We start from the raw sequence: 288,358 nt of genomic DNA on the forward strand, positions 1-288,358 counted from the left end.
GGAACTATATTTGTTTGAATTCTTTATCTTATACTCTTTGTACAAAAAAGAAGTTAGATTATCCAGATAGAAAAGTAATGGTTCTTGAGCAAGTTTGGATTTTGCTGAGAAATGTTGTTTTTTGCATATTTGTCAATTTGACTTCAATTCATCCTATCAGTTACAAAACAGGCAAAATAATTCAGTGAAAGATATTACCCAGATAAATTCCAGACAGAATCCGAAGCAAGAAGAAGTTACTGCTCCATAGAGCTGGCTGACAAAAATCCACACATAACTTTTTGTAACTGGTAAGAGCATATTTGTTGAAACTGAAATATTTAATGGTAATACTTTCATGGTTTTAACAGTTTTTTTTGACAGAATCCATAGGGTTTTTTCCCTCCACAATATCATGATAAAGTAAAAAAAAATTTTTATTTTCCTAGAGCTTTTATTTGATAGGTATTTACTATATGTATTGTTAGGTTATGTGATAAAAAGCACATCTCCACCCACACACAGGAGAATCAGAGAAACCCCATCAGAGAAAGGGAGCCCCTGCCCTCTCTCCTCCCAGAGCTGTCCCAAGAGGGCCATCAACCCCATGGGCTGGGGATGATACCCATCACCATGAGTCGATGTACAGGTTCTCCAGGGCACATTTCAGGCTGAGAGGGGTTACTGCGTAGGGCTACACATCTTACAGGATTGTACTGGTTTTGACTGGGACAAAGTTGAATTTCTTCGTAGTAGCTAGTATGGGGTTATGTTTTGGATTTGTGCTGGGAACAGTGTTGATAATACAGGGACGTTTTAGTTACTGCTGAGCAGTGTACACAACTCTTACACAGAGTCAAGGCCTTTTCTGCTTCTCAGCCCACTCCACCAGTGAGCAGGCTGGGGGGGGGGGGGGGGGGCCACAAGAAGTTGGGAGGGGACACAGCCGGGACAGCTGACCCCAACTGACCACTGGGATATTCCATACCATATGATGTCATGCTCAACATGTACAGCTGGGCTGGAAGAAGAAGGAAACGGGGGACATTTGGAGTGATGGCGTTTGTCTTCCCAAGTTACTGTGACGGGTGATGGAGCCCTGCTTTCCTGGGGATGGCTGAACACCTGCCTGCTGATGGGAAGTGGTGAATGAATTCCTTATTTTACTTTTCTTGTGTGTGTAACTTTCGCTTTACCTAATAACCTGTCTTATCTCAGCCCATGAGTTTTTTCACTTTTACCCTTCCAATTCTCTTCCCCATCCCACTGGGAGGGGGGGGGGGGGGGGGGGGTGGAGGAGCAGCAAACAAACAGCTGTGTGGGGCTCAGCTGCCTCCCAGGGTTAACCCACAACAGGGATATAGAGAACAGCGTTTGGGGATGTTTTAAGACTTATTGAAGGATGTTCAGGGGAGAAACCAAAGGTGGGGAAAGCAAGGGATCAAGGTGGTTTGGGGAGGAACAAGTGTGGGAAATAGAGGGCTGAGGGGGTAAAAAGGATGGTGACATGTAAACATGTTGCTGCTCAGCACACCTCTGGCTGTGCCCTGGGCCTGGTCACCACAGTCTGTCCTGTCTTCTCACTAAAATCCATTTCTAAGCCATTTCCTGGGTGAGGGACTCTCTACTCTGCATGCACTTGTGGGCATGGGTGTCTGAGTGCCAGCAACAGGAGCAGGGACCATGCGTCACAGGGGCCCATCCACCCATGGTGCCAGTTGACTGGCATGAGTGCAGGTGTGTGAGCAAGTACGTGAGCACTAGCAAAGATCACGCTGGACAAGGTGGCAAGCAGGGGTGGCATGGGAGCTGGGGCTGCGTGGGTCTCTGAGTGAGCCCACAGAAGGGGCTGGCTACTGGAGGGATCATGGGTCCAGACCAGACTGTGGGGGCTGGGGTCAACTGAGAGACCTGTTTGCATCCGTATGTGTGTGTGTCTGTGTGAGGCAACTGGAGACAAGACGATCCAGGTGACGCTTACTGGGGGATCCATACTGTCCTTATGCCTTTGAGAGGGGCTGCAGGCACTGGGAGCTTGTGTGCACTGGTGCTAGCAACTGTGGAAACTGAGGATCCAGGACCAGTTAGTGAGGGTCTGTCCTGGTTTCAGCCTGGATAGAGCTAACTGTCTTCCTAGTAGCTGGTACAGTGCTATGTTTCGAGTTCAGTATGTGAAGAATGTTGATAACACTGATGTTTTCAGTTGTTGCTCAGTAGTGTTTAGACTATAGTCAAGGATTTTTCAGCTTCTCATGCCCAGCCAGTGAGAAAGCTGGAGGGGCACAAGAAGCTGGCACAGGACACAGCCAGGGCAGCTGACCCAAACTGGCCAACGGTGTATTCCATACCGTGTGATGTCCCATCTAGTTTAGGAACTGGGAAGTGGGGGAGGGCAGGGAATCACCGCTCGGGGACTGGTGGGGTGTTGGTTGGCAGGTGGTGAGCTATTGCCCTGTGCATCATTTGTACATTCCAATCCTTTTATTACTACTGTTGTCATTTTATTAGTGTTATCATTATCATTATAGTTTCTTCTTTTCTGTTCTATTAAACCGTTCTTATTTCAACCCAGAAGCTTTGCCTTTTTTTTTCCCGATTTCCTCCCCCATCCCACTGGATGGGGGAAGTGAGTGAGCGGCTGCGTGGTACTTAGTTGCTGGCTGGAGTTAAACCACGACAGGGTCTCAGTCAGTTACTGGAGCAACCTGTATTTTTTTTATATGTATAGAAATGTTTCCCACCAACAGACCTTCATCCTGATGAGCCAGAGAAGGGAACAAGATGAGGCCATTGGTGTGGCTTGTGTTTGTGTGAATGGTGCGTTTTCTGTCTGTGTTCATCAGTGTGGCCAGCTATATGTATACATATACGTATATGTGTTTTGTATACGTGTATCTCTGTGTGTGCCTATTGGGACTATATGCTCAGCCTCACTCCTGTTTGGACCTGGGAGTGTGGAGCTGTGATGGCTTCACCTCTGTTGGACTACCAGATGTGTCCTCTCTGTTACGAGGTTTTGACATTGTATGAACGTTGTTTTCATCTCATTGCAACCAGAGTTTTTAATTTGTTTATAATAATAAAATCTTACCTCAGTCTGAAAATGCTTTGACTAGGATAGAGTTTTACTTCTTTTCCTGATTTTTCTCCCCCATCCCACTGGGGCAGGGGGGGAGTGAGTGAGCAACTGTGTGGTGCTTAGTTGCTGGCTGGGCTTAAACCACGACAGCTCCTTATTCCAATTCAGAAGAAAAAGAATCCCAAGTATGGAATTTTTAATGGGGAAAAATAATTCTTCATCACTTATATCTCTGAGAGGCTCTGGCAGTTCCAGAAAGGGTAAACAGTTTACTAGAAATTTTGCATTTGTATATGCTTGTTAGGCTATACTTGAAATCAAAAAGAATTGCAGTAGATTGAACTGCGCAAACAACCCCACAGTACAGTTATGAAGTACTGGCATCCACATATCTGATCATTTCAAAAGGCTCAGGATGACCTGAGGAGAATAGCCTCATTTTACCTCAATCAGTTATGCTGCAGTTGAAATGTTGTTGTCCTAGTTCCACTGCAATTAAGACTTTGCTCATTAGTCCCAGCAAAAATTTCTCCTCTTACAACACGCCTTGTGGTCTATAATGAATGAGGAGCAGGCTGCTTTGATACTGTGTTTCTGTTGAATGGGGACCGATACATAGTGGGATGCGCAATATCCTCCTGCTTCTGCTGGAGCTGGAGGATCAGGACACCATGAATGCAGGAAGCAGTTTAGGACAAGAAGTTTCTAATGTCCTATATGGCTGGAATTGTAGGGCAGAATTTAGGCAGAATTCAGCCATCCAAAATGGTATCAGAGTGGACCAGTAAGAAGAAAACCAGTTATCTTTTTTTCCAGGGAAGATCTGGATACATCTAAAAAGCTTTTGTAAAGATTGCCAAAAACAGTTCAACTGTGCTTCTGCTTGTAGGTTTTAGGTTTTTGCAAGGACATTTTAGGTTTGTGAGATAGTGTACAGATTTTAAAACTAATGCAGGTGTAAAACACAGTAGTTAAAAATTTTAGTTTACCATTTAATACTGTATCTAGAGTTCATCTGAAATTCACAGTGGGTTGTCTAAAGAGACTGATTCAAGAAGATAATCATCATTTTCTTAACTAAAATAATAAAGTGTTTAACAAAACAGATCTCTACCACCTGATAACTGATAAGCTCTGAGATATGCTTAAATTTAACTTGGAAAGTTCAATGTTGACCAAAAGTATTCCTCAAATTCAAAAAATGAAAGGTAAGTGTGCCATGGTTTAACCCCAGCCAGCAACTAAGCACCATGCAGCCACTCACTCACTCCTCCCTTCTCCCAGTGGGACAGGGAGGAAAATTGAAAAACAGAAGTAAAACTCATGGGTTGAGGTAAGAACTGTTTAATAACTAAAGTAAAATACAATATAACAATAATAAAATTATAATTACACTATTATGATGATGATGGTGACTATAAAAAAAAAAGAGAGAGAAATAAAACTAACAAGAAATGCACAGTGCAATTGCTCACCACCCACTGAGCAATGCCAGAGCAGCGATCCACCCCTCCCGGCCAACTCCCTGCAGTTTATATACTAAGCATGACATTCTATGGTATGGAATATCCCTTTCACTAGTTCGGGTCAGCTGTCCTTGCCGTGCTCCCTCCCACATGCTTGCTGGCAGAGCATGGAAAACTGAAAAATCTGTAACTTAGGATAAGCGCTACCTAACAACAATTAAAAACATCAGTGTGTTACCAACATTATTCTTACACTAAATCCAAAATACACTGTACTAGCTACTGAGAAGAATATTAACTCTATCCCCGCCAAAACTGGGACAAAGTATTAACACAAAATACTGTTCTTGCTTAACTCCATGTCCAAACATGATCTTTTAAAGTATATCAATATTATTTTAATTGACATTAATGGGTTGAATTTAATAGTAAAGTTTTCTTTAACACTACAAACTGAGATCTAAACCAAGGCTTTCATATATTTATGTCTAAATCTGACATAATGCCTATGCCTAGTTTTTGTTGATTTCAGTACTTTGCTGATCATTCCTTGAACTCCCAAGAAAGTCCCAGAGCTTCAGGATCCAGCAATGTCTGTAGTGTGATAATGTTACATGAAAGCAAGATACACCCCACCTCCTCAGATTTACTGGTATTTCAGATTACTAGAGCTCATATTTGTGAAGTGATATTCCTTATGTTGAGGGAAAGAACATTACTGGATGGTGGTGTATGTAGACTTAGGCTTTGGAAGAGGGAGGTGCTTTTTTTGGTGTGATGTGAAGTCAGACATTTAGGTGGGTATTCAGACCATGTCATTTTACATACCAAGCTTAAGCACATGAAAAGGAGCTCAAACTTCCCATTGTTAATCCACCTTTCAGAAAATAGTCTCATTAAATTGTGTAAACACAGCCTAGTGCTCTTTTGGGTGGAATTATCTCCTCTCACCTTAAGTGTCTACTGTGTAGAGGTCTATATATACATTACTTTGTATACACTACTCTTACAGTCAGCTGAGAAACCCAGATATTATTCTGCTTTAGGATGAACTGCCCACTTGTCTCCACTGATTGTAACAGGAGCCAGAAGTGATTAGCACAGAAGTGAATGCCTACAAACTGCCCATGGTATTTAAAAATATCACAATTCACTTGCTTCTACATGATTTTCAGAAGCCAATTACTCTAAATGTTATAGAGCAAGAAGAGGTAACGAAAATCCTTCAAGAAAATTGCTTTCCTTTTTAAAAAACAGTAATAATCACAATAGTATGTTGCCATATGACTGTCTTCTTTCTGGAGAGGATCTTTCACAACTCATGTCTCTTCTGGCAGGCCCTTAGGGCACCATCAGTGAAAGAGGTGTTATAGGTGAACAGAACAATGCAGAGGGGAAGAGAGGCAGACATGTTTTTTCCCGTTATTGTAAAATACTCTGAAGAAAAATTACTAAACAAATGTAATTTTCCTCACTAATGTCATTAAAGTCAGCCAGGTACCACCTAGATTAGGAAGGTCTAGGGAACAGGTTGTCATCTACATCAAACAGCTCTTTCCTTGAAACAGGTATCTCAGTGCCATGTAGAGTACCTATTACATCTCAAAATACCTGAACATAAGGCTTAGCAAAAAGTATCTAGATATCTGATAACAATTTCCATAGGCTAGAGGGTTTTGCTATGCTCCTGTGCTTTGAATAAAAGGAAGCATTTGACCTGTCCATCCAAAGGGGGGTTGATACCTAGCAAGAGGTTAGTAAATCGCAGTATACTTAAACCTGACCCTTGCACTAGGCCGGTGTTCCTGGGGTCATCGGAGATCTGGTTTGACGTGGCACTCTTTTGGGTTCTTACTTGGCCCTGTAGAGCCTGAGCCTGAACTTCTGCTACTGTCCATAGCCCCAGGTAACGATGTAATGATGATACCCACTGTAATGATGGAGGGAGGGAGAGAGAAATTAAAAGTGCCACAGAAAGGAGGAAATTACTTTTTTGCATTTCTCCTGCTGACTGGTCCTTTCCATCCCCATCAGGTGCTGTGGCTACAGGCCTGTTCAGCTCATGTTCCTCATTTGGCAGCCTTGTGGCTTCACAGTCTGTGGGTCAGCCATCAAGCAGAAAGCACTGTTCTCCATTTATACCACCAGCTTTACCAGTGTACTTAAGCATGTGTTACACTGTACCTTTCTCTGGGACTGCCTTTCAGTACTGGAGACAACAAGCCAGGCTGTTTGTCGTTTGTCACCCAGGTGATATTTTCTTGGCTAGTCTGAAGAGCAATCACCTTCCACCCCATTCCATTGCCTGGGGACCGGAGGGAGGTCCAGGGAGAGGTCTTGCTTATGTAAGTGCTCAGTTCCCTTAGATAAACTATGTTTGCTTACTGCATACAAGAAAGAGGTAGCTTCAACCTTCATTCTGCTTTTCTCCCTGCCTTCCCCATCTCAGAGCAAGCCAGCCATACATGCCCTGCAAGAGAATTTATGAAGCCAAGAGCACTTGGAGACCTTAACAGCCAGCACCACTCATCACACTCCTCTGCTTGCTCATCCTCTAGGAATCTCTAATGTAGTTCTCTCCCTAACTGGGTCCCTAATTGAGAAGACAGTGTCAGTGGTTGCTAATGAAGAATGGTGGAAGAGGTTACCAATAACAGGCAACACACAACACCACTTGTTAGCTCCCTGAATACGTTGATGTACGTTGAGGTGACTAGTGTCCCCATTTCAGGTTTCTCTAAGGCTGACCTGGACACACTGCCAGCAGAATGCTTGGTCAGGAGAACGACAAGTGCCACATGGGAAGACACGCAGAGCAGGCACAGTCAAAGCGACCATTTTGTCATCTGGGTGCCAGGGCACTGAGGCCACCCAAGCCACTTTCTGCTATTTAACAACTGCTCTGCAGCCAGGCAGCCACTGCAATTTCTCTCTTCTTTATAATAAATGTTTGTGCAACAGTTTGTGTAGATAAACACATATTATGGCTGTATTTATGGAAAGAAATACTTTGTTAAAATCCTAAATCTGTTCCTAACAGGAAACGTATAGTTTCCAGCTTACCTTCACCCAAGACTCCAAACTACATAAAGTTATAATCTCTTGGAATTTGTTAGATAATTTTGCCATTGGTGTGATTAGTACTCTAAAGTTTTAGCTTAGGTTGAACCTGTTGTAGCTGTAATAGGACACTGCTAAGAGAAGAAATGTGCCTATGGATGTTGGGTGGTTCAGCAGTGCAATGCATTGACTATGAGACTGTGCCCCTGGACTCCTCTCTTCTGTGGCTGAAGTTTTCATTTTGTTTTCGTTCCCCCCCACAACATCTCAAATATGTTATCACAGAGGCAATACCACTGTTGCTGATGGCCTTGGCCTTGGCCAGCAGCAGGGCTCTTTTGGAGCCGGCTGGAACTGGCTCTGTTGGATGTAGGGGAAGCTTCTTGGAGCTTCTCACAGAAGCCAGCCCTGTAGCCTCCCTGTTACCAAAACCTTGCCACATAAACCCAATACACTTTGATTTTTCTTTTCTTCGTTACTTTGAGAAAAATCAGCTTTCAGGTAAAGGCTTTAGAGAAAATGTAAAAGTTATTTTAGCTAGGATTGCAGGTTACTAGCCCAAAGGTCTTCAGTTAGCCTTCTGAGGCACCCTGGCATGCCTCTGTGGTAAATACAGAGTGTCCTCAAGTTTTACACTGACAAAACTGCCCTATGCATGCATCACATTTGGTTCACCGTTACATGGGGTGCACTGGAAAAAAACACATGTGGGTGGTTCAATTATTGCTGAAGCATGGGAATACCTTAGCCAAACTACTCTTTGACTATGGGGCATATGTTAACCAAACTGTCGATTTGAATGACAGTTTAGGAAAAAAAGTGCATTCAGCCAACTTAGAAAAGCAAAGCTGTATGATATGTTTCCAGGAGATGGTGCTATTCTCAAGCTGTTTGCAGCGTCTCAGGGAACAGGCTCAGAGGGCAGCCTGCCTTTCCCTGGTAAGTTCCAGATTTGCATCATTTATAATTAAAATAACCACCAATTTGATTGGGTTCCTGAATTGCAAGACTGCGTGTTGAAGAGCCCGCACTGCCGAACTCCCCTGAAGAGATGCCCTGTACCATCAGCCTGCAGAGGTGCCTGGTTAGGGTGGAGGAGACTTCCCACACCCACATGGAGGGAATTACTTCTGTCTCCACCAGAAAGGGACACTTAACGGAATGAGTCTCAGGGGTTTTGTTCTTTGCTTTGCTTCTCCGGAATCAAACCGTTATGCCTTATTCTAAACAAGAAATTTAAGACCAGATCTGTAATGAGAGTGGGACACTCAGTCTCACGGCACCAAAGCTATAAACACTCACCTCTGCAGAGAAATCCTCAGTTCCCAGTTTAGTCCCCCAAAAAATGCCTGTGGGAATTGACAGCTTCTGACTGGAAAGCACAACAGGCAGTGTGCTGGGCAGAAAGCCCCTGAAAATAGCCTGAAAAGGTGATGCCATCCAAAAGAGTGCATCTCAAGACCTTGGCCACACTGAGTGTTCACTGCCTATGCTGTGCTATGGGTCATTCCTGTGGCTCCAACACAGATCCTGGGACAAGGATGCCCTTCCTTTCAATGCCAAATAGCTACTGTTCAGATGAGTTACAGGCTGCAGAAAACTCAGCTCCTATTCTCACTTTTGCATGAGGATACTAGACACACATTTCTCCAAAAACTGTCCTAGACACCTGCCACAGGCTGTTTTTTCAGGAGAGAAGCTGGGTTTGTATTACATTTTAAATCAAGCAGCAGCTGTGACAAAGGCTAAAACTAAATGTTAGGGAAATCAGCTGGAAATTAGAGACTCAGTTATTAAAACTGCAGAGGTAGGCTTTGGAGCATGGATGCTTATTCCCAGAGAGGATCCCAAACTACCTGGCTGTAGTCCTGCTCCTGCTTTCAGCCTACATCACTCTCCATCTTATTTATCTTTTTGCTAGCAGCATGGTTTCAAGTGGGGAGCTAGGTTATTTACCTTAACTTGTGCTTCAAGCCAAAGAACCTGTGACTTAGTGGTTAGAGCAAAGCTGCCAGTCACATGTGGGATCTGAGACCAAACTAAACTTCCTGCCTCAGGCCATGAAGAAGACAAAGGTGTTGCCTCACCTGTTGCTCCAGCAGGAAGAACCTGCATTTTATGTGGAAGCCAATGCAGCAGGTGTCTCTAGGCACATGTGGGAAATGGTCCTTAAAAAGTCTCAGTGGGGAAACAGCAAGTTTGGGAATCCCAACACACTTAGGCTTGAGGTGCAAGCTGATCCATTCAGCAGCAGGACCCAAGAGCATCTAGATATCCTGAGAGAAGCCCTTCAGGTGTCAGAGGATCTTGAATATCAAAATCTCAGGTGCTGGCAGGCTCAGACAGCAGAAAAGGGGGCAGCTAGACTTTGGATGGCACTGTGTAAACCTTCTGATCTCTCTGAGACTTGGTCTTTCAGCTGTAAAAAGGAAAATAATATTTATCTTAGGGTGTTGCAAGACATGCGTGAGTAATGTACCAATACTACCGAAGTCACTGGACTGCTCGAGTAAATGAGGTGGCAGGATCAGATGCAAATTCTGGGTTTGGTGGGGAAGAGAGCCCCAGGACTTTCTTTTGCCGGCAGTATTCAGGCTCTGAAGGATGGACTATGTGTAGTTTCACCTAAAGATGAAAAGTCACAAGCATTAGTTTTGTTTAAAGAAAACTACAATTTTTAACTCCACAACTATCAAACACCAGCAGGTGTTTTTTTTTTTACAAAAGGTCTGAGAAGTTTAATTCATGATTGCCTTTAAAAGAGGTTAAACCATCATTTTTGGCCAAGAAGATTTCACCAGGCCCAAGCGTTAGAATGAACTTTTGCAACACTCACATGTAGTTTATGGATGTTTAGTGCCTCATGGCTGAGCATTTTTGGAGGAGGTAACGAAACAGATGGTCTGGTGTTCTCAGGGTCACTTCTTTGTTATATTCATTACATTTTTTGATGCTGTTTGTTTTGTATGTGTAACAGAGATTCTTGGCTTCTGTTCCCCTAATAAAAAGAACACACTGAGGAGTTAAACATGTTTTAATTTAGGTCCATTGTAATTTGTCTTCTTCAGTTTCTTGGTAGACAAGCCCTTCTGGGTTTTTTTGGCACTAGTTTAGAAAAGCTTCTTTAATTTCAGAGAATATTTAAGCATACACTTCAGTTTTAAGATGTAGTTGAGGCCTGTTGCAGTCGTGGTTAAACACTGCTCTGATTATTTCAGCTAAAGAATTGGGGTCTTCAGCTGCTTTATATTTTACTTACCATGAAAGGTCTTGTCTGCAAAAAACTGCCTTGTCTGCAACAAGAACCTATAAACAGTGAATTAGTGAATCAATGCGATTTTAGACCAGGAAGCTGCTCTGAATTACATTTTTCAGCTTTTGGAAAATTGCATTAAGCTCTGCAAATAAGCCATTGGGGATACAGGAGTGGATCATAAAAATCCATTATGAATATATTAGTTGCATTGGGTTTTAGTGTTGTAAAAATAGTTTCACTGCTTGGTTGAAGACTTACCGAAAAAAAGACTACAGAAGCATCTGTCATTCTGTTCTATTGCTCCTTAAACCATGTGTGGATGTGCAAATAAAATAAGAGATTTGGTTTTGTAATTTGTTCAATATGCTTAAATTCATCCATGTAGTCGCTCCATTGACTTAAAAATAAGGACTGCATTTGGCTCTGTATCAGTAACAAAGCAGTGGATAAATGACTAAAGCTTCTGGGGTTTTTTTTCTGTGCCATTATGGGGAAATTAAAGAAAACAATGAGTTTGTTGTTTATTATTGATGTGGCTAGCAGATGGAAAACATTATAGACACCTTGCATGAAGTTCATTTTTGGTACTAAGAAGTAATAAAGAAAAATTAACTAGTGTCTCTACCAAAGAACCTACTGCAAAAATGGGAACTGTATGAAAAACACATTTGCAACAGACATCTGTTAACTATCATATGTAACATCCATATGCAAGCACTACAGCTCCAGTGTTGCATTACGCAACACGAAAGGAAACAACAGCACCTGCACAAACTTCTTGGGACCCTCTGCACCCAGACAGTGTGGAAATACTGGAAAGACACAGTGCTTGCCTGAATTATGGCCCCATCTCTCCCATTCTGACTGGGCATTTTATGCCAATTTACACCAATTTACAGAATGGTCTAATAACTAAATAGGACTTCCACTAAAATAAAAAGGTCTTCCACTGTTGTGGGAGATCTTGAGACATATCCTCTTACGCCAGGTACTACCCTTTAGGCTAGAACCTCTTTGCAAAACTGGCCCTGTTTTCAGTGAAGCTTCATAGAGATTCAGGTGCAACTTCCACTGAACTTTAATATAATTAAGTTCCTTTGAAATTCTAGGTAAGACTTTTCCACTAATAATGGAAGTAGTTTGATAAGCTGCAGATTTACATACAAGAAAATATAACATTTGTATGACAAACCTATTTGCAAGCTATAAAAAAAAGCTCCATTCAAGAAATCACCACTACTCCCCTAACACTACTGTAATCTGACCACTTGTGCATCTGAATGAAACCAGGGCCAGACCAGCCTTTTAAAAAAAATCTGTATTTTTAATGGTTAATCATTATTGTGTCCTGGCAGCATCCTGCTTATTAGCTCCCTATGTGTGGGCATAAAGACTCAAAGCCAGACCCAGAAATACTGACTAGCTAAATAACAGCAAAATATAATAGAAACAGAAAAATTTCAGTTGGAAGGGACTGCTAACAGTCATCTAGTCCAACCCTGCCCAAAGCATGTCCAAGCAGATCATGATGTGCAAGGCCTTCTTAAGTTTTGAATATCTCCAAGGATGGAGATTAAAATCTCTTTTGGCAACCTGTTACTGTGCTTGACCACCCTTGCAGTGAAAATTTTTTCATTATACCTAATAAGATTTCCCTGTACCTAACTTGTGCCTGTTGCCTCTTGTCCCATCACTGTGCACCTCCAAGAAAAATCTGTCTCTGTCTTCTCCATAGTGTCCCATTGGGTAGCTGAAGAGAAGAAAAAGATGTCCTCTTTGCCTGCTCCTCTTCAGGCTGAGCAGATCTAAATGTCTCACCCTCTCCTTGTACGCCACATGCTCCAGCCCCAGACAAATAGATGAAAACTGCAAAACTGTTTCCATTTTCCATCTTTGCTGTTTGCTCCCTCTACTGCGCTGCCAGCCAGATTCTTCACATGCCTTCACACACCAAACACTTTTCTGCTCTCCCACCTACACATTCTCATTCCCCAAAGCACAGCTTACTCTAATCAAAGCAGTTAAGGAGAAAAACAACCACACCCTCCTCCTTTTGTTCCAAATTTTGGCCACAGGCTAACGTGCCTGATGTAGAGCCACCCTGCCAACCTGTGGGACCAGCGTGAGTCCAGCACTGAGTCCTTTCACAGAATCGAAGGAGCTGCACTCCCAAGGGACTCAAAAGTCCAGTCAGTCTTCCTTGGTACAGGTCAGTCCTTGCCAAGGTGGAGCCACCGCTGCCCCAAATCCTCCGGCTCCATAGGCATGGACACCAGCGGTCTCCTCTGCTGGCCAGCAGTGGAATGCAATGAGATGTCAGGAGGCAAAGGCTTCATGAAAAACACCAAATATTGTCAGGCTTGCATTGAAATGCTGAGGTTTGGCAACACTGACTGTACCTGAATCTTCTCAAAGCAGAATGCATGACAGACCTGTATCACTGGCTCCAAGCTCTGCTCCATAAGCTTAATACAAAAAGCTGCCCTAACAGACCATTTTTCCCATCAGCTCAAGCCCCAACACAGCATATTTCAAGTCATGTGAACTATTCCCTGACTGGAGGAAGTGTAGCAGAGCATTATGGACACTCTCTGGAGGCCAGTATCCCTGCTGTGCATTTGAGGACCCTGAAAGCATGCTTATGCACGGTAGAAGTAACAAAGAAGTCCTTCTAATTAACTGATGGAGATAAAACATGCTGAGACAGGAGGGTCACCCTATGCTTTTCTTTGATTCACTCTATAGAGTCTTATAGAAAGACTTGGTCATTCTATACCAGCGGTTTGAATTGAGTTTTAATGCGTGAACTACATTTCAACAACAATTTCTGTTCTGCAGTCACTTTACAGACTTCACACCTTACCCCCATCTTTAGACTGCTGAAGCCAGAGAGAGCCTTTTGATTGGCACCAGTAACGTGACACAAGATTTTCTCATAAAGCTCCTTTTAATCTCATGTCATGAAATTATTGCAGCCTTCATGCCACACATCAGGCAATGCTGCCATCAGTTCAGCTCTGCTGGTGCAAAAATGGTTTTAAACCAGCAGGTGATGGGGTCTGGGCACACAAGCTCAGTTTGACACCAGGATGCAGAGGAGAGGGAGTTGCTCTGTGCCACTTCTGTCCTCTCAAAACATTGTCTGGTGTATCTCACTCTATCAACAAGTTAAGCGAACTCAGCACAGTGTCAAAACGTCACTAATTGCTTCAGTAAAAATGAAATCTGCTTTCTCTAGCTGTTTCCAGGTTTCATTGCTTTTATCTTTCACTGTAAGCTTGTGTGAAAGGGCACCACACAGTCTCTGGCATGTTCCCGGGAAGGTAAAGCTACGCAGATACAATTGCTGGTTATTTCATCAGGCTTTTATCAGGTCGTCAGCTTTTATGCTGGAAAGTATTTTAACTGAGTTTTTAAAGTTTGTGTATGCTCTTTGGTGTAAATCAAACTGCTAGCCAGTTTATAATTTCTGATAGGATGACAGAAATAGTAATGGATGTACTGAACTGAGAAAATGAACTAGCCACTAGGGGACAGCAGAAATCTTACTATTATGACACATAATAAATAATATTCGGCTATAACGCAGCTAATAGACATCAAAACCAAATATATTGCAATATCTGCCTGGACTAAGATGTCTCTCAGTTTTAACTGGGGAGCAGCCCATCAAATTTAGTTAGTTGGGTGGCATAACTAAGAATTATTTAAGATACTGCAGTAAAAATCCAATAATGAATTTTACAAATCTTTATAAAAATAATTTGTGGTCCTGTGCTTAATTTTACCAGAGAAAAAAATCCTTCCTTCCATACCACCTCAGCAGACAGAAACAAATTAGTCTGGTGTGCAAATCCCTGGACGTGGGAGCTAGAGTTGGATTTGTGGAAAATAAATTACAAGTATCCAGAGAGACTGAAAATTTTGCATAGCTTTAAACAGAATAGTCTGAAGGTGTTTGTGGACAAAAGGGTTTTTAGAAGAATCACTCTTCTAAACCATTCAGTTAAGTCTGATGCTGTTGTTAGTGGAATACACAGGGGATAATGATTTCCTGATAAAAATTTCTGGCAAGTTCAGCTGATTCTGTGTTCAGAAGTGAGATGTATTTTCCTCCACCAGAGCAGAAAACATAGAAAGTCACACAGGTCGACAAACGTAGCTGAAATAGACACGATGCAAGTGCTGTCAGAGGGTGGTGTTACTCTCCAAGCTCTCATTCTCCAGCTAATACAAACCTGCCCACCCTTTGCTGCAAAGATCCCTTCCTCCAGGAAGGAATTGGTCTGGGGCTGTTCAGGGCTCTTTCCAAAGACATGCTTTGAGCAAGGTTTGCATTAATTGGTGAAATATTTAATTGCTCTGTAATGGATGTTTAAACAATGGGGCCATTGCTAATGCATTTTGCAACTGCATACTAAGATCAGTGCCAAGACACTACCACAAACATAGTCTGAAACCATCAGACGATAAATAATCTATTGCTACTCCCATTATCAGATATTGGCTTGCAACCTAATAGCTTTTACGGTTTCCCATTAGACTTGCTAGCCGTTCATTTAGTCCCCAGGGAAGAGGTACTGTGCAAAACGAAAGAACAGGGATGGTCTGCTCTGGAGAGTTTCTATTGTATCAAGGAAGGTTAACAGGTCGGTGTGACCATGGGGCTCTCGATGAATGGCACCGTGGCGGACACCCACCGGGCAGCATTCAACCACATCAGCAAGTCAGAGTGAATAAACACAAAGCACTATTGCTTGCTAAAGGGTTCAAGAGTAAAAACCTGCCTGGGCCCTCCTAGTCGTAAGAAGAATGGCTTAAAAAATTGTGATCTAAAACAAGAACAGGAAGGAATATTTATGCCTACTTTTTGGTCTGGGGGCCTCCAGCCTTTGGCATTGCAAGTTCTCCCCTACAAGCAAGCTGCCAGCTTTACACATCTGGGGCTTTAAGCACAGCACCAAATGCTCACTTTTGCCATCACTTTAACTGTAAATTAATGACAGTGCAAAAATTCTTTGAAAATCCTAAGAAGCCTTTTTGTGCAGAGTGCATGCTGATCTGTAATTTAAATGAAATCTTAAATTTTACATGGAATATGTAAAAAAAATTTACTTTTTCTTATAACTGTATTTGTACAGTATGAGCTTAACCTTATGAGACAGATGCTAATGAGCAGGGAATGTCTCCTGGAAACCCTGTATGACCCTGTGATACTGAGGATGTTTTTGAAGGCAGGGAATTGGCAGGCTGTCATGGTATAACCCCAGCCAGCAACTAAGTACCACAGAGTCACTCACTCACTCCTCCCCCCTCCCAGTGGCATGGGGAGAAGAATCGGGAAAAAAAAAGGTAAAACTTGTGGTTGAGATAAGAACAGTTTAATAACTAAAGTAAAATAAAATAAATTAACAACAATAATAATAAAATATAATAATGATTGTAAGAAAGGAACATAACTAAAAGAGAGAGAAATAAAACCCAAGAAAAGACAAGTGATACACAATGCGATTGCTCACCACCCACTGACTGATGCTGGAGCAGTGATCTGCCCCTCCTGGCCAACTCCCCCCAGTTTATATACTGAACATGATGTTCTATGGTATAGAATATCCGTTTGGCTAGTTTGGGTCAGCTGTCCTAGCCATGCTCCCTCCCACCTTCTTGTACACGTGCTTGCTGGCAGAGCATGGGAAACTGAAAAATCCTTAACTTTTCCTAAGTGCTACTTAGCAACAACTAAAACATCAGTGTGTTATCAACATTATTCTCACACTAAATCCAAAACACACTGTACCAGCTGCTAAGAAGAAAATTAACTCTATCCCTGCCAAAACCAGGACACAGGTGCAAGAAATGAGGCTCAGATACCTTTCCTAGCCACCTCTCTTGCTCCAGCTACAGCAGCTCCACAGCAATTTATTCCCTGTAAATCCCCCACACCAGTCTGAAAGCTGCTGCTGCTGAAAACTCATCATTACATATGATACAAGGTTTATCTCAGTGAAATGTTTGATCTTGAAAATGAAACTTAGATGCTGCAGAAATTGATCTTCGGTGCTTTCACCGAGGCCCCTGAAAACAGGGACAGGGAATGGTCTAGAAATACTGAAAATATTTAGGACCACAGTAGAGAAACTGGTAGGCTCTCCTACTGTAGAAAATTTATATGGCAAAGTGTAAAAGATTGCCTCAATCAGTATTGTTTCTGAATAAAAGAAATTGTACCAGCCAGACTTTTATTGGCCCAACAGCATCCATGCAACTTCCTTTCACTGGAATAAACATGTCTAAATATAAAGTAATCTCCCTAGCCAACATTTCAGTCTGGTAAAGGTCTGGACTTTTTATGTATAGTTCCCCAGAAACAGAGAATGTTCCTGAATTCCCTTGTGCTTTTGAAAACTTCCACTTCATAATGACTGTTTGCCTTGGTCTTCCCTTAACATCCTCTTCTAACTCTATTTTAAACCTATATGCCAATTTCTTCCAAGCTTTAAAAGAAGCATGGTTCTATGAAGTTCTTACACATTTCCCACAAATTAACAGAGTTGAAAAAAACACTGGCCAATCAGACATGTATGTAGGTACTGCCTATTTGTGCAGCAGTTTTCAAACTAGCCAGAGGCAAATCAGAAAGGGACATGATAAGAAAACGAAGGAGTTACAGCAGCATGCAGTGGGAAGAGGGGAAGAAGCTGAAGCTGCTCTGGGAGGAACTGAAGGTGTTAGGGGTGGTGAGAAAGTCTAGGAGCATGGGAAGGACTGAACACTGCCCTGGGGGTAGGGTTCTGGGGATGTGAGGACGGATGGAGAGGAGAGAGGGAAAGAAATCTGGAGGAAACCAGTCCTCTCTAATTCCTCTGCTCATGGAATCACTTTATACAAATACAACCATTTGAAAGTTATTAGGCCATCCTTAGAGAGACTAACTAACTTTCCAGGATTCCCAGAGATGTTTGGACACCTGGAGATACAAATAAGTTAAATTCAACTATACAAAAAGAATGCCTGTACCATTTTAAAGTTATTTCATTCCTACAAAGGCCACAAAATTTACCATTTATGGCACATAGATGGAGATTGATGGAAGTGAATGTTATTTCTTCTTTTTATACTTTTTGTATGTCCTCCCAGTATTTCTATACAGCTGCTACAATGTGCAGCCATATCAGATGCCATGAGAAGAGATCTGAAATGAGCTTCCTGACACTCCAGAAAATAAGCACAGGAAGAAGATTCCCTAGCTCTGAAAATATTTGTCAGCTGTTTCACTGTATTTGGAAGAGACAACGGGAATTCAGATGTGCAGGCTACAAGAAAAGCCCTAACACAACAAGTTCTTCTCTTGTTCCACCCAATCTAACCCTAAAGACAGAGTCAGCAACTGGATATGCTATATATACATGGGAGGGGGATACAAGAATGGTACCAGAAACATCTAAAGGAAATGAGGGGACTATATATGCACTGCGGTATTGGGAGTCAAGGTCTGTATATGGAGAAGGAGGAATGGAGGCAGTGGGATGAAAAGGGGATCAGAAGCATGAGGAAATGCTGGGTGTGCTTCTTCTATAGAACATGAGACTGCAGGCTATCCTAGACTGCCCTGCCAAATTAAGACAATGATGAACTTGTTGGGACTGTGCCAGCATCCTTCATGTTTTTCCTCTAAGACAAGAAGAAAATGCCTAGAAGACAGACCCTAGGCATTATCTCTAATGCTTGACTATCTTTTGGCATCTGAACACTACTGAATTTTGAACTGCTCAGAATTAATTTACCTTCAGGTCTGAACACCATGATCTATAATTAAGATGCCCTAAAAAGTTCCTAGCAACCAGTTTCATTTGAGCAATGAAGCATCATTATTTTGTTATCGTGCTTAAGACTTTACTATATATGTTGTAAGTCAACCATTAAGCCTTGGTCTTAAGGAATCAGTAAGAAAAATGACTTCTATGTGGTAAAAGCCCCAATCCTAAATATACTGATTGTAGAAATAAACTTCATCCTATTTTGAGCTAATGTGAAATCTCAACTTTCTTTCAAGTTAACATTGGGATTACCTATTTCATTTACCAACTATTTCTTTATAGGAAATACAGTATGCACAATACTAGAAAAGTACTTAAAGTATTAGAAAAATACTGAAATTATTAAGTGGAATATCTCAAGAGGTTTTAGCATTAAAGAAGGTGTAAAGCCCAGACATGCTTTCCTTTAGGCTTTGATTTGACTTACACAAAAGGAAATAAACAGACAGAAAATCTCTCCCATGCACTATGGCACAACCTATGAGATAGTCAGCCGTATCTCAATGGTTCGTGCATTCCTAACTCTTCCTATATTTTCTTCTGCATCTGCTTCCAAAATCTAATTCCAAGCTTCTTCCCTTCTCATTTAATGCCTGCAAGCCATCCAAACTCCCAACAGACCAATTCTTTAAACAAATTTGTCTTTGTCTTTTAGCTTCATGGCAAAACTTATGTCAGGTTCAACCATACCAGAGAAAATTTTCTGCAAGACCCAAGAAAAAGGAGACTGCTTTTAATCTCTCCTTTTTAAACTCTTAGCAGAAACTTTGATCAAATTCAGAAATTACTATGATATGATCTCTTCTGCAGTACATGATTCCACAAGTAGCTAGCAAACCAAAAATTCCTCTCTCAATTACAGCATATTTTTTCAAAACGTTTCCCATCTCAGTATGAAGCCCACAAATGGGGATAAAAGTTCCTCTGGGAGAGAAAAAGATTACATTGAATTGTTCAAATAGTTAATTGTTCTCACTGGTAACAGCAAGCCAGCAGCCCTCCCTTCTCCCACTACATCTAGAATTTCTTTGACCCCCACTTTCAGCCCTTGTTATGAGTTGGCTGTTAAACCCTTACCCTGATCTAATTTTTAGACAAACTTGATTATGCCAATTTATTTTCTATCACGTGACTTGTATTACAGGGCTTTACTGCATTTTTTTTTTACTAAACAACAAACAGAAACCTCCTTACAAAAAGAGAGTAGCTCATTTCCCTGGAAACCTGGTGTGGGATCTTTAAAGACTTGAAACTCATCTTCTGTCTCTCTGCAGTTTCAAAATTAATTTTTTAATGTCCTCAAAACACGAGTCATTACTCAACAGAGGTCAGCCTGCCCCAGTACCTAAATAATAGTTCTTGTGAAATAGTGAAAACTGTTCATTTCTAAGGACTGAGACAGAAAGGTCTCTGTTAAATATTTTGCAGTAATTGAGTATTATCTCTATTTCAAATGGTCCTGAAGTTTTATTATGACCTACCTCATTATGAAGCTTATTCATTGAATTGAATTGTGGCCAAAAGGTCATTGTGATCGCACTGGATTTATCCAGGCTCAGGAAGCACAGCTTGTTCTGTCTGTATTCAAGAACCACTTCGGGACATACTTTTGAAGAGAAATTGAATGAATGAAAATAGTTTAGAAAACAAACACAGAGGAAAATGTAGCTCCAAATCAAATAAAAGCTCCATGCAACTTTAAACTGATGGCAGATGGTTTGGGCCAGGCAACTTTTATCTTTGCTGCATCAGACACAATAATTTTGGGTCAGCTGTTGTGATATAAGCTCCTCAACATTGCCAGTGTTTGTGTGTGATTATCTTAGCTGCAATCAGTCAGTCATCTGAGATTGCCAGGAGATAAATTCTAAGCCAAGAAGTTCTATTTCTCCATCCAACAGGATATACAATAGCCACTCTGAGCCCCACTCACAATGTGTGTTGACTTGACCATAGCACACGTACTCACAGGGAAGAGACAGGTAACTTTTCTGTCTCAAGAGAGGCTGACTTTGGGGAATTCACATGTAACAACAAACAAAAAATATGGTCCTTGCCAGTCATGTAACTTCTTGAATAATTAACAGGGTCAGTGGGTCAGCACTGAATGAATTCCTGAGATGGAATCTGCACTAATGCAGCTGCAAAGGCCTCAAAGTGCTCAGAGGTTTCTGCACGCAACCAATTGATGTAGCTTCTCCCTCTCAGTGGCACAGTCACTGACCTTCTGCCACAAATGCCAAGAAGATAATTCCTTTTACCCTGGCCACTTACAGTTTACAGGAGTGAGTTTAAAAGCCAGCTGAAAGATTTAGGGACAGAAGCCCTTACTGACTTCCAGAAGACCTTATGTTCTGATCATAAATCCTCCAGATGCTTCAGAAAGTTTCCCAGAATGCAGTTTCTCTGTGTCTCAAATAGTAAACCAATGCACTTAGTCCAGAATAGTGTTGACATCAGAAAAGGCCAGGTCAACAGTGAGGCCCCAAACATATTTAAGTATGTAATTCCCAGCTCCTGATACCCAGCTCCTTGTCTCTGATTTGTCTTTGGATGCTGGCTGTCTAGCATTTCGTCCCGTCCTGTGGAAGAACACTGAAATACTGGATTCTAAAAATATCTGTCCCCTATTCATTCTGTCTGGCCATCACATCTATGGATGTGGTTTCCAGAAGGGGCATGTCACCTCTGTCAATAGAGGACATTGAACTGAGATATGAATGCACCAGGAGGGAGGGGTGCAGGTGCCCTCCTCTCTCCTCAGGGAGACCACAGAAGAACATAAGACAGGAGGAGACTGTCAGGGCCATCAAGACAGTCCCCCACAAGGTTGGGCAAATTTATGAGGCAATTCATTCAAGAAGGACTACACCTACCAGACATCCACTATACCCATTCCCAGGAAGTCCCAGACACTGCCTAACACTCCTCAAAGATGACCCACAAGGAACAGACGCATAGGAGTGTAAAAGTTGGCAGGGTTTAATCTCACACTGAGATCTTGGTTTAATGCTAATAAAGCTACACAGAAATTATCATCAGCAGTTTTGTACTTCTAGTCTCACAACTCTTCACAAGTGTACCAATATAGTACCTCTGCAAAGTGGGTAATATGTTTATTTTGAAAATAAGTATGTTGAGACACTGACATGCTAAGTCATTTGTGTATGATGGATCGTACCATGATTCACAGAATCACGGCATGGTTGGATTTGGAAGGGACATCTCAAGGTCATCTTGTCCAACCCCCCTCTGCTCAAGCAGGGCCACCTAGAGCCAGTTGCCCAGGACCACATCCAGAGGTCTTTTGAGTATCTTCAAGAATGAAGACTTCACAACCTTTATGGGCAACCTGTGTCAGTGCTCAGTCACCCTCACAGTAAAAATGTGTTTCTTAACATTCAGACAGGAGCTCCTGTGTTTCAGTTTGTGAATAGTCCCTTGGTAAATCCATGCTGACTACTCCTGATAACTTTCCTGTTCTTCATGTGCCTGGAAATGGTTTCCAGGACTATTTGTTCCATGACCTTCCCAGGAATCAAGGGGAGGCTGACCAGCCTGTAGTTTCTATTCCCAGTGATGTGATATCATAGGTCCTCGGTGGCTTCAACAGGCTTTAGTTCAAGTTGCAAAGAAGTTGAGAATAGACCTAGGAACCTTGCCTTTTAGTGTTAGCCACCAAATGCACCTCTTCATGTTATGTGATTGTCTACAGTGGGCCAGTAGTTGCCTTCTGGACACAGGCAAGTAGAGCTCATTGTTTGAACAGCCAAGTAGTGAAGTGCCTTCCAGTATCACTTTTAAGGAAATGAGCAACAAGAAGGATGTACTAAAATAGGCTTACTATGAAAAGGCATAGCATGGCAAGCCTGCCACAGCACACGGTTCAGAGGGATTTCCATAACTCTCTGGCTAGTACTTAAACTGAGATGTTTCTCTCCAAAGTACGAAAACATCCTCTCTGCAGTTTACTGGCTTTACAGGTTTTTTGGTTGGTTTTTTTTTGGTTGGTTTTTTTTTTGGTCTGATTGCACATTATGCCTCACTTGCATTCCATCCTCCTTTTTCATAACCCTGCAGTGAACAGATATGCTCTCCCCCTCACATCCCTTTTCCGGGCCTCCTGGTATTCATCCTCTTCTATTAAAATCTCATCTAACTTCATTATTTTTTAAATATAGAAGGGAAAAATCTATTCCCTTTCCATTGCACTAATTTATTTCTTGACTACATGCATCATTCAAAAATGTAGTCCAATTGTACGAGAGCAAGATGGTAATTCAACTTGCACATCACATCTACAACCCCTTCTGGGTTGTGTGGCAGGGAAGAGATACTAAATATAGAAATTAAATAGCTTCTATAGTTAATCTAGATTAAATTAAAATTTTAATATTGAAATGAAATGTCTAATGTGGCATTTAATCAGTATACTAATGGGATCATGTTTCAAAATATGAAACAGAAAATAGAACGTTCAGTATTTTCCACTCCAGAGTCTGACACTCGGGATCTGTACCAATTTTGCCTAGGTGCCTATAATTCCCTTCATACACCTTACTAGACAAAACAGTTCTAAATTACAGGAAGTCTTGGCCACAGCCCAGCTGAAGATCTACTGCTGAGTCTATTTTGGCATTTGTAACACCCGGCACAGGACCCCACTGGCTGAAAATTGGCTAGGGAGACACTGCAAAAGCAAAACCACTGCCAGGCCAGCAGCAGGTTGCTGCCTGGGGGGAGCTGCTCTGTGCTGATTTAAATCCAAATCTCCCTGGAACAGCTGTACTCTGTTGAGGGGCCTTACTCTTTGCTTGGATCCTGGCGATGACTTGTTCTTCCACAGATGTCTGCTGCAAACAGCAGATTAAATAACAGAAGACCTTATACCACCCCAAGAAGCCCAGTGACTCTCAGCTAGGGAGCTGCCCTTTGTGTCCCCTCCCTTGGATGCTGCTGTGTCTCCTTCCTCACCTTGGACACCTCCGCACTTTGGGAGCGCTCCCTCAACTCATCAGGATCCTGAGGCTCCCAGCTCCCCTTAGCCCTGCCTGCTTTACAGACGGTGACCACACAGCCCCAAGGCAGCTGGGCATGGCAGCAGGCTCTAATGAACTTGTCACTGCCAGGACTGAGGGCTGGAATTAGCAACTCTCTCTCCTAAATATTTCATGGACTCCTCTCCAGCAGCACTCTGCAAGTATTGGCACATGAATCTGGAAACCTCATGTTGTTTCCATACCCCCATTCCTGTATATCCTTCAGGGCTTCTGCTCACTGCAGTTCAGATAATAGACACATTTGGGTTCCCCAAGCAAGCTGTGTTCCTCAGGGTACCAAAGCTCCCAGATTATCTTGTCATAGTATTGCTAATGCCGAAGGCCTACAAAGCTTTCTCTGAAGTATATTCCTGCACCCAGATGCTTTAATAATTTATAAAGCTAGCAAATCATGGTGTTGGCACAGAGATGCTCTAATATTAAGCTGCTGTAAATCTGGACTAGATATTTTCTGCTGAGCCCACTGAAAGGCAAACAGCAATAACATGACAAGACAGCTGAAATATTCAGTACATTTGGAAAGATGCTTGGAAGCCCAAATTTTTAACAATTTGTGCATCACTTCTGCAGATGCTTAAGGAGGATTTGATTTGGCTGAACAAAAATGTAAGCTACTAATAAGGTCAAAAGCATCTATGTATTTACAGTACCTAGCACAGTGTTATATAAGAGAGCAAACTCCTCGAGAGAACCATGTGCATTTCTTTCACAATGTGCTTTATAATTGTAAATAATTCCTCACATCTACTTCTAGTCATGTCAGGCACATGTGAGAAGAAAAAAAAAAAAATCCAGCTGAATAACCTCACATAATCCTCCCCATAGAGGGGAAATGGCAGCCACAAGCAGTTACCTCCGGGGTAGAATGCAGCAGGTTTCAGCAGCACTGAGAAACATTGTGTGTGTGCTTTGGGACGGGGAGTAGACCTGTATAACATTAGAGACACAGAGCAGAAAGCAGTGCCACAACTGTGTGCCTAGTCTCTGTATGTGTATGCTTCATTACCACCAGCAGGAGTAGTTTTCAAGCATGTTAAGTTTTTCTTTGTTTCAGTGGAACGTAGAATATGTGAGTAAAGAAAACACAGAGCTTGTGCATAAATAAAAACAGCATTCTGACAAATGGAAAAATGGTGGGTCCCAGACCAAAAAAGTTAAAGCTAAAGTAATAACAAAAATATCTGGTAATATGAAGCACAGCACACTGCAGAGTTAAGAGTTATTTAAAAATCCCCACAATTAGAAAGTGAGGCAGTTCACAGTTCAAGAATCAGAAGCACTATCTTTGTCTACTTTTCATTTACACTAAAAAGCAGGCATACTGACATCTCCCGTCCACATTTCTAAGATAAGAGCAAAAGGCATTACATGTAAACCACAAAGCTTTATCCATATCTCCTATTATGACTTTGTCCTGGTTTTGGCTGGGATGGAGTTTATTTTCATAATAGTAGCCGGTATAGAGCTGTTGTTTGGATTTAGGATGAGAATAATATTGATAACACACTGATATTTTAGTTGTTGCTGAGCAGTGCTGACACTAAAATAAGGAGTTTTCAGCTTCTCATACTGCCCTGCCAGAGAAGAGGCTGAGAGTGCACAAGAAGCTGGGAAGGGACACAGCAAGGACAACTGACCCAAACTGGCCAAAGGGATATTCCATACCATGTGATGTCATGCTGAACAATAAAACTGGGGGGAGTTGGTCAGGGGGTGGTGGCCCGCTGCTTGGGAACTAATTGGGCATCAGTCAGTGAGTGGTGAGCAATTGCATTGTGCATCACTTGTTTTGTATATTCTTTTGTCGTTGTTATTATCTTCCCCTCCTTTTGTGTCCTAATTGAACTGTCTTCATCTCAACCCATGAGTTTTACCTTTTTTCTGATTCTCTCCCCCATCCCACTGCAGGGGAATGAGCGAATGGCTGAGTGGTGTTTAGCTGCCTGCCAGCTTAAACCACAACAGAATTTGTACCAACCCTTATCCAGTCTCCTTTGCTAGCCCCCTCCTAAAATTAATACTGCCTTGCAGACATTGGCTTCACCTTTCTCACAATCTCTCCCAGACTTTTATCTGGCCACTAGTTTTCCACCAACAAAACTAAATGGTAACTTATCCCTTCTTGGTTTTGGTGGCTTGGCTTTAAAAATAAAGCCAGTTGACTTTGACCTTCTAAAATGTGCACTTGAGGTTTCATATTTGGAATGTGAAATTAAAAATTCCCAGCCTGGAGCTCTGAGAAATGCCAGGTGAATATCAGATGAACTGAAAAAGCAGAAGGGTGTTTCATCTGGACTAGAGAGAATCTTCCAACCAATTGTGATGAGCTGCAGCACCTGAATATAAATATGCCTTTCAAAGAGAAGTACATTTAAGCTCTAATACTCAACTAAGCTGTGCATATTGATAGCACTTAGCAAAGCAGAAGTTTCCACTGGAGCTTAAAGCATGCTTTGACAAAGTCCCAGCCCAACATAAACATCGTTTGTAAAGGTAACATTAACAATACCCTGTTGAAATCAAAGGATCGTTTCTTCACTAGTACTCAGAGGTGACTCCTTATACACAAACAGTAAATATCTATGGCTTTGTCCATCTGTACTCTGCACTGCACCCTACAAGAGGTGAACACAGTGAAGAGTCTCTAAATGTCTGCACGCAGAAGGAATTCCTCCATGGATGCAGTTCTGTCCCTGTCTGCTTCTTCTAAATGTTGATCCCTGAAATGAGGTAGGGGATGGAGAATCTTTGCAGCCAGGTACCTGGAGTGCCTTGCAAGCTTTGGCCGTGGTGCATCTTGCAGTGCCAGTCCCTTGGCTGCCCATGCTGACTGCACGTCAGGGCAAAGCACCCGTGGGTGCTGCCAGTGCTGGAGTGGGACCACTGGCTGGTGCTGCAGAGCACACAGCTGCTCTTCTTTGCCATGGTGGGGCCTCAAAACTTCACAGTCCTGTCATCAAGGAGAAAATATTTCAGAGGAAATTTTTATTTCATCAATTTCATGTATATTTTAAAACTGATTTTAACCACTTTTGTACTCCTGCTTGCTTCTTGCCTTTGTTGTTTAGATCTTGTTTCCATCAAGTTCAGTGAAATACTCATCACTAAACAGGTCCAATTCACAATCCTCACAACCACTACCAAATTTCTGGTTACAAAGTGCGGTATCCTAGCTTTGTATTTGATCTTGTGTCCATGTCTTGCCTGATCTTAGCAGCTACAGCATCCTGCTACTCACAGCTAATGGGTCCCCTTTTTATTTCAGGTGACAGATGTCTACCTTTTCAAGCTGATCTTTTCCCACAAAGCTACTGTGCTTTACTGTAGGCAAGAAGTTAGTTAGAAAAGCAGCGGGGAGCTGTACTTTATAAGAACCATTTTTTTACTTTCTTTTAGCCATAGAGATAGTTAGACTAGAGGCACAAAGAAATCAAGTAACATGCATAAAGTAAAAGTAATTAAAGTTCAAGGTCTGGTTCCCTACCCAGAGACAGGAGATGAAAAGCAGAATTTGCAGAGATACTCATCATTGGGAAAATTCTGTGCCAGTCTCCTGGTGATGAGGGACACAGACACTGGAGAGAAAAAGAAGAGGGCAGATAAAACATGAGTAAAGTCTTGCTGTCTTTTTAGAAGAAGCGAAGATCAATTAATTGTGAACATCTTTGAGTATTCCCCCCTTCAAAAAAAACCTACTGCTGGAAAAGCTTTCATCTACCGAATGAGCTGCTTCTTAACAAACTACAGTGGCTGCTTGCCGGATTAAGCTTGACTCCTGTTTTTTCTTTTAGCAATAGTTAATGAAAATAATTGTCTGATCAGATTGTTGGACCCAGCAGACCAAGACAGTAAGAGACCAAAGACACCAGTCCAGGAGAGTCCCTAGCTTTGCTCTGTTCTGCTGAGATGCCTGGAGTTTATAGATTACAGCAGGGTTAGTGAGCTTTCTTAGTCAGTCCCAAAGCACACCACATAAAACTCACAGGCTTATAGGGCAGCCTGTCCTCCAGGGCTGGGAAAGATCTCGGGGAAGCAGACACGTGAACAACCAACTTCTGAGGAGAGGAAATCTGATGAATTATGAAAATTCCTTCCTTTTTATATTGCTGCCCTCAGGGAGAGATACACACCTGGCTTTCTTCAGAAGGCAAAAACTGAGGGTGAAGGTGGGGGGTTGTTTGATTTGCTTTGGTTTTGCCTGTGTTGCTGCAGAAATGTGAAACTTACTTCCCTAATCAAGTTACATGTTGTTTAATGCTCACACTTGCCTGTAGCCTCAGCAGTAAGGTAGGAAAGCTGTAGGGCATTTTTATGCTTTCCCCCAGCATGTGGCCATATGGTTGACCTGATGCCTAGAAAAACTCTGAGATGCCTCCAGGAAACTATTCTTTGAGGAAGAGTTTAGAGGAGCCCTGCTGCACCTCCTCATGCTCCTCTCCTCACCCTCCTGATGTGAAGGGTACACAATGAAGCAGGTAGCATGGGCAAGCACAAGCTGCCATACCACTCCTGAGCGTTCTTTCACACAACTGGGACTAGCAATTGGCCCTTAAGGCCAGTTTGACTCAGCAGTGCACCCACAAGTGCTCGAAGCAGGCTTGTCCTTGCAGGATCTGTCACCACTTACTTTTTGAGTCCATTGTTTCTTGTTAGCCTCTGTAGCATCTTACACTAGGGTCCTGAGGGCTTAAATCTTTAATCACGTCATCATTTTCAAGGATGGTCATGAAGGCCCAGGTGAACTATGCCCTACACTTGGATTTATTACATCTCTGCTCATTGTTAGAGTTAATCAGGGTCCACTGGAGACTGGTTTATCTGATATTAATATCTGTGCACAGAGGAGCCTGAGCTTCTGGATCAGGTTAGGACATCTGGTGTCTTCTGGTTTTGTCAATGCATCTATGAAGAAATTACAATCTCCTTTTGCAGGTGGAGCACAGAAAGGGTGGCAACAAGTGGTGGAAGCAGCAGGAGAATCACATGGCTTGTAAGGAGCTGGCACAGCTACATTTGCTCATCTACTCCATGGCACCATGCCTCACAAAGTGTGTATGACTAGTTCCCATTTGGCTGAGGTAGAAGCCAGCAGAAGAGCCACACCATTTAATTTTTAGCAACAAACACTGCTGCCTGAGTAAGGAGCATTAGGCTCTCCAGTTAGTCCAAGGAATTCCCTCCAGAAGCAATTCAGTGTTTCATATGGTGTGAAACCTTTTAATGTAATCTAGCTTTGTGGCTTTTGTAGCTAGAGTCACAGAAATATGCTTCCCTAATTACTAAGAAAAAACAACTGCAATTTCTGCCCTGCATGTGTTCAGCTTTTTGTCCCCACCTCTTCTGAACAAATTTGCCCACACCTTGGTTACATAGGTTGTCACTTCAATCAGCAGTGAGCAGGAAATTAAAAAAACACCAAAAAGCAATGAAATATTACCCTAACATAATTCGTCTCACCAGAGTCTGTGTGATAACACTCATAACAGGAGATGCTTCTCTGATCACTGGAGACCACCATATAATGCTATTGCTTCATTGGTATCAGTGCAGAAAATACTGGCCAGGCCAGATGTTTCTATGTCTTGCACTACTCTAAGAAAAGCAGCAATGAAAGAGAAGGGCAAAGCATTGGAGGTGGGGAAATCCTCTCAAGACCTACTGAGTATTAGGGTTAGACATAACAAAACCGGTGCATAATATGATGAGAAGGGACCACAGGTATTTGTAGATCACAAAGCAAGTTGTGATGATATCAGTCCACAATGTGTTGCAGAGCTTGCAATTCTCACCTAAGGGCAAGTAAAATAAGGTTACTTGTAAATTATTTGAGAAGTAACCTAGTTTGCATCCAGGACATTTCTGTCAATTAAAACAAACCATTCCAGACTTCTGTCTCTCCTCATTCTCTTTTGTTGCTGGTTGTTAGCAAGCACCATCTTCATTATGAGTCAGTATAGAAGCTCCGTCAAACACAATTTGATTTAATCTGGCCACTAGCCAGAACAGTCCAACTTTCTGTTGGATCCCAGGGCAGGCTTCACTGTGCTTGACTGAAGCACTTAAATCATACCTTAATTCTAGGTACATAGGAAAGCCATCTTCCTAAAGTGAATGCCTGTGCAGCCTACAGAGAGGGAGACAAGACACTGGGACAGACCAGCCTGCCTGAGACTAGCTGTCTAAACAGGATCCAGTAATCCCAAGTGTTTCGATTTGGCTTATTTGGCCACTGAACAAAATGGGTCCCAATTAGGTGGGTTGGTTTTATTTGTTGTCAGTGGTAGAGCCGATTGCCCTGTTTTGCACCGCAGTGTAATATAGGGTCTCTCTAAACAGTTTGAAAGCAAACATGGCCTTGTTTTCCTGGATGCAGCCATCTCCTTGGCTACAGACTCGCTTTGAGCCTGCAGTGCTAATGCCAGTGGGGTTGGGTTGTAGAAGACATTGCCAGGTGCTTTGGACTCTTCAGCAACACAAAGTATTCATAATAATAGGCAGACTCAGCCTTTCCGATTAACTCAATGGCCTAGGAAAAGTGAAGATGTCTCTGTCTGCCTCTGACCAGCAGTTACACAGATAGAAATCTCAAAATTACTCCATGTTGTGTCCAAGCACAACAGAGCTATGTTTGACAATTTTTTTTTTTTACTTCAGAGAACACAGACTTATCCCAGCCCATGCCTGGGAGAACCAGAGCTGCAGGTGCAGCTGCGCATTTTTGCTGGAGAGCTGCCTCGAGGATTGTCTGGCCACATCAGCAACAAGGGCCAGGGCTGGACCGAGGTCATGCTGCTGTGCACCCACAAAGGGAAAAAGTAGTGGGAAACAGATTGTGGAGAGTTAATCTTAGTGCTCCTTTACCATCAGCTGTGAAAGATTTTGGGAAGAGGTGTGCTGCCACAGGGACGAGCAAGCTGTGCACACCTCAACCCATTAAATTGGCAGAAGCAGCACCCCCAGCCCAACTATCTGGCATGGGCTAAAACAAGGCCATTGCCATTTTGCTGCCCTGAGCTGTTCCTTTCTTTGACTTGACTACAGCTAGCCCCATTTTCTCATATGCCTGGGTCAGTGATGCAGGTCGTGCTATACAGTATAAGGTTCCAGTGTTGCAGTGCTTCTTCATCTGACGGATTTTGTCATTGCGTGTGACCTGACCCACAAGCTAAAGTGTGGGAAATCCTCTCTCCCCTTTCTCTCTGATTTCCATCTGCTGCGTGCTTCCTACAAAACCATGATAAATATGAATCAGGGTGATACTAAACGGAGAGGTCTGCTAGCAAAGGGTCACATCCAGCAGACTCAGTCTGCTCACTTTAATGGCCTCCCACTGAACACAGCCATTGAGTGAGACAGATTTTGTTGTACTTGTTCCTTTCACCAATTATTGTTGGTTTGACAGCTTTCAGGAGAAGTCAGACAGGACCTCAGGGAAGCAGCTAAATGCAGAACTCCTTTGAGCATGGAGCTTGCTGCAACTGCAGCCCTTAATAAAAAACTCAGTATATTCAAGCATTGCAAGTAATTAGTATTTTCCCCATTGAAAACTGCCTGAGAGTAAGTATGATAAAGAACTTTGTTCTTGATAAATAGTCAAAATGTATTTTGGAAGCTTATGAGTATGCAATCAGACAGATACGCAAGTTCTGGAGGCTCAAAATTTATCTATCCTCATTTTCTACTTCCATGCCTTTTTCCAGTACTCTCTTGGGTCTTGCAAACAGCCAGCTTAAACTCTAACATCAAACAATGCACCAAGACTGGAGCTCCAAACCCTTAATATAGCTGGTGATTCTTTTCTGTAGGGATCCAAAAGGACTATGGAAAAATTGTTTCCTATGCAGCATTCACAGACAGCTCTGTGAAACATTTAGCTGGAAAACCATTTGTCTGCCCTGCTTACAGCCGATCGATTGCAACCTGTAGTTACATCTCCACAGACAGAACTGCTCACATTCATACAGAGGCTTAAGCTTCCATGTTCTGTCAAATAGACAACCTGGGCTTTTAATAAAACACGAGCTACAAATGCCTCAGTGATAATCTAATCTATTGATTTCCCCCTTCTACATTTTCTGATATGTACTAGCATTATAATCAGATAGATAGTTTCTTCTTGATTCTGCTTACTTCCTAGTATTACTACTATCTATATACACACACGCATACATTCCAAACAACAAATATATTCAAAGCACTGAAAAGACTGTTTTGTGATCTTTCACCTTCTGGTACACATAAGGAGATGATGAATTTTCGAAGCTATTTCATAGGACTTTATGCATCAATCAACTTACAATCCAATGGCTGCATTTTGTGCTCCTCCAATCCTTTTCTGAAGAATTAACTTTTGGCCAGGTTCTTATCTACAGCACTGTGAAAACAGCAGATCCAAGAGCTACTTGGAAAAGAGCTACTGTAGATTTCTCTGCTATAAAACACAAAAATCTGAATCACCAATTTCTCTTCAGCTAATTCACAGATAAAGCCTGCTCACATCCACAAGACCCACAAGACCTTACATTAAACTATTATTGGATGAGTGGCAGGAACAAACACTGTGGCAGGAAAGTATTTGCTGGGAAAACAGGTTATAGTCAGCAACAAGAGCTTGTAGATGTTGTGCCAGGTAATGATAACCTTTTGAAGGTTCTGGGAGATTTACTTTTATTGTCTGAGGAGATGATCAGGACTTCATGGAAGAAACGTCTTATTTTAAAGACATGAGGAAGGAGGTCTCTGCTATCTGGGACACAGTGAAAGCAGATGTGAAGAAAGAAGGGGAAGAAATAATTGGTTTTGACAAACTAGAGCAGAGCAAAGCAAAAAGGAGCAGAGGCAAGGCACTGTGGTTATGGGTCATGCAGGACCAGCAAAACCACAAAGGAGCAGATTCTGAATGCTGATCTCCCAGCTGCCAGAAAACTGCCCCACATTTTATGCAGCCTGTGTTATTTCCATGCCCTAGCCCTGGCACGGGGATATTTTTGAATCCTGAAAGGAGGCATGGGAGAGCAGCAAAAGTCCTGAGCTTTTCCCAGGCTGTGCTGGACTGGAACAACCCAGAAGGACGTGAAGTGATAATGTTCTGCCTAGTGACTGGGCTAAATACCACTGTTACAGTCAGGGTAATGTGACCGAATTTACAACCCTCTTTCTTCTTTTTTTGACACGTGCTTTCAGAATTCCCAGGGAAAGCTCTGGGAAGAATCAAAGGGAGATCCCAAAGATCAATCTAAGCAATGTCCTAATAAAGTCAGTAGGAATAAGGGAAAAGTGGAAAGGACAAGTTCATTCATATCTGAGCAAAATACCATAAAATGCTCTAAAGGCCATGCCAATAAAATGGGAAGAGGTTGGTTAAAGTCATTAATATGCACTTTGTACTCATGAAAGCATCTGCCTAAGTACAGAGAGCAACAAGACAGGCCTTAAGCAGAGGCCAAACAGAAAGACAAAAATTATACCTGCTGCTTGCCATATTTTGTTTTTGAAAGGTACAGCAGCATAATTACCTGTGAATCAGGAAAGCAAGTACAAAGCCTTTCATTCAGAGTATGTATTTTATGCCTGTATTTGCATAAAAGTGTGTATTTATACATGTACACCTACATAAATACACACTGAAATATATATATGTATTTATGCACGTACACATGCTTGCACAGGGATGCCGCATTTGCTGTCTCTGGCACAGCGAGTGACCAGAGGCAGTCCCACTAAATTCCAACTCCAGTGAGTGACCAAATGCAAAAAGCCCTGCTGCAGAAGCATAACTTGCTTTGAACCCCGTGTTGGCTGGAGCAGAAGCCTGAAGGTCTCCTTACAGCAGTTGGTACAAAGAGCCTCTGATGCCCTGCTCACTGTGCACCGGTGACAGCTTGCCAAGTGGCAGAGCCCACCAAGCCAAAGGGAGCAGCAGAACCTTCTGCTGTGCCAGAAAGTTTGCTCGCTGAAAGGGTTTCCTATTTTCCCCAAAACTGTTAGAGGTCCCTTCCCAGTAGGTTTCCTCACAGAGCATTCTCAGTAACACAGAAGCAATGGTATTTAAAAAAAAACCAACAAAACATCACTGGAAGGAAATAGGAGAGGCACCTGGTCATTGAGGGCAGTCCTTGCAGCCTCCGTCATTTTCTACACCCAGAGTGTATCAGACTTGCTCCACCATTTGAGGGAGACCCTGCAAAAAAAAGCCAGCCTTTGCAAATTTTCTTTTTTTCCCTGGAGGCTGTTAATTCTGAAAGCACAAGTGGGTTTTCCGTTGGGGGATTTCTTTGAAAATATACCTGACATTTATATTAACTCCTCCTCCTCAGGCTGCATCGCAAACTCCTGTCCTTATCTCTTTCCTCAGATTTTAGCCTTTGAGTTTGCGGTATCCCTGGGGCTCATCCAGGGGCTTGAGCAGCCTTCCACTTCTCAATGTGCAGCCTATGACCCTGTCACTCACAGCTTGGGAGCAACCCTGCTGCCTTCACAGCTGAAAGGGTACAGTTTTCAATCATGTTTACCCACCTGAACGTGGCTTCAAAACAAAACATTTTTGCTTGTCAAGACAGCATCTCTTCATCATCCTTGAGTCTCTCTGGTGCTAAGGACACAGCTGAGAGGAGAGAGCACTCCTAGCAACACAGGCTCAGGATTTTCCGAGATTTTGCTGCCCAGCTTCTAAGTTTTTTTATCACCTTCTCATGTGCATAACACTCACACACCTGCAATAAAATTAACTCACCAAGTTCAAATCAAAGCCCTTTTGCTTCCTCTTTTCTATTTTTCTACTGTCTTAAAGAGCATTCTTCACCCTGTAAAACACAGGTTTGTCCCTTGCCCAGTGCTGCTCTGAGCTTCAAGCAAAACCCACACTCATCTGGAAGGACAAACTCTAGCCAGACAATGAAGACTGCATCCTGCAATGCTGCTGCTGATTTGACAGGTGAAGGAGGTATAAAACACACCCCAAAAAAGGAAGTGCTTTGATCACTGACAAAACAAACACATTGAGCTTTTTTTTTTGCCAGAGCCAGTGCTCTGTTCCAGACAATGGTAATGTTTCTGTGACTATTAGAAAAAAACTGCCTTTAAGTTTTACAGTAGGATAATTTGCTACTTTTTCTGTATGATTTTTTCAGCCACCCATCAGAAAGACAGCTTCCTGCCAAACCCTCAAGGATTTTTCTGTACAGAGTTGCCCGTAGAAGTTCTGGTCTCATGATGTTCTCAGGCACCTTGTAAAGCCCAAGCCACTTGCACCAGGGAGCAGCGATTGAGTGCCCGCTGAAACATGCTCTTCTGTTCCACTTCTCAGAAGCAAACACAATAGTCTTCAGTACGAGGGAGGAAACCCTTGCCAGCAAATGACGTTTCTGGGTAGCAGCAAACATGACTCATTGCTGAGGCTTACAAGAGACAAAACCACAGGCTGCTGGACACCAATTTATTTATGAAAATCCAGATTAATTCAACTGTATAGTGGAAAATTGGGATTCCTCAGTTTCTACAGAGGCATCAGTCATTCTCTGACAAGTTCCTTGTGTGCATGCAATCCAGATAGCATTGCCCTTTTCTTCAGCTTTATCCTACCCTTACCCATTTCTGTTACCAGTTTTGCTAACTTTGCTACCTTTGACTGTCTTGGTCCTTCCCGGAACAACTCTGTTCTGAGCTTCCAGTTACTTTCTTGCAGATAGTGGCTTGCTTGAATCTCACTCATCTCTCCCAGCTAGAAATTATTCTTCATATTCCCCTGGTTATCCAGTTAAGCACAGCTTTATTTCCCATCATTTCAGTTGCTTTTAATGGGCTGGTGTTAATGGGTCATGGTTAGCTGACCCAGGCAGCACCTTCCTGGTGTTTTGACTGTCATCAGTGATCACACTTTCTATTTGGTGCATCACAGAGCATGTCACTTACTGTCACTACCAGACAATCACTGGCAACAGGACACCAGATTGCTCTGTGAAAAACGTGAAGCATCATTCATCCTCAACCAGTGAACGGGTTTCTGTGTGGGGAAGGAGGAGGGAAATTATTGCAAATGTACAGAATTAAATTCTCATGTCGTTTGACATAAATCTTCTTAGTGATTATAAATGCGTATGACTAGGTGGCCCATATTAGAGCACCCTGTTCCAATTTTAACATAATTTTTCATGAAATTAATCATATCTTTCTGGTTCATTTGTTAGAAGTCCTAATTACCATGGGTTGGATTATGCAGAATGGGAAAATTTTCCTAGGTCACTAGTTACGTCTGCAAATAAAAGTGTCCTGAAAACACTCTATGCAATATCTTAATAGCTTTTGTATGAAACAAATGGATATTAAAAGCTGGAGCTTAATGTTTGTTTCTGCAACAGCTAATGCAAATGGGATCACAACTTGCTCCCAGCTTCCAGTGCTTGCCTACACAAAATACCCACTATCACAGTGATTTTCCCCCTGACTAAGGCAGACAGCACAAGACTCACTCTCCTGAAACCATTGCACCCTGGACTGTGAGTCTCGTGCTACGTCACTATTGGAACCAAATGTGTCCTAGGAATAACCACATACCACAGCAATAGTGGTTGGGACCTCAGTAGGTTGCACCTCTTTCCCGTGAGATGTTGCACATCTCTCCTACTAAAGAAGAGGCAGCAGAGCTGTTCAGGTGAGAAAATCAAAGACATTAGCACTTGTGCTCATTAAGGAACCCATATCTTTTTCACATGTGATCACATGGTAAGACCTAATGTAAACCCCAGAGACTAGAAAATTAAGAGAGGTTGAACTCAATGCTCTAACTGGTGCAACAGGAGAAAACAAACTTTATATGAAATATAGGTTTGTCCCTGTGGTTATAATTTTTATGCTTTGCTTAGGGGACAGCACATTATTATAGTGGTTGAGGAAATCTGCTGTGGGCTCAGTGGGTTGCTCTGAACTTCTGTAGGTAGCAAAAGTGCAAAGGCTTAAGTCCATGGAGGCAGAGGAGGGAAGAGATTTTTCACCAGAGCCAAGGAGATCTGCCAGGGCAGCCGACTGAGCTCTCCCAGGGCCTGGCCCAGCCAGGGCAAACCCATAGAGAGCCAGACCCTTGGCAGCATGGCACAGGACCTGGCACAAGAAGTTCCTCCAAATTTGAGCAGCCTGGCCAAGTACACCCACCCTTTTCCTCCATTTGACAACACCTGTAAATGCAGCTCTGAGAAGCTGGATGAATGGTGGATATATACATTGATATTTCAGGTGAGCCATAAAGTTTTCCTCAGAGCAGCCCTGATGACCAATCTGAGTGGCTAGGTCATGTACTGGACAAGGAAACCACAGCCCAAATGGCAGAATTTCAATTTTGCTTAAAAAAAAAAAAAAAAAAACACGAAAAGGACAACCCCATATAAATCATCAAGATGACTAACACTCACAGGACCACATTTACCCCTCCTCCTCCCATCTTGCAGGGAAGCTGCTAAAACAAGAACTTTTTTTCCCTCTGCCACAAACTTTGCAGTTACAAACCTTCTTCATGAATTGTTGTGAAAACCACGTGGTCGCTTTCTGCAAGTTGCACACTTGCTGCTCGGAAGCAGTGCCTTGGGTGTCCAATCCCATGGCTTTTCATCCTTTATAAAGCACTGACACTCACAAAAGCAAAGGCAGCAATTTTGTTAAAAGGAAGGCTGTGCTTCTTCTGTCACTGACTGACTCACTGTTTTGAAGGTCACTGTCTGAAGAGATGACTAGATGAGATTTAGGTACCAAAGCTCCTCCCAGAGCTCTCACAAACCATCGACAAAGAATAAAATCATCCCTACAACACAGAGTACATAAGTGACCTTCACTATTTTTCTTCTTTGCAATAAGGCCGAGCCTAAAACAATCTTTCAGCAGCTCTTTCAGGTCATTACCATGCGCTATGGGAAGGCATGGTAAATACCTTTTCCTCAAGTGGTCCTGTACAAAATATGACACATTGTTTTTCAGGGAGTTTTCCTAATAGCTTTTCATATCAGGGCTGTCGAAGATGAAAAGTGAAGTGGAGCATTAGGCTTGGTAAATCAGTAAACTTCTCCGTGATGCATTTGTCCTACTGCTGCTACAGAAGCCAGCAAACCAACTCAATTACACATTTGTTTTTCTTTCCTTATTGCAAATTCCACTGTTTGCAACTTGTGGTTATGCAAACTGCCCTGAATGCCGCTTGTCACAGCTCCCCCCCTCGTGAAATTCGCAGGAGCATTATATACAAAATTCAAGTCAACAATTTTCAGGAATTAAAACTTTCTGATATTTTCTACTTCTCCTTACTGTTTATCTGTATCACTCTGTCTGCATTCAGTGCAGTAATTTTTCCAAGATTTGTTTTCAGCCCAGTTGCACTGCTTCCTGACCCAGTGACCAGTGTCACTGCCTAAACTACATGGCTGCATACTTTGCAGCAGCTAACTTTGCAGCATGACAGACAGCTTGTTACCAGCAAACACAAAACACTTATTTTATTAAGCAGTAAAAAACCCACTTCAATAAGATAGATGTTATATTAACTTGAAAGAGAACACTGTATTCCTGTTCAAGATTTCTAGGCATGTTGTCTCTTACATGATAAAAAGCAGTACTGCCCACAGATATTAGCTGGGAAATCACAAGAGCTCAAGGAACCTACCCCAATCTAGATATAACATGACAAATTGATTCACTACAGGGGTAGGAAATGTATGCAAATGATGGCTATGTTGAAACAGAATTATAAAAGACCAACAAATGTAAAAAGAATGAAACCAGCTCTTTAAAATCAAGAGGAAATATTATAATGAACACTAGGGAAATCCCCTTTCAGGGTGGAAATTTTAACTGAATTTATCTAAGCCTGAACAAGGGTTTGGTTATGTGCAGATACGAACTTTTACATTCAAAGACAAAGGAACACAATCATGGTACCAGAACAGTTATTTATTATCTTAATAATATACTCTATATCAGGTAATAATTACTCTATATCAGGTAACTGTATGTGATCACATCATCTTAGTAAGATAAACATTATGTTTGCTGGGAACCTGTTACTCAAGCTGCTGCTTCCTACCACTTGTGGAAAGCCCAGGCTGAGGTCTATCATTCAGCTCTGACATTTTCTAGTCATCATTTGTTAGCCTAGCATTAAATTAATCTAGACTCCCTGTAAGGTTTATTCATATGTGCTAAACTACCTTGCTGTTCTACCTCTACTGGTTAGCATGTATTAATCTCTATATTGCGTTATGGTAACTACTATGTCTAGGCCTCGTAAAAGGGTTGAATTAAATGATAGTTCTTACCCTGGAGCCCCACCATCATGGTATTCCCAAAACAGGGTGTTCTGACGCTGTTAGCAAATAGGAATATAACTTTTACTGGAAAGGAAGAGATAGCTTTGGTCCAAAGCGATTGCTTTGGCACTGCAGTTCAGGATGGCTCAGAATCCCTTGCTCTGTAAAAAGCTCATTACTTTTTTGCTGCTACGATACCAGCATTGTGTTTCTTCAGGCACTCCTTTTTTCAATGAATTCTAAACCACAGCCTTGTTATTTCTCTGTTATCTATCCTGAAAAGCTCCTTATTGTTCCAATGGACTATAAAGCATCCCTCCCTCCTCTACTCTGGAAAAAAGAGTGCTCCAGCTACAACCACTGTCCATTTCATCCCTTAGGAAACATAATGATGTTCCTGCTCCTCCAAGTGTGTTGGACAAATGCAGAAATTTCATAGGACTCCTCCCTCTTCGTTTCTGTAATACCTCCCTCATCCTTTCTGTAATACATAAGTTTCATTCTTACTACTGGCCCCAGAGGGAAGGAAAGTCTAAAGAAATATAAGACGCCCCTGACTTGCAGGCAGAAGGGTGACAGTCCCCTGTCATTACAACACCTGTCTGCAGGGGAGGTTCCTCAAACAATGAGCATGTCCTTGGGAAGAAGAAAAGTATTTGTACCTTCTAGCCTGTAAAACCATGGAGAATTTTTATAAGAAGTCCATATGAGTAAGCTTAAAGTAAGCTAATATAGAAAGATAATGAACAAATCGCCATTAGGAAATCGCTTTGGCCATAACTTTGTTAGTTCTCTAAAGACAGTCTCTAGGATCTGCCTGTGCAATGCAGTTGTAGCAGGGTTTAATGCATTTGCTCTCTTACTTGCATTTCCCAACAGACCTCATGCTCCCAAGTTTTGTTGACCCCAGACTCTGAAGTATAAAATCATATATATTCTAGCCAAGCTTAGCCTTATTAAAGTCTGTCGCTTAGCTGCTCTGTCCTCAGAAGCAGCACAAGAACTGCTCTGCCGGTTTCTTGGTCATTGTGAGGCAATTACGTAGGCTAGAAAGGAAAGAAGCACAAAATACAAAATAGGCAGGTCAAGTAAGGACATGAAGCCCCTAATCAGTATCTATGACATCACGGTGAAAACATACACGGGTACATACACGCATTCATCTATTTATACCTGTCTATATTAACTGCCAGAATATACTGAGCAGAGGTTTTTTTCTTTAATAGTGTGGAAAGAAGCCAGTATAAATCAATCAGAAAAGAATCCTCAGAGTGACCTTCTGGGCTGATGTATGCTGCAGACATTCCCAAAGCTGATGGAGACAGCATGATTAATTTTCATAAATTATTGAATCAAAACCAACTTTCAGCATCTAGAAATAAACATCACATTGGTAACTGTTGCATTATTCACCATACAAGGGCTGATTGAAAATCTATGTGCCAAGCAGTGAGTCAAATGTTTATTCACGGCAGAGAGGTAACAAGGACATACATACACATACATAGAGCCACAGGGTGTTTGCAGGAGGCTTACTTCCTAATAGAGGTACCATGCTTGTTTATTATTTACTGCTAGCTTGCTTTGCAAGAATCATTTACACTTTGAATACTAAAGATGACATCAAGCCTCAGAATTTCAGAACATATTCTGAACGCTCTGTTTCTGTGCATGCTGGGTGGGTGGCCAAGTCCAAAGTCTTAGTTCCTGTTCTTACTGCTTTCTTGCTTATTTTAGACCACAGGTTTGAAGAATATGACAAGGGGGGTTCCTTTCCCCTGGTCAAAGGCAGTATACATCTTGGTAATTCATTCTTCTTCAGTTTATCAGGAAAAGTGGTATTGCAGACAGGCTGCAGAGTAGAACTTATCCAGCCACAAATACAGAAAAGAGTGCCACATAGGACAAGCCAGAAGGGAAAGATGAGAAAAGGACCCAGAGGAAGGATAAATATATTTTGGAGAGGATTTGAAGACTATATACGTGCCATCAAGTTATTAATATTTGGTCAAACCCTCTCTGAGATTTGTTTGTGTAACTTTTATTAGCACTTCTGTTCTTCAACACATTTTGCAGACAGAAACTACTCACTTCCAATAGCATGCCTATTACAACCTCACAGTGACTAGATGTATTTTCACTGAGAAACTGGGAAAACATTTGACCTGAAAACCTGAGGTTTTAATATTCAAGCAACAACAAAACCAAGGGGAATCTTTAAAACTCAACTTTTTTCAACAAAAAGTCAATATGGTCACAAAAGAAATAACTTAATAAAAAATCCAGTATTCTGCAGAGCAGCAGTTTCAGCAGATATTTTCGGACAAGTTTACTGGTAACTTCCTCAAGCCTCATAGTAATTCAATATCAAGCTCTGAGAGCTTGCTTCAAATCAAAATATAATCAGCATCCAACTGATATCATTTAAATGGCTTTGTCATAGCAAAACCCAAGCAAAACTAACTTCTTTGTAGTTTTAAACTTTTTTTTCCCGAGACATTCTGCACCTCTGATTTCTTGTCTCTTCTTCCTTATAGTGTCACTCATGCTTTGCTCTCACGCCTGGTTGCCTGCAATATCAAACCCACCAAATTCAGGGGTTGCCTGAATTTACATCTTTGTACAGACATGGGAGGGGACAGAGACAAAAGTAATACCACTTGAATGATGGCTTACTGGAGCACAATAAAGCCAGCACACACACATTGGCACTATTTTGGCTCTATTCAGGCTCTCAGAAATTGCTATTTCTTTACATACAGATCCAGGAAGAAGGTAAGGCCCCAGGCATGTGATTAAGGCATTGGCCCGGATCTTAAATTGGAGGTCATCTTAGATAACCCGCATTTTTCAAACCAATAAAAGTAATAATGGAAAAATACTGACAAAGGCTAAAGCAACAAATTACATATTGAAAAAAAAAAAAAAAAAAAGCCTTCAAGCCATCCAGATGTCATATATACTCTGCAAGGAGCTCCCCACTGCCTTTACACAGACAATCCCTTCTCTGCCTCTCCCCAGCCCTCGCTTTTCCCCCATGGCATCAGTGATCCCGCACATCCCTCACAACCCCCAGCTTCCCCAGCTGGCCCCACAGGAATCCCTCCTCTCTCAGCAGTAAGGGAGGGCTGCAGGCATCCCTGCTCCTTCTGCTTGGGCCTGGCAGGGCTGTACCAGGAGGAACATCCCTCCCTGCCTCCCTCCCAAAAAAACCCTGCACCAGCAGGTTCTCCAGCTCTGCCACCAGCCCCAGAAGACGCCATTGTCTTCATAAAGCAGGCCTGCTCCCAGAGCAGTATCTACAAACAGATTATTTTTTTTTAAGCCACTTTAATTATGAAACAAACATTTCATAAATGCATGGTAATGCGGTTTGTCCATGGGGACAAACCAGTTGACCAGTGCAATGCAGCTGCAGGGCCACAGTCCACTTACTAACACTCCTGTTGCCCTAACACATCAAAATCCATTTCCGAGTCATTAAATATTTAAGATATTTGCCAGCAGAAGTGTAAAACCAATTTGCCATAGAGGCCATTCCTGACACTGGAAAACAAGCAAAAAACCCAAGCTGAGTCGCAGCAGGAAGGGATCAGTCCCTCGATGCTGAGAGTACAGGCGCTTGCTCTTGAGATGACAGCCAGAATTACTAGCAGAAATTAAATTTTACTTCCATGGCTAGTTCACGCTTCAAACATTTATCTTTCCTCCTAATATTTAATTAAACTTTAATCTTTTTCTGAGGGGCCCCCCCAGAGTCTGGCACATAGGAATTTAAAACTCTCTTTCAGGAAATGGTAAAAAAGTTTCTGAAACAGGAAAAGTTGCTTTGCAGCTGTCAAGAATTAGGCTTCTCAGAAAGCCTTTCAGTAAGCCCAGTCTATAATTTTTAAAGCAATGTGGTGGCAGGAACGGGATTCCTGTGGAGGCAACAAACAGTGAGGAGAAACACTTTGAAGTCTGAAGTGGGACTGTGCTGGGAGGGAAAGCGGTTACCTTACACCAAGGAGCATTCTAGGTGTGACTGTGCAGCAACAGCACGGCTTCGTTAACTTCAGTTGCAGATGTTGCTTTTCAGTAGTGTATGGCCCACTAAAAACTTCAGCTTGGCTTTTAGACCAAGTTTGCATCGCTGACTGTTAACTTTCCATTAGCTTGTAAACCAAGGCTCTGAGGAGGTGCATTGGTACAGAAGGCTGTAGCATGAAAGCTCATGTACAGCATGCTATTGCTGAAGGACCAGCAATCACAAGAGACAGCCACAGACTTTTCCCACATATCCAAGCCTGGAGCATAGTTAGCTGTGGCTGTCACCTAAGCCCTAATACTTCAAGTCCCAGGGCTCACGGTTACTGGTTTGGATTGCTGGGTCCACACCAGATTTCCTGATCTCGGGTCTTCAGACCTTTATATTGAAGTGTCTGCACCAGTCTAATATCTTTGGTTAAGCTCATGTTACTGATGTAGCTGCTTGTGTATGTGCTTCACTGATGATCTTCCCCTTCACTGCTTATTCTCTTTCCTAACAAGAATAAACTACATAAAGACAAGCAGTGTTAAAGAGGTGTAACTCCTACTAGTATGGCTTCAGCTGTCTCAACAAGAGCAGAAAAATTACAGCTAGCCACTTTTACCTGTAGACCACCACCACCACTGGTGCTAATTAAGGCAAGGGCCCTTTATGTTTGTAATGGTCAATATGAGCAACTCCCACTTGAATTTAGCTGTATTTTTTCCTAAGTTGATTCTATGCTTTTATGTGCACACTTGATCAAATGCAGCCTGCCTTCTGCATAGTACGGACCATGAAAAATCAGAGTAATTCCCACATCAAGCCTTGAAGTTACAGCTAAACTACCAATACCTTCAGATGACACAGGATCAAACACACTTCTTGGCAATTTGTTCCAAAGGCAAATTCCTGTGCTGAAAAAGAGTTATAATTTGAATATTATTGCTAATATCTGGCATCATGTTCCAGCCACTTGACCTCCATTATACTTATGTCTGCTAGATTAAGCAATACCGTAGCAGCTGATTTGTTCATTTTCTGCATTTATGGCCCAAGATCAAGTTGCTTTTTCGCTTGGGGGTAAAAAAAGGCAGGTATCTCCATTTATCAGAAGCACTGACATAACTTCTTTTTGGCTGCTTTCCCTTTGCTCTGGATGTTATTCTACTTTCATCTGGTCAAACCACTCATCCATAACTTGTTTTCCTTTAAACATTCAGCACATGGTTCCTCTGCATCAGCGGGGTCAACTGCAGCAATGAACAATGGCCTGGTTGTGCCTTCCAGGACTCCTCAGCAAGGAGATGCATATGGATTTGCTTTTCTGTACATATCACAAAAATGAAGAACATGATCAAATGGCTAATCACAATAACAGACTCATTCGAAAACAGAAGGATTTTGCAGGAACATTTACGTAGCAGCCAGAGGAAAGGAGAATTAATCCACTCTTAGAAAGACGTCAGGACCAGTTTGTTGTGAAGCAATGTAATCACCAAGGATTGGACTCAGCAGCTACAGAGCCACTCTTCTAACTCACCCCCATCCCAGCCTTGGAGACAAGAGAAGATGCTGGGTGCCTTACCCTGTGAATGATAGCATTGCAGGACTACATCACCTTGTGACTCTGTGCAAAACAAGCCAAACCTTAACTGAACTGTCTGATCCAGCACTTCCCTCATCCCTATGCCTTGTCTGGGTGGACAAACATGACATTCTCACCAGTCTTGCCGGCTAACCCAGCCTCGGACATTCAGCTCAGTTAGCAGCACCCAAAAGAGGACACAGATCCTCTCCCCTCATAGCCAGCAGTCACTATGCTTCCTGAAGCGCAAAGGTTCACTGCCTCATCATGCCTCCATCAGAGGAGAAGGCACCAGCCACCAGGAGATTGGATACTCAGAGCCAACTCTCTCAGACATTATGCAAAGTGCCACTTGTTTAACAGGAAAAGTTCCAGTTTAATTTTTAAACTGTCTGTGAGCAACAACCAAACTTCACACTACCATCAGCTAACCCGGCAATTGTGGAAAGCCTCTAAGGCAGCTGAAATCCTTGTCAAATCAAGTTCACATCACTCTACCCCTCAGCTGGACTTGACTGCCATGGAGAACTCAGCAGTTCAGTTGTTAAGAAATTTAAAGTAGACTTGGAAAAAATCTGCCTAGAAACCCTAACAAACAAAACCAGTAGCATTACATCAGCAGAGAAAACTGTTCTGGTGAAATGGTGGCCAAATACTCTCGGACTAAGTGAGTGAGCTCCTGCTGCAGGCTAAAATAGCTCACAGAGTCTAATACATTTCCTTAACACAACCCAAACCTCCACTTTTCTGCATCTGGTCATCTGAAGGGAACACCTCTGCACGCCTGTCTGTCATGTTTATCTACTCCAACAGCCTTTAAGTGCTGCTAGGTAGGATCACTGCCCAAAGACTTATTTCTAGAGCGGTGGGACAGAGGCCAGCTCTTCTGCCCTCTCCCCAGGTGGCTGCGGTGAGCAGTGCCTCACCGGGAGGGAGGGCGCAGCCTCGGAGGCACCGGGGAAGGTGGCAACAGAGCCACGGTGCCAGCAGCAGCTCTGTGGTGGGCATGTCTGTCCAGCAACTGAAACCAAAGTGTCTCACTTCACGTAGACTGAAACAAAAACTTCCAGGTAAGTCCTCTGGGTAAATTCTTCTTTAATATCTCCACCTCGTGCTATTCCAATTTACAAAATGCCTCAGGTTTCTGAAACTGAGTATAAAACTATCCACTTAACAACCACAGAGGAACAAAACGCTACGGCTACTTAATTTTAGGATGACTCAGTTCTTCATGTCTTTGGCTCTTTATGGCTTTATGGCTTCAGAACCTGATTTGGCCGCATTGGTTTCAAATGAGAATAAGGCATGCGGTACAAGAAGACATGCTGTGTCTGTTCCCAAAATATACGTACAGAGATTTTAAATAAATCTTCATTTAAGAAAGCCATGAGAGAATTCCAAGATTCTTCAGCCAATGAAAACAACACAAGTAATACAATTAGCTGGCTGGTCTTGAAAATTATAATGCTAATGTGCTCTAATAAAATGAAACAGGCAGTGTTTGCTCTGCCAGCTGAGTGGGCTGACTCCTGCTCCAGCCTGGTTTCTGGAGGCAGCTCCATCCTCGGGAGCTGTTATCCGATCACTTGCGTGCCAACACCCAGATGATTTTCTGGTTCTGCCTACCTTATGGGAAGTCTGGAATCTGAGGCCTGGCAAAAAAATTAACTATCTAAACCTGCTCATAGTTTCAGAGGTGTCCTGGGCTCAGCTGGGATAGAGTTAATTTTTACAGGAACCTGGGAGGTGGGGGCATAGCCGGGGCAGCTGACCTGAACTAGCCAAGGATCTATTCCATACCATGGGCCATCCTGCCCAGTATATAAATGGGGAGCGGGCCGGGGGGTGGTCTCTCTTTTCGGTGGGGGAAGTGGCGGAGCATCGGGTCCCGGGTGGTGAGCAGTTGCACTGTGCATCACTCTTTTTGTATACTTTTTCATTAGTACCGTTGTTGTTGTATTTTTTCTTTGTGTTTGTCCCAGTAAACTGCCTTTATCTCAACCCTCGAGGTTCCAGTTGTTTTTTTTTCTTTCTTTTCTCTCCTCCGTCTCCTCCCCATCCCACCGGAGGGGGGCGGAGGAGTGAGCGAGCGGCTGCGTGGTCCTTTGTTACCGGCCGGGCTGAAACCACGACAAGAGGGTACAACTCTGTTCTGAGAGAAGAGGGATGAAGTTTTACCAGTTGCAGGCATTCACATCCCAGTTGAGCAAATGCCTGGAAATAAAAGTGCATTATTAAGAACATTATTAGCAATACAAAAGTCAGAGAAGTGACTCTCCAACTGGCTGCAATAACAGCTGCATGTATTTTATCCCATGTTCAGTCCCAGCATCATCTGTTTTTTCAATTACTTGAAATTACTTTTCTAAACCACCTCCCTCCCCCTCCCCCTTTTTTGGTGATGTATACAATTTTACCCCTTTGGATGTATCTTCTTGGTACAGCTTTTTTATATATAGCCTGTACCAAGCAGAATTCAAGACAAGAGGAAGACGTTAAGTTTGGCATAGGAGCAAAGGATATCTTTGATAATTTTTCCTTGATACACAAGCAGAGTAAAATATGGGTAATCTCCTAGTGATGGAAGTTCATAACTGTTGTACCAGTTCAGGCCCAGGGTAGATGAGCACATGCACATGTCCTGCTAAAGCCAATTAAATTGAAATTCAGCCATGCCACATGCTTAGACCTGCTACAGGAGAGAAAGCAAGTTCTGGACTCCAAAGCACCTTGGAGTAAGTGAGAGGTATGTGATAAAATTTAATCAATATGGGTATCATAAGGCCATAAAGGAGCTGGAACTGCTGTATTAAAAGGTAAGAAACAACTGTAGGAAACAAAAGCAAGCATAATATTTATAGGAGAAAATAAGCTTATGCCTTCAATTCTGCCATTTCAAACCTCTGTAGGAGGACTTCTACTTCTCTGCTAGCTGAAAGGTCTTGCAATTCACCTACAGCTAATTTTTTCATACATCAGATAAAAATGCATATACGACCTATATTTCATCCTACTTCCTATGGCCGCTAGCAATTTAGCGCTGCAATATTTGCATGTAGTTATTTCCAACTGTATGATTTTCAATTCCTATTATGTTTATGAATAAATGGTGACTTGAACCTCTACAGTATAAGATGCAGTTATTCCTATTTCCCAGCTGCTATGCTATGGTGGTAATAATGCCACCTGCAGCATCTCTGTATACTGTCTAATCTTCTCATCACCCCAGGTAAAGCTTAGACTTGCCATCCTTTCCATCTCAGGGAACAAACTCAGGCAGAGAAAAGAGATTCAGTAATAGAAAAGCTGCTGCCTTTAATTAAATCACAATGAAGTCTCTAATTATAGCCAAGGGAAGAGTCTTTTAAATAAACTCATATGTGTTATAGCAAACACTTGAGGTGCAAGGTAGAAGTCAGTCACTAGTTTTTCAGATTAACATGTCTTTAAATTGGTTTCTACAAATAACACAGAAAGCATCATTAAAAACCATTGACCTGCCTTGAGCAAAAAATCCAGAGGCTTCTTCTTCTGCCCTCTCTGATGCAAACAGCACAGTCTCCTGAGACTTTTTGTAACCCCCTAGTCAAGCTGCAGTAGATTTTCAAGATTTTTCAGAGCACCTATTTTTTACACAAGAGAAACTGATACAGGCTCCAGGTATTTTTTCCTAAATTATCTTCATTTTCAAAATATACTAACTCAAGTTTAGCTTACCTCGATCAGAGATGGCAGCAGCAACCATGCTATAGACAAGCATTTCCATTTAAGCAGATCTCTGCTAAGACACATACATATTGTAGCAAGAATATTTATTGTCCCTGTCTCCCTTTACAAGATACCATCTGGCTCCTTCCTGTACTATGGTGGGTTGACACTGGCTGGACACCAGGTGCCCACCAAAGCCACTCTATCGCTCCCCTCCTCAGCTGGACAGGGGAGAGAAAATATAACGAAAGGCTTGTGGATCGAGATAAGGACAGGGAGAGATCACTCACCACTTACCATCATAGGGAAAAAAACCCTCAGCTTGGGGAAACTAGTTTAATTTATTACCAATCAAACCAGAGTAGGATAATGAGAAATAAAACCAAATCTTAAAAACACCTTCCCCCCACCCCTCCCTTCTTACCAGGCTTGACTTCACTCCTGATTTTCTCTACCTCCTCCCCCCAGCAGCACAGGGGGATGGGGAATGGGGGCTGTGGTCAGTTCATCACACCTCGTCTCTGCTGCTCCTTCCTCCACAGGGGGAGAACTCCTCACACTCCTCCCCTGCTCTATGGGAGACAGCCCTTCATGAACTTCTCCAACACGAGTTCTTTCCATGGGCTGCAGTCCTTCAGGCACAGACTGCTCCAGCATGGGTCCTCTGTGGGGTCACAAGTCCTGCCAGAAAACCTGCTCCAGTGTGGGCTCCTCTCTCCACGGGGCCACAGGTCCTGCCAGGAGCCTGCTCCAGTGTGAGCTTCCCACAGTGTCACAGCCTCCTTTGGGCATCCACCTGCTTCGGCGTGGGGTCCTCCACGGGCTGCAGGTGGATATCTGCTCCACCGTGGACCTCCCTGGACTGCAGGGGGACAGCCTGCCTCACCATGGTCTTCCTCACGGGCTGCAGGGGAATCTCTGCTCCGGCGCCTGGAGCATCTCCTCCCCCTCCTTCTTCACTGACCTGGGTGTCTGCAGGGCTGTTTCTCTTACATGTTCTCACTCCTCTCTCCCACCTGCTGTTGCTCAGGTTTTTTGCCCTTCTTAAATACGTGATCCCAGAGGCACTACCACTATCGCTGATGGGCTCGGCCTTGGCCAGAAGAGGGTCCATCTTGAAGCCAGCTGGCATTGGCTCTGTTGGACATGGGGGAAGCTTCTGGCAGCTTCTCACAGAAGCCACCCCCACAGCCTCCCTGCTACCAAATTCTTGCCAAGCAAACACACTGTCTCACTTGAGAAAATGCTTCATCCAAAGTTTCACAGGTTTTGCTTTTCTAAGAAGGAGTGGTACTATAAAGATTAGTATACTTTAGCCATAGAAAAATCAAAGAGCCCAGCAGTTCTGAAAAAAACAGGACCAGGACAGAGCATTCAGCTCAGACTTAATGCATCTTACTAACAGATCATATTGCTCTGAAGTATCATTTCTATATGCATGGAAATCATCAGCACCAAGAATGACACAAGTTCTGTAAAAACACCAAATAGAAACAGATATTATATCTGGACTAAATATCAAGGTCACACTGTAAACAGACATTAGTGTGCCATATATACTCCACATTTGCTGCCCAAATGACGGTTTTCTCATGTTTATACATTTTGATTCAAATGCCACAGTAATGACATAGCAGCCATAGAAATGCTCAACAGGCCAAGTCTGTTTTAATTACAATTACAGATTAGGTGTCTACTTTGTAGTCTTTCCTTTCACATCCTTTTATTCCAACATCAAAGAAGATACATCGTGAGGCCTTTATGTTTGTACATACTATCCTCCTGACTCCATGTCCAGCTTAATAAATTCATTAGCAAGACAAGTTGTACAAATGTTGTCTCTCCATCTCTTTCATTAAAGCTCATTATTTCCTTTTCTTCCTCACTTAACTTTTCCATGTTAGAATGCACTCAGCATTTTTGCTGTTTTCAGCTGCTAACCAAATGGTGGGCTGGGTGGGTACACCAGAGCTGACAGCCAGGAGCAGCACTAGTGCTCTGCCCACGCATCCTTCCTGAAAGGGAAAATCAGGTTAACTGATAGTCCAGATGCTCCATGCAGCCAGCACGGGGCAGGTTGTGTGGAAGAAAGCCAGCATGGGGCTTCTTCAGCAGAACAAAGACAGAGGAAACCATCCAATACGTGCAAATGTATGTGCATTTCAGATTTGTGAAATAACTTACAAGAGGAATCTTTTTCAGAAGGAGTGAGGAATGGGAAGGGAGGGAGAGGAAAGGGATGTCTGAGCTTTACTAAGGCAAAAAAAATCCCTGTGAGAGCAGAATGGCAGATAACTGCCTATAATCTAAGTTCCAGCCCAAATAAACCTTTGTATTTGCTTTGCCATAAACTAAGTTCAGCCATTTTTCTCACAGAGAGAAAGGTGTTTGTGGATCATGCCTCAGGTCCATTTTCAGCAAAGAAAGATCTACCTGTGTAAAGAACGGAGGTGATGAAGTCAAAGGTAAATAACGAAGTTGCTACCCACCCCTGTAGTCTAATCACTTAACTATGCTTCGGGCATCGGTATGGCACCTACATTACTGAATGCAAAGTCAAAAAACAGGGAGAAAATTATTCAAAAGTTAAGGACCTATATTTTGACTGTTCTTTTTCCTGGAAACATTGGAAAATATTGCCCCAGAATGCTGCAGAATCTTTCTTAGATATCTGCAAGGCTCCCAGGAACAAAGCCCAAGAAACCCAGCCCAAATTTAATGTTGATTCTGTTGTGGGCAGGAGGCTGGGCTAGATGATATTCCAACCTTAGTGATCCTATGATTTTTGTGAACTGCCTTTCTACAAGCTTGAATAGCCTTTAAAGTTACCTTCAAAAACCAGAAATACCTGTAATACATTAGAAAATCAACACTTCATAAAATTACAACCATGCCTGTACAACTTGTACGTCACCAGCTAGCGAACGTACCACTGCAATGGGTGATGCTGCCTCACACTGTGCCATCTCCGCATCTACTTCTTCACTACCTAGGAAGCACAAACTGCCTTAGTTCAAACCAGTTAAATTACAGGTATTGTTCAACCCAATTCAGTTAAAGTAGCCCAAAGTTGCATGATGATGAAAATCATTTACTTCAGTTAAGTTTAATGTGCTGGTGGATTATTTTTATAAATTTGAGGTAGAGCAAACCACTCAAACACAAATGGGGATGTGTATGTATATACATACATAAAGCCAGTTTAAGTAAATAAAAAATTTTAAGTATACCATTAAACATCAATTTATATGTACAAAAGGCTGTGGCTTGGCCCTCTGGGATCCTAACATTCTCTTTTATTAACCTTTTTCCATGTGGGAACTTTCTACTTCATATACAAGTACTGATGTATGAATCTGTAAATGCTGCCAATATTTCATTTTCTACAAAGTGTCTATAAATCACATCAAGTCAGGACAGCCGTGGGCAGCATGGCAAGTCACTGAAGTAAGCAACACACACTTTCAAAATAATCCTCATTTATTTCAGAAACAATACATCAAAGAAATACTTGACCTGTGCGTCCACAGACTCCATAAACAGTTTGATAATCAATTAGTGCTGTGCAACCAACCCACAACACCCATAGGTTTTGAAGTGCTTAGCAAGATAATAGAACATCATTGTTCCCATTTTACAGCTGGAACAGCTGAAAGAGAAAACTCAGATGCCTTGTCTGAGGTCTCATAGGAAATCAGTGTCACAAATGAGGAAAAAGACCGGGACTCCTGACTCTCAAACACAATCTTAAGCCACGGATGATTTGACCATGACTAAATTTATAAACAAAAAACTGAGACCAAAAAATGACTTGGTTATTTCAACTCAAATAAGAAACAAAGATTTCTCATGGGTACAAGACACGGTCGTTATTGCAGCAATTTATGGATCGATAAGACCGGATAACCCAAAGTCACTTGTGGGAAGAGGCCCCTTAATAAAAGCCAGATGGGTAGAAAGAGGACAGCAGCACGGAGCAAGCTAGACCCCAGGGTCCACTGGAACCACTGAAACCCAACTTGTGGCAGAGCAACGTTCCAGAGGAATCCCCCAAATGCCAAGGGGCACTTCTGAGTTGCAACAGTTTCTGCAAAGACCCCTGCACTAACAAACACTTCCCTCACGCCGTAGCATGGGGAGCCCGGCTGCGAGGAAGCTCCTGGCAGGGCCATGGGAAGCAAAGGCTGTTGGAGAACAGTTGCTCTACAGCTGAACCAGGGCTTGCTCAGGCACCCGTCAGCCTGGGATCGTGGTGGCACAAGGCCATGAGACTTGTGCAGAAAGACACTTCTCCACAGGGTCTGCATCTCTGCAATACGTTTATTCTTACGATTACCCCTCAACTTTGCATGCGTTGCATTTCAACATAGCACCACATCGCTGAACACCAACTAGAAATAGCACTTGTTATCCACTGTGTGTTAGACATACTGTCTCAAGAGGACTGGCATTTCACAGGAGGATATTTCTATGGGCAGAGATAGAAATGAAGATTGACCTCCTTGGGCATGGATATCTACTCCAACGGGATGCAGAGACTACCATGTACTGCCTTTGAAGAATAACAGCACATAATTCTGTTTCAATCGACCACCACCAATTTCACAGGCACGGCACAGCACCCGAGCACACACTTCACAGAAGGAAAAGCAATGCACAGATGAGCTGGGAGAGGAGAACAATGCTACAGACAATGCAGTATCTAAGGATCTTCTTTCCCTTATATCATCCCGTCATATTCACATTGCAAAGATCTTTGCCAGCTCCCATAGATGGGAAGTTTGGGAATTCAGGTGAGGCCACATGGCTCATTTGGTGTCATGCTGATCTCTTGGTTTTGTCCGTGAGCTGGGCACTTCCAGTTTTCCTGAGGTAGAAGATACAGAGGTCTTTGTTTCATACCTCTAAGAAAAGCAAAAGTGAAGGAAAAGGGGACGGACAGACGGATGTGCTGGTGTTTCTTAGGAAAGACACAAACATCCTTGAAGTAAAACACATTTCTGAAGTATTCCATTGGAACAGACAGCGCCAGAGCCTCCAAAAACAAACTTCACCCCCTCAGAATCATGCTGAAGAACAATTATAGGATTATTGTGGCAAGTTACAAAACAGTTAATCAGAAAGGCATGACTTTTCATAAATAAATGAAAAGGGCTCTCAAGGGCCCTGAACTTTAGGCAGAACGGATGTTTCACTTGCTAACATCCTGCAGCAGGTCAAGACAGAGGAACTGCAGGTGCTGTGCTATAACAGTACACAGTACCAAAAGCAGAGAAGACAGTGCTGCTATAGAGATGCATTCAGAGAATTTATGTGCAGAAAGTATTTATCAGAGGACAAATACACCCACTCTTTCTGTTGTTCTGCCAGTTTTTCTGCCAAGCATTTTACCAAGACAGGGTCTACTTTGGAGTCAAATTTGTTGGCAAACCAGTGCCCATAATTCAGAAGCCATCTTAATTCTGCAGTCCCATAGATGCAGACACTGCGAAGGTGGGTACCAGTGCAGGGAGGATACAAATGGTCTTCAAGATAATTCCATTTCACCAGACGAGTTTTGCTTTGTAGGTCTGTTATGTCCTGGGCTGACCTTGGAACCTCCCCAGGGACCCCAGGAACGCGTACCAGAGTGGCCCAGAAATGTTCATCTGGAGAGTATGTATCCCTTGACCACTCAAAAAAATCTTTTGCAAGAGAGCTTTCAAGGGTATATTGAATAAATGCTCGACTTAAAACAAAATAGGCACTGCCTACAAACATCTCAATATTATGAGGTGGCGGATCCTTGGAAATGTTGGTTTTTACAGGCATCTGCATGTATTCATAAGGCACTTTCATAAGTTCATAATGATAAGTAAATCGTTCTCTTTTGCTACTGCTTGGCTTTATAGTTTCCAGCATGTTTCCTCCATCGAGTTTCTTCAGTTCAGCAACCAACTCAAAATTTGACTTCAAAGGGAAATCTTGGCCACACAAATTAATAACATACTTCCAGGGAACTGAAGAGTCCATCAAATCAGACAAACAATTGAAATCTGCCTGCAGACGTGAAATATGTGCATAGTCCACTGTCTCCAATTTTGATGCAATGAAAATATTGGGGAAACATTTAGCTAGATTGTTCATAGCAGATTTGAAACTTTTTGCTGCTTTTTGGTCATAATGGATGCAGTAAATATTTTGATGACTGTACAGTGAATGTATGAGCCTTTCTACCATTACTGCATCTTTGTGAACAACCAAAGAATAGGCGACTGGAAAACTCTCCTCCTCTGGTGAAACAGGTTTTAGGTGGTATTTCCTAAGTGAACGATATGCATGGCAAGCACTCGTCATTGCTATGACATCTTCATCAGCTAAATCAATTATCTCTTTTCTTCTTATTTCTAAACTCTTGCCAATTTCATGGGGATCTTGTTCATATATAGATGAACAATTAATTTCATACTGGAATTCATTTCTAAGGTAGGAATACCTGTTTCTAACATAAGAAGAAGTGCTCAAGAAGTGCTCAACCAAATAAATACCCTTAGAGGGAAAAAAGTGTCTTTCGACATGAAGGAGCTTCAGCAGTGCAATCAGCCACCCCGTAACACACAGGATCAGGATCTTCCTTCGTGAGGGACATTTGTAGAGACACTTGCGTCTCTTCATTCTGCAAGAAAACAGAGACATGATGGTATTTTAACAGGAACAAAGCATCAGAGACAATTCCAGCTTCTAACAAAAATGTGCAGACCAACCGGTCTGTCTACAGCATAAACACCACCTTAGCAAGACAGGGCACCAGAAATCTGCAGCTGCTTCCTAATCATCATGTTAATTCAGAGAGAGATTTTACCATGTAATAAACAAAGATTTCATTCCCCTGAATTAGCTGACTGAAGGCAACCAACTCAGATTTCAGATGATTTTCAGCTAAATAAGAGTGTTGGAACAAGACTCCCACTGTTTATTTTCCAAACCTTTTTTTTAATTTCTTATGAGTCACAAACTGAAGTACAGCAACCTCTGCATTGGCAGAAACATGACTGTCCTCTAACTTAGTAGGAAGGATTGTTTATTTTCCCGAGTAACTCCAGGACATTCAATGGGAGCAGTAAGGGCATCTCTTCTAAGTCTGCAAAGAATGTGTGCTTAATGGTAAACTTTAGTATTTAAAAAAAATAAAGCATTAAAGTGAAAGCTTTAGAATTCAGTCAGAGCACCCCCATTGTTTCTGGACAGGGGCTGGTCCATGAAGATATCCAAGAGAAAATCAATTTCCTTCCCATCCACTCCCAACAGGGTCTAACAAGCCCAACCAAAGTCCTCCCTGTGTCCAGATTTCTTCTGGAAAACACTGCTAACCTGCCTTGGAGAAAGACACAGATGAAGACACAGCACTTCCATCCACTGATATGAGTATATAATGTAACCTTTTGAAGGCAGGAGGGGTAGTAGTGAGCAATAGCGCATCTACCCTGTTCTCTGCCATGTGACACAACCTCAGATGCGACTGCAAAAACACACAGATGGCCCCTTTTTATACATCAGGGTATTTAATAATATTCCTGTGTAGCAACTTAACAACTGAGGTACTACCACTATAAAGGCTAACTACAGTGATCCTCTTTCCGTATAGCTTTGCTTTACCAGCTGAGTGCAAGCAGCATTGTTGCTATCCCTGAATTAAAATTAGACCAGAGTCCACATCTAGGTGCAGCATTAAAATTAGCTCTACTTAGCTTAGACTAAGCTCTACTTTGTCTCTAAATTGAACAGCTCCCAATATTTTCTTTTGAGAAGAAGCTGTTCCAGAATTCTTCAGAGTGAATAAGATGGTGGGGCTACCAGAAGTGGCTCGGATGTCTGCAGATCCCATGTATGCACATAAAATCAAGTATTGAGGTGTGCATGCAACACTTACTGCAAGACTAACTTAGCATTCCCACCCATGTCAGGTCTTGCAGGCTGTAGCTTCAGTTACAATGCAGCCTGTCAGGGCAGAGCTCCTTCATTAGTCTGTTCTCCCCAATTTTCCCTTTCCCTGTCCATCTTTCTCCTTGATATTTCTCTTCTGGGGGCAACAGAAAGGAGAAGGAAATACCACCTCCTTGTTTCACCTGGAGGTGCCAGCTATAGACCAGAGAAGGGAGCAGGGTAAGCCAAAACCACCTATTTTGTAGAAGCCAGAGCTCAGCAGCTCTCTACAGGTTTTACAGCCTCCAGATACACGAACAAAACAAAGAGAAAAAGCAGATCTATCTCCCCATGAAGCCAAAAATCCCCCCTTCCCCCTTAGCCAGCAGGTGCTTTACTTCACTTCTTCTCCAAACTAATTCCAGCTCAATGTCTAATCCAGGTCTCCGCTTTACCTACTTCATTCCTGGATTTATGTTCCTGGAGAAAAGTTGCTCTCAAAAGCTGCTCCTAACCAAAGCCAGGTTTTCCAGCCACGAGATGCAAGCCCTGCGGAGGGGTACGCAGCTAACCTGCCCCTGTTTTTAATTTGGAGGGAGACGACCTGTGTGATGCAATCTCTCTGTGAAGCCCACCCCGTGCTTCTGCCCAGTGGTCTCCCTGGCTACCAAGGACAACCCCTACCACTCCTGGCCGAACAGGGATCGCCTCGTCCAGGGACCGAATCTTCCCTTCCTCTCCACCTCCTTCAAAAAAGCAAAACAGAGCCTAGACAAAGAAAAAGGCTGGCCAGGGGCCGGGGTGGGGGGGAAGCATATTCTCCACTGCTCCAAAATTCCTCCATCTATGGTAGCCCTGGCCAGCTTCCATCCAGTGCCAAACATTCTGTTTCTAGGCAAACCAACAAAAAAGCCATTGTGCCACACTACCCAGCCTGAAACTACCAATTTAGACCACTGGAGCCCAGTGCAGTCCAGAGTTAGACCAGGATGTGCAAGAAATCACCTGGACAATAATGAGGACTCCCTCCTTGCAGCTGATGAGCAAAGGATCCACACTTGGCTCCCTGAACATTCCTGTGGTTATCGGCACTGCCAACCACAAGATACTATTGTGCCACATAAAGAGGTCACAGAAATCCAGAAGACTTTGGTGGCATGGTTCAAATTTCCTGTGGAGGAAGGAATTAAGGAGCACTGGTGAGAAATCTCAGCTCCTCCAACGAATCCCTTGTTTATGGTGGATCTCCCCCTGATCCTGGCCAGCATCTGGTCAGATGAGAGCATCTGGAGCCAGCAATTACATCCACAGCCCCATCTGTTTGTTTGTTGGGTTTTGGGTTGGTTGTTTTTTTTATTTTTTTTCAACACACACTCAGTTCACCATCACCACAGTGGTCCAAACAGAATCAGGCCATGTGTGAACCCAACCACTCTTAAGCACTCTAACATCTCTCCGGCGGTGCAGTTCACCACTACCAATATCCCACTGTCCTGCTCTATTCTTATTACATTAAATACATACTCTTTTGTTGTTACCTCTGATGTGCTTCACAGCCAGGCTCAGTATTTCAGCATGAGGGCAACAGCTTTGTCCTTTAGGCACAAATCATTTGCCTGTAACTGGGATGAAGTTAGTTTCTGCAAAAGACTGGAATTTCTTGAGGAACAGTGCAAGACCAGGGAATGAAATCCCTCAGGACAGAAGAGCCACCATGAATCTCATCAGGTTTTGATTCAAGTGCAAAACTCCTACTTCTTACCACATGCAGCACTCAAAGCCCCACTCAGCAGACAAAGCAGTGCACTGTACACACAGTCCTCTCTGGAGGAGGAGGGAACGAATGATACACAGCAGATGGGAACAGGCACCCAGGGCTACATGAAGCACATACCTGGGGTAGGACTGACTAGATGCTACCTCTGGTTATCCTGCTCATGAGTATTTTTTTCTCAGGTGCTACCATATTATACACAGGACCAACATTCCATCTTTTGCACAATGATTTTATACTAGGAAGGGAGCGTGGCATTGCCATCTTGCCTTGTTTTGTAAAATATTTGCACTTTCTCTTCCACATGTGAGGAGACTCCTGAGGAAATTAAAGGAGACTGATCTCATCTTGCAACCAACACATATCACACAGCTGGTTTACATACGCACATATACAGCATCTAACCTGGTCAGGGCACTTACTGGTTGGGATGCAAAGTACTGAACAATTCAGAGAAGGTAAATTTATCCTTTGCATCTGTAAAGCAAGGGATGTTCAAAGAAAACAGACATGCAAGAAATAGAAGGGAAACGCATTTGTGTTGTGTAACAAAACCTGTGTTCTTACACAACACATAATTATAGCCTGTCATAAGGTACCTTAAAGACCATGAGCTCAGCAGGATTCAAGAAGGCATTAGGCAATAGGCTGGCTGTTGAGAGTTTCCAGAGTTACCTTTGCCAATACATAAATAAGGATGGAAAGTTAAATTCCCTGGAACCACAACATCAGGCAATTACCAGCTGCCAAGACTTCTGACAGGAAGTTTTTTCCAATAAAAATGTTTCTTGTGCCCATCGCTCTGTTCTCTGAATCTTCTTTTATCTACTGCTGGACCAGAAGAGGGATTGTTATTTAGATCCATGATGGCAATATTTGTATCCCACCCAGAAAACAGCTGGGTTTTTCACTTGGTCTATTTCACTGCTTTTTTTTTTATTATTATTTTCCTTCCTGCAAGAAGCTGTTTGGGGCAGCTTTACACCTCCAAACACATAAAGTCTTTTGCTTTCTGCAACTGCACAAGCTGCATAATGACACAAAAGGAGGAACAAGGTGGTGGGAGAATTTCACACACTCCTGAAAAAGTTCAGCCGCAGATCAAGTCCTTCCACTCACCGAATGCTGTTTTGGCCTTAGTCGGCAGAATAAACCCTCCCAAGAGGCTGAGCCATGCTGCTCTCAAATTGAAACTTTCGGTCCTTGCCCTCAAGGCACTTTCCAGTCAGGCTTAGCTGTCTGTGTCTGCCTAAGGCAATGATGCTGGGCTTGCAGACGGACCAGAAAATACATGACACTCTTCAAGCAGGCAGTGGGGCTCCACTCTTTCCTCCATGCTTCAATCCGGTGCACGCATCTCATTTTTTGGGAGGCTGCAGAAGAATTCTGCAGCTCTCCTGGGGCTCATACAGCACTCATAAAAACCTATAAACCCCATAAAACCAGAGGATAAGCTTTCTCCCCTGTGAACTGAAAGTGTTGAAAGTAGTGAACCAAGCTAAGGCCAGCTAAAGGAAGGGCTGGGAAGGAAGGCCAAGCTGAAGGCAAAAGCATGCTAGAAACTGCACATAAGGACTTGCACTAGAATTAGACCTTGGTTCCTACTGACTTGCAGCAACTGGGGAAGAGAGAGAACATGGAAATAAGAACAGAGGAAATCACACATATTTGCCTATAGAAATTCATATATATATATTTTGGGTAACACAGCAAAGGTTTGGGGACATGAAGCATGGTGTGATCCCAGGGGCATACCTGTAAAGACCTGTTGCCTCAGTTGTCATTTTTAGCTGCTACCAGCCAGATGTGCAGAAGTTTACCTTCCTGAGAAAAATTGTTACTCCTGCTTGCAAACTACTGAATCTTATTCAGGCAACCTGTAAACATAAATTAACAGCCAGTGAAGCTGCAGAGCACTGAAAAGTGTGCAGACCCTGACAGTGGGCACATCGTAAACATGAAAAGCAGTGTTTGCACCTGTACACCAGCCATAGGCAACCTGCTTGGCTAAATCACCGAAGCTCATACTGGACCACTGTCACAGAGGCAAAAAAAGTCCATCTGTAAGGGCCAGAGAAGCAAATTGAAACAGTAGCTATTTCTCTTGGCTTTTACAATACAGAGTACTGTAACAACACAGAAATGCTGAATTTCTACTGAAAGCATGTAATTGCTTGAAACTTTAAATGCTTTCAAGGTGAAACCAAAGGAAAGGCTAATTAAAGATAAATTAAAGCCTGCTTTTAGGATTCTTTTGGGAGGGGGGGGAAAAAGTATTAAACCAATTCTAAATCTAGCTCCGCTGACCCATAACATTTCTACACACCACCAGGTGTTTACCCAGTGGACCTCCCTCAGCATGCCTTGGGGTGTGGCTAGCTCAGATCCGTCATGACCAAAGACTGCAGCACGTCACGCGTGTATCCGACTGGCTGCCTCTCTTTTGGAAGGAAGCAACACCCGCAGCACCCCGCTCCTCCCCCTCTCCCCCTCTGTGGTGCAGTCTGGGCTCCGGGTCTTGAGTGCCAAGAGGGAGACGGGACAGGATTTGGCATGAAAGCACAACCACCAGCCAGTGACTTTCTCCCATGCCTGCCCTTCCCCATCCCATCCCTCCAGGAGTCACCTCAGCTCCTGCAAACAGGAATGGGGGTGAGTTTGCATGGCCAAACACTTGAGGAGGGCAGGAGCCCTGGGTCTTCACCGGGCATAGGACTTCTGTCCAGATCCTCCCCAAGTTATACAGCCCTTTCATGAACCCTGGCTCCCAGCGGAATCCTCCTCTCCTCTTTCTGCACCGCACTTTTGCCAAATGTTGGCCAAGAAGAAACAACCTGCATTTGTATCAGTCTGGTTAATAGACCCATTATCAATTTGCTACATCAAAGTTTAATCCACGGCAATTCATCTGAAGGTTTCCATTGCAGAAATCTGCATTTTCCTTGTCACTAGCACCATAATGCAAGACACACACAAAAAAACTTAAAATATCTGGGAAGGGGCTCTCCCTTCACAACTGCTGCTCGCATTCAGAGAATATGGACGAAGGCAAAGCATCCATGTCCCAAGCACTGACTACAGCTCAGCTTCTCAAAGATCATGCCTTCAGCTGCTAGGATTGCTGTGTTGAAGGTTTGTTTATTCATTAAGCCGCACATACCACTCAGGATTCAATCACAAAAAGAAAGCAGGTGAAGTTGTTGGGAAGAGGAGGAAATCCTCTCCCCAGGCGCTCGGGCTTCAGGTGGGAGTGCAGTGTGGTGGCTGGGGAGCGGTCCACCTAAAAGCTTCCACTGACAAACCACAGGTATTAATTACAACTTTTCTGACTGACTGCAAGGCTCTAGTGTGCCTTCTGCAATATTGAAATTTAAAAGGCAATCTCTGAGAAGGGTTAAGCAAGGGTCAGGTGTGCTGCTAACATCAGATGCAACCCGGTCAGAAAACCCCGAACATAGTGCTCTGTAAGCCATATGAACAATCAGGTGCTTTTGCATTTCACTGGCACTCCCAAAAAACAGGCATGTTGCCTCAAGTCAATATAGTTCTTTCAAACTCAAAAGAAACATTTCCTATCTTATTTAAACTGAACTGAAAAAAGTTCTAAAAGAAGTCCGATTTTGAATGGGAGCAAAGTATCAGAGATGGCAACAATCCATGTTTTGGCTTGTTTTGCAGTTTAGCTTTTTTGTTTCATCAAAAGTAAGCTGGTTTTGAGCAATGTTTGCTTCTTCATCTGCAATTCTCATGATAAAAAAGATTTTTTTTTCTGTAAAAATTTGTAAAAAGTAGCAGTGGCAATCCTGGCCCCCAAGGCAGAGCCCAAGAGGGAGTGATGATCTGCCTGCCTAAAAAGCTCTTCTGCAGTTTCACCCGAATACTATGTAATTTCTGTTGCCCTCCGATCTAAACAACTGGCTAAGGCCACTGTGCACTACTACAGAGGTAGCAAGATCATTGCCAGTGAAGCTTGTAACTCTCCTATATTATTTAATTTTTATTATTTATAGTTCCGTAACATCGAACATCTAAGATGCTGCAGAAACACCAGCAATCAATCCGTGTAAGGTAGATGTAAATTAGCTTTGAGTGTGCCCACCTGAGGTTTCACTTGATTTCCCAAATCACTGCCAAAGCTGACCTTATAAACTGTTGCATCTTCTCAGTGCTATGCAGACAAATAAATTGTCACAGTTCAGCTCATGAACTGCATATCTGGGGTAGCATAGGATACCTCCCACCAGCCCAGCACCTCTTCCCTAGAGGGAAGTAGACCACACTTACACAAAGAAGAGTGGGGAGAAGTTGTGCCCACCTGTAAGCCCATGGCCCTTGAAAGAAAAATAGAAGCTGCTCATGCTGTGTGTTGGAGGCGGAACAGAACAGTCAGATATTAACTGACTGAGTCTGTACAATATGAGATGTGGTGGTCCAAATTTCTGCTCTGAAAAGACTCCTGTGAGCATGCAAATTGATTTATTGGGAAAAACATTTTTACAAGGTGTACCTCCATTCCTTCAGAGTAAAAGCAATTTTAAACCACCACTCCTACTGAGAAACCATGGGAGCAGAACTCAATGTGGTTAAATTACCCAGAGTGCTTCTGGATTTGGCCTTGAAGAAAACCAGCAGAGAACCTGGCCACTGTACCATGCATGTGAGACCCACCTTGCCGAATGTTTGTCAAACTAAGCATCTGAGGTCCCTCCACAGCTGGTGGAAAGATGTAAGGAACTGCAAAGGACCGTCAGTTTGTCCCAGAGCACGGGCTGTGGGACAAGCTGGGTGAGGCGTCCCTAGGAACGTCACTGCCCCAACGTGCGCTGCCAGCTCTGCTTGCAGTGGCGCAGCCTTGGTGCCCCTCCAGCGTGAGGTGTCCTGGGGGTAGCAGCACTGCAGCCGACCCTGATCCTCTGCCAGCAACACCCCAGCAACTCCTCCGCCCTAGAGCAGTGCACAGCAGCAATGGGGAAAAGCCAGCCTGGAAGCTGCTCTGGTCAGCACAAGCCTAAGCTGGCCCAGACAACCAAGCTCTTGCTTTGGCTGACCCCCTACAGCTCATATCCACTGGGGTTACAGCAGGTTCAGCCCTCTTTGAGGCTGCCGTTCTATAAAGTGTTGAGGAGGGATTCGAGCAACCCAGAGAAACAGACAGGTTCCCTTCAGAAGTGCAGAGAAACTGGCAGGCTTTGGGCTTATGCTGCCTCTCTGAAGGCATGTTTCCACTTTACTAAGACCCTAATGATTCACATATGGAGAGCCCCGGTTATTGAGAGTGCCCAGGGCTTTACTGCTGCTCGTCACACTATTACTTCTGCTGTTTCCATAAACCCCATGTACCCGGAGTAACAGCAGCTCCCGGTCTGTGCAACTCGGTGATGCCAACGTCATTCTTGCACAGGAGGAGCCTGAAGCTCCCTTCACTCTGAACAGGAACAAATTACCAGCTCTGCATGGCAAGTCTCACCTGCAGTCCACAAAGTCAAATGCCTCTTGTGTCCCTGTATTGGCAGTGCAAATCAGAAAATATGAAAACTGACCGCCTGGTGGCAAAAAAAAGATAGTGGACCCCCCTGGCACTGAAGAAACAGCCCCAGCCCCTCCAGAAGCCTCTGATCCTATTTCACAAATTACTCATCTATGGCTATTGGAAACAGCCTTCTTGGGAATAAAGCAGTTTCCAAAAAAGCTTTTCCTTTAAAGTAACAGCTGCATTATTCAAGGTAATTTTTCTTTAACTCAGAAGTCAACTCAAATTTTTCTTTAACTCAAAACTCAAATACCTATGGGTATTTACATTTCAACATCTACTCTTGTCTTTCTCCCCATCTAGCAAAAACTCCCATGGGGCACACTCAACCGTAAAAAAAAGTGAAGGTTCAGACAAGCTACTTTTGATAGAGACCATTAGTAACTAAAAAGTACCCAATTAAGGGTTTGCTTTAACCAGTCCAAAAAAGGGCAAATGTGTCATTGGCCTCATCAATACCTGTGGTCTTCTTCCAACCTTTTCTATGCAGTGCAGAGGTGTCCCCAGTTTGTCTGTATTCAGATCACACCGATTTATTAACAGCTCGTCAACCACTTTGTTTGAGACTATAAGGAATTTTGCAGCTCCCCAGCACTTCATTCCCATTCCTTGTTGTGTCTTTTCTGAGCTCCACTAAACACAAGCACTTCAGTGGTTAAAGGCAGAAGCTGCCAGGTGGATCTACAGAGCCCACAAGCTCCCTGGATGCTGCCCACAGGCTGGAGATGACATGAACCCCTCAGGTCCGTCACAGGAACCCCAGAGCCTGGTGGGGCCAAGATGCACCAGAAGCCTCCCCGCAGGCAGAGGGATGAAAATCCTTCTTCAAAGGCTGAGTTTTGTCCAGTGAGGCTGGAGGGATCTCTGCTCAGAGCAGGCTGGCCCCATGGAGAGAGAAAGGTGCACTAGACAATGCTGAAAGCAATGAGTTCAGTGGCAGGACCTGCAGGCAGGGCTACCTGAGGAAGCTCGTAATCCGCCTGTGTGCAACAACCGACACAGTGCCACTTTCCTGAGGAACGCAGCGTGAGTAACAGCCAGTGTCTGCTGGCCACCCTGCTCTGCCCTCTGCCAGTTCTTCCTGAAGGACCTGTTCAATAGGTAAAGCAAGAAGTCCAAGCTCAACCACCAACTACGCTGAGCTACAGAAAAACAAAAGCCATGATCTCCCTTAATGTGTAGCCCTATTGAATTTATACCACTTCTTTTCTGGTTTAGCACTACCCATCAAAGAGGTCTGTGACTCTCTGCAGTTGGCTATAGATGCCACAGCTGATTTTTGGTGTCATGCCAGACGGCCAGCTGGTGCGAGCCATCTCTTTATCTGTTGTCACGTGAGCTTGAGAGTGGTTAACCTGGAGCACGGAGCGGCAAGACACGTTGACTGCTACCAGAATAGGGATTCTCAGAAAATTCAGGCTGTGTGTAGGCAGTGCTCTCTCCTCAGTGGATCTGAAATACATAGTACTTGCTACAAATGTTGTCGTGGGGCAACACGCTTTTGTGCTTGCCACAGAGCAAGAGTTAAGTGAAAAGGTCAACTCTGAATGCAAGTCTGTGGAAGGAGAGGAAACGGAGAGAGCGGATGCAGGGGAGCAGGAGTGCTCCTACCCCACCACGTTGTTCTCCGTCCCATGCAGAAGCCCTTCTGCTGACACACAGCACAAACCAGGCTCCTTGCTTATCACTTAGGTTAAAGAAAACCAAAAAGGGAATGGGTGCTGAGAAGAGTAGGAGCAGCAGAACAGAGGTTGGGAAATGACGAAAGAGGAGACTGTAGAGAGGGATCAATGAGGGTAAGTGCTCTCATGTAGGTGGCATTAATAACAATGAAAAATCAAACAGACCAGCAAAACAGGTGCTTTCTCTGACTTGTTACTCCCCCATCCCTCAAAGGCATCTGAAGCAAAACCAGTGTCTACACCTTTCCTTGGAAACCAGGTCACAGTGTATTTCAGCAACCAACATCATTACCATATAATAGCAGGAACAATTCCCTCTCCCCCAGGCAAAAACACTTTGGGAAAAGTTCTCCCTGATAAAATATCTCTGTTTGCTTAATACACACCCGCTCACACAGCAATGCAAACTTGGTCAAGTTGTTTGCGCGACCAGCTCTGCAGAAAGATGCAGTTATTTCCTTCTGGTTCTCCCTCTACTCTATACAAATCAAGTCACTTGATGGGTCTCTGGGGAAGGTAGAGGGATGATGTTCCTGGGAAGCACGGGAAGGAGAAAAGTAATGATGTGCTTTGCTAAGCGATTTTTTTTTTTTTTTTTTACTGTCTGTCTGAATTAAACTTTTAACTCTACTTGATTATTCAATGCTGCTAGCTGGGAAAGTTAATTTATTCATGTGATAGTGTTTACTGCTGCAAGTTGGTTATTTCCATCGCAAAATTATCTATTGATAGGGATCGCAGAGCTTCTGTAGGAGTACTTTTTATTGGCATTAAATCTAGATCAGTTGATTCTATCGAGTTTGCCTGGTTTTCCATCCACTTTCCCTGCACTGGAGCCTCAGTTTATGCCCCTGTAACATAGCTGTACCCACTACCAGCTTCATTCCACACAGTTCACCCCCTTGTTTTGGCCTGCCTGATGTAATACTCAGATTTCATCTAAATGATGGGCAACTAAAGAGCTAAGTAAGTGCTGCCTTATAGACCTCTAATTGCAAGACGTGGAAAAATACACCGTTACTTTTAGACCCAAGCCTAATTAAGTGATAAGCCTGCCAGTTTTAAGACCCTTAAAACAACACAGTGCCCCAAGGAAAAACAACAACAACAACCTACAGTTTACCACAGCCTGTTTTATGCTTCTGGAAGAGGAAAGACAGCTTCTCACCCCATACATGGGAAACACAGGTTCAGCAAAGATTTGGCAGTTATGGATATCACACACAACTTTGTCCCAGTGGTAAACATGAGGCGCTTTTCATTGCACAGGATACATAGATCTGTTTCCTAACAAAACCTGCTGTGCTAACAGTAAGTGGGTTTGCTTGTTTGTCTGCCACTGAGTCTCAACTCTCTGTATGTGTTTTAGAAAAGGCTGGATGCTCTTTTCTAGCTGTCTCCAGTACACCAGTGATCCCCATAACTGTAGTAAAATATCTAACATTAGTTACTGCATGTTCGTGTCCCAGAGATATGCTGAGGTAAAGAAAGTCTGTGTCTCTGTTCTCTGGCCAGGAAAAGAGGCAAGCGACTTCTGCAGGGTCATGCAAGAAGGCAGCAGCACAAAAGAGAAGTGAACCTGATTCCTCTGCATCCCCAACTGATCTGAACTGCTTTACAATAACTTTTGATGGAAGCTGTTCTGGTGGAGGCCTGAAAAGAAAAATCTCTCAGCAAATCCCTTGGTACACCCCAAACTATTCTGTCCTTCCAGTCTGCAGCCCTGTTAAAGCAAGAAAGTGTTTAGAAAGCCCAGGGGTAGTCAGCCATGGAAATTCTCAAGCCTGATTGCTTATATATATTGAGTATTTAAATTTCCTGACTTTTAAGAGACAGGAGTACTCATGTTTGCCAAGGACTTAATGTGCCATAAAGGCAGGAGTCAAGACTAAAATAAATAAATAAATAAAAATTAATTCTTTTCAAAAAAAACCACAAACCCCAGTAAATAAAGTTTATTCACTTCAAATTTGGGGCAATCTAGAGTTTAAGAGCTGTGTTTTGACTCATGAGAGTTTAAAATAACACACTACTACAGTGGAGAGACGGTTAATATTTACCCCCAAACTACCACATAACATAAAAATTGGGCCCAAAGGGACAGAACTTGTGTACATTGGCAAGGAGTAGCACCGTAAAAGAGGGTGGAAGTTTCCTGTTAGGCAGGGAGGCAGGAGAAACTGCACTGTGCTGCAGAAAAGCTCCCACTAACAGCTCAAAATACTTCTCCATTTCCTTCACGTCCCCACCAAGCTGCTTGCAGACTCTCACCTGCGAGCCCCCACTGTGAATCACCCCCTATGTCAGAGTCTTCACTGCCAAAGTCACAGCTTGTCACGTTAGCAAGATCATTTCAAGTAAAGCTGCAGACCTACCTCCTGGACTTTGCTGTGGTCTCTTCCCTTTGCAGAGCTCTTTAGGATGCTCTGTCCCAGAAGATCGACATGGGCACGGCCAGCTTCGTGGTTGAAAAAAGTCCTGGCATCCGCTGCATTCTGCTGGTGCCTGCAGCCTTCACCTTTATCAATGTTTCAAGCGTGTATGAAGTCGGATGTACAGAAGTAGCAGGGACGACATTATTGCTTGCACAGGTTATGAAAGAAAAGTGTAAAATGTTAGCTGAAAAGTAGTGAGTATGGGGGCTTTGTGTGATAAGCTGTGGAAGCCATTATCTGTATAATAAGCGTATATTTTTGTTTACTCGCAAGGCATTTCCAAGCACCAAGAAAATGAGGGGAAAAAACCACCATAAAAAGAACGGATCACATCAAAGCAACCTAATTTCCTTCTATGGCAGGGTGAAGAGGACTTGGAGAGAGGCAGGAAAGTTCCCAGATGTGATGAGTCTGTCAAAAGCCTCACCAAGTTCAAGACTTGCACGGTACTTCATGTATCAACACTTCAGGTCTCGCAGGTTTTGCTCCCTCCACAGATAAAATAGCTCCGCCACCAAGCAAGGCCAGAAATTTGGGCTTCTGGTATGACCTCCACAGTCTTGGAGATACTTTTTGAAACTGTTCAGACACAATGGTCTGCGTTGCAAGTTCACCTATAGATAAGTAACTTGTATGGTATACAATGTCTCTTATATGGCAAGAAATAAATTTTTGTGCTATTATACCTAAGCTTTGTGTGTGTAATGGTTACAAAGAAATTTTAGGGAACTGTACGTTGTACTATTTGCACGTACCACAAAAAAAATTACAGTATTTTCCCTTGAGGAAAGCACAGCAGCAGTACTCCTAAGGCATATGTAGCATTATTCTCCTCTCCATCCCCATTTTGTCCCAGGTATAGTGCACACCAGCCTCTTCATCATCAGCCTTCCAGCTCATATGGACTTAAAACCTCACAACTCTGTCTTATGGAGCTTGTTATTTTCTCTTTGCTCTCCAGTGTGGCAGGAGCGGGCCGAATCTTGTAAGCTCCGAAGAGAGGTCTGGGTGCCGCAGGGCCACAGAATCCTGCAGTCCTGCCTTACCTCAGTGGGCCTAGCACAGCGAATTCATACAACGACAACAGCTTCTGAATTCCCCACTTAATATTTGGCACTCCCTGCATGCATAAGACACAATGTGGCACGACAGTAGCTCGGTCAACTTTACCTTTTTTCAGTGTGATGCGGAGGTACAGTGGCCAATGGTATCAAATGTTATTAATTGATAAAAAAATTAAGAACATAGAACTATAGAGATAACGGGAATTTCCTGTGAGACAAAAGCTCCCAGCACATGCAAAATCAGAAAAGGTCTGCAGACTGCTGTGCATCTTTTGCATAAGATTTAGGGTGCTGACTTGTCCTTGCCTGAGAAGCAAGCATGCAGAAAGATCCTCCCCATCAAAGAAAAACACACCACAAAAATGCACACAGGGCAACTGCGCTTCACAATGTCAATCCAAAAAGGAAAAGGTCTTTGATTAGCACCAGGGAATCCTGCCCAGGCCAGCAGCTAGCTTGCTGGTGCACCATGCAAACCAGATTACACTTAGACAATGTGACAGAGCACGAGCATGTGTGGGTCTCTGGTGGGCTGGTATCTTCTCCACACATCTGTGTGGTTTCCATTCTCTTACAGCTCAGCAGTTTCCAAAGCCAGGGGTTACAACTTTCTGCTTCTCATGAATTTTCTATTTCTTCCATCCAGTTGCTTTTGAATCCACATGAGTTTTCTGACATCCAAGTAGACTTGGGGGGGTGGGCAGCAAAACACTCTACAGCTGACCTGAGTATTGTGTAAAAACCCACTTTCTCTCACTTGTTTTCAATCTTTTGCCTTCCAGCATCACTCAAGTGTTGTAGTTCTTGGTCTGAAAGAGAGCAAGCAGCTCTTTCCAGTTCACTGCCTCCACTCCAGTCACAAGTATATCTGCCGTATCTACCCCTCAGCTGTTTCTCTCCCAGGCTCTCAAATGCAAAAAGGTTATTATTAAGGAAGTTTGTTTATTTTAAAAGGTTACTATTAGGGAAATTTGCCTAACTCGGAATGAAACAGACTGGTTTAGGGGACTAGATCTTTGGAACAAGTCAGAGGATGTTCAAAGGAGCAGATCCTCAGGTGGGGCACAGTGGATGAGTTAACCTCAAGGGAATTTCCCCTTAAGGTCTCCTTCCACGAGCCTTACTCTGATACCAGTAAGTCTGTTCACCCCATAAAGAAAGAGAAGCTGCTACCACCTCTCCTCGAGGGAAGAAACGTATTTTTTTTCTGACAGATCCTTGCTGTTCTGTTACTTTTTGTTTCCCCACAAGGAAAAAAAGCCTCTTTCCATACTAAAGAAACGAGTTAAGTGCACTTGGCAAACTGGACACAGCTACAGGCTGACACGTACGTTTTTAGCAATTTACTAAGAGACAAAAAAAAAACCAGGAGAGGCTTCAGCCAACGTCACAACAAACCCGGTTCCTGTTCCCAAACCACACGTTAAGTTGGTATAACTGTTGCTCCTCAAGAAAAGCTTATGGGGCTGCAACAGCTGGGCGCACCTTCTGCCAGCCGGGCTGCGGGCAGGTGTGCGCCCGGACTTCAGACGCCTGCAGCCCGTTAACCGCTGCCGCCTCCCGTTCCCGAGACGTAAAATCCCCCTCCCCGTAATTAACTTTAAAGACGCACGGCGCCTTCTTACCGGAGCTCCCCGGCAGCAGGCGCAGGCACCGGCACCGGCACCGACCCTCCTCCTCCTCCTCCAGCCGCCACCAGCGCCGCACCCTACCCGGCCCGGCCCTCCCGCCCGCCCCCGCCGAGCCACGCAGCTGCCGCCCCTTCTTCTTCTTCTTCTTCTTCTTCTTCTTCTTCTTCTTCTTCTTCTTCTTCCTTCTTCTTCCTCCTCCTTCCCCCGCTCCCCAAACTCCGCCGCCGCGGCCGAGCCTCCAAGTTTGCGCCTATGGCGGAGCCGCCGGGAGGAGGCGGGAGCTGCTGCGGCCCCAGCCCACCGCTCCGCGCAAAAAAGTTAGGGCCCTGCCCCGCTCCCCTCCGCCGGCCGGGCCAGGCCGGGCCGGGCTCGGCTCCCCCGCCGTCCCGGGACGTGCCCGCCGGCAGCGCACTCACCGGAGCAGAGCGCGGCCGTCCCGGGCCGGCCGCGCTCCTCTGCTCGGAGGCGCGCCTGTGTGTGCGTGCCTGCCTGTGTATGTAGGACGTGTGTGCACGGACATGTGCGCGACACGGCACCCCATGACGTGGAGGGAAAAGGAGGGGCCGCCGCTCGCCCCGCAACCTGGCGGGCGGCAGGAGGAGAGGAGGAGGCGGCGGCGAGGTCCCCGGCGGCGGAGCGGAGCGCAGCGGGCGCGGCCGCCCCTTCCCGGGAGCCGGCACCTGGGCTCGGGAGGAGCTCGCCGCCGCCGCCGCCGCCCCTCCTGCGAACGCGGCGCGGGCCGGCCCCGCTGCCGCCCCCGAGGAGGCGGGGCGGCCGAGGGGGGAAGCGCAGCTCCGGGCTGCGGGCTTCGCAAACGCTGCGGTGGGAGGGTGCCCGCTCGGAGGGAAGGGGGGGCGACGAGACGGGCCCCGGTGCCGCCGGCCCGGGTGCGGCCGCGGCCGAGGGGCATCCGCCTCCGGCGACGAGCCCCCCCGCGGCCCGGGGGCGGCCCGGGGGCGGCCCGGGCTCCTTCGCTCTCCCCCTCGGAGCGGCGGTGGCGGCGGCGGCCCCTGCGGCCCCTGCTCGGCCTCCCTGGGAAAGGACAGAGGCGCCAAGGGCCGGTCCGCAGCAGCCCCGGGGCGAGCGGCGGGCGGGCGCGGGGGCCGGCGGGGGCTGCCGTTCCGACCCCGAAAGCTGCGGTCTGGCCTTAAGCCTCCGCTAACAGTGACATCACCTGCCCTTGCACTGGAATATTGCCGTTGCCCAAGGACTGGCAGGCGAAGGCCGGTGTTTTAAGGTCAGGCCGAGCTGCTAGGCTCTGCTCTCCGGGGCTCCGCGCGCCTGGTGCGCGGGTTCGGTGGGAAATTTGGGAGACGCCGCCAGAGCGGAGAGCATCCGTCCGCTCCTGTAGCGCAGACCTTGCAGCTGGGCACAGCTGTGACAGCTCGGCTGAAGGTTGCTAATTGCTTAAGCCACTGTAACCGAGTTATATGTAACCGCACGGCCGAGCTCCTTCCGCGGGACCCAGCTGAAACCTAAAGGACGCAGCTGCCGGACAACTCGCGTGCGGGTTACTCTGCTCGAATAATATCGATGTTAGGTGGTAAAACTTTCTCCCGGACATGAAGCCAACGCCTTAGCAAGAACACATGCCCAACAAATAACAACAGTAAAAAAAAAACCAACCCAAAAAAGCCCATATATATATATATATATATATATATATGAAAAACCTAGGAGTTCTTTGAATCCTGTTCCATCTTTGAAATGTTTTACTCCTTTCCTGTGTCATGTCATCTTTTCTTGGTATGGCCAGAAACTTAATAACTCAAATTCCAGATCATCTATATGATTTCCTACCTGACTGGTTACTTGACTGCTAGTGACCTGAAAAAGGGCCTGAAACTCACGTATGCAGTTGTTCATTCGCTTGGTAATTTAAACAGAGTGTTTTTCTCCAGTTAATGTTAAGGTTTCAAAATCAGAAAAAAAGTCTTTGCCTCTGTGTCATAATGACAAAACACTTGCCAGCTGCAACTGCTCCAAGAATTTATCCTAATTCCTATGGCAATGTTATTCTGGTACTGCTTCTGTCTCCCCCCCTCCTTAGTTGCATTTCTACCATCAAAAACTCAAGGTGTATTCACACCTCACTGTACCTTAAACACCTTCCCAAAGCTGGCCTTCATTCTCACGTTTCTCTTCCTTTAACTGCTCTTGCTGGTTACAGTTCAACTTTGCCTGGCAAGAAGGCGCAAATGTTTTGCGCTGATCCTCTGCCTAGAGTGAATTTAGCTCTATCTGCATCTTTATTTCTTCTCCTCTCCCTGTGTTTCCCTTGCTTATACCTTTTCATAACCTCTGGCCTGTGTTACTCAGGAGGTCAGCTTATCACATCGGTCCCTTCTAGCCTTAAAATCTATGACTCTTGTCTGCCTCCCAGCTGCTTATCTTCCTTCTCACTCTTTTGTTTTGTGCCTGGCATTCTTCCTCACTGGTATTAATCTCCCCAGTGATTTTTTTTTTTTTTTTTTTTTTAACTCCATCTCAGCAACAAATAAATAAATCAGTCTCTGGAAATATGAATCTGAATTCATGGCTTTTGTTCACTGTATCATCTCTTTCTCCTCTTACTCCCCATCTGAATATTAACAGCAGGCAGAATGCCAGGGGGTTTGTAGTCTTTGCATTTTATGTCCTTTTCACTTCAGCCTGTACCACACAAAATATGTGCTAACTCACAGCCTAGGAGTGGAGAAGGAGTTTACTAAATGAAAGAACCAAATCATGAAAGGAGCAGGAAGGGCTGGGAGGAATAACCATTGCTGTTTGCCACTTGTGAGCAGAAGCTTTATTACTCTGCTGTAGTTAGGATCACTAATAGCTGCCTATCTTTGACTTGTGATAATAGCTTGTATTTTTATGCAAAAGTACACTTAGAAAGCAAAAATTTAAACAGAGGCAACAAAACACCCTATTCACGATGGTATAACTTTTTGCCATCTCTTAATGGATCTTTAATAAAAAGATTCCAGTAGGGAGAATAGGGAAAATTCAGAGTTGTAAGAACATTTGGGATGCAGAATTCTACATTTGTTAGTCATATTAAAATGTATGTTGTCAAGCTAACACCTTTCTCAAAATGCTTACATACAATGTAAATATTAAGAAAAAAGAACCCTGGTAGCTTACTTTTACATATAGTGTCAGTAAGAGACAGTGATTTTCATGCAATATTTTGCATTTTTACCTCTTTTCCCAGCTTGAATCAATCAGATTTTTTTGTCACTGTATGTTAGGATTGCCTTAGGTCATATAATCATGTTAATATAATGGACTAAAAGTATTACTGTCAAATCCTCCCAGTTTTTACACATTAATTTTATTAGACAGCTTGTAACAAAGAAAAGATGTCAAACAAACGTGTAAGTAATCCAATAGTCATTTTAACAGTCAAAAGTCTTTCACTTTTCAGTGAAAGTGGAAGTGTAGTATTTGAACGAACATTTCCTTTAAACCAATATGCCGTCAGGTTTGTTTTGCTGCTGCAGCTGTGAGGCCGCTCCATTTTCTTTCTGTGTGGCAAGTGACCTTTACAAAATACCTGTCACTCAGTAGCCTGTAACTTTTTTGACTTCCAGGCAGTTTGCATTTCTTTAGCCTTACAGCCCATCAGGCTATGATTGCTCATGCATCCTAAGGCGCAGTATTAGCTCTCTGCACATCAGACCCCTCTCTCTTCCCTAAACCACCTTCTGTTTAAGACACTAATCAAATCTCCACAGAACAGCTCTTCACACTCCAAATAGCTACCTGAGGTGGTTATGTATTGACAGGAGATATTTTTCTCATCCCATTCACTGGAGTTAGGAGTAGCAGGTGCTATTATTTCATCTCTTCTTATAATCCAGAGAACCAAAGAGCAAGAATGCCATTTGAATGCAGATAACTCTCATGACAGTCAAATGTGTTACAAATATGCTACTGAGGCAGATTCACACATTATAAAACTAAAACAAACAGAAATCCTCCAGAGATCGGGGTCAATATCTAAGATGTTGTCAGATGGAAAAATTCATGTTCCACAAACAGGCTAACTGCATTTCCTGCCATATGCCAGCACATTATTTGCTTATCAGAAAGACTTTGCTGGAACATGAATGGGATTTCCCTGAGCGCTTCCAATGGCTAACATTCCTCTTTTAACCTCCCCCAGCACCTGGCTGCTTCTCAAATGTTTGTATATACCCACACCACATAAAGCAAAGCTGCTGGTGATTTTCAAAGCTGCTCACCTTGATTTTTTGCCTAATCTAACAGCCGATGTTATTACACAAACAGTTGCAGCCATTTCTGATAGCACATGCTCAGGCAGAGTGGTTCCAGGTTTAGCTGTAGGAAGTGACTATTGGTGTTGATACCTGTTTGGTTCTGTGCAGCCCCACCAAGCATGGGCAGCCACTGAATCAGTGGAATTTCATACAAAGTTATCAATCTGGAACAGATTTCACAACAAGCACCAGTGTATAACAGTCCTTGTCTACTTCCCCATTTCTTAATCTTACAGCACAAAATTCAGTATTGACAGTTATCCTCACCTGCTACAAAGCACTCCCCTGTTCCTCATTTACCAAAATAATCTTTCAGTCCATTCCAAGTACTGGGCAAATGATTTATCAAAATGACAGTAACAGAGCACTTAGTTCTAAAAGCTCAAATGTTTACTTTTAAGTGGTGACAAAGAAGAAAATGGTAGCACTCAGGAAGTCTTTAGAATCCAAAATCTTCACATTCTTTGTAGAATCTCCAGTACTTTTCCATTACAGGCCATGGTAGAAACTCCTCTTTACATACCATTACTACCTCATGGAATTGAAGAAAATGTGTCAGACTTTCCACTGAGTTGAACTGGACAGAAGAGCCTGTTAAAAATGAATGCAAATGATTACAGGGTGTGTATTAGAATAATGGAAAGCAATCACTGGCACTATTATCTAGAGAGGTGTTAACATCTCATTAGAACCATGTAAATATTAGTGATCCCTGGGAATCTGTAATGTGTCCTAGGAATCTTGTAGTGTAAGACCCCGGCCATCTTACTGGTATCTCTGACTTGTACCCGGACTTCAGTAAGACAACGCTACACTTCATGGTGCTCAGACTGAGAAGTCAGCCATCCCGGCCATTTCCAGTTATATAACAGGAAAATATGGTTGTTCTTCAGCATTGCTTGAATTTCACATATTATGTGCACTAAGAGGTAAGTTTAGTGTACTTCTCCAAAATCAACGAATCTCTCTGACAGGCAATGCCCTTCCTACAGTCCCAAAAGGACTATATAAAAAGGAAGGCATACACCTGTATACAAGAAATTGCAGAACTGACCAATGGGCATTTGCAATATTTAAAGACCTGCTGATCTGAAGCAACCATTCCAATGCATAAACTTAAGGTACTTGTGTCAGCGTAGGAGAAGCTGACCTTTTAGTTTTCACTGTTAAAATCAGTAACAAAGTAGCACTGTAAAGATTCAGCACTAAGAAATGTTACAAGACATTTTCTCTATAACAGCACAGACTCCAAAAGGCACTTGGAACTGTAGTTTCAAGAGTTACTTGCTTTTGTTCCGTCTTTTGTCTGCACTTTCTCCCTTTAGTAGCCTTGCACAAAATATCAGAGCTGCTGATCTGCCACAACCAGCACAGCACAGAAACTGCCTGTGAGGGCAGATGTTATCAAGAGAGGAAGGGCTGTTAGGAAAGTAGGGATGGCCTCTGTTTAAAAAAAAAAACCACAAAACACCACCAAAAAAAAAGTGTTCAGACACCACCCAAGTGTCTCAAGCAAACAGGATATGTATTTCAGGATGATTAGATCAGTCAAGATAAATCCTCATCAAAATGCAGAGAAAATGTGTTTGAAGTGGCACCAGTTGGTCATTTAGCTTGCATGTATTTCTGGGCTACCATGTACCATCCCAAGAGTTTGTCTGTTACCAGAGTTTTCCAGTTGTGTCGCCAATTCCAAAATACAAAATATATTCACTGAACTGACAACATCAGTACGTCCCAATGCTAAAACAATCAGTGAATCATCTTGTAGGTATTAGACCTTTTAAATCCATGTCTCAGTGAGGATTTCCTTGCCACTTCCCGATTTCCGGAAGTTCACCACCCAAAGCAGCAAAGTGGCAAATTGCTATTAGAAGCAAGAGGTCTGTGTTCAGAAACACAAATACAGTGTTACGTGTGAGGATGTATGTTGTGCCACACTCATGACACCCACAGCAAAACTTCTGACTCCAGTGAGAACAGGATTGCATTTGGTATCTTACACCCTCAGTGCATCTTCAGTATACTCGTGCCACCACACACTACATAATGGAACAAAAAGCATGACCTGATGTCTAGGGTGTATTTAAGTACCTTGGACTACAATGACGATGGGCAGGCTGAAAACAAGTCCCACCAGAGAAGTTACATCACAACCTCCTCACACAGTCTTTATCACTTATGAAGCAGCAGGCAGTCACACCAGAAGAAGTCAACTTACCCACTCACCCAGAAGTGATATTTCCAAGGGCATAAACAGGAATGTTTGGATGGGAAGTCACAAAATAGTTTTAAGGACATCTTCAGGTAAAAATGATCTTAAAAAAGATCTGGAAAATATTTTGTAAAATAAACTGGCAGAAACTGAGCTGAAACATTGTCGTTAACGCTGAGTCTACAGTGACATAACAGGCATGACTTCAGCCTGGTTTGATTTGTTGAAAAAAGCTTTTTCATTCTGACATGCCCCCACTTTGTATGTAAGTACAGGAAAAATTTTTGGCAAAGTCTGAAGTTCTTTTAACATCCCATTTTGAGAGATGATAACTGGAGAAAAGACATTCCCTTCTTTGTTTGGAAATGCTCCTGTCAGCACTCTCAGTTCAATTTTCTAGCTTATTTACTAAAAATTCTCAACTCACATTTGAAAGTGTAATCAAGATACAACCAAATAAATCTATTGAAATAACTTTTTTTTCAGCAGTTGACAGCTTGCTTTGTTGATTCCTTTGGGTCAAATTAATGTTTTACCTATTGGATTAAGATTTTTTAGATTAAATATCAGCATTCTACCATAAATACAACTTTACCTGAGTGAATAATTGAAATCTCTACTCTCTCTAATCTCTACTTTTCAGTAATTTTAGGTAATAGTCAACAGTTAGCAAAAGCAAAGTAATTTATACTATATATATAAAGTAATTTATATATCCCAAAGCTGCCCCCCTCAGTTCTGACATCAGTGTTTGATATCAAAGTTTCTATATCCATAGACAATCATTTTTTCCCCAGTAAGGATGGATCAGTATTTGAACATTTAGTCCCTGTGTTTCTTCCTCCATGTTCTGACAGCCAACTAATGTCATTCACATTTCCATTTTTCTTTCTCAATTCTTTTTCCCTTTTGTCTCTCCCTTTGCTTACGATTACTTTTAATCTTTTAACACTCACTCTGACGTTTTCTTTCTCCTTTTGCTGTCTGTTAACTCTCATCCCTTCACAAAAGACCAGCAGCTTACAGGCTGTAAGCAGCAGAGAAAGGCTCCCATACTGCTACCCAAAACTCATGTTAGTGCCTTGGGTACAGAAGAAAGCTTAGTAAGGTAAGATGCACACAGGCAGGGTCTTTCTCTGCTTTCCTACCATTGCTGTCCTGTTGGGCGCTCTCAGTTTTCTGCCATCTTCATAAACTACAAGATAAAGTATCAACCAGTATCAATATTGGAATGAGCTTTTTTCCCCTTAAATCCAGGGGGGAAAAAAGTGTTGCCTCTTGGTACTTCTATCCTGCTTGCTAATAGCTTTTCTGTCTCTGTTGGCATCTATTTTAGCATTACAGTTTTGAAACCATTCTAAATGTGTTTCAACTTGAGTTTCCATTTTTTTACAGATTTACAAGACCTTGTCTCTGCAGCTGCTAAGAACCTGAAAATTGTATTTAAGGAGAATTCCCGTTAGTTGTGCAACTATACAAATGTCAGACCAGAATCTCCACTTGCATAAAGGTTAGTCACCAAAGATTGACACTTGTGTGCAGAGTCACCATTCTCTGATCATTAAATAGCCCCTGAAAGATCAGTTTTTAAAAATGGCTACTCAACCAGTATCATCCTTATTTTTTCCAATCAAGAAAGTGCTGGAACTATTCAGAGATATGGTTAAGCATTTTATAACTATTTTACTTGTGTAAATTACTTGTAAGAGGAATTTAAATGCTCTTGCAGTTTAAGCAACATATTTGAGTCAGTTTACAGGTATCAGTAAATCAAGTTTCAATACTTCAGTAAAACAGGTAGATGAACTGATTTGCACTATCTGTGGCAAAGTCTCAGGAGATGTTATTCTTCTGACTCAAATCAATCTTGTTCAGTGCAGCTAGCTACTCTAGACATGGACTACAGATGTGTATACAAACAGAAGATCTAAGAAAAATACACTTAAAGGTGACAGCATTTGACCTGGAGTGACACAAGGGAGCATTTAGAACAAAAATCTGTCTTAAGAGCTCTCCTGGTTTTGGCTGGGATAGAGTTAATTGTCTTGCTAGTAGCTGGTATAGTGCTATGTTTTGTGTTCAGTATGAGAAGAATGTTGATAACACACTGATGTTTTCAGTTGTTGCTAAGTAATGTTTAGACTAAGTCAAGGATTTTTCAGTTTCTCATGCCCAGCCAGAAAGAAGGCTGGAGGGTACACAGCCAGGACAGTCTGAAAAACTGATCAAACTGATCAAAAAGTCCTACTCCCCACCTGTACAGACCAGGATCTCAGCTATTACGCGTAAGCATTCCTCTGCTCAAGAGAGAGGAGACAGAAGGTATACACACCAGGGTACCCTGTGGTTTTACCTGAATGATCATGGGGAGGACATGAGGAAGTGGGATGGAAAACCTGCCTCAACCCTAGATGCACAGGTATGTGAGTTGCAAGGAAAGACAATCACAAAAAGGGGTTCTTCCAGAAAAAATGCTGCTCCAGTTTCCAGACAAGAGTAGAAGAGCTGATCTTACCTCTGATCTCAATAAAGGGACTTCTTGTTCCTATTTACAAGAAGTGAGTAACGAATACTATGACCAGGATTAGACAGGCCCTGCCTCCAGCCGGGTGGAGGAAATGGACAACTGGGTTTTATTGGACTGGGTGGATTGGATGGCCTGGCTTGTTAGACCCACAGGAGTATAAGGCTCTAGTGGACACCGGGATACAGTGTACTCTAATGCCATCAAGCTATAAAGGGGTAGAAACCATCTGTATTTCTGGAGTGACAGAGGGATCTCAACAGCTAACTACATTGGAGGCCAAAGTGAGCCTAACTGGGAATGAGTGGCAAAAGCACCCCATTGTGACTGGCCCAGAGGCTCTATGCATCATTGGCATAGATGATCTCAGGAGAGGGTATTTTAAGGACCCGAAGGGGTACCGGTGGGCTTTCAGTATAGCTGCCTTGGAGATGGAGGAAATTAAACATCTGTCCACACTGCCTGGTCTCTGAGAGGACCCTTCTGTTGTGGGGTTGCTGAGGGTTGAAGAACAACAAGTGCCAATTGCTACCAAAACACTGCAAAGGTGGCAATATTGCACAAACTGAGACTCCCTGATTCCCATCCATAACTTGATTCATTGACTGGAGACCCAAGGAGTGATCAGCAAATCTTGCTCACCCTTTAATGGTCTTATATGGCCAGTGCAGATATCTGATGGAGACTAACAGTAGACTATCGTGGCCTGAATGAAGTCATGCCACCACTGAGTGCTGCCTTGCTGGACATGCCAGAACTTCAGTACGCACTGGAGTCAAAGGCAGCCAAGTGGTATGCCACAATTGATATCGCTAATGTGTTTTTCTCAATCCCTTTGGCAGCAGAGTACCGGTCACAGTTTGCTTTTACTTGGAGGGGCATCCAGTACACCTGGAATCGACTGCCCCAGGGATGGAAACACAGCCCCACCATTTGCCACAGACTGATCCAGACTGCACTGAACAGGGTGAAGCTCTGAAACACCTGCAATACATTGATGACATCATCATATGGGGCTACACAGCAGAAAAGGTTTTTGAGAAAAAGGAAGAAAATAATCCAAATCCTCCTGAAAGCCAGTTTTGCCATAAAATGAAGTAAGGTCAAGGGACCTGCACAGGAGGTCCAGTTTTTAGGAATAAAATGGCAAGATGGGCATCGTGAGATCCCAATGGATGTGACCAACAAAATAACAGCTATGTCTCCACTGACTAGTAAAAAGGAAACACAAGCTTTCTTTGGTGTTGTGGGTTTTTGGAGAAGCATATTCCAAATTACAGTCCGATTGTAAGCCCTCTCTATCAAGTGACCTGGAAGAAGAATGACTTTAAATGGGGCCCTGAGCAACAACAAGCCTTTGAACAAATTAAACAGGAGATTGTTCATGCTGTAGCCCTTGGGCCAGTCTGGGCAAGATAAAATGTTAAAAAAGCTCTCTACGTTGCCGCTGAGGAGAATGGCTCTACCTGGAGTGTCTGGCAGAAAGCACCCAGGGAGACCCAAGGCTGACCCCTGGGGTTTTGGAGTCGGCGATACAGAGGATCCGAGGCCCGCTATACTCCAACTGAAAAAGAGATACTGGCAGCACAGGAAGGAGTTCGAGCTGCCTCAGAAGTGGTTGGTACTGAAACGCAGCTCCTCTTAACACCCTGACTGCCGGTGCTGGGCTGGATGTCAAAGGGAAGGTCCCACCTACACATCATACAACTGATGCCATGTGGAGTAAGTGGGCTGTGCTGATCACACAATTGGCGTGCATAGGAAACCCCAGTCACCCAGGAATTTTGGAAGTGATCATGGGCTGGCCAGAAGGCAAAGAGTTTGGAATATCCCCAGAGGAGGAGGTGACACATGCTGAAGAGGCCCCACTGTATAATAAACTGTCAGAAAATGAGAGGCAATATGCCCTGATGGGTCCTGTCGCATTGTGGGAAAACATTGGAGGTGGAAGGGTGCTGTATGGTGTCCTATACTACAGATCACAGAAACCACTGAAGGAGAAGGTGAATTGAGCCAGTTTGCAGAGGTGAAAACCATCCAGCTAGCTTTAGATATTGCTGAAAGAGAAAAGTGGCCAGTGCTCTATCTCTATACTGACTCACGGATGGTGGCAAATGTCCTCTGGGGGTGGTTAGAGCAATGGAAGCAGATTAGCTGGCAGCGTAGAGGCAAACCCATTTGGGGTGCTGCACTGTGGCAAGATATTGCATCCCAGTTAGAGAATCTCGCTGTAAAGTACCCAAGAGTCAGGCCACTGAAGAACATCAAAACAACAAGGAGGTAGATCAGGCTGCTAAGACTGAAGTGGCTCAGGTGGATTTGGACTGGCAATATAAGGCTGAATTATTTATAGCTCAGTGGGCCCATGACACCTCAGGCCATCAGGGAAGAAATGCAACATTCAGATGGGCTTGTGATCGACGGGTGGACTTGACCATGGACACTATCACACAAGCTATCCATGAATGTGAAACGTGCTGCAATCAAGCAAGCCAAGCAGTTAAAGCCTCTCTGGTATGGAGTGCAATGGCTGAAACAAAAATTTCTGGCAGGGGAGGCCTGGCAGATTGACTATATCACACTCCCACACACATGCCAAGGCAAGTGACGTGCTTACAATGGTGGGAACAACCAGCAGATGGCTGGAAACATATCCCGTGCCCCATGCCACTGCCCAGAACTCTATCCTGGACCTTGAAAAGCCAACTCTTAGGGTGACATGGGACCCCAGAAAGAACTGAGTCAGACAGCAGGATTCATTTCCAAAACAACCTCATAGACACCTGGGCCAAAGAGCATGGCGTTGAGTGGGTGCATCATATCCCCTATCATACACCAGCCTCTGGGAAAATGAAACGATATAATGGACTGTTAAAGACTACACTGAGAGCCATGGGTGCTGGGACATTCAAACATTGGGTTGCATGTTTAGCAAAAGCCACCTGGTTAATCAACACTAGGGGATCTGCCAATCACGCTGGTCCTGCCCAATCAGAACTTTTACGTAGTGTAGAAGGGGATAAAATCCCTGTAGCGCACATAAAAAGTATGTTGGGGAAGACAGTCTGGGTTACTCCTGCCTTGGGCAAAAGCAAACCCATTCATGGGATTGCTTTTGCTCAAGGAAGGACCTGGGTATGCTTGGTGGGTGATGTGGAAGGATGGGGAAGTCCAATGTACCTCAAGGAGATTTGATTTTAGGTGAGAATAGCCAATGAATTACATTGTATGATGTTAATTGCTATATAAGCCTGCCACTGTATGTCAACATTACTATAATCATTATATGCTATATCAACAGTATTTCAGTAAGAATCACTTAAGATTAATGAAGAACAAACTTTGATAAAACTGAGAAAAGCGCAGTAGTGATGGAACCAGAACTGACTTCAACATGCAGCAATCCAACACTACGCACCATCCTCCTGTTGCACCCAGTGTCACCTGCGCACTGCACTGCACCAAATCCCAATCCTGCTTTGCCAGCTGAGCAGACTTCACAGCGTCTCTCTTGCCCTGAAGCACTGTTGTGACAGATGGAGCCCAAAGTCATGGACTAAATGAATTCACCACACATTTTATGGGGATGGACCATTTTATAGAATGATGGCCCATCATTCCCATATAGGGAATGATATCTGTGTGTATATATGTATCAAAGGACAAGAAAGGTGATGGTGTTTAACTGGGATGTATTGGAATGTGTGGGACCCGAGCATGACATAGACGGTATATAATAAGGGGTGGATACTGTCCTGGTTTTGGCTGGAATAGAGTTAATTTTCTTTCTAGTAGCTGGCATAGTGCTATGTTTGGGATTTAGTATGAGAATAATGTTGATAACACAGTAATGTTTTAGGTGTTGGTAAGTCGAGGATTTTCCGCGACAGCAAGAAGGCTGGAGGTGCACAAGAAGTTGGGAGGGGACACAGCCAGGGCAGCTGACCCAAACTGGCCAAAGGGGTACTCCATACCATGTGACGTCATGCTCAGTATACAAAGCGGGGGGAGTTGGCCAGGGCTGGGGGGGCTGGATCACTACTTGGGAACTAACTGGGCATTGGTCAGCAAGTGGTAAGCAATTGCGTTGTGCATCACTTGTTTTGTATATTCCAATTCTATTAATATTATTATATCATCACCATAATTTCTTCCTTTCTGTATTAAACTGTCTCAACCCACGAGTTTTACTTTGTTTTTTTTTATTCTCTCCCCCATCCCACTAAGTAGGGGGGAGCGAGCAAGTGGCTGTGTGGTGCTTGATTGCTGGCTGGGGTTAAACCACAACAAGAGCTTTCAAGTTTCTTGGGCCTTATCCATGCTCCTTTGAAGAACTCAGAAACAGAGAAGACCAGTCACAATCCAGGAGTCCCAAGAGGCATTGTCCATTCAGACCAAGTAAGGCCTTGGAAATGACAGCCAGCGCCTTGCATAAACATTTTTGGATCTTCTGACTCTTTAAAAGGCTGTTACTAAATGGAGGCACATGAATTCTGCCAATGCTAGTAGTAATTTTGAAACTTTCCTTTTAGCTGATCAAGACCTGTTAGCTTGGGAAAAGAGACATCTGTGGACAGATTGTCATTGTAAGATTAGCCTTTCTCTGACAAAGTATGATGCTTTCCTAGAAATTAATTTTAAATTTTTTTTTTCTCAAAAAGCCTTTGCTTTTCTCCAGGTCTCTCCATGTCTCTCCACAGTTCTTGATTCACTTCATGTGACATGGATCTTAATTCTTTTTTCCTCCTGTGAATCTGAAGTCCAAGGTCTCTGCCTTTACAAACCAATCTGTAAGGAGTGATCTTTTTCTAACAGACATACCATGCCAGTCAGCCACCTGAAGTTAAGGTGTCCATCCCCTAAAAGATACAGGTCATCAGGGATTTTGGCTAATTGCTTTGTGATCCTCTGTGTCCACTCACATCCCAATTTTGAAAGTACTTTTCCCCCCAAGAATTAATTTATCAAGTGATCCTAAATTATGCATGCTGCATTTTTTGCATCAGTAGTTACAACTTCCAAAAAAATTGAAGGTTATTTATAACATGAAGTAAATCAATCACTTCAGTTTGGAATCTACCTAATAAAATATAATGACCAGATACTTCATAGCACAGTTGTAACAGTGCCAGAAGGACTTGAAGCACCTTCTGATAGCCCTTTAGCCTACAGTTCTTTCCTTCACGTATCAGATATGACTCACCATGGATGATCTGTAGGCTCCATTCATCACTAGCCTGTAACCAGAATTTGTATAGCAATAATATGGAACTTAATTCATACTTTCACAATTCATTATTCTATTCTGTTGCTTCTAGATAAAACACTAGAATTGAGAAACTAACATTTCTTCCTCCACTCAATAAAGGATGATATTCCTCAGAAGCTCATTCTTTCTTTTTGTCCTCCAGTGACATTGGCAAAAGCAATGACATAAAGCAGAAAAAAAGATTAGGTATCTAGAATAGTTCTTCTTTGAAAGTATTTCATAACAGTGGCCTTTCTTGTTACACTCTGTATCTGTATGGAAAAAGGACTTGCAGGTATGATTAAAGATCAAGAATTCATGCCTTTTAGTCCAAAGCATCAGTTTCAAGGTTTATGCTGAAATGTCTTTTAATTATTTTGTGTTTCATGTGGCAGAAAGTACTGTTCCCACAACACGGATCCGAAGATATTCTACTTTTTCGAGAGATACAGTTAATAGTAAATCTTTCTGTTTCCAAATGTCTGAAAAATGTACAATATTAATAATACTTTACAGCTTTCTTGCAAGCATTGCCTAGATAAGTGATACAAATACAACACATTATTCCCCATTAAAACTTTTGCCTACATCGTAAACTTACATAGTGACTGTTTTTTCTCTTCTCCTAGATACATTGGGTATATGCCTGTTAGCCAGTAACAAGTACTTTATATCATATGATACATTCTGAATTATTATTCTTCAGGGTCCTTGGATTAGTGTATTAAGATATTGTTAAGTTTTTTATTTAGCAATGTGGGGAACTCAGAACCTTCAATCTATTACAGAAATCCACCAATTTTACAATAACCTACCAGGGGAACAAGAGAACAATTTAAATCTCAGTGTCTCTTACCTTCTTTAGTGTAGCTGTAACATGATCTTTCCCTCAAAAAGTGAGAGAGGTACAATTGATATACACGCAAATACCAATCAGGAAATGTATAGAGCCTCCCATAAAAGAATCTACGTTCAAGATTGAATTTATAAAGAAATAAAATACAATGAAATAAGTACCTTTAAAATAAAACATGATGGCTGATTCCATTTTTCTCACACAAATATTTTTATACAGCTGTCCAGACTGTCTCTGAGTTTCTCCATTAAGTCAATCACTCTATTTAAATATCAAATTACCAAGTTCAACAACAACAAATGCATACACTAGTATCCTTTATTAAAAGGCACCAAGATTGCTTTAAAATGATTCATAATAGACTGTTTCCTGGTATGACTAGCAGGGCACAGGTTCCCACCATACGCTTCTTTCCTTTAAAATTTACTATTTTGAGTTATTATTGTATACTTCATTATATAACCATTCATTTGTGTACTCATTTGGAAGGAAAATACATGGTTCTCTAGAATTATTTTTAACCATTTTAGAAAACCTGAATTTAATGTGCCAAGATAGTGGATAAGAAGCAGTTCCAGGACAAACCTTGGGCAATTAAAACCAGAATGCTTTAAAATTCTTGCAGTTTATAGCATACTGAGATGGAGACTGGAAGACACAGAAGACAAAGTATAAACCAGGTTCCAGCTCAGGTCAGAACAGCTACTTGATAGAAAACTCAATAGCTCATGTTTTTCATGCCCTGGCAAAATGTACAGGAGCTGTGACTCATTCGGTGGGGTTTATGTAAAGCCTCAAAACAACTTCTAGAGCCTTCTCCTAGGCCATTATCATGTGGTGATTTAAAGACTCAATTGTTTTGTTTAGAAGCTTTGTCCCAACTTAATATGTTACAAGTCACTCCTGAAAAAAAAAAAGATAGAAGTGTGATATAATCTGAATGCTCACCAAGGTAAGATTATCAGGTAGTCTCCTAAATGCTTTCATTTGACATTACGAGATTGTGGTGTCAAAAAAGTCTGTCTTACTTTTCAAGCAAAGCAGTAGCTGAAGCCACTGCCACTTGAAGCTTGCTGTTTATCACATTGCCTTTCATTTATTGCTTTCATAAGTAAGATAAGAAAAGATAGATGTGCTCTAGGAAGATTATCTACAACAGTTCTGTTTGTCTTAGTCTTCTCTTAGCCTCCATGGGACCACCAAAGCAGATGAAAATGTCATAGTGCAGCTGATGAGAAGGTGGGTCAGTTATGAAAGGATTTCTTTTACAACTTGTTTAACAAAGTAAAACGGACAGAAAGCCAATGTTTAAAGCTCTTAACTAGGAGTGTGACAGTTTGACAAATTATAGCCAATGTCTCAAACATTCATTAACGAACTTTGGTGGAGAAGACAGCCTCTGTAAAAGTGCTTGAATTGTGTGAACAGGAAAATGTGGCCGGAGGAGAAGGCCCCACAGGGGGTGGGACCACACTTCTCCAAAGCTGCAGTTCCTTATCTTAAGTGACCATGAGAAGAAGCACAATGTATGCGCTGGAAGGAAAGGACAGATAGCGGTCATGCTTGCAGGGAGGGAGAAGCAACTCCCCGATGACCACCCAAGCCCACCGACCCATTTCCAGAGAATCCCAGGAATGGGAACTGTGCATGTCGAGACCACCAACTAATGTCTGGAATGTTTCTGAGCTCACACTGCGCTTCTCAATGACAGCAAATCCCCACCTATGGGGGCAGGGAGGATGAGTTCTCGGTGCACGCCCTCCAGAACTGGATCTCTAGACTGGCTGAACCAATGCTGGACTCAGGACTGATTAAATCCTTTTCTTCTCTCTTTCTCCCCACTCAGCCCCCTCTCCCCCCCCTCCCCCCCGCCCTCTCTCTCTTTTTCCCACAGTCCCTACACCTCATCCTTTTGAACATAAACCACTGGCCAAGTCTTGGACTAGGAGTGGACCTAGCCACTCCTGGGCTCCTCTTTGAGAAGGAGTCTAGAAAGCAAGGGGGTCTGGTCTGAATCTCATGACTCAACGGGAGGTGTCTCCTTATTTTCTTCTCTGAATTGATCCCCAAATAAGTAAGTCTTATGTATGGTTAGCAGGTGTCATACAGTTTACTGACATAGTTTCATGTTCCTTTTTCTATTTCTTTTTCTATACCTCCCTTCTCCTTTCACACGTCAGCTTGACAACATGATGCAAGGTTCATATTGGTAAGTTCACTTGTACTTGGGCAAGGTTAGCTTGGGTGAATGAATGTTGATTGTTGTTTGAACTCCCCTGGTGTCATTTCACCTTAATTCTGACAAAGGAAATCCATGAACCTGAGTCACTCCAACCTTGGGATGTGACAAGGAGTCAGTTTACTTTTAGCCAGGATTCTTAAGAAAACAAGGTTTCTGTACACAACAAAAAGGAGCAATGGCTACAAGTCTTAACAGGCAAGACTATAACTAGATATATGGGGAAAAAAATTCACCATAAGCACACTTAAGCACACAAATATATTGTACAGACATGTCATGGAACGTCCACCCTTGAAGATATTCAGAATTTGACTGGACAAGGCACTGAGCAACCTTATCTAACTTGGAAGCTAGTCCTATGTTGAACAGGAGGCTGGACTATGTACCTCAAAAGGCCCAACCTAACCTACATTAGTCTGTCGTTCTGTGCAATCACACTGCCACCTAGTTACTTTTGAAGTAATTTGCCAGTTTCAGAAAAACCTGACTGACAGATAAGAACTACAGACATTAAATTCTCAGAATTGGCTTCCATGACATGTAGTCCTTGAGAGCTGCTGCTTCTTTTTTTTTTTTTCCTTTTTGGCCACCTAAAAAGTGAATTTTGTTTGGCTCTTGCTGGCCACACAGCTCAATTCTGAGTTATTCCTGCGACATTCTACCTTATACCTTGCTGATAGTAGATAGAAGAGCAGGTATAGGATTTTGTAAAGGAAGAGTGTGCAGATGGAAGAAGCCTATACTTGTCGCGGTATGCAAAGTTACTGGAAAATACAGCTTTGTAAATTATGCTGACAGAACTATATTCATCTTTGTAAAGTATGTAAGTACCAAATCGCTGGAACTTTAAAGTACTGGAAAATACTTTTAAATATTTTGTCTGCAAGACATAAAGACGAGAAAACACTGTAATAGCTGCACCTTGAGATATGTCTCAGATGCAGAAAGATTATGGATAGAAATATTTTTCTACAATCTCACTTTGCTTCCAAAGTACAAAATCCAAATAACATATAGTACATCTCCCTGTCTTTTATAGTGTCATGGTTTAACCCCAGCCAGCAACTAAGCACCACGCAGCTGCTTGCTCACTCCCCGCCACCAGGTGGGATGGGGGAGACAATCAGGAAAAAAAAAAAAAAAAAAGGTAAAACTCGTGGGTTGAGATAAAGACAGTTTAACAGGACAGAAAGGAAGAAAATATTAATGATGATGATGATATAATAATAATTAATAATAATAATAATAATAATAGAATTGGAATATACAAAACAAGTGATGCACAATGCAATTGCTCACCACTCACCGACCAATGCCCAGTTAGTTCCTGAGCAGCGATCCAGGCCACCCAGCCCTGGCCAACTCACCCCAGTTTATATACTGGGCAGGTATTCCACATGGTATGGAACATCCCTTTGGCTAGTTTGGGTGAACTGTTCTGGCTGTGTCCCCTCCCAACTTCTTGTGTCCCTCCAGCCTTCTTGCTGGCTGGGCATGAGAAGCTGGAAAATCCTTGACTTAGGATAAGCACTACTTACCAACAACTAAAACATTACTGTGTTATCAACATTATTCTCATACTACATCCAAAACATAGCACTATACAAGCTACTAGAAAGAAAATTAACTCTACCCCAGCCAAAACCAGGACATAGAGTCACATAAATGGGGACATTGTGTAGTTGATGAATATTCTGCTACAGGTAACAAGGAAAACACATATATTAGATGCTAGGGCTTTGCTTTTGCAGGGTTTGGTGGGGTTCTTTTGTGGTTGGTTTGTTGGTGTTTTTTCAAAACATTTCCAAGTACTTCTCCTCTTCCATATTACTGTCACCATTATTGATGGTAATGATGAACCACTACTTCAATAATACCCAATCCAATTAATTCAGATACACAGAATCAAGCTCCTTTAAGTCATGTCATTTTGTTTAAAATAAATAAATAAATAAAAATTAAACTTGAGGTTCTTAGTTTGCCTCTTGACTTTTCAATCACTAAATAACATTCATTATCTTTTCCAGCGTTCCTCCAAAAACATGGAGGTAAGAATAGTAGAGTTTTCCAGTGAAAGTAATTTCTGACATAATTGCCTGTGCCTAAGCAGAATCCAGGGCTCTGAACTGGAGTACTATGCAGCACAAAATATATTACAAGCTTTCAAGAAGAGGTTACATTTCTTTGCATTATAATTACATGGAGCTTTAAACATATTGCAATATACTACAATGGGCTAGATTTGTTATTTGGACTAATACCAAAGTAATATCTTCAACCAGTTCAAAGATGCATATGAGATCCCTCTTCTGAGGAGTTTACAATTCAAAGGCTAATGGAAGATTCTTGCAAATACGCACATGAGATGTTTACTAGTAGCCCAATTTTACACCTATCTAAAAGGTATTGAAATACTTAATAGCTTGGTTTCATTCTACTGGAACAATTCATTTGCATTTAAAATATTCTCTTGCCAAGTCAGCAGTTTCAGCATCACAACTTTGTACTGGTGCACAAGACAAGAAGTTAAGACTGACTAGCAAAAAACCTGAAATTAATTACTCTTCTATTATTTTCCAGCACTAGCAAAGCCAAGAAAGTAAACCAGTTAAAAGCCAATTTATATAGCTGAGCTTTACACTCAAAATTTATTTAGCATGAAGTAAAGCAGCAATGGCATTGCATATCTGACTGGTTCTTTGGAAACAAATGTAGAGGGCAAACAAACACAGAAAAACCCTCTATGGGCTATGGGGCTTCTCATGGCACTTCCAAAGCTTCATTTAACAGACTGAATGAAATTCTCATCCTGAGTCACTTGTTTTTAAAGGAATTTCCTTCTTAAGTAGGAGTTTGCTTTTCATAGTTTGCTTTCAAAAATATTTTTGGTCAGATAATGAAACCTGAAAAGCTTCTCCTCAGAACTGGATGCAAAAGGTTTGGATTCTATAAGCTAGAGAGGTGGGAACTGGGCTGGTGGTTAAATTTTTTAAAGGTTATACTGAAAGTTAAGCAGTTTCTTCCTTCAATTAACAGGGTAACTGTAGAAGATATGAACAAAAATGTATATATGGAACAACATTTCTGTAAATTTCCAATTTATTGATTTTTATTGTATTATGAATCTTTAATTTTGCATAATCCCCACTGTCTGTTAGCAGTAACCTTTGCTACAAAATGACTCTGCACTCTTGCTAGAACAGTTTCCATGCAGGACTGAGCACTCAGATAATAGGGTGGCAAGGACCATACATGCTACAAGAACATTATCTTGGTAAGCAGAACTATAACTAGTAACTATATTTGAGAAACTATGAATGTGGCTGTTCATCTGCTCAGTGGAGAAACTTAACTCCTATGAGTGAGCCATAATCTATGTAACTTTTCAATTAATATCAAAGGGCAGTTCAACATGTTTTTTTTGATACATAAATGTTAATACAATCTACTACAAAATCCATTTTTTGTAACTTTAAAGTCCACCTCCCTCCAAATATTCTGCCCTGACATTTAAGATACTAAGTCTATTTGCTTCTATTAAAAAAAAAAAAAAAGTTATAACAAAGCACTTTCCGCAGAGGATTCTCAGCTTCTGGGGTTTACTTAATCCTTTGCAGTATAGCTGCAGGGCCTATGTATAGACTTACAGATTGCAGAAGCACAAAGAATTGCTTTACAGTGTGGATAGCTTTCAGTGTGCAATGGCTGACACTGATTAGGCACTTGACCTGATTTGCTTCTTCCTGTCTCCACAGCAGAGCTAACTCAGCACTGTTACCCACTTCAGTGCAAAACGTTACCTGACATTGGGCACAGTGAGGGTTTGAGCTGACCACTCTAACTTTCACTGTGGTCAATTAGGGTCATCCCTCTGCAGTATAATCAAAGGTGGCAGAGGCAAAAATACTAGCTCGAAGTGCAGTAAACACTGTTCAAATTGTACGAATATTACAGATTAGGTTTAATGTGCAATCAACGTAAAAATTTAATACTGAAAACACAAAGTCACAAGCTCAGTCAACTCCACAAAGATCAGAGTATCTCCAGGAACTTTTCCGCTTTCCCCTTTAAATTAGATGACATGAGATTATTCAGCAATGCTTTTGCATCACATTTTCCCATCTAAATCCAGAAGACATTTGTCTACACTATTGTTTTGTGGAGACATTTAACTGAGTATTTACAATTATATGGAGTTATTTTAACTACATCAAAATAACAAAAATTCTAATTTGGACACAGGAGAGCCAAACATACTGAGCTCTGAAAAACTTCCTTACTGGGTCATTTAGATCAATCCAACCCATCAGCAGAGTCATCGTTTTTCACCAGCATTCTTTCCCTCCCATACACAAATCAATTCCATGCCACCTACTTTCTTTTTCCTTATGTATCTCTTGTACAGCCCTTGCACCCACCATTAGGATTTTTAGGCAGTTAAAAAAAAAATCTTACTCTTAAATTCCCTGGTAACAGCTGCTTCTCTTTCAGCACATAGCAATGTTTTCACAACTTCTGTTTGTGGCAAGGATTTGGTTTTTGGCTGCATATTGCTCAGGTCAAAGCTTCCAAGAGGCTGAGCAATGGAGACAGTATCAGGACTCTGATGGTGCTGGTTGTGGTTGCTGAGGTCCTTTGTGATAAAATTCTTTCCTGAGAGCATAAAAAGACGAAGACAACTTTGTTCTAAGAACAAACAGTAACATTTAATGCTGATGGTTTAATGGTTTAATGCACAGAGCAGTTACACTTTTTATTTTTCTTAAAGGTAAGTACTGAAATTTTCACTTGGCCTTACATAACCTAACATATGTAGGGGCAGACTTCCCTTTGCTCCTTTACCAGCCCAGCCATAGCTGCTCTAAGATGACTGAGGCATTCTCTTTTTTTAAAATATATGTCCTCCTTGGCAAAATTACATTAGATGCCATGCAAATGTAACTTGAAAAGTAGCCCACTAAATGTATGTGTGTTTCACTGCTTGTCTCAAGGAAAACAGAAACATATGATATCACATATGATCACAGCAAAACTATTCTCATTTGCTTTCATGCAACCTTATTGCGCTCAGCTACTCATTTTATGCTAAATACCTGTAGCAACACTAACACAGACCTTCTGAAACAGTTCCCATTGTTAAGCCATTAAGAAATCACCTGGATTTCCTTGAAAACACTCTATTCCACACAACTTTGGGGTCTTTATGAACTAAAGGTGAGCAAGGGTTGTTCTAATATTTACAGGTGGCTAATGGTTATTAAAGGCTGTAAGGGATTGCCAGAGCACAAGAATTGCACTGGTCATGCCGTTTTCCAAAGACCATCTTCCTGAAATAGCAACCTGCAAAATGAATGTACATATCACACTTACTATAACAACTGGATATGCTTTTATTTTAAGCCACTTTGCTGGAATTTCATTGTTAAATATCTAACACCAAGGTCTGCTCTGCAACTGACATCTGCCCTTCAGCTGACATCTGCTTCTGAATCCTTGTTATTCTTGATCATTTTTAGCAAATATTATGTCATCATTACATGTATCAGAAAGCACAGAGGAATAAATTCCAAGCTATATAATCACTTTTTCTTCTGTTTTCCTACACACAGATAGTCTAAAAGTACTGTTTATTTTCTTAATGTTTAGTTCTCACTCAGACTTGAATACAGTAATCCCTGCTATCTGCTAGCATGATCCTAGAAGAGACTAAGGGCTCAGACTCAAAGGAGGGACATAAAGAGAAATTTAGTTAGAATTTAGATGACTAATTAAAAAATTGCAATCTTTGAAGCATCTGTTAAATACCTGCATTGGTCTGGGACTGCTTTACTTCATGGGGTCTTCCAAGTTTTTTAGATTAACATTCCTCAAGTACCTAAAAATCTGCTGCTATACAAACCTTGAAGCACCTTAATCTCAACCAAGCTGAAAAGCTGGAACATTTCTTATGCTGGCAGCCACAGAACAGCAACTCCTTCACCTGTCTTGCCCAAGAACCTTGATTTGGTAGAGGTTCTTGGGACATGCTTCCTAAATTTGGCTCGACACAAAGTTCAGTGGTAGCTGCTTCTTTCTGTTAAAAGATGGCTAGATACAACCATTGCCTGGATCATTTTCTTCCTACTTCCCCATCCTCTTCATACAGTGGCTCAATGAACACTGAGCTAAGATATGGGAAGCTGGAAGGAGTGTGTGTGGGGTCTTTTAAATAATAGCATTCTCCTACAAAAATGCTCAAATTATCAGGCCCCAGTCTTCTTTTTTAACAATGCTCTGGGATGCACAGAAAAAAATTCAATTAATTAATACGATAAGAAAAAAAGAAGATGATTGATTCTTTACAAAAGCAGAATAAACTACTGTAAAAAACACACAGGCTCTAAGTATATTAGAAAGACAAAAGAGTGCCTGGGAATGCCCCCAGGCAAGTGGCACAGAATAGCTCACATCCACACCAGCAAACTTTCCTGTGCTTTCAAGGCAAAGTGCTGGTTGGGAACAGCCCTTGGTACAAGCTAACTCCTGAACTGGGCATGGAAACCATTTGGGAGCTGCCCAATGCCTGCAACTGTTCTCACAATACAACAGTGCAGGTTAATCCTCTTCTGGAACAAATTTAAGGCACCCTTTAATTTCCTACTATATATCTGGCCATATAGTATCAGAAACGGAACTGAAATTGAGAACACCCTGGCTTTCCCTCCTTCCATTTCTCACCTGGGGCTAATGGTTAGGCATTACCTTGATCTTAAAATACAAGTGACAAAAAAACCTCCTTTAAATAGTCTTTCACAGATTACCCTGGGCTATTTCTGAAAACACTTACTGATCTTCAGGCTGATTTTTGTCTGTGAAGAGTATTTTTTGAATAAATGGATTTCTCTGCTTTAGAAGTTACAAGTCTTATAAATTTCCCACAAGAGGAATACTTTACAAGAACCAGTGAAATATTCAATAGTCTATTAAAAAGTTAAGAGACTAAATCCATTTTTAAATCACTTACACCTGGTATAAACTTAAGTTACTGAGGCAGGACCAGGTAAATTTATCATCTGGATGCTCTTAGCCTGAAGCAAATACCAGTAGAACATGATAGTCTGAATATCAAATTAGTTATTTTAAATTATTATCTTTTAATTTACTTTTAGTATGTTAACAACAGAGTAAGCCTGGTATCCCAGTTCACATGAGGTGCAGTGTCTCGTCAAACTAACAGAACTAATCACAAAAGCCCAAAAGCTTTTCAGACTCCAAGTGCAACGGGCTGTCAAAGAGACTTGCATTTCCCTGAGAACACATTACTTATCAAAATTAGGCTGTAGTTCTGCCTGGCAGTTCTGGAAAAATTGTTCAGTGTCATTTTGTCATATCAATGCTCTCTGTTTCTTATGAATGTTTATTTTTAGAGAATAAAATATCCCCCTAGTTATTACTGTTGCTTGGGCATCCTGGGATTTCCACCAACACAGATTATTTAATGTAATTTTAAGATGTACATGCATCTAAAAGTTATGCTAGTCTATCTGAATTTCCAACAGAAAAAAAAAGTATTAAATTAGCTTATTAAAAACTTCACTATATATTAAATATTTTAAATGCAAAATGTTACATAAATATTTTTTACATAGCAATCAAGTCATTAGTAGTCATTCTCTTCACAGAACCAATTTATGGAAGAAAAGAAATGTACTTCTTTAGAGATCGCATGTAAGTTCTGGCACTATTTATTTTTCAAGCCCAAGATCTGTGATAAGCATGCAGCCCAGAAAAAAAATCAGAAAGCAATAGAGGAATTTTGGAATTTAAGCCCTTTAGAAATCACTTTCTGCTGCTTTCAGTCACAGTGAATATTAGATTTTAAGTAGTACATACCCAAAGGCTCTCTTTCTTGTGATGGTAATTCCAGGTCACTAGAAACTGACACTTCTTCAGCAAGAAATTTTGACAACTGTGTCCCAAGATATGTAACCTGTACAAACAAATCTAAATGGATAACTGGCCATTTTAATTGGTGTTTTTTTCTGATAGGTGTAAAATTTTCACTTTTCTTATAAAACTGAGTTTATGCACTTAACAGTCTAATCTGTGTCTGTCGAGATCAAAAAGAAATTCTGCTAATTTGAATTCTAAATGAAAAAAAGCATAATACAACCCATCTGCAAAGCCCTCTAAACTCTGCCAGTATTTTTGCAACATTTGTCCCTAACACCCTGACATTTCAATAAGGTTACCCCTTTTTATTCAAAGTACCTTTCAGCTTTTTCTGTCACTCTCTTAATCATCTTTAAAACTACTCTTTCAAAGCACTGATAGCTTACAGAGTGGGCATTCCACATCCTCTCAACACTTGTGACTAGGTCATCACTGTACAGCTACAGCTACGTAGCTCTGTCTTAGCTGCTTATTCATTAAGAGTAAGAAGACTTTTTAAAATTTACACTTGTACCCTCTTTTGCTTTAAGAACAGTAAGGAGACCCAGATTAGTGAAATTTGTTATTGCCATTTGTTATTGCTATTTTGGGGAGTAAAATCAGGCCTACCTTATTCCACACATACTTCCATGTCACAGAAATACCACTTCCTAGTATGTCTTTCACCCACTGCTCTGGATTCTGCAGTATTTGCCTCTTACTGGTTCTGATCTTGCCATTGTTTAAGAGCGTGGCTTTATGACTAAATTCCTGAAAAAGAAAAATTAAATAATTTTCAACTCATAAATTAACAAATCTGAATTAAGATCCTTAAAACATAAAAAACCCCTGAGGAACAATATAGCTGAAAAGTTGCAGCTAATTCTGTTTTTCTCTGAAAAAAGTTAAAGTATTTAATGCCACTATCATAAACTGTAGTATGTAAAATAGGATGATTTATTCCACCAGAATAAGATGTTTTGGCCACACAGACACCGCTGTCAGAGGACAAATCTCCCTATGTGTGTTTATCAAGAACTGTATTTGCATCTTAGTTCCTCTTAGACATAACAAGGCTGTGAATAAATTAACTTGCCACAGTGAAATCAGACACTTGCAGGAGTCAAGTCTGTGCAACAAGAAACTGTTCTCAAATGCAATCTGCCTTATACATGTGGAACAAACGCAAGTCACAGTGAAATTCCATCAATGATTCAAAGATTAAACATATTTGCATAAAAACTTCACTTATGTCAAGGAACATCACTTAAATGTTTTAGGAGGAACCTGACAGCCTTATCTGATGCAAAATTAAGTATAGAAGACTTTATTGTTACTGCCTCTTTGATAATGCTAATACTGCCCAGTTCTGCAACATATATACACCTCCAGAAGCATGGCTTATAGTTTATAGCTCAGTAAATTATGATTTTGTTATACTAGCCTCAGTTAGGCTAACACAGCTAAATAATGCAAAAATTAGCTGTTGATAAACTATGTTACAACTTAGTAAGGTTGCTTAGCATGCGTGAGGTTAAACAATCAGAATAAGAGAATGATCCACCAGCAAACACTGAACCGCCTCCTACCATATCCACTAGCTTGGGGTGTCTATAAGAATCCAAATTAGGATTTTTACCCAAATATTTTGATGAACACTCAATCCAGTTCAGTTTTATAGCTTAGGTCTACAGTGTTTAAAAACTGCATTCTGCCTGCCCAAAGCTAATCTTAAGTAAGGACTATGTACTAGCTGTATGTTGTTATCAAGTACATCTCTATAATGATAAAAAAAGGAAACTTTACTGATCATCTCCTCTTTGCAATGCAACACTGGCTTCTAAACTTCAATCTCTATAGCACTGTCTTCCAAAACATAAATGAGTGTCATTTTCATTCTAGTAAAAAAATCACTGACTTCTCTACACTCCAAACATCAACATTTCAACACAGGGTTATAATTTCTTAAGATTGACATGCATCAACCCAATATCAGAGATAACAGTCTTTAGAAATGAGAGTAAGCATACTGAATTCTTCATCCTTCCATTTAGTCACCCTGAGGTTCAGAGGAATATTACATATTCTTTAAAGAAAAGAAGCACGGGTATATATACCTATGACATGGCCCAACATAGAGACGTGTGACTTACACTGCCTTATGTTACAAAACACAAGACCACGTGAAATGGCCTCTCTCAGCAGAAAAGCATTCCCAAGCAGATTATAGGTGCAGAAGAAGGAGGCTGTTCTACATTAACTATAGCCAGTGAGTTGGCTGAAAAGAACCTTTCATGTTTTAATCAATATGTTGCCCTGGAAATTAACTACCTCGCAGCTGGGAATTCAGTCAATAATTTCATCATTTGCTCAATACCAAGCTAGTCCCCTGGCAGCTGCCTTGCAAATCCACTCTGTATTTGGAGGGATGCACAGGGACATGCTTTTGTATTAAAAAAAAAGGTTTCTTTTTCTTTTTTCTTCTTTTTTTTTTTTTTTTTTTTTGCCAATATGGTTCATACCAGACTGGAAACTATACAATCAGCTGGCATGTAAGCAAGTAATTTTGCGCATATTCATGTCTATAGCAACACTATGAAATCCTTGATGTCACATTTCTTTATTTGAGGGACTTGATAGTTGCTTCCAAGAATCACATTAAGTCATAAAAACCTTAACATTCCCACTCCTTCCAATATGAAAATCAGGTATTACACAATGTAGACCAACCAACAATTCCACTCTGGTTCTAGCAACAGGAAATGTTAACAAACTGATAATGCAAAGTTAAACACAAATTTTACATATGCAATATTCTGGGTGCTAAAATTATGGGCTGACAGAAGATGACATCCATAGCATTTTCCTTTAAAGCTCATAAAAGATTATCTGTAACCAATGAAGAGAAATTTTCAATACTAAGTGCTGAAGATGTAGACTAAACCATGAGAACTGCTGTTTCCCCATTTTAGTGAGGGTTTTTTTCATTATATGCTAATATTAACATTATTATATCTCAACAATTACCTGCAGTTTGAATTCCAAAACGTTTTCTCCTGGCTTAATCCTTCCCAATTCCAGTAGATCTAACAATTGAAGCTTTTTCTTATTTTTTCTTCCATACCTCACTTTTTTTTCTTCACATTCCTGATTACTATAGCTCTGGGAAGACTTCTCACTGAGGTTTATTGGATAATCTGTATTTGAGGTAAGATTTGTAAGCACCAAATTGGCATTAAATGAGTTCTCACTACTCTGAAAGATCATTTGCTGCAGAGTATTAGGGAAGTTTTTTGTAGATGTTGACAAAATTACTTGCTGCTGCTGCTGGAAAGCTTCTTTCTTATTTACATATCTGTGTAGACCCTCATCTATAAGAACCTGCTGGCAGTCACTGCCTGGCTGACAGACATTGTTATTGACAACAGTGCTTTGGGGTTGTACAATATTGAATGCATTGGTCACTGAAGTGGGATTCAAAGACTTGTTTCCTTGTTCTGTAATTGCTACACAATCAATGTCTTTTTGCTGTGAGCACTTTGCTTTAGCAGTGGAAACAGTAGGTTCTGAAGGCAATTGCACCACTTCTACAGCATTTGTCAGCTTTGACATGTTGTCAAAGGGATATTCTCTTTCCCTGTTTTTGGATGCCAAAGCATGATCAGAAGCCTCTTTGCTTCTAATTGCTCCTTTATTTGCTCCTGTCTCATCCAAGCAGATGTGTGGATGTTGGCTGCATTCCTGAGCTGCAAATCTATTTTCTAAAGAGAGATGTGCTTCTACTCTGTTTCCATTAGGCGTGCTGGCACCAAGTCCCACACTAAATGTAACTACATCAGGACACATGATTTCATCAGCGGTTAAACTTTGTCTTTTATCATTTCCATGGGAAATAACTAAGTTTGAGATTTGCTTCTCTGAACATGATGCACTGAACACTTGCTTTGTTCTTCTGTAATTTTGTATTTTCTGGACTAATTCTTCCTGGTTTTGGGCAACAGTCAACAGACTCTTTTGTCTAGAAGCAAGGTTAGCTAATTGTTTCCTCAGTGCTCCTTTTTTAAAAGACTCTACTGAAGCCCTACAGAAAATAAAAAAAATAATAAGGACACCAGAGTTACTGTAAACACAAAATAAAAGCAGTTTAATAGACATAACCCCCTAAGAACATGAATATGTTTCAAAGGACTCTGCCAACACCTAAAATATGAACAATGTTTTTATCATGTATAAAGTTTATAGTTCAAATCTCAGGCTTATGCACAACTAACTGCAGAATCCCATCTAGAAGTAGGATGCAAAGCATCAAAACTTCATTAAAAGCCTTGTCCTCCTATACCACCCTCAATTCAAAGAATCAAAACTGGGTCTGTATTATCACTGGCTGCTCTTTTATTACCACAAATCACAATAGTTCATTGAATTCAATGCTTTTGTGGCTCTAATTTGGAGCCTTAAAAATGAGTTCAGGATGAGCTACTACAGGATGATACTATCAGAAATTTTTTACAGTGTACATAACAAAACATTTTGTGAAGCCACAACTGTAATAATACCACATGACCATTAAGAAAAGTGGACAGAACAGTTTAGGATGTTCTGTGTTAGTTTGGGAATGTCTCTCCCTTCATCAGACACTGCTCCCTAGCTAAGCAGGTCTCCCTGTGAGACTCCTTACCTAGGGGACTTTACCTCCTTCCTGCTGGAAGCGAATTCTTTATTTTCCCCAATTCCTTTGGCACAGAAGCCACCAGCCCAGCGTAATACTCTTTTCACCTAATTCCCCCTCATGAGACTAGTGATTGGACTACCACTCTGGCACCATGCTGGAAAAACAGGGGACTACGACAAGGCATGGGAAAAGGAATAGCAGCATGGTTTGCTTTTAACTCCACTCACAGCAGAGATGCCATGCAAGTAACACCATCCCAGCCTTGGAAGAGAGAGACTGTTGAGGGCATAAGGACAGAGGTACAGCAAGACTAGCTGGTGCAGAACAAGGACAGCCAAACCACAGCATGACGTATTGGTGTCTGTACTGTGATATTGCTTGCTATCACATCTGTTTAGAATCCATGATACAATCAACATATCAGTGTATAGTCAATCACTGATATGCGTAAGCCTGGACAACTATGGACTCCACAGGCCAGTAAGGCTCCACACACTTTTCTAGCAGTGTTTCTTCAGAGAAGTTTTGTTGCTTTATTGCTATACAGATACAGAAGAACGTGCAACTGAAGAGGCAAAACTGGAGCAGTGACACTAAAAGCAGTGTCTGAGTTGCTACTGCTTTTCTCCGTGATGCTGTAAAGTACTCTAATTGCTCAGTACCTCCACTTCCTAATTCCTGCTTAGGTATTTTTCCACACCTTTTGTATGTTCACTGCCTAATTTCATGCTCACTGTGTGCACAATAACTGATTAGTATGCATTAGCTAAACCTTGAAGTTCTTCCTTGATGTAAACTCTTACTGGAGGTAACTGAAGCCAATATGGATCATGCTTCTGCAAAATCTGAATGAAAACCACATAGTTTTACTTTCACGCTACTGAATGATAACCTTCTAACAACCTCTGTGACTACTGCTATAAAGAAGAGCTTCATATAAATACAGTCCTCGTATTCTGCCTACCTGTATTTTTTAGCAAGGGCATCCCTTTCTGTTTTCTGTTTCGCAAGCATTTCATTCAAAGTGTCTTGCATCTGAGACAGCCTTTGGATATACACATCTGTCAAGTATTTCAATATAATCAAAATAATGATGGCAAAAAGCAGCAGAAAATAATTACAGTTATAACATTTTTAATGTAGCAAATACACAGCCAAAGTATGAAAATACTGTTACTGTCATGCATACTGATAGCTCTTTACAATTAGAGTACTTTTAATGGAATTCTTCATAGCAAGAATTAAATGCAAGTTTAACTTAAAAGGAGATAGTCCAAGTACTGGAAAATTTTGAAGTGCAAGTGCATTGTCTCGGAAATTACTAAGAGAACAGGACAGATTAAAGAACTGTCCTTTGGATGGTAAGCACTGAAACTTCTGAAGTTCTCTGTGTTGCAAGGAGCTAGACAGGACAAATATATGATGTTACCTGCAGAAGTTATGCAATCTTAAGAAGGTGGCTAAAACCTTTCTGTTTGAAGTATTATAAAATAGTTTAATGAGCTTAGACTGTTCCAAGTTACATATAATGGTAAAAACATGTATCATCGTTTCACATAGTTTCAAATCCATATTATAAAATTAAATTAATTATAAGTTGTCTGGGTTTGTTATCTAAGTTTTTCTAAAATAAGAAAAGAAATTATATATTCTTCTTTATATACCATATCTCTTAGCTATATAACATAAGGGAGAGCTCAGAAGTCATGACCAGCAGATACCACTGGGATAATATGCTAAACATGTAATCTAATATCTGAAATTCTAAAACAGGAAATACGACCTTTCCATAATCATGAAAAATGGGAAATTACAGGATTAAAAATGGCATTTAAAAAATGTTTCCCCAAACCTGTTTCATAGTAGCTACCAGTATTTACTTACTTATTAAAATAGAAAAACATGAAAATATTGGTTTTATTAAGGCAGCTGAATAGGGAATTTGAATCTACTATTTACAGTAGGCTGTACTGCATGCAAATACCTTGAAGACTTTATTCTACGTTATAATTTTGTCAATGTACTTCTACGTTCTTGTTCAGTCTTGTGCTTTTTCACAAGTAGTAATTATGATTTAGTTTAAGAGATGCTAGATTATTAATGTTTTTGTCAGTAGTGGTAACAGATCACCATGTTCATTTCCCTCATAATCCTAAACAGGAAAAGTCTGACAGTTTTATTTTGCTCATTTATGATATTGCACTGATCTCCATTTATAGGCTTCTGCCTATTGTATCATCTATCTGTGTCAAACATTTTTCAAGAACATGTCGATTTTAATTAACAGTTCATATGCCATAAATTTGATTTGGAAGCTACAAATCTGCATAATTCCATATTTCACATTTATTTTTAAAGGGATAAATTGACTATTTTAAATATAATTTGAAAGTGCCAGCCTATATTAAGGAAAATACATTTTTTAAAAAACCCTTCCTTTCTGCCAGGAAGCAAAATTTTTTCACGGGCATGAGCTGCTACAAAGTAAACAGTCCTGCCTAGATGGCAAGGGCATCTGGGGAGAAAGACTTTGGTCAAAGGCATTCCTGCAGCAAGTTTTGCCACCTGAACAGTCATGGCAGAGACACAATAGACTCAAACTGCTACACAGCACGAGCATTGTCATCTCCTAGAATGCCAGTGTCACTTAGCAAGCCCTTGAGATAATCGGAACTGAGATTTGATAGCCTAAACCAAATTACACCTGCGGGCGCCAGCATTTCTGAAACTGCCCATCATCCACAGTGTCTGCCTTAAAGATTTCTCTTTTTCCCTCATAAATTATTCTAGGCTCCTGAAAGTCCAGCTGCACTAGAATGAAAATGCTGCATCTGTACCTTTACATACAGACATAGCTGTTCTTGATTGTGTAGGGGCTCATGTACTCGTAACGGAATAATGTTGCCAACAGTGTGCATTCTTATCTAATGATGCCTTTTTGTATGATTAGGTTGACTTGAAACATAGGACTCCAAGTGGCATGGTTCTCTTTTTGTCATCATATTCATTCCTATGTAAACTGGAAATACTTCAGGAAGTGCACTTACCTGGGAGCTGTTATTAAAATCTTACTCTCTAAAGCTGTATTTTCCAGAGGAGATATTCAAATACATTATGTGCAATACTATTTTAAAAACAACTATATTACCAAAGATTCCACTCCCCTCTGCCCAAAAAGTGAAACAACTTGAATTTACGTCTACCTGCATCTTTGAAATTTCTCAATTCAAGTAGCAACAGTTCTTTTTGCTTCTCTTCTACATCTTGTATGGCAGCAACAAACCCCTGTTAACAAACACAGAAATGATAGCATGAAGTAAAGCCAAGTGCACCATATAAAACACAGACCATGATGCATAGCCTGCAGGATACATATTGGCAGATTCAAGTAACTCCAGGCATGGAATTACTGTGTAAAGGCAATGGGGCACTGGTAGGATAGACATACATAGTGCCAAGGGTATGCTCTGCAAGGGGCTGTCACAGCCTGGTTTTGCCCAGGCATTCAAACTAGTCCATGCTCAGCGTCCCACCTCTGAGTGCACTGCAGGGATTAGACAGTGAATTTCACCATGACATCATCACCTAGACAATGTAGACATAGCCTACAAATACCAGCAAGAGCTTTCCTAACATGCAACTTGTGCAAAAATCTTCCTTGTTGTTTTAAATTAAAATTAAACAATTTCTAAATACCTTCATTATCATGAAGAAAAATCATTACTCTTTCAAAGAGCCATTTTGGAAATGTGATGAAAAGCCTCAGGATTCCTGACCTTTTTTCCAAGTCATATAGGCAATAAGAAATGTATATAAGTATATATAAGTATTTGAAATAAGCCAATAAGTATTGGCTACTGTTTGCACAATAAATCTAAGTGCACAGGAATCATGGAGAGAGAGAAGTGATAAGATACACACTTATATACTGTATATAAACTTATATACTTATATACCGTATACAAACCACAGTTTATATACTGTAAGCATCTGCATGATGTTGTTTTTCACATACATTCTAAAAGGTTAATTATTTAAATGATATTTTTACGTTATTCAGTCAGTAAGCAACACTATACAATACTACATTATGAAGCAGTTTAACAGAACTCTGTTATCTATACTTACCACACTGTATTTCTCATGTTGTGGCTCCAAAGATGCATCATCATTTTTACAGCAGGCATAACAAGGACGTTTTGATCTTCTTGACCTAGAAGGACATTTCCTCTCTCCACAATTAAGAAAAAATAAATAGAATTTAAAATTAATTTGCAGGAGCATAATAGGTTAGATTAGCTAATATAGGTTACAAAGATGCAATGGCAGATTGCATCATAAAAAAATATCTTGTATATGCAAAGGAGATCAAACTTAGGTAGCATAAAGACGTAAGTATTTAAAGCTACCACTTTCAAAAACACAAGGTTCATGTGAAGGGAAATATGGATAATAACAAAAATCTGAAGAGCCAAATATTCCTTATATGTCATTCTCTCAGAGAAAAAAACTCTGAACTCATATATCCTATTTTCTGAAAATAAATAAATAAAATTCAGTAGTTAATAGAGTTAAAGATATCAGTGCCAGGCAATATGCAGCTCTGCAAATCAGCAGCATTCTGATGTACAGTTTTTCCTTAAGACTACAGGGTAATCCTATGATTTACATTACAAACCCAACATACCTGTAACTTCAACAGTCTCAATAGGAAGTACAGAGTCCATAGCACTGTAAGACTTCAGCAGTTCTTTCATTTCATTATCACAAGCTTCATCCAAAGCACTTTTTCCTGAACCATCCCTCTCATAGGGATTTGCTCCATGCTGTAGTAGAATCCTGACTGCCTATTATATATTATTATTATTTGTATAGTGATCATTCTTGTTGAGGACCTACAATACAACTATATGTGTTGTATCTATCATAAATCACAAATTATAAAGGTACAAGTAAGATACTCTAAAACCTGTTACACTTGCAATCCTAATGAAACAAACAAGTTTAATTGGCTGTTATCAACACAGACTTGTATCTTACACTTCTAATTTTTCCATTAAAATACACAAATAATTCACAACTTGTCATTAAACCTACCATCTTTACGGTATTGTTACAGAGAGCAATTACAAAACTTCATACAACTAAGTTAAAAGGAACTGGTCAATTGTATTAAAACCGAAGTGCAGAAAAAAAGTGGATTTTTTTAAAGCATTTAATAGCGGTTTTGTTTTTCAGTTACATGCACTGATGATTTTTTTTCTAATTCCAAATCACATGCGAGTCTGCTTAAGTGTGATATGTGGAAATTAGATTAGTGTCATCAGTTGAATCATCTACCCCCTAAAATTCATATCATATGAAAGTGTTGATGAGGTCAGAGCTTGGATGGTAAAGAATTTTCACATGTATGATTTCTCATCTCTAGCATTTCTTCTTTTTTCTTACATTGAGTGCTGTTACATATCAGAAAGTATCAGAAGAAGAATATTCTCTAGAAGTTCAGAATCTTCTCCATCAGTTTTCCCCCCACAATACTGAATAATAGCTTACATGTTTTCAAGAACCCTACTGATAGTTTGGCACCAGGCCTGTGAAACCACCCTCTTCATTTTATCTTTACTCACAGGAAAGATAAATGTGATGCAATATCATCTCTTCTGACAGGAATAGAAGTGGTATGTTTGAGCCAACCTGGCATTACCTTTTTACACTCAGTTCCCTGGAACTCAGTGTGCCAAAACAACATTTATTTGTGTGCAGTTCTGGGCCCCACAATTTAAGAAGGACGTTAAGGTCCTTGAATGTGTCCAGAGGATGGCAACAAAGCTGGTGAAAGGGCTGGAAGGCATGTTCTGTGAGGAGCAACTAAGGATTCTGGGTTTGTCTAGTTTGGAGAAAAGGAGGCTGAGGGATGACCTCATTGCTCCCTACGGCTTCCTGAGGAGAGGATGTGAAGAGGAAGGTGCTGATCTCCTCTCCCTGGGATCCCCTGATAGGACGTGTGGGAATGGTTCAAAGCTGCACCAGGGGAGGTTCAGACTGGACATTAGGAAGCATTTCTTTACCAAGAGGGTGGTCAAACACTGGAACAGGCTTCCTGGAGAGGTGGTTGTTGCCCCAGGCCTGTCAGAGTTTAAGAGGCATTTGGACAATGCCCTTAAATAACATGCTTTAACTCTTGGTCAGCGCTGAATTGGTTCAGCAGTTGGACTAGATGGTAATTGTAGGCTCCTTCCAACTGAAATAGTCTATTCTGTTCTATAGAACCATAGAACAGTTTGGGCTGGAAGGGACCAGTTAATGAAAAAAATGGTTGATACATGGGAGAGAACCATGGGGAGCTTCTGAATTTTTCTCATTTGCCCGCTGGATTGAAATAGTCAACTAACTGTACAATTTCAACTTTCACTATTGAAAAATATTTCCTTCTTTAATTTTGATCACTTTAAAGAATATTGGTTTATTTCCTAAATGCAAATCTACACTTAAAATTGTATTAGTAACTTTGACTTTCCTTATTTAAACTAGGATTTTGCTTTGCTGACCTTCTGCTGGAAATCAGGCTCAAGAAACCTAATGTAAAAGAAGAATGTACCTCCAAACAATTGCCAGAAACAGCATCATGTATTGGCAAAATACCATCCAGACTTCTGCTGTTAACATTAGCACCGGCTTTCAGTAATTCTAAGATGACTTCAGTAAATCCCCCACTGGAAGCTTCATGAATTGCTGTCCAACCTAATAAAAGCAAGATGACACATCCAGCATGTATCTGATTTGGAAAGATCCACAGGGATCACTAATAAGTGATTATACATTTTTCTGTGTTTGCTGTACTATAAGCAATGGACTACTCTCTTTAAGATAAATCTTATCCATTTGAAATGACAAGGTAAATTACTTCCTGTGTAATTCAGTTTACTTTAAATAAAAATATATCCAATATTAAGCAGAAAAATATTGTTTACTTTTCTACTACACTACGAAAAATAACTGAAGAAACACAATGAAGTAGAAAGACTCTAAGAACTCAGAAGCATAATATTAATAGTCTGATTTCTAATCCCAGTGGCATTTTATAATAGCAAGTCTGCCAGGCATCCAGAATAGAATATCATCCATTCTGAGACTATAAAACCAGAAATGCATTATACATTTAGGTAGAAAAAAAGAAAAAAATAATCTTGTAATCTGATTTTTGTCCTTATTTCCTACGGAAATAGATTTGTGTGAATGTGCTTCACACATGTATATATTCATGTCATAAGCATTAGTTCTCCCACCAAACTTTCAAGTCCACTTTCTGTACAAATCTCTAAAAATGTGCTCTTCAGCAGAGGAGCAAGACCTGATTAATGCCCCTGCTGGGAAAAAGGCTGCATTAGCTCCATGCTGAGACACAAAATCCAGGGATTCACTGATTGTGCTTGCACTTGTTGAATGACTTCCTTTCCCCCTCACAATTATATCATAAATCAAGAATCCATAATCATATTAAAATTATACAAATTACATAAAACCATATATATATAAATTATATAAAACTATTATAAAACAAGCCCATAAGAGAGTAATGTTCAAACCTGCATAGTCCTGTTCATTGACACAAATTCCAGATGATATTAGAGTTTTCACCAAAGATAAATCTCCTCTTTTAGCGGCAATATGCAGCTGAGTTTCTCCTTTTGCATTTCTCTTCTTTTTCTTCTTTCTCCCAGCTCTTGCTTTATAGGTACCATGTAAAATTACAGTTTCTTTTCTGGTAGATAGGGAGGATTCTAAACATATATTGGGTGTTCATTAGGAACCACAAAAAGCTGTTTCATTATAAACAAATAATTAAGCTTCATAACTCATTTGAATTAATGTAAATGTGTGCAGTGCCGTTGCCTTAATTATTCAGTAACATTAACTGGCATCAAAAGGTTAGAAGGTACTGCGTAAGAGCTAAGATAACAAACAGATCCTATGCAAGAGAATTTACAGTTCAAATCTAGATGACTTAACAAGGGTACAATAAATTAGGGATCAATGAAAAAGGTAACACGATTGAAGTTTGATACTGTATAGAGGTAGGGAGCATGTTACATTTCTCCATGGACTGCTTTCAAGTTACCACGCATGCGTGCTAAATACAGAAAATACACACATAAAGGTATTTATATAAAAGTGAAGACTTGACCATCACCTCTTTTCAGTTCCTAATTCTGTAGCAGGGAAGAGAGAGGTTTCTACATAAGGTATTTTTACATCTGCAGTGTGAAAAAGTCCTTCAGACTGATTACAAATCTTTGATTAATGTCTAGTGACATAGCTGAACTGCCTTTTAATCAAGCCTGTTCAGGATTCGACACATTGTAAACAAACTTAATTCAATCCTTCTCTTACTGGTTCACTAAGTGAACAACATCCACTTTATATTTTATCATGTGATCATCAGACAGGTCCTAATTCTGAGGCTTCAGGTAACAAACATATCAAATTGTAAGACATGCAAAGAAAAAAACCAGATTTAAAAAGTACTGATTCTGGATACATGACAACCCCCACCCCCAAACTCCTACCAAAAAGACAGGGTGTATAAATCCTCAAAAGCTCTAACATGCATGTTAGCTTTCTTTTAACTCCTACTCCTGCTGTTATAATAGTGTGCTATCAGATTTTATAAGTTTACTGTGTTCTCTGATTTCTTAAAATCTGTAATTCATCCAAAAAAAGGAAAGTGTAAGTTTTTAAATAGCATTTTGCAACTCTTATCCATGTTTTTTCAATTATTCCTATAAGCAATTTATTGCTGCATCCAAAGCATTTCCTCTTCTCATCAGACAAGCTGTCTTCTCAAATATTTTCAATTATCAGTATTCATTGCTATCAAACATCTTCCATGATTTGACAGCTGCCTTTCTTCAGGCTCCTTCTGCCTTCTGGAAAATCTGCATTTCCAAGGTTTCCAAGGTAAACTACTGAGCTTATCATCCAAGACTGTTTGGAAGAACTTGAAAGAAATACTGCAACTATATTAAACACAGACATACAGTGAGGATATATCCATACTAATTTTAAACTTGCTTGTTTGGACACTGCTACAGCCAGACTGTGGCAGCATGGAGCTCGCAGTACGCTATTCTAACCTGTCAGAAGGCAGCCTGGCCCACACCCTATTGGCAACCAGAAGAGCTAAACCGTTTCTTTTTAAAATGAAAACTGAGATTCTAGAGCACACAGAGAGGTAGTGTTATTGAAGTACTCCTCCAATCCAAGATCTACTTTTCTGTAAGATAATATATTTTGTCTAAAAGCTTCTGGGTCTGAACTCCCACAGCAATCAATTGCTTTCTGGTTCTTCCTTTTCTTCCCCTTGATTCATGGAAGAATATCCTAGGGACTTTTTAGAGATGTGGGAGAAAAAAAAGGTGCACAACAGCCCATTAAATTAATGACCCTTAGCAATATTGGCTGTAAGTGAACAGAAATAATTGCAAAGTTTTCCAGTTAAGTTGTCATACACAACAGTTTTCTTCATGGTTGTTAGGAAACATTTGCAAAAGCATAACGGGACATTGGTATGTGACTCACAAAATATTGGCTCCCCATGGAATGCATTGCCAAGTGGGTCATGAGCACAAAAGGTCAGGAACTTGGCAAATACAAAATCCAGTCAGCACACATACAAAGGTATGATGGAGAGATTACAGTAACCGGCAATCAGACTAAATTAGGCTGCCATACCTCAACAACTTCAAGGATATCCTCTTTCAAAAAGACATTTGAATACTTCAACATTGGTCTATGAGTAATTCTTTCAACAGATTGACTATAAGAAAAGCAGCAAGCTGTTTGTACCTTCCTTCTTGTCATGGTTTAACCCCAGCCACCAACTAAGCACCATGCAGCCGCTCACTCACTCCCCACCCACCCAGTGGAATGGGGGAGAAAATCGGGAAAAGAAGTAAAACTCATGGGTTGAGATAAGAACGGTTTAATAGAACAGAAAAGAAGAAACTAATAATGATAATGATAGCACTAATAAAATGACAACAGCAATAATAAAAGGATTGGAATGTACAAATGATGTGCAGGGCAATTGCTCACCAACTGCCGACCAATATCCAGCCAGCTTCTTGTGCCCCTCCAGCTTTCTTGATGGCTGGGCATGAGAAGCTGAAAAATCCTTTAGTCTAAACACTACTTAGCAACAACTGAAAACATCAGTGTTATCAACATTCTTCGCATACTGAACTCAAAACATAGCACAAATTAACTCTATGCCAGCTGAAATTAGGACACTTCTGTATAAGCAGAATAGGAATGTTTTAAGCCTAGTAAGTGATTGACTGTAGATGAAAGTGACACAGCGCCATTTAGGAAGAAAATATTTTTACTCAGAATAGAATAATATAAGGAAGACCACTGGGACACAGAAATAATCAGATGAGATATAAAAGCCAGTTAATGAAGAAAAGGCATGAGAGAGCAAAAAATCCAAAAACCCCACAAGTCAGAAAACTTTATCCCATCTTCCGCTTTTTTTCTGCTGTAATCTGAACGTGATTGTCCCGGTCTCCAAAGCTATTAATGCCTCCAACTGTATGAAGGGCTATACTTTCTCGCATCAGCTCTCAAACGGCAACATTCTCCTGGGATGAAGGAAATAATTAAATTTTTGCTGAATAAAATATTACCTGAAGAATCTCCTTTGCTGCAAAATAGTAATCTGTAAAATGCTATTCCAGAGGAGACTAAAATGTAAGACACATGTCTGGAATAAAGTTTTTTTAAAATCCTAGTTGTATATATAGCAGGCAAAAAACATAAAGGAAAAAAATCCAAAAATGTATTAATGCACATAGACCTTATTATAAAGATTGAGCAGGAACATAGGAGCTACAAAAAAGAGCAACTGTAGTCAAAGGAATCATTTCTATGTTCAATGTTTATTCTTCCAATAATTAGCAGTGAATGATGACATGTATCAGATATGCCATGGATTTTTTTCCAGAATGAAATAAAAAGGCATTTCTGCAACAGGAGGAACCAATCTGGAGATAGTAAATCTAAGTACTGACACTGACAAATACTGGAGAGCAGTAAGTAACAAGAGGCACCTACTCCTTTCTTTCTCCCTTCAACTTCCAAAAGAAAACAGGAGCTTTCAGTCCAGAAACTCAAGAGAGCAGGAACTTAAGATGGGTTGAAAACTAGCGACCACATGAGACAGGAAGAGGAAGCAGTATTCTGTACAGCTGAAGACAGAAGAGGACAAGAAGACTGTGACTATCAAAGAGAAAAGGATCAGCAGGAACTTCACACAGTTTCCTGAATGTTTTTTGTTATGTGTTACAGGACATTGCAGAGATTGGCTGATGACTCCTTAATACAACTGATATGACTGGTGAGCATCCAGACAAAGTCCCCAAAGAGAAGGAAGGTACTAAGCAAACAAGAAAAAGAGGTAAACAAATCAGTATGTTGATAGTATGGGTGCAGATGTATTTGTCCATATCGTGTGTGCATGTACAGGTGGGCATGTGTATTTGGTATACATATTATTTTAGGTATACACACTGTTATGTACACTCATTTTAAAAACATTTAATGGATGTAGGAGCATGAATCCCACTGGTTTTCAAAATATATATGATATACTTAATGCTAGCATTCATTTACATCCCACTCAAAGGCAATCAAAGTTTGACCAATAGACGCCAGCAACACATAACTGCAGTCCAAGGAAGAAACTATTTTGCTGCACACACTTGGAAAAAATAAATCAAGTGTTATATCCACACACAAATACACATGCATTCACACATACTTCTATAAACCTATATGTATAAAAAACACCTTTTCCTATGTATGTATATACAAAGCATACATTTACACTGACACAGTAGTTATTTGAAAGGGAAAGTTTCACAGAGTTGGAAATTATTATAAATAAAAAACAGTTTGAAGAAAATATGTCAGCAGAAAAATATGAATAATAGGTAGGAAGTATTTCACAACATATCCCAAACTAAAGACGAAAAGATGCACCGATTCAAAAATTAACCTGGCTTAGGGGGGAAATTAGAGAGCCACAGTAAATGAGAAATCAAAATACGAGAAGTGAATGGTAGCAAATATAAATAGAGTTGTAGAAAGCTGCTGCGGAAAACAAAAAAAATACAAGAAGACAGTCACAGACAGCGAAGGCAGTACTTTAAGATCTATCAAAACCAGAAAAAATAATTCCCAAACTCTTAATTACTAGAGAGAAATGACAGAATTGTCTAAGATAATCAGAAAAGACAAATACTTTATTCTGTATCCAGGCAAAGCTACACAAGAAATCCTAGCATCTAATGACACAGTTCTTTTCATTTCAACACAAGTTAAGGAGAATGCCAGATGATAGGAGGATAAGCATTTTTGAATCAGCAGTCCAGATATATTACATTTAAAAGTTTTAAAAGAGGAGGGATCCTATCTGAACTACAGGTTTTGCTTTCAGTAAGTCTTGAGTGCTATGGTTCTCTGGTTCCAGAAAGAATCAAAGTACACAAGATGACTGCCAGATTTACCAAAAAAACAGTAAGTGAAAAATATTTGGGGGTTATATTGAGTAATCAGTTGGACCAGGGCTCTATTGTGATGGTAAGGTTACAAGATAAATGCAAGTCTTAGACATGGGATGAAATTGCTAAACAAAAAGCTACATGTGCAAGCAGAAGAGAATATAACTACTGGAGGATGCTAGATCCTTATCCTCATATACGTAGATTTGTTTCTATACTACAGCTAAAATCAAATGTACTAGTACCATCAGAGCCTATGCTGATTTGTGCCTGATGAGGATATAGTCTGTAAGTCAATATATGTGTATCCAATATTTGAACCAAGTTTTCTTCTTTGATCTGTGATACATAAAATAGTTAACTGAGGACCAATTTACTGTTTTAAACGATCATCTATGTTACATAGTTAACTAAGGATCAATTTAACGTTATTTTAAGCTCTCAGTTATGATCCTGCATCCCCTAAACCACAATGCTGAAAGACTAATGAATGTAACATAACTAAAACTGCGTTAGTATGTGCATTCTATAAAATGGAGTACAGAAGTTCTGGAAATATTTCAAGTATTTGGAACTCACTAGAGTATTTGCTCAACATGCTATGTATTTTTTTTTCAAACTTTCCCTCATGTATTACAAAAAGCCTTCTTCATGTGCGTCTGGAAAAAAACTCCACTGTTTTTATAAAATATTATTAACTTTTCACCTGATTTCATGGATGTTTGCTGTTCTGATGCTTGACTGAATTGTGATTGATTACATGAAAGCTTGTTTGTGCTGCTACTGGAATATGAGGCTGCCTTCTGGCTTGTCTCCTGAGGGTCTAATCTTACTCTTTTAGTTTGGACTTCTTCTGTTTCAGTAAACTGTGAAAGCACGTTGGTCTTTGCATTTCCTTCTTCTCCAATTTTTTCAGTGACTTCTGTTCCACTTACTCCAGCAAACACCCCTTCATCTGTTGGTTTAACAGAAGAACGTATGTATCCATGGTTTAATACTCAGTAATTGCAAAAATTATAACTGATATTAAAACAAACGTCAAAATGACCACCTAGTCCAGGTTTAAAAATGCCCACAGTAACTCACTCAATTTTTGAAAATACTTTAACATAATAAATCCTTTATCCACTATTCACTGTATGTTAAACTACTGAGATTGAATCCAAAATAATTCAAAAATTATTTTGTGAAAAAATGACCTTTATTGATTCTTAGATATTAAAAAAATTAAGGTACTTAAGTATTTCATTCTAACTATTGTAATGACCATTGCAGTTTCATTTTGGTAAATACAATGGGGACTTGGATATAAAACAACCCCCGAAAATACAAAGCAATAATTACTAACTAGTTAATCTTGTATAATGGACTGTACCACAAAACTTTCCATGTCTCTGCTGTTTATTTATGGCAAAATAAATTCTCTGGAGACCAACGGGTGTTTTTTTCTAATAAAATACACAGAATGCTTACAACAAACTCATAAAATAATTATTTTCTAAGAAAACATGGCACCTGTTTTCTGGGAGGTTTCTTTCTGCATATATTCCACAACCTGAAATGAATAAAGAGACTTGCTGTTTGCATTAACACCAAAATGCAAATCTGCTTTTGAGTTGGTCTCCTGAAAATCCTCTGTCTTTTGCCTAATTTGAAGTGTGTTTTTTTCATGGAGTTGTAAAGCTATAGGCTCGATCTCTAAACTACCAGCATTTTCAGTTTCCATGTGACATCCTTCAACACTTTCTTCTGCACCAGGCAGGATCCTCCCTCCTTTCTCTGGTTGTGGAGCCTTTTGTTTAACGGTGCTTAGTACACCACTGGTAGAATTATAAGGACTTCCAGAAACACTTTCTCTATCAGTAGCTGCTAAAAGCTCATGTGCTAACAATGTTTCTGCGTTTGCTTGAAGTGTCTTTTTAGTGCAGCTGGTTCCACCTTCAGATACATCAGTATAAACGTTTTGCACCTCATTTACAATAATCTGTTGCAAAATGTCCGTGCTGTCTGAATCTGTAAGATTTGCACATGCTGGTTCAGAGTCATCTGTCTGTAAGGAAATCTGTTCAAAGGCAAAGAGAGTTTTAAACTTAGAGGCAATCCATTAATTTTGCTTCCGTCAACATCAGATTTAACTTGATTTGTCAAGTTTTGCAAAAAAAGAATTTGTTCTGAAGGTATTCTCATATCAGTATTTAGATTCCTGTCACTCAAACTACTACTGTTACTCCACTTGAGACTACGTTGATCACTATCGTAACTCTTGACGTCCTGTTGTAACTTTAAAACAAATACATTGTGAGAGGAAGTCAAAGTAAGTGTTGACTGAAAATCGAGTTCTGTTAAATCAGCAGTCTGAGAATACTGAAAGAACACTTTCTCCAAAAACCACTGATGTGGGACAACACCAACTGGTGATCTCCTCCCCTGTTCCAACAGAAGTTGCTGAGTTTCCACCAGTTCTGCCTGTTTCTTCTATAAATTAATTTTCACTGTTACCACTGTTGAATTCATGCTCCTGTTGCAATTCTGTCTGACTTAGCTCAGTTTTCCTACAGCACTAACTGGGATGCAGCAACTGTGATTAGAAACAACAATAGTGTGGCCCATTTCATTAGGTCCAGCATCAGGGAAATACATTTTCTGTAACTTTACTGTTCCTTGGTTTCTAAGTGGACCTAAACATGAGATCCATCTAACATGAGACATTATTTCTGAATAGTTTTATTCTTGGCTGTAGCCTCTGCTATAAGAATAGCAGATCTATTTATCTTTTTTGAACTCGTATTTTTTTTTTCATTTGGTTTTCTGCCTTCAGGATCCTGAAGAACTGTATTTTTTGTGTATTTCACCAAATTTGTTTTTCTGCTTTGCTCATTTTTAGCAAAATTTCCTTTGATGCTTCAGTATTATCATGTTGAACTGTGCCATCTGCATTTAATTCTATCTACAAAACAGGCCATATACTTAATTTCATTTTCTGATAAATTGCTTTATTATATACTGAAAGAAAACTGTGCTATTACAAAATTAATTTCCTTTGCCTGAGCAGCTTGTTAAGACAGCAGGACAAAGAAATTAAGGAACTAAGAAATATGTATATAAAAGTGTAAAAATTAATGGGTGAAATCCAATGATAAATGTTACTGAAGTGCTTTACACTTTTACTCATTTCTGAAAATTGAACTGGTTTCAAATTAATGCTCTGCCTCTAAAGAATTAAAACTACATTGCTTCTGTGGTCGTATACCAGAGCTACAGTTACAGTTTCACATTTCTGGCAAACCTGGCTGCAATGATTCTAGAAAATTATAAAGAAAGAGAAATAACACAGCAAAAACATGCAGAATTAACTCATGGTAATCTCACAACAAAATTGCTCCAAAGGCCAATGACTAACTAGAATTATCCTGTTGATTACTTTGAATCTGGAGATAGAAACAGAACACAAACACTGCAACAACTCACACAGCTATTGAAATCACCAGTTACACAGCCATAGTAATAGGTTTTTCCAGTAAAATGTTTGCACCACCTTCTACTTGGACAATATCCTTCAACAATCAACTAATGTTTTAAAGTGTAATCTAAGACTATACACCATGGATGCCATTATAGCATAATATTTCTAAGGACACCGTAGACTGCACTACTGTGAGTAAAATAAAACTTTAGGAAGCAAGAATAAAGTGTCTGTGCACACAGCATTATATGTTTCAGATATTACCAGTTATCATTATTCAAAGGCAAGAAAACAAGAGGGGGAGAGTACAGCTTTTAATGCTAAAAGCTGTTGTGCTATATGCAAACAAACTACAATCCAAGTGACTGATCATGGTGTCTTGTTTTCATGTGAGACAAGCTCCCGCATCTTAATGAGGTCTGGGCATAACTGTAAAACCCCTGTGCAAAGACAGTGGCTCCCTAACCCTTTCCTATTGAAACCCAACACAACCCACTACACAGAGGCAAGAAGCAGCTATCCTACTGTTACAAGCCAGGCAACATCCTGCAGTTTCAGTCAGGTTTCTGCAAGTACAAAGAGGCACTGATGCTTGTTGTATATTCCCTCTGCAGCACTTGCAAAAAATCAGGAAGAACCACCGTTCATGAGAGGCAGCTGATTGCCTCTGTCTTGCACCTCCATGAGGCTGCAGCTTATCCCAGGTACCAGTAAGGGTCAGCAACTGCTTGCCATTGGCATAACATTGAATATCACTGTTTCAGTCCCTGCTGGGTATGAAGCATCTAGTACATTGTGTGCTGGTTTTGAAACACATTAGTTATCTGCTTTAGTTTACTGAAGACTGCTAGCAAGCCTTTAACAGTTCAACATCAAATTAACACCTTGATTCTTTGTAAAGATGTACCTGGTGCAGGATTGTATCCTCTACACTTTGAGTATTTAACATATTCTTTGAATCATCTCCACCTGAAAAGAAATGGAAAGACAGAAAGAAACCAGAATTGAAAAGAGACCTTAATTCTTTACTTTACATATATACCATCTTGTGTCCACAATCTTGTGTGTAACAGTACTTACCACATTTAGCTATCCAGAAAAATTATCAAGCCATAAGTGTTTCATTAAAATCTAAAATGTATCAATATATAAAAAAATTTAAAATCTTGGGAGTTTGATCTTTGTTGCAGATGGCATCTTGCACAGACCAGGACAGGTGAGAGTAAAGTATGACATTACACTTCCAAATTTTTTTGAACATTAGTAACCTGAGCAATTCTTTTTGAAACTTAAAGGAGCTACTACATTTTCCTAACTTCTGACAAGCTTTCCTGATCTCCAAGAGACTTTTCTGAAGCTAATGATGGTGGAATGATAGCCTAGCTTACGTCTTTCCCTGTATAGCATATTTGGGCAGGGAAAGGGATAGAGGAGCTAAAGCCAAGTCACTAGCGTAAAAATAGGCAGGGATATTGCCCAGCAGCAAGTCACCTCCTCGCTAGTGGTTTGCTTTAGCTTCCCAGCTACCCTCTGTGCTGACAAAATGGCATAAAATGAGTACAGCAGCTACCAAGATCTTACCCTATATATTAATATACTTACCTAATCCATGCAACTCTATGCATTTACTTCTGGCTAGTATGTTATTAAACCTAGATTAGGTACACCATATTGAAAAAATCTAGTTCATCACCCTTTGTTACTTTGTACTGCAACATGAACCACAACTCAAACCCGAAGATTCACCCAACAACCCATGCTGGAACCAGCTTTATATTTAACAGGCATTTCACAGCATGGCAACTCTTTCTCCACTACTTCAGAGAATCTGGCATGCCAGATGTTAACCCTAGCCTTAGGATCACTGTTAGTCCAATGGATCCTGCCAGTCTTAGTCCCAAATTAAGGCCAATGGCCCAGCTATTGAGCACTGATTAAGCCAAACCCTAATCCAAACCATAATTTTGAATATATCTTTAGCCCACCAATCTTTGTAAGGCTCAGAATATCTAGATGACCTTTGGTGGCTGCAGCCCTAACCTCTAATCATGGCATCTCCCAAATACAGCAGTCCCTGTCAGGCTGATCTCTTAAAGTAGCATTAACCCTGGTTTCACTCACATTTGAAGCCAGTAACTCCTGCCTACTCATACTGCTCTGACTCTAAACTTATAGAATCATATAATCATAGAATGGTTTGGGTCGGAAGGGACCTTTAAAGGTCATCTAGTCCAACACACATGCAATGAGCTGGAACATCTTCAGCTAGACCATAGAATCATTAAATCATAGAATTGTTTAGGTTGGAAGGTACCTTTAAGATCATCGAGTCCAACCATCAACCCAACATCACCATGCCCACTAAACCATGTCCTGAAAGGTTGCTCAGGTTGCTCTGAGCCCCGTTCAACCTGACCTTGAATGTTTCCAGGGATGGGGCATCTACCACCTCTCTGGGCAACCTTTCATTCTTGCTCTCTGGGCAATCTTTCTGATAAGCCCCCTTTAAGCACTGAAAGGCCACTATAAGGTCTCCCCAGAGCCTTCTCTTCTCTAGGCTGAACAACCCCAATTCTCTCAGCCTGTCCTCACAGGAGAGGTGTTCCATTCCTCTGACCATCTTTGTGGCCGTCCTCTGGACCTGCTCCAACAGGTCCATGTCTTTCCTGTGCTGAGGACTCCAGAGCTGGACACAGTACTCCAGGTGGGGTCTCACCAGAGCAGAGTAGAGGGGCAGAATCACCTCCCTTGACCTGCTGGCCACACTTCTTTTGATGCAGCCCAGGATACGGTTGGCTTTCTGGGCTGCAAGCACACATTGCTGAGTTATGTTGAGCTCATCAGTCAACACCCCCCAGTCCTCCGCAGGCTGTTCTCAATCCACTCATTGCCCAGCCTGTACTTGTGCTTGGGATTGCCCCGACGCATGTGCAGGACCTTGCACTTGGCCTTGTTGAACCTCATGAAGTTCACATTGGCCCCCTTCTCAAGCTTGTCCAGGTGCTTCTGGATGGCATCCTGTCCCTCAGGCATGTCAACCACACCACTCAGCTTAGTGTTGTGCAAATTTTGTGAGGGTGCACTTGACCCCACTGTTTATGTCACTGATGAAGATATTAAATAGTCCCAACACAGACCCCTGAGGGATACCACTTGTCACTGATCTCCATCTGAACGTTGATCTGTTAACCACTACCCTCCAGATGCAACCACCCAACCAACTCCTCATCCACTGAACAGTCCATCCATCAAATCTGTATCTCTCCAATTTATAGAGAAGGATGTTGTGGGGGACTGTGTCAAAGGCCTTACAGAAGTCCAGATGGATGACATCTGTAGCTCTTTTCTTGTCCACTGATGTGGTCACTCCATCATAGAAGGCCACTAGGTTGGTCAGACAAGACTTGCCCATGGTGAAGCCATGCTTGCTGTCTTGAACCACCTCTCTGTTGTCCATGTGCCTTAGCATAGCTTCTAGGAGGATCTGTTCCATGATCTTCCCAGGCACAGACGGGAGGCTAACAGGCTGGTAGTTCCCAGGGTCCTCCTTTTTACCCTTTTCAAAAATGGGTGCAATATTTCCCTTTTTCCAGTCACAGGGAACTTCACTTGACTCCCATGACTTTTCAAATATTATGTAGAGTGATTTGGCAACTACGTCAGTCAATTCCCTCAGGACTCTTGGATGCATACCCTCAAGTCCCATAGACTTACATATGTTCAGGCTCTTCAGGTAGTCATGAACCTGATCTTCTCTTATGAGTGGGAGGGACTTTGCTGCCCCAGTCCCTGTCTTGCAGTCCATCCACTTGAGAGTTGTGGGAAGAGAAGTTGCCAGCAAAGATTGAGGCAAAAAAGTTTTTCAGTACCTCAACCTTCTCCTCTTCTGTTGTTACCAGTTTGCCAGTCATGAGCATCGAGGGGGGTACACTTTCTTTGACCTTCCTTTTCAGACTGACAGACCTATAGAAGCCCTTTTTATTATTCTTTGCATCCTTTGCCAAGTTCAGCTCCAGCCATGCCTTGGCCTTCTTGATCTCACCCCCACACAACTGGGCAATGTCCCTATACTCTTTCCAGGATACCTGTCCCTGCTTCCACTGCCTGTGCATTTCCTTCTTGCCCTTTAGTTTGACCAGCAGGTCTCAGCCCATATGTGCCCATCTCCTCCTGTCCTTCCCTGATTTCCTACACCTGGGGATTGACAGCTTTTGTGCTCTGTGGAAAGCATCCTTAAAAATCTGCCAGCTCTGTTCTGCTCCCTTGTCCCTCAGGGCAGTTTCCCAGGGGGTTCTATTGACTATCTCCTTGAACAGCTGGAACTTTGCTTTCCTAAAATTCAGGGTCCTGACTTTACCCTTTGCCTGACCCATATTCCTCAGGACTGTGAACTCCATCAGTGCATGATCACTGCAACCCAGGCTGCCCCCAAGTTTGACATCACAAATTAGCTCACTTGCACTGGTGACCGTCCGGTCCAGTATCACATCCCCTCTGGCAGGGCTGTCTATTACCTGACTTGAGAAGTTATCCTCAATGCACTCCAGGAGGCTCCTGGATTGCCTACAGCGTGCCATGCCACTTTTTCAGCAGATGCTGGGGTGGTTGAATTTCCCCAGCAGGATGAAAGCCTGTGAGTGCAATGCCTCCTGTAGTTGGAGTAAGAAGGTTTTGGCAATAGGCTCCCCTTGATTGGGCAGCCTGTAGTAATCACCAACCACAAGGTTCACTTTGTTGCCTTAGTCTCTAATTCTTACCTACAAGTTTTCAGCTTGTTCATGGCTATTCTTCAGAGACAGCTCTTCACAATCTATCCATTTCTTGACGTAGAGGGCAACCCTTCCGCCCCTCCTTCCTCACCTGACCCTTCTGAACAGCCTGTAGCCACTGACAGCCGCACTCCAGTCACGAGATTCATCCCACCCAGTTTCAGTAATGGCAACTAGGTTGTAGCTTTCTAGCAGCACAGTGACTTCCAACTCCTCCTGTTTGCTGCCCATGCTGCATGCATTGGTGCAGAGGCACTTCAGCTAGGCTGTTGGCCACGTCATCTTTTTAGAGGAACACATCTTAATTCCTTTGAGGCATTTCCCTATTGCTTCCTATTACCTCAGGAGCCCCCAGCTTATCTCCATAAGACTTCCAAGTGTACTCCAGCATACCCAGCACATCTCAGAGCAATAGGCTGAGGGCACTCACTAGCACTTCATCCCTCTTACCAGTGTGTCATCCCACAGCTTGTCACAGGCAAGCCTGATACTATCCCACTTCCCCTTCAAGCCTAGTTTAAACCTCTGTCAATGAGCCCTGCCAGCTTGTGAGCAAAGACTCACTTCTCCCTTTGAGAAAGGTGAATCCCATCTGACACCAGAAAGCCTGGTGCCTTGTAGACCACTCCATTATCGAAAAACGCAAAATTGTGGTGGTGACACCAGCCATGGAGCCATGCATTAATAGGCTGGGTCTGTCTGTTTCTTCCAATGTAGCTGCCTGCAACTGGAAGGACAGAGGAAAAAATTACCTGTGTGCCAGATGCCCTTACGAACTGTCCCAAGGCCCTGAAATCTGATTACTCTTGGACTATGCCTTGTGGCTTCATCACCACTCACATGGAAGAGCAATAACAGATAATAGTCCAAGGGCTGGGGACCCCTTTCAGACTTAAACATGCCATAGCCCGCACTGGCCCATTGGTTTCCTTTAGTCCTAATACTAACTCTAACCAAGGCTTATCCTGTGGCACTTCTTTGTAGCTGCCCCTGACCAATCAGCCTCTTCTGAACCTTCTTTTCAACCGAGTTGTTAACACTGTACAAGATCCAACTCTCATCTTAGCCAAGATTTTCAGCTACCAACCCCTTGCAAACTCACAAGCTATTACCTACAGCAATACTACCCCAGTCCTAGTCCGGACACTAGCAGTTATGGATAAGCAGTTAAGGCTTGGCAGCCCCTAAGATCTAGATCTAAACCTAGATCGTCCATTTTTCGTCTTACGGATCCTTCAAAATTCAGTCTCTATCAGGAAGTCCAGCCATGCCCCATCTTACATTTACATAGGCAACAACTATTGTGCTTCACACCTTCATTGCACATTTAATGGTAGCTCCAGCTCAAGAAAAAGCTGGACATCATTATCTTTTATACTTTGCCAATGCGCAACAACTGTGCTGGGCAAGGAGTGCTCACTGGTACTCAGGCATCAGACAGTGAAGCCCATGGAATTACTAACAGTAACTAAGGAAAGATAGTGCAACAGATGCTCTGAATTCCTCCATCTAGTGGTGATGATATGTCAGAATAATTCTCTCCTACCTGATACTGAATCTCTTCTGGATTCTGCTACATAGCTTTTAAGCAGTTTCCTCATAGATGGGTCAGAAGCTTCTTCTAATGCACACTTTCCCATCTCATTTTTTAATAAGGGATCAGCTCCATACCAAAGTAGTAACTCTGCCATCTAGAAAAATAAGTTTTTCAGATTGTTTCTTTTCTGACAGTATTTTCCATACTCATTCCTTATACCAGCTTCTCTCTCTTGTACTTGAGGACATGAGCAACTAAATCCAAATCTAAGGCCTATGATAAACAACCCCTCTCTGTTCTAGTTAGTATACCCCAAGCATTCCCCTACATGCATCATTATTCTGTAGTCTTATTATTTTCATTTTTATAAATTCATTCCAGTTATTAACCTGATGCCATTAAGCCAAGGGGTCCCAAAATATAGGGTAGGACTCAACCTCCCATAGCTCTTAATTGGTGGAAAATAACAGGTGATTTTAGGGTATGAGCTTATCTATTTAGGATACCTACTTTAGGAGAAAATAAATTGTGCTCTAGGTGTGTCTATTGTGACTGCTGTGACTGCAAAGGGCAGCTTTGACAGCTATTTCAGATGTACAACACACATCTGGCCAAATGAAACCCACTTAGATGGTCTTACCAACATTATGATTTCTGTACAAATATAAAGCCTGATTCTGTTGTTATGCAAGAAATTATCACTTTAGCAAAATGTTCCATCTACCTTTGCAGAATACCTTTTTTAAGACATGGGAAATTTACAATCTGATTACTTCCTTTCTGTGGGTAACCCTAAAATCTTATTCCAGCACTACTGTGGTTTTACTTGTACCCGTGCCTTTCTCTCTTCAGCATCTGTTATCATTTCAGACTGATCTTGCCTCACATCCTTCACCCACGCATGTAAAGTCCCTCATTACCTCTAACCAGATTGCTACTGAGAAAATTGCTAGTGAAGTTTTCTCAATCATACATTCTCCTAACAACAGAGCAAACAAAAAAGAGTTCAACCCACAGCAAAAACTCTCTTAGGCTTCACAAGTTGTCCAAAAGCTATGGAATTTTTCAACAAATAATGTTGAGAACTCTTCTTCCTTAATGAGATCTTTAGCTACACATCACACTTGTATGCTCTCTCCCTTAACTGTACTACTAGAAAGTCTTTCATATAGTTACCATTTTTCTGAAATAAGAAATTAACTTTGCCACATTGCAGGTGCATAAAGGGATAAAGCAGTCAAAAGGTGTGTTTCCAATCTACAATAATAACTTCACGCAGAGAAGGTAGCTTTGAAGGAAACAGCTCTAAATACCATGTTACCAAAAGTCACATTACTGAATCACTATCACTATTTTATTCCTAGTCAGAAACAACAAAAATTAAGTCTGACAGACCACTGCAGTGATACAACTATACTGGTCCGGAGTAAATCAGAGACACCATGTAGTACCATTCCCTGCGGATATAGCAACTCACATAACTCTAACACAGGTCTGTGTTGAATAATGTTGGTGTGCCTCAAGTGACCTAGCTGCAATCAGTGTTCTTCCAATATCATTCAAGTTGCTGACTCCTAAATATTGCTTACGGAGATGCAGAGTTCTTCATGCGTAACCACAGACATGGTGTCTTAGGTAACTCCACAGAACTCAGAACTATTTCATGAACCCGCAAGAGTCTGTGATCCACAAGCTGAAAACCAAGCTTGGGGCTCTCAAGTCTCAGAGAAAATTATTAACCAAAAGTCCACCCTTCCTCTTTGCTCCAGGAAGACTTGGGGAGAAACAGGTTAAGTCTTATCTCAGTTGTGAAGCAGAAAGAGAGCAAATGTTTGGGACAAAACTTATTACATCCCACAAAAAAATTTAAAAATCTTGGAAACCAATAAATGTTAGGTAGCATATGTGCACTTCTAGAGAAAGAAACAGCAAGCAGGTAAAGGGGACATGCAGAACTCTTACATAAATCTGGGCCACACTAGGAACATCCACAGACAGGCAGAGGCAACCACTGCCAAACTGAAAGAGGATCCACAATTCAGACACAGGCTTATGAAACCACAGCATTTGGCAACAAAACTAATTAATTAATTAAAATTATTAATAATAATTATTATTTTATAATAATAACAATTAAAAAGTAAATAACATTGACTATTCATTTGACTTTTTGTTTAAGACCATACAAAACATAAAGCCATGTCTTCATAACTCTCCATGCTATGTGTTAATACACAAAAAATGCCTGTGCACGGCTGTGGCTGTACACCATATATGCATGCTTACTAAATCATGAAAAAAAGTCATTAAAACTCCAGAAGACTGCTCAAGTCATAAATTATTCTGCAAAGTGATTATAAAGTAAGTGAAACAAGTAGTATTAAACAGTAGCAATCTATTCCTCAGTACTTCAGCCATTGTCCCAAACACTTAGAAAACCAATTAATTTCTGCTTTTGGACAAATCTTGTAGTGTGAAATGGTCTGAACAAAAATTGGGCAGAAAGGACTTGCAAGCTCCTAAATTTACCCCTAATCTGAAAAGACTAGCCACATGTAAAAAGATTTTGCAACCTTCTGGACTCAACAATAATAATTTCTATTCCTAAACCATAATTTGTGTTCAATTTGGAATATACCTTATAATGGCCTTCTTTAACTGCATCTTGCAATGGTGTTATTTGTTTATCTCCTCTAGCATTAACATCAGCACCTGCTTTCAAAAGCTCATTTGCTATCCCATAAAAGCCTTCCACACTTGCTCTATGTAGTGCAGTCCAGCCTATGAAAAAGAAAAACCTGCATTTCACATTTGGGTGAAATGATTTATACAAATTTATTTCAGTTTTATGTTGTTTATTTGACAAATATTTCAGAGAGTATACTGAAAAGGTAAAAACTGATGCATTTTACAATAAGTGGTATGAAGAAATGTTTAGGAAAAAGTCACAAGGGTTGGGAGATTTCATTCTTTTGTCAAAATTTGCACTTACTGAAGAACCAGGTGCTGCTATAACAATATTAGTTTTAGATTTCATAGTTCTGTTATGCAAGAAAAGAATAAAAATTATTCTACCTACATCTTAGTAATTTTTCCCTGAATAAAACATATACACTATTTTAGGAATAAGGTAATTTTTCATGGCACTCTTTTATTTACATAGCCATGCTGAAGAGGGTAAGTAAAAAAAAAAAAAGAGCCAAAATAAAGACTTGGAGTCTTTACTGCCAAACAAAAATGTTTTTTAATACTATACAAGAATGGTTCAAGTGTCCAAAGAAAGCAATGAAAAATCCTTACTGAAATTCCATATCCACTCCCAGCTATATGAAATAAACCAAGATGATAAACCATGAGCTTCATGACTCACAGAACAATTCTACTCCATGAAGGATGTGTTGAGGAAAAATAAAAGATGGAATATAAGTCTTTGAACTGGGTTTAGCATAGCCTTGCATCAGCTCCTTAAACATTCATTATGTTACAGTTTTTTGTAGGGTGAGAAAATTAAAGGAAAAAGACAGAGGATCTTTCACTTCCTGTCTTCCAACTCTCAAACCAGCATGCCCTCCAGAAGACCATTTTGATGGACAGCCTTACTCTTCAACCATCTCCCATCATCAGAAGGTTATCTGGGCTTAACTCACGTACTAAATATGTGAATTAATATATGAATTAGGCTTATTAAGACTTTTCTGCTCCCATTTAGCAAAATTATCTTAAATTCATGGGAAAGAGAAACTCTTGAGGCTCTCTTACGTACCACCCAACCCAGAATATTGTATATTTGTATAGAACTGCATTTATTATGGGCACAGGATGCTGCATCAGGTTGTCAAAAAATTTTGTGCTATTAGGCTTTGTTCCCAAATGCTTGAATCTCAACTAAATTTTAACTACATTGCCTAACGTTGACAGTGCTTCAAGATGAATAGCTTTTAACAGTACCATCTGTAAAACATTTTACTTGCATTTTACAGAGCCTATTTCATTATGAAACTCTAGTAACTCCATATGCTGGAGCAAAAGCCTGATATCTGTTAAGGGGAGGACAAAAAAGGTTCACTTTATCTATTTCTCCCTCAGTAAAAAAGTAACCTTTATCTGATATACTAATAAGCCCCTGAAAAATTGAACCTGTAATAAGTTGAATTGATAATGATTAGAGTTTAGCAACACGAGTCTCCAAGGACACTGTGCATGCTCCAGACCAAGGAGAAACACAAGTTTCATTGCAACTGTTTTTCAGCTCCCCCAAGGCACTGTGAATCAAGACTCAAACTGAGAGCACAGGCAGTACCATGCTGTCCATATCTTATGTGCTGATGTCCAGGAAATAAAAAGGAGAAAAAAAACAACTGAAAAAAACCCCAAGAACTCAGTAAGGTACTGAAGCAGAGTACTGTAGCACAGGAATAAGGAAAAATACTAGGCTAAGATATGGATAATCACTGGTGGAGGGCTTTGAAGGAAGAGAAAAGGCACACAGGTGGCATATAATAATCAGAATTATGATTCCCAAAGAGAGTGAGATGAAGTGCACTTCAAAATGGCACAGGTCTGACAACTCTATTTCTTTCTGATTAGACCTCCCTCACTAAAAAATAAAGAAGTAAGGCCAGGTCAGCCTCTCATCTCTTCAAGGAGTTCAACTAAAACACATTTTGTGCAGTTGTGCTTGTTTCTCACCAAAAAATAGCAGCCAGAGCCTGGGGGATGAAGAAACAGTGGCCTGGCGCAATGTGCAAAGGCAGAAAAAGGAAGCAGCTGTGATGCCAAACACTGGAACCAGTGCACTTTATTACACTTTCTCACGGAGGCTGCAGCTGAACCCATGCTATTGACGTTACTGTTGTCAGCAGGTGGCTTTGAAACCCACCAACAAAATATTTTCTCATCTACCTCTAGCACAAGTTAACACACATTACAAGTCAGTCTGTTAGCTCAAATGCTAGGAGTCCTATGCTGTAAAAGTCTGAAATTTGCTGCTAACCCAATCTATCTCTTAAAATATTCCAGAAGACAGAGAATTTCTACCTGAATTTTGGTCTGTTATATGTCTGCATTATGCATAGCCTTTAACTGCAGAACACTTATTTTTTGTTCGTACAGAACAGTTCTGAAATCCTAGCCACTGCACAGGATGGAAACACTCTAAGAATGAATCAAAGTTTTCTACCAAATGAGTCAGCTGCCTGTGAAATCATTTTCTCTTTTGTTATGGAAGTTTATCAGAACCTAATGGATAAGACAGGGAACAACAAAATAGGGAACAACAATCTTACATTTGAAACAACCAATTCATACTTCAGGGTGTGGCAATGTCTTTTATACAGAATATCACACATGAATGTAGATAAGTTGAATTGCTTCAGTCAAAACCTTCACAGCTGGCCACTATTTGTCATTCTGGTTTTTTTGGTGCACAAGATGAAGTAAAAATGCAAAACACCAAGTACTCAAAACTGTATAAAATCAAAGCAGTGATAAATTATGAAGCTACAATTTCCTTTAAGATGCAAAGGGCAAAATCAGAGTCCTTGAAAAATTAAACTGGAAAATCTAAATCTCTGCATCTCAAGTTGGCCGCTGAAATGGACCAAAAAAAAAAAAATCCTTAAAAAACATTAAATTAATTATTTAATTAAGGGACTGTTTTGTGGTAAGCATGCACAGGATTGTTGAATTAAGGCTAAGTAAACTTAACTGCATCACTTTGTAATTTTTTAAGTGCTTGCTTTTTTTGCAAAATTTCTTTTTTGATATACTTTTATACATAGCTCTATATATTTTCTCATGAACAATTACCAAGTTAAACCAATAAAAATTTAATAGTCTACTGACTAGTCACAAACCTACAGTCTTGTCCACTGCACGAACTCATATTATGCACTTTTATTAGTTATAGGTAAATACTTGCTTTGAAAATAGCATTTTAATACAATTGCAACTTACCAGCATAATCCTGAACATTTACACTTCCACCAGCTTTTATTATGTTACGTACAAGGTCTACATCTTCTTGAGCAACAGCTCTATACAGTAAGTTCTCACCATAAATATTCCTTCTATTGATTGTTGAAAGTGAAATGGGGAAAAAAGGACTTACAGAATTTCTTCGAAAAGCTTCATGTCCTGAAAAATAATGTAAAAGATCTGTTGAACAGAAAAATATCTTCCCTTTCTTATTTTGGCTTCACTTTACATTACAGTTAGTAAATAAGCTTTCTGGAGAAAAAAATGCCATTTACTTTAGTAGAAATTAATACCTCAAAAAACACAGTACCTATTAAATAACAATACCATTCAATACAAGAGACTATAGTGAATTCCATAACAAAACTGCAACTGAAATTCAACACACAGGAATATGACTTTCTAAAAGTGTGTTAAATTTAGACTTTTCCCTTTTTAATGACATTTTTGCAAAGTGCATTGTTTCCTAATGGATGATAAAACTGCTGTTCTGGGTTACAATTCATTACAAGATAAGCATTTCAACAGCTAGTCAGTAATTCAATAATTCCTCTTTTCTTAAAAGTCAAATTTTTCAGCTGTTCATTTGTACTTATTTATGTTTTAAAACCTCTACCTCGTGAGCAAGAAGTATTTACACTAAGACAGTGATTGAGATTAGCTCCCTCCGATCACTTTTCCCCATTACTTCACAACCAGCTCAGCCATTTCTGCAATGAGTGAAAGGTGAACAGTTGCTTGGGAATATGAGGCCTGAATGTAAAAAATATAATGTAAAAGATACTGATTTTAATTTTTAATTTATTATTTTACAGAACACTATCTCCCATTATGCAGTCATTACAGTTTTCAGCTTTGGTGAAATTATTTCCAGTACATAGATGAGCTTCTCTATACATCATCAGCAGTGCCACCCCATCATCCCTTCATACTGTGGAGAAGAGTACCCTGCCTACCGCCTCTTCCGAAAAACAGGGAGGGAAGAAAGAAGGGAAGAAGGAAAGGACAGGAGGATTGCAGGCAGGAAAGCACAAGGCATGGCCTAGGCCATTAACTGATCTAGTAATGAAAAACCTTGGGAGAGCAGGCTATATACACTTCTCCTCTCCACAAGCTGTAGCAGATGCAGCTCACTGGCCCTAAAACTCCACCTGGGTGTCAGAAATAGACATTTTAAGTATGACCTTAAAACGCATAGCTCTCCTAGAGGTGTAACTCACATAGCCTGATGTCTCTGCTGTTTTGCACATGGTGATACACTGTAAGCTCAGACTAATTCCCAGCCTTCTTAAGTTCCTGACTTTGTGTAGAGTTTTAAAATCTATAATAGATATGGGTTTACCCAGGATCTTCCCTCAGCTGAGCACATGGACAGTCCCTCTCCTCTACCTGTCCAGCCTTGCAAGACCGTAATCATTTAAGATACTGCAGTCCCTTACCAAAGCTGGTCTAAACTAGCCAAGCAGTTCAGGAGGGATTAAACCACACAGACATACACAGAACAAGACGCAGTTTTATGTTATGCTTAACCCAATTTAACGTGTTACTTCAACAGGACCTATTTCCCGTCACTTCTACCTTGCCTTCCCTAGCGCCTTCCTTGTGCCTGACATTGTGCAAAACAAGTAATGTTTGCTGAACCAAACCAAAACTTTTTGTGGGGCTGTTTTTACAGTGAATTACCAAACTAAGATGACTCTCAGACTCTAGATTGCTAGGTCTGACACAAAAGGGAAGTAAACTTGCTAGACTGGATTAACATGAAGCTACTTTTATAGGCAGTGCAACTCTTTCTGCAGAAATCATGCTAAAAAAACAGCTTGTTTTTTGAGTGGAAACTAGTAAGTCAATTTGAAATAGATGAGCATTTAGGCATGCAACTTGAAATCTCATAAAAATGGTGCTTCCACTGGGAATAATTAAAATCCTACAAAAGAGAAGGTTTGTTAATTGGAGGTATAATTACTCATATTTTGTAAGATCTACAATGTAGCTGTTACAGTTCAAATACTTCCAAACTTTGTAAGGTGTTTAAATGATTATAGGTGCACAGATAAACTCAGACTGAGTGGGCTTAAACAAAAAAAAACCTTTTAAGATCCCAATCTTAAAGGTGCTGGAGTGAGCAATTAAGTGAGGAAATTCTGTATTCCTCTATATGGCTATACACTTCCTCTGTGAGGCAATGAATTTCTCTGCATGCATCTTCAAAGGACAAAAAATAGTAATCTTTCTCTCTGACAAAGCATGTTGCAAGGAAAAATACTTCAAAGAGTGCTGTGACTGTGGTAGTGAAGGCTCTATAATCATCTACTGCAAACAGACAAGATAACAACAGCAGGCATTCAAAATAGAATAAACTGGTTTGTATAGGTCAATTCTTGGGGATTGCACTGCCCTCAGAATGATGTTGCACACAGAATACTAGATTATAGAAGGATATATAAATGTGTATCAGGATCTACCTTTTCACTCTGCATGAAAGCACTTTTCTTCTGCTTTTCAGGATACACCATAATTTTTTCATACAGAATACTGTGATAAAAATTGCATCCTGAAAAAATTCTCATCATTCTTAAGGCGTTTATGCAAACAAGTCAACTGTTAGGTTGCTAATATGTAGGTTTAACAAGTGAGGGAAATTATCAGTAATCTTAAATATTAAAATTAATGTTTATACCATCTTTTTAAAAGAAATCCATGCCACAATATAATGGAAATGTTATGAATTCTATTTGTTTCAGTATAGTTGTTCAAATAAAAAAATGATCTGTATGATAAACATCAGAGAATAACTTACTCAGTTTTTTTTCAATTCTCTTGCTCCTTCTTCTCTGCTTAGCTTCTCTATCCTCATTCAGAGTTATTTCTTGGCGTATGTTGGTTTTGAGATCCTGCTTGTCTTTAGAAGATTTCTGAATTTTACTGACAAGAGATTTGCTTAGAATCAACAAAAATATTCTCTTCTCTATATAAATCGATGTTTATAGTAGAGATAAGAATGTGAATATATTTCATTTTAAAAGGAAGTCTGTAATAGCATGCAAGTATACAGGCTAACTTAGGTGGTACTGAATAAAGAGTAAATCAGGAGAGAAACTAACTTCCAGATCTTTCAATAAAATTACCTTTTGATAATTTAAAGTCATTCACATGAGGAATGAGTACTCCGTATGCATTGTATTTGTTACATTAAGTAAAAGAATTTTAAAATATTATACATGATTTTATCATACTCAAAATTGTTAGCTTTGCTTCTTGTTGTACAGCCACTGTGAGACATCCTCTGCTGAGTCTCTTCTAGTGTTTCGCAATGACTGGAAACATGACCTCTGCACTTTCTTGAGGTGTCTCTTAACTGCATCGCTTTCCTTGATGTTGTTTGGGCTGTTTCTGCACATACTGCAGCCTCCGCTGAATGTGAACTTTCCTCACCAGTTTGCTTTTCACTAGAGGTGGCACCCCAGGAATCCGAAATAATTACTTCTTTCTCTCTCTGCTGATCATCCACAGGCTATGATAAAGAAAAAATATTACAAGCAACTGGTAAGCATGCAGTTGAAACAAGGGCTGTATATACAAGAGCTCCAAGAAAATGGTGTTACTTCTAAAGACATACCATCACTGAGCTATAGACACCACAGGTGAGATTCACTTCACTTACCTTCAGCCTTCTAAAAGCCAGGCAACTAGATGACACTAGGCATCTTCATTACCTACCCCTATCATAGGTGAAGAAGAAGAGCTACTTTCAGAGATGATGGTGATTTACCTCGTCTTAAGTTGTGCAAAAGGGAACCTAAATGATTGGTGTATACCAGAGGCTTACCTCTAAAATAAGGGAGAAAAATCCCATCCTAAAGAAATGTCATCACATGGCAGTTAATTTGAGTTACTTGAGTTCATTTACTGTTTTAGTCAAGTGAGTGTTACATGCAGCTGAGGGTCACTCAAGTTGCTGAAACCTGGGAACTCATTAGGTTATTACACGCTTGAGTAGTGCTGAAAGCTCTTAGGACACACCCTCAGCACACACGCATACAAATTCCTTCACCGTGATGTGGGAGAATTTGTTAGTTCTTTCTTAGGACACAGATGGAAATGGAGGATTCACTGATTAATTTTTTTAATTTACATATTCAGCAGAGAGGCTACTGAAGAGGTGAATAGCATTCCTAGAAGTAGTCCCTCCGGGTCAAGAGATGATGCATATGTCGTGGTTTAACCCCAGCCAGCAATTAAGCACCACACAGCTGCTTGCTTACTCCTCCCCACTCCCAGTGGGATGGGGAGGAGAATCGAAAAAAAAAGTGAAACTTGTGGGTTGAGGTAAGAATGATTTAATAACGAAAGTAAAAATACAACATACTAGTAGCAGTAGTAGTAGTAGTAGTAATGAAAAGGAATATAATAAAAAAAAACCAAGAGAGAAGTAAAACAAAACAAGAAAAGACAAGTGATGCACAACACAATTGCTCACCACCCACTGACTGATGCCTGAGCACCAGTTGGCCCCTCCCAGCCAACTCCCCCCAGTTTATATGGTGAACATGACATTCTATGGCATGGAATATCCCTTTGGCTAGTTCAGGTCAGCTGTCCTGGCCATGATCCCTCCCAACATCTTGAACACCTGCTTGTTGGCAGAGCATGAAAAACTGAAAAATCCTTAACTTAGGATAAGTGCTACTTAGCAACAACTAAAACTTCAGTCTGTTGTCAACATTATTCTCACACTAAATCCAAAACACACTGTACCAGCTAGTAATAAGAATATTAACTCTGTCCCAGCTGAAACTGGGACCATATATTAAAATAGATGGGCTATCCAGCATCCTGACTGCATCTACAGGACAGTACAGGCTCTCCTCTTTTGGGTACTTGTTTCACCACAAGGATACTCTGAAGAAACAAGGGTGAGAAAAGACCAAGGTGAACAATATACTGTTACCATGCAACAGTTACTAAAAAATTAACTGGGATTTTTTCCTCATTAAAGTGCCTCCCTATTTTCTGCCTTCAAGAACAGCAGATGGAGTCACAAAAAAAAGCTAAAATCAATTATTAATTGACAAGGGGTTATACATCCCCACTCCCACAGGACCCTGCTTCACAATCTTAACTGCAATACTGAGTAATCTATACATTAAGCTTCACACAGCTGTGCTACCAATCTCAGAAATCAACACTTCACTGAAAAAGCTTTGTAAGTTGCTATGGTTCTGAGACAATTAGCCTAGAGACTTTTCAGAACCTTGAAATTAGCAACCTTTGTGGCACATTTTATTACATAATGTTATATTCAGTTAAAACTACCAGCAAAAGGTAGAGTTAACTCATAGTCTTTGGATGGTTTATGCCATTGTGGGGAAGCAAAGTGGCTGTAAAACCACCTTAAATAGCTATATGTGGCTGATCATTGAGTTGCAGTTTCAGATTATTCAAAGACAGACAGAGCAGAGAATCTGATTCCAGGGTTACAAGGGATGTCTACTACATTCTATAGCAAAAACACACATCTCCTATGTGTCCTTCTCTCTCCCTTGTTATAACCTAAACAGGAATATTCATAACATGGATATATCAGAATATATATATCTCTGTATCAGAGGATACATAACAGAAAAACACTACTGGACTTTCAAAACGAAAACAATTGAAATGTATTAAACATGTAAATTACTGATGACAGTTTGATCTTTACTAAGATTCAAAGCTGCATGTAATGTGGCTATTCTATAAAATATTTTATGACAAACATAAATCTTCAAATATTAATTGTGTATATACTTGCTCATTTGTTGTCCTCTGCAAATTAGATCTTGTTAAGACTTCTGTTTCTTCCGCCTGAATTGTAGAAAGTTGAGGCTCAATCATATTTGTTATTCGTGTACAGTTATCATGTAACTGGGGAATACTGGGTTCTGAATTTAACTGCTCTCCCTCAGTGTTAAACTGTCTCTCATTTGGCACTATGGCAGTGACAGGTTGTACTACAGATCCTGACAAGGCATTCAGAGCTGTCACAAGCTGTACTGGCAGGGCATCACTGCTCTCATCTGCTAAAGGATCAATGGAAAACACATGACCCTCTAACTTGTCAGGCAATGGATTTATCATTTTAAGACTCTCAGAATCACTGAGGGGTCTCAACAAATCACTGATTTCAAATTCACCAGTCTGCATACTCTCTTCAGTGAATGCTTCCATGAAAATCTTCCCTGGGGATGTCAGTGAAAGATCTGTATCATTATCAGGGGAATGTTCTTTCACTCTGCTATCTGTATCAATAATGGTCATACAGGTTCTCTGGCAATCTTCTAAAACATGCGGAAATAAATCTTGTGGTGTCTGTTCCTTTGGAATCGTTACTATATCCTCCAGAAGGTCATCTAGACAGAGGCTTACTTCTGGAGAGAGATCTTCATTAACTAATTTCTGCGAAATCTACACATTAAAAAAAAAAAAAAACCAAAACAACAAAAAACCGTGTTTACAAAAAGGAATGGAACAACTCTTTCTAAAAAGCATGTAATTAACATTCACTTTAGAAGTCAACCATATATACACATATATTTTATTTGCAATTTTTGCATATACTACAAGACTTGAAGCTTTCCTAAGAACTCATACAATTTCTTAATAAAGGTTAGTACCCCTAAAGGGGGGTACAAGGCACAAGGGTTAGGGTATCAGTTTCAAAAGTAGACCACTTCAGCTGTTGACTTCCCTAGCAACGAAAATCCAATTTTTAGAGTCTTGCTGCCAGCAAGTGGCAATACTGGGCAGTGCAAGAATCCTTTAACCACAGGTAACACAATTTTGTTAAAGCTCACACACAATAAAACAGAAAGGGCAGAAATCTGACAGCATTGACTCATGTTCAGTTTGTAAGCCATTATAAATCCCTGATTCTTTGTTGAAAAATTATTCCCCAGTCTGCTGTTTTTTATCTTGTACCTGTGCAGCTAGTTGTTCCTTTTTAAGTACTGACTACTTCTTACTTTGCTGTATTGAATTACAGTTTCTTTTTAGACCACTTCTGTAATTTGTGCAGACCTTAAACAACTGGGAAAAAAACCCACTGGCATAACTTTCTGTACTTGAAGAACTGTGGTATAAACAGCACACATGTGTACAAATTTCCTAAGAAAAAGGCTTAGTGCATTTGTTGAAGGGCAGGTGAAACTTACATTAATGGAGAAGGATCAGGCAGGAATAAATAACTAATTTTCCAAGATTCTGAAAACCCAAACGCCAGCTGAAATCCAACACTTAAATGTGACTGGTGTTCACAAAACTCTCAACCAACTACTGGTGCCTAAATTTCTTTAGCACTCATTTCTGTTGGCAAAACCCTGTGGGACTTGCTCTACAAGTAATTACAATCTGCAAAACATAATAAAAGTCAAAACTTTCCCTAAAATCCATCCTCACCTGCCACTTATCCATGAAGACACTTAAAGCCTCAGTGCCCAAGGTCCCTGTACCTTCAATTGTCTGTTGAAAAGAACAGAGGAGCTGCTGCAGGAGCAAGGCTGAGCTAGCTGGGAACTGAACCAAAACAGGGAGTTCTCTCTCCTGTGGATCCAAGACTGGTAAATATGGTCTGAACACACATAAGTTTCACTTAAAGGAGATGCAGGATTCCCCCTCAGTCAGTAGCTTAGCAGTAAAATATCAACATTGTGGTAAATGCAGGTTCAGGTCTATCCTCCACCACAAGAACTACGCTTCAGCAACTCATTTAAAAAAGGGGTTCCTATCTAAGAATGTCAAAGAGAGAATGGTATCTCTTTGGCATAAGGCTGCTAATTCTTTCTAGGGTGTGAATGCCAACCATCTCATGGCATCTGTGAATCTCTTCCACTGAGCATGAGCATACTACTTTGAAAGCCTTGATTTAAATCCCACTATCTTCCTGTCTCAGTTACTCCCAGTATAAATCCAAATCAAGCTGCTCCTTAATCCAGGCCCAAATCCTGCTGACCTTCTAGCATCAGCCCAGAATCTCTTGTCTCCCCCTCTTACCCCATAAGCACACACTGGGTAACAACTGAGCATGGCCACAGTCAGCTCCAGCCTCAGATGATTCAGAACCTTGCACCAGAGGAAGGAGATGGATAGGGAAGTCAAGCAGAAGTCTCATCTAAAAATACCAACTCACTTGACCATGGATATAAAAACTGTGTGTTAATAAACTCACTGCACCAAAGGCCAGTGAGTGAGCCAGGCTTAGCCAAGCCTTAGATGTCTACCTCTCCCTGTGCACCACCTGAGCAAACTTAAATCTGGCCTGTCAGTTCCAGCAGACGGCAGTGCATTCCTATCACCTTGGTGAAACTTGACAAGCAAGGATTTTTTTGACATGTGTTTGAGAACAATTAAAAAGTTATTGAGAAATTGGTGGCTATTTGGTGTCACAGACTGTGGCTTGCAAATGTTACAAGATAAAACTGGACTGAGTAATACTGAAGCATAAATCATATGGGTGGAGTGGAAATGTTAAGTGGACTCCTGTATCTGCTAGGTATGAGTCAAATAACGGCAGAGAAGTTCAGCCTTTCAACATAAACATGTAAAAGAATGACTACAAAAGAGTTATGGCTTCAGAAGGATAAACATTACCAGCTTTTGTGAGAACACAGAGCTGAAGATTACTGCAATATACTGGGATGTGAGGGATGCATAGAGAATCACAGAACAGTTGAGGTTGGAAGGGACCTCTTGAGATCATCTAGTCCAACCTTGCTGCTCAGTGTCAGCTGCAGCAGGTTACCCAGGACTGTGTCCAGTCAGGTTCTGAGTATCTCCACAGATGGAGAATGCACAACGTCTCTGGGCAACCTGTTCCAGTGTCTGACCACCCTTACCTGTTAAAAAGTTTGGGGTTTTGTGTTCAGATGGAGTTTCCTTCTTTTTAATTTGTGTCCATTGCCTCTTGTCCTATCAGCGGGCACTACTGAGAAGTCTGCCTCCCCCATCTTCATGCTTTCCTGTCAGGTGTTCATACACATTGGTAAGATTCCCCAAGACTTCTCTTCTCTGGGTTGAACAGTCCTAGCTCTATCAGCCTGTCCTCATAAGAAAGATCATAGAATCACAGAATAATTTGGGTTGGAAGGGACCTTTAAAGGTCATCTAGTCCAACCCCTGTGCAATGAGCAGGAACATCTTCAACTAGATCAGGTTGTTCAGGGCCCCGTCCAACCTGACCTTGAATGTTTCCAGGGATGGGGCATCTACCACCTCTCTGGGCAACCTTTCTGATAAGCCCCCTTTAAGCACTGAAAGGCCACTATAAGGTCTCCCCAGAGCCTTCTCTTCTCTAGGCTGAACAACCCCAATTCTCTCAGCCTGTCCTCACAGGAGAGGTGTTCCATTCCTCTGACCATCTTTGTGGCCGTCCTCTGGACCTGCTCCAACAGGTCCATGTCTTTCCTGTGCTGAGAACTCCAGAGCTGGATACAGTACTCCAGGTGGGGTCTCACCAGAGCAGAGGGGCAGAATCACCTCCATCAACCTGCTTCTTTTGATGCAGCCCAGGATACAGTTGGCTTTCTGGGCTGTGAGTGCACATTGCTGGGTCATGCTCAGCTTTTCATCCACCAGTACCCCCAAGTCCTTCTCTGCAGGGCTGCTCCAAATCCCTTGGCCCCCAGCTGTTATTTATACCGGGGGTTGCCCCAACCCAGGTGCAGGACCTTGCACTTGGCCTTGTTGAACCTCATCAGGTTCACATGGGCCCACTTCTCGAGCTTGTCCAGGTGCCTCTGGATGGCATCCTGTCCCTCAGGCACGTCAACACTCAGCTTGGTGCTGTCAGCAAACTTGTTAAGGGTGCACTTGATCCCACTGTCTATGTCATTGATGAAGATATTAAACAGTCCCAATACAGACCCCTGAGGGACACCACTCATCACTGATCTCCATCTGGACATTGAGCTGTTGACCACTACCCTCTGGATGTGACCATCCAACCAACTGCTCATCCACCAAACAGTCCATCCATCAAATCCTTCTCTCTCCAGCCTATAGAGAAAGATGTTGGGGGGGACTGTGTCAAAGGCCTTACAGAACCAGATGCACCAGTCCTTTAATCATCTTTGTAGCCCTGTGCTGGACTCACTCCAGTGTGTCCATATCCTTCTTGCATGAGGACCCAGATCCAGTCACAGTATTCTAGAGGTGGCCTTACCAGTTCTGAGTAGAGGATCACGTCCCTCAACTTGCTGGCAACACTCTTCCTAATGCAGCCCACGATATTGTTTGTCTTCTTAGTCACAAGGGTGTATCGCTGGCTCGTGGCCACCTTATTGTCCACCAGAATCCCCAGGTCCTTCTGTGCAAAGCTACTTTCCAGCCAGTTGGTCTCCAGCATGTACTGGTGCCTGAGGTTATTCCTCCCCAGATGCAGGACTTTGCATTTCCCCTTGTTGAACTTCATGAGATTCCTCTCTGTCGTTTCCCAAGCTGTCCAGGTCCCTCTGAATGGCAACACAACTACCTGGTGCATCAGTCACTCCTCCCAGTCCACTCTGAACTTGCTGAGAGTGCATTCTGTTCCATTTTCCAGGCCATTAATGAAAATGTTGAACAGTACTGGCCCCACTATTAACAGACTTACCACAACAGAAATCAGAGCTGTTATGTCCTCAAAATCAAGAAAATCAATCACAACTCATTTTATGGTGTCAGGACTTCTGTGCAGTGATTGTGTAAATTAATGAATTTATCTTGTATTTTCACAAACAGATACATAAAACTAACATGCCCGGTGACTCACTGCTGGTTGTCAAGGTGTCTGTCCTGCCCTTTCTTCAAATCAGTACACAGAAGCCTATGATGGCCATTGGTTCCTCTCACAAGAGCTCTTCCTGCAGCACTCAGATCTTGCCAGTGCCAACAGCACCCCATATGCAAAAAGTGTAATTCACTGCAGTGATTAATCCCAACCTTCATACTCCAGGCTCCTAAAATATCCTCTCTGGAGATATTCTCAATGCACTCAATCTGCTTATTCTCCAGAGGCTATTAATCATAGGTAATCTTTGTTTCAAGGCATTTTGATTTTGTTTTACTTGACTAATTCTGTACAATGAGAATGTTTCATTTAATAAACTTGGTATTGCAGTTGTACGTTGGTAGTTGTATATTTTTCAAAAAGGAATAGCCTAGGGGATTTAATTTTTTCCCTTTGTTCTGAGACAAGGGGTACTTGACCATGTAATCAATTGTATTTGCTACAAGACATGAACAATTTGCCATATTGGTCTCAAATTTGTCTTTGGTGAATTTTAGCAAGTACTGTTTTTTCCCCAACATTAACGTTAATCAGACTCCCTGAAAAAAGGAAAGTAGAATTGATTTATATAGAATTCTAACTTTTTATTTATAGGTACAAACCTACGGGACTAGATGGAACAGTCATAATTCTACAGTCTCTGCATTAAGCGAGTTATTTCAGCAGATAATTCACTGCATATTGCTGTAAATTGCTCCACGCTGGAATGTCAGAGAAGAAATATTGGAACTGGTATCCTGCTGTAAGTTAATGTGAGGCTTCCTAAGAAGTGCAGACGGCAGCAAGCATTACATGTACCCAGCAAGATCTTCTCATTTCTCTAATATCCATGCAATTGATGTCACTAGTGCTGCAGAAATCCTCGAAACTGTCCATGACATTGCAATAGAAGTTGGTAATAGCAGTTACTTCTTGCTGCAGAAACAGCAACAGAGCAAATTTCAGTGACAGTTTCTTTGTCCAGTGTAGATAGACCTTAAAGCAATGAACTGGTCAGGGATGAACTGAGAATAGAAATCAAAAGGCACAAAGAGGGCATTGTGCCTCAGAGGGGCAACAGAAGGAGATAACAATGCAGAGGTAGCAGAGCAGACATAAGCAACATCATGGCTGCAGACAATAGCATACAGACAGATGGAACAGAGGCAAAGGCCAAGAACTCCTTCATGAAATGCTGCCAGCACTTCCTCTGCTAACTGAACAGAAATCTGCTCAAGTCCTTCACTGCTGCTTGGACTCCACTGACTGCAAACCAAGAATGGAGGGAGTGCTGGAAAGGAAAAGGGGAAAGGGGAAGTGGAAAAGAATCAAGCGAACATTTGACCACTAGATGGTTATGTCTGTGGTTGCAGAACCTTCAGCTCTTGCTCAAGGTATTTCTGGGTTGGATATATTGTTGAATTTTTGCTACTGTGTTTTCTGGAAGCTATCAAGGAATTCCTTCTTCCCTCCAAGGTTTTCTTTCTTTCACGTGCAAAAGCAGTGCTTGCAAGCAGATAAATTACTAAAATAATCAGTATTTGTGAGCTACACTCGTAATATTCAGATTGCATTAAGTTTATCTAAATTAGTGTTGGCACAGCCCCCGTCCTTCCACTTGCCTTCAGCTGTGCATTTCCACATCCTCTCTTGTGCTGCACTGGCAGTTACCTAATCATCTGGGGAGCTGGACTGAAAAGATTACCTGGCTGAAAACTAAGCCAACTAAAAAAAAAAAATGAACAGGATCTGACAGTTGTTCCCCAAGACTTAATTCATGCTGGGGGTCAAACAAGCAAGTGTTGGCTTAAAGGAAGCAGCAGAAAGGCATGGCAAAGAAAACAGGTAGTACCTTGCAACATCCAAGTAGATAGGCTCACACTGGAGTGGAATCATCCCCACTTCAGTATCACTGAGAAAGGAGCTGACAAATTGGGGAAAAGGTAGGTTCAAAGATATTCCCCCACTTTTAGCTCATTGGCAGTGAAACCTGTCACTCACGACCAGCTTTAGGATTACCAAAGGGATGTATCAAAGAGACTGGTAATACCTATTTTTGGCCACAAGTTAAGTCATTACTCCCAAACAGAAGGAGAGTTACAGATACTCTGTTCCTCCTCAAAGACCCTCCTAATGCCTCTACCATAACTTTCATTGATGGAAAAAATGTTTTGAGCTACTAAAAGTCCTCATTAATTTAGCTTAAGTAACAGCCCTTATAGATTCTGTGTCATGGTGATGACTTTCCTACTTCACTGTTACTGACATGCTTCTACCCTTGTGACCCCCAAGCTTAAAAACTGCAGTTCCTACCCCAAAAGCAGAAAATAAAGGTTAGCTCTTAAATTTGTTTCATCTAATGCACGCAGTGTCAGTTTTGACAGCTATGTGCCTGCTTTTTAAAATGAAAGAACCAGATGTTTTTCAGTCACATATTCTCTAATGCTAATTAAATTAAATTATATGTTATGTACATTCAGTTGTAAAAATACACTAACCTTTTCTTCCGAATCCTTCTGAAATCCATTCCATTTGATATCTAAAATTTAGGAGAGTAAACAAATATTTCAGTTGTACTTTCCAATTCTGAAATTTCTCATCATGTCTAGCAAAATAGCCTCACTTCCTGATTAAGGCTGAAGCTTCAAACCTTAAAAACTACTATAGTCATGTTCCCTAAGTGGAACAGACAATAAGGTTTCTAGGCTTTAAGGTTATGTTAGTCACTGAATTATATTCCAGGGCTCTTTTGTCACATTTCTTCACTGTGGTTCAGAGGCCTGTGTTTCCAAAGACTTATCAGCAGATGGAATTGCCACCCATTCCACAGTATAAGATCTTTGCCCTGCCCTCTGTAATTACAATGCAATTAGACAATACAGCTAAACTAATCCAATAATTTAGTGCCTCTGTAAAGGGCTGGTCCCAACCTCCTTGCTCCCACCACCCTGTTTTGACACTTGTGTGACTCCCTGGGAATGTCGTAATCAGAAATAAAGTGAATGGTTTTCTACTGGGTTAGCAAAAATTAGCTCAAACAGAGAGAGAGCAAAACAGATGGGGCAGTCCTGCACTGCTGGGAGCACAGAGGAACAGAAGTACAACTGAAGTAGCAGCAGGTGACAGACAGATGTGGGGAATGACCAATAGAATTTTTGTTTCTCCTGTCTTGCAGTTGCCTTTGATTCCTGGATATGTTAGTAAGAAGCATATAGGAGCCTTCAATGACTGTGACATCCATGCTTACCTTACACATCCATACGGCACTTGAGTACCACGTGGCCTGTAACTTTTGTCAGAAAATTCCACAGCAATGAAATAATTTTAAACTGGAAATAAGACCACTTGTCTTGGGAAAACAGTTATTTCTTCAAACATTTCTAACAGGATACTTACAAAAACATAACTTGTAGTCCAAGACAACTATGAAAACTAAACAACTGTTGTAAAGGCCACATATAGTCAGATTCTAAACCTACATGGGAACTCATCTTCAGCTTTTCAAATGATTTTGCCACAGAGCAACTTTTAGTTTTGTACAAAATGCAACATACCTACAGAATTATTTTGCTGTCCCTCTACTGCAGCATTTAGTGAAAAAACAGGCTTAGAAATATTTTCAGTAAGTGATGGACACTTTATCCAACCCCTAGAAGTAATACAATAAAAAATTCTTATTCAGAAAGAATTGTAACCTGCTCGGCTTAAGAAAATTTCTACAGTACTTTGAGTTTATTTATGCAGTTTTGTACTTAAAATTTCTTGTTGAAACAACTGCAGTTATTTTAGAGGCATACTTCTCTTTACAAGGACATGCAGTAACTAAGACTTCCAGATTTCCTAAGCAGAGCTAGCTATGTTTGTATCTTCATTCTCTAAGTGAAAAAACGGCTCTTCCTATTTTTCATTACTTCTTTCTGTATTTCTATTCTAATCCATCTTTTACTGAAATCCTTCCGTAGCTTCTAAGAACAAAAGGTCTAATATTATTTATTACAAATCTTAGTTTACTTGTCTAATATTTTTTCCCTGAGTAGTTTACTGTCGTTCCTGTTGCTTATACCCTTACACCATTAAAGGTAGTATCATCGATAAAAACAAATACAGGTACAGTTTGACCCATATTGGTCACCAAATTACCTTTGACATAAATATAGGTCCTTCACTAAGCAAACAAGAAAAGTGCTTCACAATAGAACACTGAGAATAAAATATCATACAAATGGAGGTGTAATGGAATTGTTTAATTACAATACGCCTGACTGGAATTCCTGTGTGATGTAGTATACTCACTGCAGTAGAGACTGAGATTGGTTAGATGCATATGCCTCTTGAGGTATCTGAATGGAAAAAAAAAATTAACAAGTTAGTAAAAAAAGAACTTCATTATTTATTTTCTCAGCTTTATTACAGGATTATCTTCCTCCTTCTGTAATTGAGTTGGGAAACAGAATTTTTAGATCTGATCTTTACATAAATTACTAATAAGACACAAAAGCCATTCCACTTAAACATAGGACTGCATATCCCAAGACTCCCCCAACCCACCTGAAGTACACAGAAAGCCAAGGCTCTTTGGAGCAACTGGAACTGATGTTACATTTCCTGAAAAAATTCACAGCCACTCTGGGCTGCACGACCCTCATACCATATTGCATCAAGATGCTGTATTCACATAAGATAATTTCTGAGGACACAGTAGAAGTGTCGTGGTTTAATCCCAGCCACCAACTAAGCACCACGCAGCCGCTCACTCACTCCCCACCCACCCAGTGGAATGGGGGAGAAAATCGGGAAAAGAAGCAAAACTCATAGGTTGAGATAAGAATGGTTTAATAGAACAGAAAACAAGAAACTAATAATGATAATGATAGCACTAATAAAATGACAACAGCAATAATAAAAGGATTGGAATGTACAAATTATGTGCAGGGCAATTGCTCACCAACTGCCAACCGATATCTAGCTAGTCCCCAAGCGGCGATTCCCCGCCCCCCCTTCCCAGTTCCTATACTAGATGGGACGTCACACGGTATGGAATACACCGTTGGCCAGTTTGGGTCAGGTGTCCTGTGCCAACTTCTTGTGCCCCTCCAGCCTTCTCACTGGCTGGGCATGACAAGCTGAAAAATCCTTTACTTTAGTCTAAACACTACTTAGCAACAAGTGAAAACATCAGTGTTATCAACATTCTTTGCATACTGAACTCAAAACATAGCACAGTACCAGCTACTAGGAAGACAGTTAACTCTATCCCAGCTGAATCCAGGACAAGAAGGAAAGCTTCTATGTAAGCACATTCCAAGTTGGCTCTTAAGAGTAGTTGAAGAGCCACACTGGTGCAATCTACACATGCAAGTATCAAGGATGACAGGCCAATATCGTTCCTCACAGCATTCAGTAAAGATTTAAATTTTATGCTGTCCCCATACTGTGCATGAGGAAACTGCCAGTGGCATGCTATATAGGTCTCACAAAAAAATAACAGTGAGAGTTACCCAAACTATTTGCTGAAAAGTACTAGGATCCTTTGCTGTTCTGACTTGTGTGGACAGGGTCCTTAGACTCGGAAGAATCCCTTACTGGGATTGCACACTGGCTACCCTGGTGACAGCCATGAAGTCAAAGACTTAGGTTAGGCAGCAGATAGTCAGCTCAGCTTCCAGAGAAGAAAGGGAGAGGGTAAATGGGCACTTCCCTCATACCCTCTGTCCTTAGAAAACAGTGATAAACTTCAGTCAAGACAACCCTGGGACATGCAAGCAGCAAAGTAAACTTATAGAGAAAAGCCTTTGAAATAACAGCATCCTTTTGATTTTGTTCACTGTTTCCTGCAGTGTCAGTTGAGACAAATCTATCTGCAATTCTGTAATGCTCTGCAAAAACATTCACTTCAATAGAAGGAGTGTCTTTTTGCAATGTAGTTTTTGTCATCTAGGAAGCAGTTTCTTTTAAAAAACCCTCTTATACTGGAATAAGGATACATAAATAGCGATCTTTGGACTGATAAATCCACAGTGCTAAAGACAGTGTAACAGCCACAGGTTTTAAAACAATCTCAGTTAAAGAGTAGAAATCTGTTTGTTTCCAATTGTTTCATGAGCACGTTATATGCATATGTTATATGCAGGTGGAAAGCTGATTGCTCAACTGAACAGAAGTTTATGGGCTAGCAACCAACAGCGGCAAATATATTAAAAGGTGGGCTAATTAGTAGATTAGGGAATGCAGAATTACACATAGAGTAGAATAATTACCCCATCATCACGCAAGCAGATATTATATTCTACATTTCAGATTATCTCCCTTTCTTTTTTAAAGAAACAATTGTCCAATCATTGGATCCCAGCTAATCTCATGATGAGTAACCAAGGGTGTATTCTGGCATAGTTAATCCAGATGGTTATCTTCCAGCTCCTGAAGGGAACATACTAAAAAGTCTGTGCTCCACAACTTCATCTTTGTTGTGGACTTATTCCTCAAATTTGAAAGGTTATACCCTCCTGAAATACCAGGGAAGAGACTCTGATACATTCCTGCAGAGAACGTGCTACACACTAGACAACTGTTTTGCCATAAAGTTAATTTCAGCTGCAAGCCACCAGGCTCTTTTGTACACAAAGAATGAGAGGCCCAGTGAGTTTATTCATAATTAATAGTTAGATATGTGTAGGAGACATATCATTTCTATACCTACTGGATTTATCTGTTCTTCCTTCTGACTGTATGTGTGATCATAAAATTTCTGTATAAAACAGATTTCTGGAGAGGAAACTCCTAGGAAAAAAAAAAAAAACATAGAAGAAAAATACAGTAATTAAAGGAAGTTTTGATTGCCTTGATTTCTACATAACTTTCCATAACTCCATAAATTTCTACATAACTCAGTAATTGAGGTATATGTATCAAAGCTTCTGCTATGCAAGACACTTAAGTGGTTAAACAGTCTATCTAACTAGATTTTGAAACTACAATATAGGAGAGGTCAGAAATTAATAAAACCAGCTGGGGCGGAAATTTATTTCACTTAGTCTTCTGGAATCCTGCCTGAGTTTGTATAGGAGATTAACTCTTTCCTCTCATTTTTTAAACTAACAACTGCAATTTTGGTAAACTGCCTGATCCAACTGACTAAAAATATTTGTACTCCTATATGGAATACTGTCTTTAATGACTATGCAAAGAAAGAAATTCTCTCTGGAAAAAAAAAGAGAGAAACCCTTAAGGTTGGACCCTTAGGTTTCAAAACTAAAATGTTGTTACTAACTTTAATAAAATACCCATCAAATTAATCTTTATGTTATGTATCTCTTCACCAAATTGCTACCATGCAAGTATGCACAAACACATGAATAATGAATATTAATTCCAACTTACTGAATATAAAATGCTGCAGGGAAAATGCTAAAAATATAATTTATTACATACCTATTACATTTACAGAGACACTCCCCTTCCCCCCCCCCCCCCCCCCAAAGCTCAGACAAATCCCCACTCCACAAATTGAACAATGAGTCAAATAAACATGCCTTAAACCATGTATGTTCAATGTTGCCAGGTTTTAATTCCAGTGGATAACCACAGCTAAATTCCAAATGGGATTATGCTTCCTTCCTCAGACAAAACTACTGACCAGCTATGAAAGGTTCAGCATCAGGAAATCACAGCCATAGGAAAAGTTTCTGCAGATTTCAGTGGACTGTAGGTAAGATTTATATTAACTCAGAGTACGTTGATAAAAAACTACAGTCCACTCCAGTCTTCAAATTGGCAAAAAGACAAAAAAAAAATCTGGAAGAACACTTAGAACACCCTGTGTCAATTAAAGACTAGGCAGTCTCTGTATTGCTGGAATAACACATACAGGATGCAAGTCAAATGGATTATATAAAAATGCCAAGGAGGTACCAGTAAAACTACTATGTAACCACAACATGCTTGCTCTCGCAACCTGCTCTGAGGGAGTTATTAGGGAAGATTTTAAGGCTTTAAATGAGCGTGCATACATTTATGTTTAAAGTAATTTGATAATACACTTAAAATAACGCACTTAAATATCACTACCCAAATTTTGTACATTAAATTTAAAAAGAATGGATGTCTTAACAATAGGAAAGGGCTGTTTTTAAATATTATATGCAACTATAGTTACATACGACTATTATGTGTACAGATTCCATTTCTATGACTATTACCTGTTTAGATTCCATTTATTTTATTCTGCACAAACACAATACGCATATCTAAATAAAAAGGATATCCCTATATATAGTTCAAACACTTACCAAGCCAGGCATTCTCGTTATAGTACACAGGAAGAAAGGAGAAATTAAAAGCAAAACCTATTTTTCAAGTGTTAAAAATGTGTTGATCATTTTTCTACAATAGGAGCTAAAACTATGGATATAATGAGAGCACATACACTTCATAAGAATGAACTTCATGCAACACTTAACCTTAAATAACATGGACTCAGGCAACAGCCACAGCAACAGTTCATAGAAAAATAACAACACAGACTGAAAAAAGAATCTGCCCTACCTTCATTAATTCTTATTTCAGTTGTTAAAGCCTTGTCCTTACTAAGAAAAGGCAACCTTTGCAAAATTAAAAAAAATAATAATCTGTTAAACAGTTGTATCCTCTGCTTTTCAGTCCTATAAACTCAAAAGGCGGTTGAGGGCAGCCAAGGGCACCTCCACTGTTGGGACACTGCTAACTGCATGCTGGACGAATGCACCTGACAGTAACACCAACAGTAAAGGACCCCCTAACTGTGAGGATATCCCTTACACTCTGCATAGAAAATCTTAAGATAGGGAGGTACATTACCGCTTTACATATTTCCAAGTTAATACTGGGCCACAAAGCCAGTACAAGAAAGTGCAGCTGCTTGGTAATTTCAATTCTTTGCCACTTCTCAAAGGATACAGGAGACGATGTCATGAAAATGGTATCAAGTTAAAGTTGTGGAGAAGTAACATCAGCAGCAATCATACTTAACAGTGTTTTCTTTACTGTTTCTGAGTTGGGTTCTTGTATGTTTCACGTCCACTGAGGCACAAACTCGGAGGCCTACAAGGTACGTGTAAAATAAATGGGGCCATTTGCAGAGCTGAGAACTACTGAGTCTGAGGGCATACAAAACTGGTCTGAATAGAGGAAAAAAACCCAAACAGCTAAAAATACACATTTATGAACTAATCGAGAAGAGCTGCTTTGCACTCCGGGATGCCAGATGCAGGAGGGGACAGCTGCTGTGTATGGCTGGTGTTTTCCTGAGATCAAACCCAGAGCCGCCCAGGCCGGGGGCAGCAGCCCGCCTCTCCTCAGGGCGGTCCCGAGAGCACCGCCCTCAGCTCGCCGCCACGCCGGCACAGGTAGGCACGGCTCAGAGCCACACCGCCTTACCACCTCCTCCAAAGGAACTCCTCCTCCTCCTCCACATCACTCTGCATCCAAGAGCGCTCCACGATGGTCTCGTCGCTATCGCTGTCCCCACCGCCGCCCCGCTCCTCCATGGCGCCGCCGCCGCCGTCCCTCGCCGCTGCACTCCCCTCCGCCGGCGGTCGCCCCTCCCCCCAGCGCCCCGCGCGGCTCCCCTCAGCGGAGCTGGTGGCGGCCATCTTGTGGAGGCGTGAGCGCCGTGGCGCTTCCCCCCCCCCCCCCCCCCCCGCCGCGTGGCACCGGCCAGCCGGGACGGGGGTTAGGGAGCGGCAGGGCGGGAGGAGAGAGCCGGTCCTCAACAAGCGCAGCCCCTCGAGCACGGGTGAGATCGGAGTGGCTGGTGGTAGAAGTTAAAGGCAGCTCTCCCTTTCAGGGCCACTGGGATGAGTCTCCCTCAGCACGACTGGCCTTGGCTTGCTTGGGGCGGCAACGACATCCCCACACCTTCAGCAGGGGTTCGTGCTGCCTCACTAGTGTTGGGCTCCTGGTTCGGGCCCTGTCGTCCGCATCATTCAGCAGAGCCACAAAGCACTTAAAATGCCGACCTGCAATCTGCAATTGCTTGCTTTTGCTAATCTGTGCGCTTCCATGGCCACGTTTAAGCAGCTAACTTCATCTGCTGTCCTGAGTGCAACGAACGTTCATGTGTTCAAGACTAGGAATGTGTTTGAGATAACCAAATTATTAGTTGCCAATATTATCTGAGTATTTGCAGTAGCACTCTTGTACGTAACCCGTCGATCATTTGTTAATCACAGCAACATTTTCCGCAGGCAAACACGATCTGCCTCAGCTTTGCCTTCCATCTCTGCAGCAGCAGGGACAGTGCTGCTCCTGTGGCCCCTGTTAGCGTGAAGCTGGGCTGCAGGCAGGCAACCACCAGAGCTACAGATAAGAAAACTTGATGGCAGAAAGTGCGATGTCATTTACTTGCACAGACTGCAAATTCCAAATCATCATAGTGACTCCTGCTCCCAGTGACCTTGATGATAAAATTTGCATTTTTAATACTTGCCAAATCATAGTCATCACTTACGGATATGGAGAAAGTGTAGAAGACAGAGCAAGATACAAAGGGTCATCTTAATTTATGGATCAATCATATGTAAGTGTAGCAACTGTGGACAAATTGCTGTTTCGCTTTGACTTAGTCATATCCATATGAAATTACAGTAATTGCTGTGCATATTATCAAATGACTCCAGAAATGTTGCTGGTATTACTTCACTCTTTTCAGGTAATAAAGGTGACATACTCAAGAAAACTTGAGTGTTAACAAAAAAAGCTGGCAGAACAGATGGATACACAGAACAGATGGTTCTTAGGATTTATAAGCATCACACTGAAGATGAGAATGAAAAGTGTATTTACACATTAAAAGACTGAGCTGGCATGAATGATTTCGCCACTGACAACAACTACTTTGGGTGGAGTTCTTAGGAAACCCTTTCGTCAGCCTATCCTTTTTTGAGAATCACATTAATGCTTCACAGCACGGTACCACGTGGAGCTGCTAGGAAGTGAAATGGCACACATAAAAAGCAATTTTGGAAAAGCCGGAGTGTATCTCATCTGCAGCAAAATCCTTGCAGATTCTATTTTGTTTGTATTTAAACATGTTAGCCCACAATTGCTCAGACCCAGAAACACAGAACGGCCGTGCACAACCAGAGCTGTGTATTGCAAGCAGGGATAGCGTGTCACACCTGACTCAGTGCCCAAAGAGACAAAGGAGCCTCCCATGCTTCACGAGCAAAAATTAGTATTTCCTCTTCGGCAGAACGCCACAAATCTAAATCTATCGCGTTTTTTTTCTTAATGTCGGGGGCACCGCTGCTTTCTACAAGCAGGAGAGCTGCGAATTATTAGGCCATTTCTTCACGTCTTGGTAAAGCGCATCCAGACAGTGGGTAAGCAGAACATGAGCCGTAGAGGCACCACGACTTTTCAGAGCTTACCAGGGGCGTCCCGCCCGCTCGCCTTGCCCGGAAGGACGCGGCACAGCCTGCCGACAGAGCGGGAGGAGGCCGGGGCCGGGGGCCGGGGTCCGGAGCCTGCCTCGGGTCGTGGCTGTCGGCGCCGAGCCTGTCGGCCGATCAGGATATGTAAATGAACCGCGTGCTGCCGCCCAATCAGGAAATACGGCGAGGGGAGCGCGGTGGCCCATTGGCGGGCAGCCCATGGCGAGATGGCGTGGTCCCCGCTCCTGATCGAGACTCGAGCTGTGCGGCGTTCGCCGGGCGGTTGCCCCGGCGACGCAGCGAGTGACGCGTCGCGGGCTGGGCGTGCCGGGCCCTCGCCATTGGCTGCGCGATCGGGTGACGGCGGCGCCTGGCGTGTCGCGCCCCGGGTGTCCTTGCTGGGAGAGAAGCGGCCGGCTCACTCCGCGGCGGGGCGAGAAGGAGGAGGGCGTCGCCGGTGTGCGGCGGTGCGGCGCCGGAGCGGTGAGCGGGGGCCGGCGGGGCAGGGGAGGACGGGGCGGGGGGGGCTGTGTTTCGGCCGGGCGCGGTGCGGGCAGCCCGCCGTTTCGGCACGGGTCCTCCGAGGCCGGGGGACGGGCTGCGGCTGCGGGCCCCGAGCGGCTCCTCGGAGACGGGGCGGATAACGGCGGCTCCGTGGTGGAGCGGTGGCCGCCTGGATGGCGGGCAGGGGAGGTGAGAGCCGCTGTCCCGGTGCCGCCTTGACGCCGGAGGGCGCGGGGCGGCGGCAGGCCGCCCGCCGCACCCGCCGTCCGCCCGCGGCCCTGCCCGCGGCCCTGGGCGCGGCGCCGTTGCGCGGCTGTCGCCGGCTGCGCCCGGCAACGCGCGGGGCCTCTGCGGTCGCCGGGAGAAAGTCGGCCTTCCCCGTGCCGGCCGCCGGCGGGCTGCGGGGCGGAGCGGCCCGGGGCGGGCTGGCGGGCCGTGCCCCCCGCTTTCCGCGCGGGGTTTGAGGGGCTGCAGCGATGGGCTTGCGCGAGGCTGGCTTCCCGCTTTAGGAAACAGAAAACGCTGCCTGGCGGTTTGACAGCGTCTGCGTGGTGCCGTGCGCTTTTCAGGTGAGCTCTGCACGGGTTTTCGCTCAGCCGTTTCTGCCACTCGGTTTTCCTTTATGGTGCTGTAGCTGTTGTTGCTGAGTCAGCCGGCAAGAGATGGGAAATTTGTGCTGATCTAATAGCTGGTGTTGCAGGTGATTGCTGTGAGGTTAGTGAGAGGTGTGTGACAAAACTGAGGTATTTAAGCGAATAGTTAAAGGGTTACGTGGCAGGTGAATGCTCTAAAGCATTACATACAGCCAATCTAGTTTGCTTTCTACGTGCCGGTTAAGTTTTTGAAGGGGCTGCAGTTGTTCTGATTTGTATTTTGTTCTGATTCCCGGAAGGGATTGCTTTACTTAAGAGCCTCCTGGAAATTTTTTGATTGAAAACAAAGGCAAGCAGGAAATGGATAGGATTTATAAAGCATCCCTTTTGAACCACCATTTTGAAATTTAACAAAACTATACTAATGGTAAACTTGGGCTTTATATTTAATGTTAGGTCTTGCTAATTTCAAGCTGTGAGTCAATGTAGCTAGCTATACAAATATTTTGAACAGAATTTGAACTACGAGCTGATCATATGCATTGAAAGATTTTTTTACCGTACTCAGTAATGCAGAATCAGTCTTCATCAATGTTTTCTAGAAATGTTAACTGCATAGCAAAAAACCTCATGTACTTCAGGCAGGTTAAATAAACATGAAAGCATCAAAGAATCCTTTTAGGTTAGGAGCTACTACCACTCAGTTAACCCCGAGATCAGCAGTCAGGCATCCTGTGTTTCACAGCAGCAGTTAATTATAAAAGATTGTCTAATAATAGATGTTATGGATAATTATTTTAATAATCAAATTAATGTGGTTTTGCCTAAGTGATTTAAGTGAAGCCATTTTACACTTACAAGTTTTGCTTTGAAATGTGAAGAATAACGTCTGAAGAGAGACTTCTGAAATCTTTCTACCTCTACTAAAAATTTGTAGATTGCCTATATAATAATTCCAACTGTCAGAATTTAGGAGTTGTATTACTAGTTTTATGACTGGTAGGATTCTGTACAGTCATGTAGTGAGTACTAATTCTGATTTTCCTGAAACAGTGTGGTGTTCGAAAGTATTTGTATTTTCATAGGACATTGCTATGCCTTCTCCATTTTTTGTGTTGTGTCAAAATCTTTGGTACCAAGATATTCCTCTGGCTATGTCTTATTTTAGTTTTCCTAATGAAAAGATGCCTTCCATTCTGTGAGGAAAAACTATAGTAACACTTTGGAACAGTTTTGCAAGAACATGAATTTACAAAACAGTATGTAGATTATATTACACAGGGAAAACCAAAGGGTAATGTTGACTTTAAAAGGAGTGGTGTTGTTGCATTGGGTTTTGTGTTTGGGGTTTGTTGGTTGGTTGGTTTCGTTTTCTGTTGTTTTTTTTTTTTTTTTTTTTTTAAAAAAAAAAAGGGGCTTTCTGTCAGGAAATGCAATACTTTGTTTATAAGGAAGGCAGTCCTCTCAATGATTTTCACCATTTGGTTCCATGAGCTACGAAAACCCTGCCACACCTTCACTGTGGAATGATAAAGAAAAATATGATGGTGCTGTTGGTGCTCCTGTGATCGAGATTGGCATTGGTAGGAAACCAAGATGATTCTGGTATCTTCAGGAGCACTAAACACATAGTTTTGCCTTGTCTGCTATTTTCTCTATTGAATAAGAGCTTCATTTTTGATGTCCAAGCAAAAGAAGTAATACTAGAAAGACTGTCTTCCCAGAAGCCTGACGGATGGATTGTTACTTTTAAGGCAACCTGAAGGGATTTTTTTTAATCTACTTTGAAAAGACAGTGTTTAGAGCCCTCAATCCTCTGTGGAAATCTTTACAGTGCTAGGTTTGTCCATGTAAATACTGAATTACAGATTGTCTGTGTTAGCCAGGCTACTATTTAAGCGTCTTTTGATCTTTACGATATAGTTTTATAGTTAACATTCATCACAGAGTTTTATAAACTGTTGATTTTGTGCAATGAGAAAAGCAAAGCGCCAGTACTAATGTTTTTAAGAAAGAATTTTATAGCTTTTTTTTTTTCTATGCTTTAAAACGTAAGTAAACATCCTTGATGAACTTGTCTAAAGGTACAACACAGAGCAAATAGACCAGGATGTGGTTTTTGTAACTGAAGGAAGTACGGAACATCCATGTTCTCGGTTATGTGAAAGAGAGGTATGGGAGTCCTGTTGAGTGTTAGTTATCTGTTGAAAGCAAAAGGAAGGATGAAATACATTAGTAACCTGGTAATTACCTATGCGTAGCAGAGAACTGTCACAGAATACTATATGTGAGAAGGACTCCTGCTTGAGATGAAGAAGGAACTATTTTGAATGTGATTAACTTGAATCACTGAAAAATATTGAGCAGAAAGTAGAGAAGACGCGGTCAGAGGAAGATGATATTGCAATTCCTGCTGCTGAAATTGAGTGTTACCAACAATGATTAGTTGGTCATTTATATAGTTTAAATAAAGTTAATCAATATTTTTGGCAGGAAGAATGAGTAGAAAGAAGTAACAGAATTTAGGAAGTGCTTGCATAGGTAGTCAAAACAAGAAGTTGGAGTCAAAGTCGTATCAAAACTGTGTGACAGAAAGACACTAAGAGATGTTATGAGAGTGGTGGAGGCTTATTAGTAAGACCTTGAAGAAGCAAGGGAGATGTGTGTTAAATAACAAACAAAAAAAATTGAGAAGGCAGGAGCAGATCATATTATATTTCAGAACATTAGAAAGAAATGTGTTTTACATGGAAGGTTGAAAGGGGAAGATTAATTTCCTTCCTCTCTGTTACTTAGCTGGTTGGTTTGTTGGGGTTTTTTTCTGAGGGATGACTTGCAGAAATTTATTTAGAGCTCTTTTTTCCCCTGAGTCTTGTACCTACTTATATGAAATATTCTTTTGTTGCAGGTTCACTAAGTGTAGAAAAAGTCTTAAAAATGTTGTCCAGACTCTTTCGAATGCATGGCCTTTTTGTAGCCTCTCATCCATGGGAAGTCATTGTGGGAACAGTGACTCTCACCATCTGTATGATGTCCATGAAGATGTTCACAGGGAATGATAAGATCTGTGGCTGGAATTATGAGTGCCCCAAACTTGAAGAAGTAAGGATTTAAATTCATGTTATAGTACTTACTGTTAATCAGTAGATGCAGGGTTTTCTGTTGAATAAGATCAGGTTGTGATGTATTAGGAGCAAAGTAGCTATACAGAAACTTCTTTATTACCTTCTTTTCCCATTGTGGATATTAAAGCTGTATGCAAGCAGTGATGTGCTACAGAAGGTTTTAATTAAAATCTGACTTCCCATTGCCCAGTATCTGTTGAAAAAGGATTTTATATTAGTATTATTTGTAATATTTTAATGTTTTAAGACAGACTGGCAATGATACTTATTCTGAAACTTCATTTTTAGTGCCGCTTCACAATGGATTTTTTTTATTGCTGAAACTTAACAATTTAATACTGAATGTAAAAGAACTAAATAATTTTGTATTTCAAACAGGATGTTCTGAGCAGTGACATCATCATCCTGACAATCACACGCTGTATAGCAATCCTTTATATATATTTCCAGTTTCAGAACCTAAGGCAGCTTGGGTCAAAATACATCTTAGGTATGGTATCTCATTTTTGTATTTACTGTATGCATTTTAATTGTTTTTTTAATATAAATTGGTAATAAATATTAGAATTTTAATACTTATGTACAGAACAGTCTTATTTTGTTTGTTAGATAGCAGAATAAATGGTCTGCGTAGATCAAAGTGCCATTTTTTTAAAAAGAGAGATTGTGGAAGATTATATAAACACTGGAAATGTAATTCTTGAAATAAATGTTTATTGTGTGAAACACTTAAAAATTCAGAGCTGTTTAAGTCAGTTTTAATTTTTGCTGATAACGAGTGAGAAGATTTATGGCTTTTACTTCTTAGATTCTTACTTTGAATGCAGTACAAATTTTAGAATTAAGTATTTATATAAAAATAGCATCTACTTCAGTTTGTATCTCAACTGCTGTTAATGCACTCTGAGATGAGAATTGTCATTTGTTTGCTTCAGGATTGATCTAAATGTACAGTTTTTGTTTTTTCCTTTTTTTTTCCCTCCCAATATATATAAACCAAAAATTTGCAAATTTTTTTTTTTTTAAAGGTATTGCTGGCCTCTTCACCATCTTCTCAAGTTTTGTTTTTAGTACAGTGGTAATTCACTTCTTAGATAAAGAACTGACAGGTTTAAAGTAAGTAATGAACTGTTATTCTGGATTTCTTGCTTGAATTTTTTTTTCCTTTACAATAAACCTTGAATTTTAACATATGCCTCTTTTTTTCAGTGAAGCTTTACCATTCTTCCTGCTTCTGATTGATCTGTCAAGAGCAAGTGCATTAGCCAAATTTGCGCTCAGTTCCAACTCACAGGTCAGGGAGGGGTGGTTTTTTTGGTTGGTTGGTTGGTTTTTTGGTCTTGGATTTATTTTTTTTTTATTATTTTTTTTTTTTTTTTTTTTGGAATGGAGCTTTGAGTTTAATGTTCAAAGATTAACATTGTCCCATGGCAGGGGGTTCAAACTAGATGATCTATAAGGTTCCTTGCCAGCCAAACCATTCTATGATTCTGTGAATAATCCAGGTGGAGAGACATACAAGTGAATACCATATTGGTGATATATAAAAAAAGATCAGATTTTATCCAGATTCTGTGTTCTGTTGTCTTCAGTCCAGATCAGTGAATAATAACACTGTAAAATTAGTGTGCATAATCATGTGAGCTAAGTTAATTGTATGTATGAGTACTTTATAGGTTAAGAACTTTAAACCAGCAATGTTTATAGCTCTGTTAAGGAGGTTAGAGTTCCTAGACCAAAGTCTTCCCTAGAAGAGTTATTAATGGAAAAAATTAATTTCTGGGGCTCAGGAACAGTATATAAAGAAAAATCCAATGTTACAATGCTGATGCTGGCAAAAGCATGTTTCTAGACCAAATCTTAGCAGAACAAACATAGCATATGTATAGACAGAAATACTCATGCTCTAATGGAGTTAACACAGCACAACAGGAAGGATTGACAGGACATCTTGCTTGTCATACATTGTAATGTTTTTTCCTAATATTCTAAGTTCCGAAATAAAAGTATATTTAGTGAATTAATTTATACCTACAAAATACCCTACATGGTAACTGAACATACTAATTGTGACAAAAATATTGTATATTATATTTTAACATATTGTATATTAAAGTATATTGCACATTCTCTGCATAAAAAATATTATTATAGTATGTTGTGTATTATTTTATAATAATTGAGAATACAGAATTTTTTATTCATTTCACAGATAAGTTTCCCCTATAGCTTCTCTCCTGCTCCCCCTAAAACCACCACCAACGAAAAAACAGCATCAGACCCTCTAGAGTTTGCCATGCCTAGCTTCTGGAGGAAATCCCTCTCCCTCCAGGGGAAAGTTTTAGTGTCTTTTATGTCCTTTTTTCTGTCAGCTGAGTCTAGACAGAATAAAATAAATAAAAAATAATAAGATTAAAAAATTAATAAAAGTTAGGGTACAGATATGTGTTCACAAGAACTTTTGAAATGCCATGACATAACTGGCTTCTGTTTTATGTCTTAAAGTGTAGAAGTCCCTTTCCTCTGAATGTACTTTAATTAAAGTCTGTGTCCATCAGTGTTGTAGGAGCTTGCAATACTGATGAGCCAAAGGTAGAGAAATTAATCATAATTAAATACACTGTTGTGTAAATAAAGGCTGTCGAAGTGTAATAACTTAGGGGAGATAAAGCAATTAAAGAATGTGTTCTCTCATAATTGTTCATTTTTGATGTGTGTTTTATAAGGCCTTATCACCATACTACTCAATTTACTAATCACGTACTAATCATGTTACGTGTACTCCCTTAATTTGAATTTTGTCTTTATGTTAATGTACAGAAATTTTTCTTTTTAGGATGAAGTAAGAGAGAATATTTCACGTGGAATGGCAATTTTAGGCCCTACATTTACACTGGATGCACTTGTGGAGTGTCTTGTAATCGGTGTTGGTACTATGTCAGGTGAGCGGTACAGTCTAAGAGTCTAAATCTTTCCAGTTAAAAAAGGCTATTTCAAACGTATTGGGATATTGAGAGTTTCAAGTAATAGGTGTTGCCCATGAGATTGGAGTGACTTAATCTGTTTAGTTAGTTATTTATTTACTTTCCTAATTAGCCTATATCACTAGTTTCCTGCAGACATGAATACGCACTTGTTGCAGAGAAGTTTGATATACAGATGACAGCTTTCCTTGAGCGTTGTGCAGTAGAAATGGACTTCTGTGCAGCTACTTTTATAAAATGAAGACCTTCTATCACTCCCATCATTCCTGTTAACATCTTAAAGTAGCTGCTAAAATTTTCTATTGAACATTCTTAAAAATGAGTTACACTTTCATTATATGCACACCTATTCTGTGTTCTTGCAAAAAATGAGTATCTCTAAAAATTGCTCCAGAAGAGGAAAGTCACTCTAGTTCAATTAAAAATAAGCAATCTTTTACTGTTTTTTCCTCATCCCATCTTTTGATCTTTATCAGTTCTGTGTGCAGTAGCAGCTGTCTTTCCTTAAAAGAAAAAAAATTAGATGTAGTAAGTGAAGGATTTTCACGTGTAAAGAACTAATTTCTTTGTAAAATAAATAAAAGTTCCATAGTTAGGACTAAAGTGGGGTTTTGTTTACATATTTGTTTTTGTCTGTTGCTTTTTATGTGGGTTTTTTTTAAACTATTTTGCATACCTTAAAGGCATCTTTCAAAGCACTTGTGCTTGCTTTTCAAATTGTTTTGGACCTTTTCAGGGTATTGTGTATTAATAAGCTGTTTTCCTCTTTACATCTAGGAAGAAAGCCCTCATTTTGGTGTAGCATATAGCTTTTTTTTTTTTTTTTTTTAATGATTTATACTGTTAGCTCTTTTATCTTTACTAAGGCAGTTCTGTAATGCATGTGCAACATGGCCAATTGACTTTTTCTGGATACCAGGAAAGAGTAGGTGGGGTATATACTGTTTCTTATTGCCTGAACACTTTAATTGGCTGTATTTCAGAAGGGATTTCAATGCATAATGCTAGCTAATTGTTCTTTTCTTAGATAAGTGAGGAGTTTCAGGCTTTCATTATGAAGCTTTAAAATCTTGGTGAACTGTAATTATTTGTATTTATTTAGAATTATACTTTAAAGGTTTTCTGTAAATACCATAAATACATACTGTGCTTAGAATAAGATAATACAGAATGACTAGGTCTTAACATGCTTGTTTTTCATTAATCTAGACAGTTCACTGTGTAATCTGCAGTGTCAGTTTAATGGTTTCTTTCTTACTTCTGCAACACTTCTTCAAGTACCTAGAAAGCCCATTGCATATTCAAATGTAAAAAAATTCTTTTTTTGTGTAGGTGTACGACAACTTGAAATTATGTGCTGCTTTGGCTGTATGTCTGTTCTTGCCAACTACTTTGTCTTCATGACCTTCTTTCCAGCTTGTGTCTCCTTGGTATTAGAGGTAAGACCAACTTCAAGACAACATCGAGCTTAGTATTCAGACCCTGTGCTTACTATAGGCTATACATTTCGTCATGGAGTTATATGCCAGCATGTTTGTCTTCTGTGGTGAGGCGACCTTGGCTGGATACCAGGTACCCACCAAAGCAGCTCTATCCATCTCTTCCTCAGCTGGACATGGGAGAGAAAATGCAATGTAAGGCTGGTGAGTTGAGAAAAGGACACCGAGATCACTCACTGATTACTGTCATGGGCAAAACAGACTACACATGGGGAAATTAATTTAATTTATTACCAATCAAACCAGAGTAGGATAATAAGAAAAAACCCCAAATCTTAAAACACCTTCTCCCACTCCTCCTTTCTTCCTGGGCACAACTTCACTCTCCGATTTTCTCTACCTCCTCCCCCCCAGTAGCACAGGAGGACAGGGAATGGGGATTGCGGTCAGTTTGCCACACGTTGTCCCTGCCGCTCTTTCCTCCTCAGGGGGAGGACTCCTCACGCTCTTCCCCTGCTCCAGCGTGGGGTCCCTCCCATGGGAGACAGTTCTCCACAAACTTCTCCAACGTGAGTCCTTCCCATGGGCTGTAGTTCTTCAGGAAGTGCTCCAGCATGGGTCCATTCCACAGGATGGAGTGCTTCAGGAAGAGACTGCTCCAGTGTGGGCTTTCCCACAGGGTCACAGCCTCCTTTGGGCACCCACCTGCTCTGGCATCGGGTCCTCCACGGGCTGCAGGTGGATACCTGCTCCACCGTGGACCTCCATGGGCTGCAGGGGGACAGCCTGCCTCACCATGGTCTTATCCTGGAGCTGGCTGGAACTGGCTCTGTTGGATGTAGGGGAAGCTTCTTGGAGCTTCTCACAGAAGCCACCCCTGTAGCCTTCCTGTTACCAAAACCTTGCCACGCAAACCCAATACCTCTTCCTTTCAAAGTGAACAGAGGGAATGTGCAAAAAGAGTTACAGTGGCTGAGCCTAGTAACAGTAACTTGTTAATGCCACTGTAAATGAATCACACTCAGTATGAGTTCTGATCTAAAGCAAAGTAAATGAATTAGATTGTAAGTCACTGGCTGTCCAGGGTTTTTCACTATTTAAAGTCTTAACGTTGGTTAAACTGTAGACTGTAGGCTCACTTTTTTGGGGGGAATTTCTTAATGATCAAATAAAAATACAGTGTTGAAGCTCACTTGTTGGTTCTTCTAATATATACTAAATAGGACCTATTTTAAATTTTGTTACTTTTGCAGCTTTCTCGAGAGAGTCGTGAAGGGCGCCCTATATGGCAGCTTAGCCATTTTGCTCGTGTTCTGGAAGAAGAAGAAAATAAACCAAATCCTGTAACACAGAGGGTCAAAATGATTATGGTTTGTGGCTCTTTTTCACCTGTGGTTGTGAAATCAGTAAGGTGTCCTGGTGCAATGAATAAAGCTTGTTTTCTAGACAGTTGTATTCTGCATCCCATTAGTCTAGTTTACCGTGGTAATTTTTAATAACATCCCTGTATCTACACCAAAAGTCTTCCTGCATGTGCCATTCCTGTGCCAAACACTCAGGGCTTTCTCATGTGTACTAATTCCCTCCCTGTTACCCCTACAGTACCCTCAGCTTCCTTGGCTTATTACTTGAGCAAGAGGAAGGGTGTGGTGGGACAGGTTCAAGGCTATGAGTGTTAGGGGAGGACAAAAAGGGTGTTGATGAGAGGTGTGGAAAATCGGCCTTTAGCTTTAGACTTGAGGCATGGGAAACAAAAAGAACCCCCAAAACCCAAGCAAACAAAAAAAAGAAAATGTTTAATCTTAGGAGGTTAGATGCCTAGTTACCGTTGAAAAACTAATATTTGTTATGTTGTTTTGTGTTTTTAATACAGTCACTGGGTTTGGTTCTTGTTCACGCCCACAGTCGTTGGATAGCGGAACCAGCTGCTCAAAACAGTACTGTAGAAAATTCAGTGGGATTGGATGAGAATGCACCAAAGAGAATTGAACCTAATGTTTCATTATGGCAATTCTACCTTTCTCGGTAGGCAACTTCACAGAAGAGAAGTGTGTTTCCTTGATTAGGCTGTATTCTCCAGTGCTGCCAAGCTACAGTCCTAGGGTACAACACTTGTAAACTTGAAGAGCTGACCAATGTAGGATTTCTTGGAACCAGAGAAGACATTTCATAAGAAATATTTCAATATTATGCTGTTTGTCCAATCCCCTTGCACTAATCAAGAATCAGGAGCCAGCTGTCCTGTATGCATCAAAACACTACCTTTTCCCAATGGCACTGACACCTTTTAGAGCACACTGGAAAATAAATTTTCTGACTGCACTAGAGTAATTATTTACACAGAGTTTTTGACCATTCACACACAAGTGCAAAAAGTGCAAAAGCCATGTCACTATTGCTTTTTCTTCAGCTCAACTGAAGTTAGTGACACCTGTAGTTCCATATTACTTCTGAAAACTCGAAACTGTCTGGTTTAGGGGTTTTTTTTCCCCCTTTTAGCAGTTCAGCTTGCATCATAGTAGTCATTATTGGTAGAGGATGATAATTCAAACTTTCTACTTTGTTGTTGGGAGATAGGTGTTAAATCAATTTGATGTAGCTGTTAGTGAGTGTTTTACAGTAATTTCTCTTACTGGGACTGCCTTTTAGCCAAGACTTAGTAAATATTTAATGACATCTGAAAATTCTGACATTGATAATAATACAAGGAATGATTTCTCTACCCTAACCTAGCATACTCGAATGTCTTGGTAGAAAGTGTCATTTGAATGGAATTTCTGTAACTGTATAAATTGCAATGAAAGTATTATCCTTTCTAAAGCAAAGGGATGTCAGAATGCTGTTATAAACAACAAATTGTATATACCATGTATTTACTTTTTGATTTATCTGTTTTAGAATGGCCAGTATGGATATTGAACAAGTAATCACTCTTGGATTAGCCCTTCTCCTTGCTGTCAAATATATTTTCTTTGAGCAAGCAGAGACTGAATCCACACTGTCACTGAAGAATCCCATAACATCTCCAGTAATGGTCCAGAAAAAGGTCACTGAGAATTGTTGCAGGAAGCAATCTGGACTTGTGAAAAACAATCAGAAATCTAACGCAGTAGAAGAAGCTGTAGTTCCCAAAGATGGAAAGGGTAATTTTTAGCATTTTAAACTCTAAACTTATTCCTGAATATTTGGAACAAAGTGAAATCTGTGTTTAGTGTGTTGTATTTGGAATCAAAACTTAAGAATTTTGTAAAACAAAATTCACTTTAATTTTCTTTATACAGCCGAAGTCATAAAACCTTTATTAGCAGAGACATCAACCAAGGCTACATTTGTAGTTGGCAGTTGCAACCCTGTGGAAACTTCTTCATTTCTTAATGGAAGAGTGGAAGAAATTGAGATACTTAATGAACCACGTTCTATTGAGGAATGTGTTCGTATACTTGGAAATGCAGAGGTATGGAAAAATACCTTGGGGGGTGGGTTGTTAACCTCTACTGCAACATCTGATTTAAGAATCCTTACAGTTCATTTTCCAACCTTTAAATGATCCTACTGATTGTAATGTCATTCTTCAGAAAATTATATGGCTTTAATAACTTGGGTGGTGGGTCACAACTAAAACAAAATCCTTTCGTACGTCATTTCTCCTCCAGTCAGTCAGGGCTGGGTGGCAGGAGGAAGCAGCTTCATCATTCATAACATACCAAGTCATTGAAGCTTCATCATATACATGTATAAGTGGGTGTCTGAGTAAAAAGGTTTTGATCATATCCTGGCCTACTATAAAACTTGACATTGGCAGTTGGTTCCTTTAGATGTACTCTGATAATGTCAAAGTAAATTTGTTACTCTTTTTAATTTGGAAACATTTAAAAGGATTTTCACCAAGAGAATATATACTTTCTCTCCCTACCCTTTACATTTTCAGAAAGGAGCAAAATTCCTTACTGATGCTGAGGTTATCAGCTTAGTTAATGCTAAGCACATTCCTGCATACAAACTGGAAACCCTGATGGAAACTCAAGAGCGAGGTGTGTCCATTCGCAGACAGATGTTATCTAAGAAACTCCCTGAACCTTCATCTTTGCAATATCTTCCTTATAGGAATTATAATTATTCCTTGGTAAGTAAAAGGCAGACAAGCAAAACCACTTCCCAAATACGTGAAACACATGCTTGAAGTGATGTATATGAATTAACAATGAGCTTGGTCAAAACTGATGTAGAAGGAGGAAAAAAAAGATAAACAGAAGGCACTACCTTTTATTGCTCTTGATGTTTTTAAACCTAGGGAGGTGGGTAAGTTTTTTAGCTTACCCAAAAAATATTTCCTAATAAAGTATGCAGCTGCCTTATCTCAGAAGTGCAGAATTCTACTAATACTGAGTCTGAGTTCAGCTGAATGATAATGTTACCTTGACCTCAAGTTAAAATGGAAGTTTATTTAAAAATCATTTAACAGTATTAGGGTTTTTTTAATAAGTGTTTAAGACTTACTAAGTTTCAATATGTCTGCCAAATACTAGACTTAAACAGTATTAGCTGTTGATTGCTATAGCTCTTAACTTTTTGAGGTGGGAGTTAGTTGCTTTATGGGTAGGGTTGTGGGGTTTTTGCTAAGATAACTTATTGTAGTCAAAGGCACAGTATGTAACATGCTGTACCATACCACTGTAGTGTAACCTTAATGATACCTTTTGTATTATTTCTGTAAGGTCATGGGAGCTTGCTGTGAAAATGTGATTGGATACATGCCTATTCCTGTAGGCGTAGCAGGACCACTATTTTTGGATAACAAAGAGTTTCAGGTGCCAATGGCAACAACAGAAGGATGTCTTGTAGCAAGCACAAACAGAGGATGTAGAGCAATATGTGTGAGTATTGTTTGACTAGCTTGAAAAAGTTTCTATGTTATAAAACATATTTGGGCTGATAAACGCATGGTTTTGACTTCCTAGAAACTAACGTTCACTTTCAGTAATCATCACGTTATCTCCCTTCTGCTTTGGGTTTTTAGCTTGGTGGAGGAGCAAATAGCCGCATTCTGGCAGATGGGATGACTCGAGGACCTGTTGTAAGGCTGCCTACTGCTTGCCAGGCTGCAGAAGTGAAAGTTTGGCTTGAAAGCCCTGAAGGCTTTAAAATAATGAAGGAAGCTTTTGACAGCACAAGTCGGTTAGTACAATGGCTATTCCAGCCTTATTTCCTGACATAAGACTTCTATGGGTGATAGAAAAGTCCTAAGTGTTTGGGGGTTGTTTTTCTGGGTTTTGTTGGGGTTTTTTTCATACTGCAATACAGGAAATTACATACACGTTTTGGCTATTCCACGCAGTGTGAATCTAAGAGAACAAAAGTCATCTTGGCTATGTACCAAGGCTAGAAATAAACATTTTCCAATGATAAGTGGTAAACAATTGTATCTCAGCAACAAATACATTTGCATTGCGTAATACTTAATACGTTATTTATTTTGTCTAAGCATTTAAAAATAAACATAAAAGCTTATTTGGATTTTTAGTATTTACCATGCAAAAAGTAATTCAAAGTTTGGAATCTAGCCTTTCAGATGATATTACTAATGTTAGTAATTAATTTTTGAGCTTCCAGAGAATACAGGATAAACTAATGCTAGAACTGAAATGCTAAAAAATTTAAAACATCATTAAGTCTATTTAAAAAATGTGAAACAGTATTAAGTCTATTTCAAGCCTAGAGTTTTTTCTAAGACTTATGATTACCTGCATTCTTTAGGAAGATTCAGAGAGAGATTTCCTTATCAGTTTTGTTTCTTGGCAATCTTACAAGTGTCAGCCAAGGACATATGTGTATTTTGGCCAGAATCAACTCATGCTGCTGTTTTAAATGCAGTATTTCCTGGTTTTTGTTTGACTCGTGGAGCTTGCACTGCTGTTGAATACACCATGGGTTTTGCCTTGCTGTAAAACTGACAAGAATTTCCAAAGGCCTCATTTTTAGTTTATACCTGGTAGTCAGATGTTTTAAGGAATACAAATTAATTAAATTTATGTTAGCACTTCAGGATATTTTATATCACGTAGTCCAGGGATAGAAAATGTAAAAAGGCAGTGAATACTTTTACAATTAACATTTTGAAAGTATATACTCAAGAGAACTATGTGCGTGGTAGCTGAAGATTTTTTTAATGCACTGAGGGAGGAGGAACACAGTGTAGTTAACAGCACTATCTGCATTGATTTACTGTCGTTTTGCCACTTAAAACTAATTTAATCTTTTGCCTTGAGAATTGTAAGTAAGAGTTAAATTTTCTTGCAGGTTTGCCCGCCTACAAAAACTTCTCATCAGTTTGGCTGGTCGTAACCTTTATATCCGTTTTCAGTCTGGAACAGGGGATGCAATGGGAATGAATATGATTTCAAAAGTAAGGATCAGTCCCCTTAAATCTTTTTAATAAATGTGTTTTTCTTTTAAAAATAAATAAATTGTAGCCTCTCATTGTGTGCCTACCTGACATGTGAAGACAGAAAGATAAGACATCGTGCTGTTTGCAGTGCTATAAAATAATAAGTGTTTGACCTTGTCAATTGTAAACAAGCCTAGGATGAGAAAAATGAAAGAAAAAATTAACTCTGGGTTTGGGTTTTTTTTTATTATTATTGTTTAAAGAAAGTATTCTTGATAATGTGGAAGTTAAGCTGGTTGCTATGTTGCTTTGGGCCAAAGATTTTTATCCAGCAGTAATTAACCTGTTAGTGTGTTTATCACTTCCTTGTAAATAAAGGATTAGGAATCTGGTGAATGGCAACAGAGGGGTGTTCTCTAGGTTTGGTTGGTTGGTTTTGCTTTTATGCAAATGTGGAAGAACCTGAGACATGACCCATAGACTGGGGGGATGCCTTGTGTTGTTTGAGATTAATACTGATTGCCTGCTCTACATAAAGTTTAATTCTACCAGAACCACTGCGTAAATGGGTCTTGTCATAGACAGGTATTACATATAGCAGAGCTTTTGTCTTATTTCCTAGTGTAGAGAAGATCTTTCCACTACATCCAAAATGAATTAATTTCATGCCTGTAGTGTTTGATTTGGTTCACATTGTATCTTCAGTATGGTAACCATATACCCATGCACCTAGAATGTATCCAGAAGGTCCCTATTTGCAGGGAAGAATCAATTACTGCCCATATAATTTCCAAAGTGATTAGAAAAAGGTAGTGATAATTGGGTTTTCTTCTCCTGTTCCAGGTTCCTTCCTGAAATGATGTTCTTTTCTTCAGCTGTAACTGATGATCTGATGAGACATAATCTATCTTGCTGTTCCACTGTCCTTGACTAGCTTGTTTTGCTAGTGATAACCATAATGATATACTAGCTTTTATCTGTTCCTCTTCTAACAGGGTACTGAAAAAGCACTGGCAAGGTTGAATGAAGAGTTTCCTAATCTCCAGGTTATAGCTATTAGTGGTAATTATTGTACAGACAAAAAACCTGCTGCTATAAACTGGATAGAAGGAAGAGGGAGGTCTGTTGTCTGTGAAGCAGTCATTCCAGCCAAGGTTGTTAGAGAAGTAAGTGTCTGCTTTCTTTTACTTGTTTATAAAAATGCATACATTTTACAAAACTGATACCTATCTTACATCATAAATATTAACTTCAAGTTGTTTTCCAGCTAAGGATACTTCCTACATGTATTTTCAAATACTGCTGTAGGATAAGCCATTTTTCCTGAGACAGTAGATATTTCTTCCTTTCATTGTCTCTTCTGACATAATGTGCATGTATTTAATGATGCATATCTAGTTGAAGGCATTGGGATTTTCACGTCTTAGCTTTGAAAAATTATGCCACAGTTTGACAGATTTTTACATGTGTTTTTCCTGTGATTAAACCCAGTCATTTTTCATCATTTCCACGCATTTGTTGTCTCTTGCACAAACCAGGTATTCTCTTCAAAGTTTATATGCCTCCTACTACAATGAAAACAGATAATCAGCTACTTCACTTAGTTCCAAATCTGCCTTAGCGTCATGCATGATGGAGTGTAATCTTTATAAGCAGTGCCAGTCCTAGCCCCTGGCAAACTTGTCCTATGTAGTAAGACCTATCTTAAATTCTCTTATTTGACCTCAGAACGCTGGCTGTGTGTGTCAGACCAAATCCGTTGTGTGTTACCTGGTCACCCCCACTGGCCATGAGAGACAACACCCAGGGAGGAGTTTAGTATACCATACTCAGCATAGTCTTCCATCAACTTGTTCCAAGATTTTCTGAATTGGTGCTTTTGTATTTGATGGATTTATTTGTTTGTTTGTTTTTCCCCCAGTAATTTGTCCAGTCCCTTTTGTGAAACTATGTAAACTTTTAGCACTAGTATTCCAGGCAGAATTCCACAGTGTAGCTACACCTTCTGTGAGAACTACCTCCTCCTTCTTGTTGATTCCAGTTGATGATGCCCTAGTTTTATACTGGAAGAGATACTTAAGACTTTTTCTTCACTCTACCACTCAACATTTTTTAGCTCTTAACGCAGCCTTTCCACCTTCCCAGCTATTCTCATGTTCAGACTGAAAAGTCCTAGTTTCTCTGTGAGGAATGAGCAAAAAGACTATGCTAGCATGTCTTTGAACATCCTTATCTCTAGATCTTCAGTTTTAAAGTTATGGGTATGGAGGTGGACACAGTATTCAAAGTGTGTGTCCAGGCTGGATTTATACGTGGACAAAATTTATGTCTTTTGAGTTTGCTTCCTAGTAGCTTCCTAATTTTCAAATTGTTGGCATTTTTACAGCTGATTCAGTGGCAATATCTGTTATAACCCCAAGATTTCATTCCAGAGTAGTAATGGGGAGCCAGTCCTTTGGTAATGGGCATGGATAGTTTTTAGGTAAATTTGGGTTGGTTTTCCCCAACCCCCAACCATGTACATCACTACATTTACTTACTTACACTGAACTCTAATACTGAAACTTAATATTTTTGTCAGTGTTGTAGACTTTTTGTGTGTCTCTGTCATCAGTTGCTATTCCTGCTACATTGGAATATCTTCGATTTTCCTCACAGCACTCTTTGTTCTCTTTGATTATTTTTATACTAAATTCAGTGTAAATCTCTTACCTGAAGGTTTCAAAATACAGTCAGTATTGTATAAATATGCCACTTTATTTGATACTAGTGTGTACAGTGTTTATTTACCAATGTAGCACAGTGGGTTTTTGTTTGAACTCTTCAGTTTAGCTCTGTATTCTTAGGCAGAGCAAAATTGGGGAGAGTTTAGCATCTGGAGCAATTTGGGATGAATGTTGCTGTCATGTCAAGGTGAATTAATGGGATATTTCTGCCATGTTGGTTTTGTTTGTTTCTTTCTGAAGATAAATGAGAATTTGAAATAGACAAGGTAGCTGGTGAGCTTTTCTTAAAGGCCTATGCCAGTCCAAACTGCTTGCACTGACTTCTCCATTGTTACTTGCACAATGCAGCCTGCATTTGAAAGGGCTCCTTTTGAACAAAAATAGAAGTAGGTATCTAGGACAAAATTGAGTCAAATTCTGTATGGAAGCAAACAAAGGGTAAGGGCTTATTAACCATAAGTAGAGTATTTCTACTCCTGCCTAAGGAATGGTGTAGTAAAAGTGTATTACTTTGTCTAGGTATTGAAGACAACTACAGAAGATATAGTTGAAGTCAATATAAACAAAAATTTAGTGGGTTCTGCGATGGCTGGTAGCATAGGTGGCTACAATGCACATGCAGCAAACATCGTGACAGCTATCTACATTGCCTGTGGTCAGGTAGGTTTGTTTTACACCAAATCAGGTTTTCTTTAGCTCAGTAATTTTTAACCAAACACTTAGTTGAGTGTTTTGGTTTTGTTTTGTTTCTCCCTCCTGATCTGAAGGATGCTGCGCAGAATGTGGGCAGCTCCAATTGCATCACTTTGATGGAGCGAACTGGTTCCACCAACGAAGACCTGTACATCAGCTGCACAATGCCTTCTATAGAAATAGGAACTGTTGGCGGTGGCACCAACTTGCTCCCACAGCAGGCCTGTTTGCAGGTATAAATCAGGAAGTTTAAACCAACTTAATTTCTTAAATCAAATCTTGCTTTCATGTTGTGTATATTGTGTTCGAGTAATGTGGGAATGGGGCCTCTTGAAACTTGGTGGATTTTACATGAAAATTTTAGAATTACCTAGTGCATTGTTTTCATGTATCTAGTTTATAAAGCTGAAGATGTTTAATATTAAAGAGACTTAAAGCTACTTGATTGGATGTAATTTGGAAAGACTTACTTTAATACTAAATTTGGCATAAATTTACTTAGATTTCATAGCATAATATTGCATAATTTTCTCTCCAGATGTTAGGGGTTCAAGGTGCAAGCCAAGATAACCCTGGTGAAAATGCCCGTCAGCTTGCTAAAATTGTTTGTGCTACAGTGATGGCAGGGGAATTATCACTAATGGCAGCACTTGCAGCTGGGCATCTAGTCAAAAGCCACATGATCCACAACAGGTCAGAAAAGGAAAAATTCTTGTCTTTCTCTGCTGTTTTGGTACCTGAGATTCAGTAATAATTACATGAGTAATTGCAACATATAAGTGTAACATTTTAACTATCTAATGTATTTATCTTCCTTGTTTTATTAGGTCAAAAATAAACCTACAAGATCTTCAAGGAACCTGTGCTAAGAAGGTGGCCTGAATACTAAAATGGCTTTGAAATGAAGAATTGTTCTAGCAACTGACCAGGTGCACAGGGGAAAAAAAAACCAGAATCTGTGAAGTTTGGAATGAAAATCACCTTCAACTCAATGATGTCTGTATAAGATAAACTGAGAGATCAACAGACTTCTGTGAGACTACTTACGCCTTTGACCTTCTTCAGTGGTTAGAGATGACTTCATGAAAGAAGTCCTGTCAGATGTCTTGAACATGGCTTTGGAATTCTTACTCTTACACATCATTTTCTAAAGGGTCAGTCTTATGTTTTTACAGGTTGAGATTATTTTGATTAGTAAGCTCCTGGTAACTACAAAGCTGAAAAATTATGTAATGTACTTTGTACATTTTAAAAAAAACCACACACACACAAAAAAAAAACCCAACAACAAAAAAAGTTGGTGTACACTTGGGTTGGATGTACTAGTCCTTGCCATCTTTATTTTACGGTTAGACAAGCATGTTTTTTAAAGTGATGGCAAGCCTAATCACTTTCCAGGAACTCCCAATTTTAATTTTGTTCACACATAAACCTTAGGTCTTAGGCTATAATAGGCTATAAGACAATTTTACTGAATCATATTCGTTTTACAGAAACCTCTGTCTGTATATAGTACATAATTTGCAGCTGCCTCAGCTAAGCAGCATTCAATGTTTTAACGCCACAATTTACATTATTCCTTACCAGAAGACTTGTGACCTATACAGTTCTGAACTGTTAAATATAGTCTGTACTGATCAACTGTTTTGTGATTATTTTTTTTCAGGTAGAAAAAACAGATGTTGAAACTGGTAACTCAAAACCAGTTATGTGTCAGACAGGTATTTAAGCAAATGCAGTTTCTCAAACTTTTTTTGTTAGGAGTGCATTCAAACAACAGGAGTCAAGAACAGATGTTTACACTTTTTTTAAAAGAAGTCTCTTAAGATACAGTGTGTTTGTGTATTTCTAATTATTACTTTAAGTGTGTTACACTTATTGCCCAGGAATAGTTGTGTATCCAGTGCTTAAGCTGAGATAAAATTTTCATTTTACCAGATCATTATCACACTGTCCTTTATCACTAGAGGGTTTTATGTTTTAATTCCTTTTAGACTTTTCTTTTTGAGGGGGGGTATTTATTTTAAGAAGAAATCTTATCCTTTTTCAATGAAAAGTACTAATTAAGGGAATTCAGTGAAATGACATGTTAATACAACAAGCAGTTTTTGTATTAAAATACTGTACTTGGACCAGTGAAGCAGTCTCAGGTGTTCTTAATGTAATACAGAAAACCCAGGTGTATTCTGGTTTGATTCATCTATAGGAATATTGCTAAGCTGCCCTGCCTAGTTAATCATAGGAGGAAAATTGTTAATATGCTTGATGATGTTTTTTGGGTTCTGGGGGGTTTTTTTTGGTTGGTTTGGGGTGGGGTGTGGGGGGTGAATCAGTGGATTGGACTGGGTTTCTTGCAGGAATGTAGTGGCATTCCTGAAGGGGTGACTGGCAGAGGTGCTCTTCTAATGTGCAAATTTGAGATAAATCATGGTGGGTTGTTTTGTAGTACTTCAACACATTAATATCATTGTAATGAGCTCATAAAGCTAATGTGCAAGCATGAAGACATACTACATGCTAGATGTGTTATGATAGCAGGTAAATATCACGAATGTTTATCTTCCTGCAGTATTGTTGCTAATAGCTACCATTTTATTTAAGAAAAGTTGCAACTACTTTGTTTCTATGTTCATTCAGTGGTCTTATTTAAAGTAACACTGTTCTGGCAATAAATGATGGTTCAGTGTTCAATTTGGTGGATTTAACTGACATTCTGTGTTGCAGAATTAACATTTTGTATCATTACTAAACTGTGTACATTTTGGTACAGAACTACTTTTTCAGTTTCAGTAAAACAATGGAAAACCATATTGGCTTAATTGTGATATTTTAAGCTTACTTCATGACTGAGTGACGTATCCTAGTAGACAATGTAAAATAAGAGGGTTAAGGAGAATAGGACTGGCATACAGTACCAAACACAGTGGGGCTACGACACCAGAACTTCTCACCTTGTTTGCAGAAGCCTGTACTCATTTATTCTTCTCAAAGCTGAATTACGCAGTTTTCCCAAGCGGAACTAATTCACTGCAGCGTTATTGATACCTTCTATTGGGGCCTGTTTTCCCACTTTTCCTCACCTGTAGTTCAACTCCCATGCTTGATCTTGGTGATGTCCATCAGTCTATAATAGGACGTATAAGGCAGTCTTCACACATTCTTTTTCAGTCTCCTGGGCGCTACAGGTTTTATACCAGAAGCAGAGGTTGCCATTTCAAATGTGTTAGAAAGTTTAGGGAACTGAAGCACTCTTGTTTCCCTGCATACAGGGAATACTACCGTGGAGTATTACAATGCCATTGCAAAATTTGTGTAGCAAGATTGTTTCACTACAAGAAACAAAGAGTCCTGCACTGTGTGTTTTGCATCCTTGACAAAACCAACCCAGCTGTCTGGAATCGTGTTTCTAGAGCTGCTGTGACATAAATGCTACACTATTACAATTGATAACCGTTTTCCAAATATTTTAAAACCCTAGAAAAAAAAACAGTAAAAATAGTGTATTTGACTCTGGTAAATAGTTTCCTTTTCACCTAGACTACCTCCTTTCTTATCTGCGTCCTGAATCTACTTGACTCCCTCAACACACCAGTCCACTTCCTGCTGTCTGACGTGAAAGTTTCAGAGCTGTGAGGCTTGGAAGCTCTGCAGCTCCAGCTGTCTCTACATGATTGTCCGCTTCAATATCTCTTGGCCAGCATAAGACCTTATCAGTGAAGTGTGCCTTACCTGATGTTCCTTACAGGAGGAACAGCTTCTGCTCACACAGTGCAGGGATGCAAACCACATTCATGCTGAATGTAGCTATAATACCAGAAGCCTGCAACTGATGCTGCCGTGGTGATGGGACGGGGGTGTGCCAGCAAGGACCCTTGCACAGGTGCTGCTGAAAAGGCACACGGTTTCCCAGAAAAGAGCACGGCTGAGGGCCCGCTTGCTTTCTTGGAGGAGCGTTTGAGTGTATCCGAGCTCTGGGAACAGCACAGCAGTGTTTGGACGATTTGCATCCTTGGCGTGAACCCTGCTTGTAGGGTGAATACAGCTCTGAGAAAAGCTGTGGTCGATGGTCTGTCCTCCCACTCTTTTCAGCTGCCTTTTGGGGTGGAGTAAGAGCTCTTACTAGTCACAGTGCCTTTAAGATAAGTTATCATCTCCATCTCTTTTGGGACATTGGTTGCTATTTTTGAGGTTGTGTCCTTTTCCCTCTCTCCCTTTGGCTTTGTTTAGGGAAAGTTTACACTGCACGATGACACCTGCTGAAGGGAGGAGATGATAGCTTGTGCTTCAGGCAGTGTCTTTGTTACAACAACAGTTCCTCTGCTCCACAGATCCTCTCTGTTGTCTTGGCAGCAGCCCGTATTCCTGACAGAGGCATCTTGCCTTACACGCAAGGCAATTACAGCATGGTGTGTATCCAGTGAAACTCCTAGCACTGAGAAGTCTGTACCTCGTCTACCTGCCTAGAGATTACTGCTGGCCCCAGGCTCACCTTGCTGTACCAGCCTCTGGGAGGAGGCCTGCCTGTGAAGCTAACCTTATCTCTACAGCGCTCTAGGATTCTTGCAGTCTACTACACAATGCAAAATTAGCTAGTGTCCCATCTTCACCCCTGGTTTATGTTCAGTCCACTTCTTAATATACCCAGGGGGACACTAGGGGTTTTAGCCCCAGATTTCACAGATTCTTCCCAATTAGAGAACACCCAGCAGCATTCCAGCTAGGACTCAGGCTATCTAGAAAAACATGGTGGGTTGACCTTGCTGCTTGCTCACTCCCACCCCAGCAGGATGGGGGAGAAAATGGGAAGGGTAAAAGCAAGAAAACTCATGGATCAACATAAGGACTGTTTAATAGGTAAAATGAAGCTGCCCTTGCAAAGCCAAAATAAGGAATTTATTCACTACTTCCCATCGGTAGGCAAAGCCTCAGCACATTAAAGTTACGTGGGAAGACAAACGCCGTACCCACAAATGTCCCCCCTTTCTCATTCTTTCCCTGAGCATGATGTCACATGGTATGGAATATCCCTTTTGGTCAGTCAGGGTCAGCTGTCCCGGCTGTGTCCCCTCCCAACTTCTTACCCACTCCCAGCTGCGGGGGTCGCAGTGGAGAAAGAAGCACAAAAAGAAAACCTTGATGCTGGCAAACCCAGCTCAGCAATACCCAAAACACCGGTATGTTATCCATGCTGTTAGTCATGAATCTAAAACACAGCCCCATACAGGCTGCTATGAAGACAATTAATTCCATCCCAGGGAGAGCCTGTACAAAAAAGAAAATCTAGATCTTGGCACCACTGTCTGCTGAGGTCCACAACAGCCAAGACCAGCTCTTAGAATCACAGAAGGGTTGGGGTTGGAAAGGACCTTTAAAGGTCATCTAGTCCAACCCCCCTGCCATGGGCAGGGACACCTTCCACTAGAGCAGGTTGCTCAAAGCCCCATCCAACCTGGCCTTGAACACTTCCAGAGAGGGGGCATCCACAACCTCTCTGTGTTGGCAGGAACAGGACAACCTACCTTACCTGTTCCACTGTCTCAGCACCCTCATTGTAAAGAATTGCTTCCTTACCTACTTTATTCTTCTAGAGATTTGTACAAGGTCTGTCCATTTTCATGAGCTAGAACACCAGGATGAAAAAACAGTGCCATAAAAATTATGCCAATGACCATTGTCTCCTAGGACCACTGGGTGAAAGACTGGACTTAGGCAAGTCTATCAAGCTGTCGTGGTTTAAGCTCCACTGCTAACAAAGCACCACGAAGCTGCTCACTCACTCCTCCCCACCCTTTCTCCGGCCCCAGCGGGATGAGGAGGAGAGAATATAAAGAAAAGCTCGTGGGTCGAGACAAGGACAGGGAAGGATCACTCACCATTTATGGTCACAGGCAAAAGACAGACTCAACTTGGGGAAAAAAAATCAATTTAATTTTCTAGCAATCAAATCAAAACAAGGATAATGAGAAGTAAAACCAAGTCTTAAAAACACCTTCCCCCCACTCCTCCCTCCTTCCCAGCTCAACTCCACTCCCAGTTTTCTCTACCTCTCCCCCCCAGCAGCACAGGGGCATGTGGAATGGGGGCTGTGGTCAGTTCATCACAGCTTGTCTCTGCTGCTCCTTCCTCCTTAGGACGAGGACTCCTCACTCGTCCCCTGCTCCAGTGTGTGGTCCCTCCCATGGGAGACAGTTCTCCACAAATTTCTCCAGTGTGAGTCCTTCCCACAATCCTTGAGGCACAGACTGCTCCAGCGTGGGCTGTCCCACAGAGTCACAGCCATCTTCGGGGGCATCCCCCTGCTCTGGCATGGGGTCCTCCCCAGGCTGCAGGTGGGCATCTGCTCCCTGCTCCCCGCTCCCCTCCATGGGCTGGGGGGGGACAGCCTGCTGTCTCACCAGGGGCTGCAGGGGCATCCCCTCCTGCCCCGCTCCTCCTCCCCTCCTTCCTCACTGATCTTGCTGTCCGCAGAGGGGTTCTCTCACATTCCAATCCCGCTGCTCGCTGCAGGTTCCCCTTCCTAAATACATTCTCCCAGAGGCGCTGCCACCATCACTGATGGACATGGCCTTGGCCAGAGGTGGGTCCGACTTGGAGCTGGGGAAACTTCTAGCAGCTTCTCACAGGAGCCACCCCTGCTTTGCAGGGTAGAGAGGAATAAATCATAAAGTGTATTATACTGAGACTGTTTGTTGACTTCTCTCTCTGTCTTCGTGCTGTTAGCTTAGGTAGTCCCATTATTTAAGGTAGTCCCTCAGCTATTGACACATCATTGCTTGTGTTGAAATGGCTAAGAACAACCCAATGTCCTTGAGTTACCTGTTAAGACAAAAAACCACTTGAGTAATCCTAGCCTTGAAATTCTGACAACTTTTGAAAATGTAAATTATGCAATGAACTGATTATATAAATTGCCTATTACATAACTGAATGCAGCAATTAATTTCAACAAGCTCTCACGCAGATTTGTGGGGTGGAAGACCTTTTGCTACTAATTCACCACCAGTGAATGGAGAGTGCTGTACGCTTAGTCTGAAAACAATTTTGATCGATAAAGGTGGCCAAATGGGGATTCTGACCCAAAGCCTGTGAGATGAGCGAGAAAATAATCTGACTTTTAGTAATGAGGAAGAAAAAAACTTTACATCCAGTTTATATCTAACTGACCCTCCCTACTGTTCATGTTATTTCAATGTCTGAACATGGTTGCATCGCACATTTCACCAGACGTTTCCGAACTGCAGGAGCTTTGCAGGGTGGGCTCTGCTCTGTGCACTTGAAATGTTGTAATACAGAGCTGAGATAAAGGCCTGGCCCTGCACAGGCATCCCATTTCCCTGAGACAGCCAGGTGTATAAGGCTTTTAAGGGGAGTTGAACAGAACTTAGGTAGGTGGCTGGGAATAACATGTTTACCCTCCATTTCTATCACTGTTTCTCTCTGCCTCCACCATCTGTCTGACCAACTGTCTTTTGTGTCTGCTGCATCTTAACTTCAACAACTGCAAGAAAAGGTTCTTTTTAAGATACCTTAAGGCACGGAGGTGCACTATAGAGCCTCCAAGCCCACAGTGACAAGCAGCTCAGCAGCTGCAGGACTGTGTCATTGCTGTCTTTTACACAGCTGGTGAGGGAATTTGGAGACGTTCTGCAGAGGAGACACTTTTGCTCACCTATTTCGTCCAGTCCTACGGGGCGTTTGCCCAGTTTGGGGTAATGTTTGTTTTCTGCATTGCACTATTGCATAGCTCCTCGGGCTACAGGGCAGAACTACTCGAGGTAGCTGCAACTGGGGAATTTAAAAGAATTTGTGTTTCAAAACAGAAAAGCAGGTATCCTCTTAGGGTTTTTTTTTAGGCATTTTTAGTAATGTTGCCGAAATCTGGAATAAAACTCCTTAACAGCAATGAGAAGTTAAGAAGCAGGCACCCCTTTATTGCAGCGCTGGGCACGCAGAGGATCACGCCACCTAGTGTGTGCACCTGGCTAGTCTAACTGTACAGATTAAATACACACCTGTTATACATATTCACTAAATTTCTGGGAAATGTCATGCATAATCATCAACTTTCCGATAAATCATTACTGTATGTGAATGCCCCTTCACACAGGTGCAGTGAAGTCTCTGGTGGTCTTCCATAGTCTTCCTCACTTTGTCTAATAGTTGACCTCTCTTACGTGATTCTGCGCAGTACAATTTTCTCCATCGTGTATTAGATTACATAAACTAACAAATCCGTCAGAGTTTCTATGGTTAACTAATTTTAGACAATACTTATTTTCTTATGATTGTATACAACGCATCTTGTATGTTCCTGAGTTTCTATGACTACATTGTGAGCTTCAAACCCCTATGTTCTACAATCTTTACCTTTTAATCAAACCCAGCTTATAAAATTTTAACTTTTATCAAAATATTTGTAACACTACCATGCACCTCAGCTAGGCAGAACAGATAATCTGTATCACCACAGAAAGAAGTGAGCCTGAGAAACTATCCCTTGTGAAACACTGAAGTGACTTTTTTACTCATTTTTCTTTTCCTAGCTATCTTTCTCAATAGTTATTCTTTCATTCTGACTGCATTATGGCCACACTAAAGCTGATCTGTATACAAAAGAAAACTTTTTTTTTTTTTTTTTTTTTCTCTTAGAAGCATAAGGAAGCTTCTAAACCATTACCTAACCCTTTTGTTGACTGTTTTTTACCTTTTTTTCCCAACGCAGGCCTCTCGCCCGCCATGGGGGAAGTGCGCACAATGCCTACGCACTGTGGCAGCCACCTGGTGTGCGGTTCCAGCTTCAGCAACAGTTGGGTCCCTCCTGGATTGCCCCGTGCCCCTGAAGTCCCGCCACATTCAATTCCATGGCTGTACTCCAAGCTAGCTCCGCAGATGTCTCACAGCTGAAACAAATTACTACTGCCCTGGGGGAGTACACTTATGCCATTTCTTATTTTGCGGGTGTTTGGCTTGTGCTAATATTTACACAATTTATTTGGGGGATGCAGGGGACCCCACCACTGTGTGGAGATACTGATAAAGGAGAGTCATGCTGTTTACTTTCCATTGCGGCGTGGAGGCTTGTTATAAAAACAGCTAAGAAAAAAAAAAAAAAAAAAAGAGTAAAATTTGTAACCCTCGTTTTAGGGCCTGCAGGACCAAATCTAGCTGACACATACCGCCCATTTCTGCTAGTTTTCGAGAACGGTGGCGTTTCTGCGCGGAAGCAGCGCAAAGCCTGCCGTGTCCAGAGGAGAAGCCCGAGCGGCCGGATGCCGCCGTTCCAAACCAGGGTGGCCTGCCCCTGTGGGGAGAGACTTGAAGGAATCAGGCAGGACGGCGGGTACTGCTCCCTTGTTAGAAAGGGACGTGCTGGAACTCGTAGGCTATAAACCTTGGGAGGCCTGATAAGGGAAATAGAGGCGCGCCGAGGCGGTGGAGAATTACTGACCCGTGAGTCGTGCTCAATAAGGTGCTGGAACTTAGAGTCTTTTGCAAAAATAGCTTAGCTGCTGACAGTCCAACTGTTAAAGTTAAGCAGCTACCAATCAGCGCGCCCTGATAAGAACTTTGAAGCATAACAACCAGTCAGTTCAAAAACCGCGTCTTCTGATTTTCTATATAAACGAGCGTTATATGCAATAAACCGGACCCTCTGCTTGCATCAGGCTGTGTCCCGTCTCTCAGTCGCGGCCTGCCCCCTTCACCCCGACAGCCGTTCCTCACCCAGGCCGCCGCGGGTGACCGAACGCCGGCCCGCAGCCCCTCGGCGCCTTCCCTGCTGCTCTTGCCTTCCCGGCGGACCGACCGACCGACCGACCGACCGGCAGCCAAGCGGCAAATCCGGATGTTTCCAAGGAAGGTTTTGCACAGAATTTCAGCCGTACGCCTTTCACGGCGCAGGAAGCCCGACGGGAGGCGCCGCAATGTGGGCGCGGCTACGGCGGGAGCTGCTGCCGCCGCCCCGGCCCCCTCCCACAGCGCGGCTGAGGCAGCGGTGACCCCGCCGCGGCCGAGCTCCGCCCGTCGGCCCCCGGCCCGCCCCGCCCCGCCGCCGAGGCGGCCCCCGGGGCCGGGCAGGGCCGCCCGCCGCTCGGCGCAGCGCCCTCCCCGGGGCGGGTCCCGGCGGGAGGGGCGGCCGCGGCCCCTCCGCGCCTCGGCGGGCCCGGGCGCCGCGGCACCGCCAGGCCGCGAGGTGGCGCCGCCGCTCCCGCCGCCGCCGCCGCCGCCTTCGCGCCGCTCCCTCCGCCGCGCCGCCGCCCGCCCTCAGCCCCGCGGCCGGCTCGGAGCGCCGCGGCCCGCGCCATGGAGGCTCCCCCCGTGACCATGATGCCCGTCACGGGCGGCACCATCAACATGATGGAGTACCTGCTGCAAGGTAAGCGGCCGGCGGGCGGGCCGGCAGGCAGCTCCCTCCCGCCGCCGAGGAGAGCGGACGGCGGGCCGCGGGCCGGCCTGCCGGCCTGCCTGCCTGCCGCCGCCTCGGCCCAGGGGCGGCCCCCGGGGAGCGGGGCAGGGAGGCGGACAGGGCCGGGCTGAGGGGGGGGGGGGGGGGGTGGCGGCGGTGGCCCACGCTGCGGGGGAAGCCGCGCTCACCCGGGAGGAGGAGGAGAGGGGGTAACCGGGGCGCTGTCTCCGCCCGCCGCAGGGAGCGTGTTGGACCAGAGCCTAGAGAGCCTGCTGCACCGCCTGCGCGGCCTCTGCGACAACATGGAGCCGGAGACCTTCCTGGACCACGAGATGGTGTTCCTGCTGAAGGGGCAGCAGGCCAGCCCCTTCGTGCTGCGGGCACGGCGGTCCATGGACAAGAGCGGGATGCCCTGGCATTTGCGCTACCTGGGCCAGCCCGAAATAGGCGACAAGAACCGCCACGCGCTGGTGCGCAACTGCGTCGACATCGCTACTTCAGACAACCTGACGGACTTCCTGGTGGAGATGGGCTTCCGCATGGACCACGAGTTTGTGGCCAAAGGGCACATGTTCCGCAAGGGCATCATGAAGATCGTGGTGTACAAGATCTTCCGCATCCTGATGCCAGGAAACACGGAGAGCATCGAGCCGCTCTCCCTCTCCTACCTGGTGGAGCTCAACGTGGTAGCACCGGCAGGACAGGACATGGTTTCTGATGACATGAGGAATTTTGCTGAGCAACTGAAGCCTCTAGTGCACCTGGAAAAAATCGACCCTAAAAGGCTAATGTGATTGAAAAGCCGGGCAGTTAAGGGATGGGGTTTGTTCGGGTTCCTGAAGAGGGTGCTTTTTCTAAAAAGCCTTTTGAGGGCAAACTGAAAGAGGGGGAGGGGAATAAAGGACTACACACCAGTGTTTTGTCCACTGCAATTACTGAGTGGGTTTTCTCCTTCGTTTGTGGATGTGAACAGAAGCAGACACTTTAATACCATTCAAAAGATCAGTAAATGCTAATCGTGGTAGTTACCCTTCTCCTTCTAGGGAGATAGGCACTATGCTTTCTAACACACAACAATCCAAAACCATCACGAGTTACTGGAATTCAGCCTTCTGTGTACCCACAGCACCTTTCATGTACCCTACCTAGTCATCCAAAATTTTAAGTAACACATGAAGTTAATATCCTTGAAGGCAGGAGGTGTTAACACAAGCATAAACCCAGGAACTACACAGTATAAAAGAGCAAGAGTACACCTGTTTACAACAGAGTAGCGAAGTAACAGCACACATAAGGGGAACAGCTAGGACACAAGGTACATTCTAGTGAAACTGTTTCTGATATAAACAAAGTTAGAACTGGAAACCAATTTGGCAATGTTACAATTGCAGGAGGTTTTCAAATCTTTTAATGCTGTTCCATGTTTTTCGCTGAAGCTGGGTGGGGCAGTCTTGGTTGATGAGAAAGCAGTAAATTACATGGGGTTTTTTATCATTAGACTTCTCACACCTGGCAGCCATATTGAAAATTGACACATTAAACAATTAAGAGCACCATACAGCTGCTAATTCAACTGGTGATGAATGTTTAGCACCTCTCTTGAAAGCAAGATGCTTAGTTACTCTCCCGATATTTCAATGATATTTGAATTAGGTTTGAGAGTTTTCAAATACAGTTCAAGCAAAAAAAGGTTGGGAAAAGCAGCCAAAGCAGCTTATTTAAATTTCTCAAGTTCTTTACAGAAGGCATCTATTTTACCTATTACTAAAATGCACCAATCTGTCAGAGACATTGCCACCCTTCAGCACCACACAACTCTCTATGTGACAAGTAAAGGCAAAGACCACTCCCACAAAAAAAAAAAAAAAGCACCTTTTAAGTTAACAGCTATGTTTTCAACACCAGAGTTTGGACAAGATAAGCCACAGCAGCTGCATTAGTGCTCACCAAGTGCAGTGTCTCAAGTGTTCCACTCATACAGGCTCTACATACCAGGCATGGGGACAACTGAGTACTTGTACACCTGCTGGAGAACACCCATTGTTGAATACATAGCAATGATTTCCAACAGGCTACAAGCAATGAGGTGACCTGCGTGACTGCTTATCACCTAGACTGGAAATACTTTCTGGAGGGTACAGACACACCTACAATTCCTGTGTTTGTACTCAGCCATGACTCAGCCCCACCAGACAGCCCACTGCCCTGGGCCTCCCAGTCTGGAATTCCTTGGGATACTGTTACAGGGCATAACTTTCCAGGGGGTGAGGGGTAGGTCCCAGAGGAGCTGAACTTGCCAGGTTGCTCAGCAATTCAGTTGCAGTCCCACCCTGGCAGGTGGGAACCCTCAGAGCTGTTGTCATATCCTGCCACTGCACCACTGGTTAGGAATCGCTTGCCACAGACTTCCACCATCCATGGCTTTTATCTTGTGACAGGAAATTTTAGAAATTAGTGCAATGGATCAGGAAAGTTGAACATTGTATGCCAGCTTTTCAAAGGCTAGGTACTTTTAAGTACAAAGACACAGAAAACAGTAAGTACACAGGTCCTTCCTGTTGCGTCTGAAAGGAACTCGCTTGGTAACTTACCTTCCAAGTTTCTTTAAGTGGAGGGGCAAATAAGTCACAGAGTGTTGACCTTAATGTAACGGTGATAAAGAGGAAAATCCCACATGGAATTTCAGGCAGACCAGCTCAAGCGAAAGGAGACTGAATGTAAAGTTCCCAATCGAAGTTTTTACACTATAGATGACAGCAGGTCTGACTATGCTTGGTCTAAGTTCTCAAAAATAATAGTCTAAGTTCTCAAAAATAATAATGATAATTTAAAATAGTTCTTTTTAAGGAGAATTAGTTTAAACCTTAAAAACTGCAGCAATCCACATTACCAGCCTTCCTTATTCTAGCTGTAGTCTATGCATAGAAGAGGCAGGTGTGCAGAGGCAAAGGAGGCTTACTGCATCAATGGTTACAGCTGAAGAAAAATGGACACTTTCAGGAATCTAGTGCTCAAAGCATGGAGACTAAAGATAATAGCAATACTATTGGTAATACACACTGGTAAACTGCATGGCATAACCCTAATTATTATATCTAGGGTCAAATTATATTGTAGTTACACAGACAGCTACAGAAATGCTCAACTTCTCCTTACAGGAAAGTATGTTTTTCTTAAATTACATGCATAACTTAAGGGACCAAGAATGTGACTGTATTCTTTTCATGTTAGGGGATTTTTTTGCCAGCTAAAGTAACTGCATTCTTGAAGGGCAGGGCTTACCTCAGGACTCTATTTGTTGCAATATACTGCCTGAGGCCTGACGCAGCTGAGCTGAAGATAAGTTTCCTTTCTGTGCAAGTAATGCCTTCTGTTATTTCCAACTGTTCCTCCAGTCTTGCACACTTTTAAAGTTTCTACAACTTTATTGATTACTACATAAAAAGTAGAAACTTCTGCATAACAAATACAGGTAAGATTGTTATTAATCCATTAGGCACAGGCTATTTCTGCTGTTAAGAAAAGCTTCCTCTACAGAAGCTCATCTCAGTTCTTAAAATTTCCTTCATACTTTAGAAAAAGCTGCAAGCTTATCCTTCAGCATTCCTCAGTCCTGGATCTCTATTCTTCCCATGGAAACTTCCATAATGTTTTTAATTCTGTACAAAGACAAGAGCTGAAATACTTTGGAAGTGCTCTATATTAAAGACTATACTGTAAAAGAACATCTTTTAACATGCCTCTGATACGCTAGCACAAAACTAGCTTTTTGATACATAAACTAATGTGGCATTCAGGCTTTCATCTCAATAACCTCAGTAATACAAGCAAGCTGCTTTCCTGTTAAATTTTTCCATATGTTACAAAATTGTATATAACTTTTATCCATGATCTAGAAGTTGATTAAAAGGTAAAATGTTTTAAGTAAGTTTCTCCAAAGCACTTAAAGTTAAAAATAACTACAAACCAGGATTTTTCTTCATAATTTTTAATACTTTTCACTTTTAAATACTGGTTTAAATTTGTGATTGTAACATGGAAGAGCCAACTTCTTGTAATTTTTAAAACTTACCATTAGGATCATAAAGCTATTATAGAACAGTTACACTCTACACACTCAAGGTACTCAAAAATATGATTCATGTTTTAAGTCTGTAGATGAACAGTAGCAATTCAAATACAGCGTTTCTGTACAACTTGACAAAAATACAGGTGGACACTCTGATTAAAGAGAATCTGCACAAGTTCAGATAAGCCAGCTCAGCCCAATTAAGTAAAAAGTAATTTTTTTTTTCCCCCGAAGTGCATCGCATTTTTCACAGATAATTTTGTCAAAATAAGATGTTCAGGTTCTCAGACAGGATAACAGTGACCATCTCATCCTCATTGCCAGTAGAAGTTCTATCAAGTAATTTCCTTCAGATTTAGTTTGGCAACATCCAAATTCTCCAAACAGATGCAGATATTCACAGAACGTTATCTGATGGAGAAGATTGCTGCATTCTCAGCCCTTCAAATTGGTTCAGCTTATGAAAACAACCATTCTAGAGTCAGGAGCTGCTTCTGCAAAGACCATCACAGCTGTATAAATACAACTGATCCACTAACAGGAAGAAGTGAACTCAGAGCACACAGGTATGTGGCATAAAAACAAGATCCCTTCCAGAAGGAAGGATCTAATGGCTACTTGTACATGGACAATCTGAGAGGCCCACAGAGAACTGCCTTTTTTTCATTTGTTTTTAAAGAGGTCAATTAATACCAATTTCTCAATCTTGCAATTCCTTCCATATACTTTAAGAAGCCTCTTACGACTCTGGGCATGGCTAGCTGTAGTGACGTACCAGTGCCTTTATATCTAAAAGTAAAATGTATTCTTTACAAATAGTATCTGTAGTGTAATAATATTTACAGAATAAATCGCAAAAGTACATCACATTTAGTGCAAATGCAACTAATGATATAATTTTATATACTGCTTCGTAAACTTTCCATACCTTTGTAAAATAAAACTATCCAATTAAATTAATAAACTCACCTGCGTTCTGACAATTACCAGAAATGGCAAATAAGGAGTTAAACTCTGGGTTGGTTGTTTTTTTTTTTTTAAAGTTCCCATCAGTGGCTATGGTGGAATGAGCCATTGCTTGGTTGATTGTAAAAAGATGAAGTACATTTGAGGTATAAGATTTTTTTTTTTTTTTAAACGTCGCTATATAAAATGTTCACTGATGATACAGTAAATGTACAAATTTTCATCTTATTTGCCTTACTAGCATTACCATATAGGCACTTTTTGACATATTCAAATTAACAGAGCAACTCTGTAATAAGGCATATTCCATGCACTCCATTATAGAAAGGCAAATAAAAAGGGAAGAGTTATGGAGCATGAAATCTGCATGCATGTGTAATCATGTGTTATGTATGATTTCATCTCTACAGAGAAGATTAACTGATCAGGTTTTTCAACACTGTGCAGATCACATTTAATCATTTACCAAATCTTCATTAAAATACTATATTATATTTATTTTCAGGCACCTATCATACTATATCAAATAAGACTTTCAGCTTGCTTTTGAAAAAAATATATCTGAAACTTTTTTCTTGAGATACACAGGTTACTGAAACACCGAGCAGTCTCTGAAGAGCTTCCAACTATGGGACATGGATAAAAGATCTCAAAGTCAGTACCAGTCTGCCACAGTCCTCTCCTAATAAGCATCTCCAGAATCAAAGGCAGGCAAATACGTGACATTTAAATTCTCACAGCAACTAAAGGGAACTTTCCAATAAGAACTATGTATCCTTTTATCTCTGATGGGTTTTTGATCAAGACACAAGTGATTTTCTACATAAACCACACAGCATGGCTTTATTAAGATGAGGAAGACGCATGCAGGATCTGAAAATAAAGTATTCATCCTCATTCTAGACTGGGAATGTTGTCTTATGGAGTCCAAGTTACTTCAATAAATATTATAGTGTACCTTCTCACAGCTTTGGGAAAGCCCTGGATATCATGCAAGAGAGCAGTCCACATACAGCATGGACAGATGGCTTCTAGCTTTCAGGCAGTCTCTTGCCCTCTCATACAGTATCCTCCTAGATATTTCCGGATGATGTTTAATAACAAAAATTCTGTAGCACATATTACATAACTAAAAATACAATAGAAATATAAAGATATCTGGAAAAAAAATAAAGCTTTTCACACTCTTACTCCTTCAGAACCAAAGATCGTCATAAGAGTAAGACAATAGAAAAGGCAAAGTCATAAGGATATTGACAGCCCTCAGTTATTAACTGACATTTTATGTAACAAGATGATTCATTATAGAAACCAGCAGCAATGAACTGTGATTATACAAAGCAAAACAAAACCTGCCAATAAGTCACCTAGGCTTTACTGAAGTCCCTCCTTCCCCCCCCAAATACCACATAGATTTTTGTGCATATAAAGCACATACAGTATGCTATATGTGCATTTGTCTTTTGTGCTTTTTAGACATGCACAAAAACTGCGTGAGTATCTTAGGAAGGTTGACAGTGAAATTCTGCAACTTGTTTAAAATTAAAGCAGTAACCCATGTTGGTGATTCAAAGTTGTATGCATTCTTCCTCTTTTAAAGCAAGCAAATAAAAATAGAGCCATAGACATGTTATCAATACTTGTATTTATAATTACACACTGATTCGGCAAGAAAAGTTAGCTGGCGAGAGCTAGTGTTAAATATTCAGCCTCATGGTGTTGCAACATTTCTTCATTTCCGTATACAAAGCCTAGAAGTTGGGCCATTAAAAGACTGTAGATCCTTCATTCCAGCATGGAGTGCTGTATGAACGGTCACTTCTCCAATGTGGAATGCTCACCCAGTCTTGTTCCCATTGCTGCAGGTAAGCAAACATAAAAATACAGAACTGAAAAGTTTGAACATTAATAGGAAAGCAAGAACTTGTTTAACACCTTAAATAGTATCAGCGCAGCTATGATAATGTATGAACTGTTGGCTCATGACAGCCATGTCTTCAGTGGTTCACCTACACTTGTTCTCTAACAACATAATTAGAAGTGTGAATCATTACAGGGCTACCTGTTACAGAAGGATCAAATGACTCTGACTTTTGGAGTCTGACATAATAAATAGAACCCCAAAATAGGGGTAGCCTATCTCATGCATACAAAAAGTGATAAAAACTCATTTTCAGATCATGTGTAATACTAGAACTACTGAATGGGATTTGATGGTTACACAGTTACACATAATGAAGTACATAGCAAGAGTCTACACTAACAAAAATTAAGCAAAGCTTTACTTAGCACTAAGGCTTATGTCTGACAGATTCAGACAGCCCCAAAAGTGATCAAGAAATCCTCTTCTAATGCCACATAATCATTTAAATGTTCAAATCATTTTAGATTAGCCCAATGACCTATACTATTAGGATACATCCATTGACTTCAGAAAGCACCTGTAAATCCCTTTCCTTTCTTAAGCTCATCAGAAAGGCTACAAATTTAAGTCACAACCTTTTAAATACTCTAGTAATTAGCACTGGTCTTGTCAAAAATGTTCCATTAATAAAAATCCTAGATCAAAACTATTCTGTCAATGTAAAAGAATACTTTGACCTTCATAATATTTTATCAAACGTGCAATTTTAAGTAGAATTCAAGATACCAAAGCCTCATGAGGCTCTAGAGAAACTTCAGTATGTATTCTTTTCAGAACAAGTGTAAAATGCCAGTGACAGCTGAGAAAAAACAATACTTTATCCTTTTATACTCCTGCATAACTTAGACATGTATGCAAGAACTTGCAAGATAAACTAGTAAGTCTACAAAAACTTGTACTTGATAACTTCTGTAGCCCTTATTTTTCATGCTAATACACACAAATTACATGAGTGTTTTAAAAAGTATATTGCATACATACATTAAAACTAAGCACCAAATTCATGCTAGTCATGATAAAACATTTCTAGATTGCATACTTGTGTTTGGCCTTAAATTTACAACAGTCAATCAAGAATGAAGAAAATGAATGTATACCTGTTAACACTAGAATAAAATAGGCTTTCCTGCTGTTTTCTCTTGCACGTATGATGTAAAACGCTTCAGGAATTTTGGATATTCTCGTTTTGCCACTGCCCGTAACACTGATGCTGGCGCCCATCCTCCTGGGTTCACTAGAAGTAGACAGGAAGACAGACATTGAAATACAGCAAATCCACTAAAGGCTAGAAAAGAGAATTTAAGTTCATTATTTCTGCAGCTCTTTCTGAAGTAACAGGAAATAATAGTGATCAGCAGGGTTTTTTTTATGCCCTTACAGATTGTATTGTAGCACTTTCTGCTCTTAATACTCCAGTTTAGTCCAGTTCTATGATGCCACGATTTAGAAAGCTTTAAACATGATGTGCTGTGAGTCTTTGGGGAATGCCCAAATGGAAGATTATATTCTCTAAGGACTTCCCAGAAACAACAGAAAAAGACACATGCGTTACTAATTTCACAGAAAACAGAAGTCAGTCTTAACTTTTCAATAACTGCTACATTTGTCTGCAGACTTGCTACATAGCCAATGTATTCCAAATTCCTTTCGAAGCACTTTAAACAAAATTCGAATTCTAAAATACATTTCAATTCACAGGGCAAGTATTTTGCTGAAAAAGCTGCCACTTCCCATACAATCATAGTTCAGATTTTATCAATGAAAATGTATTTAAGTAATTGGGAAACTTCCAAAAAAGGAAACAAAGCAGCTTAAAACAGAGCTATTATTTGTACAGGATTTAATACAAATTACATCACTCCCATATGGCAAAGATTTACTGAACCAATTTTTCGGACTTTGACTCTTTAGTAAGCCATGTAATAGGTGGTTGAAAGTAATAAGCAGGTGAGCTACTCTTGAAGTGTTTTGTAGCTGCAGCAGGGGAGCTAATAAGCATGTAGCTCCAATACTACAATACACTGCTAAACACTGGGTACAGTAACAATACAGTTTGCCTTTGATAACTTTTCAGTCAATACCAAGGATTCTATCAATTAAAAAATATTAAAAAACCCCATAGTCTATTATACAGCTTGCAAACATCCTCATACAAAATGTATTTGCTCCTTCTTAACACTGAGGGTAAGAGCTGTATCTTTACTATGAGCAGCTTTTCAGCTTAACAAGATGAAACGGAGGAAAAAAATAACAGCAATACATGAAAAAACCATCCTACTACTGAAACTAAGAGCTATGCCAAGTCATCCCAGCTGCAGACATTTTTTTCTGCCCACTCTCCTCCACCCCAAGGTTCTGTACTTAGGACTGAGCTACACACCACTTGCATTTATTTCTTCCAGAACACCACACAATGAATCATCCCATTCACTGATTCATGCAGCATGTTAATTTGAGTCTTCCTGAACATGAAGACCACAAGTGTGATGCTGTATATAAATTTAACAGAAAATTGCATCAAACTTTTTTTATCAGTATTCAGCTCCCCAGAATTAGCATATACCATGAATATCATACTGAAAGTTTTAGACTTACCATTAGCTACATATGTAATCTTGCATAGGATGTTGTCCCTGCTTATTTCCTTGTTCCCCTCTGGTGGACTTACTAATGTCTGACAAATCATAGCAATATTTATTTTGGCACGGACACAGCGATTGTTCAGCTGCCAAAAAAATGAAACATTTGTAAGCCTCAAACTAAATTTGTTTTGGTATACTTGACTGCTAACATTTTTATTTACTATGAAGTCTAAGACACTCCAGAAACTGTGTTTCTGAAAGTTTGTATTCTAGCACTACATGGGTGCAACATGAATGTGAGTGAAACAAAAGGTACATGGTGAACAGGGAAAGGGTTAAACTAAATGCCTGAATCTCAGGTTTCTGCTTGCTTAATACATATTACAAGTGAATTACATCAATTATTGTGACAAATGAGTAAAAGAAACATTTAAATAATAATGCATCAACATTTACAAGTTACCAGTAATTTTTCCCTTGTAAGCAGGCAATGGCATAGCAATAAGCAGAAAAAACACCCCAAACAAAACAATCATTGCTACTATCTGACAGAACCAAGGCAGAACTGTGTAAGATGGAGGTTTAACAGATTCCATATCTATAATTATACAAGCCTACTCCTGTATCTGACAGTATTGAAGTTATTGCTTTGATTCCATACAAAATAACTTCAATTCCTTAAAATGTTTTTGCATCTCCAGAAATTTTGTTTCCATTCTGCTGCAACACCTTAGATCTACCAACTGCTGAGATAAGGCGAGAAAGCTTTTGGCTTAGAATGCCTTCATCAGGTCATTGTATCACCTGGTTTAAATAAACTGTATTTTTGCATAACCCCCCCAACCTCCCTCACATTAGTATTTCACATGCATTACCACATAATAGAAAAATGTTATCTTAAAAACAGAACTTGATAGAATGAAAATAATGCTTACAGGAGCACTGTCATGTTCCACAGAGAAATTGCACACAATCCACGTTTCAGGATCATTTTCACTGAATGCTGGTATCTTCCTGATGGCAGACAAATAGAGCACATCCCTTTGAGAAGCTGGCCACACCCTCTGCAGAGAAACACATGAATATAAACTTTACCAGTTTTGCAAATTAAGTACTTGCTATGCTTAAAGAAAAAAACAAGCAAGGCAAACCAGGTCAGTCATGTTATTTAAAGAAAAGTTTCTTGAAGTTAGTAATTTCATTTTCAAAACTGAAACAGAACATAGTGGTTGTACAGATGCATATCAGGTTATATGGCTATGCCTCGTTTTAAAAAAATTAAGGCAAAAATTTAAGGCCTTTGAAATGCAGAAAGCCAAGCTGCAATGACTTTTTCAGTAGACAAACAGGAAGATGCAGTTCCCCTCCTGTTCCCTCAACCTTAGCTTTATCTTTTAGTTAATACTTGTAAGCTACAAACAAAACTAGGGGTTAAGTATAAACAGATGCATCTACAGTTACTTTTGTCTCCAGAGAGAGGGAGAGGAATATTTAAAACAAATATTATTTCAAAAAGCTACTACTTCAGTAAGACAGATATGGTAAACTGGTATTATCTAAGAGAAAGTTTCAGAAGAAAAATGTCTGATAAAATAAGAATATACACCAAAGCCATTTTTCTGACACTCAAAAGCTAGACCTTATTCCCCTATTGCCACAACACTACACAGTTGACAACTGTCTTACTCAAAATCACAAGTCCTCTGTTACAGAAGTTTTAAGGTAACTGCATTACTGGTAAAATTGTCACAGAAAATATTTGGTTTGAGTATACTAATGCTTCGAATCATTCAAGATCAAAGATGAATCTGTACACTTCATTCCCATTTTTTTGAACCTTTAAGTTAGTTGTTGGGTTATAATTCAAATAAACATTTTAGTAAATTTACAGTAGAACTGGTTGGGGGCAGGGAACATAATGAAGTTACAAAAACAAATGTACCAGCAATTATCCCACCTCATAATGTAAATGTGTATGTCAACTATAGCTTGCATTACTGCAACAACATACGATACAGTGGTATAGGTTTCTTCCTTGTAGTCAGCGTTGATTTATTACTTCCATTTGCTTTAGATGACTCTTGCCTTGCTGGCAGTGATATACTTAGAGATTAAAAACAGTCCTCATTTGTTATTACAAGCTCTATCAGACACATGCACAACCAATTATGCTATCAAGACAAGTTTGAAAAATTGAAAAAGTTGTAGTTTAATAGAGAACTTGTTCTGAAATGTTGTTCTGAACAGTATTTTACATTTTTAAGCCATTAAAATACTCAGAATAAGATTAGAATACATATGCCCCAGACTGTCTCAGTAAGGTATGCATATGACTGAAGTGTTATTACCTTATGTGTCTGGTAAATGATGATTGCATTATCAGCTAAATTTTCCACAACATGGAAATTTTCAATTGTTGCTAAAAGAGGAGGAAGAAAAAAAGATCCATCAGTAAACAAGCACAGATATTAGGCCAATGTTATAAACAATCTGCTTGCTAATAAACATGCAAAGCTTAAGAACCAATTCCTTACTTTCCCAGTCATTACGAACATCAACATTCCAGAAGTAGTGGCAAACTTCATGCCCTGTTACACCTTTAACAGCATGGGTTGCTTTCAAAGGATCTAAAACTATGCCATTCTCTTCCACCTCTCTTCTGTATACCTACAGCCAAATACAAAGAAATGTAGAACAGAAATTGTCAAAACTATTCATGTTTTAATTGTTTAAAATTTCATCAGTTTAAAAAAAACACTTACCCAGAAGACTAACACATGAATAATTTGCCATGTCAGTGTTCTCTGGTAACTACCAATGCAGACATTATTACATGACAATTCACATTAAAATACCAATATTTGAACAATCTCTACTCCAAAAATAATTAAGCTACCTTATTTATCACTACACATAAGGATCCACACAAGCACAGTAGAGCAGTCAACACAGTAACTTGCTACTGTATAACATTTTTGTACATCGAATTTACACATCATTTTGATACCAAGTTTTAAGTAGGAGAGAATAAGAAAGGAATCTGCAAAGACAAAGCTATTGCAAGAGTTACAGGGGATTTTGTATGAATAAACATATTAGAAACCACAGCTCTTATGGACTCCAGTCCTAACTTAAAACAATGCTATTTTAACAGCATAACTTGCTGAGTCATAGTATTCCCAGAGAATCATAGAATCATTTAAGTTGGAAAAGACCCTTAAGATCGAGTCCAACCATAAACCTAACACTGCCAAGTCCACCAGACTGAAAGTACCTCTCCTCACAGCATATCATCTTGTATCAATCACACAAAACCTCAAATGTTTACCTTCATTTCTCCTTCTTCTACCACTAGCTGCCAATTGGCATCTCCTCCCACATCTTGCAAGGAATATGTCATGTGGTTTTGTACCATCTCTTCCACCTTGAAAAGAAAAAAAAACCAAACCCACGTTAACTCCTTCCTTCCTTCTTCTTGGGCAGAAACTGTGCAGTATTGGAAGTCACAAGTCAATACTTCAAATCCTGTGCAGGGGCTGACTTTGGACAACAGAGCTTTCTATTACAGGGTAAGAACAAGCAGATACATTTGGCTTTCAGAAACAAAAGCCAAAATCTTGATTCAACTTCCAACTTCATTCTTTATGAGTACTTCCTATCCTTTCTTTGTACTTCTGAATGGTCAAAGCTCACTGTTTCTACTCAGGACAATTTTATTTCAGCATATAGGAACTTACTTCAGGTATCTCTAAATAGAATTAAAATGCACTGTAAGATATTCACTGAAGAGCATTTAAAAAGCTGAACAAAGGTGGGGATGTGAGGGAGTAAGACAGACAAGCTCTAAAAAGGTGAGTGCATATAAAAAATCATATTGGAAGAGTAGTGAAGGAAACAGTCATGAGCAAAGCATGCCTATTCTGTTTCACTGGCATCTTTGCACAGCTAGAAAGAGAACAGAAATGTTTACATTCAAAAAAGTCATGGTAATACAGAGACTCTATCATTACAAAATATTAATTTAAAAATTATTTAGCTAGAAAGTTGTGTGCTTTTCTTAAAGGCCAAATATTGGATACATTTTTATCAAGCTATGGGAATACCTTATTTTTTAATGCCGTATAAAGTGCATGAAAATGAGTACTGGGACAGAAAAATGGATTTTTTAAAAAAATCTACAACTTTATTCTGTTTCTTTGGTTCCCCACCCCTTTCCAAATCCCACTGTCCCCCCAAAAAAACCAGAAGCAAAAATATAAGGTCTCCATTGCTGTGTAATGTTTAAAAGTACTGGAAACACTTCAATAACTTTTTTCCACCCAATAGGTAGGTGACTACTAAACTTGTCATAGCAAGTCCACATAATTGACACTGTTTTCCTGAATTACTAGAAATACCTTTTTTTTCCAAAAGGAAAAGCACAAACAAAGGTTAGTTATTTGACCAACACAAAGATTAGTCTATAAAGTGCACAATCACAAGATTATTAGCCTGAACCCATAAGTGGTTTTGCACAACTTACAAAATATGAAGCCTAGTGTGCATATAAAATAACATATAAAATAGATTTGAGCAAGTAGTACAATAAGTAGGAAGCAAAATTAAAGAATACTTAATGATCGCTTTCTGATACAGAATTGAAAGATGTTATTTACTTTTAATTTAAAGCAGTAATTCTGTTTGTACTATGTTCTCCATAGGCAATACACTTAAGACCAGGAAGAAAAAATGTAATTGAATAAAGTAAAAATCCTTGAAGTACAACATCAAAATAAAATCCATTGGATAGAAATTCTAGTTATCTTATTTTAACTATAGACTTCTCTACAGAAGGAAAAGTTATCAGTCCAGTTTGGGGGATTTTCTTTGGGTTTTATTTTTGAGTTATAATGAAAAACACACCCACAGGATTTGTGTTTCTGCTTTTAGACAGGCCATCCTTTCCTGCCAGTTACTAGCAGGTTCCCTACAAAAGATTCTTCTATTTTTTTTATTTATTTTTTTTCCAGTGAAACAATGGCAGTACAATCCAAACCAGTTAAGAATGCGGGCTATTTAAATATTTAGTTTACTAGTTCTAGGTCACACTTCTTTCAGAAAGGAATCCTCACCATGCTCCCAACATTTACCTGCAACACCTTCAGGTCCCTATGTCTCCTCTCCTCTAGTTCCTAATCTATTAAGGAGAAAGCTAGCTTTTATATGCCTGTTTTGTTTTTTGCTGCTTTTTGCTTTATGCTAAATGCAGAGGGATGAGGGGAATAGCAAGGAAAGAAGAGAAAGAGGCAACCTAATACTTACTTTCTTCTGCTTCACTAAGGAATTGCAGTACTGACCACGGCCTTGTGCATACTACCTGCACAAACTGTATGTAATCCACGCACTGGCTGCTGTCTGTTAACCTGCACCTATTTCAGAGGCACAGAATCAAGATTCACAGCTTCCAACTAGAGACACCACGCTATTACCTCTGAGTTCCTGGCAGGCTACAGCAATGGTCTGCAAAAATACTTGTAACCTGAATGTCATGCAGCCTTGGCCTGAACATTAATTGGGAAATTCTTCACTTTAAAGGCCCTGAGAACATCTCAATCTATTTTAAAATCTGATAGTCCTTTAAAAGAAGGTGGTCTGCAAAACATTTACAGCGTTTTAAGCCCACAACCTCCCACTCAACTAGCAGAGACAATTCAATGCCTTTCTAGAGGCACACTGAAGAACCAGCTCCCATCAGAATACAGGTTTATACTTCTCAATCTTAAAAACAAGGCTGCAAGTTTCTACTTGACCTTTTACTGATACCAAAATTCCCTTCATCTGAATGAAGTCTGGAAACAAGTCACATTTATTCAGAATCAAGGTATTAGCTTGCCTTTCCAAAAGCCAAATCCTCAGCCTGGGTATGGAAGCCAATTTCATATTAATAAGGTCCAGAACAGGTTGCCACCAAAAGGTGTGCTGCTTTTCTCTTCATGCTCTCAGTTGCCTTTCACCTGCTTGTTCACTAGTGATGAAACTCCAGAGCAGGTGGACTGACTTGTTGATCTGGCAAAAATCTGTTCTAGGGAAAATATTTGGTGGGTGTGTGGGGAGAGTAGTTTCCTATAACTTAAGAAGATCATCCTTCCTGCAGTGAGTCCCTTAACTTGAAACTGTATTTGAAGGCATTCAGTAGTAACTTGTACATAGTATAATCTATGCAGCAACTAAAAAGAGTGACAGCTTGACTCCAGTCCATTTGCTCCTGATCCTTAACATCAATTTGCATTATTGTGACAAAGACCTGGTTCACCTCAGATTTGTTTTTAAATGGTTCCTTTTTCAGCCACACTAGTGCTCTGATACTCAGGTTTATCATATGAAGGTACAATTATTATCACAGGCATAAAAGAGGTGAAAACAAGGAGGCCTACATATTTTAGCAACTATGAGTTTCCCTTACATTGAACTGCCCATGTACCCATAGTCTGACAGACAACAAATTCCTAACCAAATTTGTTTTCTGTTACTTGATTTGCTCCCTCCTCCCAAACAAAAACAAGCTTGAAAAACAACTTGACTACTGGAGTACTAGTAGATAAGCTTACTGGTGTTGTGCAATGACCTGCATACTTTCTCCCTTGTGGTAAGTTCAAATTTCAGAAATTAACTGCCTGCAAAAGGTCAAGCCAAGTGTTGGGATTTCAGTCCAATAAGAAAGATCTGAAGTGTTATGGTCCTACTCATAAAGCTAGTAGTAAGGTCTGCAGGTAGTATGATTCCAGGCTCTGTTAATCAAAAGAAAATCCATTCCTTCATTTGAAAAAGCAGGTTGTTTGCAGCATTAGTTAGTAATTTAAAAAACCCTCCAGAATAACACTACCCAGAAGGAAGCTCCCTATTTACAATCACACATGGACCACAGCAGAAGGAAATTAATGGCATGAATGCCATGTCTGAACAACTTTTTTCGAAACTAAAGAGCAAACACACGAACCCACCTTCTAATTCTACTCTGAACTATGATCTTCAGAGCAAGCACCTAAAGTAATTTTGTACGCTACTGGAAGAAGTCACTATGACTACATTGACATATTCAGGATGTCAGACATTTTCTGAACAATAAGTGAATATATTGAAACTCTTCAGTTAAAATTCTCATACCCACAATCTTGTTTGTCAACATACTTTATGACTTTTCAGCAATAAAACTAGTTGTTGAGGTAAAAAATGGTAATAGTGAAACTTAACATTTAGCATCTTAATGTCATTAAAAAGACAAAAATCAAACCTTTTATTTAAAAGCAAGAAAAACTATTCAATTTGAGGCAAAGACCATCTCCACCCACACAAAACAGGTGTTATTCTACTTTTATTATAATCAGAAATGCAAAATTTTCAAATAGTAAGCATTTTCATTAAAGCTATTGAATTAAGTCCAAGAGTTTCACAAGATTTGGGCCTCTGCACAAGTGATATGCATGCAAGCTGGATGTAAAAAGACAACCATTTAGTACAGGAATAGAGAACTCCTTTGTTTGTCTCAATGTACTCGTTTAAAGCAAGCAGTGATTTATGTAACAGAAAACCCAGGTTATAGAGAAGAGGATGAAATACAGCAGAGATATGCAACCCCCACTCTACACATTAATACAGTACCTGGGCGCTGAATCTGTGAACATCATCAGAGGCACTGACTAGATCAATGGAAGACATGGAGGAAGAGCGACTATAGGGCTACCAGAGACAGACAAAGAAAAAACCAAGTAATCAGAACAAAGGCACAAAAGAGCATTCATTACCAACTTGCAAGCACAAGATAATGAAGAAAAGGAAAACAAAAGCACCATAAGCAGCAAGCACAGCAGCGAATGCACCTATTATGTATTATGCTCCCAGTGTAGCCCTGAGAGGAGCATAGTGTTTCCAGTAACACTAAAAAACCCCAGTCAACTGATACTGATACAAGTGACTAGATTTTAATTTTTTTTTAATAAAAATTAATTAACTTAATTTTGATGAAGGTATCTTAAAAACACCGAGGTTAGCAAGTTGGGATTTTTCCTTTACTACCTAACTGACAAGCTTGATACAGGTCAAGGGTATTCTAAATAGATACTCAAATCAGTATTTTTTGAGCCAAGAAGGAAACAGTCCTCCTCCAATTCTGGCTACTTCATTTGAAAATGAGTAAACCATTGAAAGTTACTAGAAACACCTAAAAAAAAAATCTCACCTACCCATACAAAATATTATATAGGAATATCATAGGTCAGCCTATTAGTCAGAGGAGATAATGAGAAATATCTTACCTTTTGGACAAACCGATGAGTCCCCACAGCAGAATATGCATCTCCAGAAGGTACAGATGTTGGCCAGTGTAATCTAACTTTTTCACTTTGGGACTGCAACAAAATATGTTTAATTATTAGTAGTCAGCAGCTACTGGGTGGAATAGAGTGAGTCATTCTCAATCTACATAGTGGTTACAACAACTAACACTGTCCATGACAGGCAGGAAGCTGTCATCCTCCTGGAACGCTCAGTAAGCAAAGACTGAATTTGTCCATACTTCAATATGTATTTCAGAGTTAAGGAAAATAGATTGGCAGCATTAAGGATTGCCCTGGTTTTGGCTAGGCTAGAGTTAATTTTCTTCTTAGCAGCTGGTACAGTGTGTTTTGGATTTAGTGTGAGAATTATGCTGACAACAGACTGATGTTTTAATTGTTGATAAGAAGCACTTATCCTAAGTTAAGGATTTTTCAGTTTTCCATGCTCTGCCAGCAAGCAGGTGTACAAGAAGCTTGGAGGCAGCATGGCCACGACAGCTGACTCAAACTAGCCAAAGGGATATTCCATACCATGTGACATCATGCTCAATATATGAAATGGGGAAGTTGGCCAGGAGGGGGAGATCGCTGCTTGGGCATCAGTCAAGCAGGTGGTGAGCAATTGAATTGTGCATCACTTGTCTTTTCTTGGGTTTTATTTATATCTTTCTCCAGCAAAAACCGCAGCAGTAACAGCAGCAGCAACAGCATTTATTGTTAGTATTGTATTCTATTTTAGTTTAGTTATTAAACTGTTTTTATCTCAACCCACACGTTTGGGAGGGGGGAGGAGCAAGCAAGCAGCTGCGTGGTGCTTAGTTGCTGGCTGAGGTTAAACCATGACAAGGGTCCATGTAGTAGTACAACGATCACTCAAAACTCTTACTTTCCGCTAAGAGACCCCAACATAGGTAAACTCTGTTGGGTACTATATGTCCACTAGAAAGTCTTCTAACTCTTAACGTAGTCATTGTATTCACTATATTCATAAGCCTAAACACTTTTAAGACAAAGGATGCACCACTTTGTTATTCCCTCTTATTTTATACACTGCTATACATTCTCATATTCTATATATTTCTTCACACTCATCTTGTCCCTTTTTGATCCTTGTCACTGAAGTGTATTCAAGAAATGAGTTAGAGAAATAGCCAGAGGCTGCAGAAATTTTAAATAAAAACAAACACCAACAGAACTACATCTTTCCCATTTCACATACTGGTAGAGTCAAAAGAAACTTCAGAGCAATAATTAGGTTTTGAGAAATATCTGCAGTGTTTGATATTCCTATTTGCACAGGACATCACCTATAATACAAAGGTAAGTTTTATACAGGACACTTATTTAGGAATTAGAAACTGAAGACATTCAATCACTTATACTATCCTTTTCTGTATAAGCTGTGAAGTCAGTTTCTCAAATTTAGTGTTAAGCACCCAACATTTGACTTTAAAAATATTACGTGAATTCCTCTCATCAGTGTCAGAATAAAATATCTAGAGCTTCAGGAGATGCCCCCCAGGACTGAGTTTAAGTCACAGAAGTCTCCCATGAAGTGCCCATCATTAAGACATTTTTCAAGTATCAATACCTGTTCTTCCATTTTATCCTGTCTATCAAGAGCAGCTTCAACAGCATCAAAGAATTCTTCTTCATTAATCAGACTATTAGGACCTTCCTAGAGCATAAGAAACAAAACTAGTTCAATATTTTGGAGACATGAGAGTTCCACTTCAGTTAGAAACATGTATTTATATATTATGCATATAACTGATGGAAGCAAATATCTTCTATAGAACTCAAATTTTTTCACCAATATTCTTAGATTACAATTCCTCTGAAAACCCTACCTGTTAAAGGAAATCACTCCCTCTAACTACAATTTAGGGATACTTGTATAAAGAAAAAAATCAGGAAACTGAGTAACAGTGTCAATACACTGACATCAGATGTAGGTTTTAATTAACATACACCTTAAAAGTGTTTACAGTGTGTCAGTAAAGCACACTGGCATAATTGTGTAGTTAGACTCCTTCCAAGTATTCCAGTGCCTTAGGGCAGATTTCAGATATGTGCTCAAAACTTAACAAGAGAAGACAAAATTATGGGAATCTCTATTGAAAATTCTTGGAAAGAACAGTTTAACACTGTTCTAACAGCAGGTAGAGTTGAGTCAACTATTAAAAACTTGAGTCTACTAAGTAAAATGGTAATTTCAGAAATTAGATTTACTGTTTTTACTGTATTGTAAAACAAGCTGGTCCAGTCAATTTCAAAAAACTACAACAGGGATAGCTGGGAGAAGCAGCTGCATTTATAACCAGATAGACAAAGCCCAACTTTCTATCCATCTTTTTATTTTACAGTGTATGCCTCAGTCACAATGAAGAACATAAGCTCAAGGATCTTTTAAATATTTCAACGTATTAGTACTGTTTCTCAGGCTATGACTTGTAAGTAGAAATGTGTTTGTTTAATGTACATGAAAGGGTCAAGTTCTTTAAAAAATATGCAAACTGCATTATAGGCGCATTAGCTTACATTATGCTTCACAAGGTGGTTTAAGCATCTTAGACCTTGACTAAATACCTCACTGAGAAGGAAGCTGCTGAACTACGCAACTTAACAGATGAAGGGAACCTAAAATCACTGTATTTGCCAACATGAAATTTCAAGTGGCAGTGACAAGTTAAAAATCAATTCAAGTTAAACCTCAGATTCTAGGACTGCCTCTGCAGGGTTTTTATATTTGCTTTATATATCCACACAGCTAAACCATTAGAACAAGAAAGTAGAAAACCATTGCATAAAAGCAATTTCAAATGTGCAAGAAAAATAATCAAAAACCAGCAGAAATATCTGTTAAGCAAAATGCTTTAGACAAAAGCAGAACATGGAAGCCTGAGGTGAAGACAGACTTCCATTCTCAAAACATTAAGGACTGACATTCTTCATACAGTTTCATTTTCCAAGGTAGAATAAAAGGAGCATGAACACACTTGCAGAAGCCGAAGACCTTGATTTACACTCACCCCTTTCCCCATTTTGAGGAACAAACTAATCTTTTAAAGTCATAGTGTTTTTAACAATTTCAGAAGCAGAATTTGTACCTCATAGTCAGGCCCTCCAAAGTGGGACTTTTTCTTCAGTTCTGTCACAGCATTTTTGTATGCTTCTTCAATTCTTCTCCTTTTCTCTATCTCCTGTAAAATTACATGATCATTTGATGCAGTAAGAATGAATTGACATAACAGTCAACATGCCAATAAATGGCATGACCAGTGTAGTTTTTTCCAAGTAACAATTCCAAAGCTGCTGATTTTCTGAATTTATTTGCATGTATGCACTATATGTGATGATATACATGCATGTATAATACAAAGCTTGGGGAGCTAGCTACCTTGAGGATACCTTCTTTCAGTCATGTGGAAAAAGGTAGATCACCGAGCAAAAACTGTTATCTAGTTTAAGCATAGCTATTCTGAGGGTCAGACTTCGTATCTAACTGACAGCTGATATAAACCTCCCTGACACAGATGCTTGGGCAGTGATAACAAAGGGTAAAAAGGTTGGTAAAAAGCTAACTTGTTGAATGTGGCGAGATACTAATGAGTCACAGCATGTAAGTTTGTATCAATAATTAGCTGGCATAGAAACATCATGAATCATTGTAAACTCCATGCAGAGACTAACAATTCAACATCATTCTCCCATAATAAGGTATGTGACTGTACTAGAGCCACTGATGTCTGTATCATTGTATTTTGACTAGAAGAGTAATAATGCCAGAATCAGATTAAGTCTAATACTTCCTCTGCAAATTCTATGTACTGTCAGGTATTCCGAGTGAAAAAGCTACAAATTCTTCTGAAATTCTTGCAGAATTCAGCTTTAATACCCAAGATGTTTCTCTGTTCCCTTTCAGAATCACTTCAGGTGGAAGAAAGTCTTACAGTTGACAACTGGACACCATACACTACTTCTTGCAGATATGAGTACAATTATTCAGCGACCCAGTTTGAACTTTAAAGATTCAGTGGAAAATCCTTAAGCAATACTGAAAGGCTGAGCTTACCAACAGGGAATTTGGTGGTAACATTCAGTCTGTAACACATTTTTCAGTTTCTAAAGAAAAGTTTGAAAAGTAAAGCAACAGTTTTGATGTAAAACAAAGTAGTACAGTTTTCCACAGGAAAATTCTTAGGAAAAAAAGCAGCACTTAAATGAAGAGAGTATTGTCTTTATCTGTGAACACAGGCTTTTCCCTTCTGAAACAATCACAAAGAGGCAATAGCTGCTAAGACTTTTGTTTCACAAAATTTTGCAAGTTTATCTTTTTTGAAAGTAATTGGAGAGTCCTGAAGATACATAAAGCATGACTTGAGTATAAGTCATTGAGAGAAAAAAATAGAAGTTTTACCAGAACACTTGGAATGAAAAAAAAAAAACAAAACAAAACCAAACCACAAAACAACTCCTCCCACTCACCCCAAATCACCACACTTCTGTACTTCAATCTGCAAATTAGTGATAATTCACGTGTCAAAAGACAGCTCTCCAAATCTGCCAGCTTCTCTTGGCAACAACATTAAATAAGGCAGAAATTGGGAAACTGTTTGACTGCACAGCAGAAAAATTACTGGTGTATTAAAACTCTGTAAAATTTAATGAGACATTTAAGTTACAATTGTCAAAGGTGAACAAAATAAGCTACCTAAACATGTTAATCCTAAGGTAAATTTTAATGTTCAGAAGATAAGTTTGCTCATTAACAACAATTAGTAAGACCAAAGGAAACAAAAAAAGAAAAATGTTGCTGTAGTCAAGACAACATAAAAAGCATCATCACAAGGATTTTGTTGCAAATAAAATAATGGACCAAATACTAGAGATTAAAACCTTTCCTTGTTTATCCATTTTAAGAAAAGTCTATTTTAAAATACATTCAAGTGGCTCATACTGAAAAATATACTCCACTGGAAAAATAAAAAGTTAAGCTCAAGATCTTAACAGCTAAGAAGAAAAGGTTGAAAGCAAAGCTGTAACTACAATTACCTTTAGATAATACATGGTTTTGTATCAATTTTATTCTGGCCATCTGCCTGTTTTGGTAGCAGAAAGAAAACTAAATATAGAATTCTAAAATTACAATCATTAAGTGCATTATATCAGTCTCCTTAAAAATTAAAACATGTTTTTATAATAATTTCTTGTTTTCAAAGGTTTAGAAATAGTTTCCAACCTTCAGAATGTAACTTAAGCCCCTTTATTTTATTAAAAAAGGGGGGATTATAAAGATATTCACTATATAACACCGTACTCATCTCTAGTCAAACTGTAGTTATCTCCAGATTCAAACTCTACTGAAATTGAGCTTTTTTAATACGAGAAATTTTTTAGGACAGCTATAATTTTGAAACATATTTGCTTCAAGTTCAGCAGACAAGTCTATCTTGCATCTTTAGGCTAAGCTAGCCCTCTACAAGATCAAGGTTGTATAATTTTGTGAGGTAGAGGGACTTTTACTAATCATCTTTGTGTGTTGCTGTTAAGTAGTTCTGAAGCTAGTGGAGTGAGGAGGCTGGAAAGGAAAGGAGAGTGAGCTGTATTACGATGGCACTTATACTACTTGTAAAACACTCATTGATTTTAGCTACTGACAGAGATCTTATTCTTCCTGTGACAAGCCTGCAACAATACAGAGCCAGCGGCATGAATCTGCTGATTCACACACAAAGGACAAACTTGATGCTGCCCCTTTCAACTCTGCTAGATAGTTTTTTACAGGCACTGGATAGACTTAAAGCTCTAAACCCCTCCCAGCCAGAACACAAACAGCTGCACAATTTAATGTAATTTTCCCCTCCAATCTCTCTTAGAGAAGGTATTCTGAACTTTATCATCTCACTGTATTTACTTCCTTTTCAGAGCAGCTGACACATCTAAGACAGCCGTAAGTACAAAGATCAACACCATTCTCCTCCCACATGTATTTATCAGATGACAGAGCAATGTTTTTTTCCTCAAGCCCATAGTTATATAGAAGATACTCTTAATAAAGCCATGTTTAACCACTAAAACAAGATAAAAGAAAAACAAAAGCTCAAAAAACTACAGCTGAAGTGGAGTAGTGTTAGCACAGGTCTGAATACAGTCAGCTGCTGTCTTTAAGGGTGTAGGTGCCAGGGTGTTGGTCATGGAGGACCGACTGCAGGGGTAGTCTCTGTGGGAGGAGGCCAGGGGCTGCCCCATGTTAAACACAGGTGATTCTAGCCAGCTCCAAAACAGACCCCGCTGCAGGACAGAGCTGAGCCCATCCACCATGTGTGTGGCAGTTCTCTGAGAATGTATTTAAGAGCAAAAAACACCCCAGGGAGAGAGGAAAGGGAAATAAGAAGTGAGAAACAACAGAGGAGATGCCAAGGCCAGAAGAGGAGGAGCAGCAGCAGCTCCAGGGCAGAGAACAAATCCACACTGCGACCCATGGAGGACCACACGCCAGAGCAGAGGACCATTTCCTGAAGGAACTGTGTCCCCTGGAGAACCCACACTGGAGCAGATTTTTCCCAGAGGACTGCCACCCACGGAGAAGACCTGTGCTGGAACAGGGAAAAAGTGTGAGGAGGAAGGAGTGGTAGAGATTGAGTGTTTTGGACTCACTGCAACCCCCCCATTCCTCACCCCACACTGCTTGGGCCTAGCAAGCAGTGGGTAGAGGGGCCTACAGTGAGGGAGTGAAGTTGAGCTTGGGCTATGGCAGGGAAAGCTGTTTTAGTGTTTGGTTTTTCGTTTCCCGTTAACTTGATCTATTTTAGATCAGCAACAAATTGATTTTCCCCAAGCCAAGAAAATTCTGCCATGACAAGAACCCATAAGCAATCTCCCTGTCTCTTCACGCATGAGCTTTCTCATCCTATTTTTTTCCCCTAATCCTGCTGGATGGGTGGTGAGCAGCTGGGTGGGCATTTGGCTATTAGCCAAGGCTAGTCCACCACAATTCTGCATTATTTAATTCAATGAAAATATCCTTTTCCAAAAGGCTAGGAATTAGAGGAATACATATAAAAAGTAATTATTTTATATTAAAATTAAAGTATTTTGTGTATTAGAATTAAAGTACATTGAGCGTGCTGTAAACCCCAGAAAATTTCATTGACAAATGTGACTTTAACAAAGTTGCAAGTCTACCAAAGCAGAGAAACTTAAAACCTCCAAGGTTTTAGAAGCTTTTGCTATTTTAATTTCTGGAAAAACAAGTCCAAATAAGCTTGTGACCTTCCTTTAAGATGCATTTACTCATGCTGTATGAGGTATCAGTCACATGAGACCCAAAGTGAAATTTAGGTTTGAACTTGTTAACCACTTGCAGCTGAAAACAAGTGCTTTAAAATTAGTCCAAAGAAGAGAAAAAAATGACAAATAACTAATCTAAATGAATTGACATTCTGTATTAACATATTGTTCTGTAGTAACATATACGAACCTATGGACAAGAAAAATTCACTTTGTCCATGCTCTAATCCAAGTCTGATCAACAAGAGTGAACTGTGTTTGCTCAGCCTGGAGAAGAGAAGGCTTTTCTGGGGGGACCTAGTAGTAGCCTTCAATACCTCCAAGAAAGTAATAAAGAAACTGATCCAGACTCTTCAGAGCAGTCTACGCTGAAGCATGAAAAATAATAGGCAGATACTAGAATAAGAGTTACTCCAACTAGATATAAGGAAAAACTTTTCCACTATAGCAACAGTTGCGCAGCACAACAAGCTGCCCGGAAAAGCTGTGCAGTCTCTGGCCTTGGAGACCTGAAACCAGACTTGATAAAGCCCTGAGCAATCCTGTCTGATCTCAAACTGTCCTTCCTTTAAGCAGGAGGTTGGAAAGAGAGAGGCCTCTTGAGGTCTCTAGTCCAAACTGAATTACCTTATGATCCTATGAACAAGCTTCAAATCTTGGATCTACAGTAAGTCCTCTAACTACTTTGATGAAGCAGTAACAAATTAAATGTTGACAGAAGTTGCAATACAATTAGACAGGGCCAGGCCCTTGACATATGGACAAAGATGACCAGGAGACAGGGGCAAGGATTCAAACACAGATGTATTTTGTCTGAATGCATTCGTTCTTTGAATTGTATACCACTAAAACATATGGAGTAAGTTTTGATGTGTGATATGCACCACAGGGAAACACATTAAATGAAAAACAAGAGACAACAGCTAAAGAACTGCACAAGACACCAGTCAGTGATGGCAGGATTCTAGAAATCAAAGCCTGAAGTACAACCTAGCCATGCCTCCAGCACATCTCATGAGAAAAGACACTGCTCCTTTTGAGTTGCTATAGTGGTTAAGTAGGCTTAGCATGAACTATCACTGCCATTAGAATAACAGATATTCTAACACCACATGCCTAAAAAATTTAACCGATTAGTATAAAATATGATTTAATCTCTTCAATCTCCTAAAGGAAAGTGAAATAATGGTATCTTAAAGAGACATTTGAAGTTAGAACTGGTTGTTCTCCTCAGTATTGTCACCATCTCTTACCACATTTAAAACATTTCAGAGATTTGCACATCATTTTGCAAGCATGGATAATTAGGTCTCTTTTAGAAGGCTGTAAGCAATATACTTGCTGCTCTGGAATACTGTCAGGTTCTCTATAGATATAAAAAAAATATAGGACTACTATCTGAACAAGGGCTGGGAAGAGAAAGGCTATGATGAATAATGTTACTGTATCACCAATCAGGATGAGGCTTTAATGTTTTACAGGAATAATAATGAAAGAATCTAAAATTAATAAATGCTATACATAAAAATAAAAGCAATTCCTGGAATAAAAAAGTTAACAGCTCATTTGAAATTTCAATTTCATGCTAAAGAAATTTTTTTTTTCCCAACAAAAGTAAAGAAAAATGATCTTACCTTATCTAGCCTTTTTTGCCAGCTTTCTTCACGTTTTACCATGAGTTCAATACAATGAGAGAGCGTAGCAAGGATTCCAGCAGTGGTTGCCTTGAAAGTTATAGCTTCTCCTTTAAAGTCTATGCCATTAATTCCTTTGGGTGTCACATGAGGAAACACTAAAAACAAACATGAATCATTCACTGATAGCTGCCTTTCACTCAAACAAGCATTCTACATGTATGCTTTATATTACAACTGTTTGAAGAAAACAGACAGGCTGGAAAGTTAATTTAAAAATAAAAATCAAAAGTGCTAATAAATTTCAGCTATCCACAGGATAAGGAAAGAGATTCAAAAGGAGGAACACATCCCTTCAGCTTCATCTTGCTATACTGTATTTCAAGTCTGCTTGTAATGGTGTATTACTCTGCAAATCATGTGGGTGGAGGGAGTGGTAATACTTTGTAACAATAGCAGTTTGACAGCTTGAAGTGCGGCCTAATTAACACAGAGCAACCTTAAAACGTATCTGATACAGCATTAAGAAAGGAACAATTTCAAAAATGCAATCAAACCCAAAATGTAACATTCAAGGTTACTTTAGGCAGGTAATTACAGATTTAAAAACCTCAAAGAAAGAAGGTATGATATAAAAGTATCACATGTGTTGAATTATCCAAGAACTGTGGGTTTTGCAGTTCCAACAACTACTTCATGCTGTCAACCAAGCCATCTGTTGCTAAGGCTATTTAAACAAGTCATTTAAAATGTGTGACAAAAAAAGTACCTATTATATGTCAAACTCGTATGTAGGTTGACATAATAACAAATCAAACACTACACGTTAATGTCAGAAAATATTAGAAAGCAGAAGTAACACTCATGTTGAAGCTGACAGAGCCCATCAAGTTAAAGTAACTCCTGCTATGCCGTGGGGCAAGCTAATGACTTATCACCTAGCTGGATATTGCTTTTGCCCCCCAATCTGTCAGTTTGTCAACATGCCACTGTTATGGTTTAAAAAGTACAAATAAATATTTATGCAAGTTTAACCAGTATCTGTCTGCAAGGGCAAAGCAGAGCTTTCAAGCAGTTCAGTTCTTGTAGGGAAGAGAAATGCAGTTGCTGTTCTCTAATGGTAGAGCACAGTATCTACACTTCTGGAGCAGAAAGCAGTCATCACATGATCTCAAGCAATGGATTAAGTCTCTAGAGTTTTTATACACCCTCCTCTCAGAAGGAATCAAACTATTTTTCAAAGAGATGATCACAGGCTACAGACCAATTCAAATATCCCAATAAGCATACATACTACAGTAGAATACGGCTTATTTTTTGTTTCATGTTAATCAAGAATACTCCCTAAAAGGTAAAGATGATGGGGGCTGGACAAAAAGAAAAAAGAAAGAAAAGTCTGTTTCAGAAATAATAATGAGCAGAGCAACTCTCCCTCCCCCTAACAGCTGCAGAGGGAACACGGAGGAGGCTGAGACTGAAAGTGGTATAAGCTGGCAAGGAGGCGATGCAGTGGATTCACTGAGCATAATGAAAATTACACAAGAGCTTCACCCATACTATTTCATAACTGAAAAACACAGTTTATACTAATAATCTGTCCTGTTGGTGTAGACTGTGTTCATGTGCACAGCTATTACACTTACAGATGTGATTTTTCTCTCTTAATTATGCAACATGCTAGACATGCTGAAGAAACTATCATTGGCTACAACACTATAAAATAATTTCAGAAATCTCTATGTTAGATTGTAAGGGAGATACATCAATGCAGCCTCATTTCCTGGAAAAAACCCCAGCTTTTATTCCTGGATATCTTTGGGTCTCAGCTACAGCTCATTAATACTTCCATACAGTTTCAGTCATCATATATTCTAAGTCATTCTTTAATGACTAGTCTCAAAGTAGCAGTGATACATGCAGAGCTTGCAGTTTTAAAGTAAGCGTCCATAGTTTCTTTTAGCCATTATACTTCCAGGCAAAGCCAAACTTGTTGCAAAAAGATGCAACACCTGTTTCTTTGCAGAGATGGTCACTCAAGAGATTCCTTACAACAGACAGGAGTATTCCAATTCATTCCTAATCATAGGAGACATTTGCCTTCCTGGAATATGTCAGAAGATGGTATCAAGCCTTGTCTCAGTAACAGTTGAGCTTCAGCACATTAGAAGTATTTGTCAGGAGATTTTTTTATTTGGAGAGCCTGTTCTTTTTTTATGCCTTTTTTCATGTTAGCTACAAACTAAGCATTTCAAAATGAAATCTGGCATCAGGAGATCTGTATGGTTCAAAGTAAAGGCTGATAGGAAAGTGTTCTTAACCACTGCAACTGCTCTTCTAGCTGGGTGATCAGACTGCATGCAGCCAACTGGAAAAAGCAGCAGGATGTTTTTTCTCCTACTTTAACTTCAATTTCAACATCTTCCAAGTGTTTTCTTTTGAATTATCCTGTCTTTTAAGCATCTTGCTTTGTTTCTGATTTGTTTTCTCTTGCCTTTCATAGAAAGGATTCTTCATATCATGCTTTAGCCTTCAATAGCTCTTTAGCCCTTCTCTCCTACACATCTGTGTCTGTTAGGATAGGTCAAGTTTTCCCTTCTTGTTCCTAAGATTCTGTTTGTAACACTTTCTCAGATGTCCCAAACATCATGTGTTTGATCAATCGAGTTCCTAGTGAAACAGAAAATTATTTTAATACTACTGCTGTTGATCTTCTGTGAATAGCAGTAGGATCAACATGATTGGTTTTCCTCTAAGAACAACCCCATTATTCAGCAATGTGTTGGTGAATATCATCCATTCAAAGCAAAACATTCCAGCATAAATCCCACTGTGTTTTACATCAAATTTCTCTCCTTCAGCCTCTGTACATTTCCATCTTTATAGTTCCACTACAAAACTACCTTCCATCTTCAAAGAGGTTCCTTAAGCAGGTTTCCCCTGCTCTTCCTACTCTCACATAATTTAAATCCAAATACACTCATTTTCCTGAGCCAATGGATGGGAACACTCCCTTATCAAGATTCTACATTCTCAGAATGTAAGATCCTAATGGGTAAATATGCATCAGCCAGACTCCCTGTTGGTGTTTTATACAAATGATCATTGTTTCAGTTAGCAGATTTTTTTAATTGGAAAGTGAGCAAAACTTTTAAATACCTTCATAGTACTCTTCCTAGCTCTTCACTCAAAGGTCCTAGAGGACACAGAAAAGAAAAAGGCTCCCTATCCAAAATATCTTCATAGTAAACAAATCTCTACAGTCACATTAACTTTCTCCTCCCACTCAGGGAAGGTGCAGAAGGGAACAAATTTCAAAAGACAAGGTGAATATGGTCCCTTAAGTCAGTCTTAAATCTAACAATTTGAGCATTAGATTGGTGCACTAGTGGTTTGAACAGTAGGCTTAAACATTCTAAGAGGTTGAACCCATGCTTCTCACTTCCTGGAGCACTGACTGCAGAACAGCTCCAGAATAAATGGACAACCACTTCTGAGCTACAGTTAAAAAGATTGTTCCAGCCCCTCCAGGACTGCACAGAGATTTCAAGAAGTGAACCTGAAGTTTGAGAAACCAAAGAATCTTAACAGCTGCTCTGAGGCTAAGCTTTAGAAAAGGGTGAATTGAAGACATATCTTTCATTATCAGTTAGTCCGAGTAGTTTTCTGCCCAATACATGGGCATGTCTGTCTCAATCTAAGATATCTACTTCCCCTACTGCATCACTTATGATTTAGGATTCCACTTTAGAGCAGAGACTCTAATTTTTCATTTCTAATCAAGCTTTGCAGCACTCAGCTATTGAATATTTAATGAATTTAGCCCTTAGAAATCAAACTAAGGCAGATAAAAACTAAAATGGAGATGAACCTTTCCATAGAAATCATTGACAGAAAGTAGATGGAGTCAAGAATCATAACAACTGGAATTAGAAGTGCTGCAAAAATCAAGGGGTTGCAGAAATTATTTTCTATAGCGAGATATAGTAAGTGAGTTTATATACAGGTACCCGTAATACACAGCAATTTCTTAGCATGTAAGTTTCCAAAGACTTGATACAGAACTTTTTACAAGAGGAATATCGGTATCAAATTGCTGTTAAACAGGTGACTAAAAGAAAGAAGTCATTTTGCATTTAAATATTCAAAGATGACCAGATGTACTAAAAATATAGACCTTCCTAATGACATTCCCCGTATTATCTGTGTATATATAGCAGATACAACAGAAAAATGCAGATATGAATAAATGTTCTAAACGTAAATTAAGCTGAAACTCCTACATAAACCTACAAAAATTAAGTTTGACAAAGACACCTCTTTCAAAATGAATCATATAGTAAAATTAAATTCTCACTTCACTTTTTTTAAAGAAGACCTTTTCAGTTTTCTCGTATTTGTTCTGACTTAACAGTCCCCCAAAAATGTACACAATAAGGTTAGTGGAACTGTGCACCAGCTTACAGGTGAGCATTGCAAACTTGCTGATCTTTGCTGATAACAGGCAAGAAAGATTTATTCAAAACTTCAGAGTGATATGCTACTTAACCTCTGAAATCAGCATTAGGATTAATCCTCTAGTAGAGAAAACACTTTATATAATTGAAAAAAATCTACTTATTTGATGAATTCTGAAAGTATCCTGAGAGCTCCTTCCATTTCCTTTCCTCTTTCCTCATAACAGTTTTGGCTATACTCTATGAAGAGCACCTAAATACAGCCAGGAAAGATGTAACATGGGGACAACAGCCATTTAAAAAGAAAACAGAAGACACAGAAAATGCTTATTTTGCCCATATGTTTTCCAGGTTCTTGATGAAAGTGTTCACATTTTTAAAAACACTTTTGATGAGTGCTTTGGGAAATTGCATCAGATTTGAAACTGGAAGTAGTGCCACTTCAAAGTTTTGTGAATCAAAGTCTTAAGAAATACCTTAGGACTAACTGAATTGTCTACATCTAGGGAATGTAAACACTAAAATATTTCAGTCAGGAAACAAGAGAAAGTCTAAGAAGAACGCAAATATATTTTAAATGCATACACAACTTCTGCCAGGCCAGAAGTATGAGATTTCTAGAACAGTAAGACTTGTATGAGTTCTTCACATTTACTGCATGGATGCAGTGAGTGCAATAACTAGACCATTTAAGGCAAAAATAAAAATCAGAATTCTGTTCATCATAACAACGGAAAATACAGCAAAAAAGTGCTAAAATAACCATGAGTGAGAATCAGTAACAGTGTTGACTTAACTATTACATAGCCATAGAACTTGGAAAAGCCATACTGGGACATACCTAATTGGAAAAGCATTGTGCTCCACCATATTCCTGTTAAAGCAGGTAACACTTGCAAGAAAAAACTGCAATTACCTATTACAAATCTCAGTTCCCATTGTCTGAATGATGCAGCTGTTTCAACAGAATTTTGTAGTGAAAATGGCTTTGGACACAGAATAGGAAATTCCAGCTTGACAAGCTTGCATCAATACTTTTGTGAATTAAGAATACCTCAGAGAATCGTGAAAAGCAGCTAATGAATGATAACATGAATAAGAACTTCCTGTCGCATACATTTAAATAACTGTTCTTGCCATCTTCTTAGAAAAGAGCATAAAAATCCATCCTGTATCAGGCTTATCATACCATTCATATGAATTTTCAGTGAAAAAGTTGGGACACTTACATTTTTCCTTACTGCTGTTACTGTTATGTAAAAAATCCCCATCAGAACGCATTGTAGGGAAATCATCTTCATCATCTTCCACCACTAAATTTGAGAGAGAGTGTGTTATGGGAGTGAGAAAGCTTTTCCAATTCTTTAGTGTGCAAGAAAGGATTAAGAGCATCTTCATGGCTAAGCAGCATTTAAGATTTTTTTCCTATAAAATGTCATGAACCACACACCCCCACCCCTGCCCCCCTTTTTTTGACCACCATCAACATTAGTGTCAGAAATCATCAGGAGACTAACATTTGCTCAGTGTTGAAGCTTAGCACTTGATTCTATGGTAAGAACAACATTATTCTGGTGTTACAACTGGGATAAGCAGGGAGCACAATTCAGCAACTATCTACCCTTCTACACTAGAAAGTTTGCACAGAAGTGGAATTGTACTTGTCTACTGTTTTCTTACTACCAAAAGTTTCAGGCTGCCAGAACAAACTCAGGGATGAATATAAATGCATGGATACAAGAACAAGCTGTGCTATGAGAAGAGCAATTCAGATATGTGTAGACATCCACACCCACGTCTACTAGGGCCTCCAGTGCGCACTTAGTGCCAGCCAATACATCTTAGGAACATTCATTACAGCAGCACCTTTGCCTTTTTAAAATAAAGTATTGATTCTAATGAAACTAATATCCTATTGGCTTTTCAAAATAACAGGTAGGAGACATGGCAATAAACTAACTTGAAATTCTTATGAGGGTAAAGAATTATTTTTCTATAACGTTGAATGCTTAAAAGAGCATTTCTTTGCTACAGTTGACAGCTACAGGTTAATAGTAAAATTAAGCAGATTTTTACGGTAATCCAACTTCTGAAGTGAAAATAGTTAACACTGTTTAGGCAGAAATATCTAAGATTGATCCCTATACTAAAGAGTAAATGTAAGATACATTATTTTATTTATACGGCATCAAGTGCTATAGTAACTATTTTGAGGGCTACTACTGCATAAAAAGCTACATTCTACAGAGATAATAGTTTTCAGTTACAATTTTACCTTTATCCCTCTCCAGTTCATCTTTGGAAACTGCATCTGCACAGGCATCAAAGTACTTCTGTAAAGTATCAACTTGTCTACACAAGATGTCTCTAAATGTTTCCATTTCTGCAAGCTTCTCACGTAAGCTATGACCCTTCTGAAAACATAAGAGAAAAAAGCCTGAAACACTTCTACAAACTCAGGAATAGTTCAACGCATAAATAAAAGCTGGACTTCTGCAGCTATGAAGAACAAATTCCAGTACACTAAGGACATTTTATATATCAGCAGCTATGAAATACTGTTAGTGTTAGAAGAAGGTAAGACACTGTATACAAGTGTTCCTTACTCATTTTGTTCGCTGGTCTCAATTTTTCGTCTTGACTGCATCTGCTACTTTAGAGCATTCAAAGGCTTATTAAAAATGCAACCTTGCATGCTACCAACTTTATGCCTGTTTGCCTGAAAACAGTCAGCTCTAGTTTAAGATATTTGTTCCAATCCTTACTCCCTTTTCTTGAGTTGCTGCTCTTCCCAGAAGTACAGCCCATCCAAGTTCCTATGTTAAATATTTATATGCATAAGACAAGGAAAGTCATCATCTGTCTATCAGTATTAATCAAATTTATTAAGTCATAGAATCAGCATTCATTTTTAGAGGCCCTGATATTCTGAGGAGTGAACTAGGAAAGGTTAATAAATGCTCCTGCAGGCTTGGTTTTCTTGCCATTGGAAGATGACACCACAGTTTAAAAGGGACAACTGCACAGAGGCATGAAAGAGCTTCCTGTGTTATCTATTTATCATATGATGAATTTCTAACACTTATAGTAAACCAAATACTTTGTATTTTTTCTACAGTTGTGTGAATAAGACTTCACACAAGATATTTCTTTCCCAGTTGCATGTGTTATTTACACACTAATACTAAGAAAATGTTATTCACTAACCTTGAACGAAGAGGTGGATGTCGCAGAGTATCCACTTGCTCCAGAAACAAGAGACACCATGGAGCCATGGCGTCGTAAACTTGACTCTGATCCATAGCCAGATTCAGTCTAAAAAACAAACCACACACAAAACTAGAGTGCTGAGGCTTTTAATAAAAAAGAAATCATGAAAGCAAGATTAATGTCATTTCCTCTGAAACCAGTCCATTTGTTTTCTTGTCAGGAAGCAGCAGGGGCTTAACTCAAATTGTGCCTGCATATTTAAGGTGTTGATGCAGCATCTGTAAAGTAATATGAATCTATTTTTTGTTATCATAATGATCTGTAAAAAATTAGTTATCTATTAGTTATCTATTACCTATTATGTGCCCCCAAATGAACAAGGCAACATATATTTAAGGGTTCAAAGAAGGGACAATGTTCCATTATTTTGGTTTATGTAATCCCTGTGAAGCAATTTTCACACAGCATTCAAAAACCTGTAGTACTCCACAATTAATCAGGGGATTAACATGGTTCAGTCAATCCTTCCAATCATTCAAACAGTGCCATTTCATTTTTAAAAGCAACAAAACAGAGATCATAGAAAAGCAGACAATTACTGCTATCAAGGGGTTTTTTTCACTCGTTCCAGGCTTCATTAGCAAAATTCTTAATACTAGACTGAAATTATTTTTTACAATGAACAAAAGTCTACATGAAACAAGGTGAGATAATAAAAGCAAAGGGGAGAAGACAACAATAATAACTAATTAAATACTGAAAAAAAGGAAGAAAAACACCTCTTGATTAAAATAACATTAAAAAGATCTAGAAGTTTTAGTTTCCCTCACAAATCAAACATAAGCAGATACTGAGGAATTGGAAGAAAAATATTTCCCTTCAGCTTAATGTAAATGGCCTGTGCATGGCAAAGGAGAAGAAAAAACCCTGAAAGAGAATGTAAGAAATAAACAGATGGTTCAGAGTAATATTAAAAATACTGTTAATAGATGAGTTTGATCAAGTAGACAGTGACAACATTGTGAAGGACTTTTGACAGAAATAAGAAACTCTGCAGTAGCATAGAAATTCAGATGGGGCAGGGAGAAAGGGAGAACAGGAGACAAAAATTATATAGAACAAACAAGAAGCAATGATGAAGTTCTAGCTTTTGTACTTTTTATGGAAAAATTGGAAACTGCATAGCCTTTGGGAAAGCAGGAAAGTGCTCATAAATTAGGATGCAAATGAACTGAAAGAGCATAAAAAGCAAAGAGAAAGGACAAAGTTGTTTAAAGTCTTGGTTAAACCAGGAGTATTTGGACAATACTGCAATGTATGGGACAAAGTATGTATGTTTGCGTTACAAAGGAACAGTGGCAGAGAAATGCAGTTTTAGAGAAATGAAGGTATGACTGAAGAAAAATGTGAGCCCCGAAGTTGTCAACACAATTCCTGAATGAACATGACTGAATGAGATTATCCAGCAAAATCAAGCAAGAAGGAGCCAAGAGCCAATTTCTGTTTGGCCCATTTAAAGAATGAAGTAGAAGACAAGAAAGCATTGAAGAAACAGAAGAGAAACAGGATGAGTAGAAAGTAGAAGTGGATTTGAAAAATTAATATGACCAAAAAATGCAGGTGTAGTTAGAAAAAGGTACTCTAAAAGTCTTGGTGGAAGAAGGCTAAGTGATCAGCAAATTAAAAAAAGGCACTTGTAAATTCAAAAGATTTAATAAGGGACATCTTAAGTTCATTGCTTCATTTACCAAAAAATTAGAAATACTGCAACTTATCTGAACTAGCACAAATAGAAGTTTATGTTTAACAAAAGAGTGAAATGACAGAACACAAGACAGTTTCCTTAAGTCATACTATAAGGATGTATTAATAATCTAGTAATTTCAGCTATAAATTATGCATTTAACCCTACTTTATACTGAGCAAGAGTCCTAGAAAAACAGCTACATAAGTGTAGCAGCCAAAGTGCTAAAAGCTCCATTTTTTAAGAACTAGTCCTACTATGCGTTTTAAAGCTTGGCTTTAAAACATCTATTGGAATAGGCTTTTTGTTAAAAACATTCACATTGGTTACATGGGGCTTCTTTAGAATCTCAGTTCAAGTGTCAAGCAGTATATATACCTGGCTTTGGTAATATATTTGGGATATTGGACCACATTTTGAACTGCAGTGCAATTCAGTGCAAAGCGTATACCTTAATCTACTGGGTTGTAATTTTAAGTATAATAGAAATCAAATAATGAAGCTTTGAATAGTTTTTTTGAAAATACTCAAGTAAGAGCTTTTGCCTCTTTTTATGGACTAAGTCCTCCAAAGGCTTGACAAGTAAATACAAAGTAGGTAAGGGAATAAAAGGATTTTTAAAAGGACAAGTAAGAGGCTTGGGCATACAATTACTTAGTTTCCGAAGTGTTCAATGAGTATAAACCTCAGAAGAGCATTTTATAACAGTCACACGACACTGAAGCATGAAACATTTCTTTTAAGATTTCTTCTAAATGCAAATCTAAAAAAAACCTTCACTGTTTTACTAGCAACTTCAGTGTTTATTTAATCATATGCTACAAATATTAAGATGACTCTGTGCTTTTACTACAGTCAGTTTGACAGTGGGGACTCATTCTATTTTCTCTATAAGTTGTACACACTAGAAAGAAGGTAAAACTTCGTTACAATAGGATATGACTTAATGAACAGATCAATTTAAAAATGTAGCCCAAATATCCATTGCATTGAGGTCAGAGCATTTTAACTAAGGAAGGCAAATGTCTTCCGATTGCTTTTTCCTTTTAAGTGAGAAAGAGACACCTATGCAAAACCTGGATTTAAGCTTAGGAAGTGAAGTTTCTGAATTTCTCTATTTGAAGATTTAATCAAAGTCACATCTTAGTAGTACTACTCTAGAACTTACAGTACTAGATGCAATCTTAGAAGATCTGGTGACTTATATTCTACATTTTAACTAAAACCTTTTCTTCCAATATTCCGCATTCAGTCAATGCTCAGTTAATTTAGTTCACAAAATAAAAGCCAAGAGTGAGAGAAAAAAACCAACTTCTTTCCATATAATATGTAAGCTTCATTTTGTTAAGGTAAGTTTTCAGCAGTACATTTATTTGACTGATATTTATGCTTGTGATTAATAACGCCACTAAACAGTTTATCGACACTTCAGAACTGTATAAAAGACAGAACACTCAGCTATTGGCTGTATACAGTTAGCAGCTTGCAAACCCTACCAATAAAAAGGTGCTGCATAAAAAGCATTAGGCAGTTTTATCTATTTGCAACCAAGAAGCAATTTCAGCAGATGGAACAAGAGACTGAACAGCACACAACATGAATCCAAAGCACGTGCATTCACCAATCATCTTCACAGAACTGTCTCAGACAATTACATTTTAGTAGCCAAAAGGAAAAACTAAAATAACATTAAGAATACTTGTTTGTCAGAAGAAATGGAAGATAAGTATTCCTTTATAACTGATGCAGAGACAAGCCATCCAGCTCACTGCAAACACATGCAAGCAGCTTAACACAAACAATGAAAGCATGCATCATGCAAAGCCCCACCATTCTACTACTGCAACATCTAAATGAGAGCAGGTCACTGCCGCATTTATGTCTTGCAAAGCAGATCATCATTAACTATTCACTGCAGAAATTCTCAATTACATTGAGAAGAGGAATGTTGACGCAGGCTTCTTCTGTTTACCATCTTTGATTTCACAAGATCAAAATCGGAAAAGCAGGTAGAGTCCATATGATAGAAGCTAACAGTCTCTGCTTGAAAACAAAATAACTTGCAGAAGTTGTATCAATTCATACGATCAAGCACTAATGCGAAATTACCGTGCTCAGTATATAGATGCAGTTCTTTGTAACTCCATGCATACATCATAGCTTCAAAGCTACACTAAAACTGGCATTTGTTAGTACATTGCAACACCTTCAGCTTTCTAAGGCGGTGCAAAAAATCCATTAATCCTTTTATTATGATAGATGAGAGGAAAGAGCCACATGATCCAAAGCTTCATGTGATTCTTTACTGGAGCAGGTGCTGGTATCAGCAACAAGGCAGCACATCAGAAAAGCTGCTTTCAGTAAAATAGCTAAGTATTCGCAGAATCATATTGCAGACCTCCATTATGGCTCACACTGATCCGTCAGTTAAGGATTTCCTAAAGTGGGTCAATAATACTCTCAAGCAAAGCACAGACCCACAGGAAAGCTCCCCCATGTAAAAAAAAAAAAAAAAAAAAAAATCAAATAAAGAAAATTATTCTCCCATGTCTTCAAGGAATTATTTTGATTATGTCTCAATTTAGTTCCTGTCAAGTACTTCAATGTATGTCTGTCCACCAAGGCAGATATTCTCAGTTAGCATTATAAATTATTTATTATTTTACATAACACAAGCAGCAGGCAGCTCCTCCCTCTAAGGCATATGGCTCACCCTAGGAGGTGGTGAAACAGACATTAAGATACAGTGACTCTAATCACGTTCTCTGCAGTATTTGTGAAAAATCCTACTAAAACATCCAAGAGATCAAAGCACAATATCTTATGAAAAACAAGAATGTGGAAAGAAGTACAGATGTAAAATGAAAGAGCTAGAAGGTACTATGAAAGACTTGGTGAAAACTAAGCAGACAAGCTCTGTAAAACACTTATGTTCCAAGAGCAATTTTTAGGCTTTGCAGCAAATGCTTCAAAACATACTTGAAGAAAGAAGGGTTACTGCTAGGGTGGACCAAGGAAGGGCTACCTAGGGATGGCTGCAGACAGTAAGAACACCACAGACACTACAGGTAGGGCAGTCCAGGATGCATTTCTGAGGATTGAAGTTAAAGATCCCATTAACATGTACGTCTGATTTTTCAACTGTTTCATAGCCCCTGACAGTGGAAATTTAAGGTTTCAGAAACAGGGTAGTTATTATCAGGAAGGCAGAGATAGGAATTTCACAATCCAGGTCACAGCAGCTGGATGATGATTCCCCTGCCAACAACCCTCTCCCAAGCACAATGCAGGAGACTACTTAGCAAAAAAACTTCTAGAACGACCCTTCTTTGCAACTGCAAAAATGGGTAAAGAAATGTAGACATATCTTTCCTCTGGCAGTGGCAAATGTTGCTATTCCATAGTGAGTAAGCATACCATGTGCACAGGAGGAAAAAACCCCAGGAATTCTGAGTTGAAAAGTAAGTATAAGACAACTGGAAAAAAACCAGAAACTACAGCAATATAGCCTTAAGATTATTGTAACTGCTATAGTCACTTGTCCCATCTAAGAAACAATTATCTTTTGGGTCTTTACTTCTCAAAATTGATATACTTTTGGTAAGTCACCATGTGTTGCCTGCAGACAACAAGCCTCTTTAACAGCTGCATGACTGAGATGGGTTAACCCTGGCTGGACACGAGGTGCCCACCAAAGCCTTTCTATCACTCCCCCTCCTCAGCTGGACAGGGGAGAGAAAATATAACAAAGAGCTTGTGGGTCAAGATAAGGACAGGAGAGATCACTCACGAATTACCATCATGGGCAAAACGGACTCAGCTTGGGGAAAATTAACTCAATTTATTACAAATCAACTGGAGTAGGGTAATGAGAAGTAAAACCAAATCTCAGAACACCTTCCCTCCACCCCTCCCTTCTTCCCAGACACAACTTCACTCCCAGATTCTCTCCCAAGCCCCGCCAGTGGCACAGGGGCATGGGGATGGGGTTACAGCCACTTCAGCACGTTATTTTCTGCCGCTTCATCCTCCTCAGGGGGAAGACTCATCACACTCTTCCCGTGCTCCAGCATGGGGTCCCACCCACGGGAGACAGTCCTCCACGAACTTCTCCAACGTGGGCCATTCCCATGGGCTGCAGTTCTTCACAAACTGCTCCAGCATGGGTCCTTTCCACAGTGTGCAGTCCTTCAGGAGCACACTGTTCCAGTGCGGGTCCCCCACGGGGTCACAAGTCCTGCCAGAAAACCTGCTCCATGGGCTCCTCTCTCACAGATCCGCAGGTCCTGCCAGGAGCCTGCTCCAGCACGGGGTTCCCACAGGGTCACAGCCTCCTTCAGGAACCCACCTGCTCTGGCGTGGGGTCCTCCATGGGCTGCAGGTGGAGATCTGCTCCACCGTGGACCTCCCTGGACTGCAGGGGGACAGCCTGCCTCACCGTGGTCTTCACCACGGGCTGCAGGGGAATCTCTGTTCCAGCACCTGGAGCATCTCCTCCCCTCCTTCTTCACTGACCTTGGTGTCCGCAGGGTTGTTTCTCTTACATGTTCTTACTCCTCTCTCCAGCTGCCATTTCCATCTGTCCTAACTTTTTTTTTTCCTTCTTAAAAATGTTATCACAGAGACGTTACCACTATTGCTGATGGGCTCGGCCTTGGCTGGCGGTGGGTCCGTCTTAGAGCCGGCTGGTATGGGCTTGCTCTTTCTCGAACACAGGGGAAGCTTCCAGCAGCTTCTTACAGAAGCCACCCCTGTAGCCCCCCCGCCACTACCAAAACCTTGCCACACAAAGCCAATACAATGACCTAGAGTAGTACATGGGCTCATAAGTCCTAGAACCACATACTGATTTTTAAAGGGAAAGGGATGAGAAGCAGTATCAACACAGAAGATTGCAGAGAGAAGAGAATACACATTGACAAAGAGGCAACTGAAAGCAAATGACTGGACTTTGATAATCTTTATCCACATAGTTCATATCCATGCTTAATTACATGGAGGTGTACTGTTTTTCCATTAATTTCCTTAACTGTTAATGTACACAGGAAAACTGTTCACCTTAACTGTTAATGTACACAAGAAAACTGTTCACCAAATATTGTTCAATATCTATAAATACTAAGATTCCATAAAAGCTAAAGAGGGAGAGGCAGGTACTCCAAAAACAGAATGAAGAACAGCCAGGATCCTGAGCAGGAAGACACCCAAGAGGCCACAGAGAAGGTGAGCAACAGAATGCCTTTACCATCCTGCTCCTCAGGCTTGGAAACCACTATGTCAAAGTGCAATTTTACAGAATGAAACTCTTCCCTGAGCAAAAGTACCAAAACCCAAGCTGACAATAACTGCATCCCTCTGTATACTGACATAGTAATAAAACTAAAGCAGCTTGTACTGCTGGGCCATGAGGCTAAAGCAGACTGGGAGAGGGCTACATTTGTCCCTTCTATGAATCTGGGCTGTCAGGAGAGGGACAAGTAAGATCTGTAGAGCTACAAAGGAACAAGAAATCTCTTTCTGCTATTAAACACTGTCAGGAAAAGCGCTGATATTCTGGCCTCAGCTCCCTATTAACTGAAGTACATGTTCTTATTTGCTGTAATGCTTTGAAAGCTAAGAGGGAATACTCATAGACTTTAAAGAACAAGTTCATTCAAGTACATACCGTTTGATCTTGGTTTAAGGATAGTCCTTGTGCAACTCTGCTTTTAAAAATAAGAATAGTTCTGATCCCAATTGAAAGCACTTGCTGTATTGTTCTTTTTAGAAGTTATACAAAATTATGTAATAGTTCAATTGCATTTAATAGTTCTATTAAATATTATTACAGAAAAGTTATGTATAAAGCTCGAAAGGGAGAGTTTCCAGGGATGGGGCAAAAGTGCTAGCCTGCAGATGAGCCAGGAGGCAGCAGGGGAAGCTGGAGCAGGAGCCCAAGAACCTGCCTCTGAGCCCTCTTCCACAATGCACCCACTGGGTAGAGAGGAAGCCTGCACGCTGCCAGGGCAGAGCACTTGGGAATAACCCAGCTCGCAGCCACAGCTGTCGTGACTGAACTGCATGCCGTGTTCACAGCTAACAGACATTTTGGTAAAATCTTACCCTTCAAAGTGGCAGAGAAGGAATGGTCACCTCTTACTCCACTTGTGTGTTTGGTTTTAACCTATTTAAGGTAGTGAAGTATTATATTAATATCGCTTCTGTGTAGAAGTGGAAAAAAAAATCACATCCACAGTCAGCGCTACACTGAAGAATCTTGGGCTCAAAACCATAATTGGACTTTAATGGAGAGACCATGGTTAAGCAGCAAAGTTTTTTTTCACCTTTGCGGAAAGTTACTTGTTGCAAATCCCTCCAGTCAGTTTTGGTCCTGGACTTGAAAAGCCTACACTTTACTTATTCAGAAGAATCATTTTTATAACAAGAAACCCTAGAATTGAAAGTACAGGTGCAGGCAAGGTTCTTACTTGCACAGGAACAAATGAACTACAAAAAGCTTTACAGCAATATGGAACAAATCCATCAGCAGGCTTACCAATGAGCAGAAAAACTATCAAAGCAAATGCTTCTGCAAAACACACAGATCATTGAATCTCATGTTCACCTAGTACAGTTAAAAGTTACCTTGTCACTACTACATGTGGCAACAGATTTATTTTTTTCTCTCTACTCAACCCTCAGACTTTCATCTAGCCATCAGAATAGAAATCTCTGTGAAATGCTTGGCATACCCCCAGTATGCAATAGGTAGCAAGCACTGGAGGATGAAGACATTTGGAATTGTCAAAGATGGAAAAGTCCATATTATGTTTGACAGAGGACTGAAGAAAAATTGATTTTACACCCAAAGGAAAACCACGAGAACACATTCAGTTTAAACTGCAGTCTTACAGCACTAATTTGTGAAAAGCCAGGGAAAAAGAGGCCTTTACTTTCAACACAGTGCTTGTTTGCATCTCACACCCTATCAAATCTAACACATTCTTCTTGACATTTAAAACCTATTCCCTATTCTTCTTATTTCCTTCTTGCTGTAGCCCTTGTTTTTATCATGTCTCAACACCCACCTCCCTCAAAACCAATGGAGGCTCACTGCACCCATTACACAAGTGAACAAAGAAGGTTGCATGAAATAACGGACTCTGCAGGGCATGCATCTTTTTGTCATGTTCCTGATACAGCTTCAGATTCCTGAAGTTGTCCAGGATAGAAGTTTCATAAAAACAGTCCTCCTATTTGTGTCAAAATTATGTTTGTTTAGAAGCGAAGCCCAGCCTGGTTTAAAAGGTCTTAATGCACAGAATCCTGCCATCAGTAGAAGCTTTACACCCATTTCCAACCATCCATCAATTTGGCAACATAGAGATTCCATGCCTTAAGCTCAAACTAATTACGCAATATTTCTGTCCAAAGGTGTTTTTTTTTTTTTTACAAAAGCTTAACACACTAGATAGAAAGTATCAATTATAAAGTTCTGAAAGGATAACTATATAAACAAAAAGAACTGTTCTATGTAACATGCAGAAAAGAGCTTACATGATAAGAAACATTTGCAAGATCTTAAGTCAAACACGTGATACACAATGGACATACCAATGTTTTTAAAAAGTTAAATGAAAACATGAACTGATTTACAAAGACTACCACTACCCAGTTCTATAGTTCTCATGTTAGTGGGTCAAGAACAAGTCTAACATGATAAAAGCAAAATGCTAAAGTGATAAATTATCTTAATGCTTCAAATGTTTAGACATTAGACCTAGTCTCAGATACAGAAAGGCAGAGATATGCATACAGTGCAGTTCCCACCTCAAAAAACTTTAGAAGCAAACTGAGATTATGCTAAGTCCTCTGTGTGACTGAGTTTCAAGTAAAAGGCACATTTGGATATCCAAAAGGATAAAAATTCAAATAATTTCCAAAAGCTTGTTGAATCACTAACCTGAAGCATGAGAGTATGGCTTCCCATCACAAGATATCATAATACACTGCATTCTAACAGGTCAGGACTGGGCAAATTAAGTTTCCATACACCCCATATTACTTGTGTTAGTTTATTTATGTAGAAGCATTTGAAAAGATACCAGTTCATGTGTTTAACCTCCCCAAGTCAATATCCTGTGTGACCACTAGAGGGAAATAGCAAAAAGGAAACAGACACGTCTAAAGGTTACTATTGGTCAAAGCCCAACAGTAACCCTTACACTGTTTCTGCTTCAGTCCCGGTGCATATAAACCTCCTTTCCTTGGCAGACAATTAAGAACAGAGCAGTTTTACCTTTAGCCTTTATAATTACATTTGAGACATTGCTAAGCAAGGATAAAGTTTTCCGCATAGTATGCAAGAAGTAACAATGACATCTATTGCTGAAAGAATGACAGTGAATTAGAAGTTTTAATAGTTTAATGAAATTATTCTAAAGTCATACCTCTCAGCCAGTTTGAAACAGCGAACCCACACCACTTTAACTTCCAGTTAAGACTGGACAAAGTAAGTAGCACCAAATTAAACACTCCGACAAATGTTTAGGCACAGATTTCTTAAAAATTCATCTAACATGAAGTAGTTAGGCTCAATATAATTCAGCTTTAAAAAAAGAACACTTACTACATGACAAACAGAAAACTGGGCACCGCTGTCTCAAGTACCATGTCTGAGTAGAAGTCTTTTCTTCACATTCAACTGCTCTGCCATTAGTCTGCAGCTGTCGAACATACAGCTCATCATGAAAAGGACTTTTATATACCAGCCAGATGAACAGGCACAGGATTTCTTCATGTACAGAGTGTGCAATAAGTAGGTTCTCACCCAACTAGTTTTCCCTGTATGCATATGCACTTTGAGAAGCATCAGAAGAAACAAAGTTCTAGTTAAACCCTTCCAAACCCTAGAGAATAGCGTACTACTGACAAAACAAGCAATTTAGTAGCCTATTCTAACTCAGACTTCTAGTAACTAAACAATCTAATTTCATGACAGCACCAGTGTGTTTTGTACAAGCTGTAGGAGCACTTTCTTCAAGAACTTGTGCCTTAACTGCACACTGTACTATGAAAAGTCCAGGCAACTGCAGAAACACAGTCAATATGTATGTCCTCAGAATAAATTATTTTGTAGACCCTTATTATTCTCTACACACTGCTAAAGTCCAATGCCACTGTTGGCTCCCTTACGGCAGTATATCCCTGAAAAATTCATCATGAGAAAGCCACCCATGTGTTAAGATCCCACAAACTGCATGAAACACTGATGCTATTTGCCTGCAGACACCGGAGCGTGCGTATGAGGGAGCGATGTAAGACTTAACGCAAATAGCTATATTCTTGCTGTTACCTGCTTTGAATTGCAACACATTAAAAGCTGACTTCACTCCATTGCTAAGTGAGGGGAAGAAGACTCCTACCTGATGGTGGGCAAGACAAGATGTTCCCTGCCCATTCGGCATGGCCGTGATAAAATGCATATTCTACCACCAGATCTTCAAATTCTGATAGATCTGCATGTAGTCCAGTTTAGGCATGACAAAGTAGCAGTCATATAAATGGCAGAAAAGTGAAGCTTTTATCTATATGCAAAAGCACTCCAGTCTCAAAGCAGCTCCACAGTCTAGGATAGTAAAGGAAAACTTTGCGGACTGCCTGTGTATCACAGGGGTCTAAAAAAATAAAACCTTTCTTGAAGCATTTTATATTAAGACACTATAAATCAATGAGGCTGGCAGAAAACCTTTCCAGCCAGGTGACACACAAGTTTTGCTTCTGACTGCAGCCTCAGGTCACACCTTACAGACTTCCTTTTCATATAACCAAGCCCAAACACATAACAGAGCATGTTTTTACTCCAGGTGCATCACTTGTCTACTCACATGGATATAATATATGATATATGGATATAAGAGAGGCTATGTATGACTGGTACTGTCAGCCAAACACTTGTGATCTGTTAAAGACAAGCATCTAGCAGGCACGATGGCCTCTTTTCAAGAATTAAAACACAAACCAGCTCAGTAAGTCCCTGAAGATGAATCAGAAACACTTGCACAAACCTTAAGTCCTATGTGTTGTTTGATTACATTATGAGAAGTGTAGTCTAAATAGCTGTTGCTTATCTTTGCACTTCCTTTTTACATTTCAAAACAGCAGGTTTACCCAACAGATTTCCTCAAACTTACTAATACCACTAAATACATGAAATAGATATTTTCTGCTTAACCTCGTTTAGCATTATTTGTAGGCAGGTAGAAACAAGAATGTAAATAAGTAGAAGCTGTACCTTCAAACAGTGCAAGAATGAAGCAAAACTTCAAGGAGACAGAATTTAACCAGATCTTTTATTTACAAAGTCTGAAAACCAGCAAATTGAGGCAATAAAACTTCACTTAGTTACAAAAGGATCATTTCAAGACAGGAATGAGGAATCTTTTTGCTGTGAAGTAGAAAACATTATAACATGAGCAAGGAAGAATTGAACTGCTATAAAAGAAATGTGGTTTTATCACAGAAACAGAATGACTAGGTTGCAATTGCTATTTCCACCTCCTGCTCAGAGCATGTCCGATTAGATACCCAGGCCTCCACCCCATAAAGATGCATTCTACAGAGAATTATAATATCTGTTTTCAAAGCCAAAGTGATTGTTATGAAACATAACTGGAAGACACGTTTAAAGAAAGATTGGGCTGGTCAAAATGAAACAATCTCCATAGCTTATAATCAACCAAGTGTATTGGGCTGATATGGACCAAAAGCTTTAGTTCAGCTTTAAACAGTCTTAATTGCAACTACTTTATTAATAAAGCTGCAACTTATAGCTGCTGTTTGAACACAAGCCCAAGAGTAGCAAAAGGGTACCAAGACAGACCAAGAACTATTTGTTTCTGCCCTGAAAGGGAAGTTTCAACAGTTTGGAATTGACAGCACTTATGTTTGCTACAGCATATGCTTGTGTAGTCAACTGAAACTGCTGATTCACTGGCCTTCCCCTAAAGTCTTCTTTCAGGAAATACAGTTTCCAGCAATAAGTGCACTTAGCAAATTTAGTAACATTAAATGCCAAGCAATTTCACATATTAAAAAGTTCCTGCTGATAACAATGCTAAAATAATGGAATGTGTGAGACGTACCCAAGCTTAGTGTTACCCCTTGAAAGAGCATATTTGATTCAATTTTAAAGAAAGACACTTTTGTTATTTCCAGTAAAGGACTAATCACTTGAGTAATCCATCTAATTTCCCCCTGAAAGCACAGCTTCTCCACAACACCTATGAGTTTCACTACCAGCATCATAACATACATCAGGGCAAGTAGTTCTTATCAGCTGAGCTATATTTGCTTGCTTAAATCAGCAATTTTAAGGTAATACATAAATCCCCTCAAGTTATTTTATTTACTATTACCAGTGGGAGAAAGATGGACACCTCTTTCTTTACCCTCCCCCCAAACATTTTCTGATGCCTGTGTTCATACCAATATAGGACATTTAAATACTAGCAGTTAAATACTGAACCTTTCTTCCTCCCCTCCTATTTAAAATAGGTATGCTCGAGACACCAGAACTTTGATTCCTCTGCAGTAAGTCTATTCGTGTAAGAATATTCATTCTATTCAGTAAGTCTAGATGACACTAAAGTGATAGCAAATGCATATTTTCAGGCATTACCTGTTTTCAGAGAGAAAAAAGGATCTTTCTGTTGTCCTACAGTAGAAATTGTATTAGAAGAATTACCTTAAGAGCTTCCAATAATGGCAAGTGGACATTGAATTAAAAAAGCAGAAGATGCCCTGAGTCTTGTTGTGTTTTTAAAACAATTCCCTTAGGTCTTTTGATGCATGTTAGCTCCTGCAGCTGTTCTTTTCAGTAGCTGGGGGGGGTGGGAGGGGACAGGATGGGGGCAGCAGTTTGGGTGGTGGTGTGTGTCTGTCTCCAAACAGCCAAAAAGTTACCTCCGTTGAATGTTACTGAACATGTATCATTGCTGCTTCTGCACCCCACCCATGTGGCTGAGCAGCATCTACTCCCTATGGCTAGGGTGTAACTCCGGTCTGTTAATATCAGCTCACTGAGTTTCACTGTAATGAAATCTCACTAAAGAAAAACCACCCCCTACAAAGTCTTTTTAGAAAGAAAAAAGACTGCATTTGGTAGATGGGCATACAGACGATCCAAGATTTTTTCTATTAAACTGTTAATGCACAGTACTGTTTGAGATGAGTAATAATACTGAGTAAACAGCATGCAGATCCATTTGGCAAGTGTCAACTTTTAACCGTTTAGCCACTCACTACTTCCACATTGCAGCTCTGTACTTTCTGTTCTTGATACCAAGAGCTCACCCTGATTTGAAGGGGCATTTACCACCGAAGTCAAGCTTGACACAGGTCTCAATGAAAAATACTGTTTTCAGGGACACCATGCAGAAACGTGCTGCCACTCTGCCACCAGCAGCTCAACTCCTAGAACTACTGTGTGTCATTCTGCCAGTTACAAACAATGATATTCCCCTTATTTCTACTAAAAGAAAGTATACACTATCAAAATGATATACCATTGTTGTTTTCACAAAGTGAATTAATAACACCGAGTTTACTACCAGAATCCCATTTGTTTACAGAAATGAGCCTAGTTACTTACTGCATAGCCAGCTGGTAGCTAGTTGAGTCTGATAGCTTAGTTCCAGTCACCTCAAGACTCAGCATTAGACTTGGAACCAAGTTTACTTTAGCCTTGTACATCACCCTTCATTAAATAGCATTACAAAAATAATGACTGAAATACTCTTATGCCTTAGCAATAGTGTCACAAATCTTTCATGTTATTTGATACCAAATTAAGCACTTTTCGAAATGTTTGCTTTCACATGGTATTGCACCCACACGGCAATGCTCTGCTAATTTGCATTTTGGCCTATAATTTTCAGGCATTCTTTAGCTATTTCAGAACACCCTGGTTCACCAGTCTGGCAATACAGTGATGAAAAATTACTTTAACCTTTATGTGAATTTGAATCTTCAGTCACTTCGTATATTTAGCTAATTTAAGGGAAAGATAGGAGAAAAACACCTCAACTAAGTTCACTACTTTTTGGGGGTAGGAGTTTGAAAGAAGTAGAGTTCAAGACCTCTACTAAGATTATGAAGACTACCTGTTAATGCTCTGACTAGATGGAGGAGAAACCATTTTAATTAGGAACATATGGCAGACAGTGATCACAGCTTTCAGGGACACAAAGATGTAAGATTATCTTAAGTGTACATACCTACACAGCTTCAGACTCAGATAAGCAGCTCCCAACAGAACAACAAGCAAGCTCAGCTATCAACAGGATACTGCTAAATGATCTAGCCTTTCTTCACCCAGCCAGTCTCCATACTTTATAAAGTACTAGAAGAAGCACACCACTTAAGAAACTGAACCCAACCCAAGCAGCACAAAGAATTATTTCTGGAAAGACACCAAAACCAAAGACAGCAGAGCTGGAAAGACTGAAGTTGACGGACCAGCAGCAAAAACTTCACACTTTTGTACACTGGAGAAAAACAAAGTCCAACATCTACGTATAGGAAGTATTGTACTGCGCAAGTACAGGACAGGTAAAAATCTGCAGATAGTTCTAGAGATAAACCAGGTTTAGTGGTTCTAAAGCTGAATAAGTAAAAAAATCATGGCGTTGCACAACAGGGTAGTCTACAAGACCCACAAAATAATCCTAGATTCTATATAACATTTGTGGGATCCTCAGCAGGAATACTGAGACCAATTTTGGTGCTGTACCTCAAAAAAGATGAGGACTGAGTTTGGAAGAGAGCCCTACAAGTTATCAGTTGTAAAAGACGTCCACATGTACAACTGAGGAATGCGGAGCTGTTCTAACAGAAAAAGACAGTAAGTCTTCAAGTGTTGCAAAGACAAAGGGAATAACCTCTCCAGACTGACTGTAAGGTTTACCTGTGTAAAGAAACACTTTCCACTTCAGTGAAAAAGTAAATCTTGTTTAGTCATACTACACAGCACGCATTCGTTTTATTTGTTAGAAGTTACACGCTGTGGGAGTCCATGTTCTCTACAGGTAAACCCAGACATTTTCCTCACAGCACAGGACTAACAACATTTAAGCCAGTTTCTCTAACCCTAGGTTAGAAATTCCATACTCCACTTTCAAACCACAGTAAAGACATGGAGTCACTCCAATTTTTTACTGAAGAGAACAACTTTTCAAAAGCATCGATACCTTGGTGCTCATGCAGAGAAATGTAGAAACTTAGTCTGATCTTCAGTTCTTCAGCAATATCCATTGCCACTAGATCCATCTAAGAAAAGGTGATCAGCCATCCTAGATGTGCCTATCTCTTAGGGCAGGAGTACAGAGAAGCTTCCTAATGATACACAACCTTACAACAAGATATTTTACAGATAAATATCTGTTCAGTGCATTTAATGAAACATTTAAGTAGCAGAAAGGACTCCAGGTTACATATGAATTATTTTCTCATTTGCCTCACTGATGGTCTTAACACTGTTTTAGACTTCCCTCCTCCAGTACCGGTGGAATAAGCAATTTAGAAGCTGTACTTGAAACATTTCATCTAGTAAGCATTCAGGAACCTCAATACAAGAAAAGGCTAATGCAATGATTAAAAAAGCAGCAAATCCTAACAGTTTTTATGCTTGAACATTAGATATTTAAAATTTCTCAGCTACCAGCTACTCATTGGTGTTGCTAAGCAGAAAGTTCTTTTAAGTCTGCTCATATTCAAAATTAATATAAAATTCATTTTAAATCAGTGTTTTCTCTGTTTGGAGCACAATGAAACACAGTCACAAAGTTTCAGTCCATCTTTCATACTCTAAAGAAACAACCTTGTGACATGCTACAGTAAGTCTCACAAACATACTTTTGTTAGCAAACAGCTTAAGCAGCCTACCAGAACTATCTACCCACTCAGTAAGCAACAAAGAGCTTCAAAAACAGACAAAAAAAAGTACTTTATATAGCAGTAGACTCAAGTTAATCAAAGTGACTGCTTAGTAAAGAAAATAATTTCCTTTCAATTTTATTCAAATTATTATGTGTCAGTTCAAGAACCTAGTTCTCAAACAAAAACGATTTTAATCTGGCAACAATAGCTTGCCAAGGAACTTTTGCTTGAGTTTTGGTAACCTGACCAGGAAAAGTTCCTTCAGAAAATTTCAGAGTAAGTAGATAAAAATCTAAACTTTTCAGTGAAATAGGATATTTTGCCTCATAAATCCCATCTTCTCCTACTCTCAATCAAGTGTTTAGATATAAAACTTCCACAAGAGCTGAAGAAAATTAAAGGATAGGTGAAAAGTCACTTAAAACTAAGGATCACTGAAGTTTTGTTCACACAATTTCAAATGAAAAAATGGGATTAACTTCCAGACTCCAAGAAAATCTATTTTTCAGATTCTAACAATGTTATTAAGAAGCAGTACATTTTTCCTACAAAGTTCCATATAAATTATAGGATATAGGACTAACCACTCAATTTGGAAAATATAGAAACAAGACATTTGGAGACACATTCTTTCAGAAACATTAACAATAACCAGTCTGAAAACTGGATTTGGACATTTCTGTTTTATGTTTAATTACATCAAACACCTATTTATGTGCATACAGCACTTTTCCAATGCTTCTGGTGATAAGATTCCTATGTATTTTAGTAGGAACAGATGCACTCCATACCTACAACACTCATCACACAAAGCTTCTACTGTATTATGAAGACAAGAAAATATTGCACTGGAAAAAAAATGCTAGTAAATCATGATTTTCTGAGATTTACTTACATACTTTTAACTGAGTCAAAGCTATTGTTACAAGACTGCATTACCTCTTGCTGTTTTCTGTGCCTTGTCTTGATCACGGTATTTAGTTGCATACTACAAAAAGAATGCTTTTAAGTAATGTATTGCTTTAATATATTAAATGATTTGATGGTTTATTTAGGAGAGAGATGGCATACTATTTCCTTCTCCATTTAAGAATGAAAACAACTGCTATTTGTAATAAATACTGTAAACACTACAGAGTAAAAAGGAGTATGCAAAAAACTGAAAAATGTCTAACAGCCATGAAACTGCAAACTACACATACCAAAAAAGCCATCAGGTTTGAAACAGTCAAGTCCAGTGTTATTACATTACGACAGCAAGATGCAAACTGAACTATTTCTTGTCAGTTCAGCATATACAGAAATAATTTTATTTCCACTTCCTACTTGTAGACATACTTTTCTTTAGTTTATATAACATTCCAGAACATGACTCACTCTCTTTTAGCAATAAGCAGAAAGACAACTTTAATAAAATAATGAAAAAAAAAGCACTCATTACCCCTACCCCTGATACTAACTCTAAGTAAATACTAAAACAATTGGGTAGTGGAATTATCCAAGAAACCTCTCATTCCCCTCCTTTAAATGTGAAGACATCTGGTACAATTTTTTATTTTTTTTTTTAAAGAACCACCAAATTCTTGCAAAGCATGGAAGTTTAAACTGTCCAAACTGAAACTAGTATTAAAAAAACTTTTTTTTTTTAAGTGGAAAAACTGCATAATTCATCAGGCTTCCTCACAAAGGGAGGTCACTTTTAGAATGCTAGAACTCATGCTCCTCAACACTCACTAACAATCTGAAAAGGAAGTTAAATAAGATGCCTTAAGTTTATCAGTAATACCAGACAGAAAAAGAAAAGCAAACAGATACGTCATGATATAGAGGCCGGGCAATAATGCAGGAGAAGAAAATTCAGTGTTGATAAATACAAGATTTTTTCTAAATGACACAGAAAAACAATTCCAAATTTACATATACAATGCCAAAATCTAAACCATTACCACTCAATACTTCCATATTATAAATAGGTGGTTCTATAAAATTGTCAGCTCAGAACTCAGCAAGAGTTAAGGACAGCTTCAGAATAGGGAAAAGAACAGCATGGAAAAGAATTCCCTTTAAAGTTGTGCAGAGCAGAGTTTAAGACAGTATTTGGGGTTTTTCCTCATTCATTCTGCATGGAAGCATACAATGACCCAGCCTGCACTTCTGCTTGTCCGGACTTCAGGTTAAGTTCTGCATTTCACCTGCTAAACGATTCACCAAACCTAGTCTGAATTTTGGCCCAAGTTTCATGTCCCCATAACCCCATACCTGAGGAGCCCCATGCCTGCAAAAGAGTTTTTGCAAAGCCAGCTCTATGGATGTGTAATCCAGCAACTTGTTCAGTGTATCCTCTGGAGACATTTCTCTGCTACGGCAATAGTAACAAACTGCAGTATTTTTGTCTCAAGAATACTCAATGGTTAACTTTGTATTTTTCCACTAGACTACAGAAAGGAATCCTGGGTTTGCAACTTAATTTTGTATGCTTTAATGTTACTTCTGTATCAAAGTGAAGGCAAAATGCCAAGTTATAAATGGACTAATACTCTAATTGAGATGATTTTTTTTGAGAACCATTATCAAAAGACAGCACTTTAAATTTAAGAGCATGTATTGCTAATTGTGAGGATTGCCCAATAAAAGGTGAAACTTCCTAATTACACGTAGAACTTATATAAGCTATACTTCAAGAAACTCAAGGTAAAAATAAACACCTACTTAGATAACTATTTTAATTTTTATTCCTGTAACACATGTGTAACCCAGATGCAGAAGTTGCATTGTGCTAGGTATTGTAGTTAACATCTTGGGGCAGTGCCTATCGTTTACCTGAAAATACAATGGATGTTCATGTGCTATGCACTTTAAAAACACCTGACCTTCAAGCCCTTTAGGTAAAATGAAAATAACTGAGTTCATTGGAAGACATAAGGAATAGATAAGGAAAGCTGAACCAACATGTTGATGAAGAGCAGGCCCTTAAAAGACAAGGAGACAAAAGCCAGTAATCAGGTACAGTAAAACCAGCCAAATGATGAAAGAGAGAACCCTAAAACCAGAATGATAACTTAGGAGATTTGACTCTAAGACTAAGAAGTTTAACATTTAGGATAGATAAGAAACAATTTAATAATCAGTGAGAGAGGATGGACAAAACCATTAAAAAGGCATTCCAACATAATGCAAGCATTTTCAAGCTAGAGAGCTCAAGAAAGGTTCATAGTTAGCTCACAGTTTCTCAGCTCTTACCTATGAAGAACATGCAAATCAATTCCTTTGAAACATAATTAACACACAGCTTCAATCTTGCACCTTTTACCTGTCAAATACCTTGAGTACTTTAATGACTGTACAGGGAAGCTTACAAGTCTCCGCAGGCATCACCAGATCTAATGAGGGTGTGAGAAAGGAAATCAGAAAAAAACCAAACAACATACCTTGTGTTGTTCTATTGCATCTACCCACTGTTGTCTGTGGTCTGGGTCCTGAGCTCGGAGGTACCAAACACTATCGTTTACGCTAATATCAAATCTGCATTCGTCAAAGTCATGGGGCTGTGACAAAAAAAGTGTAAGAGTAGCTAAGATTAGCAACATGATCAACAATACCCCATAGAATATTTTAACACTTTAAAACACTGTAATTAGAAAACCTGGTCTATGTTGTCTTGAGTGCCTCCTAGATTCTAAATTCTGTTTTATGTAGCTGTCTCATATAATGAACACCCACTCTCATAATGAAAAATGCCAGTCTTCTGAAATAGAAAAGCCTGTTTAATACATTCTTATTAAATAAAATTGTCACAAAAAAGTTCCACACAAACATTGACCAGAACTTCATAATTCAAAACAAATGCTTTAGCAAAATAACTACTGGACACAGCCAGGAAATACACTTTTTTTTAAAAAAAATTTCAAAACAGAAAAAAAATTAGGGTTACTGCTATCAGTATTGATTTTAGATGGAAGGGATACATACATCATAGCAAAAAGCACCAGGATAGAACCATAAAAACAGACTATAGCCAAATGACAAGGAAGAGCAGGAACTAAAGGAAGCTGTGGCACCCTCTGCCTCAACTGTTTTCACCAGGTAAGATAGAATTGTCAGATAATTGGGAGCAACACACAATATTCTCCAATATCACCACTCAAATGCATCTAACTTTCAGCTGACATGCCTTAAATACCAAAAAGCTTTTACTAGCATTACAATGAAGCTGGTAAGGAAAGTACAGGGAACCAAAACAACAATCTAATCTTCCCTGTGTCCCGACACTGTCAGTTCGAAGCTACTTCTTAGCAAACATGCAATGGAGCACAACATTCCCCCCCCAGCCCCACTTGAAAACTATTCTTAAAGAAACATAATGGAGGTATATCTTTTTTAATATCTTTTTTGAATTTGAATACAAATAAAAGTTACACATGCAAATAACTGTAGGAAGCTAACAGGTTCTAAGGTTAAGGCCAATGATGCAATCTGAAGGACCACAAATATTGATTCCAGATGCTAAAGGCAGGTCTACACACGTTAGTAATATCTTTAATGTAAGAACTGCTCTGCGAATATGTTCATCTTGCAGACCACTAAAGTGCTGTGGATCACTTGTGAAACACTCCACAAGAGGAAACCTAGAAACAAGTCTCATTTGGTGTCATGCACAACAGTACAGTGTCAGTGAGAATTATTTTCAAAAGAACTGTTAATCAGAAGCTATTTACATATAATACAGACTCTTTCTTGCTTAAATATACTAAGGAGGAAGAAAAGCACAACAGAAGCCAAACTACCTGATAAAAAAAATGAGCTAGAAAGTGCAAAAGTACAGGAAGCTTCAGTTTTATTTTTTTAAAGCTTTACTTATGTGGTCAAGCATCTGAACCTAAGTTCAATCTAAAGAAATTTAAATTTCCCACAGAAAAAAAACCCATCAACTGACAAAACTCACAAGTCAAACAACTACAGCTACTAATTACTTAATACCCGACCATCTTAATTTAATTCATTTCAAACTTTTAAAACTGGTCATGCCTTCACTGAATCACAGAACACAGGGATGCAAGAAGGGACATGCGGTGGGTTGACCCTGACTGGACACCAGGTGCCCAAGCAAAGCCGCTCTACCACTTGCCCTCTTCAGCTGGACAGGTGTCCTTGTTTCAGCTGGGATAGAGTTAACTGTTTTCCTAGTAGCTGGTATAGTGCTATGTTTTGAGTTCAGTATGAGAAGAATGTTGATAACACTGATGTTTTCAGTTGTTGCTCAGTAGTGTTTAGACTGAAGTCAAGGGGGTTTCAGCTTCTCGTGCCCAGCCAGCAAGAAAGCTGGAGGGGCACAAGAAGTTGGCACAGGACACAACTGGGGCACCTGACCCAAACTGGCCAACGGTGTATTCCATACCATGTGACATCCCATCTAGTATAGGAACTGGGAAGGGGGGGGGGGGGGGGGGGAATCACCGCTCAGGGACTAGTGGGGTGTCAGTCGGCAGTTGGTGAGCAATTGCCCTGCGCATCATTTGTACATTCCAATCCTTTTATTACTACTGTTGTCATTTTATTAGTGTTATCATTATCAGTTTCTTCTTTTCTGTTCTATTAAACCATTCTTATCTCAACCCATGAGTTTTACTTCTTTTCCTGATTTTCTCCCCCATCCCACTGGGTGGAGGGGAGTAAGTGAGCAGCGGCATGGTGCTTAGTTGCTGGCTGGGGTTAAACCACGACAACAAGGGAGAGAAAATAAAATGCAAGGCTCTTGAGTCAAGTTAAGGACAGAAAGATCACTCACCAATTACCATGACAAGCAAAACAAACTCATCTTGGGGAAATTAATTTATTGCCAATCTGAATCAGAGTTGGATAGTGAGAAATAAGAACAAAACTAAAGGCACCTTCCCCCCATGCCTCCCTTCTTTCCAGGCTCAACTTGACTCCTGTTCTTCTCTATCTCCTACCTGCTAGCAGCACAGGGGGATAGGGAATGGGGGCTGTGGTCAGTTCATCACATATTGTCTCTGCTGCTCCTTCCTCCTCACGCTCTTCCCCTGCTCCACCATGGGGTACTTCCCACAGGACACAGTCCTCCACAGACCTCTCCAACATGGGTCCTTCCTGCAGGCTGCAGTCCTTCATGAACTGCTCCAATATAGGTCCATTCCACAGGCTGCAGTCCTTCAGGCACAGACTGCTCCAGTGTGCATCCCCCACAGGGTCACAAGTCCAGCCAGAAAACCTGTTCCAGCATGGGCTCTCCACAGGGTCACAGCCTCCTTCAGACACATCCACCTGCTCAGGCATGGGGTCCTCCATGGGCTGCAGGTGAGTATCTGCTCCACCGTTCACCTCCATGGGCTGCAGGGGGACAGCCTGCCTCACCATGGTCTTCACCAGGGGCTGCAGGGGAATCTCTGCTCCGGCACCTGGAGCATCTCCTCCCCTTCCTTCTTCACTGACCTGGGTGTCTGCAGGGCTGTTGCTCTCAGTCTCACTCCTCTCTCCCAGCTGCTGTTGCGCAGCAGTTTATACCCTTTCTTCCAACACATTATCAGAGAGGCACTACCATCGATGCCAATCAGCTGAGCTTTGGCGACCAGCAGGTCCACCTTGGACCTGGCTGGCATTGGCTCTGTCAGGTATGGGGCCAGCTTCTAGCATCTTGTCACAGAAGCCACCTCTGCAGCCCCCCTGCTAGCAAAACTTTGCCACACAAACCCAATATAGGACATTGAGTCTCCTACTCCAAGCCCCTCTTCTTCAAACTGCATTTGCTATGTTATTATTACTATATATGAGAAAGATGTTTACCTGCTTTAGGGTAGCAAACCTGCCACATCAACATGTCAGGCTTCTATGCCTGTTCCCAGCCACCCATCTGCCAGGCTCTCCTTTAGCCACATGATGGGGGACATGCATCTACAACAATGGAAGATTCTCCCCAAAATCACCCAAAAAGCAAGTGTACAAGAACTAGCTATCAAAGTTTTTCCTGCCATGATAGCATTCCTCTGCTGCATCTGCCTCTGAAGCCCTTTGGGAGGAGTTAAAAGCAATTACATGCTGCACAGTTAGAAAGACTTGCCAAAAATTCATCTTAAATGCCTGCAGTACTACTGATTCCACGCTTCATACACAACTTACTCTAGTACACAACCATCCTGGCTTTTTTTTCCGTTCCTCATCTCCAACCTAAACATCTTCTAATGTGATTTAATACCATCATCTCTCTGCCCTTTTCAAAGGCAGGTTTATGTACTCCCTTTCTTTGCATAGCAACTTTCTGTATATTTGAAAATCTATGCCTCATTGCTAAGGCAGGGAAGGGAAATGTTTTCCTTGAGCTCTAGCTAAAACTTTTAAACACTATTCTGGGCCATTCACTGCATGCACACTTCTGCATTACCTACAGTTAAGAGACTAGGCCATCTAAAAATCAGGTCTAGGGTTATACTCAGCTCACTGTGCCGTTTCATGTTACAAAAAAGCCAGCTGATCAGGTGGTCCTTTTAGACAAGTTGCTTAAAGATAAGAAATAACCACTAACAAGGCTAAACACTGCTTCAAAAGGAAGTTGGGCAGGTGATACATGATTTGTTCATGACAGACCTAAGTTACCTATTTACCATCTTACAGTACTTAATTGCCTATTTTCCATATTTTTTTGAAAAATAATGCTTTTTTTTTCCAAAGACAGGGTCCACCATAAGAACACCAAATTAACTGAACACAAAAGGCAAGCTCTCTAAAATGCATTTTACCAACAGCAAATAAAACACCTGAATCACATGTGACCTGTTCTTTTCTTAACATAGAACAAATCAAGTTGTTGCTGATTAACCCTTTTCTCAACCAGGAATGAGTTCACATTTCGTCTTCATTGATAACTTGGCAGACTTCAGTATGTAACATTTTGGTACCATCTGTTACATTCTCCTCCCCACTAAGCTATGGACAAACTTGCTTGGTTTCCCTCTGGCTATAAATGCTTTTATTGTTTTCTGTAGCAGAGACCACATAGTGTTATTCACCACTTCTCAGGTCTGTCCTTTATTCTTCTAACATCCTCCTCAGACTACTTTGAGCCTCTCCTTACACTTGCTGGAAGTTTTTCTATTTCTCTTCCCTTCACCTTCTTCCTGTAAATCTCAACCCATTTCATTTAGATCTCCTTTTTTCTGAGGTTCACTCTTTCTAGCCTAGTGTTCACTTTCCCCCTTATGCTCAGAAGTGATTGTAAAATTATACAGTTCTTAGCCAGCTGCCTGACCAGATGTTGGAAGATAAATAGTGATTTTCATCTGTAACAAGCTAAGGACCTGTGCTGAGGCCAGGATTTGTCCTACTGCCTTTCACAACGAAGGGAAGGCAAGAGGAATGTTTTAGTCATGCAGGGAAGCAGGAAGCAAGTAGGAGTTCACTATCTACTCTCAGGACCTAAAGCACATTGGAGAGCTTCGGCTGCTTTTTCCTGACACCCTCACCCTACAGCAGCCTCAAGCAGCAGATGTATAAATCGAGGGCACTGGGGAACAAAACCCAGACTGACATGACACTGTGAACAGGAGCACCTAAAAACCTTTATAGTGTTTTCAAAGGTGAGTTGGGCAGACTAAGACTGTGGCAGAGGCAGCCTATGTGTGCACCAAGGGCTCCTTCTAGAGCCAGCATTTAAAAAAACCCCAAACAGCTAAATCATAATTCCATGCAAGAATATGCAGCAAGAAATAGGCCTCCAGCATCCCCAGACACCCCTTCTGTATGCCTCCTAAGCTTTCTTCTGAGGTACCTGCAGAGAATCCTGATGAAATAAAGGCAATTGCAAGTATTCAAGTGTCCCAAGTCTTTCTGTATAAAACTGATACTAGCTCTTAAATTCTAAACAAGCAAGAACAGTTTACATGAAGAAACATTTACTTGGCTACAGTTACTGAGGAAGTCCATAGCCAGCTCAGGTCTCATGAGTCATAGCTGACTGCATTGCCACAAGATCCTTCCAGCTATACAGCTCTCAAACCTGAGGTATTCACAAAACAAGCTTCAGAGCAGTATCTGCTTGAAAAATACTAGTTCAAGTGCTTAAGGCAAATCACATAGGGAAGCTTAAGTGGTTTTATATACTTCATAACCTTCAAGAGTACTCCATGGGAAAACAAAAATAAATACTTGAACGAATAAACTTGCACTTGCTCTCTTAGTACTGTAAACGGTATTTCTTCTTTTCCGTACAGAGGAAAGCCAGGGCAGTTCACACCAGATCCAACTCAAGTCTGCATATCACAACTATTAAAAAGAATGCTTGTGCTGCTATTCCCATTGCAGAACTAAAACTTACCTATGGTGAACTTACTGTAAAATGTTGACATTTTTTCATATTAAGAAAATACCAGGCAGGGCACTAGGACACATGACAAGCTATAGAGGCCTAAAGAAAATAAGAACTACCATTCTTTAGTTCTCTGACACAAATGTCTCTAGCATTAAGTGTGATAGAAGCTGTTACCTAGCCTCGCTCCTCAGTTCACAGTTAGTAACAAAACAATACCATACACTGCTATGAAGATAACTGCAGTTTACAAATACACCAGTGTTATACATTGTAATAACATACACTGAGTGAAGACAAGCATTGTACTTAACATAATTCAGCAGTACAAAGCTACTTATCCCTGAAGCTTTGACATAGCAGTCTGTATAAGTAATTTTTACTTATTTTTTTATTAGTAATTAATTTAGTAATTTAGTAATTTATTTACTTATTACTTCAATAAGTAATTTTTTTCATACAAGATTAAGAAAAATTTAGTATAGCTGCACATTGATTTTGCCCAAGGCTAAATGTGAAAACCTGTTCAGCTGCTGAATACAATTCTTGAATTTCTGAATTCCAGCCATCCTTAAGCCTGATTCCATAAAACCTCTAATGCTAATTCTCATTCATTCTGTTAGAACACCACGTCGTTTACTTTTCTGTGGACTCAGTTATCACAGCCATGAAGTCTTGTAAGAGAACTATATTCATAAAAGTAATTTTACAATGAAGGCAAATATTAAAGTATTACATGTATTATTTCCTCTAACAAAACCATTGCAAAACTGTGAGAATTCATTGCTTTAGAAAAGGCATTTTGTAAAGCAATGCATTTTGATTTACTTAATTAGGTTTTACAAAATTCTTTTAAGGGAAAAAACTTGAATAATCTGAATTCCTCTGTGATCAGTTAGCTTTCAATCATTAGCAAAGATTTTACTAGCAGCTTTAAGCTAAAACATGAAGCCTGGCATTCCCCCCCCCCCCAGCCTTCTGTTAGTGCAGCTCAGAGTTAAAGAGCTTCTTATTCTTTTTTCCAGGTTATAGCATGGAAAGTGAGATGCAAGCCAGGCTACCATAAGCAACGTTTGCCAGCTCAGAGCTGAATACACAATCTTTTCCTATGTGAACGGTGTCACTTTCCTACAATGCAAGGTACAATTTATCCATAGGTTTGTGGATTAGTTTTTTCACCATCCCCATGGAATTCGAGAAAAAGCATCCCTTCTGCATCATTCTGCAACTTCCTGAAATCCTCCAGTTATAATCTACAAACTACCACTTCCTCCATGTTATAGACGCTCGTGACAAATTGGAGGAGCCAATTTGTAGTGAATAAAAAAAGGCTGAATTTATTAGCAAGCGATAAGAGAGCAAAACAGCGCTGGGCAGCCGGGGAGGCAGTGCTCCGCCACAAGCTCGCAACTTTATGTTATAGTTACATTCTTTATATACAGTTCATGCACCCCTTTCTTGCAAGTCTCTGCCTTGTCCCGCTTCTTCTTTCTTCACTCATGCAGGTTTGTTACTAGGTAGATTCGGTCGAACTTCTCAAGCAAGAGTGTCTTTTGATGTAAAATGTCTTTTAATGTGGAGAAGTACGGTCTTGGCAGAATTAATCCCCTTATCTGGTAGATTATAGCTGTTGTTCTTTTCCCTCCTTAGCTAGTAAGTTATAGCCGTTGCCCTCTTCCCCTGACCTTTACGTACCAATTAAGCAAGTTTTGTTATTTACACAAGGCATCTGCTAACTCTCAATATGTCTCTTCTCCCTTCCCAATTTTATGAACAAAGTTAACCCGTTCATTACGCTCCACACACAAAAAAAAAGATGTTCAGAGCAGTTATCACACAACAAAAGGTACGTATCTGCCTATATGTTCTCATAGGTCATTCAATAGGTTCTGGAACTGGATGTATTCACTCAAATGCCAAAACCCTCTCTTATCATATCTAGTTTCCAACACGAAATCCAGAAGATCATTCCAGGATAATATGTATAGGACACAAAAGGACAATGGGGCACAAGCAAATACAAGAATACACTAAATTGCATATATAACAAGGTATTACTTTTGAAACAGACAGAAGTTCAAGAGGACTGTGTTCACACATAAGCAAGGGAACCACCTCCAACAGGAGGAAGCAAATTGGACAAATGTGTATTTGATAATTTAGGAAGCAATGGACAAAAACACTATCATGTTACACAGAGGAGTAACATCTTATATGATGAGCTATAGAAATATTATGCTGAGGACTTTTTAAAAGTAGCTTACCTGATGCAGTAGAAAAAGGGGAAGCCAGTGAAAGCAATGTAATATAACAGGTAACAAGACCAAATTAAAAGAAAATCTCTTAACTACTTTTTTCAGTAAGCAGCATGTATCAAAATAAAAAAAAAATTTGCAGTTATTGAGAAGTGAAGCTATCACTAAAGTATTTTGACTGCAGAAGCAAATAAAAAAGAACCTGTCTGATGCCAGGAAGGAAAAGTTATATGAACACTTTCTCTATGTACTTATGTTGAGGTACTAACAAAAAGCCAAAGATAAAAAGTTTACTTCAAGATTTATGCTGTATGACTGAAGGAATTAATTTTAAAAGTACAGAGGAAAACTGCATTTCAGCTCCCATGTAAAAGCAGTTTGAAATTGGCAAATGCTGTGATTATTCAGCTACAAAAAAACCCAAGTGAAAAACCTCAGCCAAGTTTCAAAAAGTGCACATCTTAAAATAATTTTTCTAAAGCATTTAATCCATGACAGATCCAAATTGCAGAGGAATTATGTCCCCTCCCTACAAAAATTAAAATGTAAACATGCTAACTTATGAAAAAACACTGAACAGAAAAGATGGTGAAATGAAATACCACAGAGATTATTTGAACATTGTATTCTATATGGTGAATCTGTCCTGGTTTCAGCTGGGATAGAGTTAACTGTCTTCCTAGTAGCTGGTACAGTGCTATGTTTTGAGTTCAGTATGAGAAGAATGTTGATAACACTGATGTTTTCAGTTGTTGCTCAGTAGTGTTTAGACTAAAGTCAAGGGGGTTTCAGCTTCTCATGCCCAGCCAGCAAGAAAGCTGGAGGGGCACAAGAAGTTGGCACAGGACACAGCCAGGGCACCTGACCCAAACTGGCCAACGGTGTATTCCATACTATGGGACATCCCATCTAGTATAGGAACCAGGAAGGGGGGGGCGGGGAATCGCGGGTCAGGGACTAGCTGGGTGTCGGTCAGCAGGTGGTGAGCAATTGCCCTGCACATCATTTGTACATTCCAATCCTTTTATTACTACTGTTGTCACTTTATTAGTGTTACCATTATCATTATTAGTTTCTTCTTTTCTGTTCTACTAAACCATTCTTATCTCAACCCACGAGTTTTACTTCTTTTTTCCTGATTTTCTCCCCCATCCCACTGGATGGGGGGGAAGTGAGTGAGCGGCTGAGTGGTGCTCAGTTACTGGCTGGGGTTAAACCACAACAGAATCTTACTTAAAATCATCAATGGAAAAATCCTCTCAATCAGCTGAATCAAAATATGTGTTTTACCAATGAATGCTATGCTTGGTAAGAATTTTACCAGACAAGATAGTCTAAAAACTTGGTCTTTTGTGCCCTGTTAAATACTAAGGAGAAGTATTTAGTCAAGTTAGTGTACTACTTCGTGGAGTCACTGCTCATTTTTCAGAATACAGCCTGAACAGTGCTATTCCAAATAAGTCTGTTCCTCCTTGTATCCTTCCTTGACATTATTTCCTCTGAATGAGCATCACCACTGTATCTTCCTTTAGAGATTTCTTCCTTTCCCAAAGTTTGAATACATACAGCAAAATCCTCCCTCTGCTTAGGAACAATCCTTGTCCCTTCTTATTCTTTCAAACATGTACATTAATCACAAGCTATGTCTATAATGACTGTCTAGATTACTGTGGTGGCTTGACCCTGGCTGGCTACCAGACCCTCACCCAGCTGCTCTTTTACTCCCCGGCCTCAGCTGTACAGGGGAAGAAAATAAGATGAAAAGCTCATGGGTCAAGATAAAGACAGAGAGATCACTCACCTACTGCCATCATGGGCAAAACACACTCAACTTGGTGAAAATTAATTTAATTTATTGCCAGTTGAGAGTTGAATGATGAGAAACAGACAAAACTAAACGCAGGCACAGGGGGATGGGGAATGAGGGCTGCAGTCAGTTCATAACACTTCAACTGTGCTGCTCCTTCCTCACACTTCCCCTGCTCCAGCATGGATCATCTCCATGGCTGCAGTCCTTCACAATAAATCTGCTCCAGCATGGGCTCTCCACAAGCTGCAGACTCCTTCAGGATATATCCAGCTGCTGTGGTAGGGTCCTCCACAGGCTGCTACGTGGACATCTGGTCCAGTGTGGTCCTCTCCACAGGCTGCAGGGAAATGCCTGCTGCACAGTGCTCTCCTCCACAGGCTGCTGGGGAACCTCTGCTTGTCACCTGGGGCACCTCCTGCCCCCTCCTCCTGCTCTCACCTAGGTGCTCCCAGGGCTGTTTCTCACACCTTTTCCTCACTCCTCTCCTTCTCACATACTGCTGAGCAGCATTTTTGCCCTTTAACTACAGTTACTTTGAGGTGCCACCACAGTGGCTGAGGGGCTCAGCTGTGCCCTACGGTGGGTGCACTGGAGCCAGCTGGAACCAGCCATGTCCTGTGCAGGGCAACCTGGCCTTTCCTCACAGAGGCCACCTGGCAGCCCTCACCCTTGACATGTACACCCAGTGCAATTATAAAAGTCCATCAAGATCCATTTGTCTCTACCAGTTATTTTTGAAGTCACTTGGCTTTAGAAGTATAAACATAAAAATTACTGAAGTCATTACTTTACTTTGACAAGGTTGGTTTTTTAAATATCATTAACTAGCCTAGATCTAACTCTCAGGGTGGAACAACTTAGAGAAAGTGTTATACTTCATTGTTTATAAGACATTTTATTAAAAATGTACTGAAAACCAAAGAGATGTTGCAAGTTCTAATCCACTTTATTTGTAACACTCCCCTCTTCCCGCCCCCTAAACAAAATCCAAGTAGATCCACAAACCTGGGGAATTAGGGTCTGCCAAAATTCACAGCACAAAATTCTGGTTTCCCTTTCTGAACTCCAAAATCCAGGCAAAACCTAAGAGAAACATTGGTCTAGGTAGGATGTCTTGCCTTTCCTTGCTGTTATTCTTAATCAACAAGAACCCACTTTTCAGTTACATCAGCTGGCTGTTTTTGTTTTTTTTTTTTTTTTTTTTTTTTTTTTTTATTGGTGTTTTTGTTTTGTTTTTTTACAGAATATAGGAAAACCTTATTGCAAACAAGCAAATAAACAAGACAGCTTTATGCCTACCAAAACAGTTATGATCCTTTTAGGTGGCAAAACATGGGACACCTAATTGCATACAACATTAAAAAGAAAACTTTCCCATAATGGCACATTTACGCATGTAGAAAAATCTTACCAAGAAAATAGGCTTAAAAACATAAAAGCCTATTAAATGTTTTTACATTCATTGCTACTACCCAAATATTTCACTTCAGGTCTTAGATTAGGATGTTTGCTTTTCAAAATGCCTTTCACCACTGCTTTTTCTTTTAAATAATAATCTTATCTTTCCAAAACCTAGCTAAAGTAGAGGCTGACTGCACCCATGAAAGCAAAAGCATGCTAAGTAGAATTTAACATTACCTTGTTAGCATACTATGCAAACTTTAAAAATAGCTTGGTTTAATCCATTGCAAAGAAGCTCTCTCATCAGCAAATCGCCTTTTTAAGTCTGGAACAAGCGTATACTGGATTTGTTACTTTAGCAGTGAAACCACATTTAAAATTTGAAACCTACAGTTCTCAAGAGTAAATGTGGTCAGTCTGGTTTTTGCACACCCAGCAATGAGGTTCAGCCACTGAAGTGATCATATAAATAATTTTCAGGTTTTTTATTGGGAATCAACTATGCTACAGCCTTAGAGTATGTAATTTTTTAATTAGTATTTTATCCAATTATTTCCTTGTTAATAATGTGGAATTACTATGTAGCATCAACTCCTGCTGTATTGGTCTATATGTAAACACACCTCTGTCACATGATATTCCCAACTGCCTACTGAAAAAACCAATGACTTACAATAGCAAGATCTAGTGTAACAAACACACACTTGATATATCAGCTAAACTTTGGTCAAAGACATGCAATGGCACTGTGTTATTAGAAGAAATAAGGGCAAGACTGAAATAGTTGTAAAACAGCATGGGCACACAGCCATTGCCTAAAGTGATCTACTAGTGACTGTGGATACCCTATGTAAGAGGTCCATGAATTAGTGATGGGGTATTAACAGATTTAGATACACACCATGAGAAATCAGGATATAACTAGTGGGCCTGTCCTGTTTGAACACAGTCTGAAGAATCTTAAACTTTACTAAAGTCATTACAACTTGCCTTTAGAGCTAACTATCATCGTTAATGACTCCAGGATATGATATACTGGCAATGGAAGCATAAATGTTGCTTCAGTGGGAACCAAACCAGAGAACTGAGTCCCCTGCAGAAAAATGTATGTGATGCTTCCCAAAGAATCCATTAGGAGCAAAATATTTGCATTATCGACCAACATCATGCATCAGCCATGGGGGAAGAAAAAAATATCAGAATTATACCACCTGGAAAAACATCAGCTTAGAATTTATTTGAAATCACCAAGTTAAACTCATTAGGAATCCCATCATACACAGCAAGAAGCTAGAGTTATTAATCAGGCAGGAAGCAAGAAAACTTCATATTAACTTTAGAGAATGCAGAAACCCTATGTGTCACTTTTTTAAGTTTACTTTTATAGGACAGTCAAATATAGGAGCAGAAATCACATATACACTGCTGCACCCCTAAAATCACTGTTTGTTCTATTGATTACCTATTTCATACTATGTGCTGCAGTGTGCCAGGGAAGACCCAAAACCTGTACATACACCAGCAACAACAGTACAATATGGATTTCACAAGAAAACCATGAGGCAACACCCAGAGAAAATACTCTACACTAAGAGAAAAGCCCTGCTTTTCAGCACATTTTGCTGGCAGAGAAAGTAGAGCACCCTGGACTAAGACTCATGGTGATGGGATTGGAAAGTTCCTATCCTATGAAAGCAGTGGAGCTGCAGAGAGGCCTGCTGTACCTGTGAAAGCAGCACCCAGACTTAAGATTAGCTTGGTTTGAATCCAAACATAAGCAGCTTCATACAGTACAACTGTATAAGCATTCATATAAATGTAGTATTAACATTACTAGCAACAGGCCTTATGCTAAGTATGCAAGGCCCCAGTCCTGATCCTGAAGGCTCATTATCAACTTTTTATGAAAACTGGATCTGTGACAGTTATACCTTGGTACCAGGTGTCTCTTACTATGACCTACAATTTAAGCACAACATAACAAAGGCCTTGAAAATGCAGACACAGACTAAAAGCAGAGGCCCCAGAACCATAAGCAACTTTTTAATGGTCAATTACTGGTCAGTGAAAAAGTGCAACCTCCAGAGCTGGGAAGGCTGTTTTTGCTCTAAGTAGCAGCAGCTACAAAAGGGAAAAAACCCAGATGTCTGAGCAACAGGGCAAGGCACCTGCTGCAGCCTGGGAAATTAACAACGCCCCAACATCACACCACATTGAGGCCAGGACCAGGAGCCTCAATCATTTTATAAAAGATTGTTTTAAAAGATCCTGAATTGAGGGGGGACAAGCTGGCAGAAGATGATGCCTATTTCAATTCTGCATCTGTCCTGTCATCCACCCCTTACTGAAGAGCTCTTCAGTCAGGTTACCTTGACCTCAGCAAGTAGGACCATCAAGAACAAAGATAGCAGGCTAACTATACGATACTCGCTACACAGTACTGCATACTTAGAGCTAATTCAGGATATAAATCAGATATAAAACTGACTGCTTTGAATTCATAATGGTTATGGTTATAATGATAATGGTTAGTGTGTAAAAACTAACAAACATACAGTGGTAATTAACAATGTGTAAGAACTAATTATAAGCACAAGGCATGTTGCTAATGAATGTCAACCTAAAAACTTTCATTCTAAAGTTTAAAATTGACCTGATTTGCCAGCCTAAACTCTCCCATCACAACTATCTCTAATTCCTTTATATATATACACAATTATATTTGTGGACATATGTATCTATATATGCACACATATTCAGTTGTGAAAGAGCTTAAAAAGAGAGCATAAAGAAAAAGAGCAACTTTTCTCCTTAAAAGAGAGCAACTTAAAAAGCTTTAGGAATATATTAGACACTAGTCACAGCATAATCTGGGTTAAGTGTGTGGAGACATGGGGTAGCAAATTCTGTTCCAACTCATCCTCTTAACTGAGGAACAGTGGACTTCAGCTGAGTGGAGACACACCAAACAAACTAAGAAATGGCTGAAATCAGCCAGAATATTTGATCTGAATTCACGAGGAACATGGCAAAGGCAGCAAGTGTATGCCCAAAGGAGGAGGCAAAAGATGAACTGGAAGAAGCAGAAAACACTCGGGTAGTCATCTGTGAAGAACTATTCTGAGTGTATGAACAGAAGCAAAAGGGTGGAAAGTTAGCAACTTTAGGAGGCAGCAAAACAGGAGATGGCCTGGTGCAGCTGCATATTAGTAGATAAAGAGTATTCTGACCTTTTTACTTGGCATTCTAGGAATACATATCAGAAAGTGAGGTCTGGTATTGTACAAATCCTCAAAGGAGATCTTAAAAATGTCATTAATGGCTATCACAAGACAGATCGGATATCAACAACAGGTTGACTAGCAGGACTATTGAGCAATACTACAACCCCAGAGAGGGGTGACATATGAACCAACTGTATCCATGATCAATAAATCAACTATAAATCAATCTTATGAAGATGCACAGAAATTCAGATTGAGCAAGAATAAGAATTGAAAACACCACAGAAAAATTTGCCGAGATATAAAGTCACCAACTGCAAACATTGGAATTATTTAAGGCTTCGTATAGCATCCATGAGAAATGCTCCACAGCATGAAAATGCTCTGATACAAACCATGGGCAGGAATTGTGATACTGAAGTACATGTGAAATCATGAACACTGTTAAAACTTAATTCTTTTAATTAACAAAGTCAAGTGGGGGAATGATATTCTAATTGATAATAAAAAGTTGACAGAAATACTGTTGGATTACAACCCTAATTTCAAGTGTGTGGTAACATACGATTATATTGCAGTACTAAAGCTGAATTCTTCAGCAATATTAAGTAATCCCAAAATATTTAATTAATATACAGAACTGATTTTTTTTTCACATCTTAATCATTATGGAATTCTTCATCATAATATGAAGAACAGTCTCACCTAAGCCAATCTGGATGCATATTTTTCCACTTCTGACTTAATTTCCTCAATACACACTGAGGAATAAATCCTCCATTTCTCCACCCTGCCAAATAATTGGTTTTTGCTTGCTCAGATTATTAGCACTCTATAGCACTTTGATAAATACAGGGCAATGTTCTGACATTTTCACTTTGAACATCAACCGATGCATTGCTGGTTCAGGTAACTCAAAGACAGACACAAATTCGTACAGAGGATGTGAATACTAAAAGTAATTGGCCAGGAGAATCCCATGTTCCAAGCAACTTCAGCCTGCTGCACCAGCACCAGCCCAGTGTCATTATCTTTTCAGGCATCAACTCCCTTTCTCTCCCCCACTCTCCTGTTGCTCTTTGGAATTTTCCTCTCCCGAATACAATCACCTCAGGCCTTTCACAGGTGAGTACGCATTCCTCACCACACTCGCCTCTGTCTAGAATATCCATTCAGATTTCTCTCCTGTTTAGCCAAGATTTTCCACCAGTCTGGATTTAGCTACTTGACTATTTAAGGCACACACCAAAGCCTAGAAGTACTAATTGCAGTGTGTCCTAAATAAACCACTGTCTAGTTAGGGCTTGTATTCTATGCCTTAGTCTACTCAGGTCATCTTTTTAGTAGCAATTAAGGCTGAGGAAGCACTTTATCAAATTACAGAAAATGAATTATTTAATTAAATACTCATCACTTCATACTAAAATGGATTGTTTTCCAACCTCAGACAGTTGGAAACAGTATTTTCCCACGCAATTAGCAATTATTACAAATTTACTGCTATGGTATTTCTGCCCAGGGCACAGATTTATAGCATAGCTTTTTTAATAAAAGCTTTCACCAACTAAAAGCTATCAGTTCCCATTCAACTTAAATAGCAAAAGGCTGAATCAAATCTATCAGTAGATAAAAGCTGCAATTAACATCATTCTTCTTTTATCATAAGCAGGTCTGTTAGCAATACCAGTTTGCAGCAGTAGCTAGAAAAAAAAAAGCCGAAGTTTACCCACATTAGTCCTCCAAGTGAGTCCACTTCTATACACTACCACTCTAACTGCTTCCAAAATACTGTTACATTTCACATTGTATAAAATTTAAAAGAAACACACCAACTTACTGTTAATGTCAAGGTAAATTTTTGAAAGTCTATTTTGCAAGGCATGATTCTTCATGCTAGAAGTGTTTTAAACAATACGAAGATTATTTGTCTAGCACTGACATTTTCAATTAAAAATACACATCTTTATTCTAAAACTTAAATATTTGTAGAGTTTAAAGTTTCTGTGAAAAGGAAGCTTCTGTATCTGTTTAAATTGACAAATGCATGAAGCATGCCCCGTTAACTTGTCAATCTCTTTTTAAAAATGTCAATCTGTACTTCCTCTCACAAATGCCCAATTAATGGTGGCCAGCGCCATGCTATAAATAAACTGTAAGTACTGCTAGAGTGAGGAAGGGTGGCTGTTCAACTAACCGTATCTTTAAAAAGCAGACTATTTTTTATGAGTGGCTGATTACTGGAAAGAACAATCTTACTCTTTTGCAGACTATATGCAAGGAAATGAGAAGCTTAAAATTGGAAATGGTCAGTTTAGCTCTTTCATATACAGTGTTCTTATTCTTTTTGTAAACTGGAACTAACACATTTATACCAGCCTTAATTTATATCATGAAAATTTATTAAGTTCTTCACAATAGCAATTTATTGTTATTTAGGAAAAAAAAAAGCCAAGACAATTCACTAAGCTGTCTCTCTTAGGCAGACTTCAGTTTTCTGCCTGTCCCAAGCTCCAGATAGTCACAACAGCTACTCAAGAAATCCACCCTTTCAGAAGTCCATTCTGAATAGCAATGGCTTGCAACTTGTATATTAATATAAAACATCATTACCACCTTCATTAAGTAACAGTGCTCTATAATTACAGTTTCTAGAAAAAAAAACAACCAACCAGTTTACTGAAAATATCTCCATTATGCAAACTCAATTTATTCCTCAATCCTGGTCCAGGCATTTCCACAGAAGTGCCTAAACATCTCTTTACAAGACAATAAAAGGAAGTGTTCTAAAAAAGGCTAATAACAAAGAGCATGCTTCCATTAAGATTTTGACATGAGTATGCATCATCACAGTATAACCAAACGCAAGCAAACCCATTGCATCACAGTTATTGCAACTTGTTTAAGGTACCAAACTAGAAATCAGTAAGTTTTTCTATATCACTAATATATACAGAAAGGAAGATGAAGACCAACACTGGATTAAAACAACATGGCAAGTATAAATCCTATCTGAAGAAAAGCTGAAGGTTAAGTTGGAACATTGTTGGAGCGGCGGAGGAACGCACATAAGTCGACCCAATATGAGTGACAGAAGTGATTCAACTTTATTTGCACGGATAGCTCATATTTATACAGTTTGCGATAATTATGCCTACTAGTCCTAATATGATTGGTACAATGCTAATGTTTATTCATTACTAAAACACACCCACTTGTGGTTGGCAGCTACGCGTGTTCAGTAGCTTTCTCATGAGAACTCCTTCAAAAGTTACTTGTGAAGTTATGCCAAGGTCACACCGTCCCTGTCTTTCTCCTGATAACAGCGAGACCAGCTATTGTTTTTCTCCCAATATCAGTAAAGCCAGCTATTTTCAGCCAAGGCCTAGTCTTGTTGCTCAAACTGACATTCTTTCACACAGAACTCTGCTCGCACAACTTTTCCACAGGCCCATGTCCTTTTTCAGCAAGCCACTTCCCAACAGAACATAAGCTTTTCGAACCCTTCCGGTATAGGTAGTCACCTCTAGTGACAAAAACCACAAAGTTCACACATGGCTGAGTTTAAGCATTCTTAAAATTTATCAAGCATGACATTTCTCAAAGCATTCTTCAAGATCCTCCGTATAGATCCATGCAGAAGAGATATCCTGACCAGCCAAATCCTTTCTGGAAGAACCCTAGAACTCATGAGATAAACACTTTGTTGTTAAGAATTTGTAAACAGGTTTGAAAACATGTCTCAGTACTACAACTTATCACTAGGCTGACCTTTATTGCTGGGAGTAAGACTTTTCAGTGACAGCAGCTTTCCAAATTTATGCTTATGCATTAAACAAACCATGGACATTCTATAATACTAGTAGCACTAATTACACACAGAAAATCGTCACATTTCCCATTGAATCCAAACATGCATACATAATTTGAGTGCCTAAAAGAAAGATTCACGAAATCCAATCACCCCTTCCTACAAGAAACATTACAGCCATCAACATCTCATACCACTCAAGTCCTGCTTTGTACTGAAGGAAAACTTACTGAAATATACCAGGTTAGGAGATAGGTAGTTACTGTGCCTGACTCTGGATCAGCATAATCAAGGAAAACAAAACTTTTACTGTATAGTGAAATACTGTTGAAAAATATTCAAGACTAAGATCCCTACTACAGCAAATCAGTGCTGACCATTAAGCCAGTAAGAAACCTGACTTCCCCTCTCTACTAAAGTAAGCACAAGACATACAGTAAAGAGTAATTCCACTGACAGTAAGAGTAGTTTTCACACATTATCATCTCAACATTTATTTTATCAGCTATTGGTGTTCTCTCATGCATGTAAATATGTGCTAGTAAGCTTATAGTTAGCAAGATATTACAAGGACATGAAAGTAAAGATTAACTATGTACCTCAGGAAGAATATTTTAAACATTTATCTTTGAACATAATTAATTTTCTATTGAAAAAACAGGTTTAAAAAAATTATATGCCATTAGCTACCAAACAACTATCAAACCAGAAACATTCATGCTATAACTTCAGCTCAGAAGAATAACTTCTGAAAAATAGAGACAGAAGAATCGCGTGACAGTTTCAAAGTAAATTCTATATCCTAGAGACATGAAATGGTCCAACAGTACTCCTGAACCTCTAATACTTACACAACAATCACTAACTGCAGCTAGAAATAATTAACAAGAATTTACTAGGTTTCCAAGATGCCATCTCAAACCACAATCTAGCAATTAAACCATCAAACACTACTCACAAAGCACAAGCCTGAATGAAAATGGAACAACAAAAACATCAGCTTAAAGTTTAGAACTGTGCCCACTTTTTATTCTTTCTCCAACTCCGCAGTTTCTTTCTCAATGTACTCAAGAAGCTTAAGAACTGAAAATAAAATATGCAACGACTCACCTCCCAGTTACCAGATGTTAAAAGTGCCAGATAAAAGAGGAAAAAAGCTATCTGTGAGAAGTTACAGCATTACACACATCCTAGTCAGAAGATTAGCTCGCCAACTTTACTTCACAAAGTGCAATGTACCAAAACATGCCAGCAGCAATAGCAGCATCACTATAATCTCTCACTCCCCCATCACACTCCCCTGCTGAGATGTGCTCTACAGCAGGCTTCCAGACATCCCTTGGCCTCCCTCCTTGCCACCACCCTCCTGTCTCTGCCTGGTTGGCATGTTAAGCCTCTTGCTAGTGAGCCTGAGACCTTTTTTCAAAGTCCTGATCAGAGGCTGGTACTATTACAGACAGCCAAAAGGACACAAGTCAGAATTCCTAGAGGCTGTTGTTGTACACCATATATTCCTGAGTCAAATCTTGAGCAAGTTTTAAAAGTTTTAGCAGTTTAAAAAAGAGTTTTAAAATGAGGCAATCTGTTTTAATTTTTAGGTGACTGCAATACCTGCCAGACATCCAAATGTAAAAATCTGGGTTTTCTTCACGGTTTTTTCCGAAATGTATCCAGTTGATGTAGTCAATCCAGTCTTTTGGGTTTTTTTTAGATCAAGACTTTAATAAAATTCTATTAGTAAGCTGAGTATTAGTAAAAAAAGAAAACTTGCCATTTATCAACCTTAATTCAGTTTGAAAAAAACACATTCAGTAGAATAAGAACGCAAGTAGTAAGATTTAACACTACTACTCTAGGAACTTGTGTGCTACACCAAAGTCCAGCTACTTTTTCCCTAAATCACATAACTGGACTGACTATCTAACAGTAATGCAGAAAAGCTACAACATGCTTTTTGGTGAGCGTTAGTCATAATTAATACATATCAATTTTGAAAGCCACAAAAAGCAGACTTTTTTCTTTATCTTCTAAGGCCAATTCACCTTTATGAGATTTCATTTATATGTAGGCTCTTTTTTCTTACCAGCATAGTACAGGATAAAACCAGCAACACATTAACATATTCAGAGGAAGAAGCATGCAGAAGAGCATTTTCCTTTGGAAATGTTCTACAGTCATGTTCGGAAAGTACATGAAAGAACTACTACCCCCTCTTTCTAGTGCAACGTGTAAAAACTGTGACAGATGGTACCTCTTTTGGGAAGTTGGTCTGGGGTCTTAGGCTGACCTCTGGAAAAACCTTTGCAGCCTCCAGAGGCAAACTGTATCCCTACGCACAGAAACCTCTAACATAAGAAATTAAAAGCTACTTACTGCAGCCACAAACAAGACAGCTTGTTTTCTTATTTGGAACTCCTTGCCTTGCTCCACAGCGTTCCGCTGATACCACTAACTTTCATAATAGATGACCTAATAGAATTTGCCATACCCATGTTTGCTTTCACCAGACATGAGCCCACAAATATGTAACACCTCAGAACATGAAAAGATGGCAATAATGAAATAGCACTTACTGTAATCACAGCCTTGCTCAGACAGATAGAACCTCTACAGCCATACTCTGTTTCATCTTCAGACTTGTAATAACTTAGCGTGTTGCTTTTCAGAACTACCCATCGATCCTGCCACCCATGAATGTAGTTGGTCCACTGTAAAAAAAAATTCCAAAGATCAGCTAATAGAAAAATAACAATAAAGACAGTGTAGCTGACTTCTCAGGCTTTTAAGCACTAGGAGAAAAAAGCAACTTATTTTTAAAAGTTATTCCCAAATGACAACTTTATTCTGCTCAGAGGTCCTAAAATAATTTTACAAACTCCTAAAGGTACTAAAAATCAGTTGTTTCAAATGAACAGTAAGATAACAGATGTCTTGACTGCAACTGCATTGCCACAGCCAGTTAAAAAAGGTGATAAACATACTTAAGACACAAATTGAAGAAAGGGGGAGAGGGGGAAAATCAAACATTAATCACAAAGGTGAGTTTAGCCACCTGATTTAAAATCTGGAGTTAGACCAAAAGCCAAACTTAAGCAGAACATGCAATAATTTATTTTATATAAAAGTTAATTTCTACAAAAAGTATTTTACTAAAGTATCTAGTTCTCTTCCTATAAATACAAACATGCCACTATGCCACAGTACAGCATATAACTATTGTAGCACCTAGAGTAATCAGTTCTTTATCAATTTAATATTGCCCATAGATACTGGTTTAGGTTTTAATTCCTAACCACTTTCTCATTAAGAAGATACTTGCTTGCTTAGCAGCAGACATCCAATCATCCTTATGCTATTCAGATTTTTCTAGGGACTCCACATTCACAGACGGAATGAAACCAATATTCCAGGAACAAGTCCTGGATTCATCCTACAGAAATCTAGTAAGAAGTGACTAAAATTTCTGGTTATTCATCTTTTATATATTTGCATACTTTTTATAAATTTGCAACATGCTCCCAACTGCACTTTGTAGAATCATATGACACTGCTAGAGCATCAGGACTGTTTTGTAACTCTGACTATACACTGGTGCTTGGCCTTCAATCACAATGCAAAAATTATAAATTAGATAAAAATGGAAACAAAACCATCAAAAAAAATTTTATCATGCAAGCATTTCTTTGATCATGACAACCGTTCTTTGACAAAAAACTGAGAGATAAGCTCTTTTTAGCATTTAAGTCTAACCGTTATTCCTCATTTTGTAATATAGAAATGGAGGGGAAGAAAGTTGACTAAACAGTCTTATTTCCACATTATACTACACATATTAGTTAATACATGTCCCATAACTACATGTTAACTCTAGTAATAACAAGAGGAGGTCTAAGGAAAACAAATTCTATAGCTCAGAAATTCCTAACAAGTTTCAAGCATAGGTAAGACCTTAATTTGCTCTCCAGAGATGAAGCTCTTTTTGATCTCTTAATACATCAAATTGCCAAGTTCAGCATTTCTTAAAGAAAGCTTCAGCTGTGCTCAGTACATGAACTGGTAGCACAAGTGGTCACAGAGCTATATTACTTCTTGTCTTCCTCTCTTCCCATCTCTCATGTTCCTGACTCCTTCCAGATGCAAAAGGCGGAGTCCAAAGTCATCTTGGGCAAAAGAGCAAGGGACAGGGAGAAAAGCACCTTTCCTTCTTTGACAGAGTTAAGAGAGACAAATATAGCAGTCAATCTCGCATTTGCTGTTGCAATCAATGCTTGCTGTTGCAATCAAAATGTGCCATGAATTAAGAGACTCCCTAAAGCACACTGGGTAGGCACAAGATTTTGGCAAAGAGAAGACCACTGGTTTTTTCAAGCATCTAGATTCTTGTGCTTCAAGAAAGGCTCTTCCATATTCAAGTTCTTTCTTCATATCCACCTTGAAATTGTTAGCAGAAAGTACAATGGAAAAAAGCCTAGAGTTTTAAAACATTTTAAAGACACCAGCAGGACATACTGCTAATAAGCTTCTCTCACCAAACTACTCCATTTCCTTCAAAGTTCCTTTCTTTACCAAAGGGCAGAACAACTGAAACACTACTAAGCACACACAGAACTGTAGCCTACTTCTACAGCTTTAGAATTTAATTATACACAGTAAGTTATTAAAAATAGATTTTCCTTAGAAGAAGGATTCACATGCTACCATTTCATTTTAATTAGTTTGTCTCAAGTACAACAAAGGCATCAACTAACAAAAGGTAAACTTATCCCTCAGGCACATTCACTGCAACAGGTTTCACCATACTTGATTATTCGGATTACATCCCGTGTTCTCACAGGAAAGGCAGCATCAGCTACACTCAGCATAATCATCCAGAAAAATAAAAAGTTTGCACATACCTAAGCTACAGAATTTCAGAAGGCACAGCTTCACCTGCTACACCAGTAGGGAACAGCACCTGAACTTAATAGAGTATTTAATTTGCCAACATAAAAATCAATTGCATCCCACAAATTACATCCTTTGTAACGATGGAAGTATCTAATCAAAGGAAAACTTTACAATGGAAAAAAACCCAATAAAACTACACTAAACCAAAACCTCACATTTCAACTGCTGTAACATTTCATATCTGTCTCACCCTCTCCCTCCCCCATCCACTATAAGATGTCAAGATCTTACAAACAAAAGCCGAGCCCCTTCTTTTCTAGCCATTCCTCTCATCTCTAGGTTTTGAAACATTTTCAGGCTGGAAGAGTTCACCAAGTCCCTCATGAAAACAAGAACGCTAGCTTCGTTATGGCCGTCGTCTTAGCATCCAGGGCTGGTTTATGATCTCTGTATCCTGTGACCTGTGCTTCCTACTTTGGCTTGTGTCCAGCCTTATCATGTAGAGTAGGAAAAAAATTCAAAACATAGTGCTTTAATTCTAAAGATATTAAACATTATTCTGACAGTATGTTCTGTAATAAACTAAAAAAAAAATAAAAATCTGCGTTCAAACTTAGCAATTCAATACTCAACTTTAAAGTACTCCTAAAAATAAAATTTGCCGGTATCACCTGACACATACTTGCAAGTCATCTTATTTTCAGTGATAAAGGAGCAAAAAATTACGTTTATTTTTAAAAGGGGAAACAAGCTCTAGGGACATTTTCCTTCCGCCCCTCGCCACCTCCCGTGTCTCTTGCTGCAGGAGTATCTTATTGCCTTGTTTCGATACTTGGCCTGAAGGCCGTGCCGCTCCCGCGCCGCTGCCCGCTCCTGGGGGGCGACCACGGGCTGCGCCCGCCTCCGGGAGCTCCCGGGGGGCGAGTGGGGTGCCGCGGCCCCAGCCCGCACCCGGGCCCGCCGCCGGCTCCGGCCAGGAGCCTAAGGCGCGGAGGAGACGCCCTCTCCCGGCGCACCGGGCCGCCTCCTCCCGGGCCCGGCTCTCCGGAACCTCACGCCGGGCAGCCAGCGAGCCTCGGGGCGGGGACAGGGGGCGGCAGGGACCCCCGGAGGCGGCAGGGGCCTCCCCCAGCCGCCCGTCCGGGCTGCAGCCGCTCCCGCGACTGTCCCCCCGAGGAAGGGCTTCCTCCCGGGCTGGGGAGGGGCGGGCGGCAACTGCGCAGGGGCGGGGGGCCCGGCGGCGGGGATGTGCCGGTGCCCGCCGCTGAGGGAGGGGGCGCGGGCGCTTGGCGCCGGGCGCCGCAGCGGCTGCCTGGCAGGCTCCCCGCCGTCAGGTGGCGGCTGCCCCAGCCGTGCCAGCGCCTCCCGCGGAGCCTCTCGCCCCCGCCCCCCAGCCCCAGGCCCCTCCACCGGCGCCGGGCGCCTCGGCCTGATCCTCCGGAGCGGGGCTGACAGCCTTCGGCCAGCCGCGAAGTGGGGCGGGGGGGGCGGCCGGAGCGTGGGGAGGGGAAGCGAGAGGCCGCGGGGAGGGGGAGAGGCGGCTTACCTTGCTGAGCACCCCACAGAGCTCAACAGGCAGCCCCGGCTCAGTCTCGGGGTCCTCCTCGGAGCCGGAGGAATTCCAGCTCTGGTTGTCCGACATGGAGACCCGAGCCGCAGCCACCACCGAGCAGGGAAGAGCTGAAGCGGCCCCCGCCCACAGCAGCCTCAGCCTCCTCCTGCCGAAGGGACGGGAGCGGCGGGCTCTACCTGAGCAGCACCGCTCCGCGCCCGCGGGTGCCACCAGCACCGCCCGCCTCTGTCAGCAAACGGCCGGCGCCGCGGCACGCAGGCTCGCGCTTCCCCCTCACCGTAGCTCCGCAGCCCCCGCCCGCGGCAAGAGCCACAACATAGAGCTGGCGAGGGGAGGAGGGGCGAGCGCGCCTCTGCCTGCCGCGCACTCCGCTCAGAGCCCCGCAGCTCCTGCCGCCGCCATTTTACGCGAGGCGGCGGCTGTATGCCACTATTTGCCGGCTCCGCCCCACGGCCCTCCCTCCCCACCCCGCCGGCCCGGCCGCGCGGCGCCCGACGGGAGTTGTAGTCTTGCCCCGCACGGCAGCGAGCCCGGCCTCCGTTGCAGCGCGGGAAAGGTAGTTTCTGGTGCTCGCTGGCGCAGCACGGCATGCTGGGAGATGTAGTCGGCCGCCGCCGCCTTCTGCCGGCCGTCGGCGGGTGGCTGCCATCTTGATTTCGTCGTTTCTGTGGCGGCACCGGCGGGTTTCGCCTCCGTGGCCCCGATGAGGTGGGGAACTCCGCTCCCGCCGCGGCCGGGCGAGGGCAGCGGTGCTGCTTGGGGCGATGCTTGGTTTACTTTTTTTGCGGGGTGAGAGAGGGCTCTGTCTCCAGCGAGGTGAAGCGTCTCTCCGGCCCTGCTCGCCTTCTCGCGTGGGAGATGCGGCCTCCTCTTCCCCGCCTCAAACCGGCGGGCCTCGGGGGGTGAGCGCCAAACCTTCCCCTTAACAAAAATGGTGGCCGCGGGGTCCGCAGGAAGGGGCGGGAGGTGTTGCCGGCTCCCGGGTGAAGCAGGAGGGGAGGGCGGCCCGTCCCGCCTCAAGTAACGGGTCTCTGCCGCCCGCGCGGGGCTGGCGGGCACCGGCGCCGCTCCCCGGGGTCGCGGGGCGAAGCGGCCGCTGAGGCCCTCGCCCTGCGGGCGGTGGCGATCGCCGTTAGGCGCGGCGTGCCGAGTAGCCGGGCTGTGCGGCCGCGGGTGGGCTCGGCAGCCCGCTCCTTCCCGGCCGACGGGGCGCCTCTGCGCCGCCCGCATTCGTTCTGCTTCCCCGGCTGCGCCCAGAGGCGTGCGATGAGCGGAGCGGAGAGTGGTGGTCGGCAGTCTGCCTCAGCTGCGAGGTAGCTGTGTCCTGTCTTTTATTTGCCTAATAATTTCGCAGTTTAGGGAACGAAACGATAATTTTTCTCTTCGGACTTACGTCTGGGCAGTGTGTACTTGCCAATATTTATGGGTGGAGAAATATTTGCAGAAAGGAAAAAAAAAAAAAAGGCAGTTGAACTTGCCATTTCACAACTTACAAACCGATGTAGTGGGTTGTAGAGGACTTAAGATTTGTGCTGGCTCATCTCCTTTCTCGTGATTTCTTGAAATAAAAATGTGTGTTGGTTGAGGAAACTTCAGTTTTGGAACACGCACTTCTGGTTATATCGCAAGAGCAATGCTGTGCAATTGTATTTTCTCTGACTGCCTTCTTGTGACAAATCGTTGTGTAATTTTTCCATGTTATACTGCTTGAAAGCTTCCATTTAGGGTTTTATTATTTTTTTAAAGAGCTCTTAGCATTGACGCAGCTATTTATATGCATTATCTATATATGTAGCAGGTAAAAGTTAAGTAATATTAGTACTAGCTCAAAGCGTCTGTTATAAATCCATTTACAATGAATTCAGCACTGGGAATGATTGGTAAAGCAGCGTCATTGTCCTAAACAATTACAAATAAAGAACAGTCACAGACATCTTAATATTTGTGTAATCCCTGGAATGCACAGAAGAAAATTTATGAGTCTACTGTGGGTTCTATTTTAGACAATTTTCTAATATATGAAACATTGTTGAGAAACTATGTTCTTTGCTTCACCAGCTGTTTGGAAGGAAACCAAGGAAGATATTTTTTCTTAGTGTCTGTTGCAATGTACTGCATCTGTTAAGCAAGAAGAGTGGCTGAGTTTTGTATATATTGATATGTATGAGAATAATTTATAGTTCTCTGCAGTATGTTGATGAAGTTAAGTGGTATCACCTGTAAAGCCAGTTGTGCTTTCCCCATTAAACTCTGAATGAACTTCTTTCTCTGTCCTGATGAAGAGCAGGAGGTGAAGACACATGTCTGAGCAAATCCTTTTGGCAGTGATGTGTACTACATAGTCATGCGGTGTCATACTCTTTGGCTAGGACTGTTCATTTAGTTCTAGAAACAGCTCCTTTTTTTTTTTTTCCTCTCCTTTTTTTTTTTCTTTTCCCCTCCAGAATATGGATTGACTCAAGCAGGTGTTAAAATACAAAAATGCCAGGGGTAGCTATTCTTTCAGGTTGTTTAACAAATATGTTCATCCTTTTTAGAAAGAATATTTGTTTAATTATTAATTTTAGCTAATATTTTATAACCAAATTTAAAATGAATAAATACTGGATGCTAAAAGGTTTGCCTTTTCAACTTTTTGTATAATGCTTTCTCTGTGCTATTAGATTTTTTTACATCTGCCACATCCTCCTAATATGTCTTATTTTTTCCACAATGTCACTGGCTTATATTCTTCCAAAAGGTGTATTGGGATTGTAAATACGTTATGTAAATTAACTCTTCTTTCTAATGTTCTGACTATCTTTTTCACATGTAACTTGGTATCTGTTACTCTTAAGGAGATCAGGCTATATCTACATTAGCAAGAATGTGGTGCATTGGGAGTAGGTTTGTAAAGGAAAGATTTGGTGTGCTGAGGACCCCAAGTTCATTTTATATATGCTTTAAGAGGTGTTTCTTTGTCGGGTCCCATGGAGGGCACATGCATTAGCAATTGTAACGCGTTAGGTGTCCTCTGGAAGCACAGTCTTCCAGTTTAGTTTAGTTTGAAAGGAATCTGGTTTGCCTGCTCCAAGACCAATCTGGGATGCAAACCAAAGCATAGGAAATGGAGGTGATCAAACTGATGTGCTGATGTAGACCTCTAACTCCTCTCTACCTCCTTCTATGCCTTTTCCACTGGACCGGTATTTTCCACTGCCATGCTGTGTTTGTTCTTTCATCACAAGCCCCAGTATTCAATCTGTACCCCTTCTAGTGTCTTAGAGATTGCGAGAAGTTTTACAAATTATTGTTTTAACTGGAAATAGTCATCACCTTTGTTAGCATAGTGGAACAGATAGTGTTCTGTATTGCTGATATACTACTTGTAATACAAAAATGGGGTTTCGATTTTTACTTCAAAGATGTCAGTCATAAACATCATAAAGTGGGTAACTTTCTAAATACCTAGTTTTTTTCTTCTCCCTTTTTATGTCTCTTATTTCCACTATTGTACCTTCTGGTTTTGTGTGTTCATTGTATGTTATTAGAACACATTCACCACTAGTATATAAAAATTTTCTACTGTGTTCATGCTCATGGTTATGTTTGTTCTCAAATGTAAGACTATTTTTCTTAAGAGGATACCTGAAGGAGCTTTTTTTATACCACAGCATATTGCCTAATAGTATAGGCTCTGAGATACAGATGATTCAGGCAATTTTTTCTGAAACAATTGTGGTCTCTATGAATCATTGTATTAGGATTTTTCTTCTAAGTAAAAAAAAATAAACAAGATTACTGCTATTTACGAATATATTGGCAATAAACACATATCTGTAGAAAGGAGGTTGCAGTTGCAGATAACTACACTACTTCTGGTGGAGTTTTTAGTGATGAATGTTGTTAATAATAGTTCAATTCCTCCATTATTTTCTTTATGGATTAAACTGCTAAAACATTTGTTTTCAGTAAGGCAGAAGTACTAGGAAAACTTGGTTACAAACTTGAGATAAGTCTTTCAGTTTAAAAGGTCTTGTAAAATGCTGACCAGAGACAGAGGAAGATACCACAGTTCTTTGCCCTTTGAATAAACTCTGTAGTTTTAAAGACTTGAGTTTTTTTAGACAGAGAAGCTGAAAACAGTATTTACAACAGAATTGTACTGCATCTTGCCTGCAGAAAATTAATAGGGGATGAGTAATCCACTTGTTTCACTTGTGTTGCTCTTTGCATAAGCGGAGAAGTGTTCGAACAGTTTGATGAGTGGCATAAAATAGGTGTTTCGACATTTAATTTTGGGTATTGTCAGAAGCAGTTTCTATTATCTGTTTAATTTGCAGTGCGAATTTTTTACTTTTTAAACGGATTGAATTGTCTTTGTTATATCTTAAAGCCAGTGAGTTCAGAAAGGACAATTCTAGGGCTTTGTTTTTTGAAGGCTAATTTTAGGTGCTTGTGTGGGATCTATGTTTTTTGTAAAATGCTGAGTCAGCTGCTACTTGAAAAATAGTCCTATTCAGCTGTGTCAGCTTGGGCACTTGGAATTTTCACTTCTGTGAATCCTGGCCCGGTTTTCTGTTCAGTATTCATTTATCATGTACAATTTTTTTATTTTTACATTTTTAAATATACTTACATCTTTCTTAGAAGATTCTGTTTTCCAGGGAACTAGATTTTATTGTATATTGAGAGAGAGAGAGAAAGTGAAACAGTAGCAGTTTTGAATGTACTAGTAGGCAACCTAGGTGGTAACACTGTGTATATTAAATGCTAGTAACACTATTGTGCAGTTCCTTCTGCCGGTTCTTTTCTTGTAAATCACTACAGGATTAAAACTGACAGGACTCCTTTTCTTGGGGCTATTTGGAAACCAGGGCTCTAATAAATATCAAACCCCTGTGGCTGAAAAGAATTGAGCAGATAGTTCAGAAGGGCAGTCTGATGTGTTTGCTTGCACAGTTCTTTGTTGGTGGTTTATCCTGCTGAGGAGGAGAGACTTTAGAGCAGCTGATACTTAAATCATTATCAGAGGAACATATTTTCACAAGGAAATGAGAGTTAAGGAGTTTGTTAAATTTGATCCCGTCAGCCAGAATGTTTCCTTGCCAAATGAATACTTAGAAAAGACAGGTGCACTTCTTGCCAGAAAGTATTTAATGTAATGCTACTGGTTTGGGATAAAATCCTTATCCAAGTAACGGATAAATCAAGTAGTGTGAAATCAAATGCACTACTGGAGTTTGTAATGTAGCCTTTTAAGTATCAGAAATGTTAAAAATATTCTAGCGGGGTTGAGTTTTCGTAGTTCATTGAATGTATGTTTGTTCTTTTCTTAGAAATTCAAGAAATAATGCAATGCATTTGTGGGAAACCAATTGTTCAAATGACCTGACTATTGGCACATGAACTTGTATACCAAGGTGGGTTAGGTGGATTTTAGTTCTTTAATGATGGTGTTGTGAACAGTTGTATGCACAGCCTCGGTGAAGATACTTCTGTGCAGTGAGTGGAATAAGAAGTGTAGCTACGTGGCCAGTAGTTCAATCTTAATTAGCAATCGGAGTAAAAACAAAGTGGTGTCCATTAAAAATGTTGATTTAGATGAGTTCTGGTCTTATTGGGAAGGTCTCGTATAGCATCTTTTGTTTATTACTTATAGTATTGTTTCAGTAGTACTGAGAGGCTTTGTTTTGAGGTGGCCCATGATGTGGTTTCCAGTTGTAATAATTTCCAGTGCAAGGGAGACATTAGAAAGGTTGGGATTGAGACTTACTCTTGAATCACTCTGCTTGGTTTATTTGTTGTGCATTCACTCTTCAATTCTTTATTCTTCAAGTATTCTTCAATGCTTGGTAAAAAGTAATGAAGTAGATAAAGTATTTCATGCTTACTTGTGAAGTATAGTCTTTGGTACAAGTGATTTTCATTTCTGCACAAGAGTATCCCCATTCACTTACAGTGGGGTTTAACATTAAAGATTTCCACATCTCTCATCAAAACAGTTTTCATTAGGGTTTTGTTTGTTTGGGTGTTTTGTGGGGTTTTTTTTAAGGACTTATTTCTTATCTTTTGATTCAGTATATATATAACTTTCTACATGTTGATTTTGGGATATATTTTATATTTTACATTTGTATAAACTGAAAGTTTTTGCAAATAAGTGAATATGAGTTGTGCTGTCTGAGATCTAGAATAGGAACTGCTCATTAGTTTATGAGTTTTGGTAGAGGAAGCTGCTTATGACAGTAAGCTTAATTCCATCTCAATACAAAAGAAAGTGACTGCGAAGAATGGTTATTAACTCATTTTTGTAGCATTCTCACTAGGGAAACACACTTACCTAGCTTGCTTATTTTCTCTCATGTTGCTTGTCTTGGATGATGAGGTTTTTGGTTGGCTTAAGTGTGTGTTATGGTGAGGTGGTGACCCAGCAATGTTTTATCACAAGTGTATTTTTTGAAGTAACTGAAATTGCCTCTTTTAGAGTCTTAAACTACTGAATTACCCTTTTACTGAAGATGTGTTAAACCTGGATATTTCATATTTGACTTTTGAGGATCTTACGAACACTTATGAAGTGTTCTAGGAGTTCCATATTATTCACAACCACCTTCTACATGGATGTGATTTTAATGATTGTTTTATGGAAGAAATTTTTCCATCCCACATTTGTACCAACCACTCTGAACTTCAGTAGTATTTGAGAATGGGTCATTTGTAAGTTTTCATAAGAAAAATAAAAGACCAGGGATCTCGTGAGTATATATATCTCGATATTTGAAAGGAAGTTTTTTCTTTTACTTATCGTTGATGTTTTTTGTGTAGTACTAACTTCAGAGGCGTTTATCTTTTGAACGTAGAGTGATCCATACTATACCACACTTGATTTTAGCCAAAAGTCAGAGAAGTGATCCTTTGTGGTCAAAACTGGATGAAGTCCTAACTTTTTTAATTGTTTATTGTGCTTTCAGTGCTTTTACAGAACTCATATTAACTTCTTGACCTTGTCATTGAAATCAAAGGTAATATTGATTTTATTCTGATGCAGCTTACATAATGACAGGATTCCTGAAGCTATCCCTTCATCCATTCCCTGTGTTTGTATGTGAAGTTAGCTGTTATAATTTTTTTTTGTTGTTGTTCTTGCTAAAGTAAGACTAGAAGCGTTTAAATAAAGGAATCTCTAAAATATTTTAATCAAGGGAAAATACATAGTTTATTTTGGGCTCATACTACAATAAGTGAGGTGTCAGATTTTGATGAAATGTTAGTGGAGGCTTTATGAGTTTTACAGAAATTAAATAAACTATTTCATTTAGATCCTTGTTTTAGCCATCCTAAAAATAATAATTAAATAATCATATAGAAAGGAATCTTTAATATTTGTGTTGCTGTTTGCAACTTCAGTATTTTTTTACACACTGTGGAGACTTACTCAGGGAAATTGGGATGTAAAAGATGGTCCTTTACATCTGTAATATATATCTTGGTTCCTGTTTTTAGCTTTTGAGCTCTGGGGGAAGTAGGCAGTTGTGTATCTTAGTAACTTCTCTGCATCTCACGGTTGGCATGAGCATCTGTGATAGCAAAGGTGTTAGAATTTGATTTTCTTTGAGGACTGGTACACAATTTACATGCATCAAATCATAATTCAATATGTAAATAAATTATTTTTCAAGCTTTTCCGTACTGGTATCATTTTCCAGCCCTAATATTTCTTTGCAACAAGTTGTTAACACTATCAATAAAAGGCAAGCTGTTAACATACTTTGCGAGTGTTAATAACCTGCGTAATAACACTGTGTCCACTGAACTGAATATTCTTAGAAATATTTTTTATTTTCTTATTTATTATTTTATTACATGAAAATAATAATGTGAAGGCATTTTAAGTTTTCATACAACATACAGGGTTTCTCTTGCTGGAATTGGAGGATTTTTACTGAAGACAGGCTGGAGGAGTGGCACAGGATCAAATACAAGCTGTTTCTTTCAGGCTACTTCAATCAACTGTCCAAAAATATGCTAGATTTGAATAAAAGTAGAGGCACTTGAAATTAAATTGATTTTACTGCCATTTCAGTCTGTTGATAATTTCAAATACTATATAACCCTGTCTGACCAGTTCAGTTGAGTTTCTGTGCTTGCTCCTAGAAGAGCTTGATTGCGGTTTTATTAGGGGTCTTTATTCACTTGTAAGCATCCCAAGTTACTAACAAAGCTTCCTACACAGTAATGCCATTCTGTGGTTCCTCTCCACTGTTTTGTTTTGCATTGACTGTTGGCATCCACTGCCAAAGTCTTCCTCTTTACCTTTAGAAGTCCTTCCAGTAGCAATTGGAAAGTTACCTCCTCCACTTAGGATTCTCCTGCTCCCTTCTCCCATTCCCAAATCACAGGAATAATAGGATAGTATTTCATTGTAGGCTGTCTTCACAGACTTCTCTGATTTCACACCCTACTTACTCAGTATGATGCTGAGGGAGATTTAATGTGTTCTGTTAGAGGAAACAGCTCAGTCTTGCAGCAGCTTCTTGAGGTGACAGTATAATGGTTTTATCTGACAGTGCTATTATACCTGTTGTCTTATTGTAGTTTTTGTTACTTACTTCAATATGCTAAATATTTTACTTTTCTTTTTTTCAGGTTTGTTAATCTAAAACCAAGATAATATCCAGGTTCTGTTCATGTTAAGTGGCTGAAAATTTTATCAGTTGTTATTTATGTTTTCCCTTCTGTACACCTTTAAGCTTTGGTGGAGAACTAATATCATGTCCTTAAATAAATATTTTCGTATTAATTCCAGCTAAGGTATTATTTGATATTTATACACTTTATCATCTGGTACTAGCGATGTATTTTGTTCCACACAAGAAGCTGAAAAGATAAAACACATCAGGAGACCACCATTTATGAGACTTTTTGAAGACAATTATTTTTTCCATCACTGGTATCATCATGGTAGTATTTTTCTCGCTGGGTTTACAACAGTATGATAGAGAAGGCTTCTGACTGACATGAATTAGTGTTTAAAGCTTCTGCCTTAAAACTGAGCCTTTAAGAGTGATCTGAATGAGAAGGGGGAAAGATTTGTATATGCTGAGTAGAAGACACTTTCAGGAATTAAGGAACAGCTAAAAATTTTGCAAAGACTGGAAGAGGAAATGGAAGCAATCTTGTGTTCATTCCAGCTTCTTGAAGGGAAGGAGTGATAAAAGAACCTGGGGGGAATAGTGGAGGGACATTACCTTGAGGAAAGTATTTATTGGGAATTGTGCCCAGAGATTGCCAGTAACAATGGAATTATTGTGAAGCTAATTGATATGGGGGTGCTTATGATCTTGACATGAAACTTGGAATGTTGTGTGTGATGCAGTGCTTTTTCCTTTGATTGAAGGCTAGCAAATGTTCTGGTAAATGTGTACGTTAACTGTAAGAGATTGTCCTACTGTAGGTGAAAAATTCATGAAAATGTTTGTGATTGTGGTGTTTTATTCGATAGATACGTGTAAGGGCTATGAAGCCATTCCTAGTTGCCATTATAAGGGTCAAGAGAAGAGTTCTGGTCTCTGCATCACCTTCTGTTCTTTGAAATACAACCAGCTGAAGATAAACACAGCATTACTTACCTGATCTTGATCTTCGGAAGACATCATAAATAATAATCTGAATTAATAGAATATGATTAAAATTGGGATATTTTTGTCACAGATCTTTTTTAAAGATGGCTTTCTTTAATAGCTTGAATTCAGTTGGCTAGTATGTTTCAGGAGAAGGTCTTCAGGAAAATAGGAACATTGCCACCATTAATTTTAAAAAGTCACCCATGTGGTTCTTTAATAGCAAAAATTCATCTCTAAGTGCAAAAGTACATAGTGACCTTCTTTGGTTTGGTTGCTAATAAGGCCCACTCAAGCCCTGGAGTGGGAAAGCAGCATTTAAAGAAAAAATGTGAGACTCAGATTTGTGTAATTTGTGGTTGTTTAATAGAGCTGCTGTATGTGCCTGAAAGGGTGTGGTGCTTCCAAACAGGAAGGGCTCCTGTCACAGGGAGCAGCTTGAAGGGGAAGTTTAGGACTGAATGTGCTTCCTGCATGAGAGTAAATCTGAAGTGGTTTATGAGTCAGTAACTTCAGGTAGGAAGAAATTCTTTCTGTATGCTTTTCCAGTAATAAATACATGTTAAATAATTTATGCCAGTATTACACTTGTATTCTGCTTGGTTTAATCTGGCAAAAAGAAGACCACAGGTTCATGCTACAGAGGGTTAAACTTGCTTTCTTTAGTTTTTTAAGGTCAATTTAATAACTAGACAATTTACCATCTAATTAGAGCCTATTGAAGGATTCAGCTATTTATTTTCATAAGCAGCAAGGGAAGACATCAGAAATTCACATACCAGGAGTACCTGCATGGTACAAGAAATTACTGATGGCAGTAATTGAATAGTAAAGGCTTGGTAAGTTCTATTAGTTGCATACCATGGCTCTGCAAATTAATGGGGGAAAAAAACGCATTAATTTTACCCTGAATAAAACAATAAGGTTTTATTAAAAACTTGTAATTGAAGCCATCTGTTTCTAAAATATGAGCTTTAACACAAAGAAAAGTTTTGAATTTCAGCTCAGAATTACTGGGAAAGATTCTATGGCTTGTCTCAAGCAGGAATGAGGACTAAATGAACAATGGTCTTCTGTAATTTAGAAATAATTTAATTTCTTTTCTTTTAATGTAATAACCTAAAGAGCAGTATTTTGTGTTGAAGGCAGTATTGTTTCATCTGACAGGATAACATACAGGCATAAATCTCATGTGCCTTTACCTGAAGTTGGTGGTACTCAATTATTTCTGTAAGAAAGCCTTTAAGAGAGTATGTTTTTAAGTTAATAAAAAAGTAAAGTCTTACTGTCTCCAAACACTGATAGAGTTACAGGTGGCTTTATGTGGTCAGCGTGGCAGGTCAGCCGGTTTACAGGAATACAGGTCTTCATATTTTTGATAAGTATGTTGTTTTCTGAATAAGTATAAAGTGCTTGTTCAATAAATACAGTTAATGAATTCCATAATTTTTTTTTGTTATTGTTCAGCTGGAACTTAGAAACAAATATATGATTTAAATTCTTTTTTTTTTTTCAGGTATTAAGTCTTAAAAGACTTGTTTTCAAGAAGTACTGTGGACGACATGAAAAAAGTTGGTAACAGCTCTTGCAATGATGGAGCTCTACTTAGAATGGGTCTCAATGATAACAAAGCTGGAATGCAAGGTTTGGATAAAGAGAAAATCAACAAAATCATCATGGAAGCTACCAAGGTTGGTTTGATTACTCTTTTCCTAGTGCTTTATCTGTTGTCCAGTATCATAAGGCTCTCTTCCTCCCTTGCCCAAATGTTATCCCTCATGTGTAAATGGAGGGCATCTTATAAGAAGAAATGCATGTATGGGGAGGAAGGGGAGGGACTTTAGGTTAGGGTACCAGGAGATCCTGTTGGATTCATCCACGGGGACATGAAGGAACACAACTGAATATATCCTTAGCTGCTCACTTTTTGCCCAAAGCAGTACCTAAATATCACAGAGTTGTCCAGAGGTAATTGTAAAGGTTTCAGCTTCCTTAGGCCTCTTGTTTTCCCCTTTTTCATTCTTTTTGCCTGCCTGCCGTGGTTTAAACCCAGCTGGTAACAAAGCACCATTCAGCTGCTTGCTCACTCCTCCCACCTGGCCGCAGTGGGATGAGCAGAAAATATAAAGGCAGGCTCATGGGTCGAGACAAGGACAGGAAGGGATCACTCACCACTTATGGTCACGGGCAAAAGACAGGCTCAACTTGGGGAAGAAACAAAATCAATTTAATTTACTACAAATCAAATCAAAACAAGGATACTGAGAAGTAAAACCAAACCTTAGAACACCTTTCCCACAGTCCTCCCTCCTTCTCGGCTCAGCTCCACTCCTGGTTCTCTCTACCTCCTCCCCAACAGTGGCACAGATGGGCGGGGAATGGGGGTTGGGGTCAGTTCGCCACACCTTGTCTCTGCCGCTCCTTCCTCCTCAGAGGGAGGACTCCTCACTCTTCCCCTGCTCCAGTGTGGGGTCCCTCCCATGGGAGACAGTTCTCCACGAACTTCTCCAACGTGAGTCCTTCCCATGGGCTGCAGTTCTTCACAAACTTCCCTGGTGTGGGTCCTTTCCTTGGGCTGATCTTCAGTCACAGACTGGTCCAGTGTGGGCTTTCCCATGGAGTCACGGCTGTCTTCAGGGACATCCCGCTGCTCTGGCGTGGGGTCCTCCATGGGCTGCAGGTGGGAATCTGCTCCACCACTTATCTCCATGGGCTGGGGGGATACAGCCTGCCATCTCACCACAGGCTGCAGTGGCATCAACCTCCTCCCTCTCCTTCACTGACCTTGCATAGGTGTTTCTCTCACATTCCAATCCCACTGCTCACTGCAGGTTCCCCTTCTTAAATAAGTTTTCCCAGAGGCTGTACCACCATTGCTGATGGCCTTGGCCTTGGCCAGAGGTGGGTCCAACTTGGAGCCAGGGAAGTTTCTAGCAGCTTCTCACAGGAGCCACCCCTGCTGCCCCTCCCCCATTACAAAAAAACCCACCACACAAACCTGTAACACCACCCCACCATTAATCAGCCAAGCCAATCTACCTCTGTTGGTCATCTTCCTGTAACTGAGGAATTTGATGTAATCAAGTTTTTCTAGTACTTTCCGTGGAATCTCTTCATGCTTACTGGCTGTCTTCTTGACTGTCGTCTCATATTCAAGAGAGGTGGCCAGTAGTGTGCAACTTGGTACCAAAGATCCGCAGAGGACCCCACAAATCTACAAAGCACTGAAATATTAGTCCTCTAACTTGTTATTGGAGAGTCTTCACATAGAACTATATGGAGATAACACTTTATTTGAGCAACTCTGGGTTTTCTTATTTTTCCATGCACAAATGTGTATTTTATTTGGTGTTGCTATGGCCCTAGTTTATGTGCTTGAGATTTTGCTCATGAATTCTGTGTTGACTACTATTGCTCTGTGGTTAACTGCCAGGGCAGGGGCAGGGGGGAAGCAGAAAACATGCTACAAACAGCTGTTATTTGGGAAATGGTTTTTTGCTTGCTTTTTCACTGTGATGATACTTTATATGCTATCAAGCCCCTTCTTGATTAGAAGTTTCTTCTACTTATTCTGTTCACTCTTTCCTGAAAAGTTAGTCCTTCATCAGACATATCCCTAACAATGATATTTGGATAAATTATTTTACCAGGACAGTTACTGTTTCATTTCCTGGTATGAAATAGTATGAACAGTAAAATAGGCTTTCAGAACTGATATACAGGCATCTATGTATTAGAATATATTTCTGTCAAAAAACCCAAGAGAATTTAAATACCGGATATAGCTTGAGAAATCTGAAAAGAAGTGCTGATTCTTTTTCTTAAGCTTTTCTTTAGTCTTCAAAATTTAACTTACAACACTACCCACAAGTGTATTACAACAAGATTTTATATCATTTCGACTGTGAAATACTGCAAGAGACTCAAAAAACCCACAGCTTAATAACAATCTGAAGTATTGGATTGCTTCCCACACCAACAATTTGGTACTTATTTCTTTCAGTGAGTCTCAACAAGTCGTGTTTGATTGCAGAGGGTAGAAATGCATGTCTGATATTGAAAGAAAACACACCCTATTTTCTTCTAAGTAGAGATTTCTTCTAAGCAATGAGACATGACATGTTAGTCTTGCCATTCGTCCTTTCTATCATTATTATAAAAGCGGATGGTTTTGCTTTTTATATAAATGCCAGATTCTTATTTGACTATGGCTGAATTCTTGGCGTCAGTGACAGTTTGGTAGTCAGAGGCTTTGAGCTAAAAATTTGTCCACTTTTGCAGATTTTATCAGTTGGTTCAATAAAAGACTCTTCCTGAAAAGGTTATTTCTCTTGTGAGCTAAGCAGATGTTGCAAGAAAAGTATTTATTTCCTTGTTTTGAATTTTCCTCTTTTCTATTTCATTGTATGCTCTCTTTTCTTTGTTACAAATCAGGAAGGGAAGTCACATTATACATTCACTATGTGATTGTTGTCTTTTTAAGTTTTCATTACATCTCCTTTTATACATGCCTTTTCTTGAAGGAGCAATTATGTACTTGAGAGCAAGAGGGCTTTTTTTATACCCATTTGCTTTTCATCACCCTCTTCCAAATAGCTTCTAATTCTGCAGTGTCCTTCAAGATTAAGTGGTCAATAAAATACTTAGCATTACAAGTGGATTTGACTTTTGTGATGTCATTATTTATTTCCATGTAGATTAAACTATATAGAAGTCTGGCAAAATGCTTAAATCAACTTTATTTAGAGTATTATACTCCTTATCTTGGAGGTATTGTAAAGAGTAGTTTGACTTTTGTCTACTGTCTTCGAATTTTTGTTGTCAAGTGTTAGAATGAGTAATCATAGTAAGTTCTATAAGTAGTCCTTTTTACTCTGAGTATAGAGGATATGAGAAGGAGAAATGTATTTGTGTCATTTGAGGAGAGAGACGTAAAGCACCACAGGTCTCTTTTATGTATCATTTATAGGAAAATCCAAAGTATGCATTAGAAACTGTTACTGTGTTTTATGTTTTCTGTATTTAAAGATCAAATGTGGTTGTATATAGGAAAAGACAAATAAAAACTTTAGTGTTTTTGCAATTGTCTTCCAGGGTTCTAGATTTTATGAAAATGAACTTAAAAAAGATCAACAAGTTAACCAGCGAATTGAAAAAATGATGCAGCTGAAAGAGAAAATTACAACACAACAGCTCTTGAAAGCACAGCTGCAGGTACTAAGCTTGTAAAGACTTTTTGGAGTAAATGGCGAATGGTAAACATTTTGGTGTGTTCTTATTTATTCCATTAAATTCTGGTCATAAGCACAATGTTAACTACTATTTTGATGTTAGTCATGCAGGTAAAAGTGCATGATATTTTGATGATGTAATTTTAATAACTTGCTCGAAGAATAGATTGTAAAATCACTCTGAAATGAAGCAAAGTAATTCCTGTTGTTCTAAGTCTGATCAGTTTAACGGGATGTCATTATTGTTTATGTAAAAGTTTTGTTAAACAGCTTGTTCATAAGTATCATATCAGTCTTGAGTTTACTTTCTGTTTTTTTAATATATGTATATTTATATTCAATGGCTTGCAATGGGATGAGGAAGATCACAGTTGTCAACTCTTCTGGATATAGTTTATTCGTTATTTATGCTAAGTAATGAAAAAAATCATCATGGCAAGCAGTCACAAGAAATACAAGTGTCCTGAACTAGAAAGGTGAAGAGGCCAGTTCTCTTCTCAAATGCTAATGATATAGTATCCAAAGTATTACTGTGTATGAAAGGTTGTTAAAAGAAAACAACAGAACCAAGGTTGCACACTAAACATTCTTAGGCACAACAGAATTAAAGCTGCTTGTAGAAGCTGAATTCCTTTCCTTTTTCATTTGTACTGTGATTCAGTCTTTAATGAGATGATTGCTTGTTGTTTTTCACTAACGGGATTTCTGCTTCATTCAGTGCACAGTGCAGACAGTGTTCACTGAGTGGGCAATTATTCAATATTTACTGTTGTCCTCATTGTTCAATGGGTGGCCCAAGCTTTATTTGTTGTACACTAGTCTAATCCAGCTTTGAATGCAGAATTACTGACTTCCTCATAGACTTTTCTATGTTGTACACCACATTGTGTGAATTCTTTAAATTGTTGTGCAATACTCCAGCAAAGTAGAGTGATGTTTTTGTTTTGTAGATGAGGAGCTGAAGCACATGAAGATTAAACATATCCATTAATTCCAATTCCATTGTGAGGATTATAGGTCCTGAGCTTTGGTGTACAATCCTTTTTTGTTCATTGCAGATTTACAAATCACTTCTGTAAATTAAATGCCAGTATCTCAAGTTTGTGCCCAGAAAAGCTTGCAATTACTGCATACCTCTGAAAAGTGTGTTTTAAGCCAGTATGCATCAGCTGTTTTTAGTTAATCTTTAACATGGATCAGTTACATCTCTGCTTGTCCATTTTTGTGGGTTTTTTTTTTTTACTTTTCTGGGGTAGCTTTTAAGTCACTTAATTATGAAAAAATACTTCCATTTCCATCCTTCCTTTACCACAGAACTTTTCCTTTTACAGAGAACAGTGAATTACATGAATGACATAGATCCTATAAAATTTGTGTATGGTTATGTAAAGACTATGTAGTGCATATAGTGAAAGCCAATAAACTTGAATTGCTTTGACTACCCTCATGTTGTCCTTTTTTGAACTTAGTTCTTTGATCTTGCAATATAAAGTTATTTTCTTTTAATGTTTTGTATGAAAATTGCTTTCTACAGAAGAAAGAAGCAGCTAAAAAAGAGAGAAATTCTTTCATGTGGGTCTTACTGGGATCTGAGTTTCAAACCCCATGTTTGAAATCTTTATGCCACTTGCTCAAATACCAGTCATCTATATTTCCAATGGAGTACCTGTTAAGTCAGCTGTCGTACTGCCTGAGAACTGTCATGGGAAGGGGATAACACGCACACTTTTTTGCTGGCTCATTTTGGATCCTTGCAGCTATAAAAACATCTTGAAGTCTTGGATTTTGGTTCCATCCTCTGTATGCAGTTAAGCTCTGGTTCATGGTTGTTCTTGCCCTTATTTCTTCATCACAAGTTCTGACCCTTTTGCTCTCTTCTCTCCTTTCTTTTAATTTATCCTATTCAGAGTTTTCCTTTTCTTGTCCCACATCCCCAGAATACCATCAGTCCTCTTTCCAACACAGTGCCTGTCTATGACCCGAGAGTCCCCACTGAAGTCCCCAGTGTCCTGGCCCATCCAGTCATTATCTCTCTGTGTCTGATAGCCTAAATGCCTCCCCCTTTTCCTGTCACTTACCTGCCAACTACTCTTCCCCAGGCCATTATCTCCACCTTTAACTTTGCAAGTCTTGTTTGTCCTGTTTGGTTTTCTTAATATGTGCCCTGTGTTGTTTAATCGGCTTCTCTAGCTCTTCATATGGATATAGTCATCTCTCTTCTTTTCTGCTTTATTGTTTTCTACAGAGTTCTTTAACTCTTCTTTTTAATACTACCTTCCGATATGCCATGAGAGAATTTGTTCTCCTAAAATTTGTAAGTGGGAGGTACTCCAGAATTACAAAGGTATCCGTGTATCTACTCCTATGAATGCTGCAAGTTCTCATCTGCAGATCAAGTCTTGTTTGTAGGATGGTTAGAGGCTCAGATACAGCTTCCTAAGCTGGCAGTTGATGTAAGTGCTGTAATGTAAAAACAAATGAACAAAAAATTCCTCAATTAACTGGATTTGTTGGATGAAATCCTGGTTACATGGTGGATACAGTAATATAAGGTGTAGAATCTGCACCGTAATGCTGTCTTTCTCACCACTAGAGTGTGTGTGTGCCAAGGAATTTGTGAGGGCATTTTAAAATATTTTTACAGTTTTCCTTAGGCCACCTTTGCAAAAGGGTATTTATGATCATTGATTTTGCAAATAAGTCTTCTTAAAACTGCCATTTCTGTGTACAAATATTTCTTTGGGTTTTTGTTTGTTTGTTTATTGGAGTTTTTTAAAAAATAATCTTTAATGTGAAAGGTAGTTTGAAGTTTTCCTAATGAATGTCATTCCCTTCTTTTAAGGGAAATTATATATACTGTACAGTATCATGTAATTCTTCAGTTTTGAAAACTTTTCTGTAACAGAGTTAGATTATCCTGACAACCTAGAGTGGAATTCCTTGAAATTCAGCAGTAGTTAACAATACTTTAAAAGGTATCCAGCTGCTACCAGATTTGTAAACTGCTGTACTGATGTTTGCTATTTTTATCCATGTGGGTTTTATCCCAGATGTTTATTCTGTAAATAGTTACTGTTGTGTTAAAATGGTATCACTGTTATCTCTTCACTTTGTCAGATGCTTTTACAGATACAAAGGATTTTGAATAATCTTTTCTGTCTTACTTTGACAAAGCAATTTAAGATAGAAAACTTGTATTTTGTGTCATGGGATAAGAAGGAATGAGAGGTTACTCTTTAAATTGTCTGGAAGTCACTATAAGCAAAACTAAACTTCTAATTGCAATTTGTACTTTTTAGGGTTGTTTTTTTTCATCTAGCTTAGAAATAAAAAAACTTAGTATCTCTTTATCTTCAAAAGAAAATTGAAAGCAGCTTTTAAAAACTGGTCAGTCTGGCTTGTCTCTAAGGAACTGTTCTCTAACTTTCCTTATCTTATCAAGGAAACATTTGTAGGTGTCAAGAATTCTCTGAGTACATCTGAGTGTGTTTTGTTTTGGCGTATTACTTGTATCAGTTGCTTTTGCTGAAGAGTTATGTTTTTGTATTTCTGATTAGTTTAATGTAATTTTATTTCATTCTTTAGGTGCATATGTTAGCTGATCAGGAAGTATCATGTTAGAAATACATTTGGGGAGAAAAAGCAAAAAGAAGTTTGTTATAAATGTGATAAATTGAAATACAGAAGTTATGTAACTGGAGGAGCAATTGACAGTATTAATTAATTAAGCAATTTGAATTTGAGAGTAACCTGAAAATTATCTGTAATGTATAGTTTAAAATAAGGATGCTTCTCATGATTATACTGTGACTCAAATCCTTGCTGAATTAGTAGAGTAATGACAATAATGTAAATTCCCCACTTTTTTTGTTGCTGTTTGAATGGCTTTCCTGTTGTGCTTTGAATTTGTCTAAACCAGTTTTCTCAGCCTCAGGCAACATACTGTGCTCTTCTGTATGGAATAGCCTAGTTTGAGGCCCCATTCTAGCCTTTCATCCCTCAAATCAACTTGAAACAAAACAGAGAAAAGACTTTGTAAATCATTACCCAGCAATTTAATCAGAACATTCCTAGCAACTCGCCTTGGTTTCAGTATCTTCAGCTCCAAAGATGGGTTTTTCCAATAAGGATTTTATGTTTTTTATTAAGCAGCTCTGTCAAGGGGAAAAAGAGAAACTGTCTTCAAGTAACCATGCAAATTGCATGTAAACATTCCTTTCTAGGAACCTAAACCCATTGCAATCAATCAGGAGACATTTCTGTAATGGTACTTTGATGTCATGAATGTGTGTGTGTCCTTGTGTTTGTACACGAAGTGAAAATTCGGTTCTTTTTCACTATTTGCATTGTTGAGCTCTATTATGCCTTGGTGTTGGGTATTTTTCTAGCAGTAGCACTCTTTAGTTGTGTAAATCGAGGTTAGCGTAGTCATTAGTGTGGTTAGATAATCATAGTTTGATAGCACTTTGTATATATTTACATATTTTCTCTTTCACTTCTAGAATGATGTGTGGTACTGCCAACATAGACATCTTAAATCAGTAGACCTTAACAATCACCTGTCAAATAATGCACTCATGCTTTCTGCTGACACTGACAGTTCATGCCTCATTCATAGTTGAAAGATATTTCAGAAACAAGCACATGATCTGCAAGTCTTTTGGTAAAAGAATGCAAACAAATTAAGCACTATTAAAATATTTCATGGAATGGTCTCTGTGCTTGGCTTCTGCCTCACAACACCACGGAGCTGATGAAGCAGGAGTACCGCTCACAGTCTACTAGTAGAAGATACATATTGAACTCTTGCAGTGAAACGCACTTCCTATATATGGACTTTTCATTAAAAGCCACCTTGCAGTTTTGCTAGCAATCCAGCCTTATATGACTGACTTAGATTCCTGTAACAAATACTGAGGAGTTTCATGAAGGGATTAACAGTAGTTTACTTAGCAATAAATGAACCTGTTTGTTTGAGACCTTATTTCTGACAGGTCAGATAGATGGATCTGCCCTGTGAGCTGTTGGTGTTCTCCTCAACTGTCTATGGCAATTTTCTGAAGTATGATGGCTTAATTTAGGAGTATTGGAAATTCTCTAATAGCATGTTTTCTGGTTTTTTAAATTAAGCTGTATCACAGTAGCCAAATCTGCATATTCAATGGTCTTATAAAGTTTCTGCCTGAATCAGATGATGTATCTTTTTTTTTTTTATTCCTCACAAAGTTGGGGTTTTGTTTGTTGGGTTGGGTTTTTTTTTCATTGGGTTTTGGGGTTTTTTTTGTGGCATTTGCTGCAGCAGAGTTCTAAGAGCAAGTTTAATCAGAAACTTGGTTGGAGTTTTTTTGTTGGTGCTGGTTTGGTGGGGTTTGGGTTTACTGGTTTGGGGTTTTTTTAACTATATGCTAGATGTATTTGAGTTTTTAGTATCATCTGTACTGTTGCATTTCTGCCAGGTTAATAGTTTTTCAATTACTGATTTATTCTGTTCAGGTGGACAAACTTGTGATAGAACTGGAACAGAGCCGTAACCTTAGCAGTACAATTGTACACATTGACATGGATGCATTCTACGCAGCTGTGGAAATGAGAGACAATCCAGAGCTGAAGGAAAAGCCTATAGCAGTGGGATCGATGAGTATGTTGGTAAGGCCGAATGTCAAGCTAATACAGAAATCAGTTACATGAATCTAAAGCCTAATAAACCATACAGTAATAACATAATATGACACTGTTATATAGACAGTTTTTATAAGTGTGGAAAAAATGACAAAAATAATAGAGAAAACATGTCTTAGACTAGACCATGTAAGCTAGATTTTATTTTTCAATAAAAAGTGTACTGGTGAAAGTTTAAAGGATGTAAACAGATTGAAAGGGGGGGGGGGGGGGGGGCAATGCATAGAAACTCTTAGCCTTGTCAGTCTTTCCTGTGTGGAGATGTGTGACTAGAACTTGATTATTTACACTGAACTTCAGGAAAAACTTGATTACTGAACACTAAACTTATTTAATCTCTCCTAAGTCCACCTCAAATTACCATGCTAGGAGATTTGGTGTACGTGCAGCCATGCCTGGATTTATTGCTAAAAAGCTTTGTCCACATCTAACTATAGTACCATTAAACTTTGAAAAATACGGCAAAGTGAGTAAAGAGGTAAGTCTGAAAGTGCTCTCTAACCAAAAGTCAGTGTATCTGGTTTTAAACTCTATCAATACATCTAGTCCTAGATAATGTGAAAAGTGGTAGTTTAAATATTAAACTCTTCAGCGATGGGGCTTTGAATATAAGTTGAACATAACATTGGTGCTTTTGGGCACCTTTTGGGCAAGGAGGTGAAAAAGCATTGCATTCGCCCATCTTGCCATTTTAATGGTGCTGATAGATGTTCAAAACGGTATAGTGAGCTAGTGATACCACTTGAGCCTTATTATTCTTGAAACTTCAAAACCATGGAGCATAATCTAATTACTAGGAAGCTGCAAGTTCATAGGAAACATGGAGATAATAATTTCATACAATGCATAATCATAATTTCAACTGCTAATTACTGGAGAGAGAAGCAAAGAGCGTGGATTCTAAATGCAGATTCATTTGTCTTAAAAGAAGGAAGTTGAAATAACGAGCGAAAAATTAGGGAGAAAAAAAATCACATTTTGCTGTAATGGAAGTAATTTTACTTAGTGCCAGGAGAAATGAGAAAGGATACCCAAAATCCTGTTTAAAAAAAAAAAAAGAAAGAAAAGAAGATCTTTTGTAGGTCTTAAATCAGACTAGTACATGGCACAAGTCTCCTGATGTCAATAAAATTACACCAAGATTTATTTATTTTTTTATTTATGTATTTTTATGAAGCCTCAATCTCTTCACATAAATAAGGTAATTATTAATTTTGATCTTATTTTTCTTACTTCTGCTGTAAAAAAAGCATATATGAATATGAGTATTTCAGAACGGGTTTGAACTTGTTAAGGATCTTGGATTTCATGATACATATTTCATTTGTTGTTTGATTGAGGTAAAGTATTAAAGGTTCAGGTTGATTTGGCTTTTTAGTTACATTTTTCTCTTGGAATTTGGATTGAAAATATTTAAAGTTATTTCATTTTGTCATTAAAAGTTGAGCAGTGAATTCTATCTTTAATCAGTTTCAGAAAGATGAAGTACATGTGAACAAAAGTTGTGGTATCTAAGAATTTGACCAAAACTGATAGAGAAAACATGATGCATTCAAATTTTCCTCCTTGTTTAAAAAAAGAGGAGAAAAGGTAGAGATTTTATTTTGATCATTTAATTTATTATGTTGCCTTTTGGGAAGATGCACGTATCACTAAAGATTTTTTTAACAAGTTTTTCCTGTGGCATTAACCAGTGCTATAAAACATTGGCTATAATTTTAGTTTGAATGTAATTTAAAACTTAAGTGTTGGGGTTTTTTTAACCTTTGCATATGTGATGTGCACAGAAAGGTGCATCACCTCATGTGCTTTGCTGAGTTCCCAGGTCCCCAGAGTTTTATTCAGGTGGTTACTGCAGTGTCTGTGAACCTAATGCCTGTGGAGTCCTTGTACACTGATCTTAATGACCTCTGTAGTAAAATACACTGCTCGAAGTCTGTTTAGTTCTCACTTAACCATTGGTATCTTGCTACTTGTGAGAAGCAGTACTAGTAATTTTACAATAGAAATAAACAATTTGTTCTATAAATATCTTTAATATTGATTGGTCATCTTGAAGTTTCAGAGTAACTTTTTTCACCTCATAAGTATGTGTCAAGATCTGCTCTTACAGCAGCAAGCCTTTAAACTTTCACTATGTGTTTATCAAGGTTAGAGAAATACTGACCGAATATGATCCCAATTTTATGCCTATGGGCCTAGATGAAGCCTATCTGAACATAACAGAGCACTTGGAGAAAAGACTGAACTGGCCTGAAGATAAGAGAAGATTCTTTTTTAACACAGAAAGGACTACAGAAAAAGGTAAGCAAATTACTCTTTTTATGCAGTCACCTGACACTGAGGGGACAGATGGTTTAATTTAGGGATCCTTGGCAGAATAATGATGACACTAAACATAGTTAGAATTTAAGCTTTATTTTCTTAACAGGAAATTATATTAGTATAAGACAGAGTTTATTATTAGAATAACACAGGGTTTTTGAAAGCAGAATCAATGTAGTACAATCTATAAATAGCATAATACAGAATTTATAATACAACTTAACTTATAATTTCTAATCACTCCCTCCATCCTCAGAGGAAGCAGATGATGGTGGATGTGTCCCTGGCCACTGGGGGGTCCTGGTCTCACTGTCCAGCTGCAGTCCTGGTCCAAGTTTCCCCTTAGGACTTGTAACTGCTTGGTTTTACACACAGTGCTCTGGGTGCTGTTACGCTTCCCTGTTCTGTGGCAGGGTCATCAACACCACCGGGTTGGCCGGGTGCTTGGGACCTTGAAGGCCTGCAAGGAAGGGAGTAACCAGTCTGGTGCCCAGGAACCTTGAGGGCGGTAGGGAGGGGTAGAAGAAATCTGTTTGGTTTGTCTTCTTGGTGACAGGACCTTCAGGGCCTGATAAAGAGGGGAAAGGGAACGAGTACGTGACCCACTCGGTCCCAGGGAATGGCTGCTTGCCTCATAAAACAGCATTAGTTACGCTAACCACATTACCAGGGGTCGGGAGCAGGGGATACCGGTCAAACATGCATATACGTAAGCTTCAGATAAGCTGCACCCATTGAAAGTATAGATTCTTAAGTCCTTGCGTAATATGTCCTCCCATATACTCTCTACCTCTGATTTGTTAATTTACAGGTTAACTTCCTCTACTACTCACCCATGCATAAAAGGTGTGCTGCTAATGATTTGGACTTGAAGGATTTTTTTATTTTTTTTTAACTTGAGTAAAATGTGTGAAAAGTGGTACTAGGTTTACTAAACCCAAACTGAGTGGTTTAGGTGTGTCTTTTTCCTTTACAGTTCAACACGATAATTTTGCAAATAAGTAGTAATAATCTTATGACTTAAGGAGGTATAGAATAAACTTACTGTTCTAAAGGTTGTTTGTATTTTGCAAAGATGTTTCCTAAAATACTGAGTCCTGTACATCAGAAACATGAGAAATTGGCTGCAAAAACAGTGTGTGTAAGCTCTAGTTACATGATTATTTTACAAAACTAAAAATATATAAAGTAATGAACACTGCAGGAATTGCAGTAATGCTTAAGATATGAATGGATTTCGCTTGGCTCTAGAAGATGGAGTTGGAACCACATCCACAACTGTATACCCAATTGGGAATAATAAAACAGGAGGAGTCATACAAATGGTTGATTGGTACAAAACCTGCAAATTTATATTATAGGTATTCAGAAATTATCTAAATAGTCATTAAGAGGATAATCAAGGATACACTACTACTGAAAAACATTGATAGAATAGAAAGAAACAAACTGGCATAGTCTTTACAAAATGAGTATCACTGATGTGTAGCCATGTGCCTCTTCATACTTCTCTGATATCTTTGCTCTTCGGAAACACAAACAAGCACTAAGAATGTGAAACCATAGTAGTAAAGTTTGTAAAATCAGACAAGGGCTGCTGACATTATTTGTTTTACCATGACTGCAGTTGAAAACAGGAAGCTGACCAGGCTGATGGTTCTAGAACCAGATATTCCAGAACGCTAATTTTCTTTGGAGACATTGAAAAAACTTCTGCAAAAGATTTTTATTTCCACAAGAAAAGGGAGTATCTGGCCTTCAGTGTGATATGAAACAAAAATAATGCCAAAATTTTGATGGTTTTCTGCTGCTACAGCAACAGGCCATTAAACCTTATTGCTTTTCTGGAAGTTGTCCAGTGTCTTAGCCAATTCTTCCAATCTCAGCCAAGCTCAAATCATACTAAGAAAAAAGCAGTTATGAGTCTCCTTTCTTCAAACAAAAAAGCAAAAAAAGCAGTGCAATTGCTTTGGCTAAATAATTATATATTTTTTCCAAACAGAAAAAAAAAAACCAAAAACCTGCTAATGAATTCCCTTCAGCCACTGCAGAAGGAAATCAATAAAGTGTATGTTTTATATGGATGGATTAATTGTTTGTGTTTCTATCTAACATACGTAAAGATAATATAAATATGTCTGCCATATTTAACGAAGGTGGATACTCTTCTTCACCGGTACTGTTTGAAGACAACACACTTCTGATGGATGACCACCCTGTACAAAGAGATCAATCAGTGGCAAATTCGGTTGTCTTTGGAACTTCTGCAGAGGAAGTTGTGAAGGAAATTCGCTTTAGAATTGAGCAGAAAACTCAACTGACTGCTAGTGCAGGTATTCAGACTAATAATAATAATAATAACAATAATAATAATAATAATGCTTTGTATTTCCACGATGTCTTCTACTCTAATCTCAGAGGGCATTAATTAAGAAACTAGCATTGCCACAGCAATCTCGTGCTGCAGAAAAATATGCTCTCTTTGCAAGTCTGCAAAGGCTGACTTTCAAGTGTTTCAAGATATCTTATGGCTATCAAAGCAACTCCTGTTTTGGTTGTTTGGGTTTTTTTAATCATAGAAACAATTACATCATATTTTTACTTATTTCTTCTTGAAATACAAGTAGTGTGGAAGAATGAGCAGTGCACGCAGGAGCTAATCTTAGCACTGGTGGTTGTGGGTTTAGTGCTTCATGTAAATTGTTTTTGTAAGCCAGTGGTCATAGTGAAATCTGTCACTGGTTGCTAAATTGCTGTTAGTTCGAAGAGCAGATCCATATTATTAAGTATTTCTAACAGTTCTCCACACTGTTCCTTGCTCAAGGCAGTATCAAAATTCATTAAAAAGCTAGTTCTCAGTTAAGTAAATATGTGTTGAAGTTAATAAACTATTCACTACCTTTAAAATATTTACCATTCAAGTTTCATGTCTTTTGACTTCAGGCAACCTACCTGTAAGTTTCAACTCTTTTGATAATAATCTGGATTAGGTCACTAAAAAAAGTGTGTGTCCCTGCCATTCCTAGTTTGGATGCCATCCGAACTGCTTTGTGAACCAGGGCAGTGAGGCATCAGGGAGTGCTGAGCTTTATGAAGCAGATGTGGAAGGCCAGGGAAGTGTTGAATGTAAGCAGAGGTAAAGGAACAGCTAATAGGAAGAAGCAGGATGAGACCCCCCTCCCATGTATGGTATCTCATGAGTGGTTACAAAATAATAATTTGTCTTCCTAAGGGTAAGTTAGTGTTTAGAAAACAGGTGTGACTTTTATAAGTCCATCAGGGATGTTAAGCCCAAAAATGAAAAAGTTAGAAGGCTAATTGAAGAAATACTGATAATCAATAATAAATAGAATTACTTCTACCATTTTGAATAATACATTATATCAGTAAGCAAATCAAAATTTAGACCACTAGGTCTCTAACGCAGAATAATTCGATTTTCTTGCTAAACCTATTCCAGAGCTCATTTGTAAAAACAGTTACTTTGATAGAAAACAGCAATCCCTCCTCATCCCTACCAGTGTCAGTGGAAAATATATATATATTTCTAAATGATTACATAGCAGTGGTAGCCCATAAAAGACTTTAATTTGGTAATTTTTTGTCAAAATTAATTTAGTCTTTTCGTTGAAATACAAGGAAGAAATATCTCCTTCTCATTAAGAGTTCATTGTAACTGCCGTTATAAACATCTCCTTTTGTCTTTCCATAATCACCATCATGAAGTCATTCAATCATGTAACTAATGTTATTTTTAAACACTTGGTATTTAACCCCTAATGACTGATTAGTGCATGTTGTGTTACCCTGACTATCTTAAAATAGTAGGTATACTTTACCTGGTGCATATGTTATATTTAATCTACCACATGTACTTACGTTCTCACATGTCTATGACAAAATTTTTTTGCAGAATTCCAGCAAATCTGTTTATGGATTATTGTCATGCTTTTGCTTATGTGTAGTCTTTGCCAAATGTGTAAGCTACTCCTGTGCTTTTAAATACTGGACAGTTGAAATGAAACATTGTCTTGTATTTTTTAAAAATATGGAGTTTGTTTCTTTGTTTTTAAGGAATAGCACCTAATACAATGTTAGCAAAAATGTGCAGCGACCGTAATAAACCTAATGGGCAATGCAGAGTTGCTCCTGAGAGACAAGCAGTGCTAGACTTCCTAAAAGATTTGCCTATTAGAAAGGTAAGAGATACCCTGACATTTACTATGCAATCATGTATGTTCCATACGTTCTAAAAGCAAGATATCTACTGAAGATAGGTACTTTTCTAGGTAATTTGCCCAGTTGTGTTTGATTTAAGTTGTTCATGGTATTGGATCTGCAAATGGAAAGTTTCCAGCATAATGATACTTAGTCTTTTTTCAGGTGCCAGGTATAGGAAAAGTGACTGAGAAGATGTTAAAAGCCCTTGGAATTGTGACTTGCTCAGAACTCTACCAGCAGAGGGCACTGCTTTCTCTTCTTTTTTCAGAAGCATCTTGGCGTAATTTCTTGGATATTTCCCTTGGTTTGGGTTCAACACATTTGGAAAAGTAGGTGTGGGTTTTTTTCTCCTGCGTTTACATTTTTCTAAATTTTTCCTTCTGTATGTTACATACTGTACATTATGAGACATATTTTATTGACAAATATGAAAATTTGTCTTGTTTAATATATTTTAAAAGATCTCTGATATCTGTTATTGTTATACTTACGGCTAAGGTACACACAACAGCCAAACATTAAAAAGCAAAAGTCTGTACACCTGTGTCTAATATACGAGTACTGTGTTCAGCACTGGGGCCCTCAACATAGGAAAGACATGGACCTGCTCAAGCACAAAGATGATCAGAGGGTTGGAGCATCTCTCCTATGAAGACAGGTTGAGAGAGTTATAGCAGCCTTCCAGTACCTAAAGGGGGCCTATAAGAAAGCCAGAGAGGGACTTTTTACAAGGGTATGTAGTGATAGGAAAAGGGGTAGTGGCTTTAAGCTGAAAGAGGATAGGTTTAGGTTGGGTATAACAAAGAAGTTCTTCACTGTGAGGGTGGTGAGGCACTGGAGCAGGTTGCCCAGAGAAATTGTGGATGCCCCATCCCTGGAAGTGTTTAAGGCCAGGTTGGATGGGGCTTTGAGCAACCTGGTCAAGTGGAAGGTGTCCCTGCGCATGGCAAGGAGTTTGGAAGTAGATGATCTTTAAGGTCCCTTCCAACCCAAACCATTCTATGATTCTATGAAATCCAGAAAGTCTGTCAGAGAAGTTGTGCATAAGCGTGTATCAAGAAATCAAGTCAGTATCATTTAGGATAACCTCATAATTACTAAAATAGCTAAAGAGAAATGAGTTATCTGAAGCAGAGGTGTTCAGTCCTGTTTCTTCTATAAAACCAATATACGTTCATTGGGTTTTATTATTATCTGATTGTAATGAAAATTGCATTGGTATCTGATCTTCTCTGGTAGTAAATTGTCATATTTCTAATGAAAGTAAGTGAAGTTTCTGTATCTCCTATTGTGTTTATGTACATATTTGTAATATCAACTTGTGAATTTGCTGGAATAGAACTGAAGATTTTATATCCTTCTTCATATCTATTCCTTCACAGCTCATACTACTTCAATGGCTTTTAGCCTCCTGTTTGGGAGGGAAGAAATCAGGCTTACTAGTGAATACATCTTTTCAATAATATTTGTCATTTCTAAGCCTGTCCTGGATACAAACATGGAGCACTTGTTCTTAAAAAGAAAACATAGCATTTTGCTGTTTGTGTAACCAAGAGTCTTAATTTAGGATTGAGTCCTTTCTTTTAAATATTCCTTCCTTAAATACCCTTCTAGCCTTCGCAACGTGCTGAAATTCTATTTAAAAATGGCTTGACAATGATTTGGTTTCATTAGGAGTTCCAAAGTGTCTTACATACTTCCAAAAGTCCTATTCTGTATTTTTTCTGTTACTTCTCTGACAGTAATAGATCTTCCATTTTTTCCATTTGACTACAAAATAATATATACAGTTAGCAGTTTGTAGACCAGTAATGTGCTAGCACAAGTCTTTTGAGTTGGTTTTTTTATTATTTTCAGAAGTATGTTGACTTGAAACAAAATATGTGGTAAGATTGACTTTAGAAAGGTGACTTGATAAAAGATAAAATGCGGGTTTCCAAATATTTGTTTCTTTTAAGCAACCTCAAATGGTCCTTTAATAATTGGTGCACTCTTTCCCTTTATTCAACCTGTTTAGGTATACAGGGTGGGAAATCTCACAGTAAGTTAAAAAAAAACAAACTAAAGGAGCATTTCAAAAGCCAAGATTATCATTGTGAAGTGGAACACATTTTTAATGGTGTAGTCTAAGAAATTTATTTCTTGGTCTTGTTTTTATTAGCACCAACTTCATATCAGTGATTTTAGTGTGAAGAAAGCAAGCCCTTAACATACCAACACCTGAGTCCTCAGTAAATGGTTCATCTTATGGTCATTGTCTTTGACCACTGTCTTTTAGGAAAATCTGAGGATACCAAATTTATAGTTTC

General features: G+C 40.1%; 6 protein-coding genes across 11 annotated transcripts in view; 3 read left to right on the forward strand and 3 right to left on the reverse strand.

The window, feature by feature from the left end:
* Positions 1–53,079: 53,079 nt before the first annotated feature.
* Positions 53,080–70,378, reverse strand: GCNT4 (glucosaminyl (N-acetyl) transferase 4). The gene is made up of 3 exons (XM_049796041.1): positions 70,319–70,378; positions 67,570–67,776; positions 53,080–54,961 (listed from the first exon to the last, which is right to left on the reverse strand). Exon 3 carries the CDS (start codon positions 54,958–54,960, stop codon positions 53,593–53,595), a length of 1,368 nt encoding a protein of 455 aa, XP_049651998.1. The 5' UTR covers position 54,961; positions 67,570–67,776; positions 70,319–70,378; the 3' UTR covers positions 53,080–53,592.
* Positions 70,379–74,297: 3,919 nt separating this feature from the next.
* Positions 74,298–148,845, reverse strand: ANKRD31 (ankyrin repeat domain 31). Its single transcript, XM_049795164.1, has 26 exons — positions 148,763–148,845; positions 147,893–147,948; positions 146,049–146,128; positions 143,645–143,691; positions 142,906–143,000; positions 141,850–141,890; positions 134,359–135,006; positions 131,805–132,082; positions 131,369–131,493; positions 128,548–128,727; positions 125,231–125,373; positions 122,602–122,746; positions 117,194–117,255; positions 114,339–114,885; positions 113,530–113,778; positions 107,850–108,044; positions 106,862–107,004; positions 104,951–105,110; positions 104,395–104,495; positions 103,467–103,548; positions 101,228–101,324; positions 98,619–99,672; positions 96,222–96,362; positions 95,553–95,649; positions 92,136–92,333; positions 74,298–75,186 (listed from the first exon to the last, which is right to left on the reverse strand). The coding sequence occupies exons 1-26, from the start codon at positions 148,807–148,809 to the stop codon at positions 75,035–75,037; spliced, it is 5,163 nt and encodes a 1,720-aa protein (XP_049651121.1). The 5' UTR covers positions 148,810–148,845; the 3' UTR covers positions 74,298–75,034.
* Positions 148,846–151,141: 2,296 nt separating this feature from the next.
* On the forward strand, positions 151,142–172,016 carry HMGCR (3-hydroxy-3-methylglutaryl-CoA reductase). 2 transcript variants are annotated; one of them, XR_007505020.1, is made up of 21 exons: positions 151,150–151,242; positions 154,765–154,958; positions 155,360–155,471; positions 156,010–156,097; positions 156,191–156,275; positions 157,818–157,923; positions 159,298–159,404; positions 160,658–160,774; positions 161,278–161,429; positions 162,303–162,547; positions 162,686–162,858; positions 163,333–163,527; positions 164,120–164,278; positions 164,422–164,579; positions 165,702–165,807; positions 166,785–166,955; positions 169,035–169,175; positions 169,283–169,441; positions 169,747–169,901; positions 170,036–170,362; positions 170,875–172,016. XR_007505020.1 is itself a non-coding variant. In XM_049794559.1 (20 exons), the coding sequence occupies exons 2-20, from the start codon at positions 154,794–154,796 to the stop codon at positions 170,088–170,090; spliced, it is 2,649 nt and encodes an 882-aa protein (XP_049650516.1). In that variant the 5' UTR covers positions 151,142–151,242; positions 154,765–154,793; the 3' UTR covers positions 170,091–172,016. The 2 variants fall into 2 exon arrangements, 1 of the variants encoding a protein (XP_049650516.1); XM_049794559.1 differs by having other exon boundaries at positions 151,142–151,242; positions 170,036–172,016.
* Positions 172,017–179,463: 7,447 nt separating this feature from the next.
* MED18 (mediator complex subunit 18) lies at positions 179,464–180,551 on the forward strand. Its single transcript, XM_049794562.1, has 2 exons — positions 179,464–179,583; positions 179,854–180,551. Exons 1-2 carry the CDS (start codon positions 179,511–179,513, stop codon positions 180,405–180,407), a joined length of 627 nt encoding a protein of 208 aa, XP_049650519.1. The 5' UTR covers positions 179,464–179,510; the 3' UTR covers positions 180,408–180,551.
* A 3,359-nt stretch (positions 180,552–183,910) lies between these two features.
* Positions 183,911–259,398, reverse strand: CERT1 (ceramide transporter 1). Of its 2 annotated transcripts, XM_049794560.1 has the most exons (18): positions 258,965–259,398; positions 255,105–255,239; positions 234,146–234,262; positions 214,055–214,162; positions 213,123–213,261; positions 212,077–212,160; positions 206,394–206,551; positions 200,577–200,669; positions 199,058–199,144; positions 197,446–197,538; positions 196,793–196,870; positions 192,483–192,578; positions 191,689–191,821; positions 191,503–191,573; positions 190,090–190,218; positions 189,168–189,297; positions 187,670–187,806; positions 183,911–186,507 (listed from the first exon to the last, which is right to left on the reverse strand). In XM_049794560.1, the coding sequence occupies exons 1-17, from the start codon at positions 259,058–259,060 to the stop codon at positions 187,679–187,681; spliced, it is 1,875 nt and encodes a 624-aa protein (XP_049650517.1). In that variant the 5' UTR covers positions 259,061–259,398; the 3' UTR covers positions 183,911–186,507; positions 187,670–187,678. The 2 variants fall into 2 exon arrangements, with proteins under 2 accessions (XP_049650517.1, XP_049650518.1); XM_049794561.1 differs by lacking the exon at positions 196,793–196,870.
* Positions 259,399–259,566: 168 nt separating this feature from the next.
* Positions 259,567–288,358, forward strand: part of POLK (DNA polymerase kappa) — a 36,986-nt gene continuing 8,194 nt past the window's right edge. Inside the window, exons 1-9 of one of the 4 annotated variants that reach the window (XM_049794993.1) lie at positions 259,567–259,699; positions 270,110–270,284; positions 273,688–273,807; positions 279,318–279,470; positions 279,850–279,981; positions 281,654–281,807; positions 283,985–284,161; positions 285,903–286,027; positions 286,212–286,378. In XM_049794993.1, coding sequence (XP_049650950.1) covers positions 270,156–270,284; positions 273,688–273,807; positions 279,318–279,470; positions 279,850–279,981; positions 281,654–281,807; positions 283,985–284,161; positions 285,903–286,027; positions 286,212–286,378 — 1,157 coding nt within the window. In that variant the 5' untranslated portion in view covers positions 259,567–259,699; positions 270,110–270,155. Of the gene's footprint in view, positions 259,700–259,972; positions 260,305–262,540; positions 269,433–270,109; positions 270,285–273,687; positions 273,808–279,317; positions 279,471–279,849; positions 279,982–281,653; positions 281,808–283,984; positions 284,162–285,902; positions 286,028–286,211; positions 286,379–288,358 lie in introns of those variants that run through there. The other 3 variants (XM_049794994.1, XM_049794992.1, XM_049794995.1) reach the window with 3 other exon arrangements.

Source organism: Accipiter gentilis, chromosome Z (genome assembly GCF_929443795.1).
Source record: "Accipiter gentilis chromosome Z, bAccGen1.1, whole genome shotgun sequence".
NCBI lineage: Eukaryota > Metazoa > Chordata > Aves > Accipitriformes > Accipitridae > Astur > Astur gentilis.

What these genes read in the sequence shown, in the direction of transcription:
- MED18 (XM_049794562.1), top strand. Translation starts at nt 179,511, where the DNA reads ATGGAGGCTCCCCCCGTGACCATGATGCCCGTCACGGGCGGCACCATC. An exon ending in GATGGAGTACCTGCTGCAAG is followed by an intron (nt 179,584 to 179,853) that starts GTAAGCGGCCGG and finishes CGCCCGCCGCAG; the next exon opens with GGAGCGTGTTGGACCAGAGC.
- ANKRD31 (XM_049795164.1), bottom strand. Translation starts at nt 148,809, where the DNA reads ATGCAGAGTGATGTGGAGGAGGAGGAGGAGTTCCTTTGGAGGAGGTG. An exon ending in TTAAAGAAGGCCATTATAAG is followed by an intron (nt 122,747 to 125,230) that starts GTATATTCCAAA and finishes TTATTTTTCTAG; the next exon opens with ATGGCAGAGTTACTACTTTG. An exon ending in TTTCTGGCAATTGTTTGGAG is followed by an intron (nt 105,111 to 106,861) that starts GTACATTCTTCT and finishes AATATATAATAG; the next exon opens with GCAGTCAGGATTCTACTACA.
- GCNT4 (XM_049796041.1), bottom strand. Translation starts at nt 54,960, where the DNA reads ATGAAGAGACGCAAGTGTCTCTACAAATGTCCCTCACGAAGGAAGATC.
- HMGCR (XM_049794559.1), top strand. Translation starts at nt 154,794, where the DNA reads ATGTTGTCCAGACTCTTTCGAATGCATGGCCTTTTTGTAGCCTCTCAT. An exon ending in CGGTGTTGGTACTATGTCAG is followed by an intron (nt 157,924 to 159,297) that starts GTGAGCGGTACA and finishes TTTTTTGTGTAG; the next exon opens with GTGTACGACAACTTGAAATT. An exon ending in TGGCAATTCTACCTTTCTCG is followed by an intron (nt 161,430 to 162,302) that starts GTAGGCAACTTC and finishes TATCTGTTTTAG; the next exon opens with AATGGCCAGTATGGATATTG.
- CERT1 (XM_049794560.1), bottom strand. Translation starts at nt 259,060, where the DNA reads ATGTCGGACAACCAGAGCTGGAATTCCTCCGGCTCCGAGGAGGACCCC. An exon ending in CATCCACCTCTTCGTTCAAG is followed by an intron (nt 213,262 to 214,054) that starts GTTAGTGAATAA and finishes TTATGTTTTCAG; the next exon opens with AAGGGTCATAGCTTACGTGA. An exon ending in TAACAGCAGTAAGGAAAAAT is followed by an intron (nt 206,552 to 212,076) that starts GTAAGTGTCCCA and finishes GTTTGTTTTTAG; the next exon opens with TGTTTCCTCATGTGACACCC.